At 40.4% G+C, this 231,028-nt stretch overlaps 12 protein-coding genes across 27 annotated transcripts; 7 read left to right on the forward strand and 5 right to left on the reverse strand.

The window, feature by feature from the left end:
* Positions 1–4,520: 4,520 nt before the first annotated feature.
* spo11 (SPO11 initiator of meiotic double stranded breaks) lies at positions 4,521–11,405 on the forward strand. 2 transcript variants are annotated; one of them, XM_028583057.1, is made up of 13 exons: positions 4,522–4,718; positions 5,767–5,880; positions 7,034–7,122; positions 7,483–7,549; positions 7,658–7,766; positions 8,241–8,327; positions 8,638–8,674; positions 8,832–8,941; positions 9,046–9,145; positions 9,537–9,574; positions 9,986–10,062; positions 10,468–10,579; positions 11,053–11,405. In XM_028583057.1, exons 1-13 carry the CDS (start codon positions 4,603–4,605, stop codon positions 11,170–11,172), a joined length of 1,176 nt encoding a protein of 391 aa, XP_028438858.1. In that variant the 5' UTR covers positions 4,522–4,602; the 3' UTR covers positions 11,173–11,405. The 2 variants fall into 2 exon arrangements, with proteins under 2 accessions (XP_028438859.1, XP_028438858.1); XM_028583058.1 differs by lacking the exons at positions 7,034–7,122; positions 7,483–7,549 and having other exon boundaries at positions 4,521–4,718.
* Positions 11,406–13,342: 1,937 nt separating this feature from the next.
* Positions 13,343–18,940, forward strand: LOC114559014 (5-aminolevulinate synthase, nonspecific, mitochondrial). 2 transcript variants are annotated; one of them, XM_028583401.1, is made up of 11 exons: positions 13,343–13,419; positions 14,681–14,886; positions 15,040–15,216; positions 15,383–15,514; positions 15,608–15,827; positions 15,982–16,166; positions 16,318–16,497; positions 16,775–16,939; positions 17,042–17,310; positions 17,463–17,625; positions 18,004–18,940. In XM_028583401.1, exons 2-11 carry the CDS (start codon positions 14,697–14,699, stop codon positions 18,162–18,164), a joined length of 1,842 nt encoding a protein of 613 aa, XP_028439202.1. In that variant the 5' UTR covers positions 13,343–13,419; positions 14,681–14,696; the 3' UTR covers positions 18,165–18,940. The 2 variants fall into 2 exon arrangements, with proteins under 2 accessions (XP_028439202.1, XP_028439203.1); XM_028583402.1 differs by having other exon boundaries at positions 15,130–15,216; positions 18,004–18,164.
* Positions 18,941–21,647: 2,707 nt separating this feature from the next.
* On the forward strand, positions 21,648–25,660 carry LOC114558834 (dual specificity protein phosphatase 7). The gene is made up of 3 exons (XM_028583096.1): positions 21,648–22,358; positions 22,976–23,404; positions 24,308–25,660. The coding sequence occupies exons 1-3, from the start codon at positions 21,989–21,991 to the stop codon at positions 24,616–24,618; spliced, it is 1,110 nt and encodes a 369-aa protein (XP_028438897.1). The 5' UTR covers positions 21,648–21,988; the 3' UTR covers positions 24,619–25,660.
* An 8,351-nt stretch (positions 25,661–34,011) lies between these two features.
* On the reverse strand, positions 34,012–38,175 carry tnnc1a (troponin C type 1a (slow)). Its single transcript, XM_028583108.1, has 6 exons — positions 38,093–38,175; positions 36,668–36,698; positions 36,330–36,476; positions 35,536–35,650; positions 34,913–35,049; positions 34,012–34,715 (listed from the first exon to the last, which is right to left on the reverse strand). Exons 1-6 carry the CDS (start codon positions 38,114–38,116, stop codon positions 34,684–34,686), a joined length of 486 nt encoding a protein of 161 aa, XP_028438909.1. The 5' UTR covers positions 38,117–38,175; the 3' UTR covers positions 34,012–34,683.
* Positions 38,176–58,281: 20,106 nt separating this feature from the next.
* On the forward strand, positions 58,282–65,655 carry slc6a1a (solute carrier family 6 member 1a). The gene is made up of 14 exons (XM_028582482.1): positions 58,282–58,639; positions 58,880–59,011; positions 59,181–59,281; positions 59,455–59,564; positions 59,859–59,991; positions 60,699–60,833; positions 60,933–61,036; positions 62,077–62,201; positions 62,396–62,508; positions 63,232–63,363; positions 63,593–63,695; positions 64,000–64,100; positions 64,264–64,431; positions 64,583–65,655. The coding sequence occupies exons 1-14, from the start codon at positions 58,408–58,410 to the stop codon at positions 65,030–65,032; spliced, it is 2,139 nt and encodes a 712-aa protein (XP_028438283.1). The 5' UTR covers positions 58,282–58,407; the 3' UTR covers positions 65,033–65,655.
* Positions 65,656–80,051: 14,396 nt separating this feature from the next.
* On the reverse strand, positions 80,052–92,191 carry vgll4a (vestigial-like family member 4a). Of its 2 annotated transcripts, none has more exons than XM_028582245.1 (6): positions 91,910–92,191; positions 91,232–91,385; positions 84,515–84,677; positions 83,447–83,672; positions 82,812–82,926; positions 80,052–82,530 (listed from the first exon to the last, which is right to left on the reverse strand). In XM_028582245.1, exons 2-6 carry the CDS (start codon positions 91,311–91,313, stop codon positions 82,331–82,333), a joined length of 786 nt encoding a protein of 261 aa, XP_028438046.1. In that variant the 5' UTR covers positions 91,314–91,385; positions 91,910–92,191; the 3' UTR covers positions 80,052–82,330. The 2 variants fall into 2 exon arrangements, with proteins under 2 accessions (XP_028438046.1, XP_028438047.1); XM_028582246.1 differs by having other exon boundaries at positions 91,838–91,919.
* On the forward strand, positions 91,783–105,335 carry syn2a (synapsin IIa). Its single transcript, XM_028582244.1, has 12 exons — positions 91,783–92,122; positions 94,257–94,605; positions 100,997–101,054; positions 101,155–101,246; positions 101,502–101,658; positions 101,837–101,926; positions 102,014–102,076; positions 102,224–102,366; positions 102,457–102,531; positions 102,764–102,866; positions 103,025–103,171; positions 103,512–105,335. Exons 1-12 carry the CDS (start codon positions 91,948–91,950, stop codon positions 103,644–103,646), a joined length of 1,587 nt encoding a protein of 528 aa, XP_028438045.1. The 5' UTR covers positions 91,783–91,947; the 3' UTR covers positions 103,647–105,335.
* Positions 105,336–110,287: 4,952 nt separating this feature from the next.
* On the reverse strand, positions 110,288–125,660 carry raf1a (Raf-1 proto-oncogene, serine/threonine kinase a). 4 transcript variants are annotated; one of them, XM_028584087.1, is made up of 19 exons: positions 125,534–125,660; positions 122,907–123,007; positions 119,429–119,666; positions 119,154–119,266; positions 118,952–119,054; positions 118,697–118,854; positions 118,114–118,203; positions 116,238–116,391; positions 115,666–115,785; positions 115,478–115,502; positions 114,554–114,669; positions 113,800–113,917; positions 113,504–113,588; positions 113,164–113,340; positions 113,027–113,073; positions 112,781–112,899; positions 112,525–112,656; positions 111,593–111,727; positions 110,288–111,487 (listed from the first exon to the last, which is right to left on the reverse strand). In XM_028584087.1, the coding sequence occupies exons 3-19, from the start codon at positions 119,627–119,629 to the stop codon at positions 111,347–111,349; spliced, it is 2,034 nt and encodes a 677-aa protein (XP_028439888.1). In that variant the 5' UTR covers positions 119,630–119,666; positions 122,907–123,007; positions 125,534–125,660; the 3' UTR covers positions 110,288–111,346. The 4 variants fall into 4 exon arrangements, with proteins under 4 accessions (XP_028439888.1, XP_028439889.1, XP_028439887.1 ...); XM_028584088.1 differs by having other exon boundaries at positions 125,564–125,651; XM_028584086.1 differs by lacking the exons at positions 122,907–123,007; positions 125,534–125,660 and adding an exon at positions 121,700–122,190.
* Positions 124,408–128,621, forward strand: cnbpa (CCHC-type zinc finger, nucleic acid binding protein a). 3 transcript variants are annotated; one of them, XM_028584091.1, is made up of 6 exons: positions 124,432–124,515; positions 125,589–125,654; positions 126,552–126,675; positions 126,970–127,035; positions 127,284–127,482; positions 127,628–128,621. In XM_028584091.1, the coding sequence occupies exons 3-6, from the start codon at positions 126,555–126,557 to the stop codon at positions 127,743–127,745; spliced, it is 504 nt and encodes a 167-aa protein (XP_028439892.1). In that variant the 5' UTR covers positions 124,432–124,515; positions 125,589–125,654; positions 126,552–126,554; the 3' UTR covers positions 127,746–128,621. The 3 variants fall into 3 exon arrangements, with proteins under 3 accessions (XP_028439891.1, XP_028439893.1, XP_028439892.1); XM_028584090.1 differs by lacking the exon at positions 125,589–125,654 and having other exon boundaries at positions 124,408–124,515; XM_028584092.1 differs by lacking the exon at positions 125,589–125,654 and having other exon boundaries at positions 124,408–124,515; positions 126,552–126,669.
* An 888-nt stretch (positions 128,622–129,509) lies between these two features.
* Positions 129,510–133,803, forward strand: LOC114558968 (haloacid dehalogenase-like hydrolase domain-containing 5). Its single transcript, XM_028583313.1, has 8 exons — positions 129,510–129,779; positions 130,549–130,752; positions 130,924–131,036; positions 131,135–131,228; positions 131,338–131,371; positions 131,469–131,643; positions 131,791–131,979; positions 132,553–133,803. Exons 1-8 carry the CDS (start codon positions 129,660–129,662, stop codon positions 132,947–132,949), a joined length of 1,326 nt encoding a protein of 441 aa, XP_028439114.1. The 5' UTR covers positions 129,510–129,659; the 3' UTR covers positions 132,950–133,803.
* Positions 133,804–135,350: 1,547 nt separating this feature from the next.
* Positions 135,351–136,639, reverse strand: gp9 (glycoprotein IX platelet). Its single transcript, XM_028583980.1, has 2 exons — positions 136,497–136,639; positions 135,351–136,148 (listed from the first exon to the last, which is right to left on the reverse strand). The coding sequence occupies exon 2, from the start codon at positions 136,145–136,147 to the stop codon at positions 135,410–135,412; it is 738 nt and encodes a 245-aa protein (XP_028439781.1). The 5' UTR covers position 136,148; positions 136,497–136,639; the 3' UTR covers positions 135,351–135,409.
* Positions 136,640–137,340: 701 nt separating this feature from the next.
* Positions 137,341–227,491, reverse strand: iqsec1a (IQ motif and Sec7 domain ArfGEF 1a). 8 transcript variants are annotated; one of them, XM_028582055.1, is made up of 16 exons: positions 226,778–227,491; positions 212,638–212,667; positions 204,682–204,789; positions 151,934–152,213; positions 150,330–151,609; positions 148,828–148,989; positions 148,494–148,616; positions 147,896–148,062; positions 147,601–147,740; positions 146,434–146,463; positions 145,246–145,371; positions 145,014–145,113; positions 144,653–144,814; positions 144,124–144,300; positions 142,336–142,385; positions 137,341–141,019 (listed from the first exon to the last, which is right to left on the reverse strand). In XM_028582055.1, the coding sequence occupies exons 1-16, from the start codon at positions 227,035–227,037 to the stop codon at positions 140,498–140,500; spliced, it is 3,717 nt and encodes a 1,238-aa protein (XP_028437856.1). In that variant the 5' UTR covers positions 227,038–227,491; the 3' UTR covers positions 137,341–140,497. The 8 variants fall into 8 exon arrangements, with proteins under 8 accessions (XP_028437856.1, XP_028437855.1, XP_028437861.1 ...); XM_028582054.1 differs by having other exon boundaries at positions 212,620–212,667; XM_028582061.1 differs by lacking the exon at positions 142,336–142,385 and having other exon boundaries at positions 140,910–141,019; positions 212,620–212,667.
* Between the last annotated feature and the right edge of the window lie 3,537 nt (positions 227,492–231,028).

Genomic DNA, 231,028 nt, shown 5'->3' on the forward strand with positions numbered 1-231,028 from the left:
TCAAGAACTAAAACTCAAGGTCTGTCAGAGAGATTACTTATTTAGATTATTTGTTCATGATCCATACTGATAAAAAAAAGAAATACAAATTTGAACTGGCAATTGCAACCCAATCCATATCCCGACCTCAATTTCTGCATTATTAGTTTGGCATTACTTGCTAATTGCAGATATTTTTAAATGAGGAATACATGATTATCTTATTTGAAATTATGCACCTTGCAATCCTCCTTGCCATCACTCAGTACCTACTTTCACCTGTATCCGGTATGCCCTGTCACTCCTGCATCTGTTGGCAGCCGGATATGGTACTATGGAACACCAGGGCAGCTTGGATCTGAATTATAGCTCTCAGCAGTCCAGACAGACCCATCAGTTATAGTTGGTGTCACCGACAGTCAGAGATACCGCTTTAGCTAAGCTTTCCAAAATACCTGGCTTAGTACAGCTTATCCATTGCAGGATATTATCACTCAGGCACTCTGTCACTTGTGTCATCGGCACAGAGTCCCAGCTTGACACTGAGCTGGTCTCTTCACCCAGCCACATACTTATCAGCATCCATTACTGAGGTGTGAGGGCCTGATAAAGGTCTACCCAGTTCCATGTAGCTCAAGGCAGAGGTCCCATTTAGATTGTTGTCTCTGCAGAGAGAGGCCTTGCCCCTTTGACTCTTGCTCTCATCACTCTGTAAGGCTGTGTTGGTCTGTCAATCAGAGAGGACCCTGGGTGATCAGTCAGCTCCTCTTTAGAGGATGCTGGTCTGAGGAGCCATTAGAGAGGAGGCAGCACAGCCAGACTGGCCTGGGCCAAAAGCTGATGAGAAACAGAGGAGCAGGAGAGCCTGAAGTAGAAAGTGTGTGTGTGTGTGTGTGTGTGTGTGGGGGGGGGGGGGGGTGCTGAACTATGTGGATTGTGAAGGGAGGGCAGCTCTGTTTTCTATTTGTGAGGATTAGGTTGACAGATCTGTATTTAGTTTCTTTGGGCCTCTAGCTGCAGCTAATCCCCCTCACCTGCAGCGAGTGCCCCCACTCTCTTTCCTCTGACCCTGCAGCCCCCTACTTCCCCCATGTTCCCCCCTCCTGCCCAGCACAAACACTCATCCCGAGACAAGCACATGACTCGTTGCACTCTGTCTCCTCAGGTTAGGGCCTCACACTCGACACAAATCTCTCCCAGTCCAAAGGAACAGCAGGGGTCTCAGCCTTTCTGGAACACAAGAAAAAGGACCCCCACAACCTGTGGTCTTCCACATGTGAAGATTTTTTTCATTTTTTCAGGGTGAGGGGTTGTCCCTCATCACTTAGAGATAGCAATTACTCAGAAATTAAGAGCCATTACTACGGAAGCAGCTTGTCAAAGCCACTCAAGGGAAAGGGGGACCTTTGGTAAAGCTGCACATTAGGAAATATTCAGGGTCAGGTCAGGGGCACAGACCTCTTCCCTTTAGATCCTGGCTCCCACACACTCTGACCAGGCCTTCACACTGTGAAAGAAAGACCGCAGTGCCTCCGCAAACACACACAGCATGCCTGCCAGCAACTCTTGAAGGTGGGGACTCTGAATGACCTAATAAATTTAGCACAAAAATTAAGGAAATTTGTATTTGGTAGATTATTTCTCTGTGGTAACAATGCTTTTTGGCAATAAATCGTATACCGTTGGAAAGCCTCTTTAGTTCCCTTTCAAATGGTGCCCCATTTGTAACGAACATGCATTTGTGGGATGAGCAGCCGCGCTGAGTATGTGGGTTGCGCCCATGAAAAATTTGCCAAATCTTCTCTGCCAATGCCAAACAGCTTATTCTGCCATTGACTCGTTTGGTGGATTGGATGATTGAATTTTGAAGAAAGACATATTGGCAATTTAACAATTTATTCATTTCACAAACAGGAACCTCAGTAGCGTGTTGAAGAACCATACACAGCCACAACAGCCTGGCACCACCTTCATCATCCCACAAATGTTCCTTACAAATGGGGCACCATTTGAAAAGGAACTAAACAGGCTTTCCAACGGTATAAGATTTATTGCCAAAAAGCCTTGTTACCACAGAGAAATAATCTACCAAAATTTCCTTACTTTTTGTGCTAAGTTTAGTTTTAGAATCTAAGCACATTTCTCTGTTAGAGTGACATGATGGCAACAAGATGCAACAAACAGACTGAAACAGGTTTTGAAAGGTTGTTGATGATGCAATATGCAGGATTTCCTCAAGGCTTCATATTCATGTAATGTCATTTTAATGTTTAGAGCTAACAACATATGTCATTATTCAATAACTGCTACAAAACAAAATGAGCAACATTTATAGCATCTCACGGAGCCCTAAAACACATTGGCCAGTATTATCATTACACACAACCATCATCAAAATTGATCTAAAAATTACTTCCACATGGCTGGCTGACATAATATATATTTGGTTTCTCTGGGACTCTAACCACTGTCAATAACCCCCACCCACCCTATGCAAACCACCACCACACACAGACAGAATCACACATACATATAGAGTAGACGCACCTTTGGACAAGTAGCAGCAAGCTCACATAAAGAGTCTTGTTACTGAGTGCCACAGAGGGGATAATGGGGATTTTTCTTAACACCACTAACATAGGCCTTCTACCTCACACCAATGAGGTGATAACTGGCCCACACACATTCCTGGATCATATTAATGGACAAAGCTAGCAAATGTGTACTGACCTTTAGCTTTAAGAGAAAGACTGGTAGCTGCTTGCAGGTATTTGCTATGTGCCTGTAAGGACATCAGTACTAATTGAACTAATACAGAGCGGAGAAGGTTTAGCACACAAAGTCAAGAAGAAAATCACAAGAGAACTGGTTTAATTTAGATGTGGCAGCATATCATAAATACTGAATGATTGATTGTTTGCAGAACGGGCACATTTGCTAGCATGACAAGCCAGACCCACATTGGTTGGGAATTCGGTTGGCAAAACTCCAAACACATCTTCTTTTTTTAAGAATGATTTCTGTGCCGTTCTTTGTTCTTTTCTCAAAGAAAAGCTTAACTCCAAGTCTTCCAGAAGAACGCTGTTCCCAGCAGCAGCAGCCATAAGCCCGCCCACCGACTCTATACACGATGTGATTGGCCTGACCAGAGTTTGGTTTTTCCAGCTCGCAAACCAAAGGAGAGTGCCTAGACTGACCCTGGCTGCAAATTAAATTTGTTGCCACTAGGGTGCGTCTAGATTTCTAGGCTACACATTTGCAGCAATTCCACAATGAAAAATACTCCAAGTAAATGTCAAGGATAAAAAACTCAAAAAGTATGCATATTTTATATAGGCTATATACGGTATATGCCTATACAGTACGATATTTCATATTCTGTTGTGTAGTATAATCTATAACAATGCAATGCATCATATTTTATAAACTGTCAGATGGTTATTGACTGACTTTGGTCATATGTGGAATATATATGCCCCGTTTGTGCCTTTCATGGCCCCTTAACACATATCTCAACTACCCTTCCCAGGTTGATTCTGTTAGTAAATGGCATTAACACTTCATCATGCTACGCAGGAAATGTGTGTGTGTGTGTGTGTGTGTGTGTGTGTGTGTGTGTGTGTGTGTGTGTGTGTGTGTGTGTGTGTGTGTGTGGTATGTTACAATACTATTGAAAATAAAGACCTGTATACATAGTATGCCAGGTGAAAGTACATTCAGTTACTCATATCTACCAGAGCTTTATGAGGATCAACACAAGTGTAGTCGGAGCTCTGAGGAAATAACAGGTGCAAAAAAAAAAAAAAAGACACAAATTAATTATGGTGGTGCAATTGACTAACCCTTGAAACTAAAGACACTTGGCAGAACTATTTTTGAACGTTTTTGTGTGTACAAATAAAACTAAAAACATACTGGTATAAACAGTAAACTGAAAAGTATTTCAACAAAATGGTTACAGTGTGGTCGGTTGTAAATGTGTGGAGATTTCCTTGGGCCCACTCCAGCCCTGGATCTCTCACTAAAAGTTAAAGTAGTAATTCCAAAATGTACACATAGCCTACTTTATTATAAGTAAATGTCTTGCATGCACCTGCCAATAAGTCTTTCTAGTTTAACTTTAGCTCTGAAATGTAGTCAAATAGAATAGTATTAAAGCATAAAATGTAGATAATTAAGTAAGTAGGCTACAAGTACCTCCAAACTGTAGTTAAGTACAGTAGCATACTACTTAAATAAATTTAGGCCTAGCTTACTTAGCTTCTTTCACCACTTCATGTAGGCCTATGAGCGCTTAAGAGGCACAAACTGGGGCTAGTCTGTATCTCAATTTTCCACTTGAATCCCATTCAGAAACACTGAATAGTCATAATGAATGTCATGTTGTAAACATCGTTTTACCATGTAAATATGGTATGTATGGTATATTAATTCCATTGTTCAGTCTATTCCATGGGTCTTTCTTTCTCTATGTCCAAAACATACATCCACGGCCCAGAACAATTTAGCAAGGTGAGTTCTTCCGGCTGGAAAATTCGGCCAATCATTCAACTGCGCCAATCGCGCGAGGTTTCCACAAAATCCTTACGCGGGAACATCGTGTATACAGTCCTGTGTAACGTGATGATGGGATCCTGTGAAGCAGGGCTGTTTACAGAAATTGACAAGCTCCGTGCTGAACTGGTAAACAATGTCGAAGTCATGCCAGGCTGCCAGCGTGATGAAGAAGAAATTACCTAGTAAGTTCCGGTCCGCCTGCTAACGTGATGTTAAACCAGTTAGCTAGCTAGCTAACGTAAGCTGTCATCCTTGTTACCAGCGTTGTGCAGGTGCCATCACGGTGCTGTTGCGTTTTCCAGCAGCAAAATGACCGGTTAATGCAACTGGTATTTCACTTGCTTACTTATAATATAGCGAGGTTTAATCATTGATTCGTTTGTCAAAGGGCAGTTTAGCTAGATTTTACTCTGCCCTGTGATTATATTACCACATTGCTAATAGTTAGCTAATTAGCTGTAGGCTTGCTATATCCTGCAGACATAACGTGAGCGCTGTGTTAACGGTAGCATGTTAATAACATTGTTAGACTGGGTTTATTGATGATGTATCATTAAGGCTCTGTCTGTGTCTAACAAACTGTAGAGTTGGTTGACAACCATGAGACATAATTACTAACTAACTAATACTAACTTTATAACACATATAACCAGTATACAGCCAGGAATCTACAGATGACTTGTGTAGGGGGACTAGCATGATGAAAGAAAGATGTGTTTCACGTAGCTAGTTAATTACCTCACAAAAGTTTAGCTTATATCTTGTATATTGTGATTTCTGAGCATAAAATTGGCTCACAATAATAATTAAATTAATCAGGAAAAACAGAGCATCATATTCAGTGAATGTGAACTATACATTTTTTCCTAAGTGAATTAAAGGTAGATATAATCAGCAACAAATCTTGACACTTTACTCAACAATTGTTTATAGAGCCAAGACCAAAACAATTGTACCACTGTTGAGTCAATATAAATGTGTTGACTGTCAAAGAATGGATTACTCTTAGTAACTTAGAAATGTTATTCCTCTTCGATTGTTTTATCCGTAAACCATTTCTCACATTTCCCAGAAAATGTGCTGTGCTCTATAACAATATATATATATATATATATATATATATATATATATATATATATATAGCTTAAGTATTATGAAAAAAATACAGAACTCTGTGCTAGGTTTTTTGCCAGCCCCATATTCAAAGCACTGTATCTTTTTTTTTTCCAGCAGGGAAATTTTGAGCCGCATTGAAAACGTAATCCTAGGAATAGTGACAAGTCTTTCTAAAGATGAGAACCCTGTCCTGGCACTGCCCAACAGATCCAGCTGGGCCAACGTCAGGTAACTTTATTTAAACACACTGTAGCATGAAAAGTATATATTTATTTTTTATAGTTTTCATAGTACAATTGTACAAACAACAACCCTGATCCCACCCACCCAAGGGTATACATAATACACACACACACACACACAAACACACACACACAGTCAAAGTGTAATAATAATAATAATAATAATAAAAAAGACACCCTGTACATTTTGTTAGTGAATGACTATTCATAAATAATGCAATTGTACTGCACCCAGCGCCCCACCAGTCCAGCTGACGTGTGCAATTGAGGATCAAGAGAAGGGCAGATTTTCTGTGAATTGTAGAAAAGGACTCCAGGTGATATGGAATCTATCAGAGGATTTACCCCTTGAAAAGTTGTTTTTTTTAACCCACCCTGAACACGCAGTCATTTTACACACTGACTGTGGGCTCCATGTAAGCTGTCTGACCTTTAACAGATAAACGCAAGCAGTCATGTTGTGTAAAGAAATAAATAAACATTTATTTATTTAGTTTTTGTGGGAGGTCAGGCCACACAAGATGATCCGATTGCTGTTTAATATAGACTTCAACTCTGTCTGAATTTGTATAAGGTTTGTTGTAAGCAGACTGCAGGGGCAACCAGGTAGTAGAAAGAAAATGGAACTTTCAGCTTTGGTTCAGAGAGATTGAAGTTGAAATAACTTCCTGCTGCTTAAAAGATGACAGAACGATAAGGATTTAAAAAGCACTGGCCTACACACACACACAAACGCACACAAAGTTACAAAGGGCTTTAATGCGACTAGGCTGCGGAGACCTTATGCTCGCAACAAAGCAGACTGTCTGGTGTTGTTTGGATCAAACCTTGCCGCAGCTTAAAGCACATTCTAGGCCGGCCCATTTAAATATGAGAATCCCACAGATTGAGCGCCAAAGGTTTCACAGAGGAATCAGGACGGTGAGGTACGGGGGAGGCTTTCCCACAGGTAGCCCTCGGGGTGTTGGGAATTTTGGATGGCTTACAGGTGGTGGAGCTGATTTTCAAAGCTTAAAAAAAAGTAAATGTAGCACACACAATTTGTGTAGATTGCTTAATTTCTTCTTCATTTGCCTCTTTTCTTCCCTTCTTTCCGCTTACATTTCCATATGTTTTTATTCCATTACTTCCCACTTAAGTTTTGACAGTGCCATCGGGCTTCAAATGAATTCAGGAAGTTCTGTCACCAGCATTAGGAGCGACAGTCCGTCGTCTGTTCGTAAATTTGGTGAGAAGATACACACACCTCTGTGGTTATATTTTCTCTTTTCTGTTCCTGACAACCGACATTCCTCTTAGTCAAAAAAACTTTACAGTTGTACTGCACTTCATGTGGCTTTCATTTATATTCATTGTGACCACATGCAAAAACTGCACAAACAGCAGTAAAAGTCAGACTTAGTTTTAGGTGACAAATTGGCAGAGGCAGTTTATGTTGAAAGAGGCTTTTAGGGATCGGTTTACCACATGGATATCCTAATTAAGAACAGAATGTTTTTTTTTCCACTTCAGTCCTTTTTAATGGTGTGATAAGTGAATGTAGTGTTTATAATAACTGATTTGGTTTTGGTTGTGTCTCTGTTTGAAGGGCAAATTCTCAAGATCTTCTTGGTCATCTACAAACTTGTGCAGAGCAACTCCTATGCGACAAAAAGGTTATCTGTTGTCACTTCACATTTTAAGTGATCCCTAAAGTTTCTGTGAGGCAGTTTTGTTTGGCTGGGTTATTCCTGAATTTAAAGATTTACATTTTGTTTCCGCAGAGACATCTATTACAACAATACACAGCTGTTTGGTTCACAAAAAACGGTTGATAATATAGTGGATGATATTTCCTGCATGCTAAAGGTTCCTCGCAGATCATTACATGTGGTAAGTGTGTGTGTGTCCATGTTAATGTCAGATCCTTTTGGATATGCTTAGTTATTATTAGTTCAGGTCCCACAGATGAAATCTGTTAGTTTAGTGCAGCATTTTAAGCATTTTGTTCTGCCTCATAACTTCGGAAACACCTCTAGGGGAAAAAAGGTTCTTCTGATCAAACAGAAATCAAATTAAAGTTGTGGCCGGGTTGGCTCAATGGGTAGCGCAGGCGCACATAAACATAGAGGTTTATGCCTCGACGCAGAGGTCCAGGGTTCAAATCTGACCTGTGATGATTTCCTGCATGTCTCTCCCCTTTCTCACCTAGCTGTTCTATCCATTAAAGGTGGAAAAGCCCAAAACATAATCTTAAGAAATTGAATTAAAGTTGAATTCAAAGAGGCGGTGTCAGAAGTATTTGTGCATATGCATGTGTTAATATGAGCATGCATTAACTTGTGTGTGGAACTTTTATGTCACCAGATGGCCACGTCCAAGGGATTAATCTCGGGTGATCTGTGTTATCTGGAGGAAGACGGCACAAGGATTGACTGCCGCTCCGGCTCTGCTGTAAGCTCCATCAACAACCTAAACTAAAAGCCCCATTAACTGAAACAGTCTTCATGTGAAGTACACTGAGACACAGTGCATCGACTATGACTTAAAGGTACCCTGAGGAGTTTTCATCCTAAAAAGAAAAGTTGTTTTTCCATTTGTTTCTTACTAAAAACATTGTGTCAGCAGCTCCACAGGGTACCTTGTGTTTCCGACCAAACCAACAATAGTACAACCAGGCTTATGACAGAAAGGAATATATTTAGACATCTTTAACTTGTTGAACCCACTTTTATGGCTGTTTTTTTTTTTTTTTTTTTTTAAGGCTGTTGCAGTTTCATCGAACATTGGTGGGATTAGAAGTATCCTTTGTGATTTGTTTGAGTTTCACTGTGTATGCACAGCCATGCCTCACCTTTTTGTTGCTCTTAGATACCTCTGAGAATGTGATATCGTGAAGTTTATATATTTCTCTGTGTGTGCTTGCAAGGTCTGTGTTTTTATCTTTATCGTGCGCAGATATTGTGTCATCTGCAAAGTTTGTCATGATAGTTGAGAAGGATGCAACGTTTCAGAGACTACTGGATGACGACTTCTGTGCAAAGCTGTCTCCTTGCATCATAATTACAGTGTGTTTCTTTTTTTCCGTTTTATGAATCATATTAATTAAAATGTCTCAAAAAGGTCAGTGTTAGTGTTCTGTATGCATAACAGGTGTGTTTTTGTGGCTCAGGGTAAAGGCGTGCCAGATGTGAACAGCAGGTTGATGGTGAGAAAGCTTTGGGACACGCTGCACATCCCCATCTTCGCACTGGTGGATGCTGACCCTCACGGTACTCATCCTCCATCTGAGTGCAAAACCAGTTTTACCTATCCTCACACATACTTCACATGTTTCCACACGTTTAACAACACTTGACTGTCTTTTCAATCTCCGCACACACCACACAGTTGGGTTGCATGTTCCGCTAAGCCAGCAGATGTTAGCACCTGTCCGATACGTCATGGTGCCTAGTCAGACTATTATTTCCATTGGCGTGATCTCGTCCTGGCGGGATGGCTCAATTTCCATCAGTCTCCATACCTCTAACCCTTTTACCATTGCATGGCGAGACACATATGTAATGCTTTACTTTGTTCTAAGCTCCGCATCTCGGAGGATAATTGCTCTGGTATGTTGGTGATTGCAGCGTGTCTGTGTCTCTCCCTCTGATTTTCTCCTAGGAATTGAGATCATGTGTATCTACAAGTACGGATCAGTGGTGAGTCCCGCCATGCCAATTATTCCTGTACTGTATATTATCCAATGTGGCCTGTTCAATGTCTTTTTGTTAGCAATATGTAATTATGCCCCTTTTTCAAGTGAAAAAAAGTCCCAATCATCCATCTAAGAATATTTATACTGACATTGTATGGAGTGAAAATGTTGAGTGATCATGTGGCAATGTCTTTGTTGATCTTTGAGATGTTTGTGTAATCATCCTTCCTTGTGTTCATAAACTTCATTGTGAACACATGTGTTGGGCATAACCACATTATGTAGGTACAGTGCTGATTAGTGTGTTTATTTGAGATTGTGTGTGTGTGTGTGTGTGTGTGTGTGTGTGTGTGTGTGTGTGTGTGTGTGTGTGTGTTTGTGTGTGTGTGCATGCATGTTTTCTTTTTTTCCACAGGCCATGTCGTTTGAGGCCCACAATCTGACCGTCCCCAGCGTTATGTGGCTAGGCCTCCTCCCCTCTGACCTCCAGAGGTTTGGACTCAACCTTCACTACTTCCTCCTCCTGCCTCTAATTGGGATTATATTCTGGGGACATTTAGATTGTTTGTTTTGGTTTCGGTTGCTGTCGCCCTTTTTTTCCCCTTTTTTAAGGAACTGCATTGGAGAGCATATTGAGTTTTAAGTATATGTCCCCTTGAACAAATTTAGGCCCAAAGGGCATTTTGACATACATTTAATTGTAGTCTGTACAGTTTTTCCTCCTATGTTTCCCCCAAAACATACACATAATAACTCTTCAATGGGAGTCTGTTGAGAATGGGAGAAAACCTACTGTGGGGACGACATCCATCAACAGAGCTGCCTGCTGGCTGCTGTCATTTTCTGAAAATGTATTTGGTTATGTACGTGTAATAAAATCAACGTTTCATCCTGTAGGTTGCGGGTTCCCGAGGATGCACTGATCCCCCTCACCAAGAGAGATGAAAACAAACTTAGCAGCCTCCTTAAAAGGCCATACCTAACCAGCCAACCTGACTGGCAGAAAGAGGTGAGAAAGGCTTCAAAGTAAAGGACAGAAGAAGCATAGAAATTTGTGAGCTAAATAAAGTGCGATGAAGGGATCTGAATCCTATCACTTCAAGTAACCTAGTAATAAGACTAAAATATTATTCAGTATTGTTTACTCTCTCTGGAGTATTATCCTATTTAGATATATTTTAGTAGTTCTCGTTTCTAAATGAGTAAGTTCAATTTGACCAAATTCTGTCCCCACGTGAGATCAAATAATTTTTTTTTTTTACTAAAACATGCGACTAGATTGGATTAACGAGTGAGTGACTTTCAACATCTCTGCTCATGTGACACACAGCGTAGGAATGTGTGTGAGAGGACTCTTTGCTCGCTGGTACTGGAGATACAGAAGAGCCACTTTGTTGAGATAAATAAACCTGATGATTTATGCTTGTTTGCTCGGCTTAGTCTTGCATGCTCCTTACAACTGCATGTTTGCTCTTGTTGTAGATGGAACTGATGAGGCAGACTCAGGTCAAGGCTGAAATCCAGTCCCTAGCAGCCATAGCTCCTGATTTCCTCACAAACATCTACCTGCCCAATAAGCTGCGTTACGGGGGCTGGGTCTGAGCCCAATGCTGCCTCTCAATGGAAAAACAAGTGAACTGCTAAAGCTGGTTGCAAAACTAAAGAAAGATCGTCCATGTAACTGTCCTGCCTAACCTTGTCCGACAGATTGACATTTTAAGTTGGTCTGTAATGTTTGCATATTTATTAGTGACTATGTGTGTTTATCTTTTGTAATTGCATTTCATAAATTTCTCCTCCTATCATTAAAGCCCTGTAATCCCATTGACAAGTCAGAGCATGTTGTTGATCTTTATATTCTTGTTGGCCTTGTTTGTATTCCCAAAATGTTTGGACCTTGCAAAGTCACTAAACACACTGTTTGTTTCATTCATGGAGTTAATTATTCTACCTTGCATGCTTTACAGCCACTGAACACCACTGTGCTGGTGCAAAGACTGCAAGTGAGCAGATAACGATGATTCAGTGGTTTGGAACTGGAGTATCTGTGAGGCTGTTCATTCATTAATGCGCAACATATAAAGGCTCACGTTGCTGTTCTTTGTGTAATCAGTTTTCCAGCAGGTGCACACAGTGTTCATTAAATGGAAGAATTGGGCACTATTTTAAGCTTTATCAGGGAAGAACGAGGTAAAGACCCCACCCATTATATGCTCTTAATGTGGGTAAATTGTCATTAAACGCACAAAAAAAGCATTTCATAGCTCAAATGTTTGGGAAATGTAGACGGTCTTATGACGAGTAGAGCCATTCAGGAGGCATATGCATCACTGTTAGGCTAGACAGCCGGTTTCAAGGCTTATCTTTAGAGAAGAGGGCCATTTTACGTGTGTGCTTCCTCTTTACGTATTTATTTACTTAATTTAACCATAACTGTGTATATAAAAACTAGGGATAGGCTGATTATCGGGCTGTTTTCTTTTTGGCAGTTTGCAGATTATCTGTATCGTATCGTTTTATTTGCCTGATAACCGATAAAGTTATATAATTAAAATATGTGCTACTTTGGCTCCGCTACAGCTCTGTGTCTGTCCCTCTGTTTCAGTTTCACTCACCACTGAGTCTGACTTAATGTTCCGCCCACAACGCTATCTGACTATCTTTTACTGTGTATTATGTTGAATGTTTCTAATTTATTAAATAATTGCTTAAAGCATTTAAACAAAGTTTTGTGTTGGAGTTTGTAACGTTCCAAAATCTTAGATCTAGATTTTCATTCCATTTCATTTACATATCGGTTCCAAATATCTGTTATCAGTTTCATTAACTACTAATAATCAATATCGGCCTTGAAAAACTAGTATCGGTCGATCCCTAATAAAAACGGTTGCTGAACCTATTTGACATGTATAATGAAATATAAAAAAATAACTTTAAGAAACTTTTATTGTTTGTAACATCAAAACAGTTAGTTGTGTTGAGTAGATAGGGAAATAGAAGTGGGTTGAGAACCCCTTAAACTAATTATAGATAAAAAAAAGTCCATTACTAGTTTAATTTAAGTAAAACTATAAACTTCATGCTAACGCTACAAGTTAAAAAGACTGCATTCAAAATTGTACTTAGAAGTACAGAAGTATGCAGAATGGCCCTTGTCATTGTTATTCAGTCGGTGCATGTAAAAAGTATTTTGATGTTTTAGTTAGTCAAGGTTGAGCTCATTTTAAGTGCTTTATGCATGTTTAGGTTCTTTAAACTACAGTAATATTTTATAAATAGATCATAGCTTATTTTTATTTGTTGAGATAAAGGCATAATATCACTAACAATAGCAGTGAAATAAATTAAGTGGAGAAAAAAGTAAAATATCTGCCCCTGTAATGTTGTAGAATAGAAGTACTGTAGTAGAAATAATGAAAATGCTCAAGTAAAATACCGGTAGGCTACCTCAAAATTACTTCAATACTTCAGCAGTACTTGAGTAAATGTACTTAGCCACTTACTACCACTTCCCAGTACAGTAAGGACATTTTTAGTATTGACATTTAAACATTAGGACTAAAGAGATGGGCAACTTTAGTAATATTGAAAAATCAGACCCAATTTTTACAAGTAGCTTGTGTTTACTTTAGAGTGCTTGCTGTTTAGAATAGACGATCTTTGCAGTATTACGTGACGGCTGGTGGGCGTGGCCCAATTGTTGTGCAACATACTACTGCTACGTCACCGCAGTGACCGAAATGTTATAATTTCTCCAGCTGGAGTAATAGAAGTAGCAGAAGAAGAAGCGTTTTTTTTGGAAAACTGCCGAGGAACACAAGATCATTTAAATGATAAAGGATAAACCAGGTGAGTAACTATAAGAACTGTATGAGGGAATATAGCAAGGATGGTTTGGTCCAGTCTCATGTCCAGCAGCTTGAAGACAAGACAGTTACAGTGTTTTGTCTGCAATCAATTAAACCTTGGCTTGATACTTCTTTACTAATTTGAACTGATTTAAAAATTAAAAATAAATATCTGTTCAGTTCCATTGTAATCATTTTCCTTAATCTGTATGTGAAAGTTGTTGCTTTACTAAAAGCCTCTAGAGACGTTGTTAAGAAGAATGACAAAAGCAACTGGATACTCTAGTTTTCATCTGAAATCCTGTATTATTTTTTTATTTATCAGATTGTGGATGCTGTAAAAAAAACAGTTAATGATAGGTGCATTATAAAGCATGGTAAAAGAAAGTTGTGTACAGGTACTTTTAGCTTGTAATCTATATATCTTAAATCTGTTGTCCTTTTAGTGGTAATCGCAATAATGATTTCTGAGTCAGTTTCCTCCAATGCAATAAATACTTGTATTAGTTGTATTTACAAATTAAAAACAATTTTAAAAAAAAAACTGACTTTAATACATAGCACTAGGTTTGTGACTTTGTGTATCGTATGAGTCCCAGCCCCTGTTTTGTAATAAATGGGATGGTGGGGGCTCAGTCTGTTACAGTCCTAGTATCTGTTTCATATGAACAGCAGCCAGATTGCTCTCGTTGCAAGACGGGTCCTTGAGAGGCCTTCCCTTTCCCACTTGTCAAGGACAGCTGACACTGACAGAGCAGAGTGAACAAAAGTAGTCTCTTAGTCTTTAAACATAACATCCTCTCAGTTCTCACTGGTCGTAGATTAGTGTGGAATCAGTCATGTTTCGCAAGACATTTTTCATCTGTTACGTTAAGGTGGACTGGGATGTGTTCAGGTAAAAAAAAAAAAAAAAAAAAAAGACTGTGTGGCACTAGGAGACTATTAAGAGAAGGTAGGCATTTTATGTGACCTTTATGGTTAAAAAAAAAAAAAAATTCTCAAATGTTAACTGAATAGTTAAACATTTTCACATTGTTGAAGTGGTACCTTTAATAGGATTATTTAGTTTTCAGTTAAGTTTTAGAAATATTTCTTTATCACACTGTCCATGGTATCTGTTTTAATTTGACGATGATAAGTAGGAAGGGTCGGTTGCATTCCAATGTCTGACCTGTATGCTATTGATGTCCATGTTCTGCTCCTTGAAAACTCACAGTAAAACTATCTTGACATACGTTTTTTCCCCTTCTTATATACTGTAGAACAAGAATATCGCATATGGACGCAATGATCCGCAGGTGCCCTTTCCTCACTGTTGTGCCCAGTGTTGTCCCGCAGCTGGTTGGGAAGTCATTACTGGCGAGCTATGCCCAAAAGTGCCCTGTGATGATGGACCTGGCCTCCAGACCTCTGGCCAGAGCTCTGTCCTCTTCAGCTTCTGCATCCAAAGGCTCTCCAACAAATGATGGTCAGTTGTAAGCCATCCTGTTATGCCTCTATATGATGAACTGTTAAATCAATACAATTAATGGCAGATTGAATGCAAACAAAATGTATTTATTTTATTTTGTAGACAGAAATAGAAAATAGATAGACAGAAATGTATTCCTGTCTTCTGTAGATCAAAAGAATGAAGTCAAGTTGGCCCCAGGGCATGTCACGCCACCTGCTGGCCAGACTGTAGGCTCTAAATGCCCTTTCCTGGCTGCAGAAATGGTGCAGAAAAACAACAGGGTAGTAAGAGAGGCCAGCTTGGAGCTGCAAGAGGATGTCCAGGAAATGAACTCTGTGCCCACAGGTAAGCAATCGCGCAGCTACACATATACATACAGTAAGTCAGTTATGTAAACTGTGAAAGGTCCTTGTTTGGAGCATACACACTATAGTGACATTTAATGTTCATAGCAAATGAATGCCATGCATTGATTTAGAGATCATTAATATTGTGCATCTTTCTCAAACAGGGAAACAAGATGTGGATTTATCTCTTGTGGATCTTATCGATGCAGACAAGGCCAACACAGGGGCACCAAAAACCCGTTTTATACCCATATCTTTCAAAGTATCTCACCTGCTAAAGACCAATCTGCCTGAGGGTGATTAAGACCAATTCTTCTTAATGAACGATAATTCTCAAATAGATTTATTTGAAGCTTATAAAACCCTCCTTCAACTTTTTCCTCCACCAGTAGTCACCTTCCAGTATGACGAGTATTTTGAAAAGAAGATTGAAAGCAAGAAGACAGACCACACATACAGGGTTTTTAAGACAGTGAACCGGCGTGCCTCCTCGTTCCCCATGGCAGACGACTACTCAGAGTCCATTCATGCCAACAGAGAAGTGTCTGTGTGGTGCAGCAATGACTACCTCGGCATGAGCCGTCACCCCAAAGTCACCCAGACAATCATGTGAGTAGGCTCGCTGATCAGCTGGCACGCTTAATCCTGATGAAGCAGAAATCCTATGTGGATGGTGATCATTTCAGTTTCAGCCCTGATGAGATATGAGAATAAATAAAATATAGTTTTAAGCAAATAAACGCTTCCTTTTTTTTTCTTCCAGCGAGACTTTACGGAAGCACGGTGCTGGTGCTGGAGGCACACGGAACATTTCAGGGACGAGCAAATTCCACGTGGAACTCGAATACGAGCTAGCTGACCTGCATGACAAAGATGCTGCACTGCTGTTCACTTCTTGCTTTGTAGCCAACGACTCCACATTGTTTACCCTGGCAAAAATGCTACCAGGTGGATTAAATTAAGTTTGGGAATATTACAAAATGTGACCTTAAGTTCCATGCCTTTGCTTTGATACAAAATTGTAATGATCACATTTTTTCTTGATTCAGACTTAAATTCATAGAGGAGAATTTATTTCCCCATTTGTTTACTCCTTTAGGTTGTGAAATCTACTCCGACGCTGGCAACCACGCCTCAATGATCCAGGGTATAAGAAACAGTGGGGTCAAGAAGTTTATCTTCCGTCACAATGACGTCAGCCACCTGCAAGAGCTGCTTGAGAAGTCTGACCCCTCCACTCCAAAGATTGTTGCCTTTGAGACGGTGCATTCAATGGATGGTAAGTCGAATCCCTCCATGCAAGTGTCTCTCTTATTTAATAGGACATGTAAAAGATTTGTATTCTCGCCTAACTGATTAGTCCATTTTTATAGGACAAACAGGATTTATATAATTTAGTGTTGTTGTCTCTGTAAACTTAAAACAAATTAATGTTATAAAACCACAACAATGTGAATAACATTAGCTGTATATCTCAAAATGACCAATAAATCCCTAGTGTTTATTGTGTATAATATAATCTTAAATATTCTAAATAAAAACGGTGCTGTCTACAGGGGCTGTGTGCCCACTCGAAGAGATGTGTGATATTGCCCACAAGTTTGGTGCCATTACCTTTGCGGATGAAGTTCATGCTGTGGGCTTGTATGGGCCCAGAGGAGGAGGGATCGGGGACAGAGACAGAGTCATGCACAAGATGGACATCATCTCTGGAACCCTTGGTAAGTAGAGGGATTCTACTAATAAGTGGGAACCCATCGTAACACCCTTACCAGTTACATACAGGATGTGCCTCTCTGACTTGTTATGGGTTTTGTGTCCAGGCAAGGCATTTGGCTGCGTGGGTGGCTACATCGCCAGCACCAGCGCCCTGGTGGACACAGTGCGCTCTTACGCTGCAGGCTTCATCTTCACCACTTCCCTGCCCCCTATGCTGCTGGCAGGGGCAAAGGAGTCCATCAAGGTTCTGAAAAGTGAGGAAGGCCAGGTGCTCAGGAGACAACATCAGAGGAGCGTCAAGCTGCTCCGACAGATGCTGATGGACTCAGGCCTTCCGGTGGTCCACTGCCCAAGCCACATTATTCCTGTCAGGGTAAGGAAATTATTAATTTATCCAATTAACGGGTGCTGATGCAGGGATTCACTTGGGAATCTTTCAGTTATAGGACAGTCTCTTTCATGGCCTAAATTACATTTCAGACACTTTGGAATGTGAATCTGACATATGATGTATCTGTTTGGCAGGTGGCAGACGTAGAGAAGAACACTGAGATCTGTGACATCATGATGTCTCGTTACAACATCTACGTCCAGGCAATCAACTACCCCACTGTGGCTAAAGGAGGGGAGCTGCTGCGCATCGCACCCACACCACACCACACTCCCCAGATGATGTTCTACTTTGTTGGTATGCCCACTATGAATTATGATGCCTATTTCATGAATCAAAAATATACAAAGTATTTTGTGTTGGATTGAGCAGTTACATTTTCAATTGGAAAAAGAACAAAATGAAATTATTATACATCTGGAATTAACCTTGTCATTAGCAAAGATGATGAAATACATGAACTTGCATTCACTGGCACTGTTAAAGGAAAATGTTTTGGTGAATAATGCAACTCTGAAGCCCAGTAGCTGCATTAGATAGTAATACAAGTATTTTATTATTAACCCCAGCACTGTTAGGATTATTTTGAAACTTTTTACGCTTTAAAGTTGTATATCTAATATCCACAATTTATGACGACGATCATCCTTATCCTCCTCTGCTTCGTCTCCACAGACCGGCTGGTGAAGACGTGGAAAGAGGTGGGTATGGAGCTGAGGCCACACTCCTCAGCAGAGTGTGACTTCTGCCAGCAGCCTCTTCACTTTGAGCTGATGAGTGAGAGGGAGAAGTCCTATTTCACAGGCCTCAGTCACATGATATCAGCAGCAGCCTGATATAAATTAAAACACTAAATCCCTACCAGCCCCACCTCCTATAGTATTCAAGCTATTTATTTAAATTCACATTAAATAGTCAAAATAATAATACATTTTATTTATAGAGCACTTTTCAGGGTACTCAAAGACACTTTACAAAAGTTAAAATGATCATCCATTATTATTAATCACACATTAGCATGGCTCTGTCGTCCCAGGTCCAATGCTTGGTCCTGAGTGGTGGGCATCAGATATGTGTATAAAATGTTCTCTGTCACCAAAAGAATGTGTGGGTAAAGTGTTGATTTACTCTTGTGTCTTCACTTTTGCATGTATTGATTATGACTTCAAAAGGCCAAATTTTAAAAGTTTTAAAGTTTAATCTTCAAGTATGAAGGGAATGAGATAGAAAATGGCATGGAATATCACACACTCACTCCAACCCTTTTGTACAGCGAACACACAGTATCTCAAACCATCTCACTTATAGTGTTATCTTTTTACATTTACACCAAGGGTATTTGCTGCACATACATGTACTTTCTATGTAAACTATTTCATTACATGCAGTTCTTCTGGCAGAAGGATTATCTCTTGTATCAGTTATAACATGTTATGGAGTGTTGCTGTAAGAGCCAATTAGTGCCCTTGGTATAAACAGGAACCAATCTGTGGTTCCTCGGGTGCAACCCGGAAGCACATACAGTTTTTGACCACACCAACACACACACACACTAACACCACACAGGCATACATACAAGCAGTGATTTGTCTGGAAACCCAACTAAGATCTCATGGAAATAAAGGGAACCAAAGGTTTTAACTGCAAATATGACTTAGACTTTCATTGATCAAAAAGGTGCATCAACTACTCTACCCATGGAACAGCACCTCAGGGGCTTAAAGCTCGGGCTTAGCCCCTTCAGTTTCATTGCTTCCTTCTGTAGAAAATACCCCTCAAAGGTCAGATACAATGTGATGGAGAAAGTGTGTGGTTTGGGTATAGGGTTTACTCTTATTACAAAATTAAATAGTTATGATTGTAATAAGTAGTCTATGTATATCATAAACATTAACAACATATGTAATGCCACAATAACTATTTATAATATTTATTTATTGGAAAACCTAGTGGTTCAGCAAAAAGGCAGACATGCATCAAGTAGTGGTGCTCATGTATAATCAGCTTAAGGGCAGATTTGTGGTCATCTGGTCATTCATTCATGAAATGCATTTCATGGTATTCTTGTTTGTCGCCACACGGAGGCACACTGGGTCTCTTGTATGGAGCTGTGAGGCTGTGACTTCAGACTCCTCCTTCCTTTGCAGATGACTCATAGCTGGTGCAGCAGCTTTCATGATGAACCACTAGATGGTATTAATATAGAACAGGATATTGTGTTTCCCATCTCGATAGTATGGGACATCATATTGGTTGTAATACAATGCAGCACATACACTTTTACCTCACAGCACGTGTCAGTGTCGCAGACATAATCAGACATAATAGAATGTTTTAAATAAATTGAATTGTCAGATTTATCTGCCATTAATGTAGCAGCCTGGTTCTGTTATGTAGCTTTTTCTTCAATAGAAATAGCATTTTATTGACTTTATACGTTTTCTACCCTGTGGCCTATGATCATCATGTTTAGATCAAATTAGTTCAATAAAAAGCCCTTTGCGCTCACATGCAGAGAAACGTCAATGGAGGGGAAGCTCTCCTCCCATTCTGTCTCTTCTCTGAGTGCTTCCCACTGTACATCTGCATGTGACAGGGCAAAACCTGGGACTTTGTAAATTAGTTTTCTATCTGAGTGAATTACCATGAGCTCACGTTTGGAGCGCATTATGTAACCCAAGTGTTGGTGGGAGTGGAGCAGTCAGGTGACCACCACTCAGAACATGAATCAATAGGCCTACTCCAGTTACATGCTGTGTTGAATTTCAAATCTTGAGACATTATTCACTATACAGAGGGTCATACACCACAGCACAATTTTGTTCTTGGATTTGATTAATAAACAGGGTCATCCCTCTACCTAAAATAGCTTTTACTTCATACAGTGAATCCAGTAAATCTACAAAATGCCAGGAAGGTGTTGTTGGCAGAAAATACTTGCCTTGCGTTGTTTGACCTCATTGTCACACATTATATCCTTCATCTATCATTGTATTTTGTAGCAGGCTCAGTGCCTTACTGTCAAAAGTCTGAAGGCTAGTCGAACACCTTTACATTTGCTGGAGGAGAGTTCAACTGGAACAGCAATCATGTGGGTATGAGTGACTACAGGCAGTGTATGTGTTGGTTTTCAAACGCTTATGTGATGGTTGTCTGTTGGAGGCAGGTGCTTAAATAATGGTGTGATGTAGTGTGGTGATGACATGGTGCCTGTTGTTTGTCCGATCAGTCCATGGTTGAGAGCATTTGTGAGAGACTGTGTGTGCAGGTTTAGCTCAATTCCTCATTCTATGTTAATCCCGATGCTCTGAACATCTGTCTCCCCGACTCACGTGTGCAGACAGATGAGCTGGGTGGCTGGATTCTCACTGCACATCTCTCTCTCTCTCTCTCTCTCTCTCTCTCTCTCTCTCTCTCTCTCTCTCTCTCCCTTTTCTTCTCTTTATTCCTCCACATTCATCATTCGCTTGCATAATTATACACATCAGTAGCGTACCATGGGAATGTTGGGGTTGCATTCTAGGAAAGACATTCATGCACTCATTCATTTCCTATTGTGATCACCATGTAATATAGTGTGGGAAATAATTTGAAAAGAAACGTCCTTGATATACTTCACCTCGTAAATAACATGAACATTCGGGAAGAGATCAATTTCAAGGGTGTGTCTAATATGATCATAAATATTATGATGAAAGATGATAACATACTTCCATAGTGAAATGTTCTGCTGCTCTCCTGCAGAAAAATGCATCACCAATTCAAAGTACTCAGCAGTGTGAGTGGTCCTTCACTGTGGAGTTTGGAGGATAACTACTGGATTCAGCCCATCTTTTGGTTGTGTACTGAATGGAGGGTGTGATTTCATTGTAAATACTGCATTGCACTTGTTATGCAACTATGCAAATATTATGCAAGGTTATTGTTACAGACACACCTTGAGCCCCTATGGGAATATTAAAGTGATAGGATAAATAATTAATTAGTTACACACGGTTATTACGAAGTCATTTGGCAGCATTGAACAGAACCAATTAAGTCCATAGGAAAAATATGGGAATCATATTTAGTGATTGTTGGTGATAACAATCCCCTTAAAAGTCAGTATCTACTTGCTATATGCTATAATATCACAAACAGTAGTTTATAATTATCATAGTGGTTAAGAAAATAGTGACTGGCAAAATTATTTCATTGAGAGACCTAGTGATACAAAACTTTGTGATATTTCAGCTATGACTTTAAGTCATAAGAAATAAACTCCTCCCTCTTGAGTTGCTCTACTGTCAACTTAAAAAAAAAAAAAAACTCCCCATGCATCGGAATGGTAAAACGAGAATGTGCATGGAGGACCCTGGTACGATGTGGAGTAGTTGAAGTTGATGAAGAGATTATTGGCTATAAAACATTTGCATTTAAACTTAACGTGAATTAAAGGGTAATCAGGTCTCCATTAGACCTGGGGCAGGTCAGATTCACTGACTGATGGAAATAGAGAAGAGGAAAAGGGGGACATCTCTTCACTCAAGCAGAAGCGCCATGCACTGGCGGAGCAACATTCAGTGCTTCTTTTTTTTCGGATGAAATGTAGTTTATCGTCGTTTTGGTGGACCATGTAGTAAGTGTTTGTGCTTGCATGTAGTATGATATTGAGTCCGATATGTCTAATGTGACGCCGAGTAAAAGCGTGGAATGGCTGCAACTCGAGTTAGAGTCCGGAGGCACTTCTCTGCTCCTGCTGGACTGCCGTTCACATGAGCTTTATGAATCATCCCACATAGAGACCGCCATAAACCTGGCCATACCGGGGCTGATGCTCCGGAGGTTTAAAAAAGGCAACATACCTATCCGGACTATCATCCCCAACCATGAGGATAAAGAGAAGTTCATAAGACGGTGTAAGACGGACACGGTCGTCCTGTACGATGAGTGCACCATGGACTGCCAGGACAGTGGAGCTCCAGCCTCGGTTTTGGGTCTACTTCTTCAAAAACTATGGGAAGACGGGTGTAAAGCGTTTTACCTGGAAGGTAAAGAGCTTTGCTGTCGAATTAACACAACAAAACAATGACATTATACATCAATGTAAAATATAGCTAGGCATCGTTTACGTTAACGTGTGTCTGCGATGGAGTTTATAACGTTCGAAAACGTTAACTGACGTCGCTTCACGCTAAATTGTTCTTATGGTTTTGCGCAATATTAGCATAACCTAGCATCGCTATGAACTGTATTAAAGGCTAACAAGCCAGGTCGAAGTTTTTTTTATACGGGAAGAGGTTTTAAACTTTCGAATACCGAGTTTTGAACGAGAGTAACGTTCGTCTCGATGTTCTTTCGTTACTAACGTTAACGTTACTTCAGCGCCAATGTTCATCCAGTGTTGTAGATTTGCGGTATGTAAGCTGTTCAAAAGTTTGTGTGCTGTGTGTCACTGAGATTCTCAATTAAAATTCCAAGATGGCTGCGCCATGTTTTGCTCTAGCAGGAACAGGCATGCATTTCATGAATGGTTCTTTTCAATACTCAACAGCCTTTTTGCCATTGAAAATATGGTTATAAAAAAATTTATATAAGGTGTCATATTTATTTAAAAAATGATTCAGGGTCCACTGGTGTGACTTCTTGTGTTTTGGCTCTTGCCCAGGTGGATTTGTAAAGTTCCACACAGTGTACCCAGAGCACTGTGAGACCCTCATAGACAGCTCCTGTCCCAGTTCCTCTCCTCCGCTGTCTGTCCTGGGTTTTGGAAATCTCCGGATCAGCTCAGATTGTTCCGATGGGGAATCTGATCGAGAGCCGAGCAGTGCCACAGAGTCTGAGGAGAGCCCCATCCCCAGCAATCAGCCTGCCTTCCCCGTCCAGATCCTACCCTACCTTTACCTGGGCTGCGCCAAAGACTCCACCAACCTAGACGTGCTGGGCCAGTACAACATCAAGTACATCCTGAACGTCACACCCAATCTCCCCAACATGTTTGAGCATGACGGCCACTTCAGGTACAAACAGATCCCCATTTCGGACCACTGGAGTCAGAACCTGTCCCAGTTCTTCCCAGAAGCCATAACATTTATAGGTGAGTAGGTCAATAGCTTGCGTTGTGTCACATTTTTCAGTAAAAGTATTATTTTTAGTGTGTAGGCTGTTGTTTGTTTTGTCACAAGGAGTGTCATGTACTGTATATTAAGCCCATGTGGGCTGGGCACCTTTTGGTATATGATACCTTAGTATTAAGTCATTATTTGCAAATTATGTTTAATTACAATGTAGTAATCAATACTTCTGGATCATTTAATAATTGTTTTGTAAACTGGTTTGTGAATGGGTTTGTGGGAGGTGTGACTTGTGTGTTATTTTCACAAGCAAACTGGTTTACACCGCGTCACATGATAAACCTTCCCTCCCTAACCACTTGTATAGGGTGTTATAACACATACATAAATACAAAGCAACAACACATTGATCTTGAAACTAAATATATAATTTCTTGCTTTTGGTGGCACCACAACGGTATATTTTACTTTTACTTTTGATTTGTTGTCTCTTGCCACAAGTGCACCTAAAACCACAGCTTTGTGACTTGTTTGTTTGGTGGTTGCAAGGCTGTGTATCATGAACTAGTTTCCAAAGGGTTCAGAGGTAGAATGAGGAAGGAAATGTTGTTTCCACTCTCGTTGGGGTTGTGTTTGAATGTAGGTTCACAAGTAAAGCGATTGTTTGCTAATGTGTTTAAGTAACGGTATACTAGGTACGCTGTTTTTTAGATCAAATTGTTTCTCAAAACAAAAATGTAGTTGCTTAGTCACACCATAAGCTTATGTTACCAGTATTGTGCCATCAACAGGGTTACTTCTGTCAACTAAGAGCCAGGATCACATTGATGACATTAAACATTGTATTACAGGAAAATATGAACCAATGAAAATAATATTTAGAGCAACAACTTTCTGCTGACCATAGATTTCCCTTCCTCTCACAGATGAGGCTCGGTCTAAGCAGTGTGGCATTCTGGTCCACTGCCTTGCTGGCATCAGTCGCTCAGTCACAGTCACCGTGGCCTACCTGATGCAGAGACTCAACCTCTCGCTCAACGACGCTTATGACTTTGTCAAGAGGAAGAAGTCCAACATTTCCCCAAACTTCAACTTCATGGGTCAGCTTCTGGACTTTGAGAGGACGCTGGGGCGGCACAGTCCCTGTGATAACCGTTCCACCAGCGAGGAGCAGCTCTTCTTCACCACACCAACCAATCACAACGTCTTCCAGCTGGACACACTGGAGTCTACATGAGGATCGATTGGATAGCCTGTGTGCCATTTCCTGGTGTCTCTGAGGGTTTTCTGAGCCTGTCAGTTACAGTATTTCTGCACCAAAAGGAACTACATTGATCTGTTAAAGGAACAGAGCTCGTATTATAGAGAACATGATCCATTAGATCCTGCCTGCCTTAATTTCTAACACAAGGATGACTTTTGCTATCCACCATACATGGCATTAATCAATGGTCATGTACGGCCATAATAGCAGGACATTTCATAACTTTTCTGTTAAATCTAGAATTGTTGTTTGACTGTTATTTGTTATTCACCAGCTGTAAAGCGGATGTTAATGTATTTCTTTGTATACGTTGTGATTATTGCCTTGGTGGTCTAAACAAAAAGTTTTTGGCCAATCAGAATGTTTTCTGGGGGCCAATCCAAGATGTTTTTGATGGTACTCTTACTGAGGGCAAAAAGCTACTACAGTGATCCGGCCTTGAATTATTGTCCAGTTTTTCTTCTGATGACTGTCTGCAGCTCACTTGCTTACCACAGAAAGCATATTTTCGTGTGCTATCACTCAGAATACCTTCACTAATGTCTGGTAAGCACCATTATGTTAAACAGTTATTCTTTAAATACAAGATTGAGTGTCCACTTTCTGTTAAAATATCAAAGTGAAAACATATTATTCTCCAGAAACACTCCTGTACATTTTATTGCTTATAACTGCATTATTTGCATGTGATTATGTTCTACCAAGGACCTTGTTTTATAACCTTTAGGTTCCTTCCTGTTGTTGTTGAGGCCTTGACTGTAACTTAACATGGAATTGAACTATTTGTCAGTTACCAGGTCGAGGTATACTGTATAGGACTGGCTTTTGCCACATTGGAAAGGAACAAATGTGTAAGTAATCAGTGTATAAAGGAATGGATGTTCACCTTATTTTTTACTCCAACAGTCTTCAGTCTGCAGCTACTTCTTCGGTGGCACAGTGATGTGTAATTAGCTGTTCTCTATTGCCAGTCTCGTCTCAGAACAAATGAGTGAGTTTGATGTATGGGAGGGAAGGAAAGGAAATGAATTTGACAAATGTGTTCTTACCTCACAGAGAGACATTTTCAGGGATTTTTATACAAGTCATCTGTATCTCGTCATGGCCTCTTAAAGTGCATCCAAGGGCTGTTTCGTTTGGTATGTTTGTAAAGATGTACATAAAATGTGGTCGTTATGGAAGACGTTTTCTTAAAATCATGAAGGATGTGAAAGTGACCCTATTTTGACCCTTATGTATAGTATATGTAAAGCTAAATGTCCAAGACATTCTGTACAAGTTTATACAACAAATATATTGTATATTTTTACTTGAATACCTTTTGTTTGTCTTTATTAAGAGTTTTTTTTTTAATGAAAGTCGATAGCACACGTTCATAAAACAGAACAAAAGTGGTTATGTGGTTGAGTCAGGACCTTAGAGTGCTCAGAGAAGTCAGAACTCTGGTCTGTCCAGCCCCAAGGCTCCAGATGTGGTCAGATGTTTTCTGTCCACTCTGATGCCTGGCTTCCTTTCTCCCCCACGCTTTCTGACACAAAGGGCTAGACCTGTCAATAACAGTGCAGACACACCTACTACCGTTTACTCAAACCGCTTAAAGGAAGAGGAAGATGACACAGCATGTGCTCAACCACAGATACTTCCGACAGCTCTCCTCTGCAACTTGGGGAATGATCAAATTTAATAACAGCGTTGTGCAATCTGCATTTAAAGCTTATTAGCCTCAGTTAAACACGTTTTGTTCTTTATTATGATTTAAACATTCATTAGCAAAAGTGCAATATCTTGTAAAGCCATAAATGCATGCGGTTGTTTAAAATCTTCACATGCTGCCATTTAGAGAGTGATATTCACATCGTCTGTCTGCCGCAGTTATACCATTTTTATGATACAATTTAGGAAGTAATTTAAAATATTAACACCAACGTTAGTTAAAAGCACTGTAGAGTAATTCAAAACAATATTTAGATGTCAGAATTTGTAGGTACATACCGGTATGTTATTGCCAGTGGCAGAATCAGGTGTGCTTACTTTGCCATACCACCCAATGATTAGACTACACAAAGTCTGAACATTTCTATAGTTGGTGGAAGAAATATGTGTTGTCCTCCTGAGCGTTATGTCAGATTTATGATTTGTTCCAGCTCCATGAATTTTCGATTCTTTCTGGTATTGTTTCTACCTTGTCTGGGAGATTTATGTTCTTCACTAGATGACAGAAAGATGATGCAGTGAATTCCCTTCCCTGAAGAAATTATTTTATGAACTGCAGCCAAGCCTTTTAAGTCATGAAAAAAATAGGTGGAGGGAAATGTTCTGTAGTTGATCTGTGCAGCAGTTCATGGTCCAATAAATGTCACTCTATGGGATTTAATGACTTAAATACTGCACTAAAACACTTTTAGTTCCAGCAGGGCTGAGATGATGACTGAGAATGTTGTAGCAGGCTGAAACTAAAATCTTCAACTTTCACAGAAGCAATAAAGCACATGAAGAGACTTGCCTAGCAACACGTCGCAGTTGTGATAATAAAAGCTGTTGATTGATGGGTTTTCCAGCGTGACTGAGCCCGGCCAGCCACATACCTGCAGGGCAAACCTATGATTAAGTATGAAAAGACACCCACGACAAGGCAGAGACGGTGGGTAGCAGCAGTGCATGAAAGATAGGAGCACACTGACTGGGGATGATGGGAGTGAGAACCATTAATCAGAGAGCTCTTTTCTGTAACACATCTACAGTATATAGACAGTACTGTACAAGAGTAATGAGAAAGGATTTACCTTTGGATACCAGTTTTTATTGCTGTTGCATAGAGTCTTTAAACCTTTATCCCAGATATAAAGTACAGTAGCTGTTCAAGTTAGGATTCCCTAACAGCTGCTTTTTGGCACCAAGTGAGTGTCTTACCTGGGAGTTAAGCATAGCCTTTTTGCCAACTTCAAAAGCAACATGTGCTGTCTTAAACACTCCTGTTTTCCCCTATTACTAAGTTACTCAAAAGAAAATCCGTCCTCATGCCTGCTCATGTTAAGTATACTGTAAATAAAGAGAGAAAATATTGTGAACTAAGTAAAAACCTTTGAGAAAGAAAAATCAATGTGTGTGTGTGTGTGTGTGTGAGTTTCACACTTTTTTTTTGTTGCTGTCACAATATGTTTTGTGTGAAAGATAAGTTGAGTATTTTTGTCCTGTTATGATCACCCATGAAGGGAAGCAGAGGCTAATGCAGTGCTTACTCAGCAGTAGTTGCTGGGGAAGCAGATGTGCATTAGACTGACAGGATTTTAGCTCGGGGTGGTGACGGGAGAAGGGTCTGTTTGCAAGCATGGGGTATGTGTGTGTGTGTGTGTGTGTGTGTGTGTGTGTGTGTGTGTGTGTGTGTGTGTGTGTGTGTGTGTGTGTGTGTGTGTATTTTAGAGGCTGAGCAGAAGCCAGTCAGAGCTGGTTCACACCTGCTATGGTTATGAGAACATACTTATCATACTGCATGACTGACAAAAAATTCACAGCTGCTTCTTCCTCTGATGCACAATAAATGGAATAGTTCATATATTCAGCTCACCCTTGCTTAATATAGAGACTCATTTTAATTTTTACAAAAGGATAAGGACCAATTCACCTTGTAGTCTCAGTAGAATGAATTAGTGTTTTGTATTTCCACATAAGAATAGTTATAATAGTTACGTTAGTTATGAAAAGGGCCACTATTATCACTATTAGTTACAGATAGTATACAGCCACTCTCATCTGAATAGCTGCCATCTTTACCACATGGATTTTTCTGCCAGTGGTTTGTTTACATCAAATGTTCAGGACCAAGGAGAATAATCCTAATCTCAGTATTTTGCCGAATGCTGTCTCTGACATCATGTCACTGAAGAGGAGATGACATCGTGGATGCTGTGCTGTCCTCTGAGCCATGCTGTCTTTATTTCTGAGAGAGGACACGTCATATGTCCAGCGTTTAGACAGGGCCGTATGATAGGAATCCAAGGTTGTTACCAGCAATGACGATAAACAGGAACATTTTGAATTCTTCAAAGTCAGTATCAGTTAATGGCTACATTGAAAACACAGACATTCCATTCAGCCATGGTTCTATTGAGCTATGTATAACTGCATTGGAATGGCATGTATTATACCGGTGATTTCATCTCCAGTTGTTGGGGATTGCCATTTGATTCTTAGGAGCTTTGAATCACATCGAAGCCATTTGCGTACTTCCTACTGTCCCATATGTGTAATGGAATAGGCCTAGATTTGAAGGAAGAAGGGCTCTCATGACATAGAAAGGAAGGACGCATTTAGGACAAGGCTCAACTGTGTGGTTTGTCGCCATACTGTAAACTTTAACAACATTATCACAACTGATTATGACAAAATACTTCAAATTGTACGCTTTAGTGACTGTATTTGCAATGCTGTCACCAGTGATGAGTCAGAAGTACTTTTATGACATCCGTCATGTCGGGCTTCCTGGCCATCTAACAGGAAGTACCTTATCTCTCCATGAACCCACTACAGATATGCTATCTTTTCAAAACAGCCCTCACAAACCTAACTTGTGAGACATAAATCTTTTCTGAGAGACATGTATAAGAAAGAAAAGTGTCAGTTTTGGCAAGGAGGATACTGGGTCATGTGTAAAGCACAGCCACATGGAATACTAGTGGCAGAGTGAGGCAGCCATCTGTTAATACAAGAAGACTCTCATTTTGTGGCCAATTTCACCATCCGGTGATGTACAGTACTCCCGCGCTCACAAAGCACAAGAACAAGGTGATATTTGTTTGCAGTTTAATCTGTGGCAAAGTGAATGCAAGGGAACATTCCTGTCTTTCTAGACCCAACACAAAGTAAAGGTCATCTGTCCATCATGTGTTCTTGCTTAGGAACTACAGAGGAGGCCATGCTGGGAACTGTCTTGCTATCTGGTGTGCCATTCACACAAGGCCATATGTTGCTTACAGTAGAGAATTGCTGAGTGAGCCAAAGAGCATGTCTGTGCTTTTACAACATTAGTGACCCAAATAATGATGTCATAGTGCAGAGGACAGGGATTTCCAAGTCAGACAACAAACAAATTAACTCAATAGGACCACTGGAGGAAAGACACTTTTCTCATTTCTCCAGTTCCACTCAGCTCTTAGGAGCTTTATAGCATCTTTTAGCTCATTGTTTTGTTTTTTCTGCCCTCAACTTATCGTTTTGGTTCACTCTCACAGCTTTCATAGCATCACTTTCGACTTCATCAGGCAACTGTTTTCCACAAAAACCCTAAACCCTAAGTACACTACCTGCCCAGCACCAAACAGTAGACAGACACAGTTGGCGACTAGCTGGTCAAACATAGTGGAGCATTTATCAGCTGAAGAGACAGAAAAATGAGCTAAACACTACTCCTAATGAATGCTTATAATGCTCCATATTCTAAATAGGCAAATGTTTCCTACGTTCGCCACATCAACTTAAAAAGTAATACTGGTATGTCAACTGGTAAAATTCTCAAAAGTAGTTCCACCAGCTAAAACATACAAATGCTACTTACATGTTAATGAATTAACAATAATCATCCAATAATGATAATATAACAGTTTTGCTCATGGAGCACATTTACTACTTAAGGTTACATTTTGAATGTGAAAACCTTTACTTGTAGTGAAGTATTTAATCACTGTAGTATTAAGTATATGATCTAAATACTTCTTCCACCATTTTACACACGTACAATTTTCATTTTTTAAAGTGGTAAAAATAGATAAACCCTCCAGTGGTACATTAAAACAAAACAATGGCTGTTATTCATTTAAATCGATGAATAGTTATTGTGGAATTTGAGAATTCTGTGTCATGTAGTCTTGCTGTTCTATGGGCCATTATGGCCGGGGCAGTCCAGAAACAGTACTTTAGTGTTCTCAACAACAGAAGTGGGATGGAGCATCATGATACAATATTCTGTCTGTTCAAGTTTGATTTGCAGTCCTTCCACTCTCTCTTTGTCTAAAGCCTTCCACTTCCTCATTGTGTATTTATGGCAGCAAAAACAACCTACCATTTGCTCTCCAAAAACAGGCAATCATCTAAGTTTCTGTATTTATTCCAAATAAGATTATTTGTAATAATTCCAAGGTTTCGTTTTAATTTTTAGAGAGGTGAAAGTTGCTCATAGATGGCAGCATAAAATCATCCTTTTACCCTTAAGAGCCAGAATGTTAATAGCACAAAACATCAAACATAAGAAGTCGTTATCACATGGCCTAAATTATAACTAACAATGAATCTACAGAGTTTTAGAGCATATATTCTGTGTTTCATGCCATTGTGAATGGGCTAGAGATTACGCTGTAATATTCAGCGTTGGACAACTTCCAAAACCATATGATGTAGAGAAGCAAGAAAAACAGGAATCTCTAAACCCAAAAGCCTTCTGGCTTTAAACAAGGTCTGCATGCGTGGGCCGCAAAAAGATGGTATGAGTAGTTAACGCCTTCCAAACTCTGAACCGTGTCCGGGGTATTCCTTGCTCTTATGGGGATTTTATATGTTTATATTTCTCTGTTGGCGTAGCTTAGTAACATAGTTTTAGAACAATTTTATGGTGGATCATGTCTCTTGTGTGATGGGTGAGTTATAAATCAATAAAACAGTGCAGTGTGTGTGTGTGTGTGTGTGTGTGTGTGTGTGTGTGTGTGTGTGTGTGTGTGTGTGTGTGTGTGTGTGTGTGTGTGTGTGTGTGTGTGTGTGTGTGTGTGTGTTTTCCTGACTACCTTTGGGGACATATTTCAGACTAAAGACCAGTTTATTGGGAAAGGCTTGTCCAATTGGGGGCAAAAGCCGTGTCCCCAATTGGGAAAAAGCTGATTTTTAGGTGAGTCTAAAGTTAGGGTAAGGGTAAGGTTTGGGTTAGGGTTAGGCAAGTAGTGGTTATGGTTTGAGTTAGGGTAAGTTTCCAGGATATGTGAATTAATGTAAATCTATGTAATTTCCCCAATAGAGTGTTGGTGTGTGTGTTATGTTTGCACTATGCAGCTCCATATCCTTCTGACTCACTCTTAGACAATGAATAACTCGTTTTACCCAAAACACACACACACACACACACACACACACACACATATACAGACACACCCACACTCACACACACATACACACGCGCGCGCACACACACACACACACACACACACACACACACACACACACACACACACACACATACAGACACACACACACACACACACTGGTAGAATAATACTGAATTAAGTCAGTTACATAATATTGATAGCTTACTATTACCTATACAAGTCCTCTCTATCTCAGTCACTTTCAGAGGTCAGTGTTACAGTGGAGTGAGTGTTACACACAATAAGGAAACAGGTGGGAAATGTATCCCTGAAATCCACATAACCAACGGTGGTTCATAACCGCAGTGTGTGTTAATAACAGCAGGCATGAGTCATCAAGCCTGTCTTACGTAACTGCATCACTTCTCCACCCAACTCGCTGCTTGTGCGCCACACCCCAGATTCATTCACACATTGCTCTGCTGCTGACCAGCCTTCCATTGATGGCAGGGAGAGCACTACTCATCCTGTTCCACGCTGCAGGCGGCAGCTTAAAGCTTATACAAATCCTGGGTAGCAGAGCAGTCTAATCAGTGTGATAAAAAATGAACGGTAACACTTTCCTTGAAGGTATCTACATGACACTGAGAGTGACATGACACTGTCATGACACAGTCATGACACATGAACCCTAACCCTTACTCTAACCCTAACCATGACTTGTCATGACAAAAACTAAATGAAAAAAAGAAGCGTTATGTCATAAACGTTTATGACTTAACTCTCTTATGTAGATACCTTCAAGTAAAGTGTAACCAAACGAACACTGACATGACATTTTTTCACCTGATGTTATCACTTGGTCTTACTGTAGTATTTTGATCAGTGCAGCTGGACTGGAGATAACTGTAGATAGTGCAGTTGATGTAGTGTGATTTATTTGTAAGACTGCTGAGATTGGTCCGGCAGAGCAGCTGTGCTTCACTGCAGATCGGGGTTTAAAATCCCATCAGTAACACAGACCGTGAGGACTAGATGGAGCTAACAGGACCCTTAGGGAAACAGGGAAAGATGGAGGGAGGTGGGAAGGACATTAAGTCAGGCCACTGACATCACCTGCTCACACAGAACACAGTCGAGCCCATTTCACATAATAAAACTGCAGAAAGGTCTCACAATTTAAAAACGATGGGTGCGTTTTAAAAATGATATATATTCATTTTGGAAATGGATGAGTCATCACATATTCAGTCTAGAAATCAGAATGTGATACTATAATGAACCAATGTTGTATTTATGGTAATTTTTAAAGATAAGTTTCGCACATAAACAATTTATACCCTAAATCATCAACCCCTTTTCATCCTGGATCTATTTACTGTATGTGTTTTTTATAAATTGGCAAGTAAGTATTATATGTCTTTGGAAGGAGTGTAGCTGTGCCTTGAAATCTCCTCATCGTCTGGTTCCTGTAACTGAGCCAAACAAGCAGACAAGATTGTGTTTTCCTGCTGACATCAAGTGGCCACAGTTGCTAACTGCACGACTCCTCTGCCACTAAAACTGCAGCCTTTTCACCTGGGAATGATCTCCTACACAACTAACAGAAACATTTAGGATGTTACAAAGATGTTTTTGTACTGTTTTGTTCAGGAATTCCTCTGAATGTGGCGCTTAAATTAAAAAAATCATATATTTCTTCTAGAATTAAATGTCTGAAAATGAATCTTTCTACTCTAATCATCCAGATATTTCAATATACTAACGCGCGTCAGAATTAAAGTGGTTTTAACAATAGAACTGTTATCCCTTTGTAGTTAAATAGCATTCTTAATATGGACAAAGGCATCTGATTGTCAACTGGTGTCGGTCAGTCCAGATCCCCTAACATGGGCACTAACATGATTAGACATAAATAGCTCCTGTCTCAATAGACTGTGTAACTAGATACTTACACAACAACCATGAGAATAGTTCACATACCGTAGACAAGAGCCACTATAGAATACAAATTACACAGATAAATCAAAATGTAGGGTTGACAGCACAATTTCACACAAAAAGTTTTTTTTGTTTTGATATTACATCAGTGATATTTCAGGCCTCCAAAGACCAGTGAGGCAAACCAAGAATGAAATTGTAAACTAAGTGTTGTTGTCTGCTTCTCAATAACAATTGCTGAAAGGCACCGACCTCAGGACAGAACATAACGTGTCTGCATCAAGCCAAACACTTTGCAAGGATCTCAACTCTGATCTTAAAGTGAGTTGTTAAAATGAAAAATTAACAAAAATGACTGCTCTGACAAATGCATCTTGTTTATTACATGGTCGCACTTTCCAAACTGACTTTTCGTGTAGAAATATGCAGGAGTTCCAGGGGCATGAGAGGGGGATAAGAAGTCCTAAGGGTATCTAAAACATACAGTAATGTATACAATGTGTACATCAGAACGCAGTACAGTATACAAACAAGATCCAGTACATTGCTCTAAAAGTATGATTATTCTACCAGAGCCTGGTGTAAAACTATGTTGAGTCATGGATATGTTCTGCTTTGTGCACACATACATTTTCTGCCCAGCTAAACAACATCAGCCTCTCAGTAAGATGATTTGTAAACTGGCTGTGGCACTTTAATGTTAAGATTTAGTCAGAAACAAACACAAAGTTGATATTTCGAGCAGCTAAACTGGTACACTATTTGGCCTCTATAGAAAATACAAGTAATTTGGATACATTTACACAAATTCTGTATACATGGGCTCCAAAAGTAGTTACAAACTGTATTTACAACGATGCAAGAGATGGTAGAAAAATACAGAAACATTCAGCTACAGTATTCGACTGAATCTTGCAAAGTCGTTCCATTGTTTCTATCAGCGGCATCCAATTGAGCTTCCAGTTTTCCACAGATGACCGTGGAGTCACAGAGAAATACAAAAATAACACTCTGGATCTTCTCTTGCTCAAGATTACTCCACTCCTTTCATGAACTCCAAAAACTCTGTAGAATTAACAAAGACATAGTTAGCAAATAGCTTCTGAGCCTAAAACAAGCCTTTATCAAGTTAATGTCTTATTTAGTGTGTATTTTGTTGGAATGGATGACTAATGATAGATCATAGAAAATGAGAGCATTTGATCTACATAACCGTTTCACCCTGTCTCTTCTATCACTTTAATACATTTCAAACTCCTCACCATCGTAGTCAATTTTGCCGTCGTTGTTCTTGTCCCCGTCTTTCATCAGCTCCTCAATGTCGTCCTCAGTAATTGCCTCTCCTGTAGATTCCAGCATCATTTTCAGCTCGTCCAGGTCAATGTAACCATCTGCGTTCCTACACAGAGGAGTAACATATATTAATGCACATAACAAAACCTAAGTTAAGCCTCACAGATGGTGGTGAAGGAGGTGGTGTGTTTGTGTGTGACATGTGACTGATCATATCTTGCATTCAAGTGTTTGGGAACCATCATTGTGTTTGTTCTTTGATGCTTGACGAGGTGTCTGGCTTACATGGAGTGGGTGTTTGAAATATTCTGTGCTGTCAAAAAGGATTATGGAGCAGATTACATGCTGTACTCAGCAGAGCTACTTGGCATTTTGTCAGTACACATACGTGCACATGGGGAGCATACTTTGCTGGAAACCCACTATGAAGAATTTGATGACTTGTCTGGTGATTTTTAGATGATAGCACTCTCCTATTGTAGATTTTGTCAAGTCCGACATTGAGTTTAAAGTATGTGTTTTGTGAATTGCTAACTTGATTCTTATAATTCAATGAGACAACCTCGCAACATGGTTTAAACATCAAACTCACTTGTCAAACATGCGAAACAGCTCTGCCAGTTCTTCCTCTGACTTCCCTTTGCTGTCGTCCTTCATGCACCTTACCATCATGACCAAGAACTCGTCAAAGTCCACTGTCCCACTCCCTGCACATATACAATACACTTCATTACATCCTTACAACCCACACTGGATATACTTTTATATTATCTAACCACCAGAACTCCAATGTTCTGCTTAAAGGCCCAATCTATGAACATAGTGTACCAATAGAAATAGAAATCAAAACACAGTATTGGAACCTGCAATGAATCATAAATTGACTGAATGGTCTTTTAATACAAAGACACAAGAGAGTACCTAATTATAAGTTATACATATTTATGATTTGCTAACAAACTGTTTTATCATTTAGTCAAAATTTTTGTAATACCAAATATACCTGTAATAATCAAAAATTACAGATTGGGCCTTAAAATGTCAACTTATGTGGCCTACTGTAAATTACACTATTTGACAACATGACATATACATTGAAGCGCTATCATACAGATCCATGATGCTATTTTTTTATGTTTCATTATTACATCAAATGGAAAATTCAAGATGACTTGTGCATCATCTGATACGCATTTCCCTTTATTTCAGCCTGACATATCTTGTTGTATGTAAGACCCCTGACTATCATTTGACATTAAGTCCAGAGGGGATTGAACTGCATTTGTCTGCACCACATGATTGTGCAATGATGAACCTGCCAGCTGGGCCGTGGAGAGGAAGAGGTCAACGACAATCAACCAGTGGCACAGCGGCGTTTTGATTTACCGTCTTCATCCACCTCATCAATCATCTCCTGCAGCTCCTCTGGTGTGGGGTTCTGGCCTAACATCCTCATCACCTTCCCCAGCTCCTTGGTGCTGATGCAGCCATCTTCTGCATCTTGTACAAAGATGTCAAAGGCGGCCTTGAACTCTGCAAAACCACACAGTGAAACAACTCTATATCAACAACAAATGTGAAGGACCTGGACATGGTGAGCCACACGTTTGCAACAACCTTGCAACATGGTGTGTAGATTATAATAATTAATTCACATTTTTTTATGCATGCTTAAAGAGACTTATTACATGTGTACAGTCTGAAAGACTATGTAATTCACGCACCATTTTTCTGTTCTTCTGTCAGCTGCTCAACCTGCAAGAAGTAAAAAGTTATAATAATTAATGATTGGGTTACTTGATTGTACTATATGTACCTTTTTGGGAAATCTGTGTCTTCGGTACAGCCTGAGTTAATGTACATTTTTATGTTACTCTTACATCATTATGCATTTCGTACAAATTCTTAAAAAAACCATAAGAAGTGTTTCACTGATGGAAATCGAGTAAGAAATCTCAAGATACCACCTCTGGACTACATTATCTCTATCTGTATTGATAACTTTTCAGTCAACAAAGGTAATACTTTGGTCCCACACACTGGGGCATCCTTGACAAAACACAGAACCTATACATCATATGTGAGAGCCTGTAAGAGGAGGAGTTAAAAATAAACAGACAGGATCAGGAACCACAGATAAAGGACACGATACACAGTGCTTTAAATTAGCATAGCTGTGGATCTGGCCCAACAATGGAACAGTAATCCTGGAAAAGCTACCACGAATGAGAGAGGGAGACAGCTGCTTATGTAAGAGTTAATATCTGCCGTCCATTATAAATTGAACACACACGAAGACGCACTCATATAAACACACACCTCTTGTGATGACATATGAAAAACTCCATCTAAACAAACATATGTAATGTACATTCCCGTGTGTTTTTACTGTCTCAGCTGCACTGCTCATTTGGGATGTGAGTGGATGGGACAGCCGGCTGACCATACGGGCGGAGATGAAAAGACAGCCACACAGCTTTCAGGCTCACAGATAATGCTGGAATTCAGCCGGGGGGGGGGGGGGAGAGGGGTATCTAAACCTGAAGCCCTTCTCTGGCACCAGAGAACTACGGACGCAAAAGCGTCTGAGCAACTGGCCCAAATTAGCCATGTGAAGGGGGACTGTTCCATTTCAAGTCATGAATGAAGCAGCACAATGCGAACCAGGGACCCGTCCTGTCAGTGACCTCCTGAGTGGATCCTATCAGCTCTGATAGGGCTGAAGTAGGAGAACGTCTAGAGACCTATATGGTGTCAAGGCTCTGTTGACATAAGCTGGTGATGGAGGTGATCAACAGGGATTTGTCAACCATTCAAGTAATGTCAGATGAAAAAAACTGCTGGGGGACTTTTTCATACAACAAAAGTGCCAGAATATTCCATACAACAGCCAGAATATTCCATACAACAGCCAGAATATTCCATACAACAGCCACTTAAAGTGCATTCTTACATTATAAATCACTGATCATATGTCACAAGCTAATAATAAATGTTAGGGATTAGGGTTTGTGATCCAAAACAACATCACTCTCATACCAGATTTAGTTCACACACAGATTTTTGGTTAGCATCCAACAAACTAAAATCACATCATCAGAGGAAGCCAACTGCGCACTTTCAGCTGTATGAGTTGTGAGAGGACGTACCGCTGCCTTGTAGATGTCGTTCATGTTGGAGGCTCGTCTGCTGCCTGTCCTGGTGGCGTCCTGGCACAGAGGAAGGAGGTACTGTCCAGCTCAGAGCAGGACACTGGCCCCATCCTGGGAGGGTTTTATAGCTGGAGCCTGTCTCTGTCTGGTCCTTCCCCGGGCAGACCAGCCTCCCCTCTGTTTGTGCCTACCCGTGTGTCCATCAATGTGTGTTTGTGTATGTGTGTCATTTGGCCAATCTATCACAATCACTGGGCTCAGATAAAAATGCGGCAGCTTTTAGGGGGCATACTTGGGAATGGAATGAAGTGAGGGGGGCATGGTGTAGGCCTAATCTCCAGGGAGGGGGCTATAGAGACACTCAACATTCCTCTAGACCTGGACCAGAGACGCGGAGGGCTCAGGAGGTTGTGTGTGTGTGTGTGTGTGTGTGTGTGTGTGTGTGTGTGTCTGTAGGGCAGGGGTGGTAGAGGAGGTATGAGGCCAGGATGGGATTGACGCAGGCTACAGCCAGCAGACCATGAAGGGAGGATAGAAAAGGAGGGCAGATCTGTGGAGTCAGAGCAGAGGAAGGTGCATGTGAGGGCATGGTTCAGAAAGTCAAAGAGCTCATCATACAGGTAGGTATGTGCAATATAGACTTATATTATGGCAGACATTGTGACTTGTAGAAGGAAAAGCACAAGGGTAAGTAATAACATTAATGAAGGTTCCATTCCATTTAAGGCTCCTGGTAAGCCATACTGGTGCTCAACACCAAGGCCTGGACCTGGGACACCTAAATAGATAGCAGTTTTAATGTTAATAGACCTATAGAACTATTTTTCTACTGAAGAAGTAGTCTCAGTTGACTGTGTGATCTGTGGATTATCCAGAGTAACTGCAACACTGTTTGTGTAAAAATGTGAAGTTTCAGTGATGTGAGAACCAGAAACTAAATTCCATTTTATTCCTCGATTGTATTGGGGTGAAGACAGAAATGTCAGGGCAAACAGGGCAAATAAAACCAAAGTTACCACTAGAGTCAAGTAAAAAAAAAAAATGAGTCTTTGTCATTTGGGTGAACAAAATCTTTACATGAAAAAATATAATTGTTTCCATATATTTAACTGCACAAATATACCTGCATTTATTTACATTACATGCTAAATGACCTTAATCATACACAATAGATTTAGCCTATGAATAAGACAGTTCTGGCAATTCATGAGGATTTTAATTTAGCTTTCATGTGCAGCACAGATATAGTCAGCAGAGGGTGCTGTTCACTATGTATCGACTAAATGAATTTGTTGCACAAGCCTGCCTCCGGATATCCAATTTATCAACAGTGGGGTAGGTGAGAAATCTGGGTCAAACAAACCAAATACTTGCAGATGCTTTTAAATTGAATTGTATATAGTGCAAGACTTTGCAGCATTTTCTTTCATGTTCTTTTGAAACAAGGCAATTTCAATCACTTGACCACACACACACACACACACACACACACACACACACACACACACACACACAGAACATGCTGTGGCAGGCAGTCTAAGTGACAAGTGATCATGCTGGTTCATAATGAGATGCTAATGGGGACTGGCACAGCTTACAAGCATCATACAGCCACTCAGAGAAGCAGAGAGAGAGAGCTCACACTGAACAACATACATGTCCTACTCTTACACAGATACACACACAGATCTCCTGACAAAGACCTCACATCAGTGCACATCAGTCACATGCAACGTGTGAGCCTCGCATGAGGCAAAATGAGATTTTGTGCTGGTTTTTGATGTGTGTTTTTCTGTCAAGATTTCTTAATCAAAACACACACTACGTTCATTGCTATTGGAATTCAGAGCAGAAATGAATCGTCATCAGTGGCATCGGCTCTTTCAGCAGAAACCCAAAGCATACTGATGAGTCTACATGGTCAGCCAGACAGTTTCATTTGGAGAGCTGAGTGCAGTCTGGTAGGTGCCAAGAGTGACGAGCAGCTCTGCAGGGGGCACTAGTTTCTAACGTAAAGCTTCCATGAGCGTGCACACACATGCACACCCCCACACACACATGCTGCAGTACCAAAGACTGGCACACACACCAAATAAAGCATATGGAGTGTTGTTTCATTGGAGCTCTCCACCAATTTCCTCTTACAGAGGAAGGCTGACGAAAGAGCCAGCCATCTCCTCCACACAGCGCAATCAGACAGCGCATCTCAAATCCACAATTCACCGCGCACCGCTTTTTGAGGGGTTGCCATAGAAACTCTGCTGGGTAGAAGCGGGCAGAAAATGAGAGGAGATGAGCGGGGCTATTTTCCCCCTCCACCTCCCTCTCTGCCTCCCTGCCACCACATTTTGTCCTCAGAGTGACTGTATAATTTTTTATTCTTTGCCAGGTATACGCACACATGCTCACATCAAAATTGCATACACATATGGGGGTCACAATTAGGGTTAACAATGGTTATGTTGTGCTCCAGAACCATTCATGCAAATTAACTAAATCCACAAGTCCAAATGATTACGTTTCATGTCTCAGGCTGAATACTGGAATGCACTGCATTCAATTCTGTTATACTTGCATCAAACCAGGTTACGTGAAATGTTTTGAAGTTTCACAAGCATGCACATTGTGCTTGTGAGTCCGACTAAACATCATAATAGTTATCTGACTGCCTTGTTATTTGAAAAGCTGTATTTCCTTCATCAACCAAAATCTTTTCCTGCAGAAAACATTATAGATTCCAAGTGTGCAATATGTCAAAATGTCTGAGGCGTAACATCTCATGCTGACAGTAGCTACTGAATCAGCTGGACTACATTTGTGAAGATGTACTACTATACACAGCATACATCATGTCAATTTAAATATTTGTGTGATATAATGATTAGGTTGATGTGCAGCTGAGCTTGAAGCATAGGCCCTATGCTCTCTCCTCCTCCTCCTCCCCTCTGTGTCCTCACCTCCTTGATTGCTGAAGGGAGGAGGGGAGCTGAGCATGTCAGCCTCTTTCTCTTTCTTTCTCTCTCTCTCTCTCTCTCTCTCTCTCTCTCTCTCTCTCTCTCTCTCTCTCTCTCTCTCTCTCTCTCTCTCTCTCTCTCTCTGCCTCCTTTCATTGATGACCAACCTGTCAGCAGCTCCTGTTGTGGTAGGCTGTGAATGCTCTGCATGTGACTGAATGATACACAGTATTTTTCACCATGAAAGAATCTCTGCCTGTTCAGTGAGCGCTTTCTCAGAGAAGCCCAATCTCTGATCAGTGACAATGTCTAACCCAAATTGAGGGATGTATCTTTAAAGACGAGGGAGAGGGTAGTCTTTACTTTGCTTCACTGCGTTCAGTGGTTTCTTTCTGAAACTCTTTGCGCTGAGGCACTTGGCGCTACGCAGTGTTCCTTACATCAGAGCTCTAATGAGCCAGTGGCCACATTAGCTCCAGCGCTGATAGAGCCACGCTGCCAAGGGGCAGCGTTTTCCAGTCCACTGGACCACCAAGTCGCCTCTACCACTCTTTCTACCCAAACCCCCACCCCACCCCCCCCTCCAACCTCTATAATAGTGTGAGACACCCAGAAAAGATTTCCTCTAAGATATATGGTGAAGGAAGTTCCCTTCAAGCAAGAGAGAAAATGAATTTCTTCTATGTGGCAGCAAAAGGAGCAGTAGTGATTTTTGTCTTGAGATTTATCATCAAACATGCTTTTCAGTGGCAATGTTGAAATAAATAAATAAATAGTCATTTTGTCAAGTGAAACAAGAAAAATGCCTGTAGAAAAATGTTCTTCTATTTTGGCTCAGTAATGAATACTCTGCTAGTTACTGCTAACGTTTATTCTAGGCATGTCTACAATGTTTTTTTCATATTAAATTGTCTGGATCGATGACGGTTCATTTTCCGGATAGTTCCGGCACCGTCGGAAGGTCCTTCTCCTTTCTTTGTGTTTACGTTTACTTTTTAACTCCGGTCGCGTCAAGGAACAACACCAGAACCTCTGAGCTGGCAAGCTAACGTTACATGCTGAAAATGGCCAGTTTTGAAGAAAATTTGGATCGTGCAAGAAGACAGGCCTGCTTGGTTCTTTCGGGGAATGATTGTAAAGATTTACAAAGAATTACGGCATTAACTCTCTAACTGGGACATTTTGGGATCTTTTGGGGGGGATTTGCTATGGACAAAATGCACACGCCGGCACACTGCTAAGAGCAAATTACATATAACCATGTATCCAGCTTATTTAAATAGCTCACGTTACTGTATTGTGTGAACAGTTAACTTCATTTAATATTGTATGTGGCGTTTCTTTTGCAGTGTGCAAATGTTCCACCAAAACAAGTTCCTTCCCGAGACCGTTTTGCAGAGCCACGCTCGCTGCGTCCAGAGAATAGACTGTATTAATATTATACAGTCTATGGTCCAGAGCTTAGCGCCATAGCACCATAACATGGGGTTAATTATCTCATGTAGCAACTGGAGTAGAGTTAACCCTCATGTTCTGTTTGGCTCCTGGAGAGCTAAGACCTTCTTAAACAGCTAAAAAAAAAACATTATTTAAGATTGTTTTATCACCGCCATACTTTTCTTAATTATACGGCAACTGCCTATAAACATGATTTTGAACTGATGTCTCACAAGTCTTTAAGAAGCTTTGTAAACATGCAACTACAATGGATTTCCACATGCTCTATATATCTGTGATTGGTGTTGATTGTTTTTTACACAGCACTATCCTACCAAATGCTAAATAAGTACTTTTGGATTTCTTTTATTGCAGTTTTGTAACAGTTGTTTTTAATATTAGAAGCCATTTATCTTTAATAATCTAATTGGTTCTAATTAACCCCAAATATAAGTAACATCACTATGTAGGATAGTGTAATGTACATTTCTTTCTCTCTGTAAATGACCTTTTGGCAAAGAAAATAGACATATAGGTCTGTGAGACCCCAAACACTGAGGAAGCAAGGTCAACAAAACACAGGGGCTATGAAGCAAATATCATTGATACAATAACTTAAATCTTCAAGCCCCTTATAAATGTAGACTATGGCAAGAGTTGCATATCTTGCTAAGAATTCTCTCTGCATGCACACACACCCATTTTGGATTCGTCAGTATCTCTGCCTTCTCCTCCTCCCTTCAAATAGCAGCTATCTGAAATGGAATCTGCAGGCCCTCAGGGTTTCTGACAATGTTTCAGACATTCCTAAGTAAAATGAACAGCGGTATGACTTCAGCATTACTACATTTTAAAGGTTTTCTCTATTGAGAGTGCATGGAGAGAAAGCGCGTCACACAACCTTTAGTTTGCCAGTTGCCTTTCTGAGCTAAATCAAAGTTAAAGTACCACATTTCTGCACTAAGATTTTGGAGAACAGTGATGGAAAATGTTGGCTTTTATAAGATACAATACAATAAATTGCAAAATTGATATTGTAAATTGCCCTTTGCCATTAAATACATTAAATAAAAAACGATATTCGTTCAAATATATGAAAGTCATCATTTATTTGGTACATCTACATCCACTATTAGAAAAAGCATGGCAATAGCGCCCACTTGCTTTGACAAATGTAAAAATGCAGGTAATGCATTATAAAGTGTAATGCATGTTTACAAAGTTTATCTTGGGTTTTTAGGCCACACCAAACCATTGCTACTCTTACTTTGGTCCTCTGACTTTTCCTCTAGCACCACCATGAGGTTGCCATTTTAGTTTTTTAGTTAAATGTCTGGACGACCATTGAATGGATTGAAATTTAGTACAGATATCCTAACCTAATATCCATGTTTTCAGAGGATGAATCCTATTGACTTTGAGGACCCCCTGACTTTTCCTCTAGCACCACTAGCAGGATAGTGTTTTTTATTGAGAGCTTGTTAGCATGCTGTCTCTCGCATTTAGCTCTAAGCATTGCTGTACCTAAGTAGAGTACAGCCTCACAGAGCAGCTAGCATGACTGTACTCATGTTCTCATAAGCAGGGGATAAGGCTACTGTATTTCTGTCCTAGTATTTGCTATTGGCCAGTGCTGATCTGTGCTCTGTGTGGTGTGTCCAAGAGAAAATGTTTTGAAATGGCTCTGTAACTGGGATACTGTCTGAGCCCTAAACAGTCAGAATTAAAGCTGCACCAGGGGAGATTCATAGTCACAATACTCCAGTGTAATGCAAAAAGAGATGCAAAAGAGGAAAGTGTCCCATCCCAATCAAATTAGATTATTAATTCTAATTTGGCTTTGTTTATTTGGTCAGAAAAGGACATTTTTGCTAAAGAAAAAGGAACTCAAAATAATGCTACCCTGTTTATTGGTCACTTTAATACTGCCATTTGGGGTGACTAAGATGCAAAACTGCAAACTAGTTCAGTCTGGTGCAGCATGTCAGATCATAATTTCTGTCTATACAAAGATTTGACGTAATGAAGAGTAGTGGACTTGATACCTTGAACCTTGATACGTTTCTAATTTTATTATAGCATGCATTGCTTGGTCATCTCACAAGTCAAACAGCTAATGAAAAAAAGCCACTGTGATGGGTCTTTTGATGATTCCAACTTTGCCCTCTATGAGATGTGGGTCCAGAAGTACAGTTTTATTTGTTAGACAATTCATGGAACTGTCTGGGGATGAATGCCCTCCAGAGGCTCATTCAAAACATAAATTGGTATGGAATTCATTGGTCCTGCAGACAGTCTGTGTCTCCTTTTGTATGTCTCACTCTCACTCTCACTCTCTCTCTTCTGCTTTCATGTGCAAACACACTCACACAAACGGTCACAAACACTAACATACACACACGTCCCCTAATGCACTTGTTTTCTTCCGTGTTATTCGAGGATGCGGTATACGCTCGGGCTAAAAGAGGGGAAAAAACACCTTTGCATCTGTCTGTGTAGCTGAAGTCCAGCCTTGGGCCTACTGGGCTTCAGTGAAGTGTGCTGTGATTTGACAAGGCCAGTGACAGGAGGCACTGTAAATATCCGGCTGTCATGTGACTCACTTGTTGGCCTCAAGGAACTAACGAAAGGTCAACGTTTTCTGATGCCATTGCCAACAACTAAATTAAGTGACTTCATCTCTTGCTCATGCATCTGTCCCATTTTAAGAGATGGATACATTGGAGGTGGTGCATCACACACTGCTCATGCACTGCAATGATCATTCACGTTTCTAACGGAACACTCAACAAGCATACACATATACATTAGGCTCGTTATACAAGCTCATCTGCCATTTCTAGAAGTGGATATATGTAAACAAACCAACACACACCATCATACATGTGGCACACAATCACAACCTCTGGGTTTGTCGTTATGCATGTCATGTCTGACAGTGACAGCAGTGCATTAACGTGCCTCCACAGCTTCTCTCATTAAGTAAATTGCAATCCATGTTTTTTATCCCAAAGCAGTGCAAAAGGTTAAATAGCATAATTTTGCTCTGTCACTACAAGAAAGAAAATACACTTGAAATCAAAAGGACAGTTTTTGGTGCAACTGAAGCTTTTGAATGCGTCTCTGTCTTGTGCTTTGGGTTCTTGCATTTATTCTGCATACTTAAATGTTTCCACCTCTTAGTGCTAATGCATTTGTACTACAACAAAATGTTTCTGCCCTAACGGAGAGTGTTATGCACAACGAGACAAAAAAAGAACTAACAATCCTGTTAATCAAAATAAGTTGCTCTTTACACATAAGAAGCAGAGAACTTGAAGGAAGTTTAAAAATAGATCTGTTGGAAGGAAAAGCAAAACTGGGAAAGGAAGCTATAAGTAAGTATGAGTAAGTTTTTAAGCAAAGAGAAAATAGATGCTGAGAAATGTCCAAAAATCCTGAAACTGCAATGCCTCCAGTGGAAAAGCCCTTAATGGAATATTTGCTCATGTGCTAAAACACTCATCACACTGATTAATTGGGCAACTTTAAATCAATTTTCCAGTATACCACTGGTCTAGGCCTGTGGTAAATCTAATGCTCTCTAAATAAAACGTGATTTACTTTGTACAGTTTTGCCATGGGGAGACATTGAAGATATGAAGATCATGAAGGAAATAAGTGAGATATAACTAGCAGCCAGAGCACACAAGCAAGACTGGTAAGTCTCCCATAGTGGAGGCTGAGGGTGATAAATCTAACAGGTTTGGAATTTGTATTCAAAGCTTAGAGCACTCTATTATGTGAAATATACAAATAAGCAGCCAGCGTCTCTGGTGAGAAACCAATACACCAGTATGGGCCAGAGGTACAATAGTGCACCTTATAACCAGTGTCAACAATTCGTGATGGAGGTAATCTACTCGTGTTGCTGTGTTGCGTCAATGATCATGTCTTTAACATTACTTGCCATGTATTTCGTTTATATTTATGTTATTCATTTTCTAGTTTTATTTTTGTCTCTTTTTGGACAGGTCCAAACTAAATAGTAGTCTTAATAATCATACATGAAGACCCAGTAAAAACACTTATTCCCTGCAAAAAAGAAATAATGCTAATTTGCTCACACGTATAGGCTATTCTTCCTATTTTTTATGTTTGTTTTTGTTCAGCTTCAAAATGCACCACCAACAACCCAATGTTCCTATTCTGGAATAAATATACCAGTATATTTAAACGTTAGCTGTGTAATGAGTCAACTTGATTTTCCATTTAACTTACAATGTAATTCTAGCATCCTCATGGTCATGGATGGATTACTGAAAGGGCCTCCTGGACAGAGGCTCAGAGCCCAAAGGGTCAGACATCCCCTGAGGTAGGACCTCATATACAAAGAGACTGTCATTAACATTTAAGTAACAAGTAATACTATATCTACATTTTCTAATGTGAAATATGGAGTACCTCAGGGATCTGTTCTTGACCCTCTGCTTTTCTCTCTTTGTATTTCACCTCAAAATTATAAACAGTCCTGGAATTAATTTTGAATGCTATAATGATCGGTAGCGGATTTTGGCACGGGCGAAGTGGGCAGCTGCCCGGGACGGTATTTTTTCATGACACATGGGGGCGGCACGAGCACTTAAAAAAAAAAATCCTCTGCGCCACAAAGCCAAATGTCTTCAAAGGAATGAAACATCTATAATAAAGAACAGTGATTTAATAGTGATAAAGAGATGGTGCACTCCCAGGCCGGTGGGCAGTTGTATCCACGCTAACAGCTTCTATAGTGGTCTTTGCTCCAGTCTGGCACCAGACACCCTACGATGCCATCCAGTTCTGCGGCTCGGCGCGCTATTTAGGATTCACAAGGAGGAGCGATACACACAGCCGCAAGCGCATGCACGGGATGTGTGTGTGTGTGTGTGTGTGTGTGTGTGTGTGTGTGTGTCCTACCAAAGCAGAGAATTAGCTCCATGCATAGTTCATTATAGGCTAAGTCTTAAATATATTTGGAATATCCATTGAAATATTCACATTTTACATGAAAAAAAGTTACTCTCATGTGTCCAGTTTGGGACATTGCATAGCATTATTATTATGTGCTGGGGTACATTTTCACATAATTTATATGTGCAATAAGTGGACACCTGAGTATTAACCCCATATTGATATAAATACACCCAAAACATGCATTTAGGGATACTGTAGTCAAATATAGTGATTGTGATGTCATAATGCAGCAATAAAGTAAACTGTATTTTCTGTCTTTAGAAAACTACTAATCAATTAAAAGGTTAAGGCTGGTGATAGTCTGTATTTTTAAATCAATAAATCCCATTAAAGACCCAAACCACAGCCTGATAAATCTTCTTCTTCCAAAAACACATCAATGAGCAACATATTGTTAAAAACGTCATACTGTACATACTACAGGTAGCTACAGTGCATGCAAATACGTAAGTCAAGGTGCATTCATTTACTACAAATTGTTTTAAGACACATCCTATACGCATGTTAAAGATTGACGTTTTCAGTAGAAACAAATGGGTTTAGGAATGTTGGAAAGTATTAAGAGACAGCTTTGGTCTTTTCATGTCATTTGTTGTCAACAAATAACAATACATTTTATAATAAAATATAACTGTTTGTGCAGAAATTCTAAGGGGGTCTCGCCCAGGGTGTAATTCAATGTAGAACCGCCACTGATGATACTCAGCTGTATGTGCCTGTAAAGGTGGATGATCATTCCCACATAAAAAAATGCACATTACAATATGTGTCTCTGTCCAGTGCAAGCTTGCCCTTGCATTTGGTTTTCTTGCAGCTGCAAAAAAGTGACAAACAACGAAATATAACTTTACATTTCTTTATCATAATAAACCCATTCTCATCTAACCTTTACTATATATATATACTGTATATATATATATATATATATATATATATATATATATATATATATATATATATATCCTTATAGTTGATTTATCTTGATAAAAGCAATGGGTTTATTGTCAGATGTTGTGGATCAGTCCAAGAAAAAAAGCCTTTATACAAGACTCTTGACAGTGTTTGGGAAGATGTCTATCAAGTAAGGCCAATGACGTAAATCAAATTATATTTACATCAGAGCTTGGTGTTTGCTCTGAAATTAGATTTTTATCATAGATACAGGGTTGAGATTGAAACCTGTGATAATCGATAGGTCGTTTTGAGTCACTTATCTAGTAAAAATCCCACAACAATGGGAGCAGCTACAAGACAAGGATGTCCTGTTTTTTCTGTTTCATATCAGTGGCAATTTATTCCCTGACACTTTGGGCTGCAGTACCTTGTAATAACATGTAATATAAAATTGTTTTTGACATTGTATAGATAAGGTGATTGACTGATTGATTAAAAAACAAATAAATAAATAATTTAATTTGCAGTTATCAACTTAGGTATCTTTAATTGCAACCATGTAAGTGCAGAGGAACATTAACTGTGCCATCAAGCTTTTGTACAAAAACTCACCCAGGCAAGCATTTCATGTCCCAGGCCATGTTTTTGACATTTTTGACAGCAACAGGCAAAAGTGGGTATTACTGTATGTTGCTTGGTTTATTTTCTAAGGCTTAAACTATTTCAAGATGCATGTAGCACATGCTTCATTTTCACTTGCCTATGTTTAGGTTGTTTCCTGTAAGCTCTGTTCTCCAGCTGATTCCATCTTATCCCAGGCTACTAATGTTAGCGCTGACCAGGCTGATGGTGCTAGTGATTATAACCATTTTTCCCCCTGCAATTAGCAATTACTGAAGCTCTTCTCCAAGATGTTGAGGGGGTTGAAGAAGTGGTTTGGGATGGATTAAAGCTGACGTCAATGCCAAATGCAAATTTGCTTCTCCAAGCTTTATGTTAAAGCTCGGAATTGGGAGCTTAACTGGGGAATTTTGTCCACATGTTCTAACCCATTCTTGTCAGTGCTGGAAGGATTGCGTGGTCTCACTGATGGGTTGGACGACCAGCTCCCTCAGCTTTGAAGCTGATAAACCTTTTAAACCATGACAAATATTCTCCTGCAATTTTGCCAGAGGAAAGGCAAATAAATGAAATAGGTAGAAGGCGCAGGAATATAAAATCATGCTCCATCCACGTAAAACTCCCCACCATACAGCTAAGTTTTGATTTTAAAGGCTGAAGTGCTTACTCTTGCACAGCCTTAATCTTATTGTCTCTACTGGAGCAGTCTACCAGATTTTAAAGCACATTAACCTAATGGTCCTGCATCAATGTGGCCGCTACTAATTGCCAATAACGTCCCAGCATGGAGACATGTGGCGTGTTGTGGAACAGTGATCAGGCAGCATTTAACTGTACAACCTCCATGTCAGTGGCGGACATGGCTGCACGGTACAAGTTAGGCAGCAAGGGTGAGAAATCCAGTCAGTTTCCATAGTGATGTAGTTGAATGGAGAGGATTAGCAGGGGCAGTGTGGTGAGAAAGGATTGCAGGCTTCTGTCAAAGCTTGCATTTAAAGAGCTCCATGTCCTGGCTCCCTCCTATTTGGTGATGCTGATGATCGACACCTCGTCTTCCTTCACTCCCCACACTTTCCCTTTTATGTGCACAGAAACAGCTGTCTCCTTTTGCTGTGGTGGTTTCTCAGCTGTACAATATTCAATGAGCCGGTTGTAGACCCTATGTGCAAACTCTGTTGCCAAATCTAAAACAAAAACCTTCAGAATTAACTTTTTGATATATCAAATATTCTAAATTGTATACCATCAAAGTGTTAACATATTGCATTATACACAACTTTTCTGTAGTTCAACTTTCCACCACCACAACATGCAGACTGTTTTCTCAGTACACATACACTTAAAACGTATATATGTTCATCATGTATGGATTAGTTTGCCTTTAAATCTGCAGAATGTGAAGTTACACAGGAAATTATTGCCGGTTATAGTCATTTTAAAAATGTAATCCTTACCACTATGTCTAAGCATTATGTGTGTGTAATCTCAGTCTCACTTCAAATAACCAATAATAATATAATAAATTAATTTCCCCTAAAATGATCCGCAATCTGATTATTGTGGGTTTGTCATTCATTTGTAATCAAATTGCTTTAATCCTTTTATGGCTATTTCCCATTTATTAACTGTAACTCTGGTTGCAATGGGGACTAGGCAGTTCTACCAGGCAAAGAATTATGTGAGCTGAATTGCAAATCTTAATTACAGAAAGAGCAGTATAACAAAAAGACAATTAAATTCTGGAGAATAAGTAGTTATTATCTGATACAGTACCTTTGATATGGTGAAATTTGCTAAAGCATTTTATTGACATTGAGGTGGAGATTTAAATATTATTCTTATCTCATATATCTATGTAAACTCAAATAGGCAGCTGCATACAATTCAAACTGAAGATGAAATAGCTTTTCATACACCTTTTTTAATGAGTCATTTCATATATGAGAGAAGCTAGCTATTATTAATTTAGAAATACCAAACACACTAACCCTTCAGATCTAAGAACCAGTCTGAAATCCACGTCATGACTGAGGGCAGTTTGTTTTTAACATGATTTCTTTCTTTTTTTTCTTTTTTATTCTAGGAGAAAGAAGAGAACGTAAGAATGTAACATTGGACAAAAAGGGTTGCAGTAGCAGTGCTGAAGTTCAATGCCAATGCTGGGGTTGACCTCAGTGAAAATGGGCTTTCTTTGCAGGAATTCAAAGATTTCCAACATATGATTAAAGTGATGTGCAATTTAACAAACAGTAAAAAAGAATTGTCATCCACTTTTCTACACTATTGGACAGAATGTGTATTTTTACCCTAAAGCCGAATCTATACTGTCCATGTCTGTGAGTGTGAGGGTCCGCGTGACGTAAATGTCATCATCAGAGGGTGTATGTGAGTGGTAGCGTAGCGATCGACTGCGCATGCGTGGAACGCGTCCTCCAAGCAGTATAGTAAAGCATATAGTAGTATAAGCAGAGTTACTATGTGCCTGCAGCTCTCCGTGTACATGTCCGCTCCAGAGTATAATCGAGCCTTAAGTGATTTGGGGAGAGAAGGCGTCAATATGTCCTCATATGAAAATATTCAGTATGCACATTGATACAGAATCTAAAAATGAAATGAAATAAAGCAGTAGAACAATATATATGTACTGCATGGACTTGACTGTTATTGGGAAATATGGGGGAATCCTAACAAATTTAACATCATAGATTTGTATCCAATTAAGCTTTTAACTGAGAGTAAGGATTAAGGTTAGGCAACAAGATATACCGCCACTTATTTATTTTCATAAAAGTGATCTTCTTGTTGTACAGTTTTTATTTAACTGGATCCAGCTCAGTGTACATAATATATATCTCTAACAAATTATGTGGTGCAATTCCTATGTATTGATTTCATGCTATGTACACAATTAATTTGATCAAATAGTTATTATGAACATGTCACAAGCAGTATTATGTAGGTTAACTTACCTGTAATTAATGAAATCTCTAGTGCCCTTTCCATATATCTATGATTCTATATATTTTGTGTGGTACTGTGTATATTTTAAATATATATTTATATATTTCTTTTAATTTAAAATGTCATTTTTACATTGTTGTGGTGAGGAAAGACTAAATAAAACATCAGTATCAGCCCAGTACTGTCATTTTTCAACTTCATATCTGTATTCAATGTAAAAAGAGGTGCTACATGTGTGTGTTGCGTTTGGTTTGCACGCATACAAACATTATGAATCTAGACTATTAGTGTGTAACAATGCTGTGTTTTAACACACATTTTAAGGATACACAGGATAGCATTACAGAAAGCAATATATAAATTGTTTTCTCATTTTGGGAATCAATCATCATCTCTGAAAATTAGTTTGTCAGTTTATCAGTTTGTCAGTCAATTTGCTACATAACCTTTTTTATATTGATAATATTGTTGTTGAAGCTGTTATTGCTGGAATACAACCAGATGCATGGTTCTAGGGTAATTCATTTCAAAGGCCCCTTTAATCTTTGACATGCATTTGTATGATGGCGTATATTTCTGCGTATCGCCTAGAAGTGTTTTTAACCCTCAGAAGTCTAATCTGAACCATTAATGGACTTTTTGTAGAAGTTAATTAACCATTTTCATTGATAGCAGCACAGCAATCCCAGTAGAGAGCCATATAAAAGGAGGAGAGACGGAGACCTTTGCTGTTGCCTAGCAACAAGTGCCCTCACACTGGTTATCATGGAGGTCATATATTTACTAAATCCACACCATGTGCTGGCTGCCACACAGGGCTGTCAACAGATCAACACCAGTACCTGTCCCCGTCCTGCTTGGTGCACGTTGACCTGTCGATGCCAAACATGTTTAAACCTTTAACTACGCTGAATGTCTCTTAAATCATGGCTGTCTAATTCCATGGATTTGTGGAAACGGCATTTCTTTTGAATGAGTGGCCAATGCAACATCAGAATCCCAACAGAGGAAAAAACTAGTCTTTTTCAGCTGTGGGATTTAACTTCTTTGCATAGTTGATCCCTTCAGGAAGGTAAAATCAGAAAGAAAAACACCAAGGAGAGAAACAGAGCATGCTCCACAAATTTGGTGGATGATTCACTCACTATTCCTGAAATATCATTGGCCAGCCCGCCTCACTGATTCCTGCATCCCACAATACTTCACTACGCATATAAATAATATCTGGTTGTTATAAAAAAAACTAAAATAAAAAAAAAACTGTCCTCTCAGCTTGTTTTGCTTGTTTTTTTGTGTGTGTGTGTGAGAGAGAAAGAGAAAAGGAGGCATACAAAGAGACAGAGACAGAGAGACGTAAGGAGAGAGAAAGAGAGAGGCGAGACAGAGCTGCTGAGGCACTCACTTCACAGCAATTTAGGTCATGCTAAACAAATGCTATACTAAAGAAGCGCAGACAAATAAGAGCATCTAGCCTTGAAGTGATTTCAGTGTCTATGGAGGCTATACCCTGTGGAGATCACAATGCAGTGATTTAGAACAAAAAAGAAGCTGTATACTTGCAGTGGATATCTCAGGTGTCTCTGTGCAGAATGTGCAAGTGTGAGGTAAATTTAATCAATCATCCCTGGGAGGGCAGGCTGAATTACATCCATGCTTCATATAGAAATATTGAGTGAGTGGTTATTCAGTTTTGCATTACTTCCCCCGGTGAAATACATATATACCAATCCCTCTATTATCAAGCGCAAGTGGTATTGTACTCTACACTCTCTCAGTGCCTACAAGTCAAGAAAAATGTACAGCAGAAACCATGGTTCGAGGTTGATGAAAACAAAGAGTAGACAGCAACAGAAAAGGGGCTGCACATCCAGGATTCTGACAGTAAAACTCTTTGAGGGATTACCTAATAAGATATATTTATATTTTAAATACCCTGTTGAAGACTGCCTTGCTGTCGAAACAAGGGTTTTGTAAATATTGAGTGTGGGTTTTTTCTTTTTGTGAATTGTATTTTGCAGACTTTGTTTCTATGTAGCAACTTAGAAACCTGATTTATCCTAAAAGGGGATTGAAACAAGATTTACCTCTGCTTTCATATCAATTAATTTACCTTATCTGTATCTATTAGCCTTTGCACTCAATGTAAAAATCATCATTCCCACTGTAGATTGTTAGCAGTCACCAGATTGACTTCCATGTTGACAATAAAAAAATAAAATGGGATGTATACACAATCTCAGCAGAAGGAGAAAAACAAGTCTGCGACAATATGAATAAAATATGTGAAATGCTTATGATTAGCATACTAATGACTAATCATCATGCTAATCAGTTCATTTTGTGGCCTCAAATTGCAGACTGGTGTTGAGGAATATGAGTGTATGAAAATGCATTCTGAAAAGAGAAAAATGCTCAGGGATTACCAAGCAGTTAAAGCAATAATTTCAAGGTAGGTTACTAAAAAGTATACAGAAGGAGATGATAGGCAGATTCATACACTGCTTGAGTCACATACAGATTTTGTTTTAAATTTGGCACAGAATTGTGTAATATTCTTGTGTGGTAAAAAATCCAATTAAAAAACATTTAAATATTAGATTTATGTAATGTTATCTTTGATTTTGTATTTTGTGTTTTTGTTTTGATGATTGTTTTTAATAGAACCAATGAATTAGGCATTCAATTTCATCTTTAGATCAGTTATTTTATATATTTGTATATTTTGGCGATAAAACAAGTTTATATTGTCACATTTTTAATACAATAATCATAATCATGACCATAAAAAACTAAATAAATGACAAGAAACCAATAAGGAATCTTAAATGTGAAGTGTAGCACTTTGGCTGCAACCTTCTGCCAAATCTCCCAAACATTCAGATGATTTTACAGCCAACGGGCGAGTAAAGAGGGGCAACCCAAGACTCAATCTCAGTCACATACTTTAAAAGCCATTACAAGAAAGGTAAAGTAATCCCAGCCTAATGGAGCACGTACAACGTTCACAAGTAGCCAAATACAAGCTTCCGACGGAAATGAAGAGACTGGGGGCTGCTGGTGAAAAGGGCAGTGAGCTGAATCAAACCAAAGCTGCAGGGTTAGGAGGTCAGCTGGCTGAGCGTACATGTCACCAGCCTATTGGACATGCCTGTGTGCTCCATCAGCAGGTGTATAAATACGTGTCATGTTTCACACCCCATGTCCTCAGGGACGGCTGCCCAGATGGGGTTTTAAATGTTGCATTTCATGTGGTATCATTTAGTAGGTTAGTTTACCCCTCATTGGTTTGCCATCTGGTGCCCTCTCTCAGCCTGTGATAGGGACATTCACACCGGAGTGTAAATGCTCCTGATCTCCATGCCAGAACATTTCCAGAAGTTTGCACCACAGTCAGTGTGGACTACCTCAACCTCAACTCAGTGACATTCAAAAAGTGTATCTACATGTTTTGTTTTTGTTGTATTTATTATAAGGATCCCCATTAGCTGACGCCTAGACGACCAGCTAGTCTTCCTGGGGTCCAAAACAACATTTAATCAGACAATATTAAAACATTTCATAACATATACTGAAAAGAAAAAAAAAAAAAAGAAGAAAAAAAAAAAACTAAATACCACAATATCTGATTACAAAACTAAATAACACAGAAAAAAAATTACTACAATTTAAATTAAATGAAAACAATAACAAACCAGGCAAATAGAAAAATATCTTGAAAACGAAGTTATATATTACAGTATGTTACATGGCTAAGATTAGGGTGGCTTGGATTAGCATGTTCAGATTTGAAGCAGGAAACTAAGTGTTAGCAGCCAGGACATGTGGAGTTTGAAAACAAAACTACAAGCATGAATGCAAACTACAAAGGCTTCAGATGTGCTGGAGTTGGTCGAAGCATGGACAAGTTGTAGCCGACGTGACATCACTGTTTACGCAAGAAAAACAGCTGAGCTGAAGAAAAACGTGTGCTTAATATTCATGTAAATCAAACAAGTGGGCCTATTTAGATATGATGTGAATCACTTACCGTTGCACTTTAAATTGACGAACTGCTCCTTAAAGAAATGTTTTGTTCTTGTATATCACTTTCCGGATGGTTTCTGTAGGGAAAAAAAGAACAATCCGCGGCTGGAGCCACTCTTCGCTGATTTGCTGCCCATGTGAACATTTCCTCCCCCTAATCTATAAACATTTGTTGCTTTACTTTCATTTTTCTTTTTTTGAGCTTATCGTCCACGAGTTTATTCTTCTCATATCATCCCCTCATTTGTGGAAGACGTCGGGCTTTGGACGATTTCATGCAGAGTTAGACAACCAGCCAATGTTCCCTCCCTTTATTTACGGATTCCCTTTATCACAATTTGCCAGGATTGCAGACAGCCGCTGACTGGCCTCACCTTCCAAATATACGCGTTTGGACCAGATAATGCTGCTTATATCACTCCCCCCATATGTTTCCATGATGGCACCTCGACCATACATTTCATTACTGGAGGGGAGGGGGTGCTCTATTTTTGTGGGAGGGGGGCACATTTTGCTGGGCGCAGAGATAATTGCATTATAAATAGTTCCATCATAAAAGTGTATGAGGGAAACAACCTGAATAGAAGACTTTTAAAAAGCCCTAAAACGGACTGATATTTATAACTTTGAAATGGCAACTGTCTTCATTTATAGTCCGTTTTTTGTGTGTGTGTGTGTGTGTGTGTGTGTGTGTGTGTGTGTGTGCAAAACTTGCTTGCCTGCCTATGGGAGGTCATGGCAAAAAATGTGAAAACCTTTTTATTGGTGTTTATTGAAATAGGGGAGAAGAGTATCACAATTTAAATATTCAAAAACAAACATGTAGCAAGTGAGATGTCAATGGAGCCTATAGATGAGGAGGAAGAGGAGGAGGAGGGGGTCGACTTTGAGATGACATTGAGGCTGTGTAGATGGGAGCTGAGTCTCTGGTTGTTGATGTTAGACAGTCGCACAAGGCGAAGCGGCTGCTGCCCGTGTTGATTCAGCCTCCTCCTCTTCCTCCTCCTCCTCCTCTTCCTCCTCCTGGTCTTCAGCACTGCTCCCCGCTGGACAGCTCCTGCTTGGACATCTCTAACGCTGCATGGTCCCTATATGTCTTTTAATGGAAGTAAAATCTATTTATCTTCCAAGAAATATTGGGAGTTTACAACTTTATCCACAGGAGGAATCTACGGATACCTCGTTTCGAGATTTGTGGCAGGCAGCGTATCCTCGGCGGCACAGATCACAGATTCATTGTGAGTAAACTGGGTGCTGATTCCTGCGTCTGTCTGTGCGTGTGTGCGTGTTTGAACCCTCATACAAACGAGTCTGACTAATGCATGATTCTTTTTTATTTGGCTTTGCAGCAATAGTGAGTGTGATTAAATTGTGAATGAAACTGTCAGTGCGTTGCTGGGGTCAGTGTGATGACTGCATGATGAGCTCCGCACCTACATGCTACAGCCAATTAAATGCCGAATTGTTTACGGTTTGCTCGTCTATTGGATGGTGCAAATGTAGAGACGCATTCTCGTGCGTTTAATAACATGTTTAGTTCTCAATGTTTCGCATAGAATGAGGTGGCAATTTGTGCAGCCTGATGCGTAAAGCTTTTACGCATAGGACATCCCTTTGTCTCCACAATGCGTTTTGTGTTCCTGTTTGTTTGAGACCTCTCTGTATCTCTGCTTGCATTTCTGTATGTGGATAACTGTTTGGAAAGTCTGCAGGTGGTAATTGGTGGACTCTACTTCATTATGCTTAATTATCATAGGCTATCTGCTATTGCTACGGTGCGTCTTGCGCTTGAAGCGCATGTTTTGGATCCTGTAATTTTTCTTAAAGTTTTCTTTTTTCGTTGATCTTAGTGATATCCAGTTCCGTTTCCTTTATTTGGCTTATTTAATTGCGGGCTTTGTTTAGGCTATTAGGGTTGTGCTGATCTGGTGTTGGCTGCTGTTAATTTACGCACAATCTGTCGTCTGTGTTTTAGTTATGGGAGCAAGTCCAGCATGACTTTGTCATCGATGGTTTTTTGTATTGTTGGTGTTTGTTGAGTCTGATATAAATGAAAATGTTGTCAGGCAGCAAATGTTCGAAAGATGCTTTAGTGTGCGTTTATAAAAGCGTATTTCAGTAAAACAGTGCATGTTTGATTTTATTGACATTATTTTATTGTACCTGCCGGGGAGTAAATGATTGTCGTGCAAAATGTGTTTGCTTTACAAGTAACCACATTTTCAGCGCGTCCTGAAGAAAAAAAAAAAACGACCAAATGCTCTATTCACGATTGCAGGTTAACGGCGACTGACGAGCCGTGTGTGCACAGGCTTCATCTCCAGACATTTGGTCCAAAGGTTAGGTCTAAAAACCGCGAAGCTGCTGTCTGCGTGGTCTGGTGCTGAAGCATACCGTCCGACTGCCAGGACCTCTGCCAAATCCAGAGACATGGCGACGAACGGCACCAAAACGGATGGACAAGTCACAGAACTGAACGAGGTGGCCACTAATAATGACAAGCCCAAGTCACTGGACGTGAAAGCCGAGAAAAAGAAAAAGGATTTGCCTGACAGAGAAACATGGGGAGGGAGATTTGATTTTCTCCTGTCGTGTGTGGGTTATGCAATTGGACTGGGAAACGTATGGAGATTTCCCTATCTCTGTGGAAAAAACGGTGGAGGTAAACATTATTTTCACAGCTAATTTAAACAAATTGCACGGCCCATTCAGCTCCATGATGCACATAGTCGAGTTTACCTAAATGACCGTGTCGATTACATGAACATAATGAATATCACACATTTACAACCCTAATTAATTGACGTTGTGCTGTGGTGTTTTAAGTAATGCGTCAGTGCAGTTTTAGCCTAAGATTGGTCATTTATTTAATGCATAACTTGATCTACTTTTGTCCATCCAGGAGCCTTCTTGATTCCCTATTTTTTGACCCTCATATTTGCTGGGGTCCCCTTGTTTCTACTGGAATGCTCCCTTGGCCAATACACCTCAATTGGAGGGCTTGGTGTGTGGAAACTGGCGCCTATGTTTAAAGGTATACTTCACTTAAATACTTCTGGAAAATTGTGTCTTGATAACAGGCCTGCCTAAAAAAAAGTATGGTATTTGGTGCTTTCATAGACTATCAGGATTTATGGAGGCCATATAACACACATATCCAATGATAGTTTTACTACACTGCCTAATTCATTTCTGTATGATAGGTGTGGGCCTTGCAGCAGCTGTCCTGTCCTTCTGGCTTAACATTTACTACATTGTAATCATTTCTTGGGCCATTTACTACCTGTACAACTCCTTCACCACTGTAAGTATTACACAGTGAACTCACATGATTCATAAAAAAAGCTGAAACCAGCATAGGGTCAAAGTTGTTATATATCAGTTCATTAGAAATTCTAGCCTGTGATACCTGTAAGAAATGTATAATCCATAAATGTGTCAAGTAGGGGAAAAAACACTGCAATTTTTGTTTTACAGGATCTTCCATGGAGCACATGTAACAATCCATGGAACACAGAGAAATGTTATACAAACCACTCCATTGCTGATACCACCAACCTCACCAGTTCAGTGTTGGAGTTTTGGGAGTAAGATATTGACTGCTTTCTCTTGCTTTCACAACAGCAGAGCTTTAAAGTATCCTGCATGCATCCCTGAAATACATAAAAGACAGCCTCTTCTGCTGCATGCTTATGTCCCTGTGTGTGTGTTTGTGTGTGTGTGTGTGTGTGTGTGTGTGTGTGTGTGTGTGTGTGTGTGTGTGTGTGTGCGTGCGTGCGTGTGTGTGTGTGTGTGTGTGTGTGTGTGTGTGTGTGTGTGTGTGTGTGTGTGTGTGTGCGTGTGTGTATAACAGTGTCATTGTTGCTCGCTCTGACTTATAGGCGTAACATGCATGAAATGACCGATGGCTTGGAAAAACCAGGCCAGATTCGAGTGCCACTGGCAATAACGCTGGCCATCGCCTGGGTCCTTGTGTACTTCTGTATCTGGAAAGGGGTTGGCTGGACAGGGAAGGTAAGACATTTGCCAGATTTGGGTATCCAAGACCTATTATGCTATGCTGGTTCCCAATAAGTAGTAGTATGTGACAGCAATGCAATATTAATCAGTCTAATATCACCTCATCAATCATTTACACTGCAGTCAGGATTGTCCAGATTGATTTTTAAATAAGAGAAGAGACATCAAACACTCGTGTTTAGTAATCCTACTCTGCCTCATGGCAGCGCCTCTAATTCCAACTCTCCTGACACCGTGTCTATACTGAGTGTGGATTCATGATAGGAGGAGCAACAAACAGCCATACGCTACAATCTGGTTTTGTACTCTCCCTTCACTCCCTGCAGCTTTCCTCCTATGTGGTGCCACATTTCGAAAGTCTAGTGCATCACATGACCATGGCAAATAAAATTTGTTTTGGTCACAAAAACCCCATCCCCCTGCACACTTTTCTCACAAATTGCTTGCAGAGCGTCATACATCTACACAGCCATTCAAAGTGAAGCTGCAGTGATTTCTTTACTGAATTATTGGTCTCTTTATCTGTTTTGTTTTTGTGTGTGGAAGAGACAGAATGAATTAAATCTAGAACATCTTTACAACCCTTATGAATATTTCTGAATAGTGGGGGGATTTCAAATTTACAACTTCTGTATGCGTCATAAATTTACTTCAGATTCAATGGTGTTACCCTGCTGATCCTGCTGTCTCACATTGTATAGGTCGTTTACTTCTCAGCTACGTATCCCTACTTCATGCTGTTTATTCTCTTCATCCGTGGCGTGACTCTACCTGGAGCTAGAGAGGGAATTCTGTTCTATATCACCCCGGACTTTGCAAAACTCAAAGAATCGGAGGTAATGACATATTATCATATGATTCATACCTATGTACTGCATGCCTGAGTGAGCAGAGCTAGGGCCTCACGCAGCTAAACGCTTGTGTTTCTTTGTCAGGTATGGCTTGATGCAGCTACCCAGATCTTTTTTTCCTATGGATTGGGATTGGGCTCACTTATAGCTCTGGGCAGCTATAACCCTTTCAATAACAATGTTTACAGGTAAGACTGGTCATGATTCATGAATAGAGATAATCTATTTGAAAGAGACAGAGAATGCTGCTGAATTTAATATATCAGAGCAAATTGTAATAGCTGAATATTATTTTACTATATTATAGGCCTCTATTGAAGACCTTATTCAAGGATACTTAATAAGAGCTGTCGGTGTTTTCAGCGTTCTCCAAGTTGACAAAAAATCCTGGTGAGGCAGAGATGGTTCAATATAAAGATCTTACTCACAATTTTATTATGATCTTATCCTTATCAAGTCCAACCTTCTTAGTTCTATCCACAAATATGTGCCCGTCCTCCTTTCTCGGGGCCCGGGCCAGTAATTGCAACAGAATATTGGAAATAACATCGTTTTTAAGGTTACCAAAATAAGTACTAGACTGTCAGCCTGTCTATCCTGACCTTTCAATGTGTCCCAATCGAAGACTCTTCTCTGTATCTGTCAGATACAGCTGCACTTGTGGAAAGCTCCAAGGCTCATTGTATAATGCTTAGAGTACAACGGTGCATGTAGAGGTTATTTGTTTAACTAGAACATACATACTAGGGATTTCTACCAGAGAGCCTTTGAAGTGTCTTTTAAATGTAAGTTGCTGGCATGAATAGAATATTCTAAGGAGAAGGCAGTTTCTTGTGCGTGCTAGAGGAAAAAAAACAACAACTGTGATTGCGAAGTGTTTTCTCCAGCAGCCCCATGGTTCTGGGTCACATAAACAATCAGTAACATAAAAATAGTTGCGCTCATTTTGTGTGCTTGTTTCAAATGAATCTATCTTCTTTTACATATATGTCTATGAAAAATACATGTTTATTGATTGTCATTAGTTCTTAAATGAGATCTGTTTATGTCTGTCTTAAACAATAACGTGATTTTGTCAAACATCTGTATGATCAAAAGGAACTAATAGCAGGGAAGCATTCTCACAGCGACTCTTTCAGATCTCAGTCTCTCCTGTGTGGACTATTTTGAGGGAAGCTTGCTACAGAGAAAAACATAAACATGTCTATTTTGTATTTCCTCTCCCCAGAGACTCCATCATTGTGTGCTGCATCAACTCATGTACCAGCATGTTTGCTGGCTTTGTAATCTTCTCTATTGTTGGCTTCATGTCACATGTGACAAAGAGACCCATTGCCGATGTAGCAGCTTCAGGTAGGATCGCATATACTGTATGCCTTTTTTTTCTGTACTAGTTTTTTCCTCTGCACAAAAAAGTGCACTGTCACTTATTAGTGACTGCTAAACACAGCATTTGTCACTTTTATGTGAATATATGTGTTTGCAGTCATAACAGAGTATTATGAGAATAACCCTAATGAAATATGACTTTCCCATTTACTATCCAGGTCCTGGCTTAGCTTTTCTGGCCTACCCGCAGGCTGTAACTGAGTTGCCTGTGTCTCCTCTCTGGGCCATTCTGTTCTTCTCCATGCTGCTCATGCTGGGGATAGACAGCCAGGTAAGGGGCTTGGAGATGATCTGCTCATGGGCTGACCTAAATATTTAAATGCAGGTACCTATCATGCAGCTCACCCCTGCTCTCTGTTGATAAGCATGCAATTTGCTTCTTGTGGACAGATATAGCTGATCTTTGACATCAGCTGTCAAGTCTTTTCAACGCAACTTTATCACCTCCATGCGCCCGCAGGTTTCCCTGTCTGTGTGTGTCTTTCTCTTCTGTAGGATAATTTTGTTCGAATAAGGCCACAGAGACTAAAAAAAAATTGTAGTATATATATATATATATATATATATATATATATATATAATGTAGCTATACACTAGATATGACCACCAGCTCTTCAAAGTAAAAGACATCAATTATAACTCTATTCTAAAAAGGCTAAATAGTCTTTGCATATCAGAGCTATTACCAAAATGGCTTCCAAGAAGTGAATGCTTGGTCATTCAGAAGATTGCGTTAGTGTTTCTGTCCCATGGTTTGGTGCACACTGCAACTCTTTGTCATTTGTCATCATCAGTCAGCCTAACCACTAAAATAAAACTTCTTTGGTGAAGAATACATTTTGCAAAATATTCACCGACCTCAACATATAATATATATAAAAAAAGATAAAAATACTGAATTTATTTAAAAACAAATATTTGTGTCAAAGAACATAGTGATAGAGCACATATTCACACTTACGCTTAATGCTGTTACTATGATTTTGTCTTTCAGTTCTGCACTGTTGAAGGCTTCATCACTGCTCTGGTGGATGAGTTTCCCAGAGCTCTTCGGGGTAGACGAGAGATCTTCATCGCGTGTGTCTGTCTGGTGTCCTATTTGATCGGACTTTCAAACATCACACAGGTACAGCAGGGGCAGCTCTCTTAGGATACTACTGTCAATTAATGGAACGGGATTAAACAAATAAGTAATAGAATTGAAAGATGTAATTAAAATATACAAATCCATGCATCTACTGTATGTAGTGGGCAAGAGGCTATTTAAATTTTCACTTGTTCTTTTAATTACATCAAATGCATTACCAGAATATGTTAACCTGTATTCTAACACTTATCCATGTTTCTGTAACCAGGGCGGAATCTATGTGTTCAAACTGTTTGACTACTACTCCGCCAGTGGAATGTGTCTGCTGTTCTTGGTCTTCTTTGAATGCATCTCCATATCCTGGTGCTACGGTGTGTATCATCAGTGCTTCATGCAATATAGCAGAACGGAACAAAATTATCATTCAAAAAATGCATTTTTCTTTAATTTTACAAATAAAGTCAGTGAAATATGACATACATAAAAAGTCGGGGGAAATATTAAGGTTAGAAAACGTCACACCTATCCAGAGATATCTGCGCAGCTTCAAACACTGTTCTGCCTCAAGGTCATGTGTTTTACCTCACCGTCCTCATCATCATGCATGGCAGACCAGCCACAAATTGAAATAGATTGGATATGAATATTTTGATCATAGATTCATTTGTCTCGCAGGTGTGAACAAGTTCTACGACAACATCCAGGAGATGATTGGCTACAGGCCTTGTATATGGTGGAAGATGTGCTGGCTCGTGTTCACCCCTCTCATCGTCGGCGTGAGTACTCTGAACTAATACAACCGTACATCTAAAGTCATGACATGAAAAATGAGACAATAAATAAAGTCAATATTACCTGCCTACGGCCATGTCAGGCTGAGACAGTGCTGCCTCTAGTCAGTGGTGTCAGGATGCATAAAGTGTCTCATGTCTCCCACAGGGGGTGTTCTTGTTCAGCGCCATACAAATGGTTCCTCTCAAAATGGGAGACTATGTGTTCCCAGGCTGGGGTCAGGGAGTGGGCTGGCTCATGGCGCTGTCCTCCATGGTTCTCATACCAGGATACATGATCTATATGTATCTCGGACTTAAGGGCACTTACAAAGAGGTAAGAAGTGAATTGTCTGTTGGGTTTGTTAGGTGAGCATGAGGTCTTGCTAGCTTGTGTTGCCAGATTTTTAGATCTATTCTGACTGTGAGATAACAAACCTTATACTTATACTCTTATGTAATTCATTTGCGTTGTGTTTCTGTCCCAGCGACTTCGGATAATGCTTCAGCCTCCGGCAGTTGTCAGGCGACCTCTGGAGAATGGACCTGAGCAGCAGGTGGAAACCAACACCGCTAACTTACCCAGCCCTACCAATCCAGCCAGTCCAGCTAGTCCTGCCAACCCAGCTCCCGTAAACCCTGCCAGCCCCACCAATCCAGCTCCTGTCAACTCAACCAGCCCCGTGACCCCTGCTAACCCAGCTCCTCCGCCAGCTAATCCAGCCCCCGCCGCCAGCCCAGTGAACCCAGCAACTAGTCCCACCACCATCACCATCACCACCACTACCACCACCACAGCCAGTCCGGCTAACCCACCCACCACAACTGTTAGCCCGACCAGCCCACCACCCAACCCAGCTAGCCCAACGGAGCACGTTAACCCCCCGAACCCAACAAGCCCCACCTCTAACCTGACCAATGCCGAGGCCAACGTGTAGTCAACAAAGAAACCCTCATGGAGCATGTAGACAAAAGAGAACACTACAAAGGACTTCCAAGATTTTAATTGATTCACCTACCTCCAGGGGCAATATGTGATCAAAACAGATTTTCAAACCATGTTTAATTTTTCTGCATTTGTAAAACCAAGCCAATGATGTCTTATTGTTGGTTTGCATTCTGAAAACAATATCAAAGACTGTTAGTGTTCATAAATACAACCATAAATCTGAATAAAAAAAAAAAAAAATGTAAACATACTGTGTAATACTGTGAGAAAAGAAAAAACATATAGATTAGAGATTTGTTGAATATCTTCATGAATCAAGTAAATACCGTGTGAATATAGTAGATAAAGTAGTGAACAAAATTGACATCATTGAAGAGTGCAAGGGATGGCGTCAATTTTATTGTGGATGTTTACTAAACCTCACACAGTTGTCTCTTTTCCAAACGTTACTCTGTGAGGTAAACTACAGGCCACAAGGCGAGCGGGGAGCTCTGAGTAAGCACAATGCCAATAAGAAGTTCATGTTTAGGAGCTCTGTTGCAAAAGATTTTGTGTGTGAGAGAGACTGTTATTTTTCCTTCCTTTTTTTCAGTAAAAAAAAGGGAAAACTTTTATGTGATCGAAACATTTTCAGAATTATTTTTAGGATGTTTTATACTATATGTGTTGGGATGGAGGACCAAAATCAATAGGCAGACAAAAGCAAAAACTATGCCATTTAGTGTTTGGTTGGCGAAGCACAGGGTACAATGAAGTACAAAAGAAAAAGAAAAAAAAAAGCACAGGGTTAGAAAAATGATTTACAAACAATCGACTATCCCTTAATGCTGACAGTCAATCCTGTTTACGTTTTGCATGCTTTCCTCAGGAACATCAGTGAAAATTTCTGAAATGTCTCCTTACAAAAAAAAAGAAAAGAAGAAGAACAAAGAAGGCCTTAAGCCAACACACCAATTTTAACTAAGCCATAGTCTGTTTACATGACTGGGCAGAACTACAAAATACAACTTTGTATGCTAGAACAAAAACCTGGACCAACTCTGTGTTTAAGTACAGTCATTATTTTTTCTTCATGTGTAATGATCAATTATAGTTTGATCAATATGTATTCAGCAATACATATTTAGATGTATAAGTGCAGGCCAGTAAGCAAGTGGTCTGTTTCTCTTTTTGTTTATGTTGTCTTTGCTTTACTAGTGAAAAGCACAAAGCTTTAATTTCCCCAGACTTTTGCCATGGCGTTTTAGGACAATGTTAGTTTGCTTCTATGGCAGCTACTGTGAAAGGCATCTGGTTGAACAGAACATGTTTACTTTGAAAAGCAAAACAACTGAGCGAAAATGTGAAATGGCTACAGTTCATGTCCTGTGAATTTTGTATAAAGTTACTCTACCACAGTTTTCTCTGGAACTTTGTTGTAAAACTGTACTGTGTAAAACATGTAACTGTAAATGTCTGTAATACATTGGAAGTTATTGTCTAAATGTTGAAAAAATGGAGTTGCTGTTTTCTGCAATAATATTTTGATCACAGAAGCTAAAGCACATATCTTACAGAAATATACGAAATGATGATGACAATGAAGATGCTGACGATTATATTAAAAAATAGAAACTATGTCTAGTAAAACAATATTGTTTTGTATATTTTTAACTGTCTCACTGCCTAATGTAAAACATAATATAAACATGATATGTATCTAAATGGTGTCACATGATAAAGCACGATTGTTATGTTATACAAAAAGAAAAAGACTGAAAAAATAAAGAATTATAGAAAATATAAATACAATACATGCCTGGCATATGTCCCTTATAGCATGTGTGCTTAAAGTAGCAGCCCCGTGCTTTTCAACACTGTTATCAGGAAATTAGGTCAACTAACTATCCAATGAAAATATGTATCCAGTACCGAATCCTCCTGCAGTTCCCTTTTTGTAGAAAAACCCTGTTGTTGTCCATAGAGTATTTCTAGTCAATAGGTATAGAAAAATGCAATCCCAGTAAAACTACAAGCAGGGATTAAGAGGAGAAAAGTACAAAGTGTTGTGTAGCTGGTTTCACTTTTTGTTTAGTTAGAATGAGGCCAAGTGGGACGTGTAACATTAAACAAAACCTCTCTTCAGTAGTTTTGGGTGAAGAAGCCCCCAGCTTAACTCTAACATGGAGGTAAAAAAGGAACTTAACATTACAGTAAAATGAAACATCAAAAGAGAATGAGAGAAATGCATCTGAAGCCCATCCTTGTGATTTATTGAGTGTCAGAAACACAAGCTAATAGAGAGGCCTCGGAAAGAAAAACATCACCATAGAACAGCTCTTGGCCTGGGGCCTGGCGTGCCCACCCGCCCCATCTCCCCAACCTCTTATGGCTCTGTGTGCATTTGATGTGTGTGTGTGTGTGTGTGTGTGTGTGTGCCTGCTGCATCTTCTCCCCCACCCTCCTGCAGTTGCTGTTTCCATTAGCTTCCAGTGTGATAAAAGAGACGGCACCAGCTGACACTACCACAATGACTCGCCGTGGATAAAGGAATGAGATGTCCCCTCTAGTAGCTCGTGGCAAACTGTGTGTGTGTGTGTGTGTGTGTGTGTGTGTGGGGGGGGGGGGGTCGAGGTTAGGGACAGAAAGCTATGTGTTTTAGTGTACTGGGGTTTGAATTATGCCCTTAAGGGCAGCTGATATAAACTAGCCCCTGATGGATGGCTTAGTAGCCTCCTTTATTCCCAGTTGTGTAATTTAGCATCATTACCTATAAAAACCAGTCACCACCGAGACAAGCCAAACTGATGTTGTATATCCACAAGAGCCATAGATCATCATTTTCGGGCAGGGGAGGACAGGAAGGTGGCAGCTCTTGATTAGTTGGGAGCAATCTAGCAGAGAACAGTTAGTCTTTAGGTTATAGTGCCAGCAATGTTCAGCAGTGATGGCTTGAACGTCTTTAAAATTGTTATTACCAATATATTTATACACAGAAAAAGAAATATTTTTCTGGGCTTTAGTAGGGTGCAAAATATGTGCTTTTTGTTTTTCTACCAGAGAGGATGTTCAAATAGTTGACCTATTTCTGAACTTCCTTTGTTTCCCCCCAGCGTTTTCTCCAACGACCAATACTTGCTGACATCCCAGTAACTCTGACTGCTGTGAGTCATTGATTGTGTAACCTGATTAGGAATTTTAGCTACACTTCAGACGTTTTTATCATGGTGACATACTGTGTTTTGTCACCAAAAATGGTGCCTCTATAGTATTTAGATACTTAAAAATGTTGATGGTTGCAACAACACATTGTAACCCCATAATATCCGGATTGGGTCACACATTTTGATAGTGTGATGGCAGAGACTGGTGGCCAGTCTTGGTGCATTGGTCTGTCTATAGAGCATTAGTTTCGCTTTGCCTGACCCTCCTCCGAAGCGCGCTGAAGGAGGGTCTGGCTACTCCACAAGGCATTCGGGATGGGAGGAAAATGTGCTCTGGTTTAATGGCATTTCTTTAAACCAATCAGAATCGTCATGGGCGGCTCTAAGCTCCGCACAGAGCTGCTGCAAAATAGTCGTGCGAGAGAAAACTCAGATTGGACAGATAGTCTAGCTAGCTGTCTCAATTTACCATGCAGAGATCTGAGGAGCAGTCAAAAATAGTCCTTATTATCCACCGAATTAAAAATTCCAACACAAAGAAAGCGGAAGGAAACTGAAAATACATGCATCCGGCGGAATTTCCTGTGGCACCGGAGCAATCCTGGAAGTGTAATGTCAAGGATATAGACTTATAGAGCATTAACACCTCAACTATCAAAATTTGGTCAGTCCATCAGTCATTTTCCTATAGCTGACACTTTAGCGTCACTGAATCTGACGGTCACACATTTCACCCTTTCTACAATGTTATGTGTAATATTAGTGACAGCAGATGAAGATGGTCAAGTTGGTGCTCATGTCCAAATGATAATTCAGTCTTCATTTTGTCAGTCCATGATCATCAGATATCAGTTTCTTCCTTCGTGCCTTAATGAGTAAATAAAGGGAACACCTCCCCAAGTCATTTTCATTTCCTGTTTCATAATGCGGATAATATGAAGCCCATTGATTCTGTAACTATGATTAAGGGGTATATAAAATATAAAATAAACTTGATCATAAACTGACACTGTACATTAGGTGTGTATATGTATCAGCACTATGCACGTTAATTGATATAGATTGCATTATTGTGTGATACTTTTTTTTTTCTTCATGCAGTCTCTGGGCTTATCAGCTCCATTTTGTGGCCAGATCTGAGCATGGGGACATTGTTTGGAGTTTAGCATTTCTTGGCACTCTCTGTCGCGAGCCTATTTTTAAAGTTAAAAAGTGCTTGCAGTGTGGCCGCAAGAGAGGACACTGAAGAAGCAAACTGGTGATCCATGATGCTTTTATGAAAGGATGACAGAACGCTACAGCTTATAAACTCACACAGGCTGCAATGATTAATCCTCATAGCCCACTTAGAGCAAGAAAAAACTAATTCTGCTGTGAAGATGAAAAGGCTGATAATTAGGTTTATACTTTCTCTGTTTTTAACCCCCAGTGCCAAAGGATTTTCTTAATTGTAACGCCCTATTGGATTTATGTTGTGGGTCACCGAACCTGCATATTTTTGATGTGGGTTTTGTGTGATCATTTGTGACATTTTTCCTCTGATGCATTTGGTTTGCCCCAGACTTCTGTCTGAGGTACACTCACCCGAGAATTCAAAGCAAATACATTAATGAATAACTAATCTTTGCAGATGCATGAATCTACATATCAATGTAATCAGAGGATGTTGTGTGCATGGCTATTTCCAGCAGAGGGGCTGAGAGGATCTCAAGCATGCAAAGCCTCTCTGCATATATGCTAATTGGGCTCCATTTTCCAATCTGAATATGAACCTTGCCGAAATGAACTTTTTTTACCAGTTCACTTTTTAAGGTGTCTTTTTGCACACACACACAAACTGCACTGCTGCTTACATCAAGCATACATTTAAGCTGTGCAGCTGGGTGAGATCTGAGATGAACGGATGCACTCTGGGAAATGAGAAATTGTGGATTCCCAATGATTTTGCTGTTTGATAGTGTGCTCTCGTGACACAGCAAATATAGCAGTTATTTCAGGCAGCGAAGCTCAGAGGCAAGCGGAGGCGCATACGTTTTCTGTACAGACGAAAATGCCAGATTCTGAAGCCTGTGCCAGAGAGGTTACCCTGTTGGAAGGGCTTATCACACTCGCTGAAAGAAAATCTATGGGTTTGAATGAACAAATCCCCCTCTTTTGGAAATTATACAGACCCTTCAAAAAGGACTTCAATTTACATTACATTGCCCTTCCCCCATCTTGCCTCTTTTGGCAGCTCATAAACCTACAACATCATATGGAGAAACCTGTACCCGTCTGTCTCATGTGGTGTCTAATGAAAATATTTTAACTGTTTGAATTTCCCCTCTGTATTTCAGTATATACAGTCCCTGTATGATCCAAAAAGAGGACAGCATTTTTATATTGCAAAAAAAGCAACTGTGATTACTTTGTAAAATGAATCTCTGTGACAGTGAATTTAAAGTCACAATAAAGAAGACAATTTTAGCTAATCACGAGACTGTCCCCTGCTACTTTCAGTTTGCTGTAGCGCTTGTTGTCTTTTGTCACAGCTTATAACGTCTCCCCAATGTGCCAGAGGCTTATGGGGGAGTCATTGTAGATTACTGCCTGGGTCAAACACAGAATGCAAATCAGGCCGAGGAACAGGCAAAGTGAAACACTGGAGAAAAAAATCAGGGTGCAGGAAATATCTTAAAAAAATGAAAGAAAATGCAATATGTTATTTCTATAAATTTGTCATATACTGTAAATTGCAAGTATGTTTGTGCGTGCGTGTATATAGTTGCATATATTTCAATATTTTCAAAGAAAGAAAAAGAATATCTGAGCCGATGTTTTCTAATATTATAAATATTTTGAGAGGCGGCTAATTTACAGGACTGAATAGGTCATGGCAAACGTAAGCCAAGGGGAGAAATTCCACATCGTGAGCAAGACATGTTACTCTGCCTAGATGTCACGCACAGTGGGTGCTCTGTATGATCTTGTGCCCTGATGTGAATCTAGAGGGAGGAAGGGCTAGCTCTCCAGTGAAGCTCCTCTAATGGTTTCCCCTGGATTCCCTGCCCAAAGGCTTTCAGGCCCTGTGCTCTACCCTGGGCCTCTTTAGGCTGTGGGACTTTGATAATAGCTGACAAATGAAAAACTCTGCTGACATTAAATGGAGTTATTTGTTTCTCTGCTCTTACACAGAAACGTACTCCACTCCGCTGTGTTCCACTGAATTCTCATTATTCTGCAGCTAATCTCCTGAAACTTAACCCACACCGACTAGCAGTGCTGCACCTCTGTGTGTGTTTACAGTAAGTGCATATTCTGTGTTGTGTTCAGTTGTGTTTGCATAAATGGATGGATACACGTGTGTGTGTTTATGTTTATGTGTGCATGGATTTACTGTGAATGTGTACAAATCCTCCTGTTAAGTGTAAAGACAAGACCAGGCAGCTGCTCCGGGCACAGCTTTAGTAAAGACCTGCATTCTAAATACATTCTGTCAGATTACACCGGCACACACTTAGCACTTCACTCCTCAGGATGTTGGCTGAGTCTCCTCAGTTTATAACAGCTGGGAACTGAAAGCAAAGTAGAAGGTGAGGGACAGGCGATTAAGAAAGTTAATGACTCTAAACTAGTGTCAGTTTATTTTTTTAAAACATATTGTAAATTGAAGCCAAGCAAATACTCTTGGTAATGGAACGAAGACGAATGATTTGTATATATTGTAGGGGGAGAATCACGGTTTCATTTTCTGTGTGTTTGTGTGCAAACAAATGCTAATTTGATTATTTTTGGCACTTTGTTATATGCAAATGTGACCAAGTGACCTCCACACGTGCTTTGCATGCATTATCCCTACTGTTGCATGCCTTTCACTCATGTAGTTATGCCCTTGACTGCACATTATGACTGCGCAGAACAAGACAGAGATATTTAAGCCAACCCGATACACATAAATACCCCCCTCCCTCAAATACGAACTGAAAATGGAGACAAACACACGAGACACGTACAGTGCTATGCTCTGGGAGACATTTTGAAGGCCTGTTAAGATGCAGTTTACTCTTTCTGACATATAGAAAACACACGGACAACTTTTATAGAAGCACTGTCATATGCAAACAAGCTCATTCATTCCCTGTCTGTCTCACTTTCTTCCTTAAACAACATACACACACACAGGCACACATCATGATTAAGAGCTCTGAGGGCCCCTCAGGCCACGCTTGGACTTGAGGCTGCAGTGAATCGTGAATCATAGCTATGATGTGGTGCATGCTTTCTATTCTGATCTGTCACAGAGGTTGGGAACTATGCTCACTGATGAGTGAGCCGGACCAGGCAGGGCCACAGCGGCCTGCCCAGTCTGTCCTTCCTCTTCCTCAGGCACCTCAGCTGTGCTCTCTCTCTTCCTCCCCTGACCTGAACAGTGACAGGTAAGACGTCCCGAGAGCAGCCTGCACACTGCAGAGCTGAGAGACACAGCAGGGGTTAATGAGGTCAAAAATGAGCCAAACTGTGTGCAACCACTAGTGTTAACTCACTTGACACAGAACCAACTTATATTCAGCAGCACACAAGACATATGTTGAAATGTGTAGATGCCAAATAAATATAAAGCATGTTTGGATATTTCATATTGAATGATTACAGATTAAGCTCACATGGTATTTACTTGGTTACTTGGTTACATGGTATTCAGTGTTTATGTAATTATGTGTATTACGTAATTGTAAAATAAATCCCATCCTTTTATGCACTTACAGAAGGTATAGAACCTGCATCGTATATTTCACAAATTTGAAATCAACGGAAATAAATAATTTATAAATATAAAGCATGGGGTGAATGTGAATTATTTTTGCCATTTTGTTTAACTTCCTACATAACGACATAATGAAGCAATTTACATTGAATTATGAGCAAGTTCTCAGTTAATAATAAATGCTGCCATGTCAAAGAGCACAATGATGCATCTAGTCTCGATCCAAACTTTAACCTTATATTTGGGATCAGTTCTTTTGTTAAAGTTTGATTTCTGTTGTACAAAGTTGGTCCAGTCTTTATCAAGTGTGAGAGAATGGATCTTCACTCAGTAGACACACAGGTCCTCAATGTTCCTGTATGAAAATTGAAGAAAAAAAATCCTATGCTGACATTTTCAAGGTTGAAGACACTTTAGGTAAAGAGCAGCATCTTGAGTGGCCACTAATAACTTTTCTAGACGATCGTTTAACACTCCAGACTCTTTGGCCGCAACTTGATAAAACTGACTTCAGTTAGATGATACTGACTCAGTGAAACTTTGGCCTGTAATTCAAAAGATTTTCCAAATTTAACAGTGTTCCAATTTGTTTTATGACAGCTGGTTAAAAACAAAGAAATTAAGGTATCTATCCATGAGCTAAATTGGACATACAGCACTGAAGGCAGTTTTACAGTTATAAAAGCTTTTTTAGCTTCAGTGTGGACATACAAGATGGCATCATAAAAACCTTACTTAAAAATGTAAAACGTGTATGTCTGAACATCAGCTCCTATACTGTAATAAAAGCTTTATTTATACCACATGCTCCAGACTTCCTCTTCCTTCTCTAATGTGTGATTGTCTGTAAGTCAGTTAATGCTTGGAGATCAACATATCAGTTTTCATGGTTGTCTGTGTAAAACCTTTAACATTGCTGCAGTTCAGTCAGTTATTTACTTACTGCACACATTTCTTTTCATTGTGTCAAAGATGGCAGTGAAGACACAAAAAGAAAGTTATATCTTTACAATTCTCTCTAAAATCATGACAATTCCGTGGCCCGCGTTAGCTCAGTTGGTAGAGCAGGTGCACATATATAGAGGTTTACTCCTGGACACAGTGGCCGCGGGTTTGACTCCAACCTGCGGCCCTTTGCTGCATGTCATTCCCCCTCTCTCTCCCCTTTCATGTCTTCATCTGTTCTGTGAAAATAAAGGCCTAAAAATGGCCAAAAAATCATGACAAATTCCTGTTGTGCCTGTGTGCAGTGTTTTACTGCTTGTGTTTAATTTAAACTAAAAGGAGTTTTGTTCTTTTTAATACTTGAATCCCACTGAACCAAAAAGGTAGGTAAGTGTTACTTATTAATTATACAATAGGAGTAACAGTGTAAATGTAATACCATGAAAATCCTACCATTTAACCGTAAAATTGCATTTGATGAATATAGGTTTGAGTTCTGGAAATGTCTTGTCTTGTAAAATACTTTGAATAACTTCCTAATTCATCAACGACTGCCCTTTTTACATTATTATTTCATAATTATTCCTGTATGTTGTGGCAAAAATCAAGGATGAAATTCCAGTATATACAGTATTCTATAAATAAGACCACAGAATTAATCTTGGAACTATCAAATAGGTCTGACGATATGAAGGGAGGCAAAGCGTTTGGTAAGTTCCTGTGGTCTGTCAAACACATCCACTGGCAGGACCTAATGTGGCGTGTGACACGTCACACCCTATCACTCTGCCTTACAGATGAGTCATGACCAGCCGCTTACGTATGCCGCGTGCACCACTGGATCCCAAACCAGACACTGTCAGGTGTGATAACAGTTTGAGCACCAAACCCACTCTGAAGCCTTGCCCTCTCCCATTCCCACACAATTCATTTGATGCTGCAACTGCACAGCTCATGGTCGGCTATGCACATCTGCAAGCATGTGCCGTGCCCTAAAGATGCTTTTATTCCTGGTTCACCTGCACTTTCCCCCAGGCTGAGGGCCAGAGATAACCCTGCCGCTCTGCTCCCTCAGACCGGCGAACCACTCTCCATCACTGGGGGGAGGGGGGGGGGGGGGTACAGAGATAAGGACTGCTGCCGATCCCAGCTCTTTGGAGGGAATCAAATACTTGTACGTCACCTGAGGTTCACTTTTGGGGGACAGTCAGCGACAATGGTGCATGCTATACATATAAGCTACATGCGCCAGATACAACTTACAGTATATCATACTATTAGATTTTTGTACAAACAAGTTTTTCCTTCCTTCAAGAGGAACTATCCTCTTAAAATTTCACGCAGTTTTCCCGCTGCTCTTTATCTCATAATTTGTGCCCTTTGGTACCAAAATGTGCGGCCTACATTTGACATTGGAGGTAAATGTTCCCCCAGCACACGCTCATTATTTCAATCCTCCCAACGCTGTGGACAGGCCCCGGCCTCTTTGACAGCATTTGATGCTCTCTTTCTCTCTGTGTGTCACCATCTCTTTCACTTGATGAAGAGAGGGTTTCGTTCTTTTTCTTGGCCTTTTCTATTAATTTCATTTCATCAAGGCTACCTGGCTTTGTGCGAGCATGTGTGGTGCAACATGTAGTCGCATTATGTTACTTTGTAGCAGTGACAATCATTCTGCTTGTTCACACATGGAAGTAAAAAGAGAATTCTGCAAAATGTTGAGTAGAAACCCTTCCACAATAATGATTTCATTATAATTGCATCAGTTTTGTAAGGATGTTTTTGCTATTGTAGAAGAGGCCAGCCCCTGTGGATAAAATGTCAAAGCTACAACGTACTTAATATTTGTGTAGCTTTCACATGAAACGACTCCATTTTCTTTCATTAAAATCAATCTCTTCCTGTCACCTTCTTGGTTTTTTCTTTTGACTGGGTTAAAGTTGATTTCCCTGCATATGCGTATAACAAAGCTGGTAAATGAATAAGAGCACATCAAAAAAGCGTAAAGACTTCTATGCCTGAAGCATCTTGCCTATCTGTTCTAACCTGGTTGGGAACCTGTTTTTTTGGGAGTACTGAAGTCTGATAAAAACAATGTGATGGTGGAAGAGAAGAAAAATCAGCAAGGAGCAATTGTTCTGTGCTGGATTCTCTTTGATCTGTAGTGCAGTGAAAGGAGGGCATTATGTAACGTCTTCAGCACACACATGGCCGACTGTGTGACTGCCAAACACGGGGGGAGTGGTGGTGGTGACGGTGGTGGTGGGGCGCTGTGGCAAAGGGGGCAGACAGTCAAGAGGAAAGAGATAGGACCGTGGAAGACAGTAGAAGATGGACTTGTGAGGAAAAACATCGCTGCTCGTATTGGTGTTGGGTCACTTTCCTTATTAAGGCTGCTCAGTCAAGCAGCTGTAATGAAGGTCCTAACAAGCCTCATTATGAGACATGAGAATGCCCCTTAGTGATGGTTCAAACATTTATCTGCTGCTCTGTGCCCAAAACCCACTGTCACAATGCACATCCTTTTCTGCCTGTTGTTAAGAGAGGGAATTTGAATAATTACACGGGGTCCTGATCTTGTAGGAAAAATATGGTCTGTGGCTAACAAGAAATATTACCCTATCATTTGTATGCCCTAATTGGAAGCAATTCATTATCTTGTAGGAACAACAAAATGGCAGCACAGTCATGCTATTGCACAGCAGATGGCCCTTTAAATCAATCATTTACAAATCAATCAATAATATATAAAAGTATGACATTTAAGCCAACTGCATGAGTAGGAAATCACTGGCTGTGTCAAGCACCATACGGCAGGCCAAATGTGCGCAACAAAACAGGTCAAAGATGGAGCTGAGACAGCATTGAACATAGAGGGATGCAAAGGAGAAATGTATTACCAGGACCCTGCCAAACCAATGTAGCATGCACGTCACACAAGACAGCCTTATCAAGAAGGAGCTGTCTTAATTGATGGGAAGAGGAAGTAAGGAAAAGGCAAAGAGCGATTGGTAGTGTGTTGGTGGTGGTGTAAAGCTGAAAACTGATGTTGAGATGGCCTGACAGGGTCTGTTTTTGTTCATTGCAAGACTGTGATCCAGAGTGACCGTGTTGTCTTCCCTTCTCTCCATAAAAGGTTATGCCATTGCCAGCAGTCCAAATGACACAATGAATGAGCCACAATTGCCGGAGCCACAGAGGCTCGTCAGGTCAGTCTTAAAGTACGTACCAACACTGGACTCAATCTATACCACATTCAAGAGTAATTTATGGGTACTTGGATCTCAATATTTTCCCCCTTGTTTGCGACCTATAGTGAGGCTACGACTGCATTTTAGAAAATGACGTGCTTGGTAATCGAGTGTGTTGGGCTGTCATGATCTTGCCAGCATGACTCAAGTCTGCCCGTGAGCTGCTTCCTGTGCCTGTGCATCTACTCCAGTTGCTTGTATGATCTATTTTAGATTATTTTGCCCAAGGATGTGTGTGCATTCTCACAGCAGAGAGCCACAGAAATAAGAAAAAGAGGAGGGGGGGGAATAGATAATGTTCAAATAATCTACAGGCAATCATGCAAATTCCCCAGCCGTTGTTGTGCACTCATGGATGCTGTAGATATGGGTGTAGCCTCGCATTCTATTCAGGCACAACACATTTGGAATTATGCAAAGAATGAGATCTCTATCAGCCATTAGTACAGGCTAACATGTAGGGAATGTGTGTGACACTGCAAGGGTCACTTTTTTTCCATTGGGTTTGTAGTGAAATCATGTAGTTTATCCAACTGGATTAATTACTCCACACGGTGTCCACACCGTGTCCAGAATGCACTGTGTTAAACCGTTTCCATTGGTTCATTCCTTTTACGTAAGAGCAAAATGGAGAGGACAGTGTTCAACATGTGTGTCTTAACCGTGACTGAAGGCAGCAGAGTCCATCCTGTTACAGCAATAACAGAAGGCAGCAACTGAGAAACCAGTCCTCTATTGCAAGCACAGATGTCTTGCTCCTTGTGGCCTTCACACACTGAAGGGGCCAAGTCGAATTTGGCGTGACCCTGATGTGTCATCTTGATTTAGACAGTAGTTTCACGTCGGCCACCAATGTGGCCTGATATCTGTGTGCGTGCATTTGTGTGTCTGTGTGTGGATCTGCGATTGGTTTTGCGCAAGCGGGAAAAATGTGGCTCTCATCTCCATTATCCCACAAGAGGGATGCCTTCCTTGGAAGGCATGGTGCAGCAGAAGCAGGGGCATTGTGGTTGTTGAATGGCTGGGTCTAATCTCATGGAGGCAGTGGTCTGTTGGAGGGGCTTTTGAGCAGATTTGAGCCTGAGGGGTGAGAGCAACAACAACCAAAAAGAAAAAGAAAAAATCTTTATCTACTTTAAAGATGTGTTTTATGAATGGTGCTCAGCGAATTCAAATTAGCCAAAGTGGAGGTATACTCATTTACATTTATTCAGCCTTTAAGGATTCTATTAAACTGCTTAAACTGCAACAATGGATATGCTAATCTGGCACAATCTTTCCAATACAGAAATGCATCTACAATGAAATGTCAAAAAAGATCCTATAAGGCAAGACTCTGGGATACGGAGCCATGTTTGGTAACATCTACAATGCATTCTGCTCTCAGCACGACAGCAATGTCTTGTTAATTAGAGACCCTTTCTACATGCAAAGTACATTTTCACATTACTAACAGATACATTGAAGAAATGCGGCATCCATATCACTCTTCCCAGAATGACGCTTGTGTCTTTGTTTAATCTCCAGGGACTAGGAGAATTTGGGGGCACCTGTAAAGTGGTTTAACACCGCCATCTGCTGGTTGGGAAAGAAAAGTCAGCTAACCTCTGATCCAACTACAGTCTGGTCTCACAAGAACGATCCATCTTATCCCATTTCCATTAGAACATAATGTGGAGGCTAAATGCTTTCTAGGACAATGCTTAAATAGTGATCTAAACAATTCTCATCACTGGCGATCTACTCTTTCCTCCCTTCAAAAGTAATGGATTTTTCCAGCAGCAATTATCCACTCTTATGTTACCATGACACCAAATCAACTAAACATCATCTATGGCCAACTGAGTCCACAGAGGCTTCAACTGTAATGCCGGTGGAAAGATGTCAGCTGCTGGTCGAGAACATGACGACTTTGTCATAGGATTTATTATGCACACAGCAATTAAGTTGAAATAGAAAGATATTAAATATTCAGCTGTTTTGACAACAGGCACTGGAAACATAAAATCTGAATCACAAGAACCAAATAACTATGTGCAAGACCTAAGGAGAGACACTGGGACAAGAGAGGGTGACTTAGTCCAATAATATTGCAAATATTACAGTATTTAATTCTAAAAAGCAACAGTTCCTTTAATATGTTTTCCAGATTTCTCTACTTCAGAGTTATCTAACTGAAAAAATAAAACCAAATATGACAGAGAAGCTGGTGACAAGACACTGAAACTAGCACACAACAAGGCTGCTCCAGCAACAAACGCAAACATCAGGCACTGTACCACATGTACACGGTTTAATCACACGTAATATATAAGGTCTACCATAAAAGGACATTCATCCAGTGCTGGTTCCTCTAAGCCAAAGAGGTCTAGTTAGTATGTTGATTAGTCACTTCAGTTTGTAGCCGTTGCAGTGCTCGTCCAAGGAAAACAGAGAAAGAGTGAGGACTCCTGATTGCTGGTTTCAAAAAAAGATGTGCTCCAATCAGTGAAAACACCTCATCACTGACTTAAGTATCTGCAACATTGAAGGTGCAATAAAGACAGCTACAGTTTTACCACGTAATATAGCAGTACAATTAAAAAAAATCTTATTTTATTTTGGGCAACGGTCTGCAAAAACACTTGGATTAGAATAAGATTTTGCTGTCATCCCAGTTGATTAATATGTTCATCTATATCATCCATGACTTTTTTTTTTTTTTTTTTTTTTTTTTTTTTTTTTTTTAAATTGTAATTGTTGTTGCTTTGATAAACTTTTGATGTTGCCTTGAATCAGAAAATCTGAGCAAAAATGAAAAAAAATAAAAAACCTCTGGTACTGCAAGCTACAGGCATACAAATAATATAATAGAGAGTATTTCATCTGCTGTTATGACTCGAGTAGGTCACATTTTGTTTGGTAAAAATTACATAACAAGAAATGTGCAAAGGTAGGCATTTGTATATTTATTTGGAAGAAAGTAAGTACAAAACAGTGGCCTTTTCTTCCATAGAAATAAGGACAAAAATAAACAAATATTACTTTTTTCTATGTGGATGACACCTGGAGCAGGACCTTTCTGCAAACAGTGTTTGCGATACAGGTAGTCTAAATATAGCAAATTAAATAACAATGGACTAATACCCCAAACATATTACTGAAAGATCTACTTGTGTCAAACAAGCAAATTCTATGATAATCCCTACATTCCACTATGGTACACACAGAAAGCTAAACAAACTCTTTACACGGTTAGTACAGAAGTCTTTGACACTGCACCAAGAAAATCTTTGATCAAAAGACCATTGTGTTCCTGCACTTATTCATCATCTGACAATTGTGGGAAAATAACCAACTTTTAGAAAGATAAAAAAGAATGGTTAGAAGGTAATGAGCATCCATGCTACATATGAGTACACTTATCTGAATAGAAACAAAATATCTATGATCATTCCGCGCGGCGCAATGATAGTCTTATATGAGTAAAATAAAATATAAAGACAGTATAGTGTATGTAACAATTTGAAAAGTGTAGAATATTAATACAAATGTATGTTTTCACATAGTTAATTGACATTCAAAAAAAAAAAAGAAATCTGAATTTACAATACCATATCTTAAACAGTGTTGACAAATAGGTTACACTACTATAAGTAGAGAATTTCAGAAGGGTTGAAAGAAATTACCGCCGGTGGGGGAATAACAAAACTCAACTGCACAAAAAAAGAAAAGAAACTTTTGTAACACACTTACACCTTTCCTGCATAATAAAAAAAGGAAGACTTTGGCAGCTCACACCATGACATCACCTTAATTAAAAAGGAAAAACGTACTTGTCATACTTGTTGTGCTTGCTAAACACAACTGAAGTGACTGATAAGTGTCAGAAGACAGTCATGGTGGAATGTTGATACCTACTCGTGAATTAAGGACACCCATACTGTATGTGCATTAGATCTTACGCTTTAAGGGAAATCAACTGCTTTGTCATTGAAACACATCCTCTGTTGTTCTCATTAGAAAGAAGAATTTTGAAACAAAGTTAGAATTCGGTTGTCACCATGTTTTGCCGAAAGTCAACATGAAACTATCCATATGTTCAGAATAAATAAAGCCACTGCTAATACACTGCTACCGAAGATCAAATTCAGCTGTATTCAGACATGTAGAAAGCTATATAGCATCCAGGTCCAGAGAACAACAAAGCAATATTAGCCTTTTAAACTGTGTTCAGACAACCTTGCCAGAGGCTGTGATTTGTAGATGGGTGCTAAAGATAAACACCTATATATAGTAATGAAAACCAGATACAAAAAATATATTGAGTACAACTGTACCAGCAGTGAGTATTTCTAAAATGTTACAGATAAAAAATAAATTCTGAGTAAATATTTAGTATAGAATAAGGTTTGTAATAGAAACCAGCTATTTGAAACATGCTTTCTAGTTAGACACATCTACTATGATTGATATTAGTTTACTAAGTAATCAGCCACAGTGAGCATATAGACAGGAAACTAAGATAATTCAGTTAACAGTGGATAAGTCCAGTTCAGGATCATAAAAAGAAGACCCATTAGTCTAGTGTCTTCAGAAAGCAGGGGGGGACCAGAGCCTTAAACGCATTATCACAATTTCAAAACACAAAATGCATTCTTGAACACATTAGTCCCAACTGAAACAGGTAACCTGCTACCTAAACTGTCAGAAACAAAAAAGAGCAAAGGAGACCTGGCTGTCTTTTTCAAGTAATATAGATTAAAAGCAGAGGGATTTTAGAATGAAAAACAATAAAGACCAGATCTATGGCTTATATGTTGATGGGAAAGGCAGGGTATTTTCTTTGGCTATCAAGGCAGCTGAAAGGCAGGTAAAACAGAGCATCAGCTGCTAACCGACCACTTTCTGAATCTCATTATCAATGCAAAATAAAATCTCTGATTGTACATTTTCCACAGCTAACATTGTCAACCTCACTATGCAGTATTTATTTTCTCTTCTTCAATAAAGAGACGTTGCCAATTTTTAGAGTACAAATCTGAGTGTTCTAATAAAATAGTTGACCTCGAGGTCCACAAGGGAACAGCCTATGTGAGCACCATATGTCGTACATTGTTCTTAGCTAAGGGAAGTTGATGCTTGGCAAGAAATGGCAGTGGGGAATCTCCACTGTTAATATGCAAACACTAAGAAAGTGATAGTAATGTTTACTCCCCTCTGCTTCATGGATCTGTCTCTGGGATTTGATGACCCCCATCCTTGGCCTTGATTTGGAGCCAGGCATCTCCCAGCGCCTTTGCAAAGTGATCATCCACTGAACCGGTGATAGACACAGAGTTGGAAACAGGCTCTGCTTCTTTGTAGTTCTTTCCAAGGCTGCGACGGAAGTGCTCCTCAATCACAGGATCGCATTCTGTGTTAGCTAAAACAACATCAAGTGTCGAGGAAGGAGACCAAAAACATGGTTATTACCAAGCATGCAATGTATATAATATCATTCATAGATAGATAGAGAGATAGATAGAGAGATAGAAATAGAGAGATAGTTAGAGAGATAGATAGAGATAGGGGCTGGAAAAGACCACACTTATGCCATATTACAATATTACGATATCCAAAATCTAAGACGATATCTACTCTCATATCACAAAATCGATATATTGCCCAGCTCTAATATATATAAGCATTAGATTACACCCTTACCATTGGTCTTCCTCTGATCAGTAGGTGGGCTGGGGGAACAGCCATTCATGTGGCAGTGCGAGAGGTTACAATTGCGGTTGCTCGCAGGGGCACAGGTTATAACGGAGGGACGATTCTATATGTGGAATAGAAATGCATACAATCAGCTAACACAGACACAGTACTATGTATGGGTTGGTACACTCCTTATGGAGGTCCTCCAGAGAGACTTGACATGTAAAGATTACCCTGCACTGCTTAGTATATTGTCTATTATTTGTCCAGAAATGTTTAATAAATTGCTGAAAAGACTTTCACCTAAAATGAGAATATTACAATCTCTGAATATGTAAACAGAGATAAAGGTCTCCAACAGATGTAAGGCAAATACATAAAACCGTTGTACTTTAGTAGAGGAATGTGAAGACAACCTTCCACAATAATCTGTATGGTGGCTGGGCAGATGAGAAAATGTACATCACGCGGATCCCTTGCAACCATGCGAGGGATCATTTATCCAATTGATTAAACATAAAAATTGTTGTTTTTTTTAAATCACACTCTATTATCTATAGCTCATTTAAAGTTTAGTGCTTTTATTCTTGTCACTGAACTTCAGATGCGTCCTCCTCCATAAGTGTTAGAAGTTGACGTACCTGCTGCCGATCTGCAGTCCCACCCACGGTAGACCTCTCTCTGGCCCCAACTCTAATGTCGTGGCTGCTTTTGGTCAGAGCCAGAGGCTGGTCTACAGCATAGCTAGACATGGAAGCATACAGGTGGTTCCCATGGAGACCGTTGGAGGAGGAAGTAATGTGCTCCACAGGAGTGTGACCTAGGCCCCAGTGCTCATTACGATTGTCTCCAGCAGAGGGACGGGCCCTAGACAAAGAGAGTCCAAAGTCAACATATACCACCAACAGTTTCACCTTTTCATAGACAAGTCGTACACCAGCTGTCACATCTCATTTATAAAAAAAGATGGCCGCACAAGGCTTGAACTGGGGAGGTGGTCTAGCTTGTCTGTCTTTTTTAGTGTGCAGCCCTTGAAGAGAATTAAAGATTATATGCATGATTTCCCTCTTGCAGACTTTGTTGTGATAGTAATCTAAGTTGTCTCTTAAAACCGTGATACTTTCTTGAAATAAAAATATATATAAAAAAAAAAAAAAAAAAAAAAAAAAAAACGTGATACTTTACAGCCTGGAAGGAATCTTTGCATTCCACCAGGGTTAATGCTGTAAGGTTTTGTTTCATAATCTCAAATGGGGCTATTTCAGGCTGAACGGTTCAACTGTTCTTTGACTTGTTCAATAAATAAAATTTGTTGAGGATTGAGTGATCCTACCCACCTGCCAATATAGCGGTTTCCTTGTTTAAAAAAAGTTGATATTACAAATAACGAACTGCTCTTCTACAGGTGTAATGTACGCTTTAGGGGAAGGCAATCAGTGAATACCAATGTTCGGGTTTGGGGAAATCAAAAAGCATTATTAAAATGACCTTGTGCTGTGCAAAAGTATTTCCATTAGTTGGCCACAGCAAACCAAATCTTACTTTGAGATTTCATTAAGCTCCCATGCGGTAAGATATGAATGTACAAATCTGAGTTCTGGTGTGTGTATATTTAGAGCACAAAATACTTTTCACAGTGAATCTATTTAACATTGAGCCAATGGCATGCATTACAATGCAGGTTGACTTTTTTTTAAAAAGGCACTTACAGCTGAGTGGCAAACAATCTGCTCATTTTGGTCACATGGTCTTCATCACAGTTGATTCGGTCGTCCATTTGTTCTTCGCCATACTTCCGTTTGCTTGGGCAGTGTGGAGGAGGCCCAGTTATGTTGGACATAGCAGTGGGCAGGGAGGGCTTCCTGGACTCATCTGTGTGAAGGATTCGGCAGTACAAATAATCTAATTAAATTTAGATTCTAGCAACAAGTACATTAACTCCACATGGAACATAAACTGTGGCCTAATACGTCTACATTTATTGCATCATGACCAAATGTAAAAAGTTAGTTTGATTAAATTAACTTGGCCATGGTATCCATTCAAGCAATCATTGGTTAACCAGATTTTCAGTTTAAGTAAACCAATTGTTGGCCAGCAAAGAATAAAGCAGGAAATAGTTTTATTGATGTCATGTCATTTTAAAATTATCGGGAAAAGACCATTAAACTCTGATCCAGATTACCCCGCTGACATCCCAAATACGGAAAGTTGAGGACATTCTTTAGTCTTCAGGGACAATTGATTTCCGAAGGCAGCTTTGATTTAAAAAAGGTCAAATGAGCATTGAACAAGTCACAAGAGTAATTTACTTCTGGAGTAAAATCACCTCATAAACATTGAGGAAATAACTTACTGTCAATACTCAATGCTAACTTTTTAAAGCGGTTGCCGGCTTGGCAAACAGGCATCAGCTTTTGGTTGCCGAAATTAACAATACGGTTGGCATGTTTTAAACTGCCTACATTTGGAGCAATTCAGTTCATATGCAACTATACCAGACATTTTAATAATGAACAATGAGAGAATGGTTGGCAATATAATTTCCCATCCCTCTCAAATAGGGGTGCAACGGATCACAAAACTCACCGTTTTGAATCACAGAGCGGATCAATTTTCAGATCAGCACAGAAAAGGGGGGAATTTAAATGATTATCAAAAATGTAATGATAACTTTTAACAATAATTACTTCTTTCACTAGTAAATTGCTGTTAAAAAGACAAAAACAGACGAGAAAAGGGTTTTTACAATAACTTTGAATGCACCACGAGGTTTACTAGTTTTAAGTAAAGCAACCTTTATTCACGTCTGTGTTGTTTCTCCGACAACAGCAGTGACCAGTGCTAGTTTGTGCCTTTTAGCACATAGCTTTAGCGGCAGACTGTTGTACGTCCCACTGTTCCTCTACAGTGAAATACAGTCACACTTTTACACTGTTATCTGTCAGCATGACACGTCATGTCACTCTCATGTATCTCTCACTCTCTTATTAATTTCGATATTTTTAAACTTATGTAAAATTACAAAAGTTACGGGAAAAAGCATCAAAATAGATTCATAACAAAACAAGTTTTCTTACAACAAGGTTTATTTCAACTGACGGTCATATTGGACTGGTACAACATGAATAAATAAATAAATGAATAAATAAATAAGGACCATGTCTACAGAACAGGACATGTTTTACTGGTTGTACAGTATAAAATATATAAATAAAGAGAACAGGACGGATGGCAGGGAGCTAGCAATTAGCAAAGCAAAACCAGTAAGACCTGTCAACATCATGTCAGCTGTCATGTCATGGAATTATTTCAAGCTCAATGGGGAAAAAAGCAAAACAGCTGAGTGCAATTTATGCAAAGCGAGTGTTTCGAGGGGTGGCAGCAGCGTTGGAAACTTCAACACCACGAACTTGATTAAACACTTAAAGAAGCATCACGGAAAAGAGTATTCCGAATTTATACAGGTAATGAGTGCCAAGAAAAAAAGTGCGCCGCAACAACCAAGACTGATTGAAACAATTCAGAAGCTCGAGAAACTCCCTCCAGGCAGCAACAAGGCAAAAATGATAACGGATAAAGTCACCGAATTCATTGTGTTTCTACCACTTTCTGTGGTAGAAAATGTGGGGTTTTGACGTTTAATGGAACATTTGGAGCCTCGCTACATGTTGCCGAACCGGCATTTCATCTCCGAAACAGCTATCCCCAATAAGTACAAACAAGTAAGCAAATTCATTTTGAAATGCTTGGAAAACGTTGCTGTGATTAGTTTCACAACGGACATCTGGAGCTCAGACGTGTGCCCAATGTCATTACTAAGTCTGACCGCACAGTGGATAGACTCGAGTTTTGCTTTGCAAAAAGCAGTGATGCAGGCTAAGCAGTTCCGTGGCACACATACAGGAGATTCCATAGCTACAGCAACAGAAGAGATGCTTAATGCATGGAAAATTGAGAAGAGCAAAGTCCATGTCATTTTGAGAGACAATGCCAGTAACGTGGTAAAAGCAATGCATCGTTTTGGAGTGGCTAGCTTGGGATGCTTCGCACACACCCTACAACTTATTGTGAACGAGGGGCTGCTATCACAGCGTAGTGTAAGTGATGTATTGGCTATCTGCAGAAAAATAGTCGGTCACTTCAAGTACTCGCCCCTTGCGTATTCACGCTTGGAGGACATTCAGGTGGAGCTGAATATGCCGACCAAGCGCCTGCAACAAGATGTACGAACGAGGTGGAACAGTACCTATTACATGGCAGAGAGCCTCATTGCGCAGAAACGGGCCCTGTGTGCATATACAGCGGAGTACGACCTTCCAGCTACATTGACTGCAAAACAGTGGGGGATACTGGAAAAGATCGTCGCAGTTCTAGCCCCTTTTGAGGAGTTGACAAGGGATGTGAGCTTTGCATGTGCATCTGATGTCATCCCCATTGTCTGTGTCCTAAAACGCATTCTCACTCGAGAAAGTGAGGCAGATGAGGGAATCAAGAACATGAAAGGCACCCTCCTTGAGGCTGTGAACAGACGTTTCAGAGACGTGGAATCTGAGCCAATATACTCTGTGGCAACGCTCCTGGATCCAAGATATAAAGACAGGTAGGTGTGTGTAGGTGTGTGTGTGTGTGTGTGTGTGTGTGTGTGTGTGTGTGTGAGATCAAACATCCTTTAAATTATATATTTAGGGTAGGCTTATTCTAAATGTGCCATATGTGTATTCATCACTACAGGTACTTCACAAATGCTGAAACCTCAAAACATACAAAGGATGCATTAATGGCAGAGGTAAGGAAGATGGAAGACCACATCAGAAGCCTCAGAGCCACGAGAGGGGACATCGTCTGAATCAGCAGTCTCAGAGCCAGCAAAGAAGACTCCACGGGTGGATGCTGCAAGCAAGAGCAGACTTGGAAGTGTTTTTGAGGAAATCCTGGAGGAAAGCACAGTAGAACCTGGTCCTGAGTCAACCACAAGTGCAAGCATTGAAGTGCAGACCTACCTCAGCGAGCCAACTATTCTGCGATCGGACAATCCACTACTGTACTGGAAAGTTAACCAACCTAGACTGCCCTCCCTGACGGTCACAGCAACAAAATTTCTCTGTGCACCTTCAACGTGTGGAGAGCGAGAGGCTCTTCAGCACAGCCTCCATTATCATTGATGAACGGAGAAGCAGGCTGACAGCTGAGAAGGCTGAAATGCTAATCTTACTAAAGAAAAATGTGCCCATCATGTTAAAAAGTGAACACACTTAAGGACTGTAACACAACTAGGTCACTTAAGGACTATAAAAATATGAGCCAGTGGTTTCTGTGACAGTTTTTCGAGCTCAGGCAAGTATGGCTTATCAGGGGAAAACCTGAACCAACTATTTTAGTTTACATTGCATTGATGTTTTCATACTGTAATGTTTAGTTTTATGTTTTACATACAGTTCAACTCCAGAGGTTACATGCAAAAGAAATGTGTTTCTACCCTTACATATTGTTTTCACTGCAGCTAACTTGATATCAGGTGAAACAGAGTGATTGCCTTAATATGCCGTGTCTACCATACTGTGTTACACTGAACATTTTATACTTGTTAGAAATGCTATTATTTTTGTTTTGTTTGTTATTTAAGTGATGGTCTACATTGCAATTGTTTTTGCTATGCCATCGAGGTAAATGCTACACTGAGTTATTCTAAATATTCAGATTTAAACCTTTGCACAGAGTTGCACTTTAATTTTTTTTACTTCCAATGTTTAAATTATGCTGAACAATCAGAAATGCTGCTAAATGTTTTGTGAAAAAGTTCAAATAAAAAGAAGCAGCAATATTGCATAACTAAGTGATGTTGTGAGCAATGTATTTTTTCCTCTAGCTAAGTAAAATATTGTTTTCAAAGTTTGAGCATCCATACAAATCTATTATTAAACGCTTACTTATTTAAGACAGGGATAAAGATTGTATCGGACTGGTATCGGTATCGACAGATACTCAAAGTTGAATATCGGTATCAGGTATGAAAAAGTGGTATCGAGCCACCTCTACCTCAAACGTCACCACAAAGTGCAATATGATAAAGCCGTACAAGGCAAGAGGTCCGAAAGACGTTTCAATTAGCCTATTTACAGCCATGTTCAGGGCCATATTCAGCACAGTGCGTTAAACTTCTATTTTTGGTAACCTACTTGAATGGCCAGTTGAATGTTAATTCTATAAAAAGGCAAGTAGTTAAAGAGTGTGCTAGAAATCATTCGGTTTTTGATACTGTACTTAAATTATATCTCTAGAGACTGAAGCTGCAGCATGTTGATTGACATGTTATGTAAAGACATGTTCAAGGCGTTCAGATAGAGCCTGTATCAGGGCCATATTTAGTTCAATGTGTTATGTCACTATTTTTGGTAGCCTACTGTACTTCATGGCCAGTATGTACTTTATTTTATTTATTTATTAATGTGCTATAGGTGCAAAAAAAAAATAAAAAATCTGTTTGGTGCTGCCAATTTGTTTTGTCATTGTTCATGTGTGCAATAAACATTACACTTTGTGAGAAAAAAATCGTGGCAGAGAATCGTGATATCAATTCTAAGCTAAACAAATCGTGATTCATATTTTTCCTTGAATCGTGCAGGCTTAATCAGAGAGCAGCCCAGACATTTAAAGTAGCACCATAATAAAGGCACTGAAATCCACGTTGCTATTCCGTCTGGTAGATACCCGGCACCGATGCCATATTAGCAACATGCACTGTTAACGTGAACAGAAAATTGTGTTGCCTGTATCTTTTCACAGCAAACGCATGTGTGGAAAGCGGTCGCCCAACGTTGTGTTGCGCATGATCATAGTGTTTAAGACAACCAAATAAAAATATTGACTTCTTTGGAAATAACATTTTCCAGTTTTGTAAGTTTTGATTTGTTTTTATATTTAAAAAAAAAAAACACAAATATTGAACAGGTAGTTGCCAAAGGAGGCAACCAGAGGCCACAAAATGGTTGCCAATCGACTCGACACAAACGTTACTGTTGAGCCCTGATACTTTTTCCTGGCAAACGGTTTATTTATTACCATTTATTCTAAAGCAGGGTTTCTGCAGGTTTTACAAAGTCAAATTTAAGACTTTGAAGACCTTTATGAATGAAATGTAAGACCTACTGTATATCACAACAAAAATAAAACGAAATGCAGAGTCACAAAAGTACTTGCAAAGTGAATACATTTATTCAAATTCAATAAAAGCGACAGAGTAATAATCTCTTCATATACAGCTAATTATATCTGGACAAGCGAAAGAACGAACTACAACACCACAGAATCAAAAAAACAAACATTTAAATGAGCATTAGAGGTAGCACTACATGGACGTAGGAAAATTTAAGACCGGTTTTAAATTATTTAAGACGTACAACCCAATACTTCAACGAATTTAAGATTTTTTTGATTTTTAAATTTTAGACTTTAAGACTGCGGAAACTCTGTAAAGATTTCTTGGGGATTATGGCCTTCTATATAGACACAAAGAGTGTAGGCTAAACAGTCTTATGTCTGACCCTTCTGCATCAAAGAAGGCAACATTTGTAGAGTCTGCTATTGATCTTTGTGGGTACTTAAGTCTGTGTGCAGTTTATAACTTGCTAATAAGAGTTTGCAGAAAGGACAGATATGTAATTTATGTAAACGAAACATATTTTAAAGAGGTATAGAGATGAGGAAGGGTTGGTGGGATGAACGTGAGGTACATGGTTGTGCATATTAGCACTGGCACAGTTGTTTGAGTTGTAGTATATGATAAATATGATTTAATGGTTTGAGTTATGAAGGGGTAGGAGGTTTAGATAAGTGAAAACGTTTTCCTACCCTTTTTTAAAATTGTCATATTTATTCATGTTTGTTTTATGTGTACTGTTCATTCTATTCAAAACTGTAAAGTTGTAGGCTTGTCAGTAGCGATGCACAACACATCGTTTTTTTTTTATTCATCAAGTTATTTGCAATAAACACATCGCAAAAGACAGCTTTTTTATTATTTTTATTTTAGTTAACTTAAGAGTTATCTGCAATTTAGAATGTAGCTATCACTTTTTTTTTTATTGGTGCCTTTGCGTTCAGTTCAATGTTCAATTTGTTCAAAAAAAGAAAGTTGGAAATATTTTTTTTAATGTAAGCAATGTGTTGAATTTAAACAGTATACTGAAAGCAGCATAACTGAATACACTTTAATATTTTTATTTATCGCAAGTAATGTCGTTCTCCCATATTTTTCTCATATCGTGCAGTCTTAACGTTAAATTTAACGTTAACGTTACTTGTCAAACCAAAACACTGAGAAATTGCTGTTGGTAATTAGGGAAACCGCAACTTGTTAGTTCCACAAATAAGTTAAATACACAGTATAAAGACTTATTACAACACGCATATAATGTCAAACTAACCTTCGTAGTGCAGTCTCCCGATGTTATTGTTCATCTTGTCCAGGAACTGAGAGTTCAACAGGTCCATTCTAGTGATTAGCATTTACACGCACAGGCTAGTTGCTAACATTGATGTTAGCAAGACACACCAGCGATGCAACACAAACGTTATATCCTGAAGAAAATAATAATAAAAAAAAAACATAGGGAACATCAGATAGTAAACAGGAAAGTAAATGTGGCTTAACGTTACATATAGGCTCAGCTAACCGCTAGCTAACATTACAATGTTAGGCTAACGTTAGCTTTAGCCAGCTGGCTTTTACTGCTCGCTAACATTACATTAGCTAGTTAGTTTACTTAGATAAGACATTTAGCTACAATCACTAATGGTAATGATTAATATTACAATAGTTTTACACATTCTGTTACAGTAGTTAGCCAACTGTTATCTTAGTTGCAGGCGCTAACAAACTAGCCAGCTAACTTTAGCTACTTGACACAAACTACCAAACAGCTAGCTAGCTAAGCTAGTCCCCAACTTTGGTAAGATCATTAACGTTAGTTTGCTATAAGGTCCCATATTATTGAATTGACGTTACAAGTAGCTCATTAGTGACAATTTACTTTACGTTACGTGCGTTTCTATTAAACAACTAATTTTCAAAGTAGCGTAACCTTAAAAGTTTAGCTACTCACTTCATCGACGAAATTAGCTTTACAGCCACAACATCACCATGGCTAGCCCAGCTTGCCTTTACACTGCCTTCACGGCACGCACTTTCCCACCGCACCAGTCGTCACACAAAAGAGTGGTGAGCGGCCCTAGCGGAGACGAGGCGAACGGGGGCGAAGTTACCGTGTCTGGGGATCTGCTCGACACAAACTTGTATGATGACATCCAGCTAAAAGGTGCCTTTATTCTGTATAAATACTGTGATTTGCCGAAGCGCATTGCATTCATATAAAACATAAAAAAGTAATGTCATTATGTTGCATCTTTAACTGTCCGTTTTCATACTGTGGATTTTCTCATCTAGAAACATCTGACTTATCATTTCAGCAAAGTTGAGGTTGATTTTGATGTTCACTACACCACTTCTACCAGATGATGTCATCCTAGTATCCATGCATAAGATTCAGCACATGGTGCAGCTTTATTTGAAGCCAATAGTACAAGTACAAATTTAGACTGTCCTTATCAATGTCTGGCATGACCAATATTCAAAAAGAAAATGAGACCCCCAGGTCCTTGTTTCTATGGGTATTCTATCAAGAAGAATTGACCATAGGCTACATAACCTTTATTTATGTATCATAAAATCACAAATTTGCCCCAAAGAGCTTTACAACCTGCACAACAACTCCCTCTGTCAATAGATCCTTGATTCAAATAAGGGAGAACACTCTGACAACTATGCAACAGCTGTTAAAGAGTAGCTAGACAGAGTGACAGTAAAATACAATATTACAATATTAATGCAATCCATAGGTGCAAACATACAAGCTATAATTAGAACTGCAGTTGTCACTGTCATGGATTTAACAAAACTCCACTATTCATGTGAAGCTCAGTTTTGAAAAATGTTATTAATTTTTCAGGATGATTTACTGTTTATCAATTCCTTCTTCTGTTCCATTTGCTGAAAGCAGATGCATGTGCTCCTTTCCCAAATGTGTTACACAAATATACATAGCCTACAAACAGTTCACTGCTTGGGAAAAAAAAGAAGGTTAATTTAGAACTTAGTTAATCCACATTTAGAGGTATAAAACAAATCCAAGTATGTATTTTGTAGACAATTCAGCTGACCACCTGTTGTTGCTTTGCCTGTTGCATTGTCGTTTTAATTCTCTTTTTCACTTCCCTGGCGAGTAATCTACCCCTTGCATTTGTCACGCTGCTAATAGGTGTAAGAGGGCAAAATGCGGAGGTATGTCACTCTTTGGCTAATGTATTTTAAAGATGGAGGCTACATGGCTGCCGTCATTCGAGTGAGTCGCTCGTATGTATTCTGAATTATTCTGAATGTCAGATTCTACACTTATGAGAATACTTTGATTAGTTGGTGGAAGTAATTACACATGAATGAGTACATATTTGTGAAAGAACAAAGGTTTTTTTGCTAAGAATCAACTCAAAAAATTACACAATGTAGGTTTAAATGTTTTTTTCAAATATATGCTTTTCAGCATAATTAATGTTAATTAGCAGACCATTTAGTACAGATTTGTTTTTGTAAGTTGTGTTATTGTGCTATCATAAGCATTAAGATTGTATGTGTGCAGAGGTGAATGTGTTTATAAAATGAAATTGCACATAATGATAAACTGTGCCATAGTAGACAAGTTCTATCCAATTAAGTCTAATAAAACAGTTAACAGTAAAGCATGTCTTGTAGAACATTGTAAAAAGTAAAATCAGTAGCTATATATGGATTGATAAATCTATTAAGAGAGAGGCTTTACTGCATACATTTGTGTCTCAAGGGACTTCTGCTGATGCTTCTCTTCTCATTCAACATTGCCCACCAGTCTAAACAGCCATTTTAGATTTCATGGCTACATTATAAACAAACAGAAATGCTGTGCATGGACAGAGGGCAAAGAAGACACAAGGAACAGAGGGCGATTATGATGTAGTACTCGGTATACCCTCTTGCACTTACACTGGATAGCCCTGTATTTTAAATGCTGTGGTTCAAAAAAGCATGACGCCTGTGAGGCAGTAGAAAATGGGGGAGGGGTAAGGCACACCAGTGAGAGAGTGGAGAGATGAGAGAACAAGAGGAGGAAGGAGAGGCACGGCCGGAGCATCATTTGCAATGGTTGAGGAAAGCACAGGGTAAGGGGATTGGTTGAGGGAGAGTTTAGCGTCACCATCACTGAGGGGGAGCTCTGAGGATGCTCCACTGAACTGGGACGGAATACGTTCGCTGTGAGTTTTGCATTGAGAGCTCAGCCATTATCAGCTGTACACTGGGAACAGGGACTCCTCTGCAGAATACATTTTCACACCCGGTGCTTGTTGACTCTTCTCTCTCAGCTGCAGCCATGAATTATTTGCGTCGGCGTCTCTCGGACAGCACGTTCATCTCCAACCTGCCCAATGGCTACATGACAGACCTCCAGAGGCCTGACAATGCTCAGCCTCCGCCACCTGGCTCCACCACCCCTGCCAAGTCCCCTACAACTGGGCCTACACCTCCAGCCACTTCCCCGGCTCCAGAGAGGAAACCCCAGCCATCTCAGTCCAGCGGAGCAGGCTTCTTTAGCTCCATCACCAACGCTGTTAAACAGACAGCTGCCTCAGCAGGGCTGGTGGAGCAGACCCAAGTCACGACACCTAAGAAGTTCAAGATTCTCTTGGTAATTGATGAACCACAACAGGAGTGGTAAGACAATATGTTGTCATATAGTTAATCTTAAACTATTTATTGGCTGTGTATTCTTTGTGTGCTTATCCTTAATGCCTGTTTGTTTCCTCATAATTCCTCTGAATGTAGTAGTGAGGTAAGGGTTAAATAACCACTGAACCAACATATGTGTCATGTGACCCTGCAGATGTGAATGGGAACTGCTGCTGTTTGATGATACAGCACATATACAAAGAGGCAGCCAATAAGGTCCATTGATTCCCCAGCAGTAATGATATTACATCAAGATAGATGACTTTTACTGTCCTCTATTTTGTCTGTGTTGTGAGATGTGTTTTTCTGTGGCAGAAATTAGGTTTGATCAACTAAAATCATTGATAGTATTGTCATGAAATATGGCTTTTTGCAATTGTTAGAAAAAAGCTGTTCCACAGTTTGTGGAGAATTGGGAAATTATTAGACATTATTTCTCTGGAAGGAGTCTAAATACTGCAGTGCTTTCCCTCCATCAATAGGGTTTCCCCCTGCTCACTGATAGGAGATCACATGACATGCCCTGCACTATGCATGGTGCACAGTGTTCCATTAGTCAATCATACAAGCGGTGTGCTGTAGATAGGTAAGTCAGAAAAATGAAAGAGCATTATCCGCTATATTTGTCTGGGAAAAAGGACCATTCTGCCATTAATGTTAAGAGTGGACTCACATTAGGCATTTAAGACCGTCAGTCCTAGGGGATCTTACTCAGAGGTAGCTTAAAACAGGCATCTTTGTCAGTCAACTGTGGTAAGGAATTAAAGTGATCTAAATGAGTATGTACACAGATTTAGAGGAATTTTATTTTGACTAAAATCTGGTCAAAGGGTAAAAAATATGGTAATTCTATCACCACATGATCAACACTTGTTTACACAGCTGATATTTTCCACAGCAATGTCACACATTTGCTCAATTCATCTATGTGATTTTTATTGCATCCTATAGTATTTATGGGCATTATTGGTTACCACCTGGAGCAGGAAACTGAAACTCAACTCTATGATGCCTTACTAACATACAGCGCAAAGAGACTACTTTCACACTGGATGGTATGCTGACTTTGTGGACTTTTTGGGCTTTCCTGATGAATGAAATCTACTTCCCCCTTCTTTAAGCATTGGACAACATCACAATACACACTCACTCATCATTCATCTTCAACCCTTTCTGAGCCACATTACCGACTCTTATCATCACAATAGTTGATAGTTAGATCTGATTTTTTACTTATTGATTTCTGAAAATTGCCTACAGTAAACAGTAAGGCTATTTTCACAGAGCAAGGAAAAAGATCAGATTAGATAACCTTTATTTGGGAACAATATTGGGAATTCAGGAACAATATATACAGTGTAGGTGTGTCATGTTGTAAACACGGGTGTCACATCAAGGTTAAAATGTCGTCTGCATTTGATGGCCACGGTGGCGGGATATAATTTTACACTGATTAAGATACAGCTGAATTTAATTGCCCTTAAAACACACTAAATCACACAAATATTAGGATATCGGCTTGGCTAATTCAGTGGCCTTGCAGAGTCCACAATTCTGTTTGTGTGTGTATGACTAGCCATTTATATAACAGAACCGTTGATCTATTTTAATAAGATCAGACCCCCCTCAGCTGGATAGATGCCAACCTTATGCGTTCACTTGTTCCACATTTATTGTGAGTAGAAAGGAAGCTGCTTGTTAAGAAATAAGGATTCCAGTCTGATGTGCCAACACTGCTCTGCAGTTCTGGCAGAGGAATACAATATAATACATTTATTCATCAAAGGTAATTTAAATTGAGAATATTGAGTAGGTTGAGCTGTGAGATAATGTTTCATTACACATCGTTCTCACTGTCGGCATTTAACAATATCTGATATGAAGTAGTGCCTTTGTATTTGATAAAAACGTTAAGTGATTTCCTGCTCTGAAATTCTTTCTTGCCTTATGCAGCTTATTCAATATAATGTTATTTCATTGTGTTCATGAGCTCCGCAGACTAGCATTGCTACTAACAGTTTCTTGCTTCATATATTCAATTCAATTCAATTCAATTTTATTTATAGTATCAAATCATAACAAGAGTTATCTCGAGACACTTTACAGATAGAGTAGGTCCAGACCACACTCTATAATTTACAAAGCCCCAACAATTCCAACATATCCAATATATCTAGTACACATCCACGTGGGAGAATCAGCTAAAATACTCTATTCAAGAGGCTTCCTCTGTCTGAGTGCTGCATCTATTTTTCATGGCTGCTCAATATCACTGAGTGGGGAGCTGGACATGTTTTTTTATTAGATTTAGTTTGTTTTGGTTGTTTTTAAGCAACCCATCATCCAGTGGTTGTAAGACACTATAGCGGTGTTCTGTAGATTACAGATGTTTATGTACAGACACTTTTTGAAATTGTGATTGAAACATTACATGCTTTGTATTCAGCTCTGACAGAGAGGAAGGACAAAAACCATTAAAAAAATATAGCTGTTGGCAAGCTATAGGAAGATGAAATGTGTCTTTATTTCCATGCAGGTTTTGCTGAATACCTAATATTCTCTGTAATGTTGGCACACCTTGAGCCTAACGGCATGTTTATGTGCTGTATCTCATTGTGTGACGTCTGTTTTAAGGCTTTTTTTCTGCCCGCCGCTGCAAATGAAAGCCAGAGTGATGAGTACTGGTGGCCCCAAGATATACAGAATGAAATCATGAAAGAGTCCTTCAGACAAATTGCATCTGGCAGAAGACTCAGCCATCAACATTTATTTTGTGTGTGTGTGTGTGTGTGTGTGTGTGTGTGTGTGTGTGTGTGTGTGTGTGTGTGTGTGTGTGTGTGTGTGTGTGTGTGTGTGTGTGTGTGTGTGTGTGTTTGTGTGTGTGTGTGTGTGTGTACAAATACTGTTTTTCTTCCATCACAGTGACATACCACACTGTCAAAGTACTTTGTTACCATGACATTATTTGTAAAAGATAAAATGTGTGTATTCCAGGTGAAAAAACATTACTTAGTTTAGGTAAAATGACAGTTGAGAATGTTTATATATAATGTATACAAAGTGTTTGCAAATGGACACCTATCCAGCAACAAATGAGGATTATTTTAGTGTCTGGGATGTTTTTTTATTACACATCTCATTCGTACCATAGGCAGTTATTGTGAGCTTGGCAATTAGTAAAAACATAACATTTCACAGAGGACTGTAAATGCAAAAGGTCCTGCAATTTTAAAATCAGCCAGAAATACATTAGGGCATTAGTATGGATAAGTATTTGAATAAGGAATTTGTTGTGTAACAGGTGGTGTTAAGCAGAATAATTAACTGTAGGATAAAACGTGTGCTGAAAAAAATCACAGTGATCGCCAGGGTCACAGCACATATAGACACGGAAGCCTTCCTTCATTCAGCCAGCATTTTTACTTGTTAGATGACGCTGCCAGTCACCCAGAGAGGTCTGTTTGATGCCAGGAATACTGTGCTATAAATTGCTCTTATGACAGGAGGAGCAGATGTTCCACTGTCTTACTTATCAGACTAATGGCCGACATGTACTGCTTCCTTATTCTCCCCATAATGTCGCTCAATTTATAGTAGAGAGGCTTAGATTCCTTTCATTTAGTCACTTTGTGTTAAAAAGTACAAAAATACGTAGGGGACTGTATTAAACTGGAATGTTTTAGACTGAGCTTAACCTTATTCAAACATTACCAACATATGAGAGTGAATGTTAAGCAGGCTAAGTGATGAGCTTACCAAGCTCTCAGGTGAATCATCTGAATGAAAAATGATTTTGCAGCAATATGTAATTTGGCAATTTGACAACCTGCAACCATTAATGAAGTCACTGTATTTGTCATTGTTTATAATTCAATTCAAGAGTACCCATATTGATTCTTACAAAGGAATGATCCAAGAAAACATCTCAGTGAGCAGAAAGCAGCCCGGAGACTAACTCCAGTTTTAAGGCCAGTATGTTAGTCAAGGGCAATGGCAGAAGTATTCCTAATACATAACAATTATGTCCTTTGTTTTTGGATTAAAAGCTAATACAAGGAGAACAGAAATGGCCTTGGTGTTAACCACAGGAGCTGGTGACTGTGAGGGGACTCTCAAATACTAATACATATTAATGCAAATGCTGAAAGATCATGTTAAACGTGGTGTCCTCTTTGAGCGGGAGGCTTCCATGCTCAGTATACCGAGCTGGGCTGGGCTCTGCAGAGTGATATAGCATAGAATCAATTTAACACTATGGTCCCCCCAAATACCATTCCCCAACCTGATAAAGATTTAAAAAATGTCTCATGTCGGTGTTTGTTTCGAGGAGTCGTGTTTGGGAAACACTGTCTCAGTGTACAGTATGTATTGGCAAAGCACATTCATCACAGTGCAGATTATGCTTTTCATTTCCCCTGATGTAGGAGCAGTGAATCATGTTTTAATGCTTGTTTTCCTCCATAGTCAAATAGATCACCATGCCCCCAATTAGATTGGGAATGAATTATTCAGCTTTACCTCCTCGCTTGGCAGGGAGTACAGGGTACATGAAAGCCGGGTGATACAAACTAAGAGGAAAAGGAAGTGAGAACTCCACCACATGTCGCCTAAATATATCAACACAGCCATACTGAAAGGTGAACATTCTACAAATCCTATTTTGGATAGAGATGGTTTCACAATGTTCTGCATCACACCAATATGCCAGTGTTGCACAGTAGATGTTAGTTTAAGTATGGATTTACTGTAGTCTGTACTGTATCACCCATGGTAGTATCTACTGCCAAAGCGTTTGTTGTCAGCCCCAGCACATCAGTAATAGGAAAAAGCCAAATAAATCAAACACACTGTTAACACAACAATCGTTGCAGCTTTCATCTCTGTGTGGTGTCAGTATATAGACACTGATCCATTTTAATCTTGAATCCCATGGCAAATGATTTCTACTTCACCAAGTGATCCAGGGAAAAGAAGAATTAAAGGACCCACAGGTGTCATTTTTATTCAAGTCAGAAAGCCAAAAGTGCTGAATCACAAGTCATGAAAGGTGCAGCCATTTTCTGAAATTGTGTATTCAGTGTCTACAATACGAATGCATCGTCAGTTACCTCACTGCATCGTCCTTGATTCACCCCATGTGGTACTTTTAGTGAAACCAGGCAGTAGGGAATGCTCAATTGTGTCTGTGTGTATGCTGTGGAAGGCTTGCCTTTTAAAATGATGAAAAGTGTTGTAATGTTTTATCGCTATCCTTGTTGCCAGATTGAAGGGAATAAGTGTTAGAGAGGCTGTGCATCAGTATGAAAAGTGTGAAAGGGAACATTTGTCTACTCTATGCTGTAAAACAAAGTGGGATGTATGTAAGGGATAATGTAGAGCGAGGCGGTTGTTATAGCGAATACAACCCCGACAGGGTGATCAGGACCCCAACGCGACGTGAAGGCTGATTCAATAACTTGACAAAATATAACTTGACAAAATATTGATTTAAATGGGAGTTTATTGATTTAAATACGATTGTATTGCTTCCACTAGAGAAAATAGTCCGTTCCGTCTCTACGGTTGGAATCCTGCGTCCATAGCAACGTAAAAACTCTGTAATGCAATCCTTCGTCTATTAGCTAGCTACTCAACACCACCTTACGGGCTGTGGTAGTAGCCGTATATTTTATGGGGAGCTGCCGTGGTGCACAAATGACCCAGCTGCTGTTTTAATCACTGCAGCAATTGACACATTAGCTGAAGCGTTGTAGTGAGCTAGCGGGCTATCGGCTGCTCTAATTTACATTAAACTGAACATTTCTGTTGACGGTGAAGTGAGACACGGTGAATGGCTTCTTTGGGAATATGTATGTGGACGTTCATGTCCTCATTCATCTCGTTTCCTTTTTGCAGAGCCGCTGCATGTTGACACACCTGTAAGTTAACGTTAAACAAGTTGCAATGTAAGCTAACTAATTAGCGTTGTTGTCCCTACGGCTGTTACTGCGTAGCTAGCGATCGTAGACGGTATAGAAAGATACTAGCGATAGACGCTCATCAGATCTGCTGTCATTGCTTGAATTGGAGGACAGAAGTTGCTCCACGTTTCCCCACTTTTTGCCACAGCTGATAAGCTAAATTATCCGGACTTCTTTCAGCGGATTGATTGATAGCTGTCCTCCAGAGTGAACAGAACTGCGTCCATGGCAACGCTCTGCTTTTGCATGGCAACGGTGTGTTATCCTTAGCAGCGGTCTGTTATCAAGAAATAACAGACCGCATTCTACATTAGAATTCAACCAAGCCATGTAATAATCAACTATAATTCATAGGAGTCCTTATTTTGTTATTACATTAAAAGTTAAAACATTGTTTGTGTTTCTATTTTAATCAGGGCAAAATTATTCCGGGGAAAGAAACTACATGGGGATTATGACATCAAAGTGGAGCAGGTACGTTTCACTATGCCAGTGTTATCCATTTGAAGTACTTATGTAATGAGAAGTTTAAGTACTCTGTCCTCATATGCTTCTCTTGTCATCGACTCCTTAGGCGGAATTCAATGAGATCAATGTTGTGGCTCATGCCAACAGGACTTGCAACGTTAACATGCAAGTTCTCAGAAATGGTACCAAGGTTATGAGGTGAGACACACACACACACACACACACACACACACACACACACACACACACACACACACACACACACACACACACACACACACACACAAGAAGATGATAAAGGAGGGAAGATTTATCAAGTCATAGATTAGTATGGTTTTAATCAATAGGGATGTTGTGTATCCACCTACAGTGCTGACAGAACAACCCTGATCACAGTTTGTAATTGTTCTGGTCAGATTTTTGTCACATCTCTGCTACAATTTTATTTTCTAGGTCATTCAAGCCAGACTTTGTCCTCATTCGTCAACATGCCTTCAGTATGACCCAGAATGAAGATTTCCGCAACCTGGTCATTGGTCTGCAGTATGGAGGTGTCCAATGCATCAACTCACTCGAGTCCATCTACAACCTGTGTGACAAGCCATGGGCGGTAGGCACTTAGCAGGAAGAGAGAGCTTTACTGTAAAGCAATGCAGCAGGGAAAGGGACAATAATAATGAGCTATTATCTATTTGCATTGCATCCTATCTATTAGATAAGTGTAATTTGCTCTGTGACATGATTTTAAAAAACTTATATCTGATTTATTTACCTTTTTGTGTGTCCAGTTTGCCCAACTTATCAACACCCACAGGAAGCTTGGTTCGGAGAAGTTCCCTCTGATTGAGCAGACCTTTTACCCAAACTACAAGGAGATGGTGAGAACCAACTTTCTACTGTATCCAAAGATCATTTCAGAAATTGTGTTTTACATGAAACAAAAAACAAAAACTTTCTTACTTTAGGTAAGCATGCCATCATTCCCTGTTGTTGTGAAGATTGGACATGCCCACTCCGGTATTGGAAAGGTATAGAGAAAAATAATTTTGTTTAGCTATTTGTCTATTTGTCTACTATTATGTTGTTGTCTGCAAGAGTCAATAAGGTGCCAGATGCCTTTTTAAATCCTGGGTATTTTGCTGGGTTCTGTCTCATGTGTCTATTTTTGTGTACAGGTGAAGGTGGACAATCACAGTAAGTTTCAGGACATAGCCAGTGTTGTGGCTCTCACCCAGACGTACACCACCACAGAACCTCTCATTGACTCCAAGTACGACATAAGAATCCAGAAGATTGGCACTGACTACAAAGCCTACATGTAAGAATAATTACACGTTGGTTACCTCAACTTTACAAGTGAATGAGAAACAAATAATCGGTTGTAATCTGTGGGCTTCACACACTTCAGGAGAACGTCTATATCTGGTAACTGGAAGACTAATACTGGCTCAGCTATGCTCGAACAGGTGGCCATGACTGATAGGTGAGTGCTAAACAAGAATCCCATGCTCCAATAAAACAAACAAATGTTTCATTGTGATGTAGAAAATGATCTCAGTTTGAGAAAAGGTTAATTAGCTCTGCTACATGTGATTTCTTAGCAAGCAGCTACCGGTGTGTTATTTTATTTGTTGTTAATCAGTTGTGATAATCAGACCGTGGTGTCTCATTATGCTGCCATTGGTTTTGAGTCATGCCTTGACTGTTTTGTTTAGGTACAAGCTGTGGGTTGACACCTGCTCAGAGATTTTCGGGGGCCTGGATATTTGCGCAGTCAAAGCTATCCATGGGAAAGATGGCAGAGATTTCATCACAGAGGTAGGAGTCGAGGATAAGGGCTTACAATGATATTTCTGGTACATACTGACAAATTGTTCCTCTGGGTTGAGTATTTCAGTACATCAGCCAAAATAATGTGACATTTGTGTCGACATCCTTTTTCTCTCTCTGCTATAACCATCCTCCATGTGGCATAGGTGGTGGGCTCCTCCATGCCCCTGGTCGGGGAGCACCAGGCCGAGGACAGGCAGCTCATCGCTGACATGGTGTTGGCAGCAATGAACCAGTCAGCAGAGAAGGAAGCTAATGCTCCCCAGAGACCCACTACCATACAGCCATCCCAGGTATAGTAACACACAGGCACAGGGTTTTAGAAACGTGAGGCTTGTGTTTTTTTTATTATAAGATACACAACAATTGCAGAAGATAGATAGAAGAAGTCATTAGGTCTCAGGCTCCCTCTAACAATGCTAATAGAAAATCACAATTAAAAAAAAAACTAAATGAGAAATAGATAGACCAAAATTAAACAAGAAAAAGAACAAAGTTGTGGAGGAGCCCGAGACAGCCGTCCACGTCCGGCGCCATCTGTTAGTTTAGTTTCATTGTCAATCAAATGATCTGATTACAAGAAAACCATCACAGTTGTCGCTGGATGAGTAAGTTATTCATTTGTCTTTTCAGGGAGCTGGCCAGAAGGGAGAGATTGTTGGTGAACCCACTAAGAACGGTGCTGGGAACCCGCCTCAAGGTTGTCTGCAGTACATTCTCGACTGTAATGGCGTTGCAGTGGGTCCAAAACCAGTCCAGGCCAACTGAGTCACCCAGGAGAAAAGTGGGGGAAGTCTAGATAACAACGACGAAACTTAGCTGAACACAAGCGCAGACGTGTGTGTGTGTGGATGCTAATAGCTAGAATCAGATCTGGGTGACATGAGCTCAGTACAGCTGAGTGCTGGTCTGGACTGTGTTTTTAACTCTATGCAGTGTCAAAATGTACTGTCTACTTGTTGACCTGTTGATTTGTGTGCTTGTATAGGTCACCTATGTTTCAATAGCTGTGGTGTTTTCTTTGGGGCTGTTGTTGATGATGTAAAAAGCAGATTGTGCCTACACTGAGTTCAGTGCTGCTCTGTGCTATCCGTTTAACCCAGCTATGTATCTTTTGTTTGCCCCCCTACCCCCTTTTCTGTTTTCTATTTTGGTGTGCACCTTTAAATATTGTTCAAACTGTGGACTATGGTGCAGTTTGAAGTTTGTGTAAAATTCAATATGTATACAGTATGTGAGTGTGTGTGTATGGATGTAGTGGTGATTATTTTTCATACGTATACTAATAGATATTTATTTTTGTTTTGCATGATTGATACAAAGTACGGCGCAGTCAGTTAATAATGTCTGATCAAGTGAGATGTTCATGTAACATCGCTGTGTTCCCCAAGCTGTGTTCCCCAAGCTGTGTTCCCTATGATTCATGCATTGTGAATGTGTCATATACTGTAGAAATGCATATTATAGAAGTTCTACAGGATACATGTATTAATTACCAAACATTCATTAACACAGTGTGCATACACGTACAATAGAGACATACAGTATGTGGCCTTTCTTAGAGTTAATTTTTTCATCTATATTGTCACAATGTCACCATGGAGAAGTAAAGGGATTTAAGAATATTAATAGATGGACACATAATAAATATTAAAAAAAATGTATTAAAGATTTTATCATGTAGGATGTTGTGCAGGTGTCTGCACACACAACTTAAATATATTTAAATCATTTTGAACCAAAGAATAAATTATTTACTTTTTAATCAGTCTTTGCACTCCAGTAACAAACAATGTAAATATCAGTAAGGGGACTGTTAAGACTGCAGTATGTCACATGGAGTGTATAATTTCACCAGAGAACAATGTTCTGAGACAATATTTATGTTCTCAAATATGCTGTTGTAATTCACACGCCGGTGTGAGCTGATGCTGTATTCAAATTGTTGTCTTTTTGCGTTTGGTTGCGTGGAGGCAGACATTACAGCTGATAATAAAAAGGTGTATAATGTATGATCTGCCATATAATGACAGATATAATGCCCTCCCCTGTGACCCTCACACTGGATATTGGCTATCATGGTGTTGTTGCCATGACAACAATGCAAGAGCTCTGAGGTTTTAGTGTGCTCGCGTTACTGCCATTCAAAGATTCAATACTCGTCCTGTGAGTTGATGGAAAGTGCAATATAGATCTTAGTTTTTTACTCAATAATTTAATGTATTTATTTTGAAATCAGATCTTAGGTATAGTCATCCACACACTGAATTGTTTTAAAACATTTTTACACAAATCACTTGGTTGTTGTCCAGTGGCTTTTGTGGAGGCCATTTCATATATCTAATACCCTAAATGGTGAAACAGCTAAAAAGCAACCAAATCAACTGTAAAAAGAAATCTGTACCGTTTTCCAAAAGTAAAAAAAAGTATGTTACTACTATAAAATATGTTCAGCAAGCTCTGTGTGCAATTCTTTTCCAAGTTGTATGAAGTGCCATTGTATCTGTGAGCGTATCTTTGTAAAAGCCATGCCTGAGGCTTTATGGGTGTGATGTTCTGTTTAATAGGAAATATGCCATGGCATTGATTTTTAAGGGAGGAACATGCAGAGGTACCCCAGCTGCATGGTAGACCTTGGTTCAGTGATCGTGATTGAATATTTGATCAATTATAACTGGACGTGTTTATTTGACCATTGTGTTGAGGTGAAACTTATATATTCAGACCTGCAGGACTGTAACTATTAAGGGCCATAGTAACTTGCTAAATATATGTACTTTTAAAACCGGTGTTGGACTGTTTAAAATCAAGTTCAGAATACAATATATTGTGGAAAAACGTCCTTTCTGGATATTTCCTCTCTCTCTGTCACTGGCAATAAAGTTTCCTTTGCAATATATGTTTGTTGTGTGTCCTCATATGTGTGATGTTATGAGTAAAAATATTTCTTAAGAAAACCATTATGCTCAACAATGTTACGGGTTTTATCAAACATGCAATGAAGTGAGAAGGCCATACCACTCCAACAGTTCAAATACACCACTGCACACACCCTATTGCTTACAATGCATGAAGCGATATCTGTATTGTGATAATGCATACCCTCCGCTTTGTTTGTGCCTTTATTTTGTGTGTGTCTGTCTCACACGTTAACAATGCGGTATTACTGTATTTGTGTCAGATTAGTTAACAAATAAATCCATGAGAACATGCAAGACATATGGACATACTAACATCTCATTTTAAACATTCACTCATTATTTGGTCTTTTTTGGTAAGATGCCTGAATATCAATACTATGTTTTGTGCTGAAATTAGAGGGCCCAGTGGAACCCCAAGGATTTCTTTCAGAAAGGCATGCCCCATAGTTGACCTCTCATACAAAGTCACGATTCTCTTGTCTTCCAGCAAATCCACACTGCAAGTGAAGATACAGTGAACGCTGAGACCATCTGCACTTTGAGGAAGTCCTCTGGAAGTATGTTCTCTGACTAAAGAAGCTTTATTTTCAACCTAGATGACTCCACAACTGCTCACCTGCGAGTTTGCTTAGCTATACAGGAAATACATATTAGTTATAGTACATATTAGGTATAGTATTTGGTTCTAGTATTAGGTATTTTGTCAATGACATGATATGAACCAAGCTGTAAGGTGAATGTCTTTACAAATCAGATGTATACCCACTCCAAGAATAATGAGTTTTGTGACTGCTTCACTGGAAATGTATTTCTTTAGTTGTCTGGTACTCACTTTCTGAACATGTAACCCTAAAATGTGGTTATAGTGATTATCATTAGTAAATACTGTGTACTAAATAGTGGTTGTAGTGGTTAATTTTTAATCTATTTCTAATAACTTTAACTTAGACCCATGGTGATGATTAACTGGGCTTAGATGACATGTTTATTTCAGTTGAGATGTGAATGTGAACAGTCACTCTTGGGATTTAAAGTCCAATTTATGAAGTGAGATGAAGCAGCAAACAAAAAAAAGTGTTCTGGCTCACGAAGTGCAGGAAATAAAATGTGATTAACTTTTCTTTCAAATATTGAATGTGTGACAGAAACATTGTATATTACATGTTGTAATTCCTGACACAGAATAGACATCAAGACATTGACAGTCATTATTCACCAACGTTTATTAATCATTCAGGTTTATCATTCTCTTGATAACGCTTCTACTACATTGAACAATATCACAGAAAAATCGGATGAGTGCTTAGAGACTCCATCATGATTGCCTAGGTATACTGTATCAGCCAACCGGTGACAGCATCACAAAGTCCCACCAGATCTTCATTTCAACTAAACGCTTCCTTCTACACCTGAGCTACCTTCGCTTAGAAAGCACAAGGAACCCACAGCATATGCATATATTATCAAGTTATCATACATGGTCTTTTAACACTGTTTCAGTATTTTTGCAACATGTGTTGATATGCAACACATACAGTATGATCTGAACTAGTGAGGTTATTATAGATGTTATCAAGGGCAGTATTTTCATTCTATGTGAAGACATTCTGAAACCTTCAAGAGATCCCCTCCAGACATGTTTTAAGACACACGTCTTGAACTCTTTCCTTCGTGTCAAACTCTGCATAACCATAACAATATGTTCGAAATTCTTCTGATAACCTCAACATTTCTAGTTTGCTCTTTTCACTGATATGATGCCTTGGTGTGCATCCTCTTGTTATTCATGACAGGAGAGACTGGTCACCAGCCACCAGCACTGGTACATCTTCTGCCTACAGATGACTCATTAGTAATTGCAATGGCTGCAGAAGCCCTGATGGGAGCATATGTTTGCTGAGAAGTCTGAGATACTGGAGCTAGATGACATAGCAGACTATCACATCTGTTGTTTGTCTTAAAACAGCAAATTCATGTTGTTTGCTTTAACAAATCAGCAAACATCTCCCACAGATCAAATATGTTCACCATTATGTATTTGTGAGGCTTCCAGATAGTGCTGATGTTTTTTCCCTCTCATACCAAGCACACTGACCTGGGTCTGGTGGTAGTAAAATACACAGAAGAACTCAGAGGAATGACACTGTGTGCCCTGAAGCTCCAGCTGAGGAGCTTCCGTCTAGACTCCTCCCAGCTGCTTGCCAAGCTGCTGCACAACATGAACAACTTGTGCCTTGCGGGTGCACACTGCACCGACCATCTGCTGAAGAACACAGAAAAAGAGTAGCGCTTCCATCCCACAATGAAGGAGAATGAAAAAGTGCTGAGTGATAAACACAGGGATCACTGAATATCACCAGATTATCATTTCTAACATAACGTAACATGACATAACATAACATGACATAACATAGTTCCTTTTTAGTATGAAACACCACCAAACAAATATACACCATCAACATTGCTGCTTTAACGGTTAAATACTGTGGATAACCGAGTAGACACACAGAGCTTCTTCTTGCCATCTGGTGGTGGAGATGAGGCACAAGAGGCCTACATACAGTATCTGTGTTATTATGGTTACAAAATTAGCCAGTTGAGCTGCATGAGTGTGCCTTCACTACGTCACAGAATTGATGGAGCCATTTAAATGACAATCACAACACATCACAGAGGTGTAGGTTGCAGTTACAGCATCACATATACATATGTATCCTTCTATTGTAGGCCCATTAGGGAATAACACCCATATGAATATCAAATTGATGGGTTTTTATTGCCACATAGAGTTGAAAGGTGGTAACAGAGAAAGGCTAGTAGCCGTCTTGGTAGACACTATTAAAATGCTCACAGGGTTGCTGTTATAGATTGGCGCACCATGTCTGGGGGTCGTCTCTGTCAAATCGCATGTATATGGACATTGTCTTTCTCTCTTTCCTTTGACTCCTTTGCATTGCCTGAATGGATTTGTTTTTGAGTGAGAGAAACAGCGGAGAGCAGAGTTCTTTCTGCCTGTGATGAGCAATTCACTCATACACTTATCCAGGAAATGAAATAACTTTTAGATTCATAATTTTTAGTGGTGGAAAGTAACTAAGTGCATTTACTTAAATACTGTACTTCAGTAAAGTTTTGAGGTAGGTTTACTGTTACTTTTTAATTCTACTCTACTACATTTCAGAGACAAATTTTGTACTTTTTACTCCACTACATTTATTTGACAGTACTTACTACTTTTAAAATTTAAATTTTACATAAAAAAAATGTATATAAGCTTATAAATAAAATACATTGTTAAATATTAAACAAGGGGTTCTCAAACTTTTGGGATTTTGACCCCTTTACAAAAGATAATTGTTGCCCTTCTCAGATGGTTTCAATGCAATGCATGCTACTTCCAACCCCATTAATCATCTCATCTTGTGGTCCTATTAAAAGTATATAAAGTAGTTCTAACAGCTTTTGCTGACAATACCTCTGTAGTTTACATAAATAGGCAGGACTTTTACTTGTAATGGGGTACAATCAGTTGCCCCTTTGGGTACAAATAAAGTTCTACTTGATTTTTACATTACTGTAGTGGTACTGTACTGGTTCCACCACTGTTTATTAGGACTATATTATACTAATATGAAGAAGGCTAACACACATCATGGAGGAACATCCACTAGATGGAGCTATTGTGGGCTAGGGGTGTAGGACGTTTGGGCTCGGTGGGTTTCATTTTGGCCAGCCTGTGTGGCTTCTTAGAATGCAGAAATAGAACAGATAAACACATATAGTAAAACTGTTGTAAAAATAGATGCCTAGAGGTCAGCCGATGGCTTTGCTCTTATTGCGTTGCTCCACTTTTGATGACATGGTCTATTTTACCCTGTGATCAAATAAGCTGGAATTTAGAAAGATTCTATCATGTTTTTTGTCCTGAGCTTCAATTCAAATTCAAAATAAACACTTTGTTCCATATTTGGATCACAGCAAATATTCCCATATTTACTATACATTTGCACTTGGCACTGGACTAAGTCAAGTAGTTCTGCCCAGCAGGACCTACACGTTGGATGTTTACACTAAAACAAAATATAACTGTCGTTTTTTTGTCCCTGCCTTACTGAATGATTGTTGTTCCACTTAACTTGCCAGTGGCTATGCAGTGCACTGTAGCATCAGCCAATGGTGGAATCCCTTGGTGGCGTGTCTGGACTGGATCCCATGTGGGGTTACACCACGTTGCCACTGCTACAGCAAACATTTCACCCTGCCACAAAGTCTTGCACATGTGTGGGATTTTACTGTTAACGAACAAGAAGAGAGACAGTATAATCGGATGTCAACTGCCCACCTCACCTGCTTCCATACCTGCACTTAAAATGAAGCTCAAGTAGTCAAACATTACCAATGCAACATACAGTATGTTGACTATTCAATGTTTTTCCATGATATGAAGTCAAAAATATATACTGTATAAGGAGCACATCTTTGGCAAAGTAATTTAACTTAATTTTATTAAAATATTGAATAGACAACTTTCTCACCACGTACACAAAAATGTTTAACCTCCTGAAAGAGACATCAAAAGACAAAAAAATACAAATTAGTTTCCAAATCATTTGAAACATTTAAGACAACCGCCAAATGTCCAGCTCATTATAGCCTACCCGTGGTGAGGACTGATAAGAATGTGTGTTTACTCAGAGCTTTTAAGCAAATGTGTAGACTGTTGAAACATGACCATTGCTTTTGCTAAAATGTGCAAATTGAAATTTTACGTCATCACTCATGCTCGCTGTCTGACACGCTTTAAGTCCTCCAAAATGACCCCAAAATATAAACAAAAAAAAAAAAAAAAAGACAACAATTTCCCATATCTACGCAATTATCATTTATGACAATGCAAAATCAACTACTACTGTGCAACTAAATGGACTACATCCAACGGCTTTGTTTGTGATAACAAGAGGAGGTGAATTGTGCAGGATCTTAGTCCAGGCTTTGTTTCCTCTTAAGGCATGTAAGCTTGAAAGGTCCTCTTCATCAGAAACCAGGGCTGCCAGATTGAAGGGTGTGCTTCACATCACAGAACCCAAATCAAGAGAGACACATCTGTCTGTCTTTCTCTTGAGCTTCCTTCAGTGTCCATTTATCGTTGTCTTAGGTAGGTGTGCGTGCATGTATTTACAAACTTTACCGAATGCATTGCCTCTGCATACTTCCTAATACGTGCAGTGATGATAAGCAAGGCACCAAATCGATGCATCTTATGACAGCCTCTTCATGTGTACATCCCACTGCAATCCATCATCACTCACTCCCTTCTGTAGTAAATCTCAGATGCACTTCCCTGTCTCCTCTCCTCCTTACATATTCTATTGATTAGCATGGGTTTATGTATGATTGCAGTACATCGTTAGGTCTACATTTGCATCTGTATGTGGACAATTTTGGGCGTACTGAGCATTTGAACTGTTTGGGATATTTTGAAAGAGAAAGAAGAAGGGAGGGAGGGGGGGAGAGGGGGGAGTGTAAGGGGCGGTGCTGTCTGAGCCTCTAGAAAACAGGCAGTCTGGTGGAGGTCAGAGTACAGGCATTGATATCCTCAGTGTGAGAGGCTCTGTGCAGGGACGGTTCTGAGGTACTGCGGTTTATCTTAGGTAGGGCATGCTGGAGAAGCTCAATGGAGGACAAGATCTAAAAAAAAAATAATAATAAAAAGAAAGAGAAGAAGAAATAAGAGATTAATTAAACAAAACACTTTTTGTTTAGCTTGAAGTCTACAATTAGACTGTACTTCACCTGCGGGAAGAGTGGCCTCTCGTCCTTGGACTTCTTGATGCAGTCGGCCACCAACCTTTTCATGGCTTTAGGGCAGTTCTTGTAGAGCTTACTGAGGTCTGGAGACAAATAGCCTCTTCCCACCATGAAGATAATCTGAGAGGAGGGAGTCACACACAGCAGACAGACTGAGGGAGTGTGCGGAGCATTGATCACATTTGCAAATATTTCAGAGTTGAACTATTGATCCAAGTCAGTGCGACAGTAAGGACATCTGATCAGTCCTAAATCAGCAGTCCATCTCAGAGATATTTTAGAAGCCAGTGAGCCAAAGGTGACAATCCTCTGAAACACGGCAGCTATTGTGAAGGCATGAGTGCATGATGCAGCAGAGATAGAATGGATGATAAGAGTACTCTATGTGCTTTCCAGTTCAGCAGTGGAACAGAACAGTACTTATGGGCACACTTTGTACTTCAGCCTATTTTAAATAAACACAGTGAACTGAACAAGGAACCAGACACGATCCAAACCAGGTCTTGTGGCCTGTGGGAGGACGAACCCCCCCCCCCCCCACACACACACACACACACACACCTTTCCTCACCCCCGAACAGGGTTGTGTTACGGGGTCTAAAATTAGGCCAGTGGCTCCAGGACGCCCGCCTCTGTTCCATGGTGGGCCTTAGGCCAGCTCCACAACCCCCTTCAGACAGCGACCCAGTGTCTTTCCACCACCTTCTGGCCCTGGCCTCGCAGCCTGACACTGGGACCCAGGCGAGGACTAGAGCTTAGGTACAGGTCTGACTGTGGGCTACAGCTCTGTTTTACACACCCAAATCTAACAAAGTAGCAACAACTTGCAGTCTTAATATCACCTATACGCAGATCTGTACCACTAAACTATTGTCACCTGACATACAGTATGACATGTAGAAATGATGAGACTTTACCTGATCTCTAGTTGCTATCAGGGAGTATGGGAGCTCTCCCGTCATTAGCTCAAAGAGAACAATTCCATAGGAATAGACATCAGACTGGAAGCTGTAGGGGTTGTTATCCTGCATCCGGATAACCTCAGGAGCCTGTGGACATACAGATTTTTAAAAAGAAACACAAGGGATGATATTTTCTTTTTAAATTTTTTTATAATTTGTTTCAATGTAGTCTTCTTATATGCTTAAGTGAACTCAAAGCTGTGTTACTGACCATCCAGAGAATGGATCCAGAGGGCTGCTCCACCTGATGAGAGCCGCTCCATCTGGCCTTCACCGTTGCCAGACCAAAGTCTCCAATTTTCACCGTTAGCCCTTCATGCAAGAAGATGTCTACGCTGCTGTCAAGGAATCCCAGCTAAAGCACACGGAGGAAACGCAAATCCTGATCAGTGTGAGGATTACACTGCACTAAGTCACACTCACACACACTCACACTCTCACACACGCGAAAGGATACTGTTGGACTTCATGTCACGATGAATGATGTTCTTTGCATGCAGATAGCTAAAAAAATGAGGAAGAAAAAAAAATTAGATGACATCTTGGTTCCTTTTAATTTTGTTTATCAGTAAAGCTCCAATCGTCAGGGCTTACTCCATGCCCTGAGCTGTCTGCCTGGCGATGTCTATGAGCTGGATTATCTTGAAGTTTGTCTCCAGGACGTGAATGTGTTTGTAGAGGCTGCTGCCTTCACACCACTGGGTCACAATGGCCAGGTTGTCCTTCGTCATGTAGCCCATGAACAACAGGATGTTGACATGTCGTGTTTTCCTGCGACCAGAGGAAGAGCAAAAGAGGAAATTACCAAAACGAAGATAAAATCAAAGTTTGCATTGAAGATGATTCACCAAGAATTTAACAATTTGCAACTTTCAAAAACATCTGAAAAACGCAGCTTAACAAAAACACCCAATGCATCAATGCCATTGCTTACCTCAAGACTGCCACTTCATTTCTGAATGCCTGAAACTGCTCTGGTGTGGGGTCAGTCACCTTCAAAATCTTCACTGCTACATCGCCTACAATGCAAATAGTCTGCTCAGTTACCACTGACCCACAGAAACCCACTGTGAGCTCATATGAAAAGCCATGCTGCATGCACACGGATCACTTTTCAACCATTTTATGTGTCAGGTAACTGATTTGAAAGTGTTAAGTGTAGTATGAAAATGTGAAAGTGCTAGTGGTTACACCTGAATGTGCCCTGCCCCATCTGAAATGCATTCCTACCATGCCATTTCCCTTTGTACACAGTTCCAAATGAGCCTGAACCGATGCGGGAGTTCAGATAGACCTCACTGGCCTCAATCTCCCAGTAGTAACTGGAGTCCCTCTTGTCCCGAGGCCTCTGGATAAACAGAAATCAACAAGTAGGGTAGATTGCATAACTGGTCTGAAAGTATTTACTCTATAGCAGGTTTACTACAGGTTTCACCAAGTCAAATTTAAGACTTTAAAGACCTTTTTAAGACCATTATGAATGAAATTTAAGACCTATATCACAACATCAACAAAAAAAAAGTCAGATGTCAGTCCGGAAACGTTTTCTGAAACAAATCCCCGATTTCCTCATTGGCATTATAGGACTGGTGTCTAGATTGCAAATAAGTTGCAGATCGGTCTCATTTCTAGTCATAATACAGAGAATGATATATTTGGACTAGCAACAGAAAAACACCACAGAATTAAAAAAAAAAAAAAAAAAAAAAAAACATTCTAAAGCGCTGCAGGAACATTTCAACGATCAGTAGAGGTAGCATTACATGGACGAAGAAAAATTAAGACCTTTTAAAATTATTTTAAGACACACACACACAAATTTAAAAGGAGTACTAGAATATTTTATTCAAGTAAAATTAATATTACTCCCGAAATGTAGCGAATAACAATGCTTCATAAAATAAGTAAAATGGCTGATCTTTAGAAAAAAATTGCCTCATTCATTACCTCCTCTTCTGCATACAAGACAAAACATAGAACTTACAATTTTATTTTTCTCCTGAGTGTTGAAGGACGGGGCCCTCTCTCGCTGGGCAGGTGCAGGGGCTTTGGACTGGGGCTGGGACCAGCCTGTAGGGCTCTGGCTGGGGGAACTCCCCGCTTAGAAGATTGAAGCAATTCAGAATGGAAGGAAATCAATCATTTAGTCCAGGGAACTCTATGTAGATGTTGAACTTAAATGTGGCACTTTGTAGTTTGGCTTATTTGAAGCTATTGTACTTTGAAGCTAATGCACTTCATCTAAAGTATATGGTGAATTTTTTTACCATACATACGTGAATCAAGGAGAAAGGAATAGAAATTCGCAATACTCAATACCTTCGAATGGCAATACTTCTAGAATTGCAATAAATAAAGAAAAAAGAAATCCCAATACAAATCGAATCGGCACCCATGTATCGTGGAAGAATCGAATCGGGACAAAAGCATAATCGACCCAGCCCTAGCGTCCGATAGCAAAACTTAATTTTTTAGGATGTCACTAAATGGAGTATAAGAATTCTCTCTAATCTATTCTTCTCTATTTAACTATTTGGGACACAGCTCCACGCTTGTATCAGGATCACCCTAAAAAAATGAAGCTATGATACATGAACATGAAGTGGCCTATCACATAAAGATTAGTGTTGTATTACCACCTCTACTGCTCAGCTATTTTTAATGTCTGTTGAATAGGATAGGTAGACCTCAATGTCCAATGAGAAATTTCCATTTTGGAGGTAGAAGCGGATGGCTAGATAATCAATAGACAGGTTTGAATTTGAACAGGTTTGAATTTGAACACCTCTATATTTTAAATGAATGCACAATTAAAAAGGGGGGTAAGATAGTGGGGAAGGTGAAGGGAGGAAGTGTGTTATGCAGCACAAAAGTACACAACATGACAAAATGCAGAGCAAGTACTTACCCGAGTCGTGATCACGCATTGCATCCTAGAGACAAAAAAAAAAAAAATACTTCTGTCAGCGTGTTCAAACAGTAAAACACACGCTGTGCAGTCACTTGTGGTTTGACTTCAGTACTAAGATGTGAATGCAGATAGCCTGTTTGCAATGCATGCCATTCAGACCGCACAAAGACGCTCCGCTTTCTAACCTTTTCTGGACTCTCAGATGAGGCCTCAACAAAAGACTGGGAGAAGTGCACAATACCTACTTTCCTCTTCAGCCAGAATCTATGGCACCAGGAGCTCGGGGAGGTATTCAGGCAGTCTAGCTACTCCCAGCAGGGTACACAATACAACAGGCCAGTGAGGACAGGAGGAAAAGGGACACAGTAAAGGAAAGTAAGGAAGGAATGATGCAAAGAGTGATGCCCAGGTTACTGCCTGGACAGAATATAGAGAATATATCCCACAAAGTAAGTCAAACGAGTGAGCTGATTATGCAAGAAAAATGGACAGTGAAAAAGCAGAAACTAGAACTAAACAGGGGGAAGTCAAGTGTCGCACATTTTAAAAAAAATCGCTAAAATAAGATGCCATCAGGGGAATTACACAAAACAGGCTCAACCCCGTCCAGGTGGATTGGATAACATAACACAGAGGTAGATAAGAGGTAGAAAGAAGCAAGGCGAAGATAGTTTGAATGCCTAGAGACTTACGTAGGAGATATTTTAGGAGTGGCTTGAACCTATAGGAGTACCCAAGGAGTTTGGTGTGTAGTTACCTCAATCATGCTGCTGTCTACAGGCATGGTAGTGCTAACCATGTGGACGTTGGGCGTGGAAGTGGAGCGCTGTCTCTGGGAGAGCCAGCCGCCTGTGGGTGTGTAAGGCGTGGTGTAGTTGAAGGCATGGGGGGTGGAATATCGGTGGGCTGAGCTGTGAAGGTGAACAGAGATGAATATTACGACAGAGCAGCTATAGTTTGTCTACATCTTGTGTCACTGCTTCAAAATGACACAGACACACAGTTGCCATTTGACAGAAAAAGCGAACACTGAATGCTGTGACTTCTTTAAAAATTGGACTGCCGTGGGTGTGGTGGTGGTTGATGCAGGGGCTTTCTGGTTTCATTTCTGTCATTTTCTCTCCCTTTCCCATTTCAAGCTTCATCTGTTTATATTGTGCCATCAACAAACTGCTACCACACATGCAAAATCAATAAGAGGCATACCATATTGGGGGGAGGGGCTAGCACTGTGAGGAAGTAGTTCTTGGTTCATTTTATTGTGGCCTTGCCTTTATACCATTTTCGGCTAACTTCACACTGTAGAGGTATTTTGCCCTTGATGTTTGCCAAGATCAGTATTGGCTCAGCTGAAGAGTACAAAGCTCACCAGCCAAAAATGTTAATCTGCAAAGAATCCAAATGTAAGTCTGACTTGAGAAGTTCATTTTACAAGCCCAAAATCGAATCCAGTTCAAAAATCCCAAAACAGCCCTGTTACTGGATTATTAAAAACTGTGCTGTACTGTAGCTGCTGGTTAAAATGGGGACAGTGGAAGCTGAGTGACGTATATAAACAGAGATCATATTAAATAACACTTATGACCATGGAGTACACTCCTTGAGAACAATCCCCCTTCTGGCAATACATGACTATGTTTCAAAAGAGTATTTCAGATCCTCTGCATGGAACAACTTGATACTTTGTGAGCGCTAATTTGGCAGCTCAGAGTGCTTTTTAACCATCTTAAGTGCTCCTGAAACAACAGGCTCTTTTCACGCATCTCATTACATCAGCACTTGGACTGGTAAGCCCCCATAAAGCTGAGGACGTTATTAAAAATAGGATTCCATTCAAGTAAGATTAAGGTTCTTGCCACATTAGAACTATGGCTGTTTTGCAGTCAAGCATGACAAATAACAGAAAATTACAAAAGGTCATCATGGCTTCCTAAACCTGCCAATGTATCTCCACATCCATTAACAGTAAACTCATCCAATACCTCATTTTTATTAGTCAGTACTCTGCAGCAACTAAAAAATTTATTTTTTTACATTTTCTTGTTCTTTCTGCATTGCCAGCAGTTTGCAGTTCACACAGCACCCCACGTTTTTGACCTCTTGTAGCTATGAAGCGGTTTTTGAATGAAAGGGCCCCGGTTTTGTTTATCTCATGCACACGCAGGGCAATGCACCCGTAAAGACAGGGAAGAGGAAACGGTTAGCAAGTAAACATGGATGTAAACAATGCTGGGTTTGAAATACTTAAACGGCTTTGCGAAGGTTTTACGAGGATTGGACACATTTGTTAGAGCTCAAGAATACACACACAATGCGTCTGGGTGACTAACACTGAATGTAAACATAACTTTTGTTTGTTTACAAGAAAACTCTACAGGGCCCGACTAAAAGACAAGTAATGTCCTTCTTTCCTCTGGAGGCAAAAGAGGAGGGCTCAGTTCAGAAAAAGCATTTTCATATAGTTTGTGCATGCGTATGCTCAGTTTTCCATGTATCATTTGCACCTGAGAATGGGTAAAATGTAATCTTGAGGGCAATGACTACTGTAGGTACGAATAGAATGTAGCCTATAATACTAAAAACACTGAGAGGATGGGTTATGGATTGGTCAAACATTAAAAACTTTGCCTTACCTCGGAAACCGTGATAAGGATTCTCTCATTCGCCGGGACGTCAGTGGGGGGAGTGACGGGGCACCGCTCTCACCAGGTGTTGGACACAACCTGAAGATGAAGAGTGATAGAGAGTGAATCTCCCGTAGCATACAGTGTGCGGGAATGTGGCAGCGCTTAATCAAATAACAGCTGACTGCTACAGACTACAGTGGTCGTCAGGTGAAAGGACTCATCTCTTCACTGACAACGATATGGATCATGCTTACGGTCTGTGCTATAGCCTGCATGCAAAATAAACACTAATAAGCTGCTATTCTCAGTGCGAGTATGCAAATCCATATATATACGGGCTAAGACCTAATCAGGAGACCTGTGGTATCAGCAGAACCAGCTTTCCCTATTTCATCTCAGCAACACAATTTCTGATGCACTATGAATATGTATCTATATTCTATATGGCAAGCATATCTGTCAGTTATATTTCTATAATGAATTATTCGTGATGTAATGTTCAAAAAGTATTGTTACAGAATGTACTGACAAGTTACTGATGGCCTTTCTTATTCTTATATTCTTCTCATTTCAAGGTGAAGACACTTACAGGAGTTGTCTGATATTGCTCCAGTCCACACACATCGTGGGCACTTTGGTGCTACAATGCTCATGGAATTTGTAGCCGCACGTTTGGCAACGGAAACCATTCAAAAGAAACTTCTGGCAAATGTCACAGAACGCTAGTTTCAGATATGTTTTCCGAACCTGAAAATGACAGAAATGGTTTTTTTTTAATTTCTTTAGCAGTAACACTTTGCAGTGACTTGAGGGTGAGGATATTGTAAAAGCTTTAGGTACTCACAAAATTATGCGTTGTCAAGGGAACGTGATCTAAAACCTCCACCAGTAGCTCATCTCCAATCAGGGAGGTGCAGTCAGTGTTCCAATCCATGCGTAATTTTTTACTAGTGCAAAAAACAAAAACAAAGGACAAAAGGCTTTGCATGAAGGGGTAATAACCACAGCGGGTAGGAATGTGATTTGCACGGTGGTCCTGAGCTCACCTCCTCTGTCCTGGATGCAGCCTAAAAACAGCGCAGCACTGAGGCTGCAGACCTCGCACCTTTAATGCTTTAATCAGGCAACTGTGCAGGGTCATTCCTGGTCGCACGTTTACCTGAGGGGCAAAAAAGTATTCATTCCTCTCTTGCCTGCCAGGATGTAAGCAGCTCCATATTCCTCTAGGTACTATGTGTTCAACTGCAGTATTTTTGCGGCCTTATTGGAAGTCTGGAAATCAGTATGCCATCTTCTGCATGCAGGAAAAAAATCCACTCACCACAGTGCGCTGCTGGTTTGGGAGGTAGACACGGATAGTGCTGTTCGTCTTAGAGTCGGGCATCTTGCTGTCGTCTGAGGAGCGACGCTGACAAGGAAAGCCCTGGACCAACGTCGGGGAAAGGCACGGGCCCTCGAACGCGGAGTCCTTCATTCCGAAACCGTTGCTCAGGGTCTTCCACGCTCCCTGGAGGTGCTCCATTAGTAAAGCTAAGTGCACTCAATCTGTCAAGTGCACTCTGAAAAAAAGAAAAGAAAATGCACACAGTATTACTAGTCCAAATGCTTGAGAGCTCACACCAAGTATTGACTCCCTAATATTACCTAATATATCAGTTCTCTTTCTTCTGTGTAAGAATATTGGTGGTGTGCCAACTTGGTGTAAAAGTTTAGGTTTGGGTTATGACATCACAGACTTGTTCATTGTTTGATGAGATCTCCAAACATCATCTCTCCAAGTGCAACCAACCCTCTTGGGTGATGCCATGATTAGGGCCATTTCAGGGTTATGCCAGTTTGTTAGTAGCAAGTATGACAGGAAAAGTAAAGAGAACATGTACTGTTGTGAACTGTTTAGTGGTCATATTTGCTTATTAAACTATGGGCTCAAATCTACACTATAATCACACTATAGAAGTAGTTTTAAGAATAGCAAGTGCTCTTTTTCGGCATAACAAGCAATTGCCCTCTTTTCATTTGAGAGGGAGCAGCAGAGCAATGTAGACACACTAATTCACTCAGAACAGAGGAATCTCAGGTTGTTACAGAAGTCAGCCTTATATGCGCTCAACAGACTTTTTCTGCATGGTCAGGCATAGGGCTGCACGATATTAGGAAAATATCTAAACGCGATTATTTTGACTGATATTGCGATTGCGATATGATTCACGATATTGGAAGGAATGATCATTTTTGTATAGTTTTTCTCATTTTCATTGAAAAAAAACAAATTGTGATTTTTTTTTGCAAGGATCTGTACCAAAAAAAGATTTTTTTTCTTTAGTCTGTAGGATACGATTTGTAGGCTGGGATGTCTCTGCAGCACCAAAATACTTTATTGTACAATTGTTTGACACATATTTTATCTATCCAACAAATATTGCACCCCCCCCTGCGATTTGGATATTGCACTAGTTCATATTGCAATTTCGATAAAATTGAGATTAATTGTGCAACCCTAGTCAGGCAACTAAAACTCAACAGCTTGTAACATTTAATATCACAATGTTCATATATAATGTCTAATTTTAAAAGATAGAGGAAAATAATAACTTTAAAAACACTGGTGCACTAAACAAAAACAACTATGCTTCTTGAAAACAAAAAAATATATATTATTTATCAACCATGCCATGGCTTGAAGAAACTTTTGCTTTGTTTTCAATACAAACTTCAGAATTTGTAAAATTTGACTGATTCTTGGTCTTCATTTTCAGTGTGTATACTTTAACTCTGGGGGGGGAAAAAGAACTCCTAATTATCTCTGGTGAGTCCTATACAAAGACCTTCAGTTAACGCTGAAGACATGATCACTGCAGTTGGTGGTTAGCTGTCACAGTACACGTACAGGTGTGTCATCAACACAGAAAAGCAGGAACTTGGAAGATTGTGGGTCTTCCACCCTTCCCACCATGCTGCAGGACTGGTGTTCAAAACAAGTGCTGTGATCCATCCAGAAAAGGGCTAAGTTATCAACAGAAAAAAAAAAAGTGAAGTCCAGAATAATTAGACTTTACTCTTATGTGCCGCTTAGAGCTGCTCTACATAACACACCACTCTACATAACGCAGTCAACTTTACAATCCCACAACTATTGTTGCATCCACAGAGGGGATATCTTTGTAGGTGAGGTCAGTGTCAGCAGGTTAGCATATTTTGGGAGACTTACGTGGGCTCGCTAAACTGACTTTTAAACGCCTTCAATTGAGTTCCAATTAAATCCAACTTACTAATAAACGTACTAGTAAAATAAGCCTACTAATGACAGGCTTGCACGATTTACACAACTACGGAAGCTATTAGTGTTTTTAAGGCCTGGTAGATCCAGTTATTACTGTGAAATTGCCTGTAGGCCCTCAGAGGCGATCTCTATCGTTAAACTTCACTGCTCTGTTCACTCTCCATTCAAATGCCCCTTGTTCAAACGATGCATGTCGTGGTCATGCGCCTTATGGAGAAGCATTAACAAGTAGGTTGTAGTTAGCTTATTTTTTTAAAACATAATTCAAAAGAGTAGCGATGCTAAGAGCAAGTAGCCTGTGCGTGCGCTTACCAAGAGAAGTTAGGAAAGTTGTGCTCCGCCATAACTTCAGGAAAAAGTGGCGTCGGTGACATCATCATATTTGCAACGCATTCAAAGAAAAAGGAAAAAGTCGAAGTTGGTAAAGAACCTGAAATTGTATCAAATTATGGATCCGGTAAATGTAGCAATAACGGTAAGACGTGGAGGTCACAGGCGGGTCTCTTTTACGAGCCACCAAATATAATAGAGGAAAAGTTTGATCTCCCAGTCGTGGTAAATAAAGAGAAAAAAAAAAATCCGTCGGACCCTCAAAGTGACAAGGCGAGGGATAGCCTACTCTTGAGTCCCGTGAAGAACTTTCAAATTAAAACTCCCAATAATTGATCGCCACTGCCTCGCTTTTAAATCAATATTGACGTAGTTAAGGAGAAGGTGAAAAGGTTTGAGTTGGTGTCGTGCGTCCGTCTGACGCCAGTGATTGAAACAGGACCTTGCAGTCATAACAAGAGTTGCAAGCATCATCAGCATTACTCACACTGCGCAGCTATAGCACACATTTAATCCCTCCCACTATGGTAAAACAGTTGTTTTTGCTTATTTTAAATGAAAAGTACATTTTGAAATGTTGGTTTCTAAATATGTGACCCTATTTTACAGCACACTAATAGGCTAGTCTATTTAAAGTCCTATTGTGTAGCCGCTATACGTTGCGTTGAGCTCATACAGGTTCATTTTCCTTAAAGGCATGCGTGTGAAACATTAATATAGGTTTTTAATGCACATTTATTAAAATAATAGTTGCAACAGCAACTTTTGAAAAAAAAAAAAAAAAATCGGCCCACTACCGGTTTGGAGTAAATCCATTTTGAACTCCAAGTGCACCATCATCTGGAGATTTGGGGACAGTGCAGCATTGTAGCATTGGGAATTATTTAGGAGCCTTCCTGATATTCATGACAGCCATGCTACATTTTACACATCTAAACAAAAAGACAATAAATAGTCGACTTGTAGTATGGCATGTAAGGCTACAAAAAAAGTTCCACCTATAGGCCTATTAGGTGTGAAGATTTTTCTTCAAATTGAAGGAAATGCATAATTCTTTAGTTCGTGGATTTGAAATGGTTACAATAACAGACTTAAACATAATCTTTTTTGTTAGCCAAGAACACATCTTATTCTTTCCAAAACTGGTCTCGAAACAGTACAATTGTGAACCCGTAACCTCTACACTCACCATGTGTTCACCATCTCTGTAGCATCCCGGTCTGGGTCCCCTGAGGTACCCTAATTACAGATGGCTCATAGGTCCTTTCAGGAAGCTGGAGTTGACACCATCTGAGATTAAAACAGCTTCATCAACATCCCGGGTCAGTGTGTCTTGATGGATTCAGCATACATTGTTTCCATAAAGCAGCAGCAGACAATTTTTGCTAGAAATCTAAATCACAAACCCATGTTATATTCCAATTTTGCGTTCATTCTACCCATCTAACTTTACAATTTAGTCTATTTTCTAAGAGATATTCCATCTAACAAATAACAGACATGCCAAATACTGTTTCTGTGAAGATGAGGGCAGGGCTTTCTCATTGTGGAGCGTTTTAAGGTAGCCTACTCCACCCCACATGCAATAGTGCAAGTGTATTTTAGTCAGCATGGGGGAAATATGGTGATACATCTTTTAAACCATTCAAAATTATGCACCACAGGTTGTGACATTTCCCCCTGCTTTGTATCAAAGGTTGTGAGCTGCAGAACAAAGACCATGGGTAATAATAATTGCTATCTCAGAGCTTTACAACAAAAGCCACCTTAAGACCGAGATGAATGCATCTTTGCCATTATTGATCTGACTGAGCACTCAGGCCAGTTAGCTGAGATGCTTGCAGCTCCCATGGATTGTTGTCTATATCAGTCCACTTGTATTTAAAATATGATGCAATCAGAATTCGTTAAACAAGAAGGGTCCGCTTCAGGGTTATACAATTAGTCTGAAACAAATACACACTATTGCTAGATTGTTATGCTATTATTTAGGTCTATTTATTTATTAGTTTAACTTTGGGGCATTCTCAAACAAACTAAGTAGCATAACCTCCATCCACCATCACTGACTAATAATTGTTGCTTATTTGCTCAGATTCAGATCAAAGATTCTGATCCACTTTAGTCTAGAACACACACTTCAAATACACTTTTTACTTCCACACTTTCATCTGCCTTTGTAGCATTTATTAAGAACCAGAAGATCTCTACAGGCTGATTCTGTAAACAAAGCCACTCTGAGACATGTCTTAGATACTGCTGTTGATTTAATTAAATAAAACTGTAGATATGAGGAAAGTTAGCTGGAATGGGTTACTGAAGAGATGAAAGTGGTCACTGTAGGCCTACAGCCTAATCACACAATATAGGCTATTATCACATGAACCATTGACCATTTCAAATATATTTTAAGTTTCATTTTAAAATGTGAATAGTTTGCATTTTACATCCACCTTTCTTCATTTTTGGAAATGATAGTATGACCTTTATTGTGAGTTTAGTCGTAGTAGTACCATATTGCTATTATACATCTTTCTTCCCTAATGTTGGTCATTAAGTTGGAAAAAATAAGTCCAGTCTAGGGAAAGGGGATCATTCTGTATCCATGATTGGCTGAATCATAGAGGCGGTGTCCAGACATTCTCGTGTTCGATTGGTTGCTTGTAGAGTATGTGACCAATGACTATGCAGGTTTTTACTGGATACTGTGAATGGCAATTCAGGAACTCCCGTTCATCACACCGCATGTAGCGCAAAGAAGGAGGCGTAAACACTGACAGAGCTAGGTAGCCAGCGAGGTAAGCAATAAAACAGCACTAAAATGTGTTTAATCAATATACATTATACATCTGTAAACTTTGAAACGACACCGTGTTAAAACTGGTAATAGCGGAAAATAAGGTATTTGGTCGGGTTTCTTGTTTATAAACGCACTGGTTTGGTCTTACTAACGAAGCATCGGGTTCTCAGTCCGGCCTGCTAACGTTAGCTCGTCACAACGACTTTGGTGTGTGCGCCCTGCGCGGGAAATTTTGTTTTTACGGTATATTTACTTGAATACCCGGCAGAAACCATCTACGGCAACCCTTTATCGCCCTAAGTGACGGACCGACACTTTCTTACTAGAGGGGGAAGACCGATCGTCGACTGAACCGTGCTTCTCGGTCGTGATCGTGAGGTGGTGTGCTAACATGTGCTAGCCAGCAGCACCAGTGTCTCGCGAGTACGCAGAAAAATCAACGTGACTAGGCCAACGTTAGCGTAGCTTCAACCTTTGGCATTTGATTCTGTTTCAGATCGGAAACACGTTGTCAGGTTCACTTAGCTACGTGGATAACGGCCCGTAGATTCTTTTAAAAAAAGAACTTGCGTTATCTTTAATCTTTAGTAGTCCTCCGGCTTGCAATTTTAGCAGATGCTCATCATAACACGATGTGGTGGGACTGCCCTCTGGAGCTAGCTTTGCAACTTAGCATACAACCCACGGCATGCTTTCATGGTCATTTATGTAGTGCCGTTAATCGGTGGCGTGTGGCACCGTCGTGGAATAAATGATCGAAGATAATTTAAACTCAGCTGTTTGTAGCTACTCCAGTGGAAACGAGCTCTTCTGTTGCTACTTTAGAAACACTGTTTCAGTAACTATTTAGCAAAAACAGTATTATGTAAGCCATAACTCGAGGCCCGGCGTGCATTTGGATGGCCATTATAAGTATTTGAAGCAACAAGTTGAGACTTTGCTCTAATACACAGGTTACTTAAATCCAAATGCCTTGTTTTGTTCTACCAAATAGTTTTCTGGGTAACATTACTTACCACTAAGCGCTTGATTACTCATTAACTCACATTCTTCCCGACCTGATGTCTTTAGCACCGTCAGCAAACGAAAGAAGTGTGGCCTATGGCGATCACAACATGATTCCGTTGAGGAAATCGTGTAAGTTAGCTTAGTAGTTAGTTGTAGTCTGATGGCCAATAATGATAGACACCACAGCTGAAAAATGTACATGTTTGATTGTAGATTTAGATCCCCCTGGTAGTCATGCTAGACTCACTCGTGCAGTACTGGTGGGACAGTTGAGTACTGTACTCAGATATGAAGAATTGTGTTTTAAATAATCGTAATCTTTTTAAATGGTTTTGATGAGATTATTATGTCCATGATCAGGGCATTCTTGATGACATGGCACTAATGACACCTGGTTGCACTGCTTAAACATCCCACCATCAGCAACAGCTGTCCATTTACTGCTTGTAAACAGCTGCATTGCAAGATTTATTGTTCCAACAGGCTTTTACACCACATATGACAAATAGCTAAATATGTGTGTTGTAGAGTTAAAGCACATTTGTTCTTTAATTTTTTTGCTTTCAGTTTATTTTGCACAATTTTTTTTATAATAAAACAAACTCAATGTGTTAGTAAGCCTGGAAGTAGTCTAAAGAGATTTGGCTACTAGTGACGAGAGGGTTTTAACAGCATACGAAGCAGCTTAATTGTTGAATGAGAGGTCACTTTCTAAGCTTTATTAAAGCCAGAATGTAGAAAATGAAAACAATATACACTGGCATAAATATCCTCCCAAATTCTTGCCTGTGCTATAATGTACAGATGGAATATTATGATGATGCATGTCAAGATAATAGCCACATTCCCAGTTGAAAAGAATTGTCGTCCTTTTGTGTGTTTGGTGCAGAAGCGCAGAAAGATGGCTGAGAATCCCAGCTAAAATGCGCCCAGTGTAGACTGTGTGTGTGTGAGTTCAATAGTGCCTCTAAATATTTTGCTTTTAACTGAATTTTGTTTACTGATATGTGTCATGTTTTTGTTCAGAGAATGGAAATGAGCAGTAGCAGCGAGTGCTTTGGATGTGGCCGCTCTGGGCATTGGGTCAAGCATTGCCCAAGCGCACGTGGTGGAGGAGGTGGACGCGGCAGGGGTCGGGGACGAGGCAAGGGTACTATCTAATATTCAGGCCACACCCAGTACAAAATAATTATTACAATAATCTGTCTTACATATTTTTCACTACACATTATCATAGACCGTATGACATATGTTATCATGACTACGTCTGCTATAAATACAATTGAACTGAATGTGTTATTCCCTATGTAGCTGTAGTGTGGGGTTACAGATGGGGTCTTGTTACAGCATTCCCAATGGAACATGTTCATTTGGGGAGTTGCAGCCATAAATTAAAACCTTGTCTTCTGTTCATCTTTGCATACTAATCTGTCTGTCATTCCAGAGCTGTTCTGTTATCGGTGTGGAGACCAAGGACACATGGCCAGGGACTGTGACCAAACTGAGGATGGTGTGCATTGCAGTTCTAATTCTTCCATTTCAGTTCTAGTTAGTTGGTGTGAAGTGGTGTTTTCTTACACCACGTTACAGAAGTAATTACAACATTTTGATCTCCATGGTACACATAACAGTATAGTATCTACAAGATTTAACATTTATTTAGAACCAACCTTTTTAAATTTTTTGAAATGGCAATACATTTTTGACAAATGGGTATGTTTTTTTTTATTTCATTTTTATTTATTTTTTTCTGTTTAGCATGCTACAACTGCCACAGGAGTGGCCACATTTCCCGGGACTGCAAGGAGCCCAAAAAGGAGAGGGAGCAGCTCTGCTACACCTGCGGCAAAGCTGGCCACATGGCCCGTGACTGTGATCATGCCAACGAGCAGAAGTGCTACTCCTGCGGTGGGTTTGGCCACATCCAGAAACTTTGCGATAAGGTGAAATGTTACAGGTGAGTTGACTCGTAGTCCAGTTTTAAGTCTTCTCTTTACAACATTACAGTATTTCTTATTGTGTTCCTGTTTTTGTTTTCTGATGTTCACTTGAAAGCCTTTTTATTGTCTCTCACTTGAGCTAACAACTTTCGTATCCTCTAGGTGTGGCGATATTGGCCACGTTGCTGTGCATTGCAGTAAAGCCAGCGAGACTAACTGCTACAACTGCGGAAAGGCGGGCCACCTGGCAAAAGATTGCACCATTGAAGGCAGTGCATAATCAGTGCCCTCTGTTGCCCCTCCTTTTTTCAGATTGATGGTTGGTTGTATTATTTTCTCTGAATCCTCTTCACTGGCCAATGGTTGGCTAACGGAGGCTAGTCCCAGGCCAGTGAGCCTCTCGACATGTAATACAATGAAAGGGGTGAAAAAAAATCTTTCTGCATTCAATACAAAAATGTTTTAGTTTGGTAGCGGTGTTATGTATAATGCTTTGTTAAAGAACCCCCCTTTCCAAGCCACTGGTGATCAGAGATGAATAAATGGGACTAAATATGGAAATCTATAGGACCTCTGAGCTTGTGGAAGAGAGCCTCAGTAAAATGAGATAGAAGAAGGGAGTAAATGGAAACCAAACTTCCATGTATGGTTATTTTGGTTTGTTTTAGTGGGATATGAGTTGGCCAAGAGAGTATGACATGGAAACAGTTCATAACATGATGCATTTCAGCCCTACAAGCAGCTAAATGGGCGATAACAAACCACATGTTATATTGCTACGATATAAACATTTTGGAGGTATTAAAAGAAACGCGTTCTTTTATAGAAATCTGTTTACAATTTAAATATCACTTGGTAGTCCAAGGTAGACTTTTTCTTTTAAAATGGCTTTGGAATTTTTGTTTTTTTACCTTGGCGAAATTTAACATCGAGCAGTTGTCAGCAGAATTAGGAGTTATTTGGGAATGAAAAAATGTTTTCACAGAAATCAAAATGTTATTTTTGTACAATATCACTTAGACTACTGTATAAATACCATTTGCTTGTACTCAGTTTTTAAGTCGGAAGGAAATTGCAACTGAAGTCCTAGAAAATAGAAATGTAATTTTAAACTATCAATAAAGCTGGAGGAGCACGGGGAGGACCTGGTGTCATATTTAATTTGTTCTTTTAAAATGCCTTACTTTTACAGATGTTTGTCCATTCTCAAATGATCTGTCTCAAGTTGTACTCGAGTCTGACATACTGCATAATCCCCTCATGAGCCTGTATAAAAACAAACTTGTATGCAAAATGACCTGCTAGACATATACATAACTGATTCTGATCTGCAGGTTAACAGTAGACAAAGTCTTTCTTTGTTCCACAAACATTTTGTCCTCTTTTACTTGTCTGCCCTTTGTTAATGTATCTCGACAAGGCATCTGCCGCATTAAATCTCTAAAATTCGACCACGTTTGCCCTGAACTATGAGCATCCATTCAATTTGTCCAGCCACTCTTCAGTTAAAAAGGGAGCTCTGATTCACAGAGCGTGTAGGGTAAAACTGGAAAGGGGATTCTGGTGTCAGGTCAGATTTCCCTGTCAAATTCCTTCTGGTTCTCTGCAGCAAATTTAGCCACCCCTGAGGCCCATCTAGGACACGAGGACAGACTGCTGCACTGTGGCACCATGCTTGTGGTTGTGTGCCATAAAGGAAAGGTCGGGGAGTAAAATGAATTAAATATTTATGGTTAATCTGTATCCATGTTGTGCGAGTCGCACTGGATATAAATAAACAGTCCATGAAATATATAACCCGTTTATAGAATGATCGGATGGGTAATGGCGATCAATGAGCTCGTGTTTTTTCTGCAGCCCTCGTCCCATGATTCATCGAGGTGCGTGTGCGTGGCGTGCGAGAAACAGAAAGCTCCACCTCGGTGTCTAAAATGGCAGCGGGGGTTGCAGTGCAGATGCAGCTCTACGTCTCCTTCCGGAAGAGATGCACCAAAGACCCAAAGGACCCTCCTACTCCTCATATGTCGTCATCGGGTCTCGCCCAGTCAAATTCTAGACGAGAAAACCTACGACGAAAAAAAACAAAACAAGCTCATCAGCCAGCGCGGCCGGACCGAGCCGGCTCTCGCTTCGTGCCGGGTCGTTTTGATTGATATTGTTTTTCTCTTTTTAAACCCGGCGATAAACAAAAGAGATGAGGGGACTCCTGCCGTTTTACCGGGGCCTGTGCACCCTGAGTAACCGTCAAGCCAGACGAAAAGCTGGGATTGTCGGTTCTCGGTGCGGGTTTTGCGGAACTCAGTCTAATAGCAAGGTACGGGTCGAGCTGTTGCTGCGCCTCGGACTCATGCAAACAATACGTTGTTGACAAGGCGATACTTTGTACTTTGTAGTTGTTTCAGATTGTTTGCTACGCTAAATCAAGTCGACGTTGCATACGCTACAATGTTGCTTTAGATGCGCGGACCCGCTGGCAGCAACAACAGGGGATCTGACATCAGGGATAACAGCAGATGTAGCTTACAGTAGCCTACTGGTTTCCCCTCATGAGAAAACCAATCGCAGATACACTGTGTTCCCATTTTTTTATTATTTTTTTGGTGTCCCACTAACCGCATACACATTGAGATGGCTTTAAGATTATTTATGCTAATAATGCATATACCCCATATGCACTGCTGTGTCACCATAGGATTCCCATTGTGGATTATCTATGGCTGCCCCTTATGTTGCCAAAAATAATAAAGGGCCTATATTATGTCATACTCGAGACTAGAGTCAGCTCTGTCCCTAATATGTTATTAGAAATACACCATGATGTGTGGAAATTATTTTCACATGCATTATACACACTAGAACGTAAATTTAAATCTTTAAACATGGCAATTTGTGTAGAAGAGGAGCCTTTGATTATTGTGCAGGGTTACAAGTTCTCCAGTTCATCTTTCATTCCCTTAGACCACCATATTGATCAGACAGTCACCCTCCTTCATCCACACTGTGTTGCTTATGTTTTTCTACTTGATTTATTGCCTGCAGTTTGGCTCATTAACTTGTTTTTATCCATTCCTTTCCTTCTACAGCCGCAGCCAAACTTTGGGCTGTTGTTTGACATTGATGGCGTGCTTGTCCGGGGAAGGATGCCAATCCCTGCTGCAAAGAAGGCGTTTGAGAAGTTGGTCGACTCTCAGGGACAATTTGTGTTGCCAGTTGTGTTTGTCACAAATGCAGGGAATTGCCTCCGACAAACAAAAGCAGACCAGCTCTCTCACATCCTGGGAGTACCTGTGAGTTACCAAACTGCTGAGATTGATCCATGGCTGTTCTATGTAGAATTAATATAACAAACTGAGACACAAAACCTGCACTTCTTTTTTTAATTTTTTGGGTTATTTATTTTTTCTGCTGTCCCTTTTCACCCCTGCTATTAAAATCGCCTAACACTTATCTATTTCCAGATTACACAAGATCAAGTCATCATGTCCCACAGTCCCCTGAGGATGTTTAATAAGTTTCATGACAAGTGTGTGCTGGTGTCAGGACAGGGACCAGTCCTGGAAATTGCTTCAAAGTATCCTGGAATCTTGCTTTGCTATGTTTTCTGTTTGCGATCCATTTAAATTAGGTTTGCATAATACACTTCATTTGTCCTTAACACTGTGTCTTCAGCGTGGGCTTTACGAATGTTGTAAGTGTTGATATGCTGAGGGAATCATTCCCATTGCTGGACATGGTGGATCACAACAGGAGACCTAAATTGCCGGTGAGATATTGAAATCTGGTGCAGAAATTGGATGTCGATAATGCAAACATCACACTGTTCTTTAGTCATACACAACAGCACATGTTTAGCTTTTCTGTTTTCATTACAGTCCAATCCTGTTCGCAACCTTCCTAAGATTGATGGTGAGAACATGTACCTTTCATCAGCTGTCCGTTTCATACTTATTCCTCGGCATCGGCTTTGTCAGATTTAATGTTACCATTTTAATTTTACATACAGCCGTGGTTCTGTTCGGGGAGCCAATTCGATGGGAGACCAACCTCCAGCTGATAATTGACATCTTGTTAACCAAAGGGAACCTCAGCAGTGTTCACCAAACCCAAAACATGCCTCAACTCCCCCTGCTGGCCTGCAACATGGACCTCATGTGGATGGCTGAGGCACATTCTCCACGGTAACCAGCGCTGTCACACAACAGTTAAAAGAAGGATTTCATTTATTAACATTAGCAACTAAAAGCCAAACAGATTTATAAATATATATATATAATATATATATATATATATATATATATATATCCCTTTGTCTTTATTTGGCTCAGGTTTGGCCATGGGACATTTCTTGTTTGCCTAGAGAACATCTTTAAGAAGATAACAGGTAAAGACCTGAAGTATGAGGCACTCATGGGAAAACCGAGTGAGCTGACCTACCATTTTGCAGAGTACCTCATCAGAACCCAGGCCATGCAGATGCAATGGAAACTTCCCGTCACTTCCCTTTATGCTATAGGGTAAGACCCCATGTTTTTTTCCTTTATTGCAAATGTAGTTAACAGCATATGGAATAAACTAAAGAAGCGATGAGACCAGGATGATCAGAATTCACTTTTGACACAGTCTGATGACAATGTGACTTTGAGTACCTAAAAAGCGATACATATATTTGATGTATTGTCATTATTAATGCACATGTAAGTAATTAAAAGATGCAGAGAGCAGGAACAAGAACTGCAAAATAAAATGGAGATAACCTCACTTGACATTTATTTATCAGTTTTTAAACGTGTGTGCTCACATTTTAACTTAGGTTTGCAATTTTACCAAACTGAATAATCTGGTGAGAAACATAATGAAAATACAAAATGTGAACATCTCACACCTTCCTTTTCAGAACTTGCAAGTTTCACTTAAACTTTTTATCACGACTGTTGCGGTTGTGTTGTTCCAGCAATTGCTTTAATTGGCAGAGTAGCATAGAACAGCAGAAAATAAACACATTCTTGCACAAATCAGTATCTACTGTAGACTAGCTTTATGCATACCACCTGAGGCACTGAGTAATCCCTTCCCTTCTGTACTCTTAGGGATAACATTATGACTGACATCTATGGCGCCAATCTATACAACCGCTACCTGGAGCAGAGAGTTTCTCGAAAGAACCCCAAAGCTGTTGCTAAGATGGTCTCCGCCACAGGGTCCACCACTGCAGTGCCCCAGGAGGAGGAGAGGGACAATCTGTGGGAGAGCGAGCTAGCGCTGCCCTCTGCCACTTCCTGTAAGTCTGTCCTAGTTTGCACAGGGGTGTACAATCCCAACGTAGAAGTGCCGTCGGATGCAAGTCACTGCATCAAAGAGACTGTGTTCCACGGCCACCGGGACTTCAGATTTGACCCTGCGCTGGTGGAGCCAGACCACATTGTGCAGGATGTGGCAGAAGCTGTAGACCGCATCTTTGAGCTGGAGAAGTTTGTGCCTCAATAGAGTTTAGCCAACAGGTGTTGTGTGATTATGGAGGTCCTATAGTCGGGAGGGGGAGGTGGAGCATTACACTGGGTAAACCACTCAATGCATAAACCTGTAGGAGCCGTACACTGTGGACATTGGCAGACAAAAAATGGGTCATCTTATAAACTTTCATCATTGAGAAAAACGTAAGAGAGAATTAATCATGTAACTGTTACTGTCAACTGCTCTTTAACATTCTATTTGTGATTACCTTTTATTACCTGTTTTCATTATGGAAACATTTAAGGAACTGCCTTATTTGACCCTAGTAAGTTCTTTTTTTTTTTTTTTTTTTTTTTTTTAGATGATAGCAATATTTTAGATAATTTCAAATCCTGAAATCATCCTTATATTTATTACAAGAATTTACCAGTGTTTTTAAGAAGCCTATTCAGATAACAGTCAACCCTTATTCCCATGGTGACTTTTTATTATTACAATTTTAATCATGTGTTTACCCATTTATTCTGGAAGTTCTATGCATGAACATGAGAAAAAAATTGTACTGTAAAAACAACAGTTTGATGTGCTGTATTGTCCTCTAATAGTACTGTGTGTCTGCATTATGAGAGCCTTGACCAGTATTTGCACAGATCAGACTTTCATCTTTGTTAAATGTTAACGTATTTTCCTGCCATACCCTGTTTATTATGATGTAGACATAATTTTTCATGCTTCAAATTGTAATTCCAAAAGCAAAACTATATAGACATTTAGATACAATCAAAAACCTTTATCGCTTTATTTTTGACCGTTTGTAGTATTTCACTCATTGTAAATACCTTAGCGTAAAAACTTATAAGGAATCGTTAAACTTACTTTGCAAACTGCCTGTGTGTTGTTGTTTTTTTCAATCAAAAAATTATCTTAACTTATCTGAAATGGCCAAGATATTGAGGTAACTGTAACAGACAGCACCTGGGTAGATTTTTTGTTATGCATTGTCTCTACAGTATGCTCTTAATACTCAACTAGCTCAGTCTTCTTGTTCCGTAGGACTGACTAAATGAGTAAAATGTCCCAGACTAAAATTGCCTTGTAAGAAAAAAATGTCAGTTACCCAGAAGTCTCAAGAGACATTAGTGTAGCGGTTTAGCATTAAAGGTCCAATATGTAATACTGACAGCTAGCTTTAAAAATAATTACTGCCGTCCAAAAATTCAAAATACTGGCGAGAATCATCTCCCCGGCCCCTCCTCCCCAGACTCAGAAGTTAACGGAGGTTGCCAGGTTGAGAGCGCTTCCAACAACGTTGCTTGCTATGCTCACATAGCGAGACATTACCCCACAGCACAGCGGAGTAGCTAACGTTAGACGCTGGCTATGTTGACAGTCATAAAAGCCTGTGCTCATGCGGAGCTCTGTAGACTGACAAGCACCCAATCTTTGCATAAAATTATGGCAACAGCCGCTAAAAACACCACTAGGTCTCCTGTCCTCTCTACCCGACTGACAGACACACTTTCTCAGCTTAAAATTATGGCAACAGCCGCTAAAAACATCACTACCTCGCTGTCCTCTCTATGAGACTGACAGACACACTTTCTCGGCTTAAAATTACTCACCGTTTGTTGGCTACAGCCGCTGAACAGGCTACGTTGTAAACAGCCATGGCTCGCTTGGTCATTAGCCAGGACCAGTAGGGATCACTTTACTGGCTGTGTCTCAATTGTTTTTGTGAGTGACCAATGAGTAGCTACTCTATTCAATGTGAGTACACAAATGTTGAAATGACTGAAAATGCCCATCCCTAGTAGCTGTGATAAATTAGCCTAAAGCTAATGCTTACCTGTTCAGGAGGAAAATAGCCAAGTTGGTGTCCTAATAGCCATCTTTCAAATACATCTACAATATTTACCTGCAGGTTTGTTACGTTTTTGGTTATGCAACTGTTAGAAACATGGCAAGTTTTTTCTTAGGTCGGGTAGAATCTATCTCCGTTGATCCTGTCATTTGTTTGCTACTTCCATGGCCAGGGGCTTCGGACTGGGGGGGAAAGGGGACTGAGTACCCAGGGCCCTCATGTGAGGAGGGCCCAAAAAGATGCTAGAATGAATAGCTGTGGATGCGGGGAGGGGCCCATAGAAAATGCCTTTCTACAGGGCCCAGAATTTTGTGCTACGCCCCTGTCCATGGCTGTACTATAGCTGTAGTGCGCTGGGTTTGCATTTTTTCAGATATCTGGCAACCCTGCCTGGCTGTCAAAATGGCCAGTTGATAACAAGCATTATTGTCAGAAAAGATAGTATTTTAGCTTAGCATGTTTCCTTAATATCTGATGACATATTGTAGTCATTGTTTTTATTTAATACAGTAACAATATTACATATTGCACCTTTAAAAACAACTTTATTGCAAAAAACAAAGAAATCCGTTGTACTGCTGTTAATTCTATTTGCCACTCGTGTATTTTGTTATTTCACTGTAGTAGGTCCCTCAGGTAGCCTTTATCTTTATATTGTGCTTCTTGTGCAACACATCCAGTACTTGTGGCAGTAACTCCATGTTGATAAGTGGTTTTTCTAGATCCTCCGCACACGTGAGGGAATCCATGCTGACCTCTGACTGCGCAGTGTGCAGCCTCCTCCTGTGTTTGGGCTTCAGTGAGCGCAAAGAGTCGGCCTCAAATCCCGAATGTCTCTCATATATGTAAAGAGTGAATGTGCAAGTTTTGGCTAGTCTCAAGCTCCACAGAAGCAGAACAATGAGGCAGCATAGCATCACTCCCATCACAGTGCTATAAGTCCCATAAGTACAGCCTGCCAGGGCACAGGAAGAAAAGTAGTCGTCGGTGAGTTCAGTGATGGCTCTCTGAGACACAGAGCTTGGACTGGAACAGGTGGGCTCCTTGGAGACAACATCCCTGTTCTTCAGTAACCAGTTCCTCAGGTATTGGATCCTACAGTCACAATGAAAGGGGTTTCCAGATAGTGAGACCTTTTTCAGACCGACCAGTCTGTCAAAGAGGCCTGGAGTCACCGAGATGAGCCGGTTGTTCTGCATATCGATCTCTGTGGTGTCTGAGGGCAGATGAGGCAGCTCCATGAGGTTTAAAAAGCTGCAGTTGACCTGCAGGCCAGCAGGCAGGAGGGCTGAACATCGGCAGGGTTGACCAGTAGTGTGTGTGCTTAATGTGGCCCAGACAAGGACAGCTAAGCTTAAACCGGAGACCATCCTGCAAGATGAGGAAAAGGTTATTCCCTATTTGCACTGTAATTTCCAGTTAATAATATGAACGGGGGGGGGGGGCATGATGTTATATTGAAGAAATCTAAAACCAGACAGTGTCTATAAAGCTGTGCATTAGAACAATATTAACATGAAACAACAGACAAACTGTCTATCTTCAGAGTCTTGATTTAACTGTTTATGCCAAAAGTGAATACATCAATGAGATGAATGATATTAACCACCTCTGTGTATCCTTAAGCTGTAGTAAAGAGATATAGCCAAATGACAAAGTCAATGTATTTGTTTAAATAAACAAAAAAAACTTTTAAAGTCAAACCAGCTTAGAAGTTACCTCTTGTGTTGCCAGTCATCCTTAAAATAGTCACTGCTATAGTCCAATGTTGCATATGAGTAATTAAAAAAATTCTCCTGGACTCGAGGTGTCCCTGTTTCGTAACATGTTATTAAACAGAATAATCGCACACCCAATACAGAGCAACGTCAGTCTACGGAACGCACCAATAACACTGCGCGGTTATGGCGCATTTGACATGGAGGAAACCTATCTGCTTAAAGGAGATAATAGTTTATCTATTAAAAACAGTGGGAGGCTATCTGAAGCTCTCCCACACAATGTTTATTACTGACATCCACTGCAGTGCTGAGGGCACAGGGGCTACTTTACTGCAACATACAGCTGGGAGCATGTGAATTTACCTATGAGATATTTTGAAAGCCAAATACTAACTGAGCTTAAGGCCAAAGAGCCAATGTTTCTTAATGGAAATTCTGAGCTGCAAAGCAGAATGGACAGAAAATCTACAATCCAAGAAAAAATGTCACACTTCCATAGCTTCAGAGAAGTGGGTTAAAGCTAAGAGGTAAGAACAATCATTTTCACAGGCTGATCCAATGAGGAACTAACTGTGTAGCAGGTGCACTTTTCACCCATAGGTGGTGTAATGGCATAGTTTTTTTTCTTCTTATTTGGTAGCACTTTAATGCATGCCCTCTAGTGGAAATGCTGCAACACTAAGAAATGGTAAGTAATGCTGGAGTCTGGAAGTGGAAGATATGGGAGCCTAAAGATAAGGCATTAATGTGAAATGCATTATACAAAGACAGCTGACTTAGTGCTCAATAAGATAAAGTATTTTGTACTTTATATACACTGGAGAGCAAAAACAACACATGCGTACCATAAGTCATATATTCATTTATTTTGCGTTCTCAACATTGTCACAGTTGAAGTTTTACATTAACTGGGGTCTTACTGACTCACTACTCACTGTACAAACATAATGCACATATAAATGAGGCCATTCTTGTCTTTTCCTTTTTTAGTTTTTTTAAATGTGTCTCAGGCCAGACTAAACAGCTTGCAGCAGGATGCTTGTATTTTGCTGTGTGTGTGTGTGTGTGTGTGTGTGTGTGTGTGTGTGTGTGTGTGGGGGGGTTGCATGTACTGTATGAAAAGAGAGCTGGGTGTAAATGGCAGCGGACTGTTTTTTTATTTCTACAGCAAATGCCAGTTCATGACAGCTGGAGGACAATCGATATGTTCATAAATCACCTCTCTAATCCATGAGGTGATATATATACATCCTGATCTTAACTGCAGATATCAGAATAGAGTACTGATCATATACACATTATGTACAGCTGCTTTACCCCCCATCTTGGTCCCTTTACAGCTTCATAAAAGCAGTTCATCAGTTTGCACACCACAATCCCATATTTACACGATGAAAGCCCTCGGCAACAGAAGTGCAAGGTTCTTAATGTTTGTAATGTACACAATGGCTTTGTTGATGAAATGCATGCTGAGCTTCAATAACTACCAGCCTAAACATGGAGCAACAAGAACACGTCAACATCAGGAAATTCCAAATTGATCAAAACCAAAAGTCAAAATGTATAGGTTGATATTTTTTCACTCCCCAATAGCTCACAGTGAATAGGACACATGATGATCCATGCAGTGCATTGTTGGGGTACTTTCTCACAAAGAACGACTGTAGACATTTCAAGCACTACAACACACACCAAAATAAACAGTTTCCTCGGTTTGCATCTTCCCAAGATTTCAGAATTATAGCAAAAATATGAAATCAATGGCAAAGACACATTCAATTGATCATTAATGTCCCATATGTGATATGTCTGTCATCTGAGCGTTCTTTGTTAATTCACGTGAGGATAAATGTGTAAGAATAAGCCTGACTTATGGCAATGGTTTTCTTTGTGAATGTTAAAATACATTTACAACCTGAATATTGGAACAAACAGTTTACTGTCACTAATTTACACACTAGAATAGACTCTTATTTGTAGAATGTAGAAAGTTATTCTTTACATATACCCAGTTCACTTGTTCAGTTTGCATTTTGTATAGTATAACTGCATTTCCTGAAAAAATGAAAGTGTCCTTTCATATGTGCTTATCCAGCAAAATATTTCTGTTCAGCCCAAAGAGAAGCATATTCCTTTTATTAAAATATATATACACATTCCTCTTCCCACTGTGAACTGTGTAAGTAAGTATTTATATATTCTTAAATGAAAAAAGATATTTTTTTCCCACTTAAATTTCATCCTAGACAACAAGATAACAGACTTCCACTCTCAGTACAAGTCTGCATTTTCCAACATGATTGCACTTAAACTTGCTATGGTAACACTGATTTGTTATACAATGTGCAGAGGATATCCTCACATTAACAACATTACATGCAAAAATCACTTAATAGACATTCCACTGAACTCCAAGTCTGTACCTCTCATTAGACCACGAGGACAGCCACACATTAATTTATTGGGAAAGACTTTGACAGGGGTCAAAAACAAAAATTAAATACATAATGACGCAACATGAGAAAAACGCACAAATTGGAGGGACACCTTGCTTGCTGTTAATGTACAAAATCAGTACAAAGATATTGCACATATGATAGAAAAAAGATGAAAAAAATATTTCACTATGTAGGAACTGATTTTATTCACTCACCAAACCTCGTTGGTAAATAAAAAAAACAATATACTAAACAAGGCAAAAGAAGATTTGAAAAGTGTTTCTGTTTTTGATTTCCAGAGTCAAGAGAGCAGCTGTCGCATATGTTAAAGGCAACAGACTCAACAAGTTCAACTCGTTCTGTGGGTCCATTTGTAACAATTGAACTGAGCCTCCAAGCATATTTAAAATGTCTTTTCACTCTGAATCTTCATTACTTTTTACAGTTTAAGCAGCCACAGTATGAGCAGTATACTAAGATTAAAACAACCAACCAGCCCAGTTCATCATTTGTGAGAGTTGACAGGAACAGTCTGCTTTGAGGCTTCAGCTGTGAGCACAGCATTTTAAAGCCCATATGCAACAGCTGCCACCCAAAGGCTCCTTCTGATCCATTTGAAAAGGCAAAAAATTCCAGAATAGATTATAGGCCGCGCTGAATGGGAGTTCACTCCTTTCAGATCTACATCCTGTTACCACAGAGTCAGTATAATACTGATAAAATTCATTTTTGCTGATAATAATAATTGTAAGTATAATCTTACAAATTACTTTACGCACAATATACTGTACATGAAGTATTGACTAAATAGATTATGCATTAATAGTTGGCACATTTATTTATGAGAGCTAGGAGAAACACATATAGCTGTCATCTACAGTAAATACAGAACTAGAACTACAATGACTGAGACGGTCCACTCAGTTGTTTAACCTGTCCTTTGATTTAAGTTAGTGTGAAATGATTATACCTAGGTTCTTCACTACATATGAGCTCTACGGGAGGCAATGGCAAATTGCATTCATATGATGGTAGGATCCGCAAACCAAGGAGTTGAAAGTTGACTTCCGAAAGGCTGTGCACAAGAAATGATGCCATTGATGTGACAGAGAAAACCATGTTCTCGTCTCAGGTCGTCTTTCCTCCTGATTATGTGAAGGTAAGACAGGCTATTGAAGGAATGAAGCTGCGTGGAGCGGCTTGGTGAGAGAACATTTTCTCTACAGCCGTCACGGCCGGGCGGTGAGTGGAAAACATAGAGCATCTTCCTGTACAGAACGCCCTCCCCCTCCCCCCCAACACAAAAACCCTGACGAGGCCATGCCCATGATCAGGCAAACTAGTAAAAGGCCCCTGTTGGAAGATTTAAGTCTGATTTCCATCCTGCATATTAGTTGGACCTGGAGGTGAAAAAGGTGACCGCGTGTGATTGGTTTCCATCACAGCAGCAGTAAAACACAGTGGACAGGCCATAGAGTTATGCTGTCAGTCCCTTTGGTGTAAGCAATTGTCCCTCTTTCATTAAGTTCCCTCCTCGCTCCTCCTCTTGGTGTTAGGAGCATCACACTACGGTGCTGATGCCACTGTGTTTAGGTTTGGGTCCGCCAGGTGCCGAACCCGCTTGCTGACTGTGGTGGTGGGGAGCATGCGAGGCGTGTTGGGAATGCTGGCTGTAATGGCTGTGCTGTGAATGAAGGTGTTGGTGTGCATGTGCGGCGTAGCCTGGGTGCTGGTGGTACTGCGTGTGGGGAGGGGGGTGGTAGTGGTGGTGGTGGTGGTAAGGCGGCGGGTTCTGTGGGACTTGGCAGTACTGGGAATGGTGGCCGTGGAGTTGCACTGTATGTGCTACCTGTGCTGTGTGGTGCAGGTTGGTCGGGTGGGGCTTGTGGGAAATGAGAGTGGGTTGACCAGGCTGAGGGAAAGGGGAGTGGCTCTGGGATGACGGTTTGCCTCGCTTGCTGCCAAAGAGCGACCCAAGGATGGAAGTCGATGCTGAATTAGGGATGGAGGGCTGGCCGCGAGGTGCGCCCTCACGTGGCGTGGTGGCTCTCCGGCGTGTGTGTGGACTGCTAATGATGGACCCCTGCAGGCAGGAAAAAAAGGTAACAGCATGTCCGTCAGACACTGTGCAAGTGCTACTGCACAACAGCTACTGAACAACAGCTACAAGGCACCAGTAGGATGAAGTCACACCTTTCTTATTTCAGATAAACAAGTAGCAAAATGTTAAAGGGCATGCAAATGAGAAACTAAAAATGTTTTCATGGTAGGCAGCAGCCATACTAGGAATATTCAGCTTCAAGATGAATGGAGCCTATTTTCAAAGGAGCTCTGCTGTAAAGGAGCTAACTGGCTTGAAACAGTAAATCTGTAACATGAGTAATTACATTAATACCATTGGGAGCATAAATCATGACATCAACAAAGGGAGAAAAGACAACATTTCATCTTCATTGCAGTCAGTGTGCCAAACCCTCTAAGAGTCACACATGCAACTTGTTACAATAGTTTCCACATGCAGAGGATGTGACAGGCAAACTCAGCATCCACACATTAGCATTCAACTAGAAGTCAGAAGGCAGGAGAAACTAAGCTCTTGTGTGCAGACTTCACAACCTGGACACTTTTCCTCCCGTTTCTGGGTGCAACACTGCTCACTATCCAGGTATGAATTCTCCTAAAAAAAAAAAAAAAAAAAGCTTTTCCTTTGGCACATGCTTCATCTAAGACTGGAGAAAGACCACACAATGTCTTTGAAAGAAGAATGACATTTTCAGGTTTCCAGACTTCAACCCAACACTTGAACTCATGGACACATGACATGAAAGAAAGATGAATGAATGAAATCCACATCTTTATAAGTCAGTGTGAAGCCCGTCAGTAGACCTTTGACTATGAAGGCTATGTTCCTCCCTAAACCTTAACCAAGCATTTGAGTGAAAGTGGGGATATGGGAAAAAACAAAGACCCAAAGAGGGAGAGGGGTTTCCTAGTGTCTCACAGAGCTACCACCCTGCCACTGAGAAAAAAACAAATGAAAACCGCTTGGATGTGATTGAATGAAAGACAGAGACAGGCGACAAGGGGAGGGATCAGAGGAGGGATTAGTAGAGTCATGCTTGTTTGAAGATAAAAGTGTATATTGGCCATATAACATTACCTAAACAGGAGATCTCTGGCTTCCAATAAAGTGGCAGGATCAGAGGCAGGCAACCCATTCATGCACACTAACTGAGGCAAGCAGGTTATAAGGCATCCCAGGAAGAAAAATAAATGATCCAAACAAATGGACTGAGTCTATGAAGCAAAGAAGGTGTAAGACTAAAAATAAATGGTGTGTTTTCACAGTGCACATCATCACATAGAGAGTAGCTTGGATACCAGCTGCTTCCAACTTACTTCCATATTGCTGTCTAGTGATCCTGCACTGCTGCGACGCCCCCGCTTGCCTGCCCGAGACATGCAATACCACAGATTAGAGATCGACAGCACTCCTGGATCGACTACAGACGTTTAAGCCGCCCACCAGTCCCGAAGGGGGCAGTGCAGTGAATTGTGACTGTGAGTAAGGTCCAAATATGGGCGGGAAGGGGAGAGCGCGTTCAGGTCTGGGAGAGTGGTGGGTGACAGGTGGTACAGTGGCTAACTGTATAGTGAAGTCACATCTTCACGCAGGCTGAAAACTAAAGCTGTATTTTTAATTTCAGTGATTTAAGTTTTAAAACGCACTTCGAACTGCTTAAAAAACAAATGTAATTCATCTCTATAAATCTCAACAAATAGGGACCCCAGGGGCATTAAGTCTGATAGACCAAGGAAATGTCCAGAGTGAAGTTTTAACAAAAGATTGCAGGCTATTTTGAAAAACCTTTAAACAGGGTTGATGCCCTAAACCAAATTCTCCCCGATTTTTGAGTTGATAAAACATGACAACTTGTTTGCTAATGTTGTCACAAGATGTAGATTTTCAAAAGGGTCAAGGTTGCCGAAAAGCCAGTCTCAGTGACAGTCACAAAGGAGGAGACACATCAAAAGCAATACAGTGTTGTTGCACATGGGATGTACAGGCATATACAGGTCTGAGGGCGAACAGAGCACTTTTGCTGTTGTTAGGCACACTCAGCCAATGATACATGACCAATAATCACACATAAACAGGAAAATACCTGATGTGTATGGAAATAACACAGTAAATACACATGAAATGGGAGTATGGAAGGAAAGGAAAAAGAAAACACTTTACAAAAATGACCCCACTAACATGCCACATCCTGTATCGAAAAACACAGGAGACAGGAGGCGAAGGGACTTCTTCACTGACTGACCTATTATTTTCCATCGAGGTAGTGATCATTAGAACAAAGCGTATCGTATTACCAACTGTAAGGCAGACCCCTGACTGGATTTCATTTTGTTATCAAGTTAATCACCCAATAACTTCACATAGCTGTTATCTGTAATGAATGAAATGTATTCTTGCTTCAGAGACAGAGCGGCTGTGCTAAACATTGATATTCATGGATGTAAAATGACTTTTAACGGCAAGACTGAAACTAAATCTTGATCTTGTTGCTGCTTAACAATGGTACACGTCAGCACTGATTTGTTTAGTTCACAAATATACGTGAGAGGAAATGGCAAGTGATGTTTGAATAAAACACAACATAACATTATCATGGAATGTCTTTGAATAAAACAAACTTAGGAGTGCAAAAGTGTGAGGTAAAAAAAAAAAAAAAAAAAAAAGGCGACGATTATAAACATGGAAATGTTCAGAAATAACTACATGATTAGAGGTGAGAACCTCCTGTCAATTTCATTCATCACTGAGAAGAGAAAATCTAGCAAACACTGCGTTCCTAAACAATCAACCTCTTCTCAAATGCGTATGTATTCAGTCTGTGAATTGTAAAAAAGTTGGAGCACACCTTTCTGCTCTCTAAAACAAAAGTATGCTGAAGTTAAACATTGAAGGACACACTGTTTAGACCAAACTATACGATCATGAGTGAGTTATATAGTGGATTTAAAAGGGGAAAACTCTAAAATCAATGTATGGTGCCGTGAAAAAAAACCATTTTGCTATTTTTTATCCCCTTGATGTCATCACAAAGAGGCAGAGTACAGAAGGAGAGTACTTTTCCATTAAAGAAGCAGCTGGCAAAAACAAAGACCTTTTGGCTGTACCTGCTTCGGAGAGGTCTCGCAGGGAGCTGCTGAGGGCGCTTCTCTTCAGGCCCTCACCCATGGTGTAGGTGTCATCCAGACTTGCGCGGTTCATGTTCCCGTTGCCAGCTTCCTTCTTCAGACCGGAGCTCTGCGACATGCTGGGCCTCACCACCCCCTTCTGCTTCTCCAGCTCAGCTGTGGAAAGGCGCCAAGGAAAGACTGAGGTAAGTGACAGTGGTTTTACATCTCACTCTGGCCAGGGAATAACTTTATAAACGTCTTCTATAATGTATTCAGCCACCTTTCGCTGTCTGAAACTCACAAACGTCCACTATCGATGTACATCATTTCTAGCATCCTGTTCTTGTACGTCATGACGGAATTGATCTTTGAATGTCCTGTTAGCCATCCTGTGATCTCTGTAAACATTCTCCCTTGTAAAGTTGCTGCAGTTGAGTAATGAGGACCATACCCTGTTTCTACTTTACACGGCCTGAGGTAGACAGAGTAGGAGGGGGGATGGGATGGGGGGGAAAAGCCAACTCACACTCTATTCTGTATTTCTCCATTTCCTGGACCTCTGCAATGGACTCTCGTAGGTCGTCTGTGAACTTCTTGCGGTCCTGGGGGTTGGGCGCGTTAAAGTTGATGAGGACTTTGATGTCCGCACCTGGAATCGCTGATGTAAGTCGGATTCCATTTGGGTAATCTGGGGCAACAAAACAGAGTTAAAACACATTGGGAAAATCTGTCTGAAGTTTGGGGAGTATAAACAATGTCACAGCCCATTGGCTTGACCTCCCTTTTCTGCTGGATGTGTTACTGTGCTGAATCAAACCCTGTGGTGTAAACACTGTCAGCTAACATGCCACAGGGATAAAGACAGAATAAAAGGAAATGCCACTTACACTGATTTTCAAACAGAATGACTTGCATCCCATACAGAGAAAAGGACTGTCTGAAGCTGTATGTCACCGAGTTCTTCTTTTTCTGGAAAATCTTAGTTACCTGAAATCAATGCAAAGAGAATCTTTTAAGGGTTTGTCTAACGAAAGAGAGTAGAGGAGAGAAAAAAGGAGAGGAGATGAGAAAAGGGGAGAGGAGAGGATAAGAAAGGAGAGGACAGGAGAGTGCTTTTACCACTAGCAGGTCATTGAACAGGAAGATCTCCCGCTGATGCAGGCCCAGCTTCTGGAGCTTGTTGGGATCTGGCACTTCAAACAGACGGCAGTAACACACCAGCCGGCGATGGGGCAGCGACAGCACCTACAAGGCAGAAAAAAAAAGAGCTCAGATACCAACACTTTAGAGGTCATTATGGCCTCAGTCCAAATGATAATAAGGAACAGAAGTCCCCTCTTCCTCTGAGCAGAATTTAAAGGTCTAGCCAAAGAATGACTGATATACTCTTCCTATGTGTTTTGCAATCGTCACAGTATTCACAGTAATGTATGGGGAGATGTGGTGATGTTTTGGGTTTAGTGCTGCCACATATACCATCCTGTTTCCGTAAATAATCACAAATGCACCAAGTCCACAGCTGAAGATAGTCCCAAACAAGTGCCCTATTTACTCCTGATTGAGTACAGACTACAGTGCTCAGTTGTTTCAAGAAATTATTTAGGCTTCCTTTAAAATGAAAGCATATACTATGGAGGAAATGAATGTGCTTAGTCATAAACCTGGCTCTAGGCCATAAAAAAACTAAACTAAAACTAAAAAATAAATTAAAAGGTATTTATTACCAAAAAGAATATAAGCTCAAACTAAATGCAGGTATGAGGTGTGAAAACCAGTAACATCAGCTATGTATGGGGTAGGGAAGTCAGAGAATACTGAGGCACAGACTGATGTAAACTGTTAACCATTGCAATGATACTGTATAATTAGCACTATTGTATTACAAAATAATGTACTACTACTAGTGCTAAATCAGCGCACAGCTCCTTCCATAAAGATAATAATGACTAACAATCTCCATACAAATCTACAGTATATTCTTTGACTGAGAGGCATGTGCACAGTGGCATCCAGCCAGCAGTGGCATACACCCTGCTGAGCACAGAATCTAAACAATACAGCTCAATGCCACCCAAGAATTTATGTCTGTCAATTCTTCTGTCTCTAGGGTGCAGAAATGACAGATGAGATGCTTCAGGGGGGAAAAATTTCTGCCTCTTTAGATAATCTGACTCTAAAACTACCTGTTTGATGTGCATTAACTGCAATGTCCAGGGACAGAGACAGGAAGCTGTGCACACACACAGTGAAATAATGAATAAAAAATTATCAAATATAATATAATTTATGGATATTTAGCCTACTTACACATCCCAGGCCGTGGTGAAGTGATCCAATCTAAAAACAGAGAACAACGAAGATGTTATATGCAGCTGCTATGTTAGGATTATTAAAACTATTGTGTCTGATAAGTCTCCTGCTTATTAATGGATATAAGGATTTGCCCTTGCAGAATGTGCACCTATAGCCTATTAAAGTGGCCATGTAGACGCATGCACCTCTTGGAGTCTGTATACAGGGTGGAGATCTTTCTCTGCTGCCAGATTCAAGGAAGTCTGTAATGATGTTGGAATGAAAACAGATCCTCCCCTAGAAGCCCACTCTGAGCAGCACTAGTGGAGCTGATTATTTGGTGTGGACTTTATGTTCAAGTGTTTTACTGAGTGTCCTCCTGAGCTTTTAATTTGGCGGCTAAATGGTGACAAGGGATCATTTTTTAATACATGCAATTATTACTGACAGAGCAGAAGAGATTCCATCCCATTGGAAACCAACTAAAACAAAGTCCTCCATGCAAGACAAGCCTCTCCCCAATGCTGCATAGGTTAATCACGCTTTTAACCTTCACACATGAAAGAGACATCATTGCCTGCAGAATAATGCAGAATTGGTGCTCTCCCTGCTCCTGACAGGCTGGAGCACAGTCCAAACCAAATTGGATAATAGCTCTGGTTCAGTAATCATACACAGAAATAAACTGACTAATGATTAGTGAATCAACGGATTATTGTCATTTCTGCCGGCATATTAACTGCTGGTTTTAACTACTTGTCCCTCTGAAACTAAGTAAGAACTATAATGTGCTACGGTGGCAGAAAGTGCTCATTTTTCATCAGACTGCAGCACTGGGTGACATCTCTCAAGGGCTTCGGGTGTGTTCAAATCACCAGCGTGAAGGTCTAAGCCCAGGCATTTGTCCCCTTTCACACAACAATACCCAAAGGTAAACCAGATTTCTTTTTAAATATCTCTGTTCCCTCTATTACTTAAACTCTGTAAATTTGGGAGTGAGTAAATCAGGAGAAAAACAGCATTTTATTTATGGAAAGTCCTTCTAGGCAGATATACCTCTGTGAGTACTTAATACAGAATAGCATGAACAATGTTGAATTATTTTAGGTCAAAAATGTCATGCCTTAAAAATTATAATATATTTTAGTAAACTTAGTTGAGTAGGTAATAAACAGCACTTACTGGTTTCTTTCCCACAATGAGCTTCTCAACCTTCTGCACCTGCGATACGTGGTCTTCGTTGGTCTTGAGCTCTCTCTTACGGATCCTCTCATAGATGCCTACCAGAGTCTCCCTAGGGATATCTTCCCCATCATCTACACCTGGCACACAGATTAAGAGAGTGAGGAGAGAAAATAATACTAAACTAGTCTATTTCCTAGCACATTTGTGTAGCACATTTTAAAATAGCAGTGAATAGATTTTGTTCACAAATAGACTATCCTTGCATAATCATATCAGTCATTGGTTATGTTACCTCTTAAATTCTTGATAAAGTCCTCCATCTTCATCTTCCTCTCGGGCTTGACGTTGGGGCTGTACATGTCAGTGTTGAGGAGGATGATGGCGAACGCCAGGATGAAGATTGTGTCAGGGTTCCTGAACTGCCGCACCACTGTAGGGTTACAGATGCAGTAGCGCTGGCTAGAGATATGAGACAGGAGAGCAATATCACCCATCTCAATTTACAGCCAAACTCAGATTACATAACACATAGACTGTCATGGTCAAAGTAGTGAAATATTTGCAATTCTGCCAGAAGAAAACAGAAGTAGTGCTTTAGCTTGTTCTCTTTATGTACCAATAATTCTCGAGAACACAGCTGTGAGGAAACCCAGCAGCAATGATTTGCTTCCAGTATTAAGATCACAGCGCATTATTACATGCTGTGTCTTATGTGACACAGGCATACTGCATTGTATGGATGTCCAAGTGTGAACAGAGCATCAGTGTTTTCCCTCCTGTCCCAATCATTCACCGTGATAATCGGTGACTCAGGATGTCTTGTTTTCTCTGTGCAAATATTGGTCTGTCGTTGCTGTGTTTAAATGCTATGTGTCAGTGTGTAATCTAACCTGAAAGCTTCGATGAGCCGCTCTACCTTCTGGGCTTCACCCTGAACACGGATGTGGTTCTGAAATTTCCTGAGAGCCTCGTCCAGCTCCATACTCTGGAAGTCCATTTCATCTACCACACAGCTGGTACATAAGAGGACAGATGGCAGAAAGAATGAAACACAAACATGGCATACAGCAGTTTTCAGATCATCATCCATTCTTTTATATCTTAAGTTGGCTTCGATTGTATCATACAGTATACCTCAGTGTTATAAAATAAAAGATTTCGTGTCACATTTGTGGCACGAGTAATTCTTATCACCTATAGGATCGTAATCATAATCATACTTACTCCAAGACATCTCTGTTGAACTGTTTTTGTCGATTGCCGAGAAATTCTCCAATCATCTGCCGGCTCAGCCCCTTCCTCTGCAGCAGGAAGTGAGCCACACCAACCGGTGTGTCAGGGATGAATCCCCTCTCAGTCAGGTACTGAATACCCTTTTCCGGCTTCCTGATAAATCCAACATTTAGATGCAGGTAAATTAAACAAAACTGGACAGAAAAATCTCCTCCTGTCAAATTAATTATGAAAAAATGCATAAAAAGGCAACTTCTTGAGGTGCTTTCTACAATTTGTATTAAAGTATTCTTAAGGCATGTTTATTCTCTAACTGACTAGAAATGCCCCTTTCGGTTATATCAGTCTATATTACAAAGAATTACAAAGCAATGTTGTCACACTGTTGTCATATACAACAGACTAGTGTTAATTTTGTCACCTATTTTTAATTTTGTCTTAGTCTTGTGCCAAATATCCTTGTTAGTTTTAGTCATATTTAGTCATTCACATATCTTTTTTTGTTAGTCAAGTTTTAGTCGATTAAAAGTCTCATCATTTTAGTCTAGTTTTAGTCAAAAAAGAGAACTCAAGGTATCTTAGTCAAGTTTTAGTCGACTAAAAGTCTCGGCATTTTAGTCTAGTTTTAGTCCAAAAAGAACTCAATATATCTTGGTCAAGTTTTAGTCAAAACATTTTAGTCTTTTTTTAAATAACAAATTATTTCTGAGATTATTTCTGATAACCATTTCAGTCAAAAAGTTATATAAATATCGAGCCTCTTCCTTATTTCACCAGTAAATTCCTGTTAAACGACAAAAACAACCACTGAATAAGAAAAGGGTATTTTACAATTAAATTGCACGAGGCTGGCGAGGCGAGTTTGAAGTGAATGCAACATACGTGTTGTTTTTCAGACGTTGGAATCCTCTACAGTGAAATACATGTTTCGGTTGCCTCTAACTTCGGTCCGGTACGTAACGGTCGTTAAGGCACCGGCCGGTGCCGTATTAGCACTGGGTCTCGGTACCCAACCCTAGTAACAGCTGAATATTCTATCTCATGATGGAAAAGTAGAGACGATTGTAGGCGAAAATGAAGAGAGATTTTATCTTAGTTTTTATTTTATGCAAAACATTTTAGTCTAGTCTTTTTTCGTCAACAATAATGCATGTTAATTTAGTCTTGGTCAGCGTTTTTGGACATTGGTGCAGTCTTGTCATCGTCTCGTCTTAGTCACGGAAAAAAAGGTTGTTGACGAACATATTTAGTCTCATCTCGTCTGACGAAATTAACACTACAACAGACAAGTTAAATATTCATCTGAATTTTTTCTTCAATGCAAATATATATTCTTTTGAAATATCCCATTTGATATTAATACAGTTTATAGTGCAACACACAGCAAATTAATGGTTTCTCAAGAGGCTTTTCTAACATCACCTCCATTTGTTAGGCCCTTAATCACTGCAAACAATGGTCAAGCGCCTGCTCCACCAGAGCTGAGTACCTACTTGTTGAAGAGATTCAGGCCGATCCGGTAGTGTCTCTTGCGAATAACATCATTACTGAAGATGGGAGAGTCCCAGCTGTTGCGAGTCTCTTTGTGGTAAGTCTGCTTGCTGAGCGTCTGCTCTCGTAGGCTGTCTCTCGACGAGGACTCGGAGCTGCAGTTGATGGTGTCGTTAGAGTTGGATGTGCTATTGATGCTGTCGTTGTCCCCGTCCGAGAAGTCAGATTCTGACTTGCTCTGTCTGTTGGCTGAGCCGTTGATGGCTAAGTGGCTTTCCAGCTGGCGGTGGCGGTGGCGCAGAGGTGGCTCATCGTCACGGGAGGAAGCTCGCGGTGGGGGTCCGTGGGAAATGTGTTTAGGGCTCGCCTGGGATGATGTTACAATGTGGCCGTGCGGTTCATACACAGGCGGCCGTTTGACAGAGCCCCGGTCAGACCGGTCACTGAGCTCTGCAGAGCTGTCACTAGGAGGTTCTATGGTCAACAAAGGAAGATGGTCCATTCTAAGTCGCTGCTCTTGGCACTCTAGAGAAGGAGTGCTGCGGCAGCTCGTGTCTGTGTCACGACCCTCATCTTTGGGGTCAATAGGCCAGTAGTCCTGGGAGGAGTTGACTGACCGCAACCGCAAGTCTGATTCTGTGCTGGAGGGCTGGTCCCCTGACCTCGACAGAGCAATAGCGGGGGACATGTCCTCCTCATCGATGAACAGAGTGACATCGCTATAGGATGCCAACGTTTCATCGTGCATTCGTCCAGCTGCCCTGCGGTGGGACTTCACTTGATAGGGCACTTCCCTTTCCACCTTGGAGCAGCCCATGGTCTCTGGGTCAGGACCCTCATCCCCCTGAAGGCTGCGACAGTTCAGTGCATCATCTATCGACTCGGCCAGTGATTTCACCTGTCTGGAAAAGGCGTCCTCCAGCTCTGTGATGGCATCTGTCAGGTCACCCTGTGGGGCTGGGTGAGGTGCCATGTTGGCCTGTTGGTGGACCTCTATATCTCCACACTCAGACTGCACCATGGACAGCGGGGTGCCATCCTCTGTCATGGACACCTGCCTCCCTTCAAAGTAGGAGCTGTGCACTTTTTCGGGGCCCTCAAACGAGAGCTGCATCCTCATGTTGGAGAGAACAATGCGTCTGGACATACGGTTCTCAGACATAGAGCTTCTGAGACGTTCAAAGTTCTTGTTCATCTGATACTGGCGGAAGGCTGTCTGGATGGTGCGGGCCGCATGCCGAGTTATGAATCGTCCACCATATTTACGTTCCAGCATCTCCACCTAGAGAAAGAGAGTAAATAACCTGTGAAACTGTGCTACCCATGGGATATATCATTTAAGTTTTTTTAGCTATAGAAAAGTCATCCTTCTGGATGTCACTGATAATTTGCTTCTTCCAGTTGTGAGTAGCTCTGTGACAAAATGTAATAACAGCTTTTCCTGCTTTATTTGTACCAAGAATATTCTCACACAGCTGGGTGACTGATAAATTACCCACACACAATTGTTTAAAAATAAATTGCACTTTTAATCTTGTGATACAAGAATGTAAGAAACATGGACCAACTCCAAAGCAAACCATTCAGCAAGGCTACTTTGGAATACCTGTTTGTCCTGGAGGTCAGCAGAGAGCTCATAGCTCTCCGAGAGCGAGCGGGACCGCTTGATGGCCTCCTCCTCAGCCTGCTTACGGAGGATGGACTGTGAGTGCTGGAGCTTGGGCCGACGGGGTCTCTGAGGCCCAGGCTGGACCCCGTGGCTGTAAAGCGGGCTGTCAAATCGGTCAGGGCTGATGGCTGAGCCGTGAGTCACTGGGCCCTGGCCATAGCTGGCTCCACCATCCAGGGAAGGGCCACTCTCACTGGGCCGTCCATCCCCTTCCACACTGCAATAAGAGAGCAAAGGATGTTTAGATATTTTATCTTCTTGCTACAATGATCAGACAATGAGAATTACATTAGTCAGAATTTGACTGAAGTATGATGAGGTTAATGGCAGCTTTCGTCCTGATCCATCTTATGAAATGTCAGAGCAAAAAGTAGCTTAACTTCAGGGAATAAGCTGCTTTAATAAAAAAGTAAAATGAGTACTCTAGTCTCTTTTGTCGAATATACAAACAACTATAGCAGTACAGAAGTGAACTGCAGTGTGTATGTGTACATGTCTGGGACGTGCTGATTTTACAATTTACACAGATATACAGTAAAACCCACATGTCATTCAACTGCCTAAGCTGCCTAATACTGACATACTGGTATATAACAGTCGCTGTGCTACATTCAAAAACCACAAATGCCACGCAAACACTCTCCACATCCAGTCATCCGTTGTCCTTGAGGGATTACATTTTACACAAATAATGTGAAAAAACAAGGTTACTCACTCACTCTTACATTCTGCCGTATTACAAGAGGACTGCTTATTACGAAAAGAGCGTCTATTTTCTATAAATTGCCAACTTCTCCTCCATATCTTGTCCACCATTTTTTCAGTCAATTGAAGTCCAGAGTACACAGGCTCGTCCAGGAAACTAAAGTTTATGCCACCTTAAGGACCAATCAGCGACCAACTGGAGTTACATCATGTTTGCCGGAGCGACGACACACTGTTCCAATACATGTTACAAAGTCCAGTTTAAGGTAGAATGAGCAAATACAACTTTAGCGGTTCCTTAGAAATAGCCGAGATGTGGGTGTATGTGGTGCGCACCTGCTCAATAAAGAATATTACACTAACATTTCTTGTCCTCCGTGCTACAATGCATTCACTGTCAGCCTAATGTGTTTGAACTGTGGCTTGACACACCCATACAGTGTACACAATCCACTTCCTTCATTAGACAGCCTGAAATCAACATTCTGCAACAACAGCTTGCAAGCAAAAAGCAACCAATGCCGAGTGAAAAAAGAGGAACTGAATATGGTTAAAAGTTCAAGCAGCAGATGTATTTGTAAACTCTTTTTGAGACCACAATGGTAAGGTTTTACTCAAAAGTGCAACCCTATTTACTACAGCATGCCAACAAAAAGTTCACAAAAGATGGTCAGTCATGGTTCACTATAGCCTATGATTGCTTAAAGCCTGATAGAAATGTCAGGCTCGGGCATGTTGTCTGCGTCAGTCTGCTACAATGCATACTTCTGCATACTATTTTGTAAATTTGAATCTAATTTACAACCTACAATTTTCCCCTTCCTGTCTGCTGATTCATGCGTGGTACACATAACAGGGCCAATAGAGAACACTTTTATGCTGCTGGACCAACCTAAAACCTTGCACAACACAGTGAAAATCATACTTTATTGCATAATCGCCATTGGGACGAATCTCCCCAACCATCTGTCGTGGCAAACTGTGACACTGCCATCCCTGGAGTCAGAAGACACACCTTGCGTGCTGTCACAGCACCAGAGTACAGCCGGTTGTAATTTGTGATTTCATTATTTCTTCATAAAAATTTTTATAAATGACCTGGATAAAGTGATGATGAAAGGAAGCCTTTGGGTACAGTAGTATATTCTCTTTAATAAGAAAGCCTATATGACTTGAGAGGACTGAACACTTAAAACATAATTGTATTACAGCTTAAGGGGCAAATTTATGGAACCAAGAGAGTAATTACATTTTAATTAATTAATTTTTTAATTGCAAATAAAAGAAAATGTGCAAGGAACTTGAGGCTATTGAATACTGTATATTCAATCAATATTTATGTGACAAATGTCTCAACAACTACTGAATTGATTGCCATGAAATTTGGTACACATAATCATGCTCCCCTCAGGATGAACTGTAATAACTTTGGTGATCCCCAGACCCTTCATTTGACGCCATCATCAGGTCAATCTGTCCAATATTTTGTTTAAAGATACCTGCAAAACTAAGACATTCCCAACATTCCTGTCAGCCTAAGCTGTACTTTTTGTCAAGTGCTATACGCAAATGCTAGCATGCTAAACTAAGATGGTAAACGTTAATACTGGCTTAGAATCAGCATGTTAGCATTGTCATTGTGAGAATGTTTGCCTTTCGCTCAAAGCACTGCTGTGTACAAGCACAGCCTCAATGAGCTGCTACATAGCTGTAGACTCTTAGTTTCATCATGTTATGTTGTTTTGCTGTATTGTTTTCCTACTTTGCTATTTTGTTGGGAGTAATTGCCTTTCAATTGTTTCGCCTAATTATGTAATTATTTGCGAATCAAAATACATTTCAATTCATGTAATATGACAATAAAACTGTGGGACTGTGAATCTGTGTCTACATTAAATAACTGAACACATTAAACTACAAGCTGCTTTTAATAGCTACTACAGTGCTCATCTGGGGTTTGCTCTCTCACTCAGTCACCTCCAAAAACATAACATCCAACTATAGCTGTAGTACTGGCTTTGACTCTCCCCGATGGGACCTGGAGCCGGCATCTTTTCTTCCATTTTGTTCTTTCTGCTTCACTTTCTACCGATTAAGCATCCAGACTCCAGAGGAAAGGAAAGAGCGCGGGAATAAGTGCTGCAGTACTTTTTTTGCTCTGAGGTCATTGAATACTCCACAGAGTGAGGTCAGTTGTTCATGATGGCGGGAAAAGGGGAAAGGAAAAGAGAGCAGCATTTAAAGAACTGATATTTTAAGCTGTGATGGATGTTGAAGGAAAAAAGAGGGAGTGAACTACAGCAGAGCAGGAAGTTGCATGACGTTATTCCAGAGATACACATGGTTCAGACAGAACTCTGAAGGGCATGTTTATAGTTTATATGATCCAAACACCCACACTAACACTATGCCACTTTGCACAGATATATTATATAATTTTTCCTGTGTAAATCATTTTGTACAAGTTATATATATTGTATGTTTACTGTCTGAGTTTGTTTTGCACTGTGTGTCTAAGACGTCTAAGACAATGTTCCATCATAACAGACAATAAAGTTTTCTGAATCTGAATATTAACATATTGTATCCATAATGTACAAGGATTGTAGAACCAGTGTTGAGAGATGAAGGATGAACCAATGATGGTTCTCGCCAGACCACTTCCTGATAGTGACTGTACTGTCCTTGAAATATGATCTCAGAACATGCGCAACAGTGTCTGTCGCTCAGTCTGGCTCTTTATCCACCAGAAGCCTCTGTTAGTTCTGATGTAGGCATGGATAAGCATGTCAGCTCAGCTGGCAGTGATTTCCAGCCAGGGGATCCAGGGATTTGGGGGGTGGATTGAAGGGGTGGGGGGGGGCAGGGGGGGTGGGGTCACCCATCTTTTTTTCTCTCCTCCTTTCCTCTCAACACATCCTGAACAAACAGGCCCCTGCCCAGGCCTCAACCCGTTCCATCAGTCGGACTTGAGGGAGAAACATTCCTCCATCCCGGAAAAGAGGAGTCACATCTACAGGAGTTCTGGGAATAGAAGAAGGCTAATGAAGTGCAGGCTGAAGCTACGGAGGAAGAGAGAGCTGCAGTGTGGAACTAACATAACTCCCAAACCAAGTCACAGAGAAGACAGAGAAGTCTACAAACTGCTTTGTGCATGGATGTTTTTCCAATCAACTTCTATTTAGTTTTTTTTAAGATGCTCTTCTCGGTATTTAAAGTGTAATTGAATTTTGAACTTAAAAGCCATTGAAATGAGCACTATGCTAAATATTTATAGAAAATCTTTCCACATGCAATGCGTTCACAGGCACAACACTAATCTGAACACTCCTCACCCACTGGTTTAGACGTGCATTTGACTTTATTATTTATTTTGACTTTATAGTGTTTTTACCATCCTTGAATTGCAATACCACCATGGTTGCGAAGAAAGTCTGATCTGCCTGCTGAGGCTTATTTTTGTTCGTGAAGCACGAACGGCAGATGGTGATGGAAATCTGATGCCCTCACAGGATAAAATATGCATAACACTAACGCAACACATGTGAATGCATTGTCAGATGTCCTGCTTTAAGTGACAATTCTTTATGCGTGTATGTAAACATACAGTGAACTGACCTTTCAATCAAATTAAACATAACACACTTCTCCCCCCAACATGCACTGACAAGATGAGCACCGGACACAACAAAAGCAGATGTTTTCTCTCTCTATTCATAGCAGCTCAGAGAGCTCATAAATACAGATGCATACACCAGACCTCACAACACAGATGTGAGGAAATCAATTTTGCAGGTAAAAAGGTTAGGAGACCACACAGTACCATGTTAATGAAGTCCAGCATTAAAAAGGTAAACCTGCCAGTAAACACTCAGGTATATTTCAGCACCAATAACCACACTAATGGATGATTTTGTAACGGCTATAACTAGACAGCGAGGAGCAGGTCGGGGATTTACTGTTTGACACAGCTGCAAACTGGAGAGCTGCACTGGCCAGCAGACTGACAGTATCCCTCTTGAGAGTTTGCAGCAGACGGAATATAGTCGACTGGAGCCCTATACAGCTTGTGGCTGATAACTACTGTAAGTTGTATACTTTAGTTTGAAAGCTTTAGCTTGGGTGTCTCTATAAATCAACTGTCATCTGGCGTCCAATCTGACCAGAAACTGTCTTCGTCTTGAATGTACTTGAATGTATCCGCATGTACAGTTGACTGCTTAATGGCTTCAAACTGCATGTACAAATGATAACTTTTCTTCTTACTATTACACTTATGAATAGCATGTGCGAGCACGAAGGTATTAAGACGTCGTAGTATTCCTTGAGTACTCAAATCCCAACGAATTGAAGATAATTAGCAGTCATAACATTATGATGAATAAGTGAAAGACACCAAGCTTCATCAGCACAGCACAGATGCAGCAAATTAAAACATACTCCACCGCAAGTGCGATGAGTGGTTTGATGTTTTGCTGATGCCATCAACGTACTTGTTAGTTAAAGCAATCAGAAATCAATACCATTCCCCCGTTTACTGCCGGGCCTCATTCTGTCTGAATCAAAGGCGTCCCTGCTCCTCCCTCCTGTCAAGACTCATACAACAGCAACAACAACAGAGCCACTGTCATTATCTTTCAGTAATGAATAATTGAACTATCACTACACTCAGCACCTGCCCTTGAAGAACCAGCTATGAATAAGCCCACAGTCACGGCCAGCAAGCGGGAGGGCCACGACACAGCACAGGAATGCTCTTCAGCTGAGCTGGGGGGGGGTTCTGTACAGTAAGACTAAACACAACACAATAACACACGCGTACGGTGACTCAGAGAGGGGACATGATCTGTTTTCCACTGTGAGGGAGTCAAAATTGAAATGACAGATCCCACTTTAAAATTCATGATCTTCGTGGCTTCACATTATCATATTACTCCTGTGATCTTCGAGGGTGGATTATGTGAAAGCACAAAAGAAGCAGGTTAAGTCATCATGTGATCGGAGCTCTTTTCGCGTGCGCGCACACACACACACACACACACACACACACACACACACACACACACACACACACACACACACACACACACACACACACACACACACACACACACACACACACACACACACACACACACACACACACACACACACACACACACAGTCTCGCTGCTGTTTATTAAACACAGCCTTATGAGCACTAGCAGCCTGGTGTAACCTCATCCAATGATAAAAACATTACAAGAAAAACAAATTTACACTCTCCAATTACTCTTACCAGCCATTCAGCTCCAGTTCCAGCAGCGACTGGGTCTTCTCTGAATTACACTGCAAACACCACATGCTGGCCAGCACTCACAAGACGATGTAATCCAAACATTAACAGTCCTGCTCACGAGTCCCTATTACTGCCTAAAAGCTTTCTCTAACAGACAGACATATTTCAAAACTGCCATCTGCTATAGCTTGTAGATGTCTTCTTCTTCTTGCAGACGTTCCCATTTCTTTGCCATGTGAAAGCAGCTCCCTATGGAGGGTAGACCTACATGTTTAGTGGTAAGTGGCAGTCTTTAATCTCTGACAGACAAATGGAGATCTTTCTTTTTCTCTTTCTTCCTCTCTGTCCTTCGTGTGCCGGGCTGGTAGGAGTATAAGGGGGGCGGAGGCTGGGAGACAGGGGAGTGTGGGTTTTTGCCAGGCCCTGAGCAGTATGGAAGGGGGCGTGGTGCAAGGATGGGGGTGTGTGAGCGCGGTGGCTCTGTAGCTGGGTAGAAAGCGAGAGAAGGGGATGAGATACCTCCTGGGGGAGATGAGAGATAAAGAAAGGTGCTAAAATCACAGAGTGTTTGAAGGAGGGGGGAGTGACAGCTTGGTCCAGTTGGGTGCATAAGTATAGTAGATAAGTAGCAATGGGAATGAATGGAGAAACAGGTAAAAGGACAAAATATGAGGAGACGGTGGCATAAAGACAGAAGATAGTGATGGGGTCCATAGTGTCAGAGGAAACGTGTCGGGAGTGCTTGAATATCAGAGGTACCTTTTGGTAGCCTTTTTTTGCACGAAGGAAAAAGGACTTAGTGGGTAGAGATGGCCAATATAAGAGAGTGACTCTATTTTTAGAGCCTTTCAGGGCTGAGAAGTGACTGTTATGATGTGCACTAAGAAAAGAACCACAGCGGATTCTGTGTCTTTGTGCTGCAGAAAATCACTGTAGAGTAGAAGTTTTAGCCCTTCTACTTTCAACCTCTTTTACATCAGCATTGTTTAATTGTATGGCTATGTGATACTGCTAAAATGCCCACTAAATTGCACCATCGTTGCAAAGCTCGCCAGGACTTCCGTCCAGTTTCGTGCCTCGTCTCTGGACTTCACAGTGTTGTTGAGACAGGCCAGTGACTAATCACCCCTCTGAGAGAGGGGGTTGGGGTAAACAGCCCCCAAGTCAAAGGTATTTTCTACCTAATGACAACAGGCACAGGAAACAGAGGAGAATGGCTCCCACATGGAGCCGGTTTACAGGGATAGCAATCACACGCACACGCGCACACGCACACACACGCACACACACACACACACACACACACACACACACACACACACACACACACACACACACACACACACACACACACACACACACACACACACACACACACACACACACACACACACACACACAAGGGAAATGTTGATGTCTTCTAATTACAGGTCTTCAACCCTAAAATGATCACCTTTACTAGTCTGTTTTCATCTTAGACTTCAAACGAAAAATGCAGAACGAGAGACTAAAAGTAAAAAGTATGCATATCTTAACATGTGTTATGGGTCCCAGCAGTGGTTTATGCACAGACTTACTTGCAATGGGTGACTCAGGCAGAATGATTATGTGTAGAAAGGCAGACAGACAGTAACTGGCCAACTGATCTATTTCAGTTTGAGACCTTGGCCCTGTACTCCGTTGACTACAGCTGCTAATGCCGATACTTGACTCAACTTACACATCTCACCTATCACGCAATCTCACCACTCTTACTGAAATCAATTTATTCCTGAGTGCCAGTAAACAAAACAAACAAAAAAAAGGGGAGCAAAATCCATTTTAGGACGCCCTTTTAATAAAGCTGGTATGCTCATTATTCTATCATTTTGTTATCACCCAAGAAGCACAGATGGAGGCAGACATTTAGATTTTGAAATGTGTGCATGATATTACATTTTAGCCCCGGTGCAGGCTTTGTTGTGCTGGCAGACCACAGGGAGCAGCTAACAAGACGTTATTTGCTTGGTAATGACATATAAAGTAATATCATGGTCTCATTTTGAAGGCAGGCATGAGATGCTACCAAGCCCCAGGGCTGTCGTGATTGTTTCAGCATGAGGCTCAAGGGCAGCATCAGTTTGAGCATTGAGGAGAGCTCTGCTGAAATGATCTGATTAGATGAATTCTGGGTAAAGCTGAGCTGTAAAAGTTTGCAAAAACTCAGGACACTTAGTAAGCCTGTGTAATTATCTTTGTCTGGCTGCCTCCGTGTCTTACTCTCTCTCCTCTAGAGTTACGATCCAGTCTAGTCATCCTGTCTGCTGAAGGCCCGCTCCATCTCCTGAGTCCTGGCTGCACGGCTCTGCTCCAGCATGATGTCATTGAGAATTCCAAGCAGAGGCCCACTCTCTGCTCATAAAACGCTATTTCTTCAACTCAATACATATGGTCTTTCTGCATTTCAGCTCCTACTCTATCACCCCCCCCATTCAGTTCCACAGCCCTCCCTTCTTTTCCTTTCCCTTCGTGTTTTAGTGTGAGGAAAGTTGGATACATTACACTTGGGACAAGGCCAAAGAGGCATCCACAGGTCAGCTACACACAAATGCCTATATCAGGTGCATTCCCACAGAAAGAGTACCTGAATATTATCAGAAGAACCGAAAATCCTGGATTTTCTCATTGGAAAGAGATTGAGAAAAGACAGCAATGGAAACGGCAGCAAAGGAAATGAAAGGGGCAAAGTGATGGCTTCCTGGAAACTTAGTCACAAGACGCTGTGTGCTCTGTCTACATGACATCATCACCGTTTCTTATTATCTTCTTTTGCTGGATGCTGAGCGACTTAGACCTGGGCTAAGAGACGGAAAAAATAAAATGAAAACTCAACCCTTGCCTGGTCTGGAAACAATTAGAACAGGCTGATGTCATAGTCTGATACAACAGCATACTAAATGAGATGCAGTGGCCCGGCGTAGCTTTGTGAACACAGAGGACTTTGTATAGGAGGGAAAAAAGAAACACAAAAAAGAAACAATTTTCCTATGAATTCTCAGGAACAAAGAATTTGTGTGCGTAAGAAGGATCTGGCAGCAGATGTATAAATAGAGCTGAAATGAGAGTAATTAAAGGATATGCTGCCTCTGCTCATCACATCCTGGCGGCAAAGCTGGAGCAGATGTGTTGCCCATGGGATCCTGTGGGAATGATCAAAGATCATCAGTGGCAAGTGATGCCTGAGAGGCTTTTCGCTTTTCTTCTACATCACTTTGTCATTTCAATCTGGATAGAAACAATCTGTTGTCCAGACACATGGAAACTGAAGGCTGAACTGCACTTCTGAGATTAGTTTTGGGGCGTCAAAACATTTTGAGGCCACTTAGTGTTTTGTTTTTTTTAAACAAGTGCTAACAGCCTAGATGTACCCTTTCCCCTCAGCTGGGACTGGGTATTGAACGTCAGCTCAGAAATGAAGGCTCATTGCTTAAAGTTAAAGTTAAAGTAGGAATAGTAGTAGACCTTTTGGGAAATAGGCTTATTTGCTTTTTGTAGACAATTGAATCAGAAGATTGTGATCACTCTCATGACTCAGTTGACCAAGAAGTCAAATGTTTGTTAAACATGAGAAACATGTTCTTATTGCTCAAAAGTATCAGTTTTATATCTGTATCAAAACCCAGGCAACGTATTCACACTAGTATTAAAATATTTCAAACAATACCCAGCCCTACCAACAACCAGTTTTAAATGGCACCTGGGTAGCTTACACACAGCAAGAAGGATCAAGGTTTGCTCTGTTCAGGGTGGAGCTTTTGCTTGTTCCATCAGTGTTTGTGTGGGTCTCCTCTGGTTTCCTCTTACATTCCATATGCAAGTCAGGTGTGGTAGAGACTCTAAATTGCCCAAAACTATGAACGTGGGCATCTACAGACTTGTCCTGGGCATTTCTCTGCCATCCTCAAAATGACTGAGTGGGCAGAGAAAATGCATGAATAAAATGACACCCTTATGTTGGGAACCTAGCAAACCTTTACTTAACAACTCAACCACATGTCTGTGTACTCCTTTCTGTATAAGACAAAATACATTTCATGGAACCATGGCAAATACAGGACTTTAAAGCTGTACTTCCCCAGATTGCATACATGTGCTATCTCTCCCTCTCTATAAGAGGCAGATAGAGGTTGTGTATTGTTTACGGTTACCATTATTAGAAGCGGGCCCTGTTTGTCCATTTACAATATTTCCTTTCAGTTCACTCCATTACCAGATACCACATTTCTCTGAGGCTCTTCAGTGTAGCCCCACCCCAGCACAGAAAAACTACAGCAATATTCTCCCCTGCTAAAAATAGACCCATGTGAGGTGACACACTCTGGTAAACACTCTGCAAGGGAGATGAACAATGCTCTGTAGAACAAGAGGAAGAATACACATTAACAAGAGAGAATGGCCATTTAAAGCCCTGCTGATTTTATCTCATTATCTGTTCCTTGGTGGCAGATCGACGTGCGGAGCTTTTCAATGACATTGTAAAATTTTGAGGTCAGGTGGAGAAATGCGAGACTTAGACTGGTGTCTCCAGTGGTTAGTGCTCAGAGCAGCCCTGACTGTAAATGTGACAAAAGCCACAGCGGGTATAAATACCCAAGTTGGTCATGATGGATACAGGAGCGAGATACCGCAGCCAAGACCAACAAAACAGGGCTGACATGATGAGACCCATTCCACAGTGGGCTCTCAGAGTGACAGTGCCACCCATTGGTTAGAAATGATACTACATGTACCCTTAAAGATGTATATACCAGGCCTTGGGGCTGACATGTGGCAGTGATGTCATTCAGGACTACTGCGGTCAAATGTGTTTGTCATGGTTGCAATCGGGAGGGTGGCTGGGTTATTCAAAGGCACCAGGATGTAAAAAGACCAGCTTTTTCTAGTTTGGGAGATGTTGGCGGGGACATGTAGGGGTTGGTGCAATAATCTATTTGGGGCAGTGACAGACTCACACCTGTCTCAAGTCACACAGAAAGTCCTGTGGTTGACATGCACTACATGTGGCACAGGAAAGATGATCACCAGCATGCCTTATTCATTACCAATTGTAAAGATTACCTTAAAAAAGATTTTTAGATTTTTAGATTTTTAGATTTCTGTATTAATATATACCATATATTTTGTATTCAACACATTTGCTTGTCTGTTCTTTTAATACCAATACATACAATATTGTAAAAACGCAAATAGTATTTGGACATCAATTTGCACTCTTGCAATTAACAATTTTTTTAAATCGATGACCATATCAAGTAAATGTGCAAACTTTAAAATACAAAACTACTAAAAAAAAAAAAAAAAAAAAAAAAAAAACAAATCTGATGTCTCCATCAATTCATGCCCCATAACCTTTCTAAGTATCTGCCTCCCTGCCTAATAGCACCATGGTGGCCAATCAATCATCGCACAGGCTCCCAATTTGTATAACATCAGCCAAACACTTTTAAATCACATCTCTCTGCTGCCCTGATTCCAGAACTGATTTCCAGGAACCATTCATCAGCATAATCCTAGAGAATAAAAAAAAATACATCTATCCCTTGATATAAACCAGACATGTTTCTAAAATAATTATCCGTGTGTGTGTGTGTGTGTGTGTGTGTGTGTGTGTGTGTGTGTGTGTGTGTGTGTGTGTGTGTGTGTGTGTGTGTGTGTGTGTGTGTGTGTGTGTGTGTGTGTGTGTGTGTGTGTGTTTGCACGTGCATGCATCCGTTTGTGTGCCTGGCATTGCAATCAATTTAGAGCCATGAGCTACACGTAAATTACATCATTGAACTGGGTAAATTGACTGGAGGGCTTACAATGATAATAATTGCTGTTTCAATCAGATTCCATTCATTTTCGGGTGCACCAGTGATCAGATAAATAGCTAATGATGTTGAAGAAGATGTGTTGCTCAATCATTCAAATCACTCACAAGATTACATTGGCATTCGAGCGTGAAATAGTGTATTGGTTTTAAGCTGATTGTAGTATAAACATGTTTCTAGTAGGCAAACAGACATGTTAATTGCACGGAAAGTTTTGAACTGATACGGTCTTAAATTAGGTATTCAGCATAGGTGTCAATACAATAGAACCACATCCTGCTACATAATACTCCAACACAAATGGGGGGTTAACGTTGAAGAGAAACATAAAGGGAGGAAACCGATCCAAACCTCTACATTCCTATAATACTCAGACTGCGATAGCTTACATTCCACCAACACTCACCTCTCCACACACAGATGTGCCTTCGTGGCATCCGAAGCCCACGGCAGAAACACTACGGCTATTGAGCGGCGAGGAGCGCCTCACGGCTCGGCCGTCTACACTGGCACTGGCCATTGTTTGTGTTGGCATTGTATATAAAGGCAGCCTTTCTCATGTCTGTTCCATAACACCATTCCAGTCTTTGATTGATTTGAAGGAAAACACAGTAACTAAACAACAGGGGATACCACTGTAGTGAACCCCATGACATCAATATTTCAGACTCTGAAATATATATATATATATATATATATATATATTAAATACATGAACATTTGTTGTTTTGTTGTTAGTTCATCATTCTGAGCCATTCTGACATTTTCAAACTTTCATATTCTGCTCCACTTGGAAGTGAAAGTGCAAAACGTATTTCATTTTAATGGCCCTCATTAGTCTGACAGTGATAGAAACATTCAGGAAACATAATGTTATTTTAGGAGAAAAACTGGAGGACTGGATACAGATGTGACTAAGTGAATGCAGCTTTATGAGGATCATGATCTGTGGTGCAAATACGGTGAAGTCACCTGAAACTACAATATTCACATCATAAATGTCAACACTGAAATACATGTCATGCTACAGAAGAGCCATTATTGTAAAGATAAACCTCATTTCAAGATACAATCTGTTGTAGTTATTGCCAGACCCTCCTCCGGCTGGCTAGTCCACACAGCATTCCGGGATGGGAGAAAAACGTGCTCTGGTTAATTGGCATTTCTTTAAACCAATCACAATCGTCTTGGGCGTTGCTAAGCACCGGACGGAGCAACGGCGCATCTGCAAAATAGCCTCGGGAAGGAACATGTGTACATTTAAAGGTTGTTTTAGTCGTGCAACAGAAAACTCAGATTGGACAGATAGTCTAGCGAGCTGTCTGGATTTACCCTGCACTAGATCTGTAGTGATTCAAGACATTTAATCAACTTTTACAGGGCAGTAATAATAACAGAAATCAGACTACATTGGTTAAACAACTATAAATATTTCTTATAGCACTCACAAGCAAATCTAAATGGATTTGCTGCTACTTGTTCACCAAGCAAAAACTTTTTTTATGAATTCTTAAGAGACAAGAGGTTTGACCAATAAAACTGCTGCGTCACGGACCCATTTGTCAAAGCAAAGCCTTTTGTTTTTCTTTTTTCCAAAACTCTGCACATCCAAGCAGAAAACCTTCACTGCAGGCCAAGTCATCAAAGAATGAACATGAGAAAACTCAGTATCGGCTGACATGTGATGAGAACTTCCCCCCAGCCGCACTTAGAACTTGATCACTTCTATTTAAATATTAATTGAAAGCCACAGTTGAAAGTACCTGAACAATGAAAGCAGGATTAGGAAAGAAATAATTAATGATTCATATCTCTCGTTTTTCTTCACTAGACATGCGTGTTAAGGTATTGGCGAGGCTGAAAATAAAGCCAAAAAAAAGTGTTTAGAAATTTAAAAAAAGAACTACTAACTGGACAGTGAGTCGTTTTATGAAAGTAACACAGACAATGGGGAAGCAATCAATCACCGAAGAAACGCACAGAGATAAAGCACCCTCTACGCTCCCTTTTTCTCAGGAATGTAAAATAAAGCTGAGGAAACCTTTTGTGCAGGTCACGAGAGTGCTGAGAAATGGATTCATGTTGACATATTCCAGAGGAACAAGATATCCTGAGTGTGCAAGTTCCATTCATACCACATTTCCACAAGACCTGGTGGGTGCAAGTCAGCAGATCTTATTCAGGCAGGCTGGGTAGGACATGAAGACTGGCTTTACAGAGCGAGAGAGACATTCTGAGAATAACAAGCAGACTCAAATTCATGATAACAACCCCTTGAGGAGGGGTTACACAGCACCATGTTGATTGTTTCATTTCTCTAAATGCCTCCCATAACCCTCGCTTGAGACAGTGCCAAGGTATTTACAAGAAAAGAGGGTTACACACGGATTCATTCGCCATCTCTATGACAAACTACCTGACAGCGGCTAATGTTGTTTGGCTTCCATTTAATTCACACACAAACAAAAATTATTGGACAGTTTCTAGTGCACAATGTAACTCAATAACGGCATAAGTCCTACAGGGGCAGACTAGAGAAGAGCCAGCCACATGTATCATAAATCAACATTAACACAACTCTTGCAACACAACAACCCAGATCAGAGGAGTCTCAGAATTAAAAAAAAAAGAAGACGTATGTAAAATGTATGTAATTACAGAGGAATAGATTTCAAACGGAGAGTAAATCTGTTACCTTTGCTGTAGCCTTGGAGGTTTGATGTGCGCGTCATAAAGCGGTTTTATTGACGGAAAGCACAGCCCAGGTCTCTGCAGGCTGCAGGGCACATCGATCTGTAGCCCCTCAATTACTTATTTGAGGCCCCCGTCCCAGCTCTCTGAGCTGAGAGGATGACAAACGGGTCCTTTGTGCAGTTATGCATTGTGTTAGAAATTGTAATCATATGAAGATGTGTCCGTTAAAAAAAAAAGAAGCAAGACAGTGAAGGCAGGGGAGAAAGAAAGGCAGGGGAGAGAGAGAGAGAGAGGGGGATGACATGCAGCAAAGTTTTCGGGCTGGACTCGAACCCGGGCCGCTGCGGTAAGGGCATATATATATTTAACAAAAAGCAATAAAGATGTCAGTGTGAGAAATAGAGCTCCACGATATGAGGACAATACGTGAATATCGTGATAATGATATTATTTGCGATTCATAAACAGATATTAGTGTACTCAGTTCTGCATTTCTGCTGCTTTCAGTATTCTGCTAAAATACAGAAAAAGCATGTTTAACTTAAAAAAAAAAAAATCATCTCCAACATTATTTTATTGAACAAATTGCAAATTGAACATAAAAAGCACCATTAAAAAGAATGAGTTATATTTTAAAGTGTAACCATTAAAAAGAATGACGACTATATTTTAAAGTGTAGTTTTCTACGGATACTCTTTCAAGCAATGTCTCGCGATATGTCTCAGCCTTTGACGATATGTTTATTGTGCGAGTTGATATTGCGATAACAATAAAAAAAAACCATATATTGTGCAGCCCTGGTGAGAAACACAAAAAGCACTTTATCACTGGTACTTTTGGTTTTTCCACTAAAGCATGACTTACTCTTGGTTTTCCATGAGACACACTTCCAAAATAAATGGGCTTGTACACGTATGTGGAAATATCAGAGGGCAGAGAGGATGTTTCTCTACCTCCCATTTTCTGGGATCCTACAAATTTGTCTGAGAAGTAGAGGGTGCGGCCAGGATTATTCCCACATCTGCAGGTTCGAGTTTACATTTTAATCAGGGTAACCTAAGGTATGAAAGGTATCAAGATACACTATACAAAAAGGACACAAACATTGGAAAGCAAACAACGTATAAGATATTAATTAATGGCAAGAATGTAGCCATACAGATTCATTTTACTGTATATGCAGAATTTGGACCACACTAATTAGCAGCCAACTAGCCTCAATTGTAGGCCTTGATTCCAATAGCTAGTTTCGTTTTCAATACAGTTGCAGTTGGTAAAAGGTCACAACACATTCAGGTAGCCATTTAGCTAAATAGCATATACAGCATGTAATATATGTTACATATCTCCTATAATACATTGTGTTTTTTTAATGTCAATCTTTAAGTTTTAGTTCTCCGTGCTCCACTGTTCACCAGCTAATCACCAACTTTCTGTGTGTTTTTAGAGCTTTTTTTGCTGCCAACAGCTGCCTGCTGCAGCTGGAAACGGTGCTGATGAGAGCAGGCCATAAAACCATGAGCTGAAAGATGCTGCGGGGAACTGCAGAGAGTGGTGATAATTATCTGTGGGTTCATCACTTTGAGCGACCCCCTTTCACATTGTCGTAGTTATTTGATCCATTGTTAGCATAAGGATATTGATTATAGCAGCTTTAAGTTATTTATGACTTTATTTGCTTGCAGAATCTAAAACTCTCCGGTTATCTACTCATATTTGATAAGCATATTCAATATTGGATCCAGATTCTGTAAACGCTATTGAACGGCTACCTGGTAGCTATTAATCAATACCTAGAGACCTCCCTGTACAAGCAGACACTGTAGTTCAGTCAGTCTATGTCAGCCTTCCAGATATTTTCCCGTCCCAGCTGTTCAACAACTCCACTGTGAATAAGGTCAATTGCCTCACTTAAACCTTTAACCAGTAAATTGCACATCGCATTACAGATATGTTGCAGTGACAGCTGGAAGGAGCCGTTTCAGAGGGACATGATGAGTCAGCAACACAGTAACATCCTGAAACCAACCCTGATAACAGGTTAAGATTATTTTCCTTTTATAATCTGTTCATGCGTTTGGACCTAAGCAGTAAGAGCTCAGTGATCATCACCGCTTTCAGTTACACAGGAGGGCCAGTGTGAGTGTGACAGGTTTACTTTATTGTCTACTTTATTGGCAGTCCTGTGCAAGTGCATAAACATCTGCTTAGCATAAGGTGAGGATTCTTGCTCCTCAGCATCATGTCTAAGCAGATTTGAGACCTAGGTGGATACAATACAGAATAATGAGCAGCGTATCCCCAGAACTTTTGCGATTACTCTGCATTTAATGATGAAACACAGAGGAATTCTGAGTAATAAAAAGCTATTGAGATTCATAGCTGTTGCACTTTGCCTAAGGATCCCAGAGGGGAATTCTGGTGATAGAAGTGGACTGAGAGAGGAAGGGGTGAGTTGCACGTGATGAGGAGCAAGAGAAAAAGCAGCATGCATGCATTCAGTACAGTGCAACTCTGTATTCTCAAACCGCCATTCTCACGTACAGCGTGACTGATGAGGGAGAAGCCGTCTCACCCTCTGTGCATCTAATAGGCTTTAATGATGGTCTCTCTCTCGCTCTCTTCCATTCTGTTATCATGTCTAATGAGAGCAGGTCCGGGTGGACTGTGCACACAAGCTCTTCATGAATAATTGGGGAAAATAGATTATCAAGAGGTCTTGCTATAGGAGTCATGGAAATAGGTCAACAAGATGCTTGACATGAGCAGGACAATCAAGCAGGAATGTGAGTCAGAAAGATGTTGGGATTGGAAATGGGGGATTGGGCAGTTCAGAGGCACGTACATGAGAGAGAAGCTGAAGGCTAATGGGCCACAAGTTCTGTGGTTTTTACAGCAGCTGGCAAAGATGCATTTTCACTCAAAATAAGAGGCACAAATAAACACAAACAACTCTGCCTCCTGGCACTGTGCATCAGCGTGAGCGTGACATCAGACTACAGAGCAACGGCGTCGGCACCATTGACATATATACAATGGACCAATAGACCCCGTTGCTCTGGACGGAGACCAGTGAAGGCTATTAGAAGCACTTTTCCGGTGATCACTTGCTTTACTGCGCAGCCTCCAACTGACAGAGACAACGTAAATGTGACGTGAGCAACGTGTCTGAAAGTTGTAAGTCTTCTGGTAGCTGTGACAAGAGAAATCTCAATCATTCCCAATCTTACAGAGACGGAGAGAGTAGGTATATGTAAGGAGATAACATAAGCACAGGCTTATTATTGCTAACTAACATGCTAGTTAACATTAGTAATTAAACCTAAACAGCTAATGTAAGTCGAAACTGCCTGCGAGCTTCTCCTGTACTATACGGTAATTCCTCTACTGTGCGACAGTAAGTCACTTGGTTATGACACAATCGTTAGGTTATTTTTACAAAAACGTCTGCAACGGAGCCATAACGTGAGATACAAGGTAATGGAGCCTTTTATACATTGTCGTGTTTCTTTAGAAATAAACAACGGACAAATAGAGTCTTTAAACGCTTCAGATGTAAAGTTATTCGCAGTCAAGTGACGTAAAAAAAAAAAATGGCGGTCAGTGTAATGCTAACAAGAGGTGATCGCTTTGTAGCAACAAAATGGCGCCATCGGAGGTTCGCGTTCTGAAGCGAAGCTTACCCCCTTGGTCGGCACCCCCGAGTACGAGCATCAACGGCTCCATGTCACATACTTTCCATATTGACACATTCATCTATCCTTTTATTCTGTTCACCTCACATAGGACTGCAACTGATTATTATTTTCAATCGGTTGATTTTTTTCAGATGAATTGGCTAATTGTTTAGTCCGGTAACATGTTCACATAGCTTGTTATATCTATCCAAATGGCTAAAAATTAAAAAGGTATTCAATTTACAATTACATAAAAAACAGAAAAAAAAGAGAAAATCCTCACACCGAAGGAGCTGGAAACAAAAAAAAAATGTTTATTGTATTTTTGCTTGATAAATGACGTGAACAATTATGCAAATTGTTGGTGATTAATTTTCTGCCTAATAATTTGAGCTCCACTCTCATGCACACACGCCAGCTCACCACACACCTGCAGTGTCTGACAATGGAAACAGCTGCTGTCCCCGTAACAGAACCTATATGAACCTGCACTTCACAGCCAGAGAGGTCACACACACACACACACACACACACACACACACACACACACACACACACACACACAAACACACAAACACACACACACACACACACACACAAAGAGTTGAGCCCACCTACCTCCACACATGTGTCCCGGTTGGCTTATACAGTGTGAAATAAGATCCGGGCTTTGATGACAAATTGCTACTGAAAGGTAAGGTGACCGTAGTTACTGGAAAGCTAGACTGGCTTTGTCAGACACAAGAAACTGGGATCCTCCATCTGACTAATTTACTCTCCACTAATCAGCACGTTCCCCTAAACGTCAATGAAAAGAGGAGGCTCTCTTCACACAGCAACTCCCCCTGCCTCACTCAGCTGTGTCCCTCACAGCCGCACTCTCTTTGAATCTCTCTCTCTTTCATTAGTCTATCTCTCTCTCTTCCCACCATCAGCTGTCTTCTCGTTCTCGCCCGCAACATGCCTCTACCCTGGTCTGTGGTCATTTATTCAGCTGCTGTGTTGATGTCTATGGTTCAGTGGGGACATGTCCAGAGCCTGCGTGTTGCAGCTCTGCAAGGTCACCGATTGTTTTTTTTCTCCCCTCCCTCTTCAGGACACATGGTGTTGCTGAAGGGGAAATCTGAGCTCTCAACCAGAACACATCCTCACACAGCCCGAGTGCAATCCAAAATGTAGTTACATAACAGGTCATCTAACAATCTGTTTATATCTGAAGAGAAACCAGAATATGATTCACATTTAGTTGCATTGTCAAACACAAAGGTTTGAGTTTGACAATCAAAAACGGGTGAAAAATCAGTGACCATATATCCTTCTAATTCAGGCAAAAGTGTGACAGTGCAAGATGTGATAGTGGGATTTAATTCTGGGGGAGCTGAAAATGTATCTGTAAGCAACAGTCTAAGACTGCTGTCCTGCAAACATCCACCTCTCCATGTTTCCTCTGCTTTTGTATCCTGCTCAGGCCAGTTCTGTCCAGGTGGCCATACCTGTCGAAAACATGTCAATCACAAGGCAGAAACAGCAGAGATTCCTATGATTTAAATTAAAATAAAACTGTCAGCCAGATACCTTTCCTCTTTGTTTTGCAAGATACATTCAGGATAGAAATAACAGATGTGAGACTCATTCTACTAAATACTACTAAATAAATACTTTTGCTCCCCTGTAAAATCATTATTATACCAGAACTGTTAAGCTAGTCTGGGCAGTAAATCTGGGAGAAAAGCCAGAGAAACAGGCTACGAGGCTGCAGCAGCCTCCGTGAGACTCCAGACAAGGCAAGATCCCCCATCTGCCTTAATTTGTCCTCTCTCCACTCACCGATGGCTCACAGTGGAATTTAGGACTGCTCATTTATTTGACTTAAAATATCTTCCATTGTTTAATTACTTAGCTCTCTGCCCTTGACATACTCACAGCTGAATTCCCTAATCAATTGACTGAGTGGCCATTAACAGGCAAAACACTATGACGAGTCTGCTTCTTTAGGAAAAATCCCGTCAAAGCCATCCACACACTGGAAGGAAGATGCACATAAGACGGCTGTCCTAAAGTCTCTCTACCAACAGATGGTGCTAGTGTACAGTCAATGCTGTACTGAGACTAATTTAGAGTTTAGGGATATATGGCTGATCAAAAGACTCCCACTCGTCATTATCAAGAGAGGCCAAGGAAACAAGTTAATGTAAAGTAGAGCAGCAGTGGGAGGGTTACTGTTTTAAAAAGGGAGAAAATGTGCAGGGAGAAAGGAGTTAGATAGTGAGAGAGGAATTATTCTCTAGTTCCGAAAGGAGCTTATTTAAGCTGCAGGCGGACATGTCCGAGTCTATATGAGGAGACAGGTTTTATCTCTTAGATAGTTAGTCTCACTTGACTGGCCTTTAATTTGAAAGGAACTGTCTCCAGTTACAAACACATGCTTTCCCACTGTAATTTGCAACTAGTAATAATAATGATACTGAAAATTATCAATAATTCAACTCCTGTGAACCAGTGGTTGATTTTCTGTTGCCAGATTAATTGCAGTCTAAAGAAATTAAATCAATAGATAGGGAATATCTGTCTGGTATGAATGAACCTTGGTCACTGAGAAGAAAAGTCATGTGACTATGGGACACTAAGTGATACACGCATTAGATGAGTCTCTGTGGACGCTGCCTCATAGATTGAAAGCAGGATTTATCACAATTGCATGCACGTGCACAGATCTCTGAGGCCAGTTGTCAAGGTAACAGCTAAGGCTGACAGAAAGACAATGCACTGTCCGTCTCGTTAGAAGTTATAGACGTCTGTGTATGTTCAAGAAAACAGGCCTGCATTTACACACAGCTCAGAGCAATTAGTCCAATCAGGATAAACATTTAACTTTAATGACCAGCTACAGTCCCAGCCTCCCTGTCTGCATTATTTCACTCAAATATGAGATTCTGCTCATAATGAGCCTTAAATAAAGGAGCCACAGAGTATACAGATAATGCATGCCCCCTCTCCCAGGGGTGCTACAAATTATCCATTACATTAGCATTGAGAATCTTGGATGTTCGAATGTTTAGTCTTTTGCCAAGAACAATATTTTATCCATTTATTTACCTATTCATTGCAGGCTGAGACAGAGCTAAAAGCCCCTAAAGGGACAACTCTGTTTTATAGAGTAAATGCACTGCCGTGCTATTATCAACTCCTCTCCCTGACCCTACCCCACCTCGCTCATTTCTGACATAAATCAAAACACACTGTGGATAATGAGGGTCTGCTATGTCAATGAAAAGAGTTGGTGGATTAACAGCAATTACCAACCTGAGCTCTGGAGGCTCAGTTTGTTGGCAGCTGAACATCAGCTCCCTGTACCAGTGGTGCAGCTACAGGACACAACAGTGTACACATGCACACTGATTCCCATTCATAGAAAAAGCACAGAGAGATGATGTGAAGACCAGGCACGCCAGCCTTCGGATTATGCAGCGGAACAGTGCATTTGGCTCTAATTAGGGCTGCAACTAATGATTATTTTCATTGTTGATTAATCTGTAGATTATTTTCTCAAATAATCGATTAGTTGTTTGGTCTATAAAAAGTCAGAAAATGTTAATCAGTGTTTTCCAAAGTCGTCCTCAAATGTCTTGTTTTCTCCACAACTCAAAGATATTCAGTTTACTGTCATAGAGGAGTAAAGAAACATTTAAGGAGCTGGAATAAGAGAATTTTTATTTATAATATAATAGTAATAATAGTTAACAAGTAATATATAGCTATAGCTCTAATTTTGCAATAATGAGCTGTTCCTTTTTAGTTTGCCTGCATGTGGATACAAATAGGTACAGTATATGAATCAATCAATAAACTGAAGACTGACAAACCAAGACGGTATACTGTATATGCATCTGTGCATGGGCAAGCGAGTGCACATGGCACAACGACTACAAGGTGCAGAGTGTGTATAGAAGAGCTGCAGTGCAGCAGCATGAGCTCATCACTCTTCTCCCCCTCCTCCTTCACTGCCCCACCCCATCCCACCCCTCCTCACGCTCAGCATTACATAAGTTAATGCAGAACACACCCTCATTATTCTCAGTAGGCGCTGTGAAGAGATGCAAAGGAATATGTCATCAAATGTAGAGTAATAGAAAAAAAGCCACAGTAAGAGACTGTGTTTCCATCTGAGCTTTCACAGTCCCCCAGTCATCACACAGAGCAGATAACATATTTTGGCCATGCTTTAATCATACATACAGTATAACGTGTACAAAAAGGAAGACTGGGAGACATTATTAAAACATGACAATTTTTCCTGATGTACGCATCTTTATTTGTACTGTATGCATTTTTCTCATCAGACACCTCAGTAAACACCCTGAACATGAAAGGCGCTCTCACATAGGGTGGCATTCTTCAGCATTAGAGTAAACAAACTGGCTTCCTCAGATGATTAGCATTTCAAAAAGCTGTACAGCTTAACATGAGCAGTGTAGATACTGCAGCAGAGGCAATGTTCCCAAATATATTATCCCATAATGTTGCAACCCTGCAGCAATAGGAGACAGTTACAGACTGTAGTTTATTCTCAAGCCTTTTCCTTATGGCCACACCACATTAGCCCATTTATTAATGTCATGATCACATGTCCTTTCAGCAAACAAGGAAGCCAGGCAGAAAACTAATATTCTTAAAAGGTGATATAAAAGTAATATAAAGAAGAAGAGAAGAAGAGATCTTCCCACACAATGCTCATGTCTCTCTGGGAGAGACACACGTGTAAATTATTCAGTGGTGTGGACAATGACTGTAACGTAAGCATAGATCAGAAAAAAAGCCTGTGCATAAAGTGCTTTAGATAAAGTAAACCTCAGATACTGAACACCAAAGCACAAACACATAGCAATCTCTTTTCTCTGGTCATGGGCACTGATAAAAAAAATAAATAAATAAAAATGAAATCCATTATAATGCACCCCACTGTGGAGGCCAGGCAATGGCAATAGCCTGAGGATACTGATTGTTGCAGTGTAAACCTATTTTCTTCTGGATACGCATTTTGACAAGCATGAGTGCAAAAAAAGAAATTTACAAAATAGGTGAGCGGAAATATGATAAATCAAATATGAACACCTACATTTGGGCTTAGCACCAGTCTGTGTGATTGTGGTCCACCTATGTGGAAGAATAATTACAAAAGGAACATTACTATGAACTTAATCTATCCAGCCCCAAATCTGCAAGGCAACAAAACAGTCCACTTTTTTTGTTCAGGCTAACTGCAACTTGAGATCTCCATCATCCTGACATTTCTGACCAGAATACGGCTTCCATCCTAGACACGTCTAAGCTTTTCCACCCCGGAGAGTATTTTTTCACCCACCACAGTGGAACTGCAAGCTCGCTTTGGCAGGTTGCTACTTTTCCATTACAAGCAGTTCCTCTCAACCCCCCCCCCCCAAAAAAAGACTTAAATTGTCATAAAGCCAGCCTAGCAAAGCACACGACCAACAACTGGGTCAGTGCCTGCTCTCATGTTGAATCCCCTATTCTACAGCGCTATAGATCCAGTTCAGGCCAACATCGATGTGTGCTAATGTTCCAAGAGATAAATCTTGTTGGAGTCATTTACCTATTATGAAGCAGTGCAGTTCTGTCAGGCGGTGTTTAACATCCCAGTTTACTCAGATGTACTCCTTCCCATAGATATCCACTATGGGACGAGGAGGCACTAGTGACAAGCTCCAAATCTGCACACATTGAATAAGTAATGCGGCCGGCGTATTCTCTGACACAGAGTCATATCAGATGTACCCTGCTGTCTACGATGTCACTGCTTCTGGATTCCTGTCTCAGTCATGAATCACCTCGTTACTTTAAGCTCTCAGACATTTAGCAGGTTGGCATTAACCCATTCAGGAGGTTTACCTCCATTTGCTCAAAAATATTGTTCTTTTTGCTTTCTTTTTCTTCCCCCATGTTCCATCAAGGAAAGAAGGAAGGGAGGGGATATAGAAGGATAGGATAGACAGCAAAGGGAGAGGGGTCCAAGGACGAGTAAAGAGGATTATGGCTTACTGTTGCCGAAAAAAAATTGCCCAATCAGAGCCTGGAACCCACGTAATTGAAAAAAGTAGCCCAATTTTAGATTTTTCTTTAGTAAAAGGGTGTATTCGGTGCGTTTACTTCCTGTCTTCTGCTTTATCAGTATATTTAGGCAAACAAAACTACGGTAAACAAAGAATAATTTCTAATAGAAGTCATGAAAACAAAATCAAATTAAAAATAATTTAGATTAAACGTTGAAGCTTTTCACTCATTTACAGATGTAAAGTCTTTCATCACAGACCCATGACAAAATAATAAATAAAATAGGAAAATAAAGTTTCAACATGGTGTGATAAACTGAAATGACATTTGGTTGATATATTGGAATATAGACTTTTTGTAAATATCAGATCAGTGATAACGTTATTATAGCTATATTGAGAAAAATGAATTTCTACATCTATATTGGTATAGTCCTCAAAAATGTTTCTAATGTTCAGAGTTATGTATACATTTGGGTGGATGACTGATATAATGGCTGAGAACCTCATTATATATTTGCTTTGTCTGCCAGTAAGGAGCAGTTTATTATAGCAGATTATATTAAAAGGCCTGTATGGTTGGAGAGGTCAACTTTGTGTGAGTTATAGAAGTGCTAGAAAACAGATACAGTACTTCTGACTTTCCCTGAAGGCTACATAATTAGAATTACTGGCCGAAAGTAACAGAAATGTACAATGGAAAATAAAATAAAATCGGTCAGTCAATCACATAATTCCATCACTATGGACTCGGAATAATAAGAGGAAGAAATCTGTTCTATGTAATACAAAATAATAAAATCTTTCTGCTGGTTTCTGTGTTCATTCAGAGAGTGAGATCTGAACCCTGTATGTCAGAGGACATTCCTGCTGTACACTTCTACTCTAAGACAAAGTTAAATGATAATAAGGCTTAAAAGAGATTTAAAAAGAAAAGAAAAGGCAAGATTATTCTAAAGTCTTGATTATCGAAGAAACGTCCTTGATAAAGTCGACTGCCCTGAAATACCTTGGAATGTCTTTACTGTTCACTCTCTGCCTTTTCAGCTGTGTGCCAGTGATAATATATTTCCGTGGTTCTGGAAAGGAAACCATCAAGCTTGAGCATATAGACAGGAATGTTATTTAATCAGTGGAACGTCAGAAATATCTGCACAGACTGCTGTGGTTGGTCGGAACGACAACCACCACTTATTCTGCAGGCCGCTGCCGTCCACACTGGTCTATGCCGGATGCTCTCCTACCTTATAGTTCGGCTGGTAATGCAGTACTTCCACATCGCATTCCACATGGCAGTGACATCACCGGAGGCATCAGACATGCCCGAAAAAAGTGCGCATGGCACTAAAGGGAAGTTTCAAAAAAAGTAAAAAAAACACTAAACTGCAGCAACTCCCCCTAAAAGAGCCACCAAAAAGCACAGTCTGTGCTCACTCCCTTCTCAACCACAAATTACACCCCACATCCTTCACTTTCCATAGAAAAGCCACAGAGAGATTCATTCTTTCGCTGCTAAAGTTACTTTGTCTGTGCCTTTTTCGAAGTTTTCCCTGCCCCTAGTTTATGTTGGGCGCAGAGTTGCTGCTCTAGCAAACTGTCTGATGACCAAGTAAGGTAAAGGCTTAGTATGTATAGCAGAGGAAAATCATCCCTCTTCTTAAGAAAATCTCTCCACCCACAACGAAACACACACCAGTCCTCTTTCTGCTCTCTGCAGACACCCCTTCCTTTTTGTGCCGTCCAATGCAATCTTTCACTCATCTGCTGCTCCCCAATGGTGATGGGCAGGGCCTATGTTGTGTGTTTGATGTGTGCTTGTGTTTATGTGGAAGTGACGGTAAGAGAAAGAGAGACAGAGAGGCAGAAACCGAGTGATCGAGATAAATGGAGAGATAGAAAGAGCATGTGAGAGCTTTCAGTCCCTGTGTGTATGGTAATACTTGGGCACATGTCCAACAATCACACTGCTCTCAATGGGAAGGCCACGCAGGAGGGAGGGTGAACCCCAGTTCAGCAGCTGGGAGAGGCTGTTTTGAGTTACTACACTGACCTTGCTTTAACAACACAGTCTCAGTCCTGGGATACAATCTGACTATGTTAACAGTGCAGCCAGAGCAATGTAATGAGTTACGCCCAATGACCAGGATATTCCAGTAACTCTGCGGGATTAGACACATTATGCGTCGTTCACAGTGTGTGGAAAAAAAATCAACAGTCTTCCTAAATAATGCCAAAGATCACTGAGTCACAGACTGAGATCCGCCATTAGCAGTAGTTAGCAAAATATTTAGTTAATCATTTTGAATTAAGTAGACCACACACTGATTTGAAATGCTGCAAACAACTAGGGCTGCACAATATATTGTTTTTTATCATCATCGCAGTATCAACTGGCGCAACATACTGGACACATCGCAAAAGGCTGCGACATATCGCGATAGACATAAAACAGTTTGTGTTAGTTGAAAGAAAATATCAGTAGAAATCCCCACATTAAAATGTAATGTGATTCTTTTTTTTAGTGGTGCCTTTTATATTCAATTCAATGTTCAAATTGTTCAATAAAAGAATGTTGGAAATGATTTGTTTTGAATTCACCAAGCAATGTGTGGTATTTTAGAAGAATACTGAAAGCAGCAGAACTGAGTACACTTTAATATCTAATTATCGCAAGCAATATCTTTATTGCGATATTTAACGTTATCGCATATTTTCCTCATATCGTGCAGCCCTACACACTTGGCTTAGCTTGCTTCAAAATCAGACATCAAACATCTGCACAACGGAATGCGCATGAAGGAAAACCTTTGCAAACATAACCAGTTGGATGTTATTGGTGTAGCAGGAGGAAAATGGACCAACAATATGGTTGCTCTTGTCTGTACAACTGCAAAACCTTGGATCTGGGATCCAAATGATGTGTAATAAGAGTGAGCTAACAATTCTGAGGAACTACAGTCCTTTGAAGCTGAAATTGCAGGTTGAAATACACATGTGAGATTACAGAGCATCTATTGAGCTAAAAGTGAAGACCACCCAAACATTAAAGCACCTTTATCATCATGGAAAATCCATTCATATCTGTCTTTTTCTTTTCATCTTCAACAGAATAGTGGTTGTTTTGTGCAAAACAGTTTAATGTACATCTCAGTTTGAGGGGGTGGCATGTATCTATGGAATCTGAAGCATCAGATATCTGTGTTGTGATAGGCAGAAAAAGACAGAAGAGTTTTTTTTTTTTTAAATGGTCTCAACACTGCAGCAGGGGGATGGGGTGAGTCATTTACTGTGTGAGAGAGAAGTGTTCACCTTTTTAACATACCTGGAAGCTGTCAGTGGTAAAACCTGTAATATGTTCAAAGAAGAGGAAATGTTCAAGCTACTACACATCTTGCCTCCTCTGATTTAGTGCTGTGTGAAGTGTCACCAAAAGACATTAAATCAAATCTGAGGACATGATTGGCGTGTGGATGCGAGCTGCAAAGCTAGACTCAGTAATCAGGCGAAGATAATGCAGTAGGTGAAAGGTGACCGAGGAGAAATCCAAGTGGGACAGAGATGAATGAATTTAGTCAGAGCCAGCTCATCGCGTGTTTTTCAGCAGTGCCAATGCTAAACAGACAACCGACACAAACAAGATCATTCCAAGTGCCAAGTTACTTAACCAAGTGCTTCTACAAAACAGTCCTAACCTGGTTCGTTCTGAGAAATCGATAGCGGTTCAGCCAGCTCAAGCGCTCCTGGGTAATGTCTCTGTCAGGCAGCCAGTATGTCAGCATGCAAAGCTGAGCACCACAACAGTTTCTCTATCAATCAGCCATGCTTTGATGAAGTAATACTAGAGTCTGTCTAAAATCACATGGATTTGCTTAATGTTGGGAGTACTTCAACACAGACAGCAACATTAGCAAGCTGACAGCCCTGTGTGATAATTATGAGTTTTCCGAAACATGTAGCGCAAGAAGAAGTACTACAAACGATCTATGCCAAACGTGACTGCAGATCGCAGCCATTTTTAAAACATACCTCTTATAAAAGTTGTTGTGTGGGTGCAAACACAGCACATGCCAGTAATCCAGGCAAAACGCTTTGAACTTCCACATCCTGAGCTCAGACAATCAACAGGGTAGAAGAGTAGTGGGATCCAACAACATTAAAAAGCACCATGGCACCACAAGCGCAGGACCCTGCTCATTTCTTCAGCCAGTGAATCCCTGGCGTGGACGTGGGATCTGTCCTCCTCTGGAGCTCTAGCCTCGCCACTGCCACTGGATGACAGCTTGAGCGGTTTTAACCCGCCCAGAACCACATTACTGCTGGACCTGTCTCAGTCATCGCCAACCCAGGAAGCCAGGCCTTTTAAGAACCCTCTGTAAGGACTGATTCGGACCCAGTATTAATGCTCAGGATCCACTATTCCAAATAAGCTCTATTTTGGCTGCATCGGCTCTCTTATAGCTCCTATCCAGGTCAGTTGGTCTGTCCTCTGTGATGGTCCCTAAACACAGTGCGTCAGCCCGGGATCCTCTGAGACATCATGGCTACAGCAGAAGCTCTGCATCGCTCCAGCATGCACAGGTACTGGAATGTGTAGGAGCGCAGATACAAGCAGGAATCCTCCAATAGAAGAGTATCCCGGTTTGAACAGGCACAGGCTCTACAGGGATCATCAATGGCCTCCTCCTCCGTCTCCTCCTCTGCTGCACGAACAAACTTTTTAATGAGGCGAGAGTCTTTTCTCTCACTTTTTCTTCAGCCTAATGCCATGCTTCTCCTCCTTTTCTCTTTCCTCTAGTTAAATCCTGAACCTCCTCCTATCTCTGTCCCCTTCTCCTGATCTTCTGCCTCTTGCTCTCTCTCTGTCTCCCTCTCCCTCTTACTGGTACTGCCATCCACACAGGACCTCCCAGAAATGTGCCGATTCTGGTTGCCGGGCAACACTACCGTACTACTGAAGCTTCAAATGGAAGTCTAGCAGAGCAGTCTGCTATTGGTCGGTTCTTCAACGGGGAGGGGCTGCTGCAATGTTGTGTGACCACATGAGTTTATACACACGTTTTGTTTAAATAAATATGAGCTTCAAGAGCTCTCATTTTTTTCAGTGTCTAGTAAAGGAAATGGAAATATTGCTTTACTTATCTCATCAAGGTCATGGAAGCATTACAAAAAAACACAATTGCACATAAACTGCTTGAGCAAATGCTCAGTTATGGTCAATCGAGTGATTCATGAACTGAATTAAACTGTAAGGCTGATATATGAATGGGGCAGTGCCAGAGGTATGCAGGGAGAATGTGGTGAAATTGAATTCCGGTGTATAAGAGGGCCAGTTTGTTAAACCTGGATCAAAGAAGTGTGTGTCTTTATTAGAAGCATGTCCAAATGTGCTGCAGTGCTGCTTAGCAGAGCTATAAGAATTACAGACACATAGAGCGTTGCGCTCTCTTTTTGCTAAAGGTTTTTTAACACTTGAACACAAGCACAGTGCTGTTCTTTCTCTGCCTGAGATGCAGTGCCACGCTGCAGTGCCACCCAGTCCCAGCGGTCATGGGAAAGGGGTGTGGAAGGGCCTCTCATCAATATTCAGCCACTGTCAGAGTCCGAACACACAAACACTGAAAATACTGCATATGTACACAAACAAGTAGAGTCGCATATGCAAACACACACAAATAAGCAAACATGAATTAATGTGTGTGTATATTTACACATGAACACACTAATTGGTATAGTTAGATCTGTTTCGTCTGACAAGTGATCTCCACATGACTCTTTTCACACACCTCCTGGCACAATACGGGCTTCCTCTGTTTTCCCAAGCCAAGAAGATATAGAAAGGCCAGTGCAGCACAAAGGTTATACTGAGAGCCTGTGTGAACAGCAGGGACACTAAGGAATTAATTAATCTACAGACTATTCATCAGCCTTTTGTCACAACGCAGGGCTCCTGATTTACACAGATCTCACAGAAAATGACCACACTGACTTTATCCGTGCTCTTCAGCTCAATCTTCATTGATGAAAAATAGCTTTCAGCAAGTTAACATTTCACACTCTCCCCACATAACAAGTGTGCTTATCTTCCAGTTAAAATATCTTAACTCTGAATTTCAGTGGTTACACATCATTTGTTGGGAATTAAAGACACATTTGGAGCAGATTATAAGATAATATTTAGCGATAGAGGCTAATTTTCTCACTATTTCCAAAAGCACATTATGTCTGTTGATCATCTTGATGATTTACTCATGTGGCTCATGCCAGATGGAAAACCCGTTTAGTTCCCTCTTTCTAATTCATGTCTGGTTGCCTTCAATGGTGAGTGTGGGTGGAAGCCCCACTGTTGAGCAGAACATACTAGAGTCTGTCAAAGGCAAAGAACAGCACTTATTGCACTAACTGGCATAAAACACAGGTGGCTCCCATTCCCACACATGACAAACTATTATTTGTTTTTGTAGGGTGAAGAGCTGAGTAAGTGTGTATACAAGCACAACAGGAGATGATTTAATAAGTAGATGGATAGATCACTCATTCAACATGGCATGCATTGGCATGTCCATATGTGTGGTGAACTGGTGGCAACTGTGTGTGCTTTAAAGTGCAGTGTAAAATGAACATTCTTTCTACGTATCACAATGTGTACATACCTTCTGCCCACACCAAAGTAATACTGGCTGTGAGTTAACATCTGCAGGATGCCCGCATTTTCAATGTTTGACAGGGTCTCCAGTGACAAATGACATTTTTTCGCCATTTAAAAAAAGCTAAGAGTGAAAAATGACAGAACATTTCAGAGGAACATGCAACAAAAATACATGAATACGTATTGTGGTGTGCTTGTGTCTGCAAGGCTTCCCCTATGTCAGTGCATTTCTGCAGAAGTCAGAGTCAATTATGAAATAGGTCACATAAAGCTACCAAAAACATGTTTTTGTAAGTTAAAATGTGTGCAAAAAGTATGGTGAGGATAAGAAAATATGACCAATATTTCCTACCTTCCTGACTAAAATCCCCATTGCACTGCATGTAGATCAATATGAATCTAAACTGTTTCACAGATCAAATGGCTATAAAAGACAGACACTCCTATCTGCTCAGCTATCAATCTGAATAAATGGCCTCATTATTGTCTTCACATTGCTGCTGCTAGTGGATCATACTGTAGTACACTGATGTGGACTGATATGGAGCATTACAGTGCAGGGATCCCACTTCTCCTTGCGAATGACCCAGTCAATCACTGATACGCTGCCCTAAGGATTTCATTATGACCTGCTCTGAGCAGGAGATGCACAGTCAATAAGCACTTCAAAAGAAAATGGCCTGCTGCAGAAAATCCTCTGGTCAACGGTATGTGAGAAAGGGTGAAAGAGGTAGCTGAATGAAAAGTAGTGGCCAGGGAGTCCTACTCATGCTTGTGCAATACAATGGAAAAACAATGCATGGATAAGAACCTGAAGCAAGAATTTAAAATATTATACAAACATGCAAGAAGATGACAGCTATGGGTGGCCCCTTATTTTAACCTTGACCTTTTTTTTGTCTTGTTAGGCCTTCCTGCAAACTGATCCACTCAAACAGAAACTATATAAGAAAGATGGAGACGGCACAATATATAATAACCATCATATATCATAGAATGAGAGCTTGCAAAGTTGCACTGAAAATCCATGATAAAACATCATTATAAGTAGGATTTAAAAGTACACACAAGGACATGAGCTCATAATGTCTGTGTAAAGGACAGGCAGCCTGTCTGAAAGGATGTGTTAGAAAAGTCCACCCCCTAGTGGCAGATTGGAGTAGCTTCCATGCTTTCAAAGCTTATAAGGAGCTAATGAGCTGATGTGATTGGGTGAATGAGGAGTCTGACAGGCATGCTGATTCACGTACATGAACACAATACATCATGGAAATTAATTTATTTCTTATTCATACCGCATCTGAGAAGCATTCAATAAATGGCAGAGCTCAGAAGATGAGTGGCTGATGTGAACATCTCTACACAAAAACAACACACCATTTTAGATCATTAAACACAGTTAATGTCAGCTGCATTGGAAATGCAGCTTAAAAACTGAACAACAGGATGATTTATGATGGTGATTTATACTGTCCAACCTCAACTCTTTACATATGTGCCTTACTGATGTGTCACACCTTTGTGCATCCTCTTCTATTTAGGACAAAAAACACTTGCTGCATTCAGTGAGAATTGTTGATACCATTACTGGCAAAGATGGAGGTACAAAGACTTAAGAGAATCTGACTAGCATGTTAGTGTATACTACGGTGCAGACCATTCCATATCATTTTACAAGGTACTCTGGGGAGACAGGAGACAATCTTACATTAAAGTTATAGCAGTTTGCATGAGCACAAGCTCTTGCATCGATTGTACAGTACAGCTGTTTAGCCCCCAGCCTGAAAGCATCCACGCAGAAGATAGATGGAGGGGGGAGGGGGAGGGTGTGGAGACAAAAGCAGGACAAGAGAGAGAAAGACACATGAAGGAGGGGAGAGATCCATAATAACAGCAGACGGACTCCTCCAGCTTTGGCTTTGTATTAAAGCAGAAAGCACAGGCACAGACAAACAGCAAGGCAAAGAGAACAAAAAAGGGAGGAAAAATCCTCTGTGGCTGGTTGGAGGTGGATCCCACAGTTTTCAAACTCTGCCAGCTATCTTGAAGGCTTTCATAACCTGAGGCTGGGTAACAGAACTGATGAGGAGCGCTGTCTCCACTGTGAAAGAGGGTACACTTAGACGAAGGACCGCCAGCACAGTGAACACTCAAGTGTACAACGCAACAGAAGAAAAGCTTGCATCTTCTTTAATAATTATATGAATGATATGGCTTGTTGAATGATTTGTACATGCTTATAACTGAGCCTATGTTAACGTGTGACTATGATTCACCCTTTAAAATCCCTAATAGGATTAACATGTCTTGTATGAAGTTAGCAAATACAGCGGCACAGAAATTCCAGTGTCATGAAAGCAAAAAACATGTCTAGAAAGAACATACTGTATTTGCATGAGTCAGTTGGCATGCACTCTGTAGAAATGGCTTAAAGTCATTTTCCAATCATGAAACAGCAAACAGAAAACCGTGTAAATAAGAATCAATACGCAAGATAACATGCTCAGGGATATCTTGGTATGGCGGTTATTATGTAACATTGTTGCTGATAAACATATCCTCATATCTGTTTTTATTTTTGCCAGAGGAACAAAATGTTCTGGAGACGGATCCTTTTTTGATGCACCCAACTCTCCTCTGTGCTGTCGCTTCTGACGTTGCTATTGGCAAAGGCAGGAGCTTATTATGGGCTGTTTCAAACCACGGATGCATCAGACACTAGCTACTCCCCTGAGGAAACTTGAACACACTGAGATGTGCCCCAGAGAGCCCAACAGCTCCCGTTGGTTTGATAATCCTTCCACATGGCTGACACAGCTCCAGTTGCAAACTCGACCACTGAAAACGGTTTTAGTGTGCAAATGACAGCCTTTGAGCAGACCGAGTTCGGCCTAAGCCAAGTTCGTGCTATTTTGGCAAACGCCAAAATGCTACTGTAGCATCGGCAGGGAAAATGGTACAGTAAGCTGCTTGATTTGGCAGACCGATCTGGTGTTGCGGCTCTTTAGCTCTGCGCTGTCAAAACACTTAAGTGAGGGGATTCTTGACCCTTCTATGCTCCATTCTCATATTTATGATCTATTATGCTCTACCATTTTAGACTATATGGCTTTCTATTCTGTTCTGTCTTGATGGAGCAGGAGATGAAATCTTAAGGTGTGAATGTCCTACTATCTTTCAAAACCATTAAGGGAAGATCAAACAGCTGATCAATAAATAAGCTATACAGTCCTTGGTATAATGACTTAAGTAACAATGATGGTGCATTAACGGTTATAATCACGTCCACCTTACAGAATGACTGTGGTCATTTATGGCAGTGGACAGTTACTGTAGCTATCAGACAAGTGAAAAATCAAAGGGTTATTATGCCGACAGGTCTGCACATTCATACAGCATGTACCCCGGCTTTAACGAGTGACTCACTTACAGCTCTGTAACGTTGTGCCCCCATCCACTGATGCTACTGTATATGAACTGACAGCATGCCCTACCAATGCCCAACCCTTGTGATGGAAAGGCGATGCAATGCATTGTATTGCAGTCGTTGTCTCATTGCTATAGCGGCATGCATCCTATAGTTGCTGTCTCTGGTGGAGGCATATGCAGAGCTATGCTGGCAGCTGTCTTTGTTAACTCTCAGTTTGCAGAGTTAGAACACTGTGCTGTCAAAGGCTCAGGCTCAAAGTGAAGGAATGTGCGGTCAGTGACTTACAGCTCTGGTGACACACTCTTTTTCATTCAGCACTGCAGTCACTTGAACAGGGGCATTGCATTAAGAATCTCTCAGCCAATAATGGGAAATGGGCTTTCCTGCTGTAACGGCTATATGGCATGAATGCCCTCTGAGAATGCATGACATTATCTCAATGATAGGTAAAGCCCATTGATGTTTATTAGCCACCTTGTCCGTGCAATTTTATATATTCAGTGTGCCAAGTACAGAGAAAAGAGTATGAATCCCAGAAAATAATCCATGCACAAAGATCAAACCTCCTGAATGGTAATGTCACGGACAATAGGATTACCAAGCGTTTAATTTCGAAAAAAAGTTGGCACATCTCAGCTCCACTGCATATCTTTCATGATCTGGGATTTCAAAAATGAGCATATTATTAGAAAGCGATGATCCCTTTTTTCGTGCACAAGCCTGCAAAGTTAATAACTGCTGAACAACGAAGCTGGGCAGCAACACTGGTGCAGAGGATCTACTGTACAGATCCATTTCATAGCCCCTCAGACAAAACTGACTCAGGGGCTGTAGATTTAGCAAAACCATTACAGTTTGATTATTTGTGTATTATAGTTAGTTAGTTAGTTAGTTATATTTTATTTCTGTGTCATGCCAAACATCTTGGCCCATCCCACATGGGATTACAAGACACCACAAATTCACTTATTCAACAAACATCTTCCCGTTGCATATACAAATCCTTCGAACCAAACATATAAGTGCAGTGTAAACATACAGTATCTCTCTCTGACGTGACAACCAGTTACTTAAATTCCTTGTCAAATAGCACATGGCAGCACATTAACAGACCTGGTTTGATTACTTATTGTAAATGTCTCAGTTGTTGTTTCTTTAGCTTGCCCTGCATGTAGAGTATGCATTTTGTTCCACTGTACAAAATACATATCTTGCCGTGTTTTAGAGTATTTTACCCAAGGCAACCTCTGCATCCCCTTCAGGCCAGAGTAGTGAAGTGTAGTATTCGTAAAGGCCAACAAAGCCTTTGGCCAAGTCCAGGTTATCCTCCTCTTGGCCTTCCAGTGTTGTAGGCACAGCAATATCATTCCAGAGGGACTGGGCCTGCCAGCGATGATGAAATGACATTTACAACAGAACAGACTCATCCTGCTCCAGCTCCTCATTAAAAAGGAGTATTGGCCAGGCACTGTGAGCCTCAGTCTGTTTGAGAGACAGTCAAACTAAGACATTAGTGTCAATCCGTGGCACATGTCCTCTGTCCCCTTACAACCACAACAACAGCGACCGTTTCACAAAGCCATCGATTTGCACCACACTTTCACTTTCCTGAGAGCTCTGCTTCTTGGCCCGGTCACATGACTTTCTGTGGTTTCTTTCTCTTTGGACTAAAGCTGGTAGTTAACGGGGAGGAAATAACTCAGCCCCTATTTCAGAACTACAAACAGACCAAGATGTTCAATTGCCTATTATGCAACAACAAAAACAGAATACAGCATGTAATAAAATTATGATTACTGGTACACTAAAGGAACATGAGAATCTGAGGAATGTATTCATGCATTCCTGTACGCTGTACAAATGGAAAAGAGACAGAGATTCAAGCCAGTGGAAGGTAGGAGCAGATTGCCTGTGAAGGACTCAGTGGAGACCCATGAAGGTCTCATATTCATTAAGATGATTGATCCCCCATGTATGGTATTAGATCATGACATGGCAGGGTAATTCAGATTAATGTTATGCACCAGCTGGTAAGTCCATGTGTGAAAAATTCAAGTGTTCACATACATGGTTACACTTATAGGACTGTAAAGGAATCAGAGGGTCTACACACTACAGCAAATTAAACAAACGTAAATGTTCCTCTACAGAGAAATAAGGTAGCAGGATGCTTATTCAGCTAAATACTGAAGGTGTTGAGTACTAGAGGGTAGATTGTGTGCAGACCATACTTGTACAGCACCACACCAAAAATAACCCTAACCAAAAAAAAAAAACATCTAAAATCTAATTTTGTCTACCTTTCATCCCAGCAGATCTGACACATAATTTACTGAAGTAGAGATGCAAGATTTCCATAAAGACTGTAGGACTCATCACTATCCCAAAAATAACACCTCAGACTCAGCCGCATTTTACACACACACACACACACACACACACACACACACACACACACACACACACACACACACACACACACACACACACACACACACACACACACACACACACACACACACACACACACACACACACACACACACACACACACACAAATTGTACCAATCACACACACCCACAAATATACAGCACAAGCTGCAAGGAACTCATGTGCCCAGTAAGAGCTGTCACAGCATCACCCAGAAATGAGTCATTTTTCTCAGCCACCCGAGGCTCTAAAAACATCACTCACATGACTCTGTTGTGATTGCAGTCATAATGGTGGGGAAATACAAAACAACTCTCAGGTTTCATCACCCTGTATGAAGACACATGGTATTACATTCAACTGGGTGAAATATTTGCATCTCATTCACACAAACAAACGTATGTTCCACCTCGTCGCCCCTCCCCTGGAGAGAGATGTTGTTTACTAAGAGCACAGAAAGGGAACATGAGAGGACAGAGCAAGTCTGGATGCCATAGGTGACTCAGCATAGACACTGGATAGGTAGACACCGTGTTTTCCTCCACCGCTTCCCACCCGACTGCTGTCTCCATGAATGGGAGCTACACCAGCGAGCCCGCCTGTCATACTATCCGACAGCAATCACAATGAACATGCTACTCACATGTCGTAGAGCCGGTAACCCATGGCAGAGCCCGGTCTGCTTGAGTGGGACCCAGGGTCTCGCGTTCGCCTAGGGTCCGTGCTGCTCACCACGGCGCGCCACACGCTTGGTTTGTCCATCTTTTATGCTGGTCAATGGGACTGTGTGACTGAGACGGCGTGTGCACACGGGCTCACTCACATTTGCTATCCCTCTCCCTCCCAGTCACAAACACAGGCAGCCAGACAGCAGTGTGTGTGATGTAACGAGGAGCGTCCAAGAGGCTGATGGATGGTGGGACGGGGTGGGGGGGGGGGGGGGGTGGGTGGGTTGGCTAGTGATGGAGGAGGAGGAAGATTTGGGGGGTGGGTCGTACAGCCAAGAAGCTAAAGGTCGGTTAAGCACTGATGAGAAGCCTCGGTTTTAAAGCATGGTGGATGATGGGTAATTCTTTACTGGTACCAGTGCCTGGGAAGGCTGCCACTCCTAAATAAAAAGCAAGAGGACACAACCTGCAGGTGAGCTACAGGGAGATTATACTGCCTCACAAACACAGAAGCATCTGCATACGCCTCTCTCCACCCTCTTATCCGTTTTCAGTAGTACAGTCCTCAGCAGGGCCACACGATTGGCTCCTTGGTCTCCATAGAAACAGGAGGATGTGTCAGAGGGCTCATTATCATGCCTTCTCTCCTCTCCCTCCCATTTTGTTTTCACTCCCTCTCACTTCTCCTTCTCTCTCTCTTTCCCCATTTCTCTTCTTCTCACATACTCACCCCCCTACCCTCCCTCTACTCCATCCTCTCTTCTGAAATCAATGCACTTTTCTCTGTAGTGTTTTTCAAAACAGATCAGGCTTTCCAGTCTAATGAGGAGTGGTGCAAGCAGGTAAAGATGCTGCATAGCTCTGGTTAATTATGTCTGCAGAAAAAGGAAACCTTACAGAACTAAGACAGAGATTAGATAATGGAAGCATATGAAAATGTCAGAAATAAATCAGAAGGAAAACAAGTCATTTGGTAAAGGAGTTACGGGCTTTGTTATACAGTTCTGGACTTTTTATTGCCAGAAGTTAGTGAAATAGAAACCATGTGGCTTGCACAGACATTGCATCATGCACAAGGAATGCCAAAACCAGAAAAAAGTGTGAAATATTAAGCAACATTACTAAAGAGTCAAGGTTTATTATGGGGGAAGTTCTGGCAGCAAAATGGGTCAAAATGAACACAAACTGTAGATGGTGTACACAATGTACTGTGCCCCTATTAGGAAATGGATCGTACTGTTGTTGACACCTTCACCAGGTAACAGCATCCAAAGCGGGATGGGAGGCATGCATGGCGAGTGTCTATGGAGACAAGCTCACGCACACACGCACACACACACACACACACACACCTAGAGAGAGAAACCCTGGGTTGATGGCTCACAGTCTCCAGGGGAGGATGTGTTTCACCTTGTGCAGACTCAATGGCACACAATGCAGTCGATGTATTGCGTGTTAGAGCCAAGGTGACTAGTACCATCAGACATTTGTCTTCTGCCTAATGAACTTCTGTAGTGGCTAATTGTACATGTGCATCATCTCACTGCAATTACACTGGCTATGTACTTTCTAATTCTCTGCGTATCCCTCCAGCTCTGACGCTTGTCACTGAGCCGTGTGTGCGACTGTATTTGTGCCAGAGTGCCTGTTTGTGCACACTTGTTTGTGTACACCTAAGAGTGCAGAGTGGAAACCCTGTATAATTTTTATTCCAACATTGTCCAACTCTTCATATCCACATATCTAGAGCAAGATTTATTCTAACACTTACTGTCCAGACTGCCACAAAATGCACTGTGTGCACAAGCTTCCCAAATGAGCACTAACATATTTGCTGTCCTCAGAGGACAAACCCTTTCCATTTTGGGCACGCCATGAGTTTCCTTTTGCGCCACACTCAGGCCATGACATCCACTTTACACACAATATATCTCAGATTATGAAGATTGCCATTAAATCTACTGAGCCTGTTCCATGTTTGTAGACAACCCCAATGTCTTTCGTTTAAAGGACAAACTTGAGTTTTTAAGTCATTTTAGACAATACTTTAATGTTTAACACAATTGATATTTCTATTCAACACTTTCAACTGCTGGATGTACAAAAGACTACAGCCTCTAACTAGCAGATTCTACCTCCTCATTCCGTGGCAGCACTTGTAATGTCACCTAAAGAGAGTTAATCAGTGAGGTGTTTCGGCCCAATTTTTCCAAAGCTTGTCATGTAATTTAACCTCCAGTTTGACAGTTGGCCAATTTGTGTGATCTTTTCACTGTGTGCGTTTTAAAATGTTGTGGGGGGAGTGGCTCATACAGGGGCAACGATGAGCTCCATTCTGTTCAACATCGAGTGTGTATCTGCAAACCCCGAACAGAGTGTTAGTAGTCCGGGCACACGCACACACGCGCACGCGCACGCACACGCACACGCGCACACACACACACACACAGAGGAGGAGAGCCCTGAAAGCCAGCATGCTCTTTCAAATTGTCCAATAACCTTAAATTCATGAATTCAGTGAGACACTTTTCATCACAAAGGCACGGGCTCCACAAGAGCACAACGTGTAAAATGGCATTTTATTTTCTGGCCTAGCGTGGCTCTACACACATAGAAACATGTTGCTATGTGGCCTTTAAGATGTATAAATACTGCATACATTGGCCTTCTTTTGCCAACCTCACAGCTCTCCTCTGTCACCATATGGCCCCTTTTAATCCAGCTGGCCTCGGTGTATGATGTGGGCTGTTGGACTATAGCTGTAGGATTCTGGGCAGTACTGTGTGCGGAAGGCTTCCCAGCCTGGCAGCACACAAAACACACACAGAGCACAGATACACATACTGTATATGCATTGCATACAGACACAAACAACACATACTGTAGAAGGCTTTTAGTGTCACAGGTCCAAACTAATTGCCTTCTGTCTGTCCTTACACTGGAGCTGAAGCCATTAGTTGATCAACAACAGATTGATCAGCAAACAATTTTAAAACTGATTAATAGTTTAAGTACTTTTCTAAGCAAAAAGCTCCCTAAATGTGAATATTCAGTTTTTTTGTCTTCTATGATAGTTAATTGATTATTATTATTGTTGGTCTAACAAAAAGGCATTTGAGGATTGTCCCTCTTGCACTCTGGATCATTTTTCAGTACTTTCTGACATTCTACAGTAGGCAACTAATCGGTTTATAGAATACCAATTCGATAGATTAATCGCTGATGAAAATAATCAATGCAGCACCATCTTAGGCTAAACATTGTTTTCCTGGTTTAGATGTTGCTGTAAAAAGGTGTCATTGTAAAAACGAGAAGAGACAAAAAACGAGAAGAGTTGCTCAACTGAAATTGAAAATCAAGAGTTTCCTGACATCGCTTGTTTCTCGCTGAATTGGCTGTCAGTCTCTGCTGAGTTGCCTTAGCTTATATAAAGACAGATAACAGAGATATACAACTGCTGGTCACAAAACAGCAAGTTCTGTACACTTGAACTTCTCAAAACTGATGCAGCACTTTGTTGCCATCAAAGTGCATTCTGTTTTTCTCTTTTTAGGGAGGCTAGCATCCTCTTGGATGTTTTAAATATTTAACAAGACAAACTGTATGTTCATTGTCCTGCGTTGTGTATGAGTCTGCACATTATGGAACAGCAGTACTGCTGGAAGTGTCTGTGCCTAACAGTGGGAAGCATTATTTTGTCCTCAGCTGAGCTGCTCTGCAGGGGTCTCGTTTCCCCTCTCATGAGACTTCAGCCCACTTCAAACACATAAGTAAAAGAGAGAGAGTTACAGAGAACCAACATTCAACACAGCACTATGAGCTGTCCACCACAAGATGGCAGTGCATCACCTCCTCTGCATGAACAACGGCAGCCTGACCAGTGCCACAATGTCATCAGGAGGGTTATTGTTGGGCCACATGACAGACCAAGTTAGAAAAAAAGCACGTTACATGCTTCATTTAGCAACATTAATAAAAACATATGGGGACTCAACAAACCATTTTTAAGTAAGACAGAAGATAACAATGCGCTAAATCCCAGGAATTAGTGTAATGTACTGTTTGTGCGCTTTATTACATTATAGTTGAAATGAAAAACATCACAGTTACCAACAGTTATTTCAGCAATGTTGTGTTCAGTTTTGATTAACTTTTCGTTCCACAAAAACATTTTCCTAACAATTTCAATTAGTGTCAACAGCTGGAAAAACTGAACTCCCCTGAGATAGTGACCTCTATCATCCTACGCTGGAGGTTTCCCTGCTGTTTTTTTCCATGTACCAACACAGCTCAGCCTCTCTGTAGCTCTCTGGCAGAGGGCACGGCACTGTGCAAAGGCTCCTTCTGTCACTGACTTGGACTTAAGCCTGAGAACATCAGAGGCAGAAGACAGACAAGCTTTTCATAGCAGGCCAGACAAAGAGCTGTCTCTCTGTTCCTAACTGTGAAGTACAGACAGAGCCGTATCTTGACCCCTCAGGCCTCTGCTGAAGGTCTCTGCTGCCACCGCAGAAGTTTATGCTTCTCGATAAGCTGGTGTCAGTAATACTGATGTGAAGCTGTAGCAGCACTAGCACTCTAGCACAAACACAACTGATATTTCCAGTGGTGGAAGAAGTACTCCGAGCTATTACAAGTAAAAGTCCTGTATTTAAATCTTACTTAAGTAAAAAAAAAAAAAAAAGTATCATAAGCAAGCAAAACATACTATCACACAAACAATGGCTTAATATTCCAGAGTTCTTTGATCAAGGTGTGCTGATTTTGCATGTCTCATTAATACTTTATCATGGCCCATAAAAATAAATAATAATAAAAAAAGGAAAAATGTATTCTCACAATCTAATCTCTCTTTCATCTACACTTTCTGCTCTTCACTCGCAGGAGATATCACCCCACACACAATTCAGCAGTGGCAGCATCTATGTTAATATCTCAATGCACATACAGAAACAAATCCCTCTTCTTGAGTATCAGAGTTGAAAAAAAAAAAAAAGCAGCTGAGAACAAGCGATCACACTCTCCAGTCTTATTTCCTGGGGAAAAGTGTGCTACTCCTTGCACCCTCACCTCATCCCTGCGAGCCCTCCCTCTGCTCGATCCGAGCGGCGATACAGAGCTATGGAATTGCCAATGCCTTCTATCAGACTGGGAGATATATCTGGAGCGCACAGAGGCCCTTTTGCCTGATATTACTGTGGCATGGAGCTGATGAAAGGATAAGCTATGTGAGAGACTTGCACAGTATCACTAATCTCTCACTACATCTAATTTACCAGGGAAAGTAAAAATGGGTACTACAGTAAAAAGCAAAGCATTGGTTGAGAAAAAAGGATGCTCTGATATCATGTTTTCACTGGCCTCGAGGAGTTGCATCGGTTGAGCTTGTATCACCTAGAGGCTTTCAAAATCACACTGTCACACATGATTTTGTCAAGAAATGTAACACCTGTGCACTGTCTCCAGACAGGTGGGTGTCTTTTCATTACTGCTGAAGAGATGCATTTACTCCAGGCACATTGTGCTTGTTCAACCTTGACTGAAACACAAACTCCTGCCTTTCTGATTTATAATAAAAAAAAATACACATTTTGTTTTAATGAAGGTGCTTTTTTTCGAGACAATTGTTGTTTTTTTTCTCTCCATCTGCTGAGAAGAATAGTAATTAATAATTCACAAGTGTACTATGTCTTCCTCGTGACCATATCACGCATAACGTCATGGTCAATTACTGAGAGCGGCTGCTGGCTGATATGCGATTATGGGTTTAGGGTTGGAACGGGATGTATGTTTGTTGGCTTGACAGGACATTTTGGTTATTATGGCTTAATACAGAGACAAGGTAATCTTGTGCTTCCACACTGATTCACAGCTCTCACCTTTGACAAAGCACAGTACAAACTGAACAGAGAATTGTCTAAAGAAAACAATATGTCGGGGGACGTTTTCACAAGTCGCCACACAAGCGGGTCCCTGAACAATGATCAGAATGTATCATCACGTGTATTTTATTTATGTAGGTATAAACGCACAAAGTGCATTAGTGTACAGTATATTGTCTTTTACATAGCTAATGTGATGTACTGTTGTGTAAAGGATAATTATTTTTATTTTTTAATTAAAATGCAAATCACATTCTCCCCAAACTGCTTATAATGCTTGTTTTGTTTCCCCAAACACAAATATATTCAGTTTAAAATTACATTAAACAGTACATTTTTATATTTTAGAAGAGAACAGCAAACGTTTGGTAGTTTTTGCTTTATAAATGACTAATAATAGATTGATTATCAAAATTTCTGGCAATTAATGGTCTCTCATTAAACTAACTGACTAATCCTCGTTTCAGCTGTACTTTTTTCTTTTTTTATCTATTATAAAAAACATTTTCAATTACTGTGACTATAGGAGTTTCAACCAACTTTAAAGTAAGTACATTTTACTGAAAAAAAGTTAATTATGTTTTAATATTTGTACACAAACATTTGCAGTTGTGGATTCCATATCAGATTATCATTTTGGTGCAGCATCAATTTACATCTATCTACAGTCTTTAAATAGCACAGGGGGGGGACTCAAATACATGTGAATCACAGCCAATACTCTCACAACTGAATGCTGGCCAGCCTTTATTGTATTGTGTCATGATCCTTCAAAGCAATTTTTATGTGCGGCGTGGCGGTCTGAATGCAAAACAACACACACACACACACACACACACACACACACACACACACACACACACACACACACACACACACACACACACACACACACACACACACACACACACACACACACACACACACACACACACACACACACACACACACACACACACACACACACACACACACACACACACACACACACACACACACACACACACCAGCCAAAAGGCTCATCAGCGATATGAGTGAAGGGCACATTTCTCTCGGTTATTTAGAGTCAAAGCAACTTATCATAAGCCACATGGCGGTATGCAGTTCAGAATCAAAACTGTGTGTTTCCAGTGATCCCGCTTCATAGCGCAGCAAGGAGCCTGTAATTAACTGTTAGAGAATGTGATGACGAAACAGAAGCTGGGAACTTCAAAGACAAACCGAGAGCTTTCCCAAGAGTTCAAACACATTATGGAAGTGGGCTCTCGCTTTCATAGGCCTATTAAATCATTGTGCAGTTGTGATTTCCCATCTGGTGAAATCAAAACTTTACAATACTAACAGCAGTAAATAAAAAAGGCTAATAAAGAAAGAATTCATACAACTTTTATAGGAGGCAGAAGCCACTTTCATCACTGCTTTTTTAAAACAGACACTAACTCTTGCACACAACAACTGCTCCTTCATTTCCCAAGGACTGTTTGCTGCCACATACAATAAATGTTTATTGTGTCGTTAAGCCCTTTCCAAATGACCTTAGATATTGTCAAGGCCTTATAGAGAGGAGGAAGGCAGCAGTCGAATAACACAACAGCAATGCCGGGTTCATGGACCTACATATGGTAATGCTTCTCAATTTCTACTGCATGTGTCATTTGTCCACCATATTGACCCCTGTGGCTAGATAACAGCCTCATGAGCTGCCTTCCTGCCTCCAACCTTCAGCAAATGACACAGTGGCTGTTTGCAGCAGGCAGACTGGGGGTATGTGATCCCATGAAGGCAAGCTAATCCCAGGAATCAATAGACTCTGCAGGGGTATTATTAGAGGGCTTGGAGATAATCACAGGTTCTGTTCTGAAATAGTCATTCACCATAATGAATATCATAAAGCATCTGAATTATTTATACATGAAATGGAGCTCCGGACGCCAAATCACAACCCGGACCACAAATAAATGGAGCAGTGCAATATTAGCAGCTTTTTTTTTTTAACGACCGTTTGGTAACAATATGGGAACTTTAAGAGGGAAATTCTTGTAGAAAGATTTACACTTCACCATGACCAGCCAGCCTTATGTTTACCTCCGTAAAAGCCCCCCATCTGTATCTATTCATCAAGTCAGATGTGTTTCCTTAATTAAGGAGACAGAAAGAGAGAGAGAGGCACAGAGAGACAAATAGAGTCAGAGAGGGTGAAAGAATACAGAGAAGCAGATGGTTTTTGATTGAGTGGGAGAAAAAAAGAGAATATCTGGAGAGAGAAAAAGGATTCAAAAGAGAGGCGTTAAGTAAGGAAAAAGGAATAGAGGAGCATCTTGGGTATTTAAAAGCATTCATTCTGCCTTGAGCTGGGCTTGATGGGTGCAGCGAGGTCTTAACTCTGGACAGGACTAAACTAGAAAGCAGCTGCAGGAAATGAATACAGCAGCTACTGCACAGGCAATACCCCAATCAGTTAAAACATGCTTTTTTCATCATGGTACTGAGGATCTGCCACAGAGGAAGTAGTTTTCTCTTCCATTGATGAGGTCATCTATATTCCTACGTCAGACCTGGTCATATAATATATATTATTATATAATATACGCTGCTTTTGTACCGTTTCTTTTCAAGTTGCAGCCACATGAGAATTCAGACTCTTCTCCTCTCAGTAAACCATAAAGACCAATTATCCCCTCTCACAATAAGCTGCAATCCTGCATCCCTATTGGCCTGGCTGACTGCTCCACTTTGAACTTTCTAAACCTAACATAAACACACTTCCTGCTTTCAGCTCTCACGCAATCAGTCATGGGATGACTACGAGCAGGAGAGTACATTATAGTGGCCACAAAAGAGGATATTTTCTACAATGGGTTTCCTTTTATTATGGCCCCCTACAGCAGGAGGGGAGAACATAGAAGTGGGAGAGATCGTTACAGAAGAGAACAAGTGGAAATAATGGTGACTGAAAGGGTGGAACACAAAAGGAACTTCACAGACTTCATAATTGTAGTAATGTTGACGTTGTGCGCAGTATGTGGGGAAATACATCCCAAAAAGAAGAGTTGGGTTGCTCTAAAGCTTACAGCCTCTGCAACTTGGAATCAAGGAATATCAGTCTGCCCCTTTTTGTAGGTCTTTTATTTTTATTTTTATTTTGTAATAGTATTTTAGAGCTGAAACAATTAATCAATTATAAAGCTTGAGTGATACTAAAGTTTTGATGTTGAACAATCAACGCATCAGTGCTCTCATGGTGAACAAATATGTAATGTGACATTGTTTCTAAATCACCTTAGACCTAATATGGCAATTCTGTACTGCAATTTCTTTAACGCCAATACTACAATACCAATATATTCGCAATAAGCTTATATTGGCCGATATATCAGTCTGGCAAAATTTGGTCTGACGGTTTACATAATGAACTGCAAGCAATTATGACTTTGCCTGGTTGAAAATGCATTGAAACTGTAGCAGAATGTAAATGTTTTTGTCTGACTTGGATTTTTTACTATTTATCAGCATAAACTATGCTTTCTGTACTTTGCAGCTGTACTTGCTAAATTCAAATTAAGTTTAATAAAGCATAGCAGATCAAGAAGCCATTTTCACCTCTTTTACTTACAGTATATTGGCAGATGAGCCATTTCTGCAGCTAATGGAAACTTGGAACTATCCAATTTATAATTCATCTCTTAAAGTAATTTACCTTCTTTCATTTTATGAATACAGTTTCCCTGTTTTAACATTTAGTGCTTTTATGCTTTACATTTAATTTCACTATAATTCCTCCCCCTCTGCTCTGGTGTCTGCAGGCCCAGGTTTTATTACCAGCTGCTGATTGACCGTGCCAGTGAGCAGTAGTGATAGATCGATTTTATCGGCCAGCCGATATACTGGGCCGATATTTGTGTTTTTACGTGTATCGGCATCGGCCGATACGCGGCTGCTGCGTTCGCCGAAAGTTTTTTCCCTGCATTATTTACAGACAGGCATCCACAGGCAGCTCTGTGTTGGTGGAGACCATAGACAGTATATAAACTGGACCAACAGACCCGTTGCTCTTGACGGAGACCAGTGAAGGATATTAGAAGCACTTTTCCGGTGAGCGCTGAGCATTACTGAGCAGCCTCCAACTGAGAGACGGAGATGTGATGTGAGCAACGTGTCTGAAAGTTGTAAGTCTTCCGGTAGCTGTGCCAAGAGAAATCTCAATCATTCCGAATCTTGCAGAGACGGAGAGCGTAGGATATTTGTAAGGAGATAACATAGACACAGGGTAATTATTGTAAACTAAAATGCTAGTTAACATTAGTAATTAAACCTAAACAGCTCATGTAAGTCAAAACTGCCTGCGAGCTTCTCCTGTACTATACGGTAATTCCTCTACTATGAGACAGTAAGTCACTTGGTTATGACACAATCGTTTACAAAAACGTCTGCTACGGAGCCATAACGTAAGATACAAGGTAATGGAGCCTTTTATACATTGTCGTGTTTCTTTAGAAATAAACAATGGACAAATAGAGTCTTTAAACGCTTCAGATGTAAAGTTATTCGCTGTCAAAGTGACGTCAAAATGAATGGCAGTCAATGGAATGCTAACGGGAGGTAATCGTTTTGTAGCGTCAACATGGCGCCATAGGAGGTTTGAGTTCTGAAGCGAAGCTTACCCCCTTGTTGGAGACGCTGCAGTTCACGTGCAAACCATGCACTGCCCCTCCCCCACTAGCAGAGTGCACAGGCTTCCAGCACCATGGCAGTCTTAAATTACAAATCAAGCACTTTATGGCTACTTTTCAGGTTTATTGTAGTGCTGTCAAACGATTAAAATATTTTAATCGCGATTAATCGCATTAATGTCATAGTTAACTCGCAATTAATTGCACATTTTTATCTATTCTAAATGTCCCTTGATTTCTTTTTGTCCCATTATTTTTTCTTATTTTAATGCATATGGAAAAGTGGATCGGCTTGCTTTGTTTTTTTTATTGAAAACAACATTGGCATATACTGTAATGTTCAATTTCACACTAACATTCTCACTCACTTGTCATTCACAGTAAGTTTGTTCTTAGTTGTGGTATCCATGTGCTTCTGTCTGAGGTCATCCATCGTCGCCTGGATTTCACGAGGGGGCGGAGAATTCGCATCAGCTGTGTGCTTGGCCATCAAGTGGTATTTCAGACAACATGCTGCGATGATCACAGATCACTTTAGTCTTGTCAATGGAACCATTTGGCAACGTTTTAAAAGTAAACTTTCCATTCAGAATCTTATTGGCATCCATTTCGGCATCTCGCGCTCGCCATCCACTCAAAACGTAACAAAACGTCTTTGGCTGGCTCGCCAGCCCAAACAAGTGTGTGCAGCGTGAACGTTAATCTCACGCTAAAAAAAATGTACGCCGTTAAAATGGGTTTACGTTAACGCCGTTAACGCATTTAACTAGCACTAGTTTATTGTTTTCTTAAATTATGTAAATGTGTTGACAAAGCACATTTTGTGATGACCTGATTATATCTGTCTTATAATATGTCAGCAAGCAATGCATCATCAAGGCTGTTTTGTAGATGTTGATGAAAGCCTTTTACCCTTGCACAGTTAACCATATGCAGTGCACCCATCCATATGATGTACATTGCACACATAATTTGGGTGATATGAACGTAAGATGATTGCAGAAGTGACACTGATCTATGTTTTTGTTTATTATTTGTAAAGAAATGGCAGAGCAGATTCTGAAAACAAATCCAGCTTGTGAGCAGTGCAGGCAAGTTAGAAATTTAAAGACATCAAAGCGATACTTTAAGCGATTTTCAACCAGTTTTTTATAATAACAAGTATGTGTAAATGAACTATGGTAAACTTCTTTCCATCTTGCCAGCGCCCAGATCTCGGTGCTCATCTTCCAGCTCAAAACCGCTACATCGAGGGCTGTTGCTCAAACTACAGATTGTACTTCTGCATGCGGACACAAAGAGTATAGTGGAGGATCGAGAGAGAGAGAGAGAGAGAGAGAGAGAGAGAGAGAGGCCCTCTCTTTCGCTCTCAAACTCAGACCGAAGTTCACAAACTCAGATTAAACTGTAAAACTAGACAGTGCTGAAGAAATATTAACCCCGAATCTTACAGTGTTGCCTACTTTCCGCTTAAAATGTTTTCAATTGAAGCATTTATTCCATTACCATCTAGACCAGTGGTGCCATTGGGGCAAAGTTTGTTTATTCAAGCAGAAACTAATATTTGCAGATTTCAGCTTCTCAAATATGAAGTTTTTGCTTTTCTTTGTATTTTAAATTAAGTTTTATACTGTTGGCTCCCACAACTAGTGATGCACGTTTTTTCCACTTTTTTTTTTTTTTTTTACATTTCGTAGATAACAGTAAATTAACTGGAAATGAAAAGCTAAAACCTTAATGAAGTTTATTCATCTTTGGCATTCACTCAAACATGATTTTATCAAGTGCATGTTGGGATATAAAACTAAAATGGAAACGGTAAACTCAACAGAACCCTATGAAGAACAAGTACCATGTGTGGTCTGTCCTCTATTTTACACAAAACATGTTGTGTAATCACAAAACCTGGTAAAACAAGTTTCCCTTTGTGCTCCAAGCATTTACAGTAGATGAGCTGGCTATCACACTCTGGTAAAGTGAACACAATCAACGGTTTGTGGGCGTATTTTTGTAGTTTTTAAAAAGGTATTTCACTCAACACGCTTTCTGCTGATCATGTTAGCAGGCTTAGTGGCAGAATCGTCATAACCAGCAGTCCAACGACTGCATCATTAGGTAACTACATTGACCTCAAATATGCACAAATATTTGAGGATATAAGCTATCACATCTAAGCTATTACATTGCCTGTCTAGATCTATATCTGATCAAATGCATGTGATTGCTTTTTGCAGAGGCAGGAGGCAGAGAAAAGAGAGGCAGACAGCATGAAAGAACAGGTACAGAGTAATATGAGGAGTACAAACAAGGAAAGAGAGGTAAAGAAAAAACATACAGCAGAAGCAACAAAGTGGTGCGAGTCAACCTCCTCTAACTTAGCTACATCCAGTCAAAAGATAGAGTGGCAACTGCAGATGCAGGAGACAATTATGTTGACAATGTTCGCGTTGTCAACAAAAAAGCCACAGTTTGCAAGCTCTGCTATGTGCGTGTACCATATTCTGTAAGTTTACCATTGCACATTAGCCTAGCAGATAGCGGAGTTTCCTTCTGTTTATAGCTTAATCCTGACAAAATCGCACGGTTGAATTTCAGCCTACATGCACATTTTGTAGCCTAAACAGAGTACCTTATATTGGTTATATTAGAGAGAGCAACAAGGTAGCGGACTGCCGAGTCGCCCTCTCTGCTCTCTGTCTGCTCAGCTGCTAAGACCGCTGTGCTGGTTCGATGGCGTTTTAAGCCCCCAACCAAGACTTCAAGGCAGCGCTGCGACCGTCATCTTCAAGGCACCTAAAGCCCAAGACACACAGCCGATAATCGGCCGTCGGACAGTCTGGCGAGGTCAGTGACTCGAGTCTGTTCCGTGAGTTCCGTGCCGTCGTCCGTCTGAGGGGCCGTCAGCCTTCATTTTGGCCGATATGACATGTTGAATCGGAAGGCGGGCACTGCCGACAGTCGGACTCAAATGACCAATCTGACTGGTAGAGTGCTAACCCGGAAACGAGGAGCGGGATGAGCATGACTAGAGTCTCTCAAAATCTGATGAAAATCTTTCAAACTGACCTTTGTCGATCTGAAATGAAGACAGATTCAGCAACTGCACGGCCTATTTTTCGCTTAAAATGTTTTCAGAAACACGTTTCGGTGAACTATTTTAGTACAACATGAGATCGTATTCTGCCGCCATGACAGTCTGTCTTTGAATTTCCGAGGAAACCAGAACCATGTGACGCGTTCGTCCAATCAGCTGCCGGTTTTCATTTTTGGGCGACAATACAGATTAGCGCCGCCTGCTGTTATGGAGACTTATTACGTCTCGTCGCTTTGGTGTGTTCCGAGGCACTTTTTTGACCAACTCGGGCAACTGTGACCTTAGAATTGAAAATGTTATCGAATCGAGGATTTGGAGAATCGTGACATCCCTAACAACTAAAAACACTTCCTATAATTAAAGTTTTCTTTAAACTTTTCCAATATGCTCACTGAAAACATCTAAAACAAGTGGAGTGATTCAGCATACTGCAGGACATGGTACTGCAGCTATCAAATGGCATAACAATTCATTTTCCACTTCCTTCCAATGCCACATAAACAAAGATCAATCACTCACCGAGAGCCTCACACAGCCCCACTGCTTCAATGGAGAACGATTATACTGGGGAACAGTAATAAAGCAACCATGTGAAATATCAGCAAAGTCAAAATGATCAGGTATTTGACCGGCATCTTTTGGTAATTAGGGGTTGATAATAGTGTGCCTGTGTTAGCAAACAATGCTGCTGAGCTGGAGAGGAAAACAATCATCCCCTGATCACAGCTATCATCTTGTTTACAGTCATGATCCATTTAACCTATTAGCTTTTAGCTGTGCTTGAAAATTACAGAGGACCAATCACACTGGGACAATCAGAGAGAGCACACCATGTGCGAGGTGTCAATCACAGAGAACTGGCAAATTCCTCATTTCTGCAGCGTTACCATAGTCTAAAAACAACCCACAGATGTTCCTACTCATCAGACACACTGCTCCTTAAAAATAGAACATGTCCCCACTATGCACTGGGATTTATTTTTGGGCTGCACATGAGCCACAAGTGGGCTGTGGATTAGGCGCACATTGCTTTTTGATGATGAAGCACACGGCACCAGGAGGCATTTTCTGAAACTCTCTCCAGCCTTTTGAAGCCCCCTAAGTCTGTCCCACTGATGCGGCTGTCTGCTCTCATCTCTCCTTGTTTTTACGGAGGCTCCGAGCTCAGCACAAGCTAATGGGTGAGCAGCGATGAAGGCTAATATACGCAGGGATCATATTTCATTAAGACTAAGCCTAATGATCTCCTACAGTGCATTTGGCCACTGACGTTCCTTGTGCACATCAGGAAAACAACATTGCGGCAATGAAACTGCTGTGTCATAAAAAGCTGATGACTGGAGAACAGCTGCAAAGACTCAAATATTAGGACACAGCAACGTTGTCAAGCTGTCAAGACCAATATATCTGCCGCCGAAAGGCTAACCACGAGGGCATCGATATGACCTGCGATGACTTTTAGACATTAACAAGGCAAGAGTAAGAAAAGAAAAAATATTCTGTGTCACAGTGGTGGAAAGTGGTGCTGTGGTACTTGTGGGGCAAACATTAAGCACATAAAACACAGTCATAAAAATAGCATCTTACTGTACCCAAAGGAAGCAGACTTCCATTTGCGGCAGGGGACGACTCTTCTGCGGCCTGCAGACACTATACTCCCAGGATTCTCTGTCACTTCGACAGGTAGGGAGGCATGTCTCCTACAGAGGGACAAACAAAACACACATCTCAGACTGTTGACACAGAAGGGCGGATGTAAAAATAACCTTTAAATGTTATAGGACTGCGCTGCATTAAAATCATCCATTTTCCCGTCAGACATTTTCCACTGTGGGTTTGTGACTTTCATGTTTTTACCTCTGTGTACTTCATTTTTCACAGACTCTTTTAGTGTCATGTAGCAGCACACTTGGCAATATGTAATTTTGTATTGCAACTTCCTCTAAAAGTGCAGTCTTTGAAAGAAGAATGACGTCAAAGTGTCCGAAACATGATTGGTTTTACTTTCAAACCACTAACCACGCAGTATTATCAGAGTATACACCACAACACACATATATTAATAATGCCCCATCAAAACAAAGCTGAGTTGAGCTTGGGAAGCATTAAAATATTCAACTTAAAAGAACAGATAAGTGTGCATTGGCCCATTGACTGCAACTCATATAATGTAGAGTTTACAGATTATTGATGACTACTTTTGAAGTTTTTTTTAAATGTCTAATTATGTGTTTCCTGCCCACAGGTAACTTCCATACATTTCAAAGACTTGACATTTGCTTGAGATGCATGCAGATAACTTATTACAGTGAATAACACGTGTGTTTGATCCATTATCGTTGCATGGCCTACATATGGTGCATTTATGTGACATCCTACAGATCAGAAAAAACATAATTTCTACTTGAAGTTAACTAGAGAAATTTGCAATGCCTTTTTAAAATATTATTTAAAATTATGTTTTTAATAAACTATTAGGTTTGTGTGACCTTTTTTTACAAAGTCCTAGTACAAAAGGTACACTAACTTGTACTTAATTGCAGTTATCCAACTATACTTCCATGTGCACTCATGATTAATGTACTTGCCCGCTTTTTTTGATGTACCAACATTGCACTACACGCAGCATAATTGGTACAACTTACATAAAGATAGAAATGGAAAGAAAAGAAAAGGGAAAAATGAAACTACCTGGTTGATCAAAGAAAAAGATGAGGTTGCATGGGGTAGGTTTTTTTTTTTAAAGTGTCTGCACAACTTCAAAGTTTGTGCTCGGTGTACTGCAGTTAAAGCGGTTTTGTCCTCTATACTGATCATTGCTCAGGCATTTCTCATCTCCTATCACGGGATACCATTTCCACAGAGTTGTTTCTCTCTCATCTATTGTTTGTTAAGGTTTTCACTGAGCTGGGCAGGTTGTGTCAGATAGGCCAGGCACATTTCTCAGGCATTCAATCTGCACTCAAGAACCAACAGCCTAATCATCTCTCTCTGGGGATGAGGTATTCATCAAAAACATAAAGCAACATCTGGCTCCATACAGAAAGCCATCAAGCCTAGAACGATAGCCATAGCATAATTTGATTTAGGCATGTACATATGTTGAATGAATAATTGCTAATTGTCCAGTCAAATAAAACCATATGTCAAATGACATTCTGTGGGACTTGATTTACTCCTTTAATTCACAACCATGCATTTTGTAAATTTATTTGCAGCAACAAATATAAGCATCCTTCATTCTTAAACACAGATTGTACTCTATATGAAAAATCCATCTGTATGAAAATGCACTGAGGCCCTGAGTAATATCAATGGTTAATTGTGTCATGGCTGCTGCCATTTGCTGCTGTTTCGGTATAATGAATTATTAATTTAAGAAATGCTAATGTCTCTGCTCTGGTGGAGTTGGGAGCTGTGAACCTTGAATTAGTCTGAATGTATCCTCCTGTCTTCTATTAGTGATAGCACTGCAGAGTCAAACACTCAGACCTTGTTTCAGAGCTGTCAGTGCAATGACTGATGCACAAACATCAACAATTCATAACAAAATGGCAGGTTTTTTTTCCACCGCAGGAGAGTTTTTCTCAGACTCAAAATCCATGTCCTTCATTGTCTTTGCTATCTATCACCATACACTGCACTCTCACATGCTTTGTTTAAATCCTATGGAGGGAAGTGTTTTCAGAACAATGCCTGATTAAGGCCTGAAATCCAGTCTACTCAGTCAAGGACAAAGACAAGCAGACTCGGTGTCCTACCCATCCAAGTTGAGCATCACTCTCCATGGCAACGAGAGATGGTGAAGGAGACAAGAGAAGACGATAGGTTTGTGTGGTCCCTGCGGAGAGCACCGGCTGAGGGGGAGAGACTGCACTAGACCAGCCCTGAAACCCAACACAGTCACCTCTCCTCCCTGCAGACAACTGCCCCTGACATGTACTGTCAGTGCATCAGAGGACCGACCGGCTCTTTTTAGGTTAGATTTCTATGTGAATTAAGCACAGTTCAGTCCACACATTGTGCGGTTTTAGAAAAATGTCCTGCCTGCAGATAGAAAACTGCAGCTCCATCGCTATTTCAGCGAACGCCTCATCTGTTAGAAGCTAAAGAAGTTGCAAGAGTGCAGTCTCTTTGCTCCCATTTATATTAATTCCTTTGGCATTTCGTTCTGCTTTGTAAATGATCACACAATACTTTTACATCACATGCAATAACCAGATGGCCTGAATTAATGCTTAAATTGATTGGAAACACTTTGATTACTGCTGTTGTTTTGAGACACACTTTGAGAGAGGTTTTGACCTCCACAACAACAGCCCAGCAAAGCTTTATTCTCTTCATTGTCATCTCTACAATAATGGGGAGAGAGGCTTTACAGTAAAATCCCTGCCTCTCTGTTTCCCCAACTCTCTGTGGAGAATTACAGGGAAATAAAAGCTTGAGAATGTGCAACACTCAGAGGTCCCACAGTCATGGATACATCATTCCAAGCAATACAATTTCAAATTTCAATTAGCCTCTCTGTTTCTCAGCTGCCATCCATCACAATATAGCAGCTCACCGGGCACAAGTAAATAGGTATGAATAACAAGAGCACAAATAGACTTTCAAAAACTGTTTACCGGCAGACAAGAGCACTTTCATCCTGCACTCTTATTGCAATTGGTGCAATAAAGTGTCGGACTACACCTCTGCTGTAGGCTTTTGTTGTGTGCTGCTACTGGGTTTATGAAGGAGAGCAGCACAAAAGTGCATCAGCGAGTGGGAGAACATCTTATCATCAGACATTCACTGAAGAACAATCCAATAAAAGCAGGTCACTGAGGCTGTTGAGCGCCTGCCTGCTTGCCTATCTCACCCAGGTTCCAATCACATCTGAATCAAGCCATCCCTTCAGATAACAGAACAGCAGACCAATTAAACACTGCCATGTTGTCATTTCTCTCTCATTAGCCACGGTGTGCGTATGAGAATAATCCCCTCATCACCGACAGGGCCAATCATTCCACACACACACACACACACACACACACACACACACACACACACACACACACACACACACACACACACACACACACACACACACACACACACACACACACACACACACACACACACACACACACACACACACACACACACACACACACACACACACACACACACACACACACACACACACACACACACACACACACTTTTATCAAACCAGTGCGAAGAAATCCTTCGGGAGCATGGCTTATTTATTTATAGCGCCTGTGCCAAGTTCAGTGGCTTTTTCATTATTAATGATAATGAAACCTACCAAGCCATGTAACACACAAAATTTTAAACAGCCAGGCACTTGTGTCATGGTGTGGCATATTAACAGGGTGAGAGATGTAAGTGACTCTAGGTCTGCTGTGTGTTGTCAGCAGAGTGCTGTGTTGGCAGTTGTAGTGATTTTAAACAGCTCTGAGCTCTGATACAAAAGGGAACTCGGAGCCAAGATAAATCATGTGACTGATACAGAAATTGCCAGCAATGGTCACAGTAATTTGAAAACTGGCTGCTGCTTCACTTTAAAGAGATGCTACTGAATAATTACACTGAGATACTTATACTATATATGTCGGGAAAGCATTAGAGGCAGCAGCATAAAGAATGTTTCACTGAGGCCAACTGCTTTATTGTCTATAGGGAGGAGTGTAGTGGAGCTCTATCAATATGGAGAAGAAATATCAAAATCCTAAAATTGAAACTTGAACTTAAAAGAGGGGCATTCAAACCACATAAATTAAGTCAAATATCTCCACTAAAAATTCTGTTGTATTTCATTTTCAACATTAAGTATTACGTGGTGATTACATTTTCACAATCAGGCATTCAATTGATTGATCAGAGATTCAAATCCTTACGACCTTTTGTAAGCATGTAAGATATGTATGTATGTATGTATGTATGTATGTATGTATGTATGTATGTATGTATGTATGTATGTATGTATGTACCTCTTTACGTCCATAATTAACTACATAACACAGTGTTGGAGTAGGAGCAAAATTCATTCATACATAGGACAAGCAGCACTTATTCAGGTTATTAATATAGTATTACTTAAATGCCAATGAGCCTGTTTTCTATAGAATGTTGTGAACATGTTAATGAACACAGCTTCATAGTGGAACCTTTTTGCTGATCTACATTGAGACGTTACAACAGCTCTCACTTAGTGTACCACCTTGTCTTGTGTCACAGAGTGCCATATACTGTAAATAATTATTGACAAATTAACAATTAATTCATTTATTAACTTTTTTTAATTAAAATGCTGATTTACAAAAACATAACCCTTTATTTTAATATGTAAAGGCTAGTAAAATTTATTTGTGAGAGTGACTTTAAAATCCACTATTTGATGACTATTTTGTTAACTATACGTATTCCCATGTATATTTCGGGCCAATGTGTGTGTTTACATAACATGGAGTGAAACAAATTAATATACCCCTGGGTATTAATAAAGTTCTTCTTGTTCTTCTAGTTATTTATTGCAATTATTGGACTGATTTATTTGTGAAATCTTTTATTCAACATCATTTGTTTTGTCCAATGTGTGTTTTTGGATTACGTGCTTTGAAAATTGGTCTGTTTATTGATGAATTCATTCATCCACTTGTAAAGTCTTTCATTATTCCCTTGTTTATTGTCCAATTACATATCATTTAATACACTGTTTTACAATCAGTGTCGGTCCTTCATAAAACACCCTGTGCAATAAAGTCCAATTTACAGCCTTGCTATCTCCAAGGAGATGTGTCAAATGTTGAACAGCTTAACATAACTGCAGTATCACCAACTGCACCTGACATAGGAGATGAGCTGCTCTTTGAGCTTTTTACTAATTTGCAGGATCAGTGCCATCACATCTCTTGCTCAAAGCTGAGCAGAAGCCTGCAATTACTTTAATTCAGAAATATCATGGCTTTTGCATCCAACCCATGTATGCAGCTGCAAAACAAGTCACATGATTCAAAATGTGCTGGTAGATATGTGCACATTAAGATTGAAACAGCTTATCCAGTAGCCCAAAATACTGTCTTAGCATGCCTTCATATTAATAAATGGAAGAATCTAGAAACCATGGCCAAATTCATAACTAAGAACGATATGCAGAGGCCTGCTGCCATTTGAGAGGTTTCCAACCACATCAAAGCATCAATTTGGTGAGATGGGATTGTTTGCATCTAAAGCCTGGCTGTTGATTTCCACTGCTATGCTTTTAGATTCTACCATCAGCAGCAGCAATAGCGAGATATGGAGAAAATATGTTTCATGATAACAAAGAGGACCTTCTGGTATTAATATACAACATCTGTTTAGCTATGGAAAACCATTTCCCCAGTTAAGGTTCATTACACTGGACTGTAAACTAAGACTTTTTTGTTTTGGATCATGTTTCCAAGTAAATATGTGCTGCCAGTTTAATATGATCAATAACTCAAAAACAGAGTGCTGCATAGTGAATGCCAGTGATGGCAGTGGAACTGACTTCTTGCCGTTTACAGAGATGTGTGTGCTTAGGGAAGTAAATTCTCCATTCTGAAACAACACTTCATGACTCTCTTCAAATAACATTCATTACAGCATACATATGTTTTAAATGTTATATCTATCTATCTCTATATACAGTACAGGCCAAAAGTTTGGACACACCTTCTCATTCAATGCCTTTCCTTTTTATTTTCATGACTATTTACGTTGTAGATTCTCACTGAAGGCATCAAAACTATGAATTAACACATATGGAATTATGTACTTAACAAAAACGTGTGAAATAACTGAAAACATGACTTATATTTTAGATTCTTCAAAGTAGCCACCCGTTGCTTTTTTATTAATAAGGGAACAAATTCCACTAATTAACCCTGACAAAGCACACCTGTGAAGTGAAAACCATTTCAGGTGACTACCTCATGAAGCTCATTGAGAGAACACCAAGGGTTTGCAGAGTTATCAAAAAAAGCAAAGGGTGGCTACTTTGAGGAATCTAAAATATAAGACATGTTTTCAGTTATTTCACACTTTTTTGTTAAGTACATAATTCCATATGTGTTCATTCATAGATTTGATGCCTTCAGTGAGAATCTACAATGTAAATAGTCATGAAATAAAGAAACACATTGAATGAGAAGGTGTGTCCAAACTTTTGGCCTGTACTCTGTGTGTTTGTGTGTGTATATATGTATGTGTGTGTGTGTGTGTGTGTGTGTGTGTGTGTATATATATATAATATATATATATTATATATATATATATATATATATATATATATATATATATATATATATATATATATATATATATATATATATATATATATATATATATATATATATATATATATATATATATATATATATATATATATATATATATATATATATATATATATATATATATATATATACATACATACATACATACATACACACACACACACACATATATATATATATACACACACACACACACACACACACACACACACACACACATATATATATATACACATACACTACCTAACAAACAAACTATTATTAAACTGATGAGATATTTTTATTCAACTGATTTTATACAGTACATATTACATTTTGATGTAACCTATTTTCTACAAGGAGATTTTCCTTTCCTTTGGTACTAGGAATTTGGCATACTACGGAGTGGCAGACAAACTTGCACATGCACATCTCTCACTCTTGCGTGCACAAACACATTTACTGCAATGCTACAAAGGCTGGCACACATCTCCAGTTTGCAGCCGACTGGATTTGCTTCAAATTTGTGATAGGACATTAAGAGCAGAAAAAAAAGAGGCCTGGGGAGCACAGGCAGTCGAGCACCCAAGGAAATAACAGACTTGGCCTGGAAAATGTTCACGTAAACACGGGACAGGCTCCGTTACACGTTGCTCAATTTGTCTAGACACTGGTGGCTGCTTAATACACAGCTACAGAGGCGAAGGAAGAGGCTGTTTGGATCCCACAGCGAGGCATCCCTAAAGAGAGAAGCTGCAGATAAGGAGTGTGTTTACCATTGAGAGAAGCGCCTCTACTCCCTACATGCAAGCCATATTTCTTAGCTGTTTTCACAGCAATGATGGATTCCCGTTACAGTTTTAAATCAGCCCAAATCTTAACTCAGCGGAGACACCACTACAAATCTATTGCCATTAAGATTAACACAGCGAACAAGCTAACAACAGAATGTGACCTTGGATTGCACTTTACATAAAATGTTGTCATTTCCTCCGTTCTGTTATATCCACAAACACCAATAACAGCACCACCCCTCGCTCTGGCTAGCACCACAATGCCAGGATTTTCAGCTTTACACATTCAAATGACAAGACTTATACGTATAACCCCATGTCTTCCTCAAAGCCAAAGCATGATTTAGAAGTGTATTAAGAGAGAATATATATTCACAAAATTCAGGCAGATGTACAATCCTCAGCAGATGAAGATAGAGAGACATTGACATACCTGACCAGTTCGACATACCTGACCATTCTGGAAGAGTCACATTCAGACCTGGAAGACAGAAAAACACAGGTTCATCAATTTTGTTGAGCAGGTAGAAACAAGAATGCTGCAGTATGTCAGTAATGGGGCTAAAGACATGTACAGTAACAAAACGCCTCATTGACCACCATCACTTGTTTCTGCAACTTCATTACAGCAGCCAAGTTTTGCTATCTGGCGATGAGGGATGCAGCACTTTTGAACAGATGGATCTGGCATCCTTAGAAATGACCACTTTAAATTCCAGGTACAACTTAGTGACATTCACAAAATTATACATTGATATTCCACTGGGTGAGTAAAAAATGTCTCCGCTGGCAATGCAGTGCTTATTATAAATGCAGCATCTTGCCTCGTATTGGATTAAGTGGAGTTCCTGTCATTGTGCCCCCTTGTTTAGGAAAACAAGGGTGGAGAAAACCTTAAAAACACCTCATGGTCAAAACATTTCTATTGAATATATCTTTTACACATAATATGTGTCACAGTAGATTAATCACAGGTGTAAATAACAAAATAAATGATGGCTGATAGCTTCCATTTAGCTGCTTCAGTTTCAGGGTACTGTAGAGTTTAGAAGTGGGAGGAGCTATTCTGGGAGGCCCTTGTTCTGGAAGTAAAACTCAATTTTAGGTGATACGTAATTGCATAGGAGCATTTCAACAGCTTGAAACTCTCACAATTAATTCATTGGTACAAAAAAAAAAAAAAAATACCTGGTTTCTTTTCTATAAAAAGTCGAAGCTATAAGTCTGTGTACATAAAAAGAAGAAGTCAACTCCAACTCCCAAAGCGCATTTCAGCAACAAAAATCCACTCATCAGGCTTAAAATTTGGTTATGTGGGCTGCCAACACCATTTGGAAGCTAAAGATTAAACTGATAACACAATCTCGCACAGAACAAACTTGATACCGCTGTTTTCTGAGCAAACCCCATTACAACTGTGGAATTAGGTTGAGGTGAAAACTAGAGCTGGGTCAATATAATGCAGTGGTAGGATGAGATTCATTGACACACATGCTGCAGTCCAGATCCAATGGCAATTACTGAAGCTATTGATTGCTGTGTATACAATTCATCACTGAAAAAAATCGTCGGACCAAAAGCATTTTTCACAAATGTTTTCCTGAATGATATGTCCGTCTTTTACGCTGATTGCACCCAGCCAGACAGAAGAAACATTCTCCGAACAAACATGGGCCATGTTCAGGCCCGACAAAACTTAGCAACACGCTTTTTTAAAAACTGAAACGGGGATGCGTTGAGCACTCTGTTGTGTGCGCAACCGCTGTGCCTTTTATTACCTCGGCTTTACAGACACGTCTCTGCTGATTGGGTATTACCTGTGACACAGCCAATAAACGAGACACACCCACCAAAGGAGAGGAAACATATCTCAAAGCTGTTGCACACCGTTTGACACTGTTTCGAGGAAACATGTCGTTTTGAGATTGAACGTGCCCCAGGGCAATGAAGAAGTGGTCAGAACCCTGGACAGCTCCTCTGTCCTGCAGAAAGGCCTATTACAAACTACTACTACTACTACTACTACTACTACTACTACTACTACTACTACTACTACTACTAAACACAAATCCTGATCTGGGTCATGCCTAGATTGTTAGTTTAGTACATTCTGCAAGACTGTCATACTGCACAGAGAACAGATGGACACAGTGTGAGGTGTCATCAGTCATTCTGTATTCAAGCGGGAACTTCATCCCTTAATGCACTTGATTTCTGAGCCACTGGCTTGTTAAGTAAGGGCTGTACAGGCGTACTTGCATTTATCTTCTCCTTTTCATGAAATTCGTAATAACTCTTTTTACCTTGTTACCTCTTTGAGCGAAACAGAATCGATAGAGCTCAGTCTGAACCACTTGGAGTTGTACTGTTTGGATTTGAGCCACATTGCTACACTTATGGTATAACTTTAGAACACAGTAGGTTAAGACAAAGTGGAACAGCTCTTTCAGAATGTATGGCTTTAAGAGACGGGCACATTGATAAAGTATTCATTAATTTTGCGTTCAGTGTAGACAGCTCATTTGTCTAGTCATGAATGAATAAATTAAACATTTTACTGCATTTTCAAAGCAGAATCTATCATCCTAATAATGATGGAAATGTTGATAGATTGGATGTATGTAAGTTAAACTGTTTTTCTTCTGCACCGCACAGAACCACTGGCTACTGAGGTTCTTCCAGGTGCATTCCCAAAGCCTTTTAACTAATGCGTGAAATGCCAAATCCCATTGAAAGTATCATTCCACAGGAAGGCCTCCACAAGTTGTGAGATGGGTTTCTCCCACAGTGGTCCACAGAGGAGCCAAATCTCAGTGGTAGAATTAAAACTTCAACCCAGCTGCTTCCTTAAACCAAATCTTACACTGCTGTCTTTACCGTCATGTCAGGGTTGTTAACCTGCCCTTTAACTCACTCTGTTTAACTGTGTGTGTGTCCCTTGCATGGCATTCATATGTGCCCTTTTTTCCTTGCGGCTCTGTTGCAATGAGGACAGCCTGTTTCCTGTTGTGAGGGAGGAAACGGACAGAGGGCACACCCAGCGTAAAAAAAATGCTGACTCAGAGTTTATCAATCTGCCTTTCTGCAAGAGTAAGTGCAACTGGACACGACTGCAGAAATGCAATAGTCTGCTCATTTAATCATAGCTCCCTGCCTGGCTTCAAATGAACTGGGGCATCATATACTGTAGGCCACACTGCAATGATTCACACAGCAACATCTCTCTGCCCATGCATCCCTGTTTTGTGTGTGTCCATAGCTTATTCTTAGTACAATCATTTCTGTACTTTCAAATACAGTACCATGTATCATAAAGGCTTGGATACTTTCCTTTTTACTTTTCTCACCTCTTTCAGAAAAAGCTCCAATGCAATTATAAACCCATTATTTGTTTTTCGCTTTAAAATACTGAGTAGGGTTAAATCTTGAAGAAATAGCTTCTAGCACTTCATCACATTACCGCCCTTATAGTGGCAACAAGAAAAAAAGCAATAAAGGAAATACATGTGGCAATTTCCTTTACTAAACTCAGAAGAAAATCAGAGGCAATTAATAGTTTGTCTAAGGTGTGTGATTGATGATATGCTGTGAAGGTTTTTGTACGTGATGCTGATCATATTGCATGCAAAACATTGCTGTGTTACACGTTCTTCTTGTTATTTTACATTCCTTTTGCCTAATATTTTGCATATCAGGACACCCAGCCCTAACTTCATCTTTGACTATGCTGGGAGAAGCTAACAGCAGGAATTCTATTATGAACAAGTCCTTAACTGAACTGCTTAGATAAGAGTTATTTCCAAAGTGACCCAAACAGTTATTGGGTTTACTGAATATACTGTGTAATTCGGCGGCAACCGTGACAGCCATGAAACGCTTCAAGCTTCAGAAAACAAACCCCTCCGAGCTGTGATGAAAAAGAATAAATCACATCTGGAGTAACACTGAATTTAGAAAACGTTTTACTGAAAACAGAACAGCATTTCTCGCAATTTTGTGGCTCTGGCCTCAATTCATAACAATGTCACAAAGTGATCAATGACTTGAACCTGCGGTCTGCTATAACAGCTCATTCACACTGACAGGTTCCAAAAAGGAACACTGTGAAGCTTGACATTCCCGTGCGGTATTTCATAGGTATTGTCAATATTTTATAAGATCAGTTTTTCTCAAAAAGAACACTGCAGTCGAGATAAAAGGACGTTTCAGCATTAGCTGTAGATTTTGCTCTTGCTTGTCTGATGAGGTGCATGCATGTGTGCCTTCATGTCTGCTTCCCTTTGGTTTAGGACAGTTTCTCAGTCCAGTACATAAATTAAGGGCATTCATTATGTGTTAGGCTCCTCGGTGCACCACATACTTGTGCCGTTCATATTACTGAGAGCTAAATGATCTGTATTAATCAGCAACTAATTACAGGCAGAAATATGTCTGGCTAAGCAGATCTAATGAGTCAGTCCAGTCCTCTGCTTCTCATGGTGCTGTCAAATTATGTATCTCTAAGGAGTTAGTGGTGCGTGACCCTCACTGGCTGTCTGCCCCAGCAGTCACACACACACACACACACACACACACACACACACACACACACACACACACACACACACACACACACACACACACACACACACACACACACACACACACACACACACACACACCTGAACTTTCTTACAATCTGACCTAACAGAGAGCTGGATACAAAATAACTTTCACTCTGTCTACATTCCTGAACATATTGCTTGGATTTAGATCAGCCTTCAGAATCCCCAGGGTTACACAAACACAAACTGCACACTGGCAGCTAGAGTGGAAACAAGCAGGTTATAGTCCAACACCTAAGAATGGAAACAATGGAAACTGTTGAATCGGCAAGTCACTCACTCAGCCAATATAGACTATGACTATGTTGTACAGTATGTTAAAATCAACCCGTTCTCATTCCGAACTCGTAAAATAAGTACGTTTGGGCAGTGTCCTTCAGCGTCTGATGCGACGAAAAAGGCACCCTTCGGCGTATTTGTGTAACGTACTGGGGAGAGCCGCAGTTGAATGAGCTTTAGCGAGTGGTATGTAAGGGAAAATTGCTGCGTAAGGACGATGGTTGGGGTGGCGGATGGGTAAAACACCGGACTTTCACTCAGGAGACTCGGGTTCGCGCGATTGTGTTTCCCGGCTTTTGAGGCGTCCTTTCCCCGTTGTTTTTCTACTAAACCCAACCTCCGCGATTCCGTTATTGTCGCGCTTCACCGGCGGCCGTTTCCCGGCTTTTGAGGCGTCCTTTCCCCTTGCAATAGTGGCGACCAAGCACGTTTACATGAGACGCTAAAGGAGACTTTTAACGTCAATAAGAACGAAAAAGGCCCTTGACCGAACGTCCTTATTTTACGAGTTGGGTGTGAGAATGTGTTGGTTAATATATATATATATATATTTTTTTTTTTTAATTTATTTATAATATTATATTAGTTGTCAAAGGCCCAGCCAGCTGTGAGGAGTCCGTGTTTGACTTCTACCTGTGATGACAAAGAAGATGTGTGAGCAGTAACTTCTCATCTGTGTTTAGCGGTTGACTCAGCCTTCACCTCCCCACACACACACACACACACACACACACACACACACACACACACACACACACACACACACACACACACACACACACACACACACTTGGCAGAAAACTAGTGGCAGCCTTTCAAACAGCTCTCCACAGGTACTATGCTACAAATTACCTTCGATTCAGCTGCTGCATCAGCTGAATTTGACAGCTGCAAGGCGGATAATTGGTTCAACTGTGAAGAAATAAAGAATGAACAAGCAGCCGTACTTTGGCCCTGTGGCCCCCTAAGTGTGCTACTTTAGTGTTGATCACAGTTTGTAATGAGAATAGAGGGTGGAAAGAGATTTGAAAACTCAGCTAGCTAGAAGTAAAAAGGGTGTAAAGTAAATAAAGTGTGCATATACAGAATACATTTAAGAGTGAAGACTATTGGATTTTTCCCACAAACTGACAAAATAGGAAAATTGAAAAGTAGTGTTAGTGTTATATATTGTGTTTGTTTTCTTTCTGAGAACAAACTACAACAACGTTAACATGTCATTGTAATGGCAAATACTATTCAATTAGCATTATAGCATGTAAGAAAGAACGCAGCTTTTTATTACAGTCTATACTATTCTTTTGATTAGCTAATAGAATAGTTCATTTTAAATACGTTTTATACCCTTGAGAAGAAGAGAGAAGAAGAGTTGAGAAGATGGATACCACTCTCATGTTGGTTCCCTAAATATAAAAATATCACTTGCAACCGGCTAGCTTAACTTAGCATAAAGACTAGAAACAGTTAAGACTTGTTTTGTCGGTAACAAAGGCCGCCTACCAGCACCTCTTAAACTCAGTGTGTTATATATTGTTTATTTGTTTCGTTACACAAACAGACATGTAAAAAATGACAAGCTGTGTTTTACGCTCAGCTAAGCTAACTGGCTGCTGGCTGTAGCTTCATCTTTAACAATAGCCTACCTTCCTTGTACAGTTTTCACAGAGTTTCTCTTCAAATTCAGTTTCTCACCAAACTCACCGTATTGTGTGGGTCTAACAAACCTATTGAATGCATTGTTTTCCTCATAAAATATTTGCAAAGATGATTTTTTTTATATCTTTCTGAACCCTGCATTGTTTACATCCATGTTAACTAGATAGCATCTTCTAGCTAGCATCTTCTTCTTCTACATATTGTGGCACGTTACCACCACCTGTAACAGTGGGTAGTGTGAAAGCATTGGCAGGACTGTGTATCGCGTCACTCACATGCTTGTGTGTGTGCATACATGAGAACAGACAAAACAGGGGGGTGCCCTCATTAAAGCATGATTCCATAGTGCTACTAGTGGTCAAAAACTCCCCAGGGTACCTTTAAAGCTGCTTACACATATAGCCGACGGCCGACCCTTGACAGAAAAGCCAGTCGAAATGATCAGTCTCCCCGTGTTGGTCCAAAAAGTGCCACAGAACAGACCAAAAAGACGAGACGAGACGAGACGAGACGTAATACATCTCTATAACAGCAAGCGGCGCTAATCTGTATTGTTGCCCAGGAAATGAAAACCGGCAGCTGATTGGACGAACGCGTCACATGGGTTTGTTTTCTCCGGAAATTCAAAGCCAGACTGTCATGGTGGCCGTTCAGAATACGATCTCAAATTGTACTAAAATGGTTCACTGAAACATATTTCTGAGAACATTTTAAGCGAGAAATAGGCCATGCAGTTGCTGAATCTGTCTTCATTTCAGCTCAACAAAGGTCAGTTTAAAAGATTTTTGTCAGATTTTGAGAGTCACCTCATTCCGCTCCCCATTTCCGGATGAGTCCCGACTGCCCTGCCGGCGACTGAACATGTCAGGTCGGCCAAAATGAGCGCCAACAGCCCCTCAGACTGACGACGGCACGAGACACACCGAACAGATTTGCGTCACTGACCTCGCCAGACTGTCTAACGGCCGATAATCGGCTAAGTGTGTCCCGGCTATAAGTCTCATTTTGATGCAAATCAGACTCAACTATATTGGTTGACACTGAAATGAAAACCATGTAGATTTAACTGAAACTATAATAGCTTAACACTAATGGCAGATAGGGACTTTAAAGCCATATGTATAGTATGTGGCTGTTTATCCCTCAAGTTCCTATTTGCAGATCATACAGGCAGAATGCAAATGAGGCACAAGGCTCTTCTTTCACACCACGTTGATTTCTTTCTATCTTAGAATTAGGAATCTGAGAGTGATCACAATCTAAAAGTCTAATGTTTTTTTTAAATAGATGCCTGAAATGAGGCCACATTATCCAGCACATGGACACCCACAATGGAATTTAAAAACAGTATTATCAAATGTCAAAGGAAATAATAGCAGGATTTAACTTGCTTGTTAAAAGTTAAATCAAAGTGAGGCAGTGGTACAGAAGTGAATTTGGTGATTTAAACATAATATGGTTGCCTGACTCACACTAAGCTTTACCATCCGACTGCCCTTGGTGTGGTCTTTACCAGTAACACCATCAGATAGAGGTTAACAGTGCTTGTTAAAGTCATCATTATCTTTTCTTGTGGGACAACCAGCTACATCAATGGACACAAACCAACCTTAACTCTGTCTTAACAGGCCTGATTGAGGGAAGAAGAGGTCAGCGGTGCCTGGCTTTCCTCCTGCATCACTGAGGCCACACTGAGATGTAAGGAGGGACAGTCCAGTACAAATGAATGCAGCCTGCAGTTGATTTTAAGTGCAAGTTGCAAATTGTCTTTGGCCATTGCTTGAGAGTTATAGGTGGGTCTGAATGCAAATCATCCCTGCATCGACATTAATCTAGCAGGGGTATTTCATTAGCGGGTGCTTTGCTGGAGAGAGGGAGTTCATGTGCTCATAAATTTGGTTTGGCACAGTGATTGTTCAGCAGATCGCTTGGTAAATGAGTGGACGCCGCCAGCCACAAGAAACAGCTTTCTCCATCATGCTATTATTTTCTGCCGAGGGGGTCCCAAAACACATGCTAAAGGCATTACGTTGGCTTGGGGTGAACTATTTATGAACTTGCCAATCTCCAGTCTACAGGCTCCATCCAGAGGACTTGGTACGTGCAGTCGAGGTTTTCTTAGGCAGCAAATTACATTAAAGAAGCCAAGACACAAGACAAGACAAGTCTTCACAACCAAAACAGAAGGCAATATAAAACCACTAGTGGCTTTGGAGAGATAATTTAGAATAGAATCTTTATCAAATACTTCAATATCCATTGATTAACTCCTCTGACTATTAACTCCTCTGGCCTGATTTCAAACTAATCAGAGATGTACTGTACTGTGTAACATCAATGTTAACAGATCAATCTCGTAATAAAATATACCAAAATACCTGTCATATCAACACAAGTACATCAAATAGAAATTAGTGAGATTTTTCAAAACACATATAACATTAAATTTGCAGTTTTGCAGGTATCTGCATACAGTAGTGCAGTACTTAATGCAACAATTTAAAAAATATGTTTACTATTTTAAACCCTTGATTAACATCCAAGTTTCTACCTTACAGTATTTCTAAACTGTTAAGTAGGGCTGCAACTAACAATTACTTTCATTATCTATTAATCTGCAGATTTCTTTGGTCTATTAAATGGCAGAAAAAGTCCATCACAACTCTCTACAGCTCAAGAGGACTTCCTCAAATTTCTTGTTACGTCTGACCAACAGTCCAAAACTAAAACAATGTTCAGTTTACAACAATGTAAAACAAGAAAAAAAAATCCTCACATTTGAGAAGCTGGAACCATTTCTCCCTGTTTCCTTGAAAAATCTATCGGAATAGTTGCCAGTTAATTTTATGTTGATTGACTAATCGACCAATCATTTTAGCTCTACAGTAAAGCAAAGTATAAACAATGAAATCCAACATTTATTCAGAATGCATTAACCCCACCCACGACTTTACTGACTTTAAAAATCAGTATCCCTCCAACACAATTTATTCCAATATTTGTCAAGATGAAAGAGAAAGCAAAGCCCCAAAACAGCAGTAAAACATAAATAACACTAAAATACTTCACTATCAGATCACTGCTTAGAATACAAACATGTTTTTCTAACACTTACTTTCCATCAAAAACTCTTATTTGCATAATCCTGCAGCTGCTTTAACTTGTCAAACATGCATGTCTTGAGCATCAAAGCTATCATAGTTTAGTAGCAGCTGAATATGTGCAATAAATGTAAACCACTCTACAAAATATGGATATACTGTATGCATTGCCTGAGGATTATTTGTACGCGTTTGTTTTTGTTTTTTCTCTTGATTGTTTGTCTCACATTCTGGCACACATACTGCCAGAGATCTGGTTAGATGTTAGATCTGGTTGGATAGTATCACCAACTCGAGAGACTTGCTGCTCATTTATCAGCATTGAAACATTCATATTAGCTCTATTAGGGCATTAACAGGGAGAGAGTTTGAGTTAGAAATGATAGATCACGTTATTCATCAATATTTGATCACTCAAGATTACTTATGCTTCTTTACTGACTAGTAGTCATATTGAATTTAAATGACCTCCACAAACACTGCAGCCGCAGCCATCATACTCAAATTTGACAACAGGGCTTACTTGAGATAGAACACTCCTCTGAATACAATTTTCCATGGTAATGCCTGCTATCCAACTGTCTTGTGTGGTAGAGAATTACCTTTTAAAGATTACAGAAGAGTTTAAAGATCTAAGTTAAAACACCGTTTCAGTACATTTAGGGAAACTTGAAACAAAAGCTGTGCAGAAAATGACAGCTCTTTGTAAACCGCAGCTGAAGAAGTTATCTCTCCAGCGATTACGTCAGCATCCCAAATATTGTTTTCACTCGGTTGGCTAGCCGGGCCTTTGAATGCTAAATGTGGGCTGGCAGATACATCCACCAGCAGCGAGATAAGAAATGAAAGCACTCCCGGACACTATTCCACTCCAAACCCCAGAGGACAGGTTCAGATCACAGTGGATCCACTCTGATTAAACCACCAGCCTCTCCTGCATCATGCTCAAAAAAAATCAGTTTGTTTCTGACAATGTATCATATTCACCAACAAGACAGGTATTTAAGTCAGTTAGACTTAAATGCTCACGAAAAGTCATTTATGACTAATGTGCGCTGCAAAAACTTGCAAGCCAATGTTGTATTACTTGTCATTTAATTCCTAAGTGAGCACAAGGGATACAAGCAACTGTAGAGCACTGTTAAAACAAACAGCAGGAGAGAAAACTGCAGAGGCTCAGCATAAATACTGCTGGACTAAAGGGCTGACAAGGCAGGCAACTCAGGAAAACTGATATGTGTGTGTGATTGCTAATTCTTGACTGAGTGCTACACCAACCACCTTTAACTTGAACTTAAGAAACTGTAACTAAACTGTTAAACAGGAGTTTTAGCTTTGGATTTACAGACCGATCCACAAGAGCAACTCACTCCTCAGCTGATTCTGCTCAACCAACTCCTGGCGGTTACAATTAACCAGGTGGACGAGTTTATGGATCCACATCTGGGTCAGTGCACACCGAGATGCTTTCCAATACCAGTGCAGCAGTCCCACATCCTGAGAAACTGACTGACAACGTTACCCAGGAGCCTGTTTGGCAGAATTCACAGAGAACTCTGTTGACTTGGCACCACAGGTTCCACTATCACTAGTGCATCACATTTCCTGCTCTCTGCATTTTGTTTCTAAAAGAATGTAGAAGGGAAAACTGAAAAGCCTTCCATTTACAGTCAACAAAACATAGCAGCAAACAAACAATCTGTATCATTCAATAGCAGAAACTCTTTATAGGTTACTTGTTTTGGAACAGAATATGACTGTTATACAGGGTGTAATCTTTTTCTTTCTTTCCCCCCCCCCACCCTTTCTTCCATTCCATTATGAAGTCACTGAAATCCTAATCCAACTAAGAACTGACAGCACAGCTCACGACTATTGCATACAGTATGGACAAACGATACACTCTGTATTCAAGATGACTGTAATATACAAATACACCATACAGCCAACAAACTGAAACGAAATGTGAAGCAAACATATTATATGACAACCTGCATGCATCGAACAAGAGTGTACAGGTAGTGGATTTAAACTATGCAAAACAGATAAGCAAAAGACCAAAAAAGCAGTAAGAGAACTTTGCATAAAGCTGGGTCACTTAAGCTGTGAATAATATGCCTTGAAAACAATATGCCTTAAGGTATCCTTTCCCCATCACCCTCCAGTACTATTATTTTTTACATCTAATAAAATGTTTAACACCCAGCATGAGCTCAGCAGTTATCTCTTGTCACAGCAAGATGACCTAGGATTCAGATGTCGAACTATTCCCTCTAAGTATTAGTCTTACTTTAGCCTTTCACTGAAGGCTGCAGGGAAATTGTTACAGTAAATCTGTGCATTTTGTGGATGGAAAATTATAGCAGAATAAATTGATGATTTGAGACCCAGAATTGGCTGCTATTGGTTTTACATCCTACTAGCTAGTTAATGGCAGTTTTTTAATGTAACTGCTTTCACCCGCTTCCTTACAGTAGGTGCAGTGTACGCTGGAATGACAACCACTATGGTAGGAGGGGAAAAGGGACTTGCTTGACAGCACGAAGAGAGCTGTATACTACAATCATGGCTGTATGTAAGAAAAACCTCACGATTATCATGTGACTGGTAGCCGGATGTGTCTTGTCTCTACAAATGTAAATGACAGTCTCATGGGGAAATATCAAGACAAAGCCAAGGTCTGAAATGTGTCTGTTTAAACAACATCAGGATCCACTGTTTGCAGATGATGTTGATATTCAGGCTTGTTTGTAATCTCCGATTTGCATTTTTCAGCAGTTTCGATATGAAGTGAGTGTCAACATTTACATGTTTAAGGCCAAAGCCCCACTCAGGTTAAGGAGAGACGAAGTGGGACATGTTAGGGATGATAAGAAGTATTTATATATATATATATATATACGTATGTAAATGTATATCGGTCAGTAAAACACATACAGACATTTTACAAATGACTTTTTTCTAATTTGTTTTTGATGACTAATTCTATCAAATTTTAAGAAGACTACCAGTCTACTGCCACAGTGCACAGCAGTGCTTTCAGCTAAATGCTAATGTCAGCACGCTAATATGTTCAAAATGGCAATACTAACAAGCTGCTGTTTAGCAGGTAATGTTTACCATGTTTAGCATCTTAGTTTAGCGTGTTAGTGTGCCAACATTTGCTAAAAAGTACAATTGAGGCTGATAGGAATGTCATTCGTTTAGCAAATCTGGAGCAAAGTGGTGGATTGAAAGACCGATTGAAAGACCGACTGACCAACCAACCAACCAACCAACCGAAAGCCATTGCCATCCCTAGAACATAGCTGAAAAATAATAAATGTCCACCACAAGTCACCAGAGTTTACGATGATGACACAAATGGCTTGTAGCCTTTCAGCAGCTGCTCAGACCTCCCTCTGGATGTATGCAGTCACATGCAGATAAGGAAAAGACCCAACAGTTAAGGAATTTCTGGGAATCCCTCAGAACAAAAAACTAAAATAAAGCTAAACAAAACAAACACATTCTGAGCTTCTGTGGTTGGCTGTTGAGGTCTTGCCAGTTTAATTTCCAAGCACACACTATTTAAATCCCATTTTATCCATGCTAAAATGACCTTTACAGGTCTTGCTTAAGACCACTGCATTCTTTTAATTGCTCATCACACTTAAATGACATTTTAAATCCTGTATCCTCCGTAAACCACACTTTACATTATTACCGGCTGTCATATTTCATCAGGTTCACTGGGGTAATCACCGGCTCCTTACTAACCTCTGTGCCAGTCTGCTAGAGCTGGACTGAAATAGTGTTCAGACACCGTACAAAATAGGAGATAGTGACAAACTGATTTTCCAGGAAAATCACACAGAATACCCTGTAGTGCCCGAGAGAGATTTATAAAGGGAGCAAACTAAAGGTCAGTGTTACAGTACGTCCCAATCCTAGGAGTCTGGTTTTATCAGCCAGCAAAGACATACAGTCCATGAGTCATCACTATTGATTTGCTGCCAGTGGTCTTCATGACACCAACACGCCCCTGGACACTAAGGTCAAGCATGATCATATGATCCTACAGAATGTCAAAAGCTGAGTTAAATGTCTGCATGCTGAGGCCTTTTGGAGATATAGCCAAATTTCGACACAGAACTGGTGCAGGGAGGGTAATCCTGACAGTGTGTCTGACCATCAAGGTCTTTACCAACACTTTTCTGATATAATGCTCCACTACATCTGCCCTATGTACTCTGCTTTGCTCTGCCTGGGGCTTAAGCCACTGCATGCAGATAGGGCCAAAACATAATTGCATAATGGATCCTTCCCAAGTATGTGCCTTTTTCCCAGGGGTTGTAACTATTGCATTCCATATATCATGGATGTGCCTGTCCACGCACATGAAATCCTCTTTTAAGACCACTGAGGGCTACAGCACAGGCATAGTTCAGACCTTAGTCTGCTGAAGTTACAGAACCTGACAACCATCAAACTGAAACAAAAATGACAATGTAGAATAACCAAAAGTCTATATTTTATAAATAAAAAAAGGTTTAGTTCAGATATAGAACCATGGACATGTTTGTATCCGTGTGTAATTTACACCATATCCAGATTAACTTGATCTGATATTTCATACACAGCGACAGTTATACACTCTCAATAGCTAAATGAAACAACTGTTCTGGAAATTTGAATCCGTTGGGAAAACTATTTGATTTGTCAAATCATGCCTTCCAATGACACTATGATCAAATTATCTCTTTCATATTTCCAGATATGATCAGGAAAGCTGTGCTGTCCAACCATACCCATTTTCTGTAATTCTGTAACTGTGTTGCACATGAACTTGTGGGGGTCTGATATAGCAATAATTAGGCTACTTTAATCAAGTACAATTTTATAAACTTTAAATAAAAAAAGGACATTCAAACGGGTATTATTTGACTTTGATAAAGATGCTTTGTCTTACTTTTCCTGTGTGATATGTTCCTTTATGGCTCCCAGTGTGAGCAGGCTGTTGCTGCCCTGCAGCAGCCTGCAGGCTGCCAGGTGCCGCTGGTACTGCTCCTTCAGGCAGGCGTTCTCAATGCACAAGTCGGACACTTGCTGCTCCAGCTCCTCTATCCTTCCCCTCTGCCTCTCCAGCAACTCCTGCTGGGTCTCAATGATCTTGTTAAGCTCTTTCAAATATTCCACAGCCCTGGTAGGGTTCTCGGTTGGGCTTTCCATGTCGCTCCGAGTGCGCCGAGGTTCCCTGTTGTATCGCAGTAAGCCGGGTGCGATGGTTCTGTGTACAGTGGTCCAGGCTGGGTTTAAGCGCAACAATTCAGTAGGTTGCGCCTTTTACGCCTCGCCATTGTTTTTTAAGTCGGTGTGGGTGATCATTCAGAAGCAGAAATGCGCGTTTACAAGTCCCACTGCACACAAAACTAGAAGCTCCTAATCACGTAACAAGCTGCAAATGTCAGCAGCGGGCGTCAATATCACTCAACCAAATGTGACAGACTACATTATGAGCGTCGTGGCTGGCTATCTTTAAGTCTGGTTGTTCCCCCAGTTGGCGGCACATTTCCCAGGTACATTGCTTCGCTCCATGCTGTTCCTTTGACTTTTCGTAAACAGACGCTGGCTGTCAAGTAGGCGGGGTTTTCAAGTTTTATGAATCTGCAGGTCGCGTTAGGCGCAGCTGCTGTAGGGGGAAATAGGATGGCAGATTTGCAGTTCCTCATGTTTTTTTCTTTTCTCATGTCAATTCACAAGATTCGTTTTTAGTGCGTGTGACACAAGCACGCACCCTCTCACGCTCCGATTGCAAACAGAACATTACACAATAACTTTGTTGCAGTGTAGTGCGCCTGTGTGTAATGCTGTAGCACAGCACAGTCTGGTGGTGCTGTGCCTTGCCTGCAGAGTTGTTTACTATGCTGTCTGTGTATTGCCATTTCACCAGCAGGCTGTGGCCCCTCTAGTGAAATGATCATAATAGATGGGAGCAGCATGTGTTTAGTGTTTGAATCAAAAATGACCTATTAGCACATCTGGCTGATGCTTAAGTTTCATGGGTGGCCAACACAGTCACATCTGCCCTGCTTAAACAACTCATATGATCATAGGATTTTGTTTATGACATTTTAGAAGTGGAACTTAAAAAACTGGAAAGTTTTAAAGCACTGGAGCACATTAGGAGAATGAAAATCTGTTTGCCATTTAAAAAAATAAAATATCCCTTGCAGGATATTACAGACATCTATATAGGAACTGAGAGGGGAATCAGTGACCGAGACTGAGCTATGGCAGTTTGCATTATTCCTTCTGCTGTCTGTGTCTTGTGATCGCTCCCCCATAGCTGGCTTTGTTGTCAAAGCAACACTCTTTAGAGCGGTTGTCAAATACTCACATTTTCATATCCACTCGTTTTCTTGTTGATAATTTTTTTCAAAGCTGAGTTGACATTTTGTATTCCTGGATGCAGTTACATTGCATAACACAGAGGGTGAATGCTTTCTACATGAAATTGAAGGCTTTACCTTTATGACAGGCTTTACCACCTGAAGGCTGCCCTCGGATGATCTGAGATAACTTGTTTTAATGTGGAGGCAGAGCTGCAGCAAACCAGTGACAGTGGGAAGCAGTTTAAGGGCATAGAGTACAGATGCAGTACATTAGGTTCTTTTCTCTGTGGCTCCCTAATCCACATGGCAGGAGGCCAAGGATGGCTGCAAAAGCCTCGACATGCCACCCAGAAGGATATACAGTACACAGCCATTAACAGCCAATAGTGAGAGGGTGGTGTTGCACGTCAACACCGTCAAATGCCATTCTTAATTCCTTAAATTCTGATGCATTTGCAGTAGTATATACCCCACAGAAACTCCACACACCATCATTATTAGGTACATTTCTTTGTTGTGTACCCTCAACACAACAAAACTGCCATGTTCTACAAGCAGTGTTAGAGGTAAATGAGACCATCTGTCAACCGGAAGGCCCACATTCACATCTATGCGTTGTAGCACCTATTAGAGCGGTTAAAGTGTCCTTCAGTGAGCTATTTCATGCCTTCCAGCTCTGACACTTCTGTTCCTCAACTGATCTTGTGTTTGAAAGACAATACAAATAGGTGAAGAGGATAAAACAGTAGCCTGGCACAAAATCACATCATAAAAATCCTGTTTTTGAAATCTGAATGTGATATTTTCATATTTGTATTTCTTTTACACATTTTTGTTATTTATCAAACCATGCAGCTTCATCAGTCAACTCATAAAAACTCTTTGAAAGTTTTGAAAGTACTGGAACTTTAACTACTTCAAAGAAAAAAAAAAATACTGCTTGTCATTATTATGCTCTCGGCTCTCTCTCTCTCTCTTCTTCCTTCCTTTGGCTGACCGGTCATACTGTATGCCGGTGCCAGTGCAGGTGCCAGCCAGAAAGATTTATTTTGTGAAATCGCTCATATATTTGCACTGAGGCAAACCCACTCGGAAGTGCTCTTACTTCAGCCCTACAAAACATTTGCCAGCTGTGATGGAAGAAGGGCCACAATCATTTAACCAGCAGAGTGGAAAACTTTATTTTCAGAGAACGCTAAATAGCTACTCTCTGCTGAGACCGACAATCACCTCATAGGCCTGTAGTCATGCATTTGTGTTATGGATCTTAACTGGCACACAAGAGGGAACATTGTAGGCAATAAAGTAATTTACTCAGTTTTATGATATTAATACATAATTAAAGTCATAAATACTGAAACCAAATAGGTTAGGGAGTTTCCTCATTTGTGCTCCTGCAAAAAATCCAAACAGCAAGAATATAGATCAGGAGCTTGATTAAGTTTGCATTGACATTTGTGTCATTTTTATATGAATTCTGCAACATAAACTTCAGCCTTTCTCACATCATTCTGCCATTTTCTTTTTCTGTGGAAACACTTATACTTACATAACTGAGGAAAATGTTTACAGTAAACATCTACCACCAAATCCAGTTCATCTAAGTTACAAATGACCAACTACTGAAGCTTTCACTGGGCTCACACCAGCAACCTCGGACATTCCTCACATAGATTGCTTTCCAGGCAGAACTTCTTACGCCATCCTGAGGGAGCAGCCTTAGCATTCTTGCCAGGCCTCATTCAATGCCCACCTCATTGATCCCCTCCACCGACAGCACAGTAAGCCATCTGGAACAGTGGCGGTTTCCCTTCACCCGGGACGCAGCAAGATGGCTCTCAGCTCGACAGGCTGACAGGTGGGTTTTATTTAACCCGTGTGCCTTAATGGAGAGAATAAATTGAGTGTCATTTTAGCTTAACACGGATGACTGCCTTAACTATGCTTGACTATGCGGTCACGTTTTAAAATCCACATTCCACCATCATTTGATGGGAGTAATTTATGATTATTTCCACTTTTAAATTTCATCACATTTTAACTGAAACGGGCAGTAAATCTAAACTAGTGTGCTGCAGTGCTACTGCTATCTTCTATAAGCAGCTGCTGAAGCAGATAGTCAATCAGTTGGTATGTTTTCTTACACAACATAACACATCAGTTAACATGCTTTCTCCTCCTAAGCCAACCAACATCTTCAGAATACCCGTGAGCCCATGTTGTGGCCATAGCTTGAGCTAAACAGCTGGTCTGCCTCAGCTTCCTCATAAACACCTCTCAGGCATGAGTTGATGTTGTGTCTGTGTAACACCCCCTCTGAGAAATAAGGAGCAAATGAGGGGAAATAATAATGCAAAGGCTATAGCTGGATGTCCAACTCAGGATCATTTTTGGGGGGTTTTGGGTGGGTTTTATGTGTCTGTTAACATAATGTCCACAGATCCCTGTGATTAGCCTTAAGTAATATAATAATTAATTGTTTCAAGCAAAAATTTAAAAAACAGTCTATTCAGATTTTCTACTTTTGTTTGCAATATAATATTGTGAATTGAATATCTATAGGCTATAGGTTTTAGACTTATGGTCAGACAAAACAAGTGTTTTGAACCCGTCAGCTTGGAAGAAATGATCAATTATTCTAAAAAATAACCTGCACATTGATGAAAAAGTGTTAATTGCAGCCCTAAATAACATAGACCCTAGAATTACTAAAAAGTGTACAAATGCACACAAGATCCATATAGGCCAGTCGCAGCCCAGAAGTGTACTGCAACTGATGTTCTGCTGCTTGACAAATAATTGTGCACATTCTCTGCTCACCTCCTCAA

Source organism: Perca flavescens, chromosome 7 (genome assembly GCF_004354835.1).
Source record: "Perca flavescens isolate YP-PL-M2 chromosome 7, PFLA_1.0, whole genome shotgun sequence".
Classification (NCBI taxonomy): domain Eukaryota; kingdom Metazoa; phylum Chordata; class Actinopteri; order Perciformes; family Percidae; genus Perca; species Perca flavescens.

Coding starts and splice junctions, on each gene's coding strand:
- spo11 (XM_028583057.1), top strand. CDS start 4,603: ATGATGGGATCCTGTGAAGCAGGGCTGTTTACAGAAATTGACAAGCTC. Junction 4,719..5,766: donor GATGAAGAAGAAATTACCTA/GTAAGTTCCGGT, acceptor TTTTTTTTCCAG/CAGGGAAATTTTGAGCCGCA. Junction 9,146..9,536: donor GGTGGATGCTGACCCTCACG/GTACTCATCCTC, acceptor ATTTTCTCCTAG/GAATTGAGATCATGTGTATC.
- LOC114559014 (XM_028583401.1), top strand. CDS start 14,697: ATGGACGCAATGATCCGCAGGTGCCCTTTCCTCACTGTTGTGCCCAGT. Junction 15,828..15,981: donor AAAGTCACCCAGACAATCAT/GTGAGTAGGCTC, acceptor TTTTTCTTCCAG/CGAGACTTTACGGAAGCACG. Junction 17,311..17,462: donor GCCACATTATTCCTGTCAGG/GTAAGGAAATTA, acceptor TCTGTTTGGCAG/GTGGCAGACGTAGAGAAGAA.
- LOC114558834 (XM_028583096.1), top strand. CDS start 21,989: ATGTCTAATGTGACGCCGAGTAAAAGCGTGGAATGGCTGCAACTCGAG. Junction 22,359..22,975: donor TAAAGCGTTTTACCTGGAAG/GTAAAGAGCTTT, acceptor GCTCTTGCCCAG/GTGGATTTGTAAAGTTCCAC. Junction 23,405..24,307: donor AGAAGCCATAACATTTATAG/GTGAGTAGGTCA, acceptor TTCCTCTCACAG/ATGAGGCTCGGTCTAAGCAG.
- tnnc1a (XM_028583108.1), bottom strand. CDS start 38,116: ATGAACGACATCTACAAGGCAGCG. Junction 36,477..36,667: donor GACAGAAGAACAGAAAAATG/GTGCGTGAATTA, acceptor GTGGTTTTGCAG/AGTTCAAGGCCGCCTTTGAC. Junction 34,716..34,912: donor CGGCAAAATTGACTACGATG/GTGAGGAGTTTG, acceptor TTAATTCTACAG/AGTTTTTGGAGTTCATGAAA.
- slc6a1a (XM_028582482.1), top strand. CDS start 58,408: ATGGCGACGAACGGCACCAAAACGGATGGACAAGTCACAGAACTGAAC. Junction 59,992..60,698: donor GGGTTGGCTGGACAGGGAAG/GTAAGACATTTG, acceptor CACATTGTATAG/GTCGTTTACTTCTCAGCTAC. Junction 63,696..63,999: donor CTCCATATCCTGGTGCTACG/GTGTGTATCATC, acceptor TTTGTCTCGCAG/GTGTGAACAAGTTCTACGAC.
- vgll4a (XM_028582245.1), bottom strand. CDS start 91,313: ATGCTAATCACTAGAATGGACCTGTTGAACTCTCAGTTCCTGGACAAG. Junction 84,678..91,231: donor CGGGAGACTGCACTACGAAG/GTTAGTTTGACA, acceptor TCCTTCACACAG/ATGAGTCCAGGAAGCCCTCC. Junction 83,673..84,514: donor AGATTGTTTGCCACTCAGCT/GTAAGTGCCTTT, acceptor CTCTTTGTCTAG/GGCCCGTCCCTCTGCTGGAG.
- syn2a (XM_028582244.1), top strand. CDS start 91,948: ATGGCTAGCCCAGCTTGCCTTTACACTGCCTTCACGGCACGCACTTTC. Junction 94,606..100,996: donor GATGAACCACAACAGGAGTG/GTAAGACAATAT, acceptor TATTTTAATCAG/GGCAAAATTATTCCGGGGAA. Junction 102,867..103,024: donor GCAGAGATTTCATCACAGAG/GTAGGAGTCGAG, acceptor CATGTGGCATAG/GTGGTGGGCTCCTCCATGCC.
- raf1a (XM_028584087.1), bottom strand. CDS start 119,629: ATGGAGCACCTCCAGGGAGCGTGGAAGACCCTGAGCAACGGTTTCGGA. Junction 113,341..113,503: donor AATGAAGTGGCAGTCTTGAG/GTAAGCAATGGC, acceptor CTCTGGTCGCAG/GAAAACACGACATGTCAACA. Junction 111,488..111,592: donor AGAGGCCACTCTTCCCGCAG/GTGAAGTACAGT, acceptor TTTTTTTTTTAG/ATCTTGTCCTCCATTGAGCT.
- cnbpa (XM_028584090.1), top strand. CDS start 126,555: ATGGAAATGAGCAGTAGCAGCGAGTGCTTTGGATGTGGCCGCTCTGGG. Junction 126,676..126,969: donor GGGTCGGGGACGAGGCAAGG/GTACTATCTAAT, acceptor CTGTCATTCCAG/AGCTGTTCTGTTATCGGTGT. Junction 127,483..127,627: donor GATAAGGTGAAATGTTACAG/GTGAGTTGACTC, acceptor CGTATCCTCTAG/GTGTGGCGATATTGGCCACG.
- LOC114558968 (XM_028583313.1), top strand. CDS start 129,660: ATGAGGGGACTCCTGCCGTTTTACCGGGGCCTGTGCACCCTGAGTAAC. Junction 131,372..131,468: donor CAACCTTCCTAAGATTGATG/GTGAGAACATGT, acceptor TTTTACATACAG/CCGTGGTTCTGTTCGGGGAG. Junction 131,980..132,552: donor ACTTCCCTTTATGCTATAGG/GTAAGACCCCAT, acceptor CTGTACTCTTAG/GGATAACATTATGACTGACA.
- gp9 (XM_028583980.1), bottom strand. CDS start 136,147: ATGGTCTCCGGTTTAAGCTTAGCTGTCCTTGTCTGGGCCACATTAAGC.
- iqsec1a (XM_028582054.1), bottom strand. CDS start 227,037: ATGGAAAGCCCAACCGAGAACCCTACCAGGGCTGTGGAATATTTGAAA. Junction 212,668..226,777: donor GAACATATCACACAGGAAAA/GTAAGACAAAGC, acceptor TCTGTCTTCCAG/GTCTGAATGTGACTCTTCCA. Junction 152,214..204,681: donor TGGAAGTCTGCTTCCTTTGG/GTACAGTAAGAT, acceptor CTCTTATTGCAG/TGTGGAAGGGGATGGACGGC.